The following is a 281,611-nucleotide window of genomic DNA, read 5'->3' as shown; positions in this document are numbered from 1 at the left end:
ACCTTGTTCTGAGCTTTATACGTGTTGACACTGTTTATTCAGTCTTCTGTTGATGGACGCTTGGGCAATTTCCAATGTGTTGCATTTTGATAGCGCAGCTGGAACCGCCAAAGAACATCCTTGTATTTGCCTCTTTACTTTTGGGAATTTCTTGCGGGAACACACAGAGATTTGACTTGCTGGGTCATAGGGAATGCACACCCTTGTTTTCCCAGATGTTAGCACACTGATGTCCAAAAGGGTTACAACGTACACAGCCAGAAGTGAAGTTTCCAGGAAGCTGATGAAGCTTAATTAAGCTCAGGACCCCCGCTTGCTCAGGACCCTTCCAAGACTCTGACTTACTCTGCGTGCTTTCGTAGAGAGGTTCCCCATATTGTATAACTTCCTGGCCCCACCAGCGGCTTATGAAAGTCTCCATTGTTCCTCATCCTGCCCCACTTGGTAGAGTCAGACTTTGTAATTTTCTCCTAGTCCAGAGGGTGTGAAATGCTTCATTATTTTTAACTCTGTGGTCCAGCGAGTCGTTGATTACTCCCAGTCTGTATTCTCATGCCTGACCTCCCAATAGCCCGGGAGGTGCACATGCCAAACTTTCAGCCTCCAGGACTGAGGGTGGAGCTCTGCCCAGCTCCCAAGACACGCCCACAGAGCAGGGAAGGCTGGTAGCTCGGGCTGGCGCAGGGCAGCTCAACTCTGGCCCTGCACCCCTACCCCTGAGCTCCTGACTTCTGAGAGTTGCAGGGTCTTCACGGGAAGGGGAAGGCAGGCCCAACCAGGTGGTGTGACCCTGCCCCCGTGAGCACCCCAGAGCCGCAGAGGCCATGCCGCTGTTGCAGGCGGTGGGGTCAGAGGTGTACCCCCATTCAGGTGCAGGTGGAACGCCCAGTGTGCCCCCTCCCACAACAACTCCGCCTAGGGCTTTGCTTCTGGTCTGTTCCCGCACTGCCACCCAAGGACATTTTTCCTTTTCGAGCCAAGGCTCTGTCTCCCCATCCTCGTCTTCCCTCTAAGCCAGGGGCTTCGGGACACTTGGGACATGTTCAGAAAATGGGATGTTAACATAGGATGTTTTTTGTCTCAGCTCTGGCCAGCTCTGGTCTCCCCAAGTGCCGGAAGAGACGCCTCCCTTTCGAAACTTGTGAAGGGGTTACCTGAAAACAGGTTATGTAATAATCTTTAACCCAACTGCCTCTTCCCCAGCCTGCTAGAGATGGAGCCGCTGATAGAATGGCTGGACCTTGAGAGAATATTTCTTTGGAAAGAGTGTGCGCACCTCAGAGTGTGCCCTTTGGGGGGCGTGGGTGGGAGTTGGAAGCCACCCGGAATCAGCTGGCAGTGTCGATTCTTACAGTGAACTGGACATAGTAGTTACTGAAATGAGACTGCTTCTAGGACCCAAAGTGACTGGGGACTTTTTATTATTTGAGAGTGACCAGAAAAATCCTGGGACTGGGGGGGCGGCGGGGGGGCAGGATGACAAAGCACTTTTCTGACGGGTGGTCCACGTTCTGGCTACACTGGGAAGGCAGCATGAGGACCCCTAGGAGATGAGAGATTTAGAATCACAGAAACCTAGTTTTCAAGAGGTGGGGGGAAACTGAGGCTCAGAGAGGGGAGGCAGCTCGCCTGGTACCTCCATCTCCAGTGGTACTTCTTGCAGTGACAGCAGAGCTCTCGCAGGTTGCTGCATTCACCCAAACACCCACGATGAACTTCCGTCTACAGCAGAAGGGACCCCACTGCCCACCTGGCAGCCCTGGACAAGGCCTGGTTCCCTCTTCTCCCCCCAAGGGAGTGAAGGGACAGCTCGGAGCCACTGGGGAGCTCACAGCTGCCTAGGCCTTATTGTCAAAAATACCCTGGAGGTCCTGAGTCGCTAGGTCCTGGGCCGGCCCAAGAATCTGCATTTGATAAGCACTGCACGGCCCGCATCATCCAGCTAGGTTTGGAGTGGTCGACGGGAGGCCAGTCTACCCCTCAGCGTTAAATGGGCGACATGATACTGGAGATGGCTCTCAGTGAAAGGCTTGGGCAAGAAGCCAGGTGCCCTGAGTTTCTCCTGGGCTCGGCAGAAGCACCCTCTCTGCTCCTGGGGAAACATTCCTGCTGCCCCAGCCAGGGACCTCTCCTACAGTCACCAGAGAGTGCGGGCCGGCCCTGCTGCCAGCGCAGGACGGTGGCAGAGCCTCACTTCCCTGGCTGTGCCCACTGACTCCTGGCCCTGTGTCTCTCCTCGTGTTGCAGGCCCCTCCCTGGAGCTGTTTAGAAGGAGGTAAGGGTACTGCTGGGTTTTCTTTCCTCTTCTCTAAAGGGAGGGGAAGAATTATAGATAGAGGTCTCTCAGGGGTTTGTCCTTGGAGCTGAGAAGTGACTTTTCCAGGTTTTCAAGAATGGGAGGCCTGCTTTGATCCAAAGTCAGTGACTGAGCTGTTCTCTGGAAACCGCTAAGCGTGATGATGCAGCTCAGCTCCAGGATCCTCATGCGTATGTCGTCACAACCAAGCTGCCTTGAAAAAGATCGCTTTTACGCTTTCCATAGGTCACCCGCAACTCGACGCAGATGGGCCCCCCTCTCTGTCCGAGTGCTTTCAGAAGAGAGTAGGCAGGTTCCAGATGCCCCTGCAAGGCACAGCTCACACTCAAGTCAGGCCAGGACAAAGGATGGCTGTTGTACCCACTCCCTCCATGCTGGCTGCCAGGGCGCGTTGGGGACGTGTGCTGTGCTGCCAGCCAAGGCTGGTTCTGCAGAGCCTTAGGAATAGCTTGTGTTTTTTGTTTGTTTGTTTGTTTTTAATTGAAGGATAGTTGATTTACGTTGGGCCAATCTCTGCTGTACAGCAAAGTGACTCAGTTATACACATACAGACATTCTTTTTTAAAATATTCTTTTCCACTATGGTTCATCCCAGGAGACTGGGTATAGCTTCCTGTGCTATACGGTAGGACCTCGTGGTCTATCCATTCTAAATGTAATGGTTTGCATCTACCAACCCCAAGTTCCCAGTCCATCCCTCTCCCTTCCTCTCCCTTGGCAACCACAGGTCTATTCTTTATGTCTATAAGTCTTTTTCTGCTTTGTAGATAGGTTCATTTGTGCCCTATTTTAGATTCCACATGTAAGTGACATCATATGGTGTTTGTCTTTCTCTTTCTGACTTACTTCACTTAGTATGACAATCTCTAGTTGCATCCATGTTGCTGCAAATGGCATTATTTCGTTCTTTTTAATGGCTGTGTAGTATTCTATTGTATGTATGTACCACATCTTCTTTACCCAAGGAATAGCTTGGCTTTGCTCTGGACTCAGGACACTTTATCTGAGGGAAGGGCTGGGCATGGGAACTGGGCCACCTGGGGCCCGCCTCCAGGCAGGATGGGGCCAGCCAGTCTGGACCTGGATGGGGGCTGGGGACTGACTCCCCCTGGATTCCGTGCTGAGCCCTGGCTTCCACCCCTGATACAAGCCCAGCTGCGCTTCTTCTTGGCTCTCAAGTATAGGTCCCTGGACTTGGCGCTTTGGACCAGAGGCCACCAGGGTCAGGCACTGATGAGAGGCCCCAGCAGGTGCTCTCTCCGGATGCTCATGAATGTGAGGACAGCAGGTGAATGACAGCCCTGGTCCCTGAAGCACTGATGCCTTGGGTAGGTGTGGGCCAGCTCCTCACGGGTTCCAGACTATTCCTCAGAGCACGCAGCAGGGCCCTGGTACTCTCTGCATTGTGAGGCTCTGACCTGTCTTCTGCATTCTGGTGGGAGGCCGTGGTTCCTGGTAGCTTCTGGATGGGTAGCTTCTAGTGGCATAACTACTTCCTAGGGTAATGTAGTGGCCTTGATTCTCTGTCCCTCCCACCATGTGAAAAATATTCTGTTCACGCTGGGGCAAAACAACCCTTGTGTTGAATCATTTTAATACACCAAGGTCCTAGGACCTAGAACATACATGTAGGAACTAAAAGAAAAGCCTTGGCACCAGCCATCACACATTGATGTGCATGTGCAGTGAGAAAAAGGGCCACACGGCCAGTCTCAGCTGACCTGAAATTCCACACTGGAGCCTTGGTTCCTATTAGAATACAGTCAGGCTGGGAGGGGAGGGGGCAGAAAGAGAGGGCGGGGGGGAAGGGGGAGAAGTACCCCCGCATGCTAATGACCAGTGCTATGGAGGGGGGTGGGTACTCACCTGAGGGAAGAGGGACTCAGGCCTGGATGGGGGGGGCCACTTCCCAGTCCACACTCACCCTGTTAATATCAACTACAGACGTGAACCCACACCCTGTCTTTTTGAATCCCAGACCTCTATCCTCCTCTTCACAAACAGACTCAAGGTCCCCTGAGTCCTGGTCTCACCCTCAGATTAAAGGGACATTATCTAAGTCTATATTGGGAGGGTCATGTAATGATGGTTCCCCAGAAGGAAGGAGCCTGCTGACAATGGGACCAGGAGGGCAGAGCACCTGGCATAGGTAAACTGAGTCACGAAGCCTCAGCGGCATTCCTGGCGTTCACCATGGGAATAGACTCAGAGGTCAGACTCCTCAGTGGGCAGAGGGGGAGGGGGTCCCCACAGAGAGAATCTCTGACCTGCCCCAGATACCTCCATGCGGTCCAAGGAGAGGACGCTGTGCAAATTTCTGGGCTCTTTCCCTCTCCTTGGCAGAGGTGTTCAGCTGGTCACCCTCCCTGGGGCCCTGACACTCACCAGGACCTGCCTCTGCCCTTGGTGGCCCCAGAGCTGCTTGAGTGGGACTCGGCAGCAAGACTGGAGGAGAGAGGCCAGGACGGGCGAGATGGGCTCCATTTACTAGTATGTCTTTGAATAAAGTCTGTCTCCCTGGACATACCTGCCCCCAGTGCTGCCATTTCCTCTCAGTATCTGTTAAATGCATAAGTGAATGAATGAATGAATGGGTGGCTGAGTAAGTGAGAGGTGAAGGAAGGCTTTCCTTACTTGCTGGGAGCCCAGCTCCTCCATACAAGGGTGGTGGGGCTCATATGAGAACTAGCGTTTGCTTCCTGCTGTCTCTGCTTTTCAGAACAGGAAGAGCCCCCAGCCTCCCCCTCAGACCCCTTTTCGTGGGTCTTGGGGAAGATTTCAGTGCTCTGACCTCCCTCTCTCTATACTCTCCTGCTGCCTGTTGCCTAAGTCCTCTTGACCTGGTGCCTATCCCCTTCCCTGCAGTAGCTCAGCCTCCAGACACACACGCACAAGAAAACGCCCTCTGCTCTACCTCACGGAAAGACTGCTTGTTTTAGTCAACCAAGGCTCAGAGCTGGGACTGCTGCTTCTCCTGGAACACCGTTACTCTACTGGCCAAGTCACCTGCATAGGCCCTCCCAGCATTGCAGTGACCCCTGACTGCCAAAAGAGTTCAGTGGATAGAGACACTTCCAGAAACACAAACTGGAGTTGCTCTTCCTGGTGGCCTTGGGAGAGCACCTAAGGGCTCGGAGCTCTCGGCAGCCGGGACAAGTCTCATCGGTGTGTCCATCTCTCTTCTCCCTCCTGGGGAGGTGGTTTTTGCCCACCTGACCGAAGTAGCAGGACTGCCAGGGCTGGGTGCGCCACCTGTGTTCTGTGGCCAGTTTCCTTCTCAAGAGTTCAGGGCACAAGTTCCTATTCACATACATGTGCCCTTCAAGACCACACCATGCCCTCGGAGCCTGGGAATTCTGACACTGGGCCCCGAGGGACTTACTACCGGGTGTGTGTGTGAACAGCCCCACGTGGACGTCCTCCTTGGGTCACGTCTTGCCTTGTTATGGGAAGACTGCCTGCTTGTGGTAACCCTGACAGAGTAAAATGAGCCCCAGAAAAATATTCAGAGAATTTGAGCGATTCTTCTGCCTTGAACTCGATGATCCAAGTCCTGCCGCAAAAACACTGGACAATTGTGGACCCAGAGCTCTCAGCCCTGCACAAGCAATGGAGACACCCTACCAATCTCAAGAATGTGCCGGAGGAGTCCTTTTCCCACTTCTGTAACCGGAGCTCATTGTTGGAAGGAAGGCTTTCCCATATTTTTTATGTCCTTTGTGTTCCCTTCGGCAGAGGCAGACACATTTTCCTCAGCTTTTGATTTCTGGGAGATTTTAGGTTTTTCTCTTTTTGATGCTTCTGAAGTTATTTTAAAATTCTGGGTCCCCACAAGGTCTGGGGGGGGATAATTGTGCAAGTTGAGATCTTGACCTACTGGGGTTTTCACGTGGTTACAGGAGAGGCTTCGCCCCATCGTACGACAGTTAAGACAGCAAGTACTTAGAGCACTCGCCGTGTGCCAGGCACCTGTAGATATAAACTCATTTCACCCCGGTCCCATTGGGTGGGCACTACTGCTATCACTATTTTTCAGATAGGGACCAGAGAGGAAGTAACCTGCCCAGAGACAACCAGTGACCCAGCAAAATGTGGCAGAGCTGATTCAGATTCAGTAATTCTGAAGCCTACACCCTTAACTACCCTGGCCTGCCTCCTCTGGATTAATTCAGAGAAGAAAAGAAAGAACCTACTCTTGAGTTCACGTGAGACCTTCCCCAAGACCATCTCCTGAGGAAATTGTTTTCACAAAAATCATGTGATGGGGTAGACCGCCGATTAAAACTTTTTTAAGTCTTTGGAAACTTTTTGTCTGGATTTGTACGATATCCTTGGTTCTTACAGAACTTCACCTCTGCTCAGCCTCCACAAGCACACTGAATGAAAGATGGGCAGTTTCCAGGCCTGAAACACCAGGGTGGGTAGAGGCCTCAGATCCCCAGCTCCACCCCATTCCTGGATACTGCGGCTGTGTCCCTGTGTCTAGAGGACACCCAAGGACGAGCGACTCTCACGTTCAGAGCAAGACAGGGATGGAGGCTTAAGGAGAGGAAAGGAAACTTTGTATCAGAGCCAGTGAGGAACTGGAGAGGCCTCTTGGCCGGCATTGCTGGACGTTGGAGACAGGAACCATTTCTCCTTGTTTGACAGGAGTTACCAAAACTCCATCCATGGACCGCTTGTGTTATGGAAACATACTCCAAAGCCTTTGGCAAAGAGCCTGGGATGTTTGCTTCTTGTCCTATCACTCTGCTTCTCTCCTTGGCATGAGACCTGGGCACTGGGGTTTTCGAGGTGACCCAGGCGATTCCAGTGCAGAGTGAGGGCTGAGGACCACGAGCCCTAGTCCAGGCCCCACCCCCGTTTTCTAGCGTGGGGATTTGGGACCCAGAGAGCGAGCTCAAGTCTGGTGACTCTCGGGCCACTCAGCTAAGAGATGTTATGCAAGACGGTGACCTGGGCGCAGGTGAGGGTGGTGGGAATCTGGCCTGTTGACGGAGATGAATGGAAACTGGGGCCATGCCTCCACCTGTGTAACTGATGTGTCAAAACGATGGCCTCTCAGCGTGCTTCCTGAGAGCTGGGAGCCCCTCCGGGTTCTCTTTAGGAAGGGAAGTGCTTGAACCCTCACCTACCCCTTTGCTCTTGACAAATATTTGGCCAGTGGGGCTCTGAGGCCAGGGTGCAGTGGACACTCCCTGCCTGGGATGCCTTATCTCCTAGGTGTGGGTGCTGTACTTGCTCTGTTTGCTCTCTGCAAACTTTGTAGGTGGAGTGAGGCAGGCACTGGCTTTGCCCCGTGATTCATGCTGAATCTCGGCTTTCCACTGAGCAGGGCCTGGCACGCCTTTGAGGTGGCCCAACGATCAGTCCTGTGTGAAGGTCACCCTTCCTCAAGCCGCACTCCCTGCCCCTCCTTGTTCCCCAACCTCGTGCCAACTCACGGCCTTCCCAAGCCCTCACTGCTGCTGCAGCATCCTTTGGGCTTGGCATGTACCCTTTCCTCCCCTGGAAAGCCTCGTCCTGCGTCTTGCGTCTTGCGTCCTGCGTCCTGCGTCCTGCGTCCACCTCTCCCTTCAAGACTCAGTTAGGGCCGTGTCCCAGTCGGGACTGCCTTGCCCAATCATCCTGCGCTGTCACTGGCTGACCATTTACAGTGGAGGAAGCCAGGGCCCGACAGGTGGAACCACAGGCTACAGCATCCTCCAGCGGGTGCGGTGGAAAGGCCCTCTCACGTCGTGTGCCAGCAGCCCTCTGCTCCCAAGATGGGCAAGCCAGTTCCACCCTCTTCTCCATGCCACACTCTCGTGCCTTCTAAAGCCAAGTCTGTCTCAGCCATCGGCACGATCACATCCTTTTGTTAAGCGTCCCTTATGAAAAAGTCCCAGCAATCTGTTTGATCTTAAAGGCAACTATGGATGAGTCTACACACACATCTTACTCTACAGCAGTCTGAGGATTTTTATTTAATCGATTTTGCTCCACTTATTGTAAGTTGGAAAGTGTGTCCCACTGCCTCTCAGTCATCAGTAGAGGAATTTTCTGATCAGAGATGCCCACATATGATTCATCAGACCCAACTTGGTTTTGATAACTCCAGATTCTTCACTGCACTGATTTTCCTACCCAAATGTGATGGTTTCCTGAAGCTTCTCAGCTAAGAGGCTCAGAGAACACCTGGGGAAGTGCTATCTCTTACCCAGCAAGTGGGCAGCAGGTGCAGGGAGACAAGGTCAGGGTACCACATGCATTTACACCCCAGGGAATGCAGGGCTAGGAGGGCAGCCCGTCCTCAGCCCCCAGAGCCTCAGGAGGATGGCGCTAAGCTCTGCAGTACCTTGGACCCTGTGACTATCTCCACCCGTGTCCCAGCCCAGTCCTTCTCTGGGTGGGGTCGGTGGAGGAGGCTGAGGTGACTTCACTGGGATGGAGAGGGACAAGGAGAATGGAAGACAAGTACAGGAAATCCCAGCTTGGGTTGTACCTTGTCCACAGGGGGAGCCGGACTATACCATTGAGATTATGAACCCCAAGTCTGTCCTTATGCTTCTCTTGAAAACATGGGGCTCCCTGACCCTGAGGACACCAAGTGGGATGTCTTCTGGATAATGACAGGGGGAGGAATGCTTCTCCCACCTCTGAGGATACCAGGCTGACCTGGGCCCTCCCCACTCCAACCCCATCTCCAAAAGTCAGAGAACTTCTGGGACTTGGGGATTTAAAGGTCAAGTTTTTTTCTTAAATGCTAATGATATAGTATGGCTAATTTGTTTTGCCAAGTAAAGACCAAAAGAATCAGCTGGCCACTACCATTTTATAAAAGAAAGAATATTTGGGGGAGTTTCCTGGTGGTGCAGTGGTTAGGACTCAGTGCTCTCACTGCCATGGCCCCGGGTTCAAGCCTTGGGCCACAAGTCGTGCAGCGTGGCCAAAACAAAACAAAAAGGATATTTGTCTATAAAAAATACCAGGAAGGATATAATCTCAGAGTTTGCCCTTCTACTAAAAAACACTGGATGGCCTAAGTCCTTTCTAGGGGTAACAAATTATTTTTTTTTTTGGGATAACAAATTTTTAATTCAAAGGTGCCTCTGTCTCCCCATCTCACAGACGGGTCAGTACCACACTCCCAGGGATGTTGTGAGGATTGACTGAGTTACCATTTATAGAGTGCCCCCGGTTCCCCAGCGTGACCTCTGGGTCTGGTCCTGCCTGGGTGTGGGCTCTCCCGGTCTGACCCTCACCCCTTCTCTCCCTCCCTCTGCAGGTCTTTGGGGGGCTGGTGTGGATCCTGATTGCCTCGTCCCATGTGCCCATCCCACTGATCCAGGGCTGGGTCATGTTCACGTCTGTGTCTTGCTTCATAGCCACCACTCTACTGCTCTTCCTGTACCTAATTGGTGCCCACGGCAGCAGAACTTCCTGGATCACCCTGGTGAGTCCCGGTCCTGCGATGTTTGAGGTGGGGGTGGGGTGGGGTGCGGCATCGGAGCGTCGCCCCTGGTAGGTTGGCTTGGCCGGTGCTGGGTGAGGTGCCCCGTACACGTCTCCCACCCATGCGCCAAGGCTGAGCCGGGCAGGCCCTCAGATCCGAGCTGCCCATAGCAGCCCAGGGCTCCCCGCCGCAGGAGGTCGGGCAGAGGTGAAAGGCAGAAGCGGACTATCACTGTCACCGCTTGATCCTCTGTGGGCCTGCTCTGCTTTCTCCCGGGTGAACGCCCTTTTCATGCAAACCGGCAGCCCAACAATCCTCCCTGTACCTCCTGCACCTGCCAGGGGCCAGCTGGCATCTCCCACCACCCAGAAGGGCTGGCTTCCATTTCGGGGGAGGGGACAGGGTGCTGGGGGCTGGTCCTGGCTGCCCAGCATGAGGCCACGCTCACTGCCCAGCTCTCAGTCACCACCTTCTAGAGCAGGGTCACCAGAGAGGGACTTGGCCCAGGAAGAGGGAAGGCCTATGATCGCTCTTGCACATGAATTCTGCTTTGAGGCCCATGAAGGGGGTAAACTTACACGTGGGCCACCTGCCCTTACCTCCCCTGGAAGCGGGTGGGGCTGTTAGCCAGTCCTCTTAGTCTCAAAGGGCCTCCAACCTAGACCTTAGAAACCACCTCCAAATCGTAACTACTCAAAAACCTGTTCTAGCGCTTTTCTGCTTTTAAAACGTACCTGGAGCCCCAATCCCTGGCTCCCCCCAAGAAAAAGCTAACAACAACACAACAGTGAAAACGGCCTGAGCCTCTCACTCTGTGTTGGCCACCAAGGCCACACCCGAACTGGGGACTGTGACTGCAGCTGACACTTCTCAGGTCCAGAACCAATTTCTACCAATCCCAAAGGGCCACCTCCCCACCCCTTACTAGATCCCACCTCAAGGGAAAGCAGTATCCTTCCTCCATCAAAGTCCTTACTCTGGCCCCAAACCAGTGAGATAACTCAGCTCGGCCGCTCTGGTTAATCAATGTCTCTGAGGAGGGGGGCTGGGTTGGGGGGTGTCAAAGGAGTAGCAGATGATGACAGGGGACCGGGTCCTGGGGTGGGTCCCCCGTCATCTGAGGGGCGGACAGGCCCTGCTGGGACCACAGCTGCCCCACATCTCCATATCTGGGTGCCCCACCTATCTAGTGGCCTTTTCTCACCCTGCAGGATGCAGCCTACCACTGTGTCGCCTCCCTGTTTTACTTTGGTGCCTCTGTCCTGGAAGCTTTGGCCGCCATCGAGCTGCAAGTGGGCTTCACCTACAAACATTACCATGAAAACATCGCTGCTGTGGTGAGTCCCCAGTCAATTTGCCCTGTTCACAGCTCCCACTGAAAAGGTTCTGAGTGGAAGGCTGCCCGGGCCCTCCCGCATTTTTTTAGTTCACTAAATTTTGAATAAAATAAACCTTCTCCTCATTTCTGAAGAAACAAAGCCTCAGAAAAGGGAAATGATGTGCCCCAGACTCCCTCAGCCATCAGTCAGTGCTGCACTGCCCAGGCCTGCACTGCCCAGGGGTCCAAGCCTGGTTGGGCTTTGAGGCAGATGCGGGAGGAGACATGACCGTGGGGCCTGGCACTGTCTTGGGCCCTTGTGAACAATCTTGCTTACCCCTCACGACACCGCTAGGAGGGAGGTGCCATTATACCCATTTCACAGATGGAGAACTAGGGCCTTAAGAGCATGCACAACCTGCCCCAGGGTCACCCAAGGTCAAATGTGATGAAACACCACGAGATGTCCGCCCCAGGTGCCAAATCTGTGCCACCCCCGCCTCTCTTTGGGAAGGGTAGAGCAGAGGCTGAGAGAAAACCCACAGGGTGGGCGCAGTTGGGCTCTGGGAAGGGGGTTAGTGAGGGTGCCCTTCCTGTCCCCAGAGGGAGGGGTCTGGGGGAAAGCTCCTCAAAGCCTGTCTGCTGGTCCCCAGGGGCCCACCCCCTTCCCTGGGGAAGCCACACACTCCCCTCAGCTCCCAGCCGCTCTCCAGTTCCGTAAGCATGGCCACCTCCTGGTTCCTGGCATCCCCTCAAATGTCCCACCGTGTGGGACCCTCCCCCGTGTGGGCTCATCTCCCAAGGTGGCTGGTTCCTAACCAGGAGCACAGCCAGGCAGCACCTTGGGTGTTCTTCCCTCTCTTGGGAGACTGGTCATCTGCCTCCTCCGTCACCCTCAAATGACTATTTCATCGCCCCCTCACAAGAGAACCCACACACACCTCCCCCATCCCAAGCCCAGAAGCCTTGTCTCTGAACAGACATCAGCCAGGCACTTGACAATCGTTTCTGTAAAATTACTGCAGAAGAGGGCAGTGAAATGGAGATGGAATGTGGGTAGTGGGCCAGCCCTTGACTGAGCAACGCAGGAGCGGGGAGTGAATGACCTGCCCACTGGGCAGGTATCTAGTTGGGAACCACTGGGCTCTACCAGGCTCTACCCTATTCTGACTTCTCCCTTTTACTTTCCATCAAAATGCAGCATAAACAGGCATCCAGGGAGGTGACCTGGAAGCACGGGTACAACCTGATGAATTCCCATAATGCACCCATGACTCATAGTTCACAAGCCCTCCGTGTAGCAAAGCATCCAGGTTAAGAAACAACATGACAAGCAGCCCCTTCTTGTCCCGCTGCGGTCACTGGGCCCCTGGACTGAGGATAAGCGCTGGCCTGGTTTCCAGCTCAGGTTCCACTTCCCCTGCTTTGCATTCTCATGAGCGTGACGCGCCTTCTCCCGTGTCTGGCTTCTCTCTCTTCGCCTCCCGTTCGTGAGGCTCCTCCACACTGCTGGGTGGGGATGCAGAGGTTCGTCCTCTGTGCTGTTTAGTGCTCCACTGAGGACCGTACCAACATCTATTTATCCCTGCCACGACGGATCACGTCCCCACGTCTCTGGGAGCTGAGCTGGAGAACCATGAGGAGGCCCAGGCAAAGTCAGCAGGGCTGGAACCAGGAATCCACACGTTGCCAGCGGACGGAAACGCTGGGCTGGAGCCCCCCGGGGGAAATATGAACCCAGTTCAATGGAAACTCACACCTTTCTGTTCAAAACATCAGTTTGTGTCCGTGCACATGGGAGACGGGATCATGACGACACGCTCAGGATTTAACCCCAGACCCTGCCCAACACCCACATGCCCCTCCCATGGTCTCAGGGTGGGGCGGGGCTGCGGCAGTCCGGGGATGTGACCTCCCGCACACCCCTGGCCTTTGGGAGCATCTGGCCTCCTCTCACCCCTCTGGGGCTCCTCACTTGCCTCAAAAGCTGAGCTTCTCCCTCTTTCCTCGGCTGGCAGCAGAGAATCTGCACCAGAGGGATCCCTGGGATTGGTGAGAGTTGCCTGAGAGTAGCTGGAAATTTCTGGAGAAATCTAGAGGTTTCTGGATCTTAACTGTGGTGGGCAATAATGGCAGCTGTTCAGGGAGAGGGGTTTTTAAGGGCCTAAGTTCATGTCCATTCATGGCCCTGGCTCTCCATGTTCCGTGTGCCATTTCTTGACCCCCCTTTAAAGTAAGTGTTTCCTGTTCCTGTGGGGACTTCTGAGGTGCTCCTGCCAAGGGTCTCCGTTGGGCTCGGAGTCCCCGACACAATACACTGCTCCCTCCTGATGCACAGGGGGGTCTTCGAGGGGCTTCTCACTCGTGTGTGACTGCTCCCTTCAGACAGGGTATTTGATTCCCAGATACATTTTCTTACCTTGGTTATTAAATAACTCAGGTTACTTACCGCCTCCGGCAGTGAGGGTGAGGGTTCGCCCAGGTGTGGAGGCAGCGGAAGAGCAGGCACAGTTACGGCTGATTTTAGGGGAATTTTCAACAGTCACGGGAGTGTAGCCGCCCTGATGTTATGCCTGGGTTAGAAACTCCTGACCCTACACCCAAGGTCACAAGCCAGGTGCAGATATTTGCTTGGGAGCAGGCAGCCCTCAAGGCCGGCCACCCAGAGCAGGGTGATAGGACAGATGGTGCCCAGGTGCACAACAGCAGGTCAGAGCCTTGACAGGGCACAAAGTGACCTTTTGCCACATTCCCCAGCCTCTGCTCCCAGTAGTAGCTTTCTCAGGAAGCTCCCTCCTTTTGCCAAAAGCTCAAAATCCCTCCTCTCCATCCCAGTCCCTCACTTCCTGTGGCCTGGCTCCCTGGCCCATGCTTGTGCAATTCAGAATCTTAGAATAAAATTCTGGTCGGGGTCTGAACACGTCCAGGCGGCAAACCCATGTGTTCAGGCTCTCTTAGCCGAGGCCGCTGGGATCACAGCTGGTGGACTCTGGTCTTATCGGTGTGCAGGCAGGAAGTTTTCCATGAAGAGCCCTTCAATCATCACTTGAAGGGTCTCTGAGGACCCTCGTTTCCAGTTGGATGGTACCAATATGATGATGTGTGACGGCAAATAGTTGACCTTGCACACCAAGTTCAGTATATCATTAGGTCACCTGGAGTCTGTGCTGAGGGCGTTCTGGGTCGCACCTAGGCTCTGCAGGAAAGCATATCTGCGTGTGTGATGGGAAGCAGTGGCAGTCCACAGACGTAAGGGCTGTCGATCGCAAGCCATGCACGTGGCGACCCCAGTGTGCACAGCCCATGCCTTTCCCTCTCCCCATGCACGGCCATTAATTGTCACTTATCTTGCTTTCAGGTGTTTTCATTCGTAGTCACTCTGCTGTACGTGGTCCATGCAGTGTTTTCTTTAATCAGATGGAAGTCTTCCTAAAGCAGCAGAAGAACTTTAGCTGAAAACCAAGAGGGTTATTAACTGACCGGCCCGCCTTCCAGCATAACACTTTAGAATGCAGAAATGTTCCTGATAGTGGGTAAAGAAAGAGGTTTACTCTCCCATATACCTTCATGTCAGAGTACTGAGCTATCTTTCCAAGATCGTTTCCTATTTGAAAGGGGGCAGTGGGAGTGGGAAGTGAGGAACGTGATCTGAGAGACCACAAAACTGGACTGCTGACTCCTGGACCGGATCGTGAGAACCGTCTACTGGAATTTTCCTCCGGCTCTTTTGAGTGTCCATCTTGCAGCAAGTTTCTCTGTCTTCAAGAATATTCTACCTGTCATGGGGAATAAAAATCACCCAACAAATACTTGCAGATGTCCACAGTGGGATGTGATAAACCTTTGAAATACTTTATAAAGTACCTTTATGTTCAATACTTTCATGGGGGTGTTTTTCAGTTTTTTTTTTTTTTTCATTCTCCAGCATAGAGAACACAATCATGTCAGCTTTCTGAGGAATCCTTGGTTTAGACCAAATCTCTGGAGGCAGCATCAAAGGGCAGTTCAGGTGACCGTGTGCCCAGCCACTGCATCTCAGAGAGACCACCGTGGGTATCCCATCCTCCCCAGGAACCAGGGAGGTCAAAGGGCTTCGCCATCTCTGGAAACTAACCAAGTACCAGCCTGGGTGACCCCTTCTTTTTCCTACAAAACAGAGGGGTGGGTCCGTGCTAAATTAGAAAATCCTTAAGCCAAAAGAAAACAGGGGCAGAAGTTTCTTCTCACTCTCTATGAAGCTGATCAGAAATGTTCTGGGCAGTATCTTCCATGTTCTATTCCCATTAGGAACGTGGATAAGAAACTGTTTTTAGAATTTCCTTGGACCACACTGTTGGAGAGAAAGGGGACCGGGCCACAGTGTGAAAGGAAGTAGTATGACAAGTGGCAGTGCTACCTTTCAGGTATGAGATGTCTGGGTCGGGAGGAGAACGGATGATTAGGAAGGAGGGCACTCAGCAAGGAATCCTGAAAACTCCGCTCCCGTTACGAAATGATCCTTCATTAAAGGAAGGTAATGATGTTCTAGAGCTGGGACGCCAGAACAGGTGTCTCAAAAGCTGGTCACGTTCCAGCGTGGAGGTGCAGATGCAGAGGCTGCACGACTGCTGGCTAGCGGGCACGCAGAGCAAAGATTGAAGCCTCAAGCAGAGGTCTGACTAGTGGACGTGTTACTCCCCTTCCAACATGGGGACCCTGTGACTAAACTGGATCTCAGTGGTATCTTCAGGAGCTGTTATCCCAGGGTAATTGTACCAGAAAAGGCCACTTTCACTGAGTCCACTTAAATTTAAGGTAAAATTTTACATTATTAGGAGCAAAAGGTGATTGGGGCTATATCCTGAAAAATACAAGTTAAGAAATGATAGGAAGTTTGTCACGTGTTTAACAAAATTTGCTACCAGGTGTTGACTGAGGGAAGTCTACAATTTTTTCGTCACGCACCAAGATGCTAACAGAAGCTCACATTCGACCCCATCAAAAAAAAAAGAAACCAGAGGCTTAGTCGAATTTCCCAAGGGTTTCTCAGTGTTTTTTCAATTATCCTCTTTAAAGGAAATTTGATGTGCTCTTTCTCTACTTTCCCTTTTTCAGTTGGGAACTGTCTAATTCTAAACCCTCATTAATCCCAAGCTTTGCAGAAGATTCTCTGACATGACCTTCTCATTCCTTCTATCCTGAGTCATTTTTATAATTTGCAGTTTCACTGGGCATTCGACTTGCCTCCTCTTGCTTTGGGTGTAATAAGGGTGGGCAGCCTCAAGAAATGCCCTCTCCTGGTCCTGTTTTCCTTCACCCAGACCACCCCGCCTCTCCCCACCCCCAGCAGACCCTGGTCCAGTCTCCCGGCCGGTGCACCTCACTGCTCAGCTCCATCTGCATCCAGCTATTCAGGAAGTGTTTGCAGGTACAACTTCTGGCCAGTGGGCAGGGCTGCTTGCTAAGGGCAGTGCTCCCAGGAACCCACGTGGCCTGGGGAAGGGGGCATTGAAGAAGCCTGCTGGGCAACAGCAGAAAGGTCCTCCGATCACAGAGACTGGGCGTCAACTGAGCACCTACCGTGTGCTGGGACCATTGGTCCCTCCAGGTGTGGGATGGTGTCTGCCCCCCAAAGCTTCTCGTGGCTGGCATGCCTCAGCTCTGCCTCTGGGTCTTGGGCAAAAGGGAACCTCCTATGGGGCACATCTGGCTGCCACCCCAAGGGCAGGTGGGACATGCCTTAGAGGTTGCCTGCTTGGTGGCCCTGACTTGGACCAAAGGGCAGGTCACACCAACACCCAAATTTGCACTGTGTGACCATCTTGGCTGCCATGTTTGGAGCTCCTGGCTTGGGTCAGACACTGTGGAAGCACCTCCCATGTAGAGAGCCTCCTGTCATCCTCCCAGTGGCCACAGTAGACAGCTATGACTGTCCTTGTACAGGTAAGGAGACAGACTCACTTAGCAGGTGAGAACTGGAGCTGGGTCTGGGGCCAACTTCTTCCGTCCCTGAAGCCCTGTGCTCACTCACTGTCTTCAGGTGTCCAGACCTGTCCCCATGAGGGTCTGTTCTCTGGCTGCTTCTCAGGAAGTGACAGTGAGACAAGACCTTGTAGTAGACCTGCTATCAGTGGGCAGAGGACGTCAGAGGGGGATGAAGCCGGGCATGTGGGACAGACCCGGACCGCTAGCAGGGCTTGCAGGAGGCCACACAGCCGAGTCCAGGTCCTGGGCACCGTTGTCTTCCTGAAAGGGGTGGGCTGCTCTGAGCTGCAAAGTCATGGCCAGGCCTGTCCAGGCAGCTGCCGGGCTCCACGCTGCAGCCCCGACAGAGCCAAAGGGCCCCCAGGCCAGCTGACGCTTTGTGAAGAAGGTGAATAACTGGATGTCTCTAAGTTCATAGAACAAAGAGCTATGTCCCTCCACGGGCCTGAGAAAGGAGTAAGAAGTCAATGTCTGTACGTGACCAAGAGGCAAAGTTTGCAGCACAGAACAAACCGTGGTGACTACAAGCTTGGGTGAGGGTGTGCATCTCTGGACGGAGAGAAGGAGAGGCTGCCGTGGATCAAATCCCACCAGGATATTCGGGGTGCTTCTACCTGTGACTTCAGTGCCTGTGGCCCCCTTGCTCTATGGGGGCTCTGGGGACACATCCTAAGGGCCTTCCCTGGGCAGGGCAGGCGGCCTGGGAGGGGCTTCATCACACGTAGTCCCCCTCCAGGAACCGAGCCCCTACCCCTTGCTGCGCTCCCAGTGGGTCCCACCAGATCTGCCCTTCTCCTGGAGAGGACAAAGCGCAGAGGAGCTGGGCTTCACCGACATGCCCGAACCGAACTCTAAAAAGCACCTCTTATCAGAGCCCCTGCAGCAGCCCACGTGCGGGATTTAAGGCCTCTCCATGCTGACCTTAAAGAGACACAGGCTTTGCACTGCCAGCCGTGGCCCGCGGGCCGTGGGCCAGTGCAGCCTTCAAGCCCACACAAGGGATGATTGTTCCCGGGGTCACAATGGGGCCTCTGAGGGGCAAAGTGCCTCTGGCCTGGCCGAGTGCTCCTACACACATGGGCATCCGCCCAGGGCATTTAGAATAACACGACTTGAGAAGAAGACTGAAAGTGATTTTCCCCGCTCTCCGCATGACTCATGGGCTTTGTTCTCATGGGCCTTGTTCAGCAGCCTCCAAGAACTGGGGTGCTGGAGGCAGGCGCTGGGGCTCCTAGCTGTGCCCTCTCTCTTCTCTCACAGGTAATCTGGGACAATCACAGTGCCAGGCTCTAGAGATGGTACCCAGAGAGGTCTGATACATGCGGGGAGTTCAGCTTCCAAGACGTCCTTCAGCCCATTTGTAGTCAAGGAGAGCCTGGTAGGAGGCAGGTGCCCAGGGACGTGATGGGAGAAGCCTTGCCAACAACACTGGCTGCTCAGTGCTGCTTAAAGCGCTTTACTTATTCACTTAATCCTCATGACAACCCTATGTGGTGGATACCGTTTAGATGAGGACTCTGAGGCGAAAGAGAGGTTAAATGATTTACCCAAGGTCACAGAGCAAACAGGCGTGACTCGAGTTCCAAGGGTCTGGCTCCACGGCCCCCAGTGTTACCTGTCATGTGCCACATCTCACAGGACCGGGGGCACAGACCTGCCAAGCAAGTCCTTCAAACCCACAACGCTGACAGACGGTGCAGAAGGTTCCAGACTACACACAGGGACTTTCAGGAAACGCAGGCCGAAGCCCAACCCGCCAAGGAAGCGTGTCTGATATGAGAACACCTGCAGGCAGGGAGTCTTCCCCAGGCAGAGCCGGGACAATGATCCAGCCAGGTGGGGCGGGGGAGGGGAGGCGTCCAGAGGTCAGGAGAGTCTGACATGGCCCTGAAGGCGAGTACCTGTTGGCAGGGGCAGCTCTCCAGGTGAGAGATGCTATGGGTGTGGGCAGTAGCAGGGGTGGTGGGGGAAGAGCGGCGGACAGGCTGGGCTGGGGAGGTGGGATAGACCTGACCAGGTTTTGGTGAACAGAGATCCCATGGAAGGCAGCGGCTGAGGACACGGACCCTGAGCCTGCACACGTGTGTGACCTCTCAGCCTCAGGGCCCTTGCCTGCAGAAGGGGAATATTCATCCTGCCTCACAGGTTGTTGGGAGGATTCAAGAACTTGGTTCAGGTAAGCACCTAGGACCAAGGAAGGCTGAGGCAGTGTCAGCTGGGCTCACCATCATGGGAATGAAGGAGGAAAAGGTCTAGAATGATCCTAAGTCTCTAACCTGGGCAGATGATGGTTATTGGCATTGTGTTTATTAATTAACCATGTTCCTGACATTGTCAGAAACTCGGACTGACACTTTTGCTTTTCCCCACAGAACTGAACATTTAATCAGCCATGACATACTTTAAAACAGCCCCACCTAGAGAGAGTGGCATAGACATATATACACTGCCAAACGTGAAGTGGATAGCTGGTGGGATGCAGCCACATGGCACAGGGAGATCAGCTCGGTGCTTTGTGACCGCCTAGAGGGGTGGGATAGAGAGGGTGGGAGGGAGGGAGACGCCAGAGGGAAGAGATATGGGAACATATGTATATGTATAACTGATTCACTCTGTTATAAAGCAGAAACACACCATTGGAAAGCAATTATACTCCAACAAAGATGTTAAAAAAAAAAAAGCCCCACCTAGTTGATGACAGACTGAAATCATACAGAAGTAATCACAACTCAGGAATACAAAACAGGGCAGGTAGCCACTGAGAATCTTAGACACGTCCCTGCACCACTGAGAACTTCAACATCTTCTTAACTATATCAAACCAAGGACACCAGTTGTTTTTCAAACAACATCTGTGGTCTCAAGGCTGTTCCCCTTCTAACTATACAATCACTTCAGACTCCAGCTGATCCTTGCCTCCTGCCGGCTCCAATTATAATTCTTGATCAACAACTCGTAACTAACTGTGGCTTGCGGGTTTTGCCTTTATAAGCGCTCTCCATTTTGTCGTCCAGCAGAACACGATTCAAGCGCTTCTTGAATCTGGCTCTCCTGGGCTGCAGTCCTAAAAACCCCCAAATAAATGCCTCTTTATTTCCATTAAGTCTTCATTCCCCAAATTGTGATTAACAGAGTAAACCAACTTTCAGTCCCTTGGGAAGGAAGCCATTTCTGCCAGAGCCCTCTGACCACCAAGTGCAGGTCACTGTCATGGTCATGGTCATCTGACCAGACCCTTCAGTCCCTTAGTTGCCCAGGCATGAGTAGCCAGACCTAACAAGCTTCACTCCTCCCTCCTGGGGGCAGTGCTGGGAGGGGTCGGGGACATTCCAGATGAAGAACAGGAGGCTGGAAAGGCCAAGAGACTCACCTGAGCACCCAGTAAGTTAGCGCTGGAGCAGGCACGCAGCCTCAGGGCTCCCGGGCACCCTCCCCTGAAAGCTGCCCCCCTTGTCTTCCTGCCCCTGCCACCCTCCTCTTTTTCCCTCCAGTTTTATTAAGATACAATTGTCATATAACATGGTAGAAGTTTAAGGTGTACAACACGATGATTTGATCTATGTATGTATATACTGTGAAATGCTACAAATGCTTTAATTAACATCCATCACCTCACATAGTTGACACAATCTTTTCTCCTTGGGATGAGAACTTTTAAGATTTACTCTCTTAGCTACTTTCAAATATACAGGAGAGCGTTGTCACCTATTGTCATCATGCTGTACAAACATGCCCGGGACTTATTTATCTCTAACTGGAAGTTTGTACCTTTGACCACTTTCACCCAATTCTCCAACGCCCTAGCCCCACTTTGGCAACCACAAAACTGATCTGTTTCTATGAGGTAGTTTTTGTTTGTTTGTTTTAGATTCCATATGTGAGATCATACACTGTCTTTCTCTGACTTACTTCACTCAGCACAAGGTAATCACTCTCCCAGAGAGACACCTGTACCCTCATGTTCACTGCAGCATTATTTACAGTCACCAAGACACAGAATCAATCGAAGTGTCCACTGACAGGACCTTGAGGGCCTTGTGACTTCCTCTTTTAAGATATCCCACCGCTTTCTGCCACTTGCACTGAGGCAGAACAGAGAGAGGGGCTAAATTAGCAACCTGCACTGACCACAGGGCAGGAGGTCAAAAAGAGCCATCCCTGTGAGTGTGGAGGTTCAGTGCCTGGGCTCTGGGCCCCACCGGCTGCCCTGCGGACTTCAGTTTCTGGGGTAAGAACGGATGACGACCTTGCGAATCACCGGACAGCATCCACCAGCGGCTCGGGAGGGGCACGGCCGTCCCTGGGAGTCAGGCACAGATCACCCAGCCCACTCTTTGAACACTGTACCACGAACATCTGTGACGATGCCGACGCGTCCCCACACCCAGCCTGCTCCCGGTGTCCTGCTCTCCACACCACCAGCCTCTGCTCTTTAACCCTACGAGCACCTCGCCCACCCCCACCTCCCAGGCAGATGCCCTGACTGGTTGCTTCTCTGCAGATGCTCGCCCTACCCACCCCCCAACAGGACACAGTGAGGCTAGAAGGACCGAGGGGCTCTCAACAGCTCCCAGGAGGAAGAAGTTCTTTGGTCCCAAGGCCCCTCCTGGGACTCATTCCTATCGCCCCGGTCGGGAAGGGATGGCAGGCAGGGCAGGTGCAGGTGGACAGACAGCATATTTCTGCCAAGCCCTCACTTCTAAAAGTGGGGCAGGGGCCTCCAGTCTCGGCCTGTGCCCTGCCTTGGGCAAACAATGCCTGGAATGCACCCCGAGACAGCGTGCCTGCAGAGCTGGCCTCTTCCTCCAGATGCTCTGATAGGGCTGCCCGCCCTTCGCCCCACTCTCCTAAGTAGGTGGATTTCTGGCCTCTGATTCTAACAGGGGAAAGATCCTGGACCCTTTCGGGGGTCTCCCGACAGGGTGTCCTCCGTGGCCCGGCACAGCCCTCAGCGGTAATGGAAGGCGCAGGGGACTCTGGCCTCACCAGGCAGGGAGGTGGGGGAGGGTTAGGGGGAGAGGAAGCTGCCACGTGGTCACCATAGGCCCCCATCCTGCCCCCCCCACCCGCTCAGCTCTGCTCCCTCCTGGGATCCACACGAGGGCCCCCAGTGGCTGGCGTGCACCCGCAGTGGGACGGAAGCTAAAAGCTCCCCACGTGTTCTCTGCCGTCACCTCGCGGCGATCCTACCAGGCAGGCGTGGTCACTGTTTCCACGGCGCAGCCTCTGGATCACGCCCCGCTGAGGCCGCTGCTAAGAGGCTGAGCCCAGCCCTGAAGCAGGGAGGCTGAGCGGGCGCCCAGGCAGGGAAGGAGCCGTCCCCGAAGAAGCATCGCATTCCCCACCTTCCCCGGTCCCCTCGAGCACCTGCCTCCCCCGCTCCCCCAGCTCCATACAGGTTCTCAGCTGCCCCGGTTCACCTTCGGGCTTAAAGGGACTACGGCTCCCGAGGATGTTGCATTTTAGCAGGAGACCCTGAAAATCTGCAAGGAAGGATTTAACGGTGTTTGGCCACCAGGATCCCATCCTTCCCGGCCCCGAAATCTTTCTCTCAAAGAGACTCTTCTTCCCGCTGGGGTGAGAGAACAGACCCACAGGGAATGGAACCCCCCTCACACCCCCAACCCTGAGGAGCAGTAAGGAGCCCCAGCTGGACTCCGCGAGCTCCAGTCTCCTGGGCCCAGAGAAGTCATTTCCCAGAACAGCTGTGAACAGGACGCGGCTGCAGAAGCCGCCGGGGTCCGGAGTTGGCAGGAGGCAGGGAGAGGTGCCCGGGACAAGGGCAGCAAAGCGACATGCAAGACGGCTCTCCTGTCACTTGCCCAGAGGGTGGGCACTAGCGTCACTGGCAAAGCTCATTAACAATTCCTAGTATATAAAAACAGAATCTGAATAATAAAGTCTAAGCTCTTTTCCTCCTCTCTTTTCCTTTGTGCTCAGTCTGGTGTCACTTGGTCAAAGGGTGCCTCGAGCAGTGGCTTTGCACCCGGCACTTCAGAGTTCCCATAGCCAGGGGCTGCGCCTGACACCTCAGCTCGGCGGGCCGTGCGCAGACGGTGCCCAAGACACTCAACCCAAGATGGCGGCGGCGGGCGGTGTGCAGAGACGTTGCCCCGCCCTTCAGTGTTAAGTGCAGTGAGCAATGCGCCTGCGCTGGACCTGCAGGAGCCCACCGGCCCTCCATGGGAGAGAACCTGATTGAGCAGCCCGGCCCGCAGCCTTTCGGGAAAAGCGTGTACTCTGAGGCCGCTCACACCTCTCCATTCTTTTATCAGAGAATAAAACTTCCCTTCGCTTCTGAATCGAACTCCCTCTCGTTCTATTGGCACAAGTGATGCCGGACAGAAGGGCCTTTGTTGGGGCCTGAATCCAAAGTGTCAGTAACATGACTACTTTTCTTTTCCTTAAAATAATTTTATTTCCCATAGGGTTAATATCTGTGGTTTTTTGTTTTGTGTTTATTTTTAAAGGGGAGGGGTTTATTTTTTTCTATTATCATTAATTCAACCAAAATACTGTAGCAGTTTTCTAAATCTCTCAAGTTGTGAGATGTGTCAGATATTCCCTCAGTTTTTTTTTGACGTTAATAAGTCTCTCCCAGAGCTTTGCAATCTGAATTGGTTGTCCTGTTGGGACCTTGTGCCCAGCTGTCCCCTCATCATCACTCTGCATGTTCTCTCCCTGCCACGTTGCTCTCTGGTTTCCTGTGGTCCATACAACCCTTGCTCCTTGTTTGGCTCACTCCTTCATTTGGGGGACATGCTTTAGTTACTTCCTAGGAAACAGTTCAATGGGGACTGAGGTGATTGCTTTTAGACTGCTTGTGTTTGAAAATACTTTATTCTACCTTTGCACTTGATTAATAGTTTAGCAGGGTATACAATTTGGGTTAAAAATAATTTCCCTCCAATCATCAAATAAATAACAGCTCTGAAATCTTGAATGCAACAGAGCAATGCTTCACATATACATAGCAGATATACATTTGATTATCATTATTCACAGTAACTAGGTTCTATAAAGTCACCACAAACACTGGCTTGGTAAATACTGAACTACTGCTCCTAGGATAAATACAGCATTAGGTTCTATAAGCCTAGGGTCACTACATTTTCACCAGTTGGCAAATACATCCCCTTGTTTTATCTGTGTTTCTGTTTAAAGACACCTTATTTAATGTATTTGGTTGATTCATTAAGACTGAATTCATGACTAACAGCACTATAATTCATTCCTGAATGAAGCTTGCCTAACACAGGTATTTTCCCCATAAGGCACATTACAGCCTTTCTGCGCTTAGGGACACTAGTCAGCACTAACTGTGCTGCACTAACGGTGCTGCACTAACTGTGCTGCACTGACTGTGCTGCACTAACTGCACCATTTTAAAAAGTAAAATCACCAACAAAGAGCACAAAAATGCAAAACACATGGCGCTAAATAGACCGTGAAAAGGATACTTGGCTACAGGACAAGGGCTGAAACATGAAAGCAGAGCACCACCTTGTTCAACCTCAGCCAGAATGTGCACATCAGGCAACTCAAATTCCCAAGTACTCTGCACATGTCCACAAATGACCCAGAAGTACCATAAGGATCCACTTCAGGGGTAAAATGAATATTAGCAAGTTGGCAAATTCACAGCACAGAACAAATAATGAGAAGCAAGTGTACATATTGTCAGAGGGATGCATGACCCAAGTTAGATACAAGTCCTTTGTCAGTTATATGTGTTGTGAATATTTGCTCCCAATCTGTGGCTTGTCTTTTTGTTTTCTTTTTCTGTCTTTTGAGAAGCAGAACATTTATTTTTATGAAGACTGGTCTACCAATGTATCTTTTTTATGATTTATGTTTTTGTGTTTCTAAGACATGAGTTATTGCCTACCCTGAGGTCTTCAAGATTATCTTCTAGAAATTTTATTGATTTATATTTAGGTCTATGATCCATTTCGAGCTAACTTTTGTGTGTAGCCTAAAGTAAGGTCAAGCTTTTTTTTTCCATATGAATATCCAAGGGTTCCATGCACTAAATGTTGAAAAGACTATTCTTTTCCTCCTTGAATTACCATGGAGTCTGTCAAAAATTATTTGACAATATATGTGTAAGTCTGAAATTGCAGAAAATCAGAGAGTTCCACGATGGCCTAGTGATTAGGATTCTGGGCTTTCACTGCTGTGGCCCAGGTTCAACCCCTAGTTACAGAACTAACATCCCACAAGCCACATGGCCAAAAAAAAAAGTACCCTCTGAAATTTCAGAAAATCAAAGGTAAAGAAAAGCCTTGAGAGAAGCCAAGGGAAAAAATATCTCACCCATAGAGAAGCAAAGATAAGAATTACATCCATCTTCTCCTCAGAAACCATGCAAGTAAGAAGCGAGTGGAATGAAATGTTTAAAGTATTGAGGGGAAAAAAATCTCACCAAACTTGAATTTTGTATCCTGTAAAATTATCTTTCAAAAGCAAGGGAGAAATAAAGACTTTCTCAGACAAACAACAATTAGGGAATTTGTCAAGTAGACTTGCCTTGCAAGAAATGTTAAAAGAAGCTGTTCAGAAAGATGGAAAATGATATAGGCCAGAAACTCGGGTCTGCGTAAAGAAAGGAAGAGCATTAAAGAAGGAATAAGTGAAGGAAAAATAAAAATATTTTCTTAGTTATCTAACATATAACAGTTCAAAATAAAAATAGTCACAGTGTATCATTGGTTATAAATTATGTATAAGTGAAAAGAATGACATTAAGGGACGAGAGGGAGGAATTAGAAATACTTTATTATTATAAGGTACTTGCACTACCCATGAAGTGGTACAGTGTTATTTGAAAGTGGACTTGGATTAGTTGTAAGTTTATACTGGAAACTTTAGGGCAGCCACTAAAAAAAAAAAGTATAATGACATGCTGAGAGAGAAAACGGAATCATATAAAATGCTCAATTATAACAACACACACACAAAGCAGATAGGGGTGGAAGACAACAATAGGAACAGAGAACAAGGGCAACAAGAAAGGGTTCTCAGAACCCTTTGGTTGTAGCAGGCACCAGGAATCTGTCTCCCCATCTAAATAACAACTGTGCTGGCAGAATCTGATGTAACTGTTTTGCAATTGTGGAGTCTATTGAAGGTTTCTGACTTTCAGGGAAATGCATGGATGGTAAATTGTGGCTAATTTTGGTCAGTTTCATCACTCAGCACAGTAGCAGCTCCCCACCCCTGCTTTAAGCCACCTGGCAGGCAGCTGTGCAAGTGTCCTTGGAGCAGCCTGCACACAGCTTGCTGAAGCCAGGGTGTGCAGAAAGGACCCTGTCCCCCAAATACCAGGGATCTCTGCTCTGATCACTGATTGTTGCCTCTGATCAGAGAGGTGTAGACAAAAAGGCTGGTGGCTAATTTTGTGGCATCTCCCACAACTGTTCGAAGTCCCTCCACCTCCAGCTGAAGTGACTTTAAGGAGATTTAAAGGGATGATGCCCTTTTCCCCTTCTCTTTATTTTTCTCTTTTTCACCTTTTGGGGGTCACACATTAAAGAGTAGGAGGTCCAAAAGGAGCTGCATATACAAAGAACATTATAAAGTGACCATTCATACCCAGGGAAAGGCACAGACTCAGAAAAGACCTGAGAAGACCTTAAGTTTACATCTTGGCATATTCTTGACATAGAGGCAACCTACAACAATATAAATACATACGTACATAAATTTAAAACATTTAAAAACATCAAACCCTGGGGAAGGAGGAGAATCTGATTTCTGAAGTTACCACATTATTACATTAAAATGTCTACTTTTGAATCTGTCCCTGAGAAAGACCTAATGGCAGATCTAACAAAGACATTAAAACAACTGTCTTAAAAAAAAAAAAACAAAAAAAAAACAACTGTCTTAAAGACACTCAAAGAACTAAAGGAAGATGGGGACAAAACCAAAAAACACAATGTACGAACAAAATGGAAACACCAATAAAGATATCGAACACCTAGAACGAAGCAAACAAAAAAGTTCTGTAGCTATATTTTAATAACTGAAATGGAAATTTTTATTAAAGGGATTAAAAGGCAGGTTTGAGCAGGCAAAAAGAAAGAGTCAATTAACTTAAAGAAATTATCAGTCTGAGGAACAGAAAGAAAAAGATTGAAGAAAAATGAACAGCGCTAAGGGACCTGTGGGACAGCATCAAACAGATCGACACGCAAATTGTGGGAGTCTCAGAAAAAAGAGAAAAGGGGAGAATAAAACACTTGAAGAAGTAATGGCTGAAAACTTCTCAAATTTGATGAAAGACATGAATATAAACATCTAGAATATAAATTCCAAGTAAGATAAACTCAAAGGGATCCACACCAAGACACATTATAATCAAATTTTCAAAGGACAAGCACAAAGAGACAATCTTCAAAGAGGCAAGAAGTAAATCATCACATACAAGGGATCCTCATTAAAACTACCAGCAGATCTCATCAGAAAATTTGGCTACATCATATGTTAGGCCAGAAACTGTCATACAGATTTTAAAAGATAACTGTTATAAAAAGTAACTTATCCAACCACAATAAGAAGTCAGAAATCAATAACAAAAGGAAAACTTGTAAATTCACAAATTTGTAGATATCAAACAACACACTTTAAACAATCAATAAATCAAAAAAGTAATCACAAAGTGAATTAGAAATACTTAGAGATAAATAAAAAAGAAAATACAACATACCAAAACTTATGGGACACAACAAAGCAGTGCAAAGGGTGAATTACACAGCTATAAATGCTTACACTGAAAACCAAGAAAGATTTCATATTGACAACCTAATTTATAAATTAAGGAACTAGAATAAACTAAACCCAAAACTTGCAGAAAGAAGGAAATAATAAAGATTAGAGCAGAGATAACAAAATAGAGAATAGAAAAATAATTGAAAAACATCAATGAAAGCAAGAGTTGGTTCTTTGAAAAGATCAACAGAATTGACAAACCTTTAGCTCGATGGACTAAGAACAAAAAGAGAGAAGACTCAAATTATTAAAAAATTAGAAATAAAACTAAGGTTGTTAATACTGATTCTATAGAAATAAAAAGGATTATAAGAGAGTATACTGGACAATTGTACACCCGTAAATTGGGTCAGCTAGACGAAATGAACAAATTCATAAAAACACAAAACCTACCAAAACTAAATCACGAAGAAATAGAAAATATGAATAGACCTATAACTACTGAGGAGATTAAGTAGGTAATCAAAAATCTTGTGACAAAGAAAACCCCTAGACCTGGTGGCTTCACTGTTGAATTCTATCAAATATTTAAAGATGAATTAATGTTAATCTTCCTCAAACTTTCCCCAAAAAATTGAAGAGGGGGGAATACTTCCTAACTCATTCTATGAGACTACCATTACCCTGATAGAAAAGCCAAAGACACTACAAGAAAACTACAGACCAATATCCCTTATCAAATGGAAATTGCAAAAGCAATTTCACTTAAAATGGCATCAAAAAGAATAAAATACTTAGGAATTAATTTAACCAAGGAAGTGAAAGTACAATGAAAACTATAAAACATTGCTAAAAGAAATTAAAGAAGATGTAAATAAGTGAACACATACCCACGTTCATGGAATGGAAGACTTAATATTGTTAAGATGTCAATACTACCCAAAGTGATCTACAGAGTCAATGCAATCCCTATCAATATCCCAAAGATATTTTTTGCAGAAACAGAAATACCCATCCTAAAATTCATATGGAATTTCAAGGGACACCTGACCAGCCAAAACAATCTTGAAAAAGAAGAACAAAACGGAAAGACTCATATTTCCTGATTTCAAAATATCCAACAAAGGTATAGTCACCAAAACAGTGTGGTACCGGCATAAAGACAGACATGTTAACCAATGGGATAGAATAGACAGCCCAGAAATAAACCTCTGTATATATGGTTGAATGATTTTTGACAAAGGTGCCAAGACCATTCAATGGGGAAAGGACAGTGTTTTCAACAAATGTTGCTGGGAAAACTGGATATCAACATGCAAAAGAATGAAGTTGATCTCTAACACCATACACAAAAACAAACTCAAAAGAAATCAAAGGCCTAAATGTAAGACCCAAAACTATAAAACTCTTAGAAGAAAACATAGGACAAAAGCTTCACGACACTGGATTTAGCAATAATTACTTGTACAGAACACCAAAGATACAGGCAACAAAAGAAAAACAGACAAATTAGACTTCATGAAAATTTTAAAATTCTGTCTCTCTTCCATCTGGAAGTTCATCTGTATCCTTTATCATATCCTTTTATAATAAACTGGTAGGCAATAAATAAACTGTATTCCTAAATTCTGTAAGCCACTCTAGCAAATTATCAAACACAATGAGGGAGTCATGGTAACCTCTGATTTACAGCTGATGAGTCAGAAGCACAGGTGACAACCGGACTTGCAATTGGTGTGAAGTGGGGTGGGGGCAGTCTTGAGGGACTGAGCCTTTAACCAGTGGAATTTGATGTTACCTCCAGGTAGACAGTGTCAGAATTGAGTTAAATTGTAGGACAAGTAGCTGGTATTGCAGACGACTGCTTGGTGAGGGGAAACCCCCCACATCTGCTGTCAGAAGTGCCGGGAGTGTGGTAGTACTGTGAGAGTTAAGGAGACACACAGGAGGGGACCTTGGCTTTTCCCCACTCAAAATGACAAAAGGACTCTCGGAATATCAGGAAAGAAGAACGACTGAAAGAGCAAAAACATGGGTAAATACAATAGGCTATTTTTTTTTCTTCTTTAGTTTTTTGTTTTTGTTTTTTTTTTGCAGTACACAGGCCTCTCACTGTTGTGGCCTCTCCCATTGCGGAGCACAGGCTCCGGACGCACAGGCTCAGCAGCCATGGCTCACGGGCCTAGCCTCTTCGCGGCATGAGGGATCTTCCCGGACCAGGCACAAACCTGTGTCCCCTGCATCAGCAGGCAGACTCTCAACCACTGCGCCACCAGGGAAGCCCTGCATATTATTTTTTATTAGGTCAGACTAGAAGCCCTGCCTCCCTAATTTGCTAGTTTAAATGAATATTTAAAGTAGTTTTTAACTAAGATATGTATGTAAAGTTCCTATCACAGTAATTGGTATATATGACGTACTCAATAAATTAAATCTATAATTATTTGTTATTTGTAAATAAAGAAATGTAAGGTTGGCCTTTCCTTTAAAAAAAAAAAAAAAAGTGACAATCCAAAGTGTGAGGGGTTGAGGGCTTCCCTGGTGGCACAGTGGTTGAGAGTCTGCCTGCCGACGCACGGGACACGGGTTCGTGCCCTGGTCCGGGAAGATCCCACATGCCACTGAGAGGCTGGGCCTGTGAGCCATGGCCACTGAGCATGCGCGTCCGGAGCCTGTGCTCCTCAACGGGAAAGGCCACAGCAGTGAGAGGCCCGCGTACTGCAAAAAAAAAAAAAAAAAAAAAAAAAAATCAACAAAGTGTGAGGGGTTGAGTCTCTCCCAGGTGTCAGAAGCAAGAGATGCCAGGCTGAGCCAGGCCAGATGGAGGCCTAGGTGGCGCCTCTCTTTAAACTTGACCACACAGAGCGCTTCATACCCTGGGCAGCCTTCACATCTTCCCAGTCCAGTTTGATGTTTGGAACCTCATCTTCCGGCTCCGGATCCTTTCTCAAGGCCCCCTTGGGGGAGGCAACCACGATGGGCAGAGGGCCACATTCCTCCCGGAATTCCACAACATGGAGACTCTTCTTATCAGCCAGCTGTTGATGGGTTTCCTGGACACGACCAAATTGAGGACACGAGGTTAGGTCTATGAGGTTGGTCTAACATGGTCCAGCCCTGATACTTATCTTGCATGGCCAAAACTGTTTGGTTGATTAAAATGTAGCAACTCTTTAAAATTCATTAACTGAGGGTGATTATTACAGCAGGAAACATGGCCCAGGTAATATAATATCAAGTTTAGTTGTTTACTGAATTATTTAAGAGTGATTAAAAACAAGATCTTAGGGCTTCCCTGGTGGCGCAGTGGTTGAGAGTCCGCCTGCCGATGCAGGGGACACGGGTTCGTGCCCCGGTCCGGGAAGATCCCACATGCCGTGGAGCAGCTGGGCCCGTGAGCCATGGCTGCTGGGCCTGCACGTCCGGAGCCTGTGCTCCGCAACGGGAGAGGCCACAACAGTGAGAGGCCCGCGTACCGCAAAAAAAAAAAAGCATCCGCCTGCCAATGCAGGGGTCACGGGTTCGAACCCTGGTCCCGAACGATCCCACATGCCGTGGAGCAACTAAGCCCGTGCACCACAACTACTGAGCCTGCCCACGTGCCACAACTACTGAAAGCCGCACGCCTAGAGCCCGTGCTCCGCAACAAGAGAAGCCACCGCAATGAGAAGCCTGCGCACCGCAGTGAAAGAGTCGCCCCCGCTCGCTGCAACTAGAGAAAACCCGTGCACAGCAACAAAGGCCCAAAGCAGGCAAAATAAATAAATTAATTAAAAAAATTTTTTTAATCTGACAAATGGATACATTTCTATGAACACTGACTAGATGTCTGATATCTCGTTACTGTTAATTTTTTACGTATGATATTAGTATTGTTGGGTCCTTTTTAATCCTTATCTTTTAGAGATACATGATAAAATATTTATGAGTGAAATAAATTGATATCTGAGATTTGGGTCAAAATGACTAGGGCTGGTTGGGGGTGGTTTCGAGAAACAAAACTGGCCATGAGCTGCTAACTGTTGATGCTGTATAAGAGGGCCATGGGGATTCATAACAGAAGGTAGCCATAAAAATCAGAAAAAGGCGAATGAACTCAATAGATGGTTTATTGATCGTAATTAAAATACCTAAAATACCATGAGAAATGTACAATCTCATGTTTCCAGACTTTATGCGCATCTTGTACTATTCTAATTCTATATACGTTTGAAATTAGAAAAGAGCTGATTCATAAAAAAAACAACAACATAAAATAATTTAAATTGGAGTGTCTTATAATCAGTGGCATGTTGCTTACACTGGTGTCATTTTTTTTCTTTGAGTAGCACAATGCAACTTTTTATAGCTGATGGCATTTTAGAACAGGTCTACTTGACCATAAATATGACCTATCTAAAACAAATATCTTAGCTACATCAAACAATTAAACCTCTTAACAGTAAGTGTAAATTTAGAAGTGCTTTTGAAGGATGTTTTAGATAGTACTAACACACACACACGTTTTAGACAGTAGTAACACACACACACACACAAACACACATACACACACACGAACACAGCTGTTCAAAAAAAGTTTTTTACGCAAAGCTTTTTCTTTCAATTAATTTTCCTATTTTAAACAGAGACGGCTACAATTATTCCATGGATCACTTTATTCAGAAACAGCCATCACACTCTGTCAGGAAGCCTGTCAAAGTCCTCAGCAAATGTCTCTTGAACCTGGCTGTCTTTCTGCTCACCCAGCTCTGCTAAGGTCCACCCATCCTTTCAAGGCACAAGCCATCCCCACCGAGCTGGCAGAGAGGCAGCAGGCAGCCCAGAAGCGGGGGCCCCGTGCAGCGACAGCCCTTCCTCCCTACCGCTGGAGTGATTGTGAGCCTAGCCGAGGCTGAGGGGGTGAGCTGGGCAGGGGCCCAGAGCTCCCATCTATGTGGAGAAATAACCTGAACTACTAATGTTCATATTCCTACTGACTCAGATGTCCCTCTGAACTACCGATACAGGTGACATGAAAACTGACAGTGCTTCAGTTGAAGACGGCTCTCGAGTAGAGGTGCCCGAGGGGCTTCACCACAGTTCCAAAGGAACGGACGAAATTAGGAAAGAGACTTTCTCTTTTTACTTTACATCTTTATGTTGTTGAAGCTTTAGAACAAGCGGGTATTCTTTCCATAATAAAGCAGATTATAATTACTGGCTTTTAAAAATACTTAATTTTAAAACTTCAAAACACCCATAGAGTATTTTTTTACAGGATAATTCTCATGAACTAACTCGTCAGCTGGATTAACTAACCTGATGCAGCCACAGACAACAAAGAATGCCCAGTCCTCAGGTGGCCCGAGAGCAACTCCAGGACAGCCCAGGAGACGGTGGTCTCAGAGCACACAAATGACATACAAATTAGCCCTTCTGTTTCAGAGCCCAGGGAAGTTACCTGGCGGGAGAGCCCGTGGAAGAGGCCCCGGGTGAGGTTAAGCATGTTGACGGAGCCAGAGACCTTGGCATACATGTCTTTGATGCCAATGAGCCGGCAGATGGTGATGATGGCCCGGTGGCAGCGGAGGCCATAACCTAGAAAGAGGAAGAACAAGTCAAACACCTGCCCACTGCCCACGGTGCAGGCGGCATCACCTGCTGGCTTCGCACAGCTTCCAGCTCTGGATTTAGGGGATGCTGGTTCACATTCCGGCTTCACCACTTCCCAGCTGGGTGACACTTCACAACTTACTTAACTTCCACAATGACACTTATTTAAATGAGATGTTATAAGGATTAAAGAAATAATATGTAAGTTTCTTAAACGTATGGGCAAAAAAAACAGGGCTGTTCAGATTAACAGAGATGCCTGAAGGTTCTTGGTGCCCCATGTCCATGTTAACTAAGACTCGAGGGACACATCTGTTCTCAACCTCCTTGAATGCTCAGCTGCACTGAGCAGAGACATCCACTTCCTCCTGGAAAAACTCTTTTAGCTTCGGTAACACACCCTCTCCCAGACTTCCTCCTAGCGACTGGCCCATCCTTCTCACCTCCTTGCTGGCCTCTAAATCTTGGGTGGTTTCCCCTCCAGCCATTCGCCCTACTCTTGTCTACCTGTAATCCCTTCCCTAGGGAGAGCTTTAAAAACACAACGCAAACGCATCACTCCCTATTTAAAGCCCTTCACTTCCCACTGTCCCTCGAATTAAAATAAGTACAGTTGACCCTTGAACAGTGTGGAGGTTAGGGGAGCCGACCCTCCACATAGTGGAAAATCTGAGTCTAACTTATAGTTGGCCCTCCATGTCCTCAGTTTCTCCATATCCAAGGTTCCACATCCATGGATTCAACCAGCCACGGACTGTGAAGCACTGTAGTATTTAGAAAAAAAGCCGAGTATGAGTGGACCCGAGCAGTTCAAACCCGTGCTGTTCAAGGGTCGACTGGAACAAAGAACTCCACGGCCTTCAAAGCCCTCTTTGCTCTGTGACTGACATCTCACCAACTTCATCCAGAGACACCACTCTCTGTGTGCTGGCCTTCCCGCCGCAAGGACTTTGCACTCAGTGTTTCCCTCAGCCTGCTCTCCCTGCATGACCCCTTCTTACCTTCAATGTCTCGCTCAGATACATCCTCCTCAAAGAGACCTTCCCTGACCACACTAGTGAAGGTGGCCTCCTTCCTCCCTCCCCATGCCCTCCCCTGCAAACCAGACCCTGATGGCTGCTTTCAAGCACTCAGCCGAACTTGTTATCCGATGTTGCCCCTTAGCAGAATGAGAGTTCCATGAGAGCCAGGATATTGCTTGCTTACTGCTGTATCCCCAGAGCCTAGATCAGCCCCTGGCAGATGCAGGTGGGAATGATGCAGAGAAAAAGCCCAAATTTAGACTCTTAACCTTCTGATTAACCAGGCATGGACCTCAGCACATGCCTTAAAGGCAGGACTGAAAACTACAGCTTTGATTAGAAGACAGGGAAGATAAAAAAGGTAACTTCTGCAATTAAAATGGTAGCAGTCTTTCCAAAATCATTCAGATAAAGATGTATCCAAAGTAACATGTCTAACAAAAACATGACACAAGCCACAAATGTAAGCCATATATATGATTTTAAATTCTCTCGCAGATATGCTTTTTAAAGTTTTTTTAAAAACAGGTAAAACTGAATTTAGTATTTTATTAACCCAATATGTCTAAAACATTATCATCCGAACATGTAATCAATACAGTAATATTTTTGAGATATTTCTTATTCTTTTTTTTATACTAAGTCTTTGAAATCTGGTGGTATTTGACACTTACAGGGTCTCTCAGAAGCCACATTTCACGTGCTCCATAGCCACACAGGCCACAACTACCACATGGGACACACCTTAGCACAGGTCTAAACCTTAATGTCTAAGTGTTCAACTCAATACTTTTTCTAATAATAAGATAAATGGTTTTTATCTGGCATATGAATGATTAATTATGACTTTAAAGCAGAAGGCAAGTTCTGGTGCACTAATACAATAGGTACTGTATTTGATTTTTATTTCTCTTGGTTTATTTCCATGCCATAGCTCTAGCAAAGTTGTATGAGAAGCTTTGACATGAAAAATTTAAATACTGTTTAATATTTTATCTTCTGATCCAGACCTTGTAAGTATACCTAGAGTTATATGAGATCATTTTTACTGTAGAACCACAGGTGAAACACAAATCAGAATGTTCAAGAATTCTACACCTCGAGACCATTGGGCATGACTGGCATAGCTCCATGACCCTGAACTCTGCCTGCTTGCTCTTTCCAAGACAGGAAGAAGGTCCATCTCTGAAACCTCAGAGCTCAGTGTAGCACCTGGTTCACAGAAGATGCTCAGTCAATACTTGGTGATGAGAATAAATGAGTGGAACTGAACAAGCTGTAAGAAAAGAACCATCTGGGACTTCCCTGGTGGCACAGTGGTTGAGAATCCGCCTGCCAATGCAGGGTACGTGGGTTCGATCCCTGGTCCGGGAAGATCCCACGTGTTGTGGAGCAACTAAGCCCGTGAGCCACAACTACTGAGCCTGCGTGCCACTACTACTGAAGCCCGTGCGCCTAGAGCCCGTGCTCTGCAACAACAGAAGCCACTGCAATGAGAAGCCCGCACACCGCAACGAAGAGTAGCCCCTGCTCGCCGCAACTAAAGAAAGCCCGCATGCAGCAACTAAGACCAAACGCAGCCAAAATAAATAAACAAATTTATTTTAAAAAAAAAGAATCCGCCTGCCAATGCAGGGGAAATGGGTTCAATCCCCGGTCTGGGAACATCCCACATGCCACAGAGCTACTAAGCCCGTGCGCCACAACTACTGAAGCCCACGCGCCTAGAGCCCGTGCTCCGCAACAAGAGAAGCCACCACAACCAAGAGTAGCCCCCAGCTCGCCGCAACTAGAGAAAGCCCACGCACAGCAACAAAGACCCAACACAGCCATAAATAAATAAATTTAAAAAATTTTTTTAAAAAAAGAACCAGCTAGTAGCATCAATGAATTGTCTAGGAGTAACCAATGTTCCCACTACAAACCCAACTATTCACTCACTCAGTTACTTTTTTTTTTTTTTTTTTTGGCAGACGCGGGCCTCTCAGTGTTGTGGCCTCTCCCGTTGCGGAGCACAGGCTCTGGACGTGCAGGCTCAGCGGCCATGGCTCACGGGCCCAGCTGCTCCATGGCATGTGGGATCTTCCCGGACTGGGGCACGAACCCGTGTCCCCTGCATCGGCAGGCGGAGTCTCAACCACTGCGCCACCAGAGAAGCCCCAGTTATTGTTTTTTATTCATTAAGTGCTCTTCCCACCTACAGTCACCCCTGGAAGTGTTTTAATCATGAGAGCCTGGGTAGGATGACTGCTTTTTATTTCCCCAAAAGCCTCAATCTTCTTAAATCTAACTTGGGCCTTTACATTTTGGTGTTTTCAAAATGAGTTCAGGTAAAGGTGAGCAAAAATAGAGGGCAGGATGAAATTGGTACAGTTTCTCTGCTTTATCTTCAACAAATTATGAGTTTTTTTAGTTACCTCTGGTTTGTTTCTTCATCTTGATGTGCGTCCTTTTAAATCTTAAAGAAATATCATGGTATACTGGAGGGTAAAAACATAAATATAAGAAGGGTTAGGGGTATAGATTTAATGCCCTTGCAAATATCACAAAGCAACCACTACTACCCTAAGCAGACACCACATGTTGGCCAAGGATGAGTAACAAACTCCGATCTCACTCATTACTAATCTTCTCAGGAGAGAAAGTTTGTTTCTACATTTTATATATTTATATGTAAGAATGCAGTAACAAGCAGGGAAACACAGAAACACCCACAGAGATATACAGCCACACATAAATAAAACAAATGTAATCCTGCAAAGTTTAAAAGAAAAGATTAAAACTCACTTGTATGGTCTTCATATCGTTCTACATAATGCAAATAGTGAACTGCCTTGTTCTTTGCCTGAAAAAAAGAAGGAAAATATTTTTCTTAAATCTACTGTTAGAATTTACATTTCTTCAGGGATTTCAAAAAATACCTTTTATAAAATATTTTATTATGGAAAATTTCAAATTTACACAAAAATTTCAGTATATACTTCTAAAAGCTAAGGATTTAATTAAAAAAAAAAACAAACGTAAGTATAACATCACTATCACACCAGAAAACAAACCCAAAACAATTCCTTAATATCTCTGACAGTGTTCAAACATTCCCTGTTGTCTCGTAATTTTGGTAAGCAATTACAAGTCTGATAGAAATGATGCAAGAATACAGGCACTTCTGAAATTGCTTTTTCTGAGGTAAGTAACCTTTGCCAGTAAGTATTTGACAGTTATTAAGTAACCTTTGACAGTAAGTATTTTTTTGTGGTTCCCACAATGTCTAGCACATAGCTTATTGGTCTTTTACTGTTAACAAAGGGAAAATGTACATACTTTTCTGAAAGCATCTGCCCGTTCACTGGCTTTCCCAATGGCAAAACCTTTAAAAGAAAAAGCATAAATATGAAAAGGGGCATAAATTTGGCACATAATGTCTTTTACCACATTTCAGGTTTCAGTTCCTACAACGTTTCACAGTAGCTCATCTTTCCTCTGCCCACAGAAAACCCGCTATCCAAAACAAACGACAAAGCATGAGGCTACAGAGATTTGCTTCTTTGTTTTGGGGCATTTTGGAAACATTACATTTGAACGTACCTATGAAATTCAAGGTTAGATGCATAACATTACCTTTTATGAATTTCTAGATAAAACTACACTGAATAAAAAAACAAACGAAAAACCCAAAAAAACCCTAACCATGCTAAATTAATAAGGTAAATGGTTTTCACAAATTCTGAAAACAGATTAAAATAACCAGAACAGCTGGGAAAAAAACATACACTGCTAGACATACACGGAAATAAAAATCAATGATTCCTGAGTTTGTAAATGCTTAATCCTGTGAAATGAGGTTTACCACAAGTTAAGAAAATGTTTGCATTATTTGCTATCACCATTATTTATTTTGAAGAATGTATTTTGTTTTTAAATTATACACAGAAAAGTAACATAAGACAGTACTGTTCCATGAGATATGCAAGACATCTGAGAAGCTGGGGCAAAAGGGGCTGTGGATTACAATTACTAGTTTAAAAAAAATTAAACCATATAAGTCCTTGAGGAATATATGGGTGAACTTACTTGCTATATAAAGGTATAAAGTTTCTGTGATTTAAAAACTTTCATGTGGAAAAAATTTAAAACTAAGTCAAAATATATGATAGATAAAGGGCTAATGTCCTTAACATACAAAGAGGAAAATCATTGAGGAGAATAATCACCCAACAGAAAGTGGGTGAAACACATGAACTAACAGATCTCAAAAAGGAAATTATAATGGCCAACAGACATGTAAAATGGTGGCCTAACTCTCATAACTAAAGAAATACAGATCAAAACTAAGAGTTATGTTTCATATCGTCACTTACTTACAGTCAGTAAAGTCTGACTCTATCCAGGACTGGCAAGGGTGTGACGGTGCAGATAAACATAAACGGATGCAGCCTTTTGGGAGGGCAATCTGGCAACACTCATCAACATTTCAAATGCATGTAACTTAGAGGCAGCAATTTCACTGCAAGAAATTTCCCCCATCGATATGCTTGCAAAAGTACAACATATGACATGTACAAGAAGCTCACTGTTTTTATAAATAGTAAAAAAAAAAGTATAAACAACATAAATATTCAGCAATAGGAAAAAGGTTACAAAAATTACGCTATCCATACACTGGAACACGATGCAATCAATACAAAAAAATGAGGGGGAATCCACTTATGCTAATATATAAATCTCTGGGTATAATACTAGGCAAGAAAAACAAGCTATAAAATTATGGATATAATATGACCCTTTGTATAATTTTTTTAAAAAAGATATATGGTGATATTTGAACAAAGAATTTCTGAAAAGATATAAAAGTAACTGTTAAGAGTGGTTTCCTTTGGCAACATACTATCTACAGGTATTAATTGTTTTGAAAGTGTCAGTATGGATTTAAATAGGCAGTTTTCCATTTTTCTTTCCACTTTTCTTTCCCTTTTGAAATGTATTCATGTATACATTTCAAAAACAGATGTTCACTATGGAAACTTTAGAGAAAAGTATCAAGAAGAAATTTAAATGATTGGCAAACATACTAATTAAACATTTTTAATCTTTTCAGTGTATATCCTTCCAATCCTTCCAGTCTTTTCTTTGCATATAAACATACTTTTAAAAAACTGGGATTATATTATACAGTTCTATATGAAGTGGGTTTTTGTTTGTCTGTTCATTTGACTTACCATTATTTTGTAAGTAATTTTCCATAATTCTTTAATGGCTATAGACTATTACAATGTATAGCTATACTCTTCTTGTAACTGTGTCCCTACTGTGGAACATTTAGTGTCCACCCCCCTTGTTTTTCACTATTATACATAAACAATAGTGTCTTAAGCCTTTTAAAATATTAATTGTCTTCATGGAAAAAGGCAGATGTAGGAAGATCCTTCTTTTGACTCTAAGGGATTACATGGGTTTACCACAAGGTTTGTGAGCCCAAGCCGCTGAAAGATTTAATTAGTCAAAAAAGCCTGAACCCACTGACCCCACGACTGAGCCCAGGCCACAGCTGTCCCTCCACCACCAGCTCTCCGTATATGATCACAGCCCCATTCACCTGCAGCTCCTCTGCCATTCCCCACAGCGACCAGGACACGGACTGATCTCTTTCTTCCCTCTTTTGCTGTCATGTTGAAAACATTCCTCACCTAAAAGAAAATGTTTCATAAATATTACACGTTAAGAAAATTCTGAAGTAGGGAACTGGAGTGACCTCCTCACACACACACAGGCACACGTGGTGAATACACACATCATCCCTCAATCCCACGAGCACCAACAGCACACTGTCTCCAATGGGAAACCTCCATCTGGACTGTTTCTTCAGGAGTAAAACGGAAGTAAGGCTTTCTCTTCTTATTTCACAGGCTTGTTAGAAAGTTTGACTGAGAAACCTTTTAAAGGATTTGAAACTGTAAAACTCAATGCACCCTATTTTAATGAACGCACCACAAGAAAGATAAAAAGTTGCCGATTAAACTCTGACATAGTTTATAACTAACTGATTATAAAAGCACATCCTTCGAATTCCCTGGAGGTCCAGTGGTTAGGACTTGGCGCTCTCACTGCTGGGGCCTGGGTTCCATCCCCGGTCGGGGGACTAAGATATAACCAGCTGCGGGAGCAGCCAAAAATCAATCAATCAGTCAATCAATCACATCCCAATATCACAGATGTTAAAATATGAAAAAATGTGCATCTTAGAAATGATAAAATGCAGTGTACAGAAATAATTAGCACAGGACTGGATCTCTATGGGTTAGGCTCAACTGAAAACAGAAAATTTGGAAATACCTGCTTATTATGAACTACAAGAAAATCTGCATTTTGGGGGCATATTTATAAATTTACCAAGAACTATGAAACGTTAACTAAACTGCTTACATGGCAGCCCCTTTCCCATAAGGTAAGAAAAGGGGGCTCAAGCCCACTCCTGTGGATAATCCTACAGGAAATCACCCACACAGACAAGAGTTCTTCAAAGGAATTAATTTCAAAAGGGTGTAAGCTAGGACCCAAAGACTTAAAATACTTGTAAATATATCTTAAACTCTGTAATGCAACTGATATTGAAGAAACAATATACACATTCAATCACAAACTCAATACGTGATTATTGCATATGGCATTTAACACTAAGTATGCAGCACTAGCTCAAAGGGAAGTTGACTATTTTAGGAAACACCCTGGAAAGAGTGATTGCAATTTACCTGATACAGGGTTCAGTTTCAAGGGCCTACAAGCAGCCCAGCAGATCATTTCCCCACCAAGAGCTGGACAGTAACTCCAAGCTTTCTACCCTTCCCCATGGCTCCCCTCAATCTCTGCCCGCTGAACTGAGCGTCAGATACACCGAATTCAAGGAGAAATTGCTACTGCAACCTTTGCTTTAAGAAGGAGGAAATTTATATGTAATCTCCAAATTCTGTTACCAACAATACCACTGAAGTTGCTTTGTCTTGAGACCTTAATGGGTGGCCCCCCAGAAGGGCAGCAGTCAGAAAAGCCAATATGATCAAGTAACTGAAATTAAAGTTTCATTATTTCCTTACCCAAAGCAGCTCTGTAGCTCAGAAAAAGTCATGCATCAAAGGCTTTTTCTCACTGTTCCTCTTACCCTCTCCACCCACCCCACTCCATCCATCCCAACTTCTCCGAAGGCTTAACTGGGTATTTAATTCAGCATGCCCACCTCAAGTATTCTGGTATCGAAATCATCATATGTTTCTGTAGGGAGAAAAGAAACAGGTATACAGATAAATGTGTCTATATAATTAGTGTATGAAAGTTATTTTTGTTTTTTTTTTTGTTTTGCGGTATGCGGGCCTCTCACTGCTGTGGCCTCTCCCGTTGCAGAGCACAGGCTCCGGATGCACAGGCTCAGTGGCCATGGCTCACAGGCCCAGCCGCTCCACGGCATGTGGGATCTTCCCGGACCGGGGCACGAACCCGTGTCCCCTGCATCGGCAGGCGGACTCTCAACCACTGCGCCACCAGGGAAGCCCCATCACTGACTTTTAACTAAGAAAGAATCTCAGATATTTTGGTGCCACTATCAAAGCAACACCCTGGTCCTCCATCATCACCAGAAACTGTTCTACCACTAAATTCATAAACTCGACCACTATCTCCCTGACTGCATCCTCCACCTCTCCAGCTCTCACTCAGTGACTGAAAGGTGATGGTCCTTGGGGCTTCCCAGCACCTCCAGACTCTTGCCCACTGTTCCCCTTCCCCATCACCCCTCTGGTCTTCCAGTCTCTCCCACTCAGTCAAGACACCACAGTCTAACACTTCCACCCGGTCTTGTGAATATCCTCAGCTCCCTCACCTCTTCCCCTCCCCACCACCCTATCCAGGATGGAATCAATGCAGCTGTCTGGGCACACCTGACCTGCCAGGTGCTGCTGTAGAGAAGTCAAAGCATGGGACACACTTGGGCCACGAAAGACTCATGGTCTCCAACTCAGTCAAGTCCTCCCTGCTGCCTGCTGGCCTTTTACATCCTTTTAGTTAGGTCTCTCTCCTCTCACCACAGCAGCCATTTCAAACACTCTCTGTGTTCTTTTATTTTTAATGACTTTTTACTACAGAAAATTTACATTCATAGGCAAAAAGCACCCCAAAAAACAGTAAAACGTGAGCTTATGTACCATTAGCTAGCTTCAACGATTATCAACTCACAGCCAATCTTCTTTCCTCTAAACTCTGTCCAAGTCCCAGTCCACTGGATAATTCTGAGGCCCGTCCCAGATACCCTACCTTTTCATCAAAATATTCTGGTGGCCGTGCTCATCCACGCCCATCTCCTCCTCACAGACTAACTGAAGGCTCCAGAGAGACAGCATTGACACAGGCCCCACCCCCTCCTTCCACTACCAACAACACAGCTTACCTGGCTCTGTCCCCTGCCCTTTCTCCCGTCACAAGTTCGTCCATTTACCTACACTCTAAATCTGGGCCCTCCCTAGGGACGTAAGTTTATGGGTTTTTTCTCTCCCTCCCGTATCTTCATTCTCCCAGTGGAAGCATTCTGCTCAGTCCTAAGCATGCTGGCCTGAGTCTCTCCACCTCAACCTCTCGTCTCCTCTTTGAGCCGAACTAAAGAAAGCAGCGGAACCCTTGTCTACTTCTTCATCTCCTATTCATTGACAAGAATGAATATTTCAGATGATTTTTACTTCTTTACGTACTCAGGAAGCAGTGGGGAGATGACTTTGTTTTCTAATTTAGTCTGATAAATATTCTCAACTTTTATTTCATGTGTACTTTTATGAGGCTTAATGACAACTATTTGGTTTCTTCTGTTAGCAAAACAGCACTCCCAAGCCATGCTGCTCCGTACCCAATGACCAGCAGCATTTGGGAAACTGCATCCCACAGATGACTTATACAGAGCCATATGCACACCACCAAGTTCAAATGCTCTGAGAAGCCACACAGTAAAGACACCAGAACCCAGTGCTTTGCCCCCTATTTGTGGAATACTTCTTGGCTTATAGGCCTCTAGTGCTCCATAAAATACATTTGGGTAATAATGTGAAGTTATTTCAATGATGCTCAAATCCTTTTTAGGAAGAAGGCAATCTAAACAGACGAGTAAATAAAATCATATCAAAGAATTCCAGAAATAGGAGTGCTCTCTCTGTCACAATGTAAGCAAAACCAGGACTCTGCTACCTCCATTGGGACCAGGGTCAGGGGGGCCAAGACTGACGCCTCCCCATGTGTTTCCGCTCCATCCTCGCTCCCGTTTAACCTTCATCTTCCTCTTCCAGTCCCACTCTTCTCTCTGCCGGACCATATCCGCCTCTACCTTCTCCTGCTCTTCCTTGCTTCTTTGGGCAATGGTCTGCACAGCTCCATTTCTCATAAGAGGGACATTCAGACCAGGCCATAGGAAGCCATAACGCCCTGAAGGTTTAAAAACATACATAAATAAGGATTTTTTTAAAAGCATTCATTTCTTGAGTATTAAAATGCCAGGCAATGTGTATATAGATAATGATACCGCTGGTGGGAGCTTAAGCTAACATAATCACTCTACAGGCCACTTGGCATTGTTCATTAAAATTTTAAACATACCTACCGTAACAGCTAGTAATTCTACTTACTGGTATTGCCTAGAAAAACACTCCCATGCAGGTATGAGGCATATGTGTGCTTGGACAAGGATGTCCACTGAAGTGTTATTTGTAAAGGCAAAAAACAGAAACAATCTAAATGTCCAGCAATATTGGAACAGTAAAATGAACTACGGCATATCCAACCTATGAAATACTCTATACTAAATTCAAAGAATAAGTTAGCACTATAGGTTCTGATATAGAACAATTTCCAAGACCTATTATTGAGTGAAAAAAAGCAAGTAAGACAATATGTACCATATGACATAATCTAATTATTTTTAAAAGAAAATATATACTCCTTTTAGGGTATTTATATATATAAAAGCATTAGAAAATGTCAGAAGGAAACACATCAAAATGAAATCAGTGGTTTCCTTAGGGGAGGCAACTGGGATTGGGGGAGATAAAAAAGGCATCAAGGGGGACTTTAGGTTTCTCTATTTTTTTTTATTGAGAAATTTTTTTTATTGAGAAAGTATACATATATGATTGTTTAAAATGTTAAAAAAATAAATAAATAAAAAAGATATAAGGTAAGTCATGGAGAAAAACATCCAAGTAGACATGCAACAGCTACAAGTGCAGTGAAAGGTGTTTTCTTTACATCCAAAAGGCTATTACTATCAAAGATAATTTGTCAGCAACCACAGTAAAGAATGTTGATTCAAGTATACTATTTTTATTCTTTAAAAAACACAAGTATAAACAATCATGTGTTCCAGAAGTTGGCAAAGTAAGGCCCACAATCCAAATCTACTCCACCACTTTTTTTTATTTTTAATCTATTTATTTATTTATTTTTGGCTGTGTTAGGTCTTTGTTGCTGCGCGCGGGCTTCCTCTAGTTGTGGCGAGCAGGGGCTACTCTTCGTTGCGGTGCGTGGGCTTCTTATTCCGGTGCCTACTCTTGTCGCGGAGCACGGGCTCTAGGCGTGCAGGCTGCAGTAGTTATGGCTCGCAGGCTCTAGAGCGCAGGCTCAGTAGTTGTGGCGCACGGGCTTAGCTGTTCCGCAGCATGTGGGATCTTCCCAGACCAGGGCTCAAACCCGTGTTCCCTGCATTGGCAGGCGGATTCTTAACCACTGCCCCACCAGGGAAGCCCTAGCCCACCACTTATTTTTGTAAATAAAGTTTTACTGGAACACAGGTATGCTCATTTGGTTATGTATTGTCTATGACTGTTCTTGTGCTACAACAGCAGAGTTGAATAGTTGGAACAGAGACCATGTGGCCCATAAGGCTAAAAAAGTATTTACTACCTGGCCCTTCAGAGAGAAAGTTAAGCCAGTTCTCCAGTTATTCCACCTTCTACCTCTGAATCGTAAGTTCTCTGAGGATAGGGACTTTTGCAGCAGATGCCACACAAGGGCATTTAAGGCTTGTTGAATGAATAACTAAATGAATGAATCCCTTTCTATGGGATTTTCCTTTCCCTGAATCATGGGGCAATAAGCCATTTGGCTGGACCCTAAAATCACAGAACCTAATACCCTTCATGAGAAATGTTTTATGCTTCTAGTTTGTAAAATATCTATAAAATTTTGGAGAAAAAATCTTAGAAAGCACATTAGCTGTTTTTATAAATAAGTTTACCTTCACCGATGATCTGACCCCTGTTCAAATCTTTTCTTTTCTTTTTCTTAGTTCTTTTGCCTCTTCCTTTTCTTGTTCCGGCACCAGACTCTGCTAAGGCACCTTTCCACAGCTCATCTGCTGTCACTATAAAGAAATAGGTTTTAAAAAATTTCTTCAAGAAATGATCTACGGTCTATTGATTTATTCCTGTTGAATACAAAAGGCTGGAAGAAGTCGGGTCACATATCATTACGGCAATGAAAGCAAAATTGAAACATTCTTTGTACACATCACATGGTTACATTTGGAAAGCCCAAGAGGAAGCGATTCTACTCCTTTTACAGAATATGGCCTTCCCGCACAAAAGACAACCATATTTCAATCCCTGTTACTTTCCAGTAGATTTGTCTCCCAGACATTTTAACAACTGTGTGACCAGTCTCTTCCCTGCCCTCTTGCCTCCATTATAACTATTGAGATAATCAGTAACTAGACTTCCAAAATACAGATCTCTTAGCCCAAAGTACCAACACTGCAATTTGAACCCAAAAATCTTAATAATTTGGATTGTTTGCTCTATTCTGTAAATGCCCTAAACATCTCTGTATATCCTTCAAAATGAGATGCCCAAATTCACCTTCAACTCTGATTATAGCCTAACCAATACTTGCAAAAGAATGAGTGTGTAGAGGTCTGATAGTTAATACCTGCATGTGTATGTGTGTATTTCTTAAATCACTGTTGTTGTCTTTTTCTTTATATATAGACCCTGACACTGCTGATTTATTTCCATTTGTGAATTTCCAGGGTCCCCAGATCTTTTTCTATCATAAATTACAAGCAGTATTTTCCCCTTTGTACTTGTGGAATATTCAGATTCTTTACTTTTGACCACTTCTGAATTTTACTGGTCTATGTTGTTTAGCTAGCTATGTTGTTTATTAGATTTAAATTGTCTTCACAAGGACTTCTACCTTTCACAGTATCACCAATTGATTTTATGACCACAGATTGTTCCATTACCAATTTAATAAAGAATCAGAGCCATACAAATGTTGTACTAGTCAAAAATCTAAGATACATATATCTACATGCCTGAAATATTAAACATATTCTAGAACTCAAATGAGTATCTTCATTCTCCTCTTCTGAGCCCTTAAGCTTTAAAAGTTCTACCATACCAAGGGGGTAAGAGGGGGTGGGTGGGATGAATTGGGAGATTGGGATTGACATATATACACTATATATACACTATTGATACTATGCATAAAACAGATAACTAGTAAGAACCTACTGTATAGCTCAGGGAACTCTACTCAATGCTCTGTGGGGACCTATATAGGAAGGAAATCCCAAAAAGAGGGGATCTATATTATACATATAGCTGATTCAGTCTGCTGTACAGTAGAAACTAACACAACATTGTAAAGCAACTATACTCCAATAAAAATTTTTAAAAATAATAAAAATGAAAGTTCTACCTGCTAGCCTCCTGAAAGGCCTTACACCTTGATCCTTTGGGTAGATAACATGAAAAGGGAAAAATGCTTTGGATTTATAATATTTTTAAATGCTTTATAGCTATACAGTACCCTGTTTTTAAAAATACAAATGTATTATTACAGATGATCTGCATAACTGAAGCTCACAAAAGTAAGTAAGCTTCCACATCACATGCTGCGTTGTGTATCCCTGATCAAAGCAAAGGGTTAACTTCAAACTTTAGGCTGACACTGATTCTTTTAAAAGAACCACAGGTTTGAAATAAAATTACCAACCTCAAACTAAACTCTCACTAAAGACTGCTTTTCTTTCCTAATTGCTTAAAAATGATGGTATCTATAAACGCCATCAAAAACTTGAAAGTTCACAGAGAGAGCACTTTTAATGGAGGCATAAGGAGGTCCATCAATTACAGTTTCTCTTAGAATCAGAATAAGCAAATCACTCATTAAGACTAAAAGGGATTCAATTTTAAAAGAAACAATATTAAGACGAAGATTTAAAAGATTCCACCATTTAATGGTGGACCCTCTATGGCAGAGGGATAGATTTACAAATACAATGTTAAACATTTTTAGGAAATCTTAATGAGTTTTGAAAAAATTATGGTTTTCTTTATTTCTTGGAAGAGATTTAGAAAGTCAAAGACTAGTTCCTATTAAAACAGCAAAAACTAGCCCCATGCTGGTTTCAACTGAGTTCACCCCCACCCCGCCCTGACTTGGGAGCAATAAACTCATAAGGGTACAGAGTCCTATGACTGAGGAAGAAGGGAGGCTAATGGAGAGTCAGAGGCAGGTGTGAGTGGTCTCAGAGGGCAAGGGGCACCTCTAGAACAAGAAGAGTTAGAGAAAAGGCCTTTCAGGGCAGGGAAAAGACTATTTTTAAAAAGGCCTGTAAGTCGGATATACACCCGCCCAACACCCCCCAACCACCACCATCGAAGCACAAAGTCAGCTCTCAGAAAACACTGGGGCTGGGGGCACCAAGAGCCTCATGGCTCCAACTCTACCCACCTCTCTTTTCTCTTTACACCAAAATCCTCTAATACAAGGAAGACTGTGTTACTTGCAATTCCCCATCACCTGGTCCTCTTTTCTGCATAGCTACACAAATAACCTAGTAGGTCATTATTTAATTTAATCCAAATTAAAGTGATCTGTACCCACACAATGAAATATTCCACAGTTATGACACTGCACTGGAGAAGCCCATGTACTGTCATGGGAAAATGTATAGCGTACTGCTGTATGAAAATAGCAGCAAATCCAGGATTTCAGGGTAGTAGGATTACAAGTGATTTTTTGCTTTTTGATTCTGTATTTACCAAATAGTCTAAAATGAATTGGCTTTATAATCCTAATTTCTTTTAATTTGCCTAATGCTGAATTGTGGATTCAATCTCCATTTCTTACAAGCTAATTTCAGTTCAGACTGGACTCTCAAATACTATCTCAGGTAGGAGTAATATTAGTAAAACAACATCTACTTAAAATTAACTTTTCCTGATTAGTCCTATCTCCTCAACTAAAGTGCAACTGAAAACAGATTTTGAGTATATTCTTGGTGTGAGTCTAAATCAGCAGGGATTTGGGCCACAATTCCATCCTGGAATTCCAGGGATTCCACAGGTCCTTTAGACCTCAGGTGCCCCAAATGAGGGGATTAAAGTAAACCAGTACTCCCAAAAGTGTGTATAGTACAACTGGTAGCATGTAAGATAATTCTAGGAGGTACATGGAGGAACATTTTTATTTGAATAGCACAGGCGTACCTTGGAGACATTGTGGGTTTGGTTCCCGACCACTGTGACGAAGCAAATATCACAATAAAGTGAGTCACACACATTTTCTGGTTTCCCAGTGCCTATAAAAGTTACGTTTATACTATACTGCAGTCTTAAGCATGCAATAGCATTATGTCTAAAACAACAATATATATACTTTAATTTAAAAAAATTCAAAAATAAAATAAAAAATACTCTACTGCTAAAAAATGCTAATCTTCAGCCAGTCATAGTAGCAACATCAAAGACCACTGATCACATATCACCATATCAAATATAATAATAACTAAAAAGTCTGAGATAGTGCAAGAATTACCAAAATATGACACAGAGACAACACACAAATGCTGTTGGAAAAAATGGTGCAGATAGATTTGTTCAACACAGGTTGCCACAAACCTTAAATATGTCAAAAACGCAATATCCACAAAGCCCAATACAGTGAAGTGCAATAAAATGAGGTACGCCTGTACATCATCATTAATACATTAAAATGAGGTATGCCTGTACGTCATATATTAATCTCTGAAGTGTTAGTTCACTTAAGGAGGAAAAAGAAAAAGAAGAAAAATTAAGATACAAATCCACCTTTTATTTTCCTGTTTCATGAAATGGGAAGTTTGTGGCCAGTCTACGTACATTTAGTGAAGAAACTATAGAATCTATACTGTTGGCCCATCAAGTTACTGGGAGAAGAAATACAGCACTGTGTCTGTAGCGCACGGGTCAAGCTGATAAAATGACGGTTGTCTCTGGTTCCTGGAGATGACACACAGCCTGCAGGTAGATGGAATAAAACTTTGTTAGATGCTCCACACCTATGGAGAAACACTGCCAGCACCAAAAAATTAACTGTTACTAATAAAAATAAGTCACTAAAATCCTGAACTTTTAAGAATCTTTTTTTTTTTTTTTGCGGTACACGGCCTCTCACTGTTGTGGCCTCTCCCATTGCGGAGCACAGGCTCCGGACGCACAGGCCCAGCGGCCATGGCTCACAGGCCTAGCCACTCCGCGGCATGTGGGATCTTCCCGGACTGGGGCACAAACCCGTGTCCCCTGCGTCGGCAGGCGGACTCTCAACCACTGTGCCACCAGGGAAGGCCTAAGAATCATATTTCGAGGACAGTCTTTCTTTAAAAAATAAAACTTCTGGAGGCTGGCTCAGATGACATAGTGAGGTCTCTCTGGACCTATTAGCTTACTTTGTAAATTACTCAATTAAAAGTAAATAGAAAATACTGGCTTTTCATTTTAAATATATTCAGATATTCAAAAATCATTCTAAATCCCATTATGTTGGACACATTTTAGTTTTCCTTGTAACCTTCTCAATCTTCAACAAAATATCAAGTGCACATGAATTTATTCTTGTAGTTTAGAACTACAATCCTTGACATACTTTAAGAGTGTAAAAATCACTACCATCAAATTTAGAATTCTTTAATCTTTTTCTAAAGACCAAAATACTATTCACAAATAATAATGTAGTTAGCCTACAAAGGTCCAACTGTCAAAAATAGAAAGAAATCAACTTCAGACTTCAGAAATAATCTCTTTCAATGTACTGTTGCTACAACTGTTTGCTCAAATTGCATTGTGCTTTTTAAAACAGGAGGTGGCAGCAGCTCATGCTAAATCACATTTGAAGTCCAATTACAGATTATCATCCACCAATGATCAATTAACAATTTTGCTCTGATCCTTTGAATGCTTATTAATTTCAGACCATGAAGTCTCCATGTCAGGAATAGCATGGAGTCCACAGAGGGCCAAGCCCAGGAAGCTCCCTTGGGTGGACTTCTTCAAAGACAGAGTCTGCCCTTGAAGGTTTCACTTCAGTGTTTAACAGTTTTCACCATGAAGAATTGCTTCCTTCTAATTTAAATCTCTTCTATTAAATCAAACTGGTTAATTAGTGATGTGTTTCAGGGATTTTAGAAAAATTATTGCTATTTCTGACCAATCTGTTGCAGCCTTTAGGAAAATACTGCAACAGGTACAAAGAATACAAAGCAATTTTTTAAAAACAAGGCAATTACTAACTCTAGGGAAAAGAAAATGTTGTAGGAGAAAGGAAACATAATAAGAGAATACAGCTGACCCTTAAACAGCGTGAGGGTGATGGGCACTGACCCCCCCCCCCCAGCCAGTTAAAAATCCACATATAACATATAGTTGGCCTTCCCTATCTGCGATTCCACATCCTTGGATTCAACCAACCTCGAATTGCATGGTACTGTAGTACTTATTTCTTGAAAAAAATCCACATATAATTGGACCCGTGCAGTTCAAACCCGTTCTGGTTGTACAGGGTCAACTGTACTACCTAGCTCGGCTGTGAAGAACACATACATAACTGCCTACAGATTCGACCAAAACTGTGCTTACAACTATGCTCAGAAAAAGCAGGGATGGTGCCTAATTAAATCTTCAATTAGCATAATGACGTTAACAGAAAAAAGAACAAGTATATACACTATCTGTTTAGAAATATAACCAGATGGAAGTTAAAGTGTCACTGGAAGATGAGAAGGCCTAGAAAAGGGAAGTGGTTTTTTTTTTTTTTTTTTTGCGGTACGCAAGCATGTGGGATCTTCTTGGACCGGGGCACGAACCCGTGTCCCCTGCATCGGCAGGCGGACTCTCAATCACTGCGCCACCAGGGAAGCCCTGGGAAGTGGTTTTAAGATATAAACCTTTTAGTACTCTTCGGAAGTACAATGTTTCAAGATAACAATCTTTAAAGTAGGAACTACCATCCTCATTTTATAGAAGAGGAAACTGAGGGTCCAAGGAGTGTCATTAGTACATGGTCGCACAGGCAGAAAGTGGAGGAGCCGAGAACTGTGCAGTCATTCCACCAGTCAGCACTCTCCCCACCCCTTCTACAAACACTGTGTTTCCAGAACACATCACAGTATCCAAGACAGCTCAGGACCCAGTCCTACCATTACTGGCTGTGTGACCTTAAAGCAAGTCACTTAGCCTCTCAGAGACTCACTTCAGCATCTGTAAAATGGGAATAACAACTCCTCATAAAAACTGGTGTGAGGATTAACCAAGATAACATACTATTAACCTGACACAGTCATTACTCAATAAATCATTGCTATTATTTTTTAAAGCCTTGAATTATAACAGCTGTAATCATTAAAAATTTGAAAAATACTCATTAGACCTTATCCATTTCTATTACAAAGAATGTACTTCATTCCTCTACATTTTTAAAAAACTACATAAAGTACTCTTAACACTAGCTCTTATAAGAAAAGGTAGTTAGATAAATAAATCTCACCATTGCTGGGAACAGTCTTCAATGCCAAAATGGAAGCTGCTGGAAAGCTGTTTAGGTAAAGCTGCCTGGACCATAGATGACCTATAAATTAAAAAAAAAAAATTAAGATCCATTTCTACATGAAAAGAAACATTTTTTAACACCTAAAGAATAGTATTATCTATAGAATAAAAGAATCAAGACAAGTAAATGAGTAATTTCTGGGCTCCATGACCACTTGCCCAAGTAAATGAAATCACATCACATCGGCTCCTTCACTCTCACATCTGACCTGTTACCAAGCCCTAGAGATTCTCCTCAAAAATCAATCCACCTCTCAGCTACACACCCTCCTACAGTCTCACTGCCCCTCTTTGTTCAAGCTCCATCCCTCAGCCACGTGGTAAGGACAGTCTCCTGTTGACAGTCTCCTAACAGGTCTCCAGTCTGCCTCCAGTCTCCCTCTAATTCACCATCTGCTGTCAAGCAGGCCCTTCTCTCTCTCTCTCTTTTTTTTTTTTTTTTGCTTATTTCAAACTCCTAATTTACCCCCCTCCCCTTTTCCCTTTGGTAACAGGCAGGCCTTTCTAAAACTACAAGTCTAGTCACCGCACAGCCCTGATATATCATTCTTTGGCTCCCTACTATCTGCAGAACAAATTCAAAACTCAGCATCACCTACAGGGCTGCGACTTGGCCCCAACCTTCCACGTCAGCCTCATCTCCACCACTCTCCTCTCCATCCCCCTCTGGCCACACCAGACTCGCAGTCAGTATGGAACACACTCAGCTCTTGAATCCTTTACTGTGTCTCTGACAGGTTCTCCTGGTTTGCCTGAAACACCACCTCTCGGTGAAGGCTCCCCAATTCCCACAGCACTCTGCTCCCCTCTTTCATCAGGAGCCCCTGCAGCGCCAGGCTGTAACTATACGGTGTATCACTTCACACAGTGCAGTACTTCAGAACAGGCTCTGACAACATTCACTGGACACTAATTTTTGAAAAAGGCGCCAAGAAAAACCAGTGGAGAAAGAATAATCTTTCCAACAAATGATGCTGGGACAACTGAGTATTCACATGCAAAAAGAATGAAGTTGGAGCCCTACTTATACCATACATAAAACTTAACTCAAAATGGATCAAAGACCTAAAGGTAAGAGCAAAAACTATAAAACCTTTAGAATAAAACATAAGGGTAAATAATTATGACCTTGGATTTTGCAATGGTTTCTTAGATATGACACTAAAAGCATAAGCAACAAAAACCAAAAACAGGTAAATCAGACATTATCCAAATTTAAAACTTTTGTGTTTCAAAGGACACTATCAAGAAAATGAAAAGACAACACACAGATGGGGAGAAAATTTTACAAATCACTTATCTGACAAGGGACTTGTATCTAGAAAATATAAAGAACTCTTACAATTCACTAATAAAAAGACAGCCCAGTTTAAAAATGGATATAGATTAGAACAGACATTTCTCCAAAGAACATATAGAAATGGCCAAGAAGCACAAAAAAAGACGTTCATTAGCCATCAGGGAAATGCAAATCAAAACCACAAATTGATACCACTTCACACCCACTAGGATGACTACAGTCAAAAAGACAGAAAATAACAAGTGTTGACAAGGATGTGGAGAAATAAAAATCCTCATGCTGGTGGGAATGTACAAAGGTGCAGCTACTTTAGACAACAGTCTAGCAGTTCCTCAAAAAGTGAAACATGGAGTCGCCATTTGATCCAGCAATTCCACTCCAAGGTGTATACACATGAGAAATGAAAATATAAGTACTTACAAAAACACTGCACACAAACTTACAGCCACATTAGGCATAATAGCCAAAAGGTACAAACTACCCAAATGCTCAATAGATAAACAAAATGTGGTATATACACACAACAGAATATTATTCAGCCATAAAAAGGAATTAAGTACTGATTTATGCTACAACATGGACAAATCTGGAAAACATTATGCTAAGTGAAAGAAGCCAGTCACAAAAGATCACATATTACTTGATTCCATTTATATGAAATCTCTAGAACATGCAAACTATAGAGAAAAAAGTAAATTAGTGGTTGCCCAGGGCTGGGGGCAATGGGGGTCTGGGGGGATGCTAGCTAAAAGAGTACAGGGTTTCTTTTTGGGGTGATGAAAATGTTCTAAAATTGACTGTGGTGATGGTTGCACAGCTCTGTGAATACACTAAAAACCACTGAACTGTATACTTTAAGAAGATGAATCCTGTGGTACGTAAATTACATCCCAATAAAGCCACTACCAAAAAAAGTTTATACACTAGAAAAAGAAAAAAAAAAAAAAAAAGAAGGAAAGAAATAAAGAGGCTCTGGAGCCAGGTGGTGTGGGTGCAAAAACCTGACATCCTCCCAGTCTAACTTTGAACAAGTTTCTCAACCTCTGTGTGCCTTAATTCCTTCATCTGTAAAATGGGAATAATAAAGGCATCTGTCTCATAAAGGCATTGTGAAGATGAAGCAAGGAAAAAAGCATAAAGAGTTTAAGACAGTCCCTGCTACACATAAGAGCTCATGAAAGAAAGCTACACATGCTAAGTGCTATTTGATCGGGGCTTTGGAAAAGGAGGAGGTGGTCACAACATAAACAAAAGTAAAAAATGCTCAGGTCAGATTTTCCTACAAACGATTGCAGGTCAAGTTTCCCAACAAAATGAGTTACTAAAAAGAACTTTTCGATTTTTACAGATCTTTGGATTTCGGAATTACGAATGCTGGATTGTGGGTTTACAATAAAACAGAGCGAAGAGAGGTCAAATTAATTACGAAGTGGTTCCTAGAGATAAACATCAGGCTGGAGGATAGCAGATTGCCTTTCCTCGGGCTGCAAACAACCAACTAGGGGTGGGGGAGGACAATAAGAGCAAAACTACTGACATTCCAAACATCCTTCTTTTTAATAAAGGGCACTGATCAGCCCGGAATCTAAAATAACTGACACTAATCCTATCCAACTCAAGCTGGAGGGCAGCCTATTTCCCTTCCGAGCTTCGCTGGCCGCCATCCACCTCGAACCCCACATCAACATCACCAAATGAACCTGTGAATCACGCCCGCGGGGAAGGCGATGCTCGCCTGCCACTACCCTGCCCCTTTTAACCGAGCATGCACGAGCGGCCTGGTGAACTGGAAGAGACTCTGGACCGCGTCCAGTCCACCCTCAATTTACAGACCCGGGCCCTGCGACCCAGAGAGGATGCGGACGCGCGCAAGGTCACACAGCAGGTCCCAGCGGGACAAGAGCCGGGCGTGAGAGGCCGGGGCTGCGGCTTCTCGCTTCTTTCCACCCGGGTGTCTGCAAGCCCTGGGCGAACCCCCACTCCCGCCCCGCTCAGAGCCCCTGCTCCCAGCGTCCTGGCTCTCACCCGCCGGCGCGCCACACAGCACAGGGAGAATTGCCGCAGCGCGCACCGTCGCCGCCATGGTGGAGACCCACGAGCGCCTCCGTCCGGGCAGCCTTCCCACCGCCTGCCGCGACTGCTCCTCGTCCAACGGCCGCGGACCTCGGCCCGAGACTGAATTTCCGAGGACAGGGGGCCGCCCCGCAACGCAGGCCCGAGTGAGGGGTTGTCTGGACGGGAAGCAAAGTAGGATGAGTACGGCGCAGCCTCGGACAGCCCCCGCGGGGGACCTCGCGTTAGGACCCAGGGGCGGGGCTTGGGCTGGCTGCCGGTGTGGCAGGGGGTGCCTCACGGCGTTCTCTCCAGGGACCCGGCGGCACCGTCGGGATCTACAGGGCGGCGGGAGCGCGAGCCGGTGACATCCTCCTCCCTCGGAACGGAGCTGATGCTGCGGACTCTTCCCAACCAGAAGTGCGAGGTACAGACGAGCACGGAGAGGGTCTCAGTGAAGGTCCGAGGGGGGGGAAATAAATAGGAGAATGAAAAAGCTATTCATACCCAACTCCAGCAAAGCTCTGGATAGTTGTTTTGGGAGAAGCATTGCGGGCAATGAAGACAAATCCATATCCAGAGTGTCTGTTCCAGTCAGAACAAGGTGCTGCTCCTTCCATGATAGAACTGGCCCGATGTAATCAATCTGCAACCAGATAGCTGGCTAATCCTCGGGAAGTAGTGTCATATTGGGGGCTCAGTGTTGGTCTCTGCTGTTGGAATATTGCGCACCAAGCAGTGGCTGGAGCCCGATTGGCCCTGGTGAGTGGAAGTCCATGTTGCTGAGCGCAAACGTAACCTCCATCCCTAGTGCTTTGTTCTTGAGTCCATTTCTGTGGAAGGAGGCTGACTGACATTCACAGGTTGGTTATTCTGTCCACCTCATTAAAATCCTCCTCTGTGGAGGGCACCCTTTGGTAAGCATTCATATGGAACATAATTATCTTAACATTCTGTGCCAAATTAGAGAAGTCTGTCGACACACCTCTTCCCAGACTCCTTGTCAGGCTTCCTTGAATTTTCTAATCATACTCCTTTCAAGTACCTGACCATCCAGCCAAGCCATTAGCCACAGCGCATGAAAAAGTATGGCTCTGTGCTTCTCATCAGGCAAAATGAACAACGAGGTGCACTGCTCAAATTTCTGCCCACTGAGAGGATTTCCCTTCATCACTGTCCCGCAGAGCCTTCCCAAAGTGAGATGTTGTGCAGCTGTGTCCTTTTAGGTGATGCATACCATGCAGAACCCAAGAGTTTTCCTCTTCAGGCAACTGGTCAGAGGGAGGTTACCGTGAAGCTGTAGGTAGGGGTTGGAGAGAGAAGATAATGTCGCAAGAGTAGAGGCCACGGTCATGAGGAAATCAATTTCTCGTGCCTCCAGGATCTGCTTGAGCGCAGCTTCATATATACCACTTCCACTTGATGGTGGCGTGCTGCTGTGTGCCCAGCTTTATGGCTTGGTGGGTCAGATGGCACCCAGTTCATGATGGACAGCTCAGGTCACAAGGGAACTTGCTGGCCCACGGCCAAGCAGTCAAGTTCTGGTTTGTTTGTTTTTTCTAACTTGTCATTTTGAAATAATTACAGACTTATAGGGAGCTGCAAAAATAGGACAGAAAGGTCCCATGCACCCCTCACCCAGTTTTTCCCAATCGTGACATCTTATACAGTCATCTCTCAGTATCCACAGAGGATTGGCTCCATGGATACCAAAATCCATGGGTGATCAGGTCCCATAGTTGGCCCTCTGAATTCGTAGTGTTGCATCCATGGATTTAACCAATCGCATATCATGTGGTACAGCAGTATTTATGGGAAAAAAATTTGCATATAAGCGAACTCATGCAGTCCAAACCCATGTTGTTCAAGGGTCAACTGTATAACTATAATACAGTATCAAAACCATTGTACACATTGATACAATTCACAGAGTTCATTTGGATTTTATCAGTTTACATGCATTCTTGGGGGTGGTGTGTAGTTCTATACAATTTTTATCACGTGTAGATTTCTGTAACCACCACAATCACGATACAGAACTATCATCACAAAGATCCCTTGTGCTTTCTCTTTAGAGTCACATTCTCCCTCTTCTGTCTTCCCCAACCATCCCTAACCCTTGGCAACCACTAGTATGTTCTCTATATCTAAAATGCTGTCATTTTGAGAATGTTATATAAATGGAATAGAGAGATTGGCTTTTTTCACTTAGCATAATACCATTGATGTACATCCAAGTTGTTGAATGCATCAATAGTTTCTTCCTTTTGTTCCACCATTCATCATTGTAGGATAGCTAGTTTTTCTCCAATTTTTGGCTGTTCCAAACAAAGCTGCTGTGAATATTCATGTGCATTTTTTGACATTTAAAAAATTTCAAATTGTGCTAAAATACACGTAACATAAAATTTACCATCTTAACTGTTTTTAAGTGTACAGTTCAGAGCATTGAGTCCATTCATATTGTTGGCAACCATCACTACCATCCATCTCCAGAACTCTTTTCATCTTGCAAAACAGAAACTCCCTATTCCTTTCTCTCGCCAGTCTCTGGCAACCACCATTCTATTTTCTGTCTCTATGAATTTGATTAACTATCTCCTATAAGTAGAATCATACAGTGTTTGTCCTTTTGTGATTGGCTTATTTCACTTAACATAATGTCCTCAAGGTTCATCCTTGTGTAGCATGTGTCAGAATTTCCTTCCTTTTTAAAGGCTGAATGATATTCCATTGTATGTATACACTGTATTTTGTTTATCTATCCATCTGCCAATGGACAGTTGGGTTGCTTCTACCTTTTTGCTATTGTGAATAATACTGCTATGAACATGGGGTACAAATAGATTTTCAGGTCCCTGCTTTCAATACTTAGAGGTATATACCCATCATGTACATGTTTTTGTGTGGGCATAAGCTTTCATTTCTCTGGAATGAATGCCAAGCAGTGAGATTGCATGGTAAAGGTATGTTTTGTTTTTTAAGAACGGCCAAACTCTTTCATAGTGGCCGTACCATTTTATATTTCCACCAGCAATGTGTGAGATCTACTTCCTCTGATCCTCACTAGCATTTAGAATTGTCACTTAAAAAACACTTTTTTAAGCTGTTCTAATAGCTGAGTAGTGATAAATCATCATGGTTTTAATTTACATTTCCCTAATAGGTAATGATGTTTGAATGTCTTTTCACGTGCTTGTTTGCCATCTGTATGTCCTCTTTGGTGAAATGTTTGCTCACTCTCTAGTTGGATTGCTTGGTTTCTTTTACTATTGAGTTTTGAGAGTTCCTTGTATATTCTAGATGGGAGTACATTTCGAAATAAGTTGTCTGCAAATATTTTCTCCCAGCCTATAGCCTGTCTTTTCATCCTCTTAATAGGGTCTTTCACCAAGCAAAAGGTTTCAGTTTTGATGAAGTCCAGTTTATCGGTTTGTTTCTTTTATGGATCATGTATGGAAATATTATTGATTTTTGTATATTGATCTGATTGTATCCAGGAACTTTGCTGAATTCATTTATTCCAATAGGTGTTTAGTGTATTTCTTAGGATTTTCTACATATCAGATCATGTCATCTGTGAAAAGAGAGAGTTTACACTGTCAGCCTGCTAATTAACCTCTTATTATGTTATATTCTGTTACTCTCTCCCTCTCACATTTCTGTTCACTACTGCAGCACGCTGAACCCTGCCACACTCCTGCCCCTAACAGAAGGAGAACCTCATGATTGTCTTACCTTAGTTAGGAAACTTTCTGTACCTTGCTCAGATTTACTACAGACTCCAATTAAGAATTCTGAACTAATATTTTTTTGTTGATGAAGCATATCTCAAATATGAAACCAAAGGTTATCAAGAAGGATATGGTGTCACTAATTTAAGTTCTCTTTAGAATGTAGTCCTTTCTACCTGAGTTACAGTCAGCCCAGATGGCAGAACTTATTGCACTTTATACAGTTAGTCGACTGGCCAAAGACCAGAGGGTAAGCACATACACAGATAGGAGATATGCTTGAGATCAGAACATGACTTTGAGATGCTTTGAAACAAAGAAGGTTTCCTAACCTCTCCTAGAATCCCCATCAAAAACGGACAACAAGAACTTATGGATTCACTCCTGTTTCCTAGAGAGGTGGCTATTATAAGGGCTGAGGCTCATATAAAAGAGATAATATGGAAGTGAAAGGAAATGCACTAGCAGATCATTAGGCCAAACAAGCAGCCTTAACCCAGGTGAGGTTCCTAACTAAACCCTCAAAGGATAAATCTCTGGAGGAATTCAGAGAGGCCACTATAGAATATCAACGTTTAGCCCCTGACTCTGAAAAAGAAGAATGTTAAAAAATGTAACCTTCACTCAGATCATCACTGGTGCTCCCAAGGTGGCCACTTGGTGGTGCCAGATGATTTCAGATGGTAGCTGAATTTTTCCATGAAACTACACATCATGATACAAATTGGTTACAATCTTAAATTAACATTGGTAAATAAACTTTAAAAAGAAAACTTTTTAACAGGTTATTTTTAGGTCACATGTCACCTATAATCATAATCTTGACAAAACTAAAGGTGGGACATGGCCTGGAACCAAAGCCTCCAAGATCCTTGGACACCTTCAGATGGATTTTATCCAGCTCCTACCCTTCATGAAATGGGAATGTTTTAGTTTTTAATATGTCTATTTTTATGATGGACTGAAGCATTTAGCTGCTATGAAAAGCTATAGTCCTTACTAAAAGCTGCTTGATTTTGTGTATCCAACCTATCACATCCCATTTTTTATATCAGGTGATCAAAGCACACACTTTACAGGAATCAGTGACATCTTTAACTTAAAATTAGCAAAAATCTCAGAAACCCTTTAGCTCCCTGGCCAAGGGTACTCCCAGAAGCCCTTATGACCGTATGGTTCACTCCCTTGGGGATACATCAGTTATCTAAGAACTGAACCCATTTATTTAGAGATTCCACTTCCAATACTAGACTCTACCCTGCTGCATGCAGACATGGCAAAATATTACAAGGGATTCATGTACTCTACCCAGTCCTATCATCAGCAGGTTAAGGACATCTTCCCCCAGCATCTTCCTAAATAGCTTCTTGGTGATCTTCAACTATGAGATTTTTGTCTGAGACATCAGAGAAAAATTGTTCTTGAACCTTATTGTGTAGAACCTTATCGGGTACTGTTAACAAATACAGCAGTGAAACTCCAGGGGGTCAATTCTTCAATACATATTTTACAACTAAAGAAGAATTTCCGAATTGACACAACTGGAAGCCTATTCCAGTAGAGGACTTCAAACTGAGGATTCTCCCAGATGCTCTAGAAGCAGCTGGTCTTCAGAAGTATACAGCTGACCAAAGACCTTTGGAATAAACAGATGACTTCAGATGACAGATAGCTTCTGCCCAAGATGTCAGACCAAGACCTGTGTCAAAGCCCTGTTTTGCCTAACACAATACTGTATCAACTATACTTCAAAAATAGTCTTGTTTTATTTTTCATCTGCTTGCTTATAGTTACTCTTCTCATTTCTATTGATTCCTGGTTGTCATCCACCCATAACGACCCGTTTTCTCTTTTCTTCCCTCTTCATTATAATTGTTAGGTCAGAACGTACTCATTCTTTTTTTTTAAAAGTCTTTTATTGAATTTGTTACAATATTGCTTCTGTTTTATGTTTTGGTCTTTTGGCCCCAAGGAATGGGGGATCTTAGCTTCCCAACCAGGGATCGAACCCACACCCCCTGCACTGGAAGGCAAAGTCTTAACCACTGGACCGCCAGGGAAGTCCCCAGAGCGTACTCATTCTAATGCCATTCTTAGATTATCCTAAATAGTAGCCACTGCTCTAAATCTCACCAACTGCTGGATATGCCATCCATTGGCAGACCATCATGATAAATATATATGAACGGTTCTGGTCTCACCAAATGAGACTATAGAGAATTAAAGCCAGTGGTTTTTCCATTAGCACCTACAGGGACAAATGACCTTAAACAAAGCAACCTGTGACTTTGCTAGTGTCCCACTTTCCCAGAAAAAGAGCCAGTTATCACAATCTGTTGATCAGAATCCAGGTAATTCTGAATTTGAATTCAACAACCTTCATTAGGGTAGTAGGCCAGTTACTTATCAGCTGGAAGACAGTAAAGGGATCCAAGTATATAGCAGAGCTAAATATATAGCAGAGCCGCCTAAGGGTGGCTTTGGCTCCAATCTCATGTCATGAACAACTTTTTTCCTGGATCTCTATGTGCCCTTACTGGATTCTACTTCCTTTGTAACCAGGTCAACAGGTCTCGTTTTCCTCAGACTAAAAATTCATGCACTTTAGGAATAGCATCCCAAAACTGTCTGTATATAGAAATCCTAACTTTATACATCACCAGTGCTGGAAATTCCAACCCAGGCAAGAGCTCCAAAATGCGGCCACCCTTAATTATTCATGCACTCTGCCTTGGGGAATTACTGACTCATTGTTTATGTGAACAATCAGAGCAGTATTTCCAATGGTGGGAGACAGAAAGACTATAAGAGACCTATCACTCACTAACTGCCACCAGTTATGACATCACCTCTTCCCTAGACTGAAGATCTGTAGCTTTGTCTCAGCTCATTGGCTCAAGTAGTTATGGGCGATTGCTTTGCACTAAACTTCTTACTGACTGATCATGGGGGCATCTATGCTATTGCTATAGTTGGCTCAATGAAACAGGCATGGTAGAACAGGCAGTACATCACCTTAAAGAAAACACTACTTGGCTCAATGCTTCTGCACAGCTTCTCTCTCATCAGATCTGATTGCCATGATGCTACAACAAAAAGATCTCATGATAAGTTTACTATGGAGACAACCAAACAGTCCTCCGTAAAGATCTGGCTCTCTAGCATCTCTGAATTGGTCAACCTCTCTCAAGCAAGAAAGTGACCAAAAGGGAGAACTGAGGGACTAAATATACCAGTGGACAATGGATACACCTTATATGACAATAGAACTCTGTCCCACACCTTTGCAGCAACCAGCCTGGAAGCCAAACCACAGCCTCTGCAGCAATCAGCTCAGAACAGCCAAATGACTACTTCCCCCCTATTCTTTGCCCTCACTTCCAACTTAGAACCAACCATAGAAAACCAAATATGCTGCCCAAACCAATCACATAAGATATCCTGCTCCGACTTAGCCCCCCTCCAGTTTTCCCATGCCGACAACTTCCAGTCAGGGCATACCTGAAGCTTTCACTTTTTTTCTTCTCATCGTAAAGCTTTCTTAATCCTTTCATGCCTTTGGGTCTCTGCCAGGTGCAGGTGATAGTGGCTGATCCCTTGCTATGGCAAGCTCTGAATAAACAGCCTGTTTCTTCTCATTTGGGTAGTCTTCATTTATTTCCACAAGTGCAAAGCCCTTCATCTTACAGAGGAGAAGACTGAGACCCAGAGAGGATCGTGGATATGATCTCATTCCCAAATGACTTTGAAGTATTGGGGTCTTCAGGCACAGATTCCTGGTCATTTGTCAATATCCATCCTCCTCTTCTTCCTTAGTAATAGAATCCCCCAATTTTCGTTGGCCCCATTGCTGCCCAGGACAAAAACTTCCATTTCCAGCCTCCCTTGCCATCAGCCATAGTCCTATGTCTAAGTTCTTGCCAGTGGTCTGCAAGCAGAAGTGGTATATTGCAATTATTTGATGAGGAATGTTTAAAGTACAGTCTTTATGTTTATGACTTATTTGAATAATAATTGAAGAAGCTTTTTTTTTTTTTTTTTTTTTTTTTGTGGTACGCGGGCCTCTCACTGTTGTGGCCTCTCCCGTTGTGGAGCACAGGCTCCAGATGCGCAGGCTCAGCGGCCACGGCTCATGGGCCCAGCCGCTCCGCGGCATGTGGGATCTTCCCGGACCGGGGCACGAACCCATGTCCCCTGCATTGGCAGGCGGACTCTCAACCACTGCGCCACCAGGGAAGCCCAGCATTTTTACATTGATTTGAATGTGTGTTAGGAGGTAACCTCTAAATCCTTGGAACTTCCTGAGTGATAGGATATCTCTGTTATTCATAGTGACCCCCCCAAGGACCATATCTGATAGTCTATGCTAATGAAGTGACTCGTGGTTGGCCCCTAGTTTACTCAAATGAGATGACTCAAGATGGGGACTGGCCATGCCTGACAGATCAACCAAGTGATTAGAGGGTTGGGGCTTTGAGCCACATGGTATCAGCCCAACCTGGGGGTGGAGGGCACTGGAGATGGAATTCAACTGTGTGGTCAATTGATCACGCCAACGTAATGAAACCCCAATAAAATTCTGGGCAATGAAGCTCAGGTGAGTTTCCTGGCCTGGAAGCACTCTATGTATTATTGTTACACATCAATATGCCAGAAGGGTAATGTGTTCCTGGGGAAGCCTCACATTTGTGCTGTTCCCAAACCTTACCCTATGTGTCTCTTCCTTAGGCTGGTTTTGATTTGTATCCTTCTGCTATAATAAAATTATAATAAATACAGCACTTTTTTGAGTTCTGAGAGTAGTTTTATATATATAGAATTACCAAGTCTGAAAGAGTAGTGGGAACTCCCAAATTTGTAGCCAGATGGTCAAAGGGTGACCTAGGGACCCCCAATTCATGGCTGGTGTCTGAAGTGAGAGCAGTCTTGTGGGTGACTGTTTCCTTAACCTGTGAAGTTTGGCCCACCTCTGGGTAGCTGGAATGAGAAGTCATTGTAGTGCTACAAAATAAAATAGTGAATTTTCATATACGCATACAACAACCCCAAAAGATGGAACAATGCTAATCTATATTTGAAATTGAAAAATAATTACAGGAACAATGTAGTATTTTTCTAAGAAAATATTTGATTGGTAGTGTTCTAGAAGGAAAGATTTTCATCTAGTAGAAACTGTGCAGTCAGAGCACTGAGAAAACGTGGGCAATACAAGTTGTTTTTCAAATTAATACGTGGTTAGTGAGGACCTACTGGGTGCTCATTTCTGAGAGGAAGTATGAGAAATGACCTGAAGCAGCTGATAATCTGGTTCAGGAGACAAAGTGGCAAGATGATAAACAACCCGTGACTTAAATAGATCAAGACAGTGATAAGAACTATCCCTATCTATATGTTCATTTTTAAATACTTACGGATACAACAAATGCTTTTACAATTGCAAATGAATAAGACCTGACTTCTCATCAGTGTTCAAGAGAATTATTCCCCAAGGAGTGGACCTTTGAACAGGGTTCTGACTGATTATTAGGCTTTAGACAGTGGAGGGGGCATTCCAGGCTGGTGGAAAGGCTTGAGCAGAATGGCCCAGGCTGGGAAGTGCAGAGGCATGTCTTAAGTACGGCAGGCAAGCTAGTTTTTCTGAAATAGAGGTTCTTGTCAGGAGCAGCAGATTAGGGCAGACTGAAGAGGGCAATAAATGCTAAACTGAGAGGTGAGCATTTATCCTGTAGGCAGTACAAAGGCTTTCAGGGGTGCGAATGGGTGCACACTGATGAGAATGGTTAATGTGGCCGAGATACAAAAGAGGAAGGGACAGATGTTAGGCAAAGACCAGCTACAAAGTTGTTGCAGGTATCCAGGTATATAAAGTGACCTGGGCAGGGGTTAGAGAAGGGCACTGGAGGGAAAGAATGTGTGATAGAGCAAACTAAGCTGTTACTAATGTAAAATATTTGCTATTTCTGCTTGTGAACTTTGAATCTCTGGGAAGAATTTCCCATGATTTTCAGGCTCCTAGGCTGGCATCATGATCTTAGCTGTCCAGATGCCTCCTGTGCCTTCTACCTGCCTACTCCCCTCTGCCAACCTCTTGTACCCCTAGATCCTGCTTGTCTGCATGGCCCCACTTTGAGCTGGTTCCCTGAATTCTGGGCTCAGCTAACTCATCTGGACTTTAAATGTTTGAACGACTGTCCTTAGTGCAAGCTAATTCCTTTAGCCAAGACTCCTCTGGCCTATGACAGCTCTTGGTCTTGGCTTCTCCACATAGGTTGCAGAGACAACATGATATGAACTTGAGACCCAGTAAGCTTAGGAATAACCATTACAGAAAATAGAAAGTGATAGCAAAGACACACAGATGGCTTGAAGTAACAAACGAGATAGGAAAATTGGTTTAGCGATAGTTGGTATGTCTGTATATTTGATTTTTGAAAAACAGTTGAGGTATAATTTACATACCATAAAATTTAATTTTATTTGCACATTTCAGTGAATTTTAGTAATTTACCAAGTTGTTCAGCCATCACCATAATCCAGTTTTAGGACAGCCCCACCACCCCAGTGAGATTCCTTGAAATATTTGCAGTCACTCCCAGTTGCCACTCCCAGCCCCAGGCAACCACTGATCTACTTTGTCTCTGAAGATTTGCCTTTTCTGGCCATTTCATATAAAGGGAACCATACAATATGTGGTCCCTGGCATCTGGCTACTCTCACTTAGGATAATGTTTTTGAGGTTTTGATTTTTAAAATACCCATATTTTAATTGATGTTTAAAATTTTTTTATTTCAAAAATCCCAAATCTAGTAGCATAAAGATCTATTAAAATTGCTTTTTGCTCACAAAAACTTTAATAAGAGTACTCTACTGCCTCATAAAAGTAACATTACAGAGAAACAAGTGCATGGAGCTTTTGTGTAGAGAAGGCCTTCACTCTCTCAATCCCCAAACTATAGCTGTAAACCAGGAGGAAAGAAGTCCAGCAGTTAGGTGTATAGACCAGGGCATGGCACTCTCTGAACCTCAGATTCCTTAGCTGTAAAATATGGCTGGCCTAGGTCACTGGTGCCTCCACCTTCCTCAGCCTTCACTCTCTTCACCCACACAGCACCCCCTCTCCCATCAGTAACAGGATGGGGAGACAACACAAGTGGTTATAAAAACAACCCCCAGCAGGTAGGAAATCACCAGACTAGGTGGTCTCTTAGCTTCCTTTCAGCTCTAGATTTATGAATCAACTTTCCTCACATTCATTAAGCTCCCAGGGTTTCCCTTTTGGGTGAAGCCTTAATGTATGCTGAGGGTTTTGGATTTGGAAAGGCTTTAGTTAGAGAACACACATTATTACTAGTGGAGTTCATATAAAGGGAACTATACAATATGTGTAGTTCTGGCTTCTGGCTAGTGGGCTTTCCCAGTTTCACTAAATTCAGAGAGTCACTCTAGTACAAATTCTCTGATGTGCAAAAAGGGCAGAACATCCACCAAAGCCTTTCCCACATGCATTACATCCCCAGGGTTTCTAACCAGTGGGGTGAGCTTGCTGATGTTTATAAGGGGAAGAGGTTTGGCTGAAGGCTCTCCCACATTCACCATGTCCACAGGGTTTTTCTCAAGAACGAATTCTCTGATGCTTAATAAGGGATGTGCTGTGATTGAAGGCCTTCCCACATTTACTGCTTTCTCAGCGATTCTCTTTAGTATGTATTCCTGCTGCTTAGTAAGGCAAGAAGAGAAGTATTACTGACAGTTTTTACTGTACTTGAGGAGTTTCTCTCCAGTATGGTTATCTGGTTTGTTTGTGGTTTTTTTGGAATAATATGTGACTGAAGGCTGTGCTATACTCATTACACAGATAAGGCTTCTCCCCAGTATAAACTGTCTGATGTTGAATAATGTGTGTCCACTAACTAAAGCCTTTCCAAATCCATTATGTTCACATAGTTTACTAGTTTGAATTCTCTGGTGTTTGATAAGGGAGGAGTTGTGACAAAAGCCCACTCCCTCTCTTGATATTAGCAGAGCTTCAGTTTAGTATGTCCTGTCTGATGTTTAACAAGGTCCTCTGACCAGAAGCCTTCCCACATACATTACACTCATATAATATATGTGTGAGTGTGTATATATATATATATATATATATACACATATATATACATACATGTATATTTTCTGAGGTTTAGTGGTGTGTGTACTCCAGCTGAAAGCCTTCCCACATTGTCTGAATTCATAGGGTTTTTTTCCCAGCATGACTTTTCTGATGTTTAATAAGGGATGCAGTGTGAGCAAAGGCTCTTCCACATTCGTTACATTTATAGGGTTTCTCTCCGGTGTGAAATCTATAATGTTGAGTGAGAGAGGAACTCTGGCTGAAGGCTCTCCCACATCTATTACATTTGTAGGGTTTCTCTCCTGTATGAAATCTGTAATGTACAATGAGAGAGGAACTCTGGCTGAAGGTTCTCCCACATTCTCTGCATTCATAGGGCTTTTCTCCAGTGTGAGTTCTCTGGTGTTTAATAAGGGATGAAGTATGACCAAAGGCCCTTCCACACTCATTACATTTGTAGGGTTTCTCTCCAGTATGAAATCTATAATGTAGAACAAGAGATGAACTCTGGCTAAAGGCTCTCCCACATTCGCTGCATTCATAGGGCTTTTCTCCAGTATGAGTTCTCTGATGTTTAATAAGGGATGAAATATGACCAAAGGCTCTTCCACATTCACTGCACTCATAGGGCTTTTCTCCAGTGTGACATCTCTGATGGCGCCTAAGTTCTGACTGGAAATGGAACAACTTCCCACATTCATTGCATTTACAAGATTTCTTCCCTGGATGGGTTCTCTGAGAGTTATTTCTCCCTGAAGTCTCTCTGAAATCTGTATCACATTTATAGTATCCTTCTCCCATGAGAACACTGTGTTGGTTAACAGGGACTGATCTTAAACCCAAACTTGTCCCAAATTCACTCCACTCATGATCTCTCCTAAGGGTGGTAGTATATTTGTGAGTGAGTGACATTTCTTTCAGATGTCTCTCCTGCTTTTTTGGATGCATCTCTAACTGGTCATCACAACCACAAGTTGCTTTCAGTTTGGAGGACCAGAATTCATCTCTAATGTCTTTTTCCACTGATGCTATCTGGAATAATTCTTCTTTGGAAATTCCCTGACTTAGCATTGATTCCTTGGCTTGATGCCTTCTCTCCCAGTCTGGGGAAAAAAAAAAAAAGACAGTCTCTTATTACCTGTTCTATGTGCCAAGAGGAAGTAAAGTCCTATAATAGATGTAAGATAATTAACCTTTAAAATAATATCTAGGGACTTCCCTGGTGGCACAGTGGTTAAGAATCCGCCTGCCAATGCAGCGGACACGGGTTAGATCCCTGGTCCGGGAAGATCCCACATGCCATGGAGCAAATAAGCCCGTGTGCCACAACTACTGAGCCTGTGTCCTAGAGCCCACGAGCCACAACTACTGAGCCCACGTGCTACAACCACTGAAGCTCACATGCCTAGAGCCCATGCTCCACAACAAAAGAGGCTACCGCAATGAGAAGCCTGTACACCGCAACAAAGAGTAGCCCCTGCTCACCACAAGTAGAGAAAGCCCGCACACAGCAACAAAGACCCAATGCAGCCGAAAATAAAATTAAAAAAAAAATTTTAATAAATAAAATAATATCTAAAAGAGGTGTACAGTTTCTTCCAAGAATGGTGTATGTCTGAACAAAGTTTTGGAGGTGTCAAGAATAAGATACACAGGTGACTGGAGATTAGGAAAACCTGAGAGAACAGTGTTTGGACTCCAGGACACAAGATAAGTCCAAAGATTGTAAAGATGAGAGGAGGGTTAGGAAGATGCCCTCCACAAAATCTTCCCTCAGTCCACACCACACATTATTATGTATTATATAATATACATATACCATGTATTATATTACTGTATGTAATTGTGGTGGGCAGAATAATTATCCCCCAAAGATTTCCATGCTCTAATCCCAGGGACATATGTTACTTTACATGGCAAAAGGGACTTTGCAGATGTGATTAAGGGCACAGACCTTGAGATGGGGAGATTATCCTGAATCATTCAGGTGGGCCCAATCTAATCACAAGAGTTCTCAAAATCAGAGAAGATTTCCTGGCTGAGTCAGAGAGATGTGGTGTGAGAAGGACTCAATCCACCATTTCTGGCTTTGAAGGTGGAGGAAGGACCCCAGGGGCCAAGGAATGTAGCAGTCTCTAGAAGCTAGGAACGCCCCTCAGCTTACAGCCAGTAAGACAACGAGGAGCTCAGTTTTACAACTACAAGGAATTGGTACTGCCAACAACCCAAAGGGACAGGAAACAGATTCTTCCCTAGACACTCCAGAAAGGAACTCAGCCCTGCTGATACCTTGGTTGTAACACTGTGAGACCCATGCTTGATTCTGACCTATGAACTGTGAGATAATAAACATGTTGCTTAAAGCCTCTAAGTTTGTGACAGTTTGTTTCAGCAACAACAGAAAGCTAATACAATAACAGTGACCCTTCTGAAGAGTAAAATGACTGGCAATGCCTAACCAGGGCTCCCAGAGGCCAGATTCTGAGCCAGTAGGTCTTGTGTGGCTCCTGGGGATATGAGTGTTTATCAAGCTCCCCGAGAGATTCTGAAACACAGCCATGTTTGCAGAACATTGTAAACAGACATATTGATGATGAGACTAGATCCAGACGTCAGACCCTTGCCCTCATTCTGGAAGGAAACAAGATCAAGAGAGTACTAAATACAGAGGAGATCAGCATCTTCCCTCTCTCTCCTCTCTTCTAGGTTCCCATGACGAGGCCCAGCCTGTGCTGTCAGGATTTGAGCCCTGCTTTCAGGAGCATTAGCTCTAGCCTGGGGCTGATTCTGCCTCAGAGATGGACACTGACACAGACTGTCATCTCCAGTATGCTTGGGCTACACACGGGAGTCAGGAGAGCTTTGTGTCCATAATTCTACCCCAAGGGGTGGAGCCTACGGGGTACTCTCAAATCACCTAGGAATAAACAGTTTCAAAGAGGTTCCATCAACAGCTAGTAAGGAGTAGTCTTTGTTCCTGGAATCACCTCTGTTGCAGCTTAGCTTAACCAAGCTTGAAGTGTCCTCACTTTGATCTTCCTGACTTTATCCATCAGGATGTCCTTGCCAGTAACCCTTTAATTTCTGGGCTACTTAACTGTTCAGTCTGGTTCCTTGCTAACTCTCTTAGCCCTGCTGATACAGGATTGCTGGGCACTTACATCTGTTGTTCCTTAAATTCCATCTAATACTGACCGTGTGACATCTAGTGATGATGCACAGCCCCAGGAACCCTGAAGGGTGGGCAGAGATAGGTAACAAGGGAAATAAAAACACTAGGGAAGAAAATGAACATCTCTTCTTTTCCCACCAGAAAAACATTACAAAAGCCTACAAGTATTCAAAATACTGGTGTTGAGGGTTCCTGGCAAGTGACCTCACCCTTTCAAAGAAAAGCCCCCTGACCAAGGGCTCAGGGGAACTTCCCGCTCTCGGTTGGGCCTTATTATCTGCTTTGGTCCAACTCACTCACCTGCGGGGGCACCTGTTGAGATTTCTCTCTCCAAAATACAGGGCTCTTCCCCTTCCTCCAACCGGCAGATCACATACGGTTTGGACATTGGAAACCCTGGTGGAAAGGAAAAGGATCATGACTGTGTATGTCAGAGGTCAAGGCTTGTAGACAGCCTCCAAAGAATAAGCATTGTGAAGTATCAGGAGCAGAGTCATGAAACTTCTTATTCTGAGTTCATATGGAGTGGGACTTTTCCTAGGAACAAGGAGTAGAAATACTGTATCTCTGGGTGCCAAAGAGAATGTAAATGTCTAATTCCAGAATCCCAGGGCAAAAATCAGTCAACAGGCCCAGACACCCCTAGCTTTTAAACACCAAAGAAATAAAGATGGCATGATGGGCAGGCTTTGGGCTTTGGAGGAGCTGAGCTCACCCAGGGAGGCCAGGTTCTTGAAATTCTCTAGCATCACTTCCCGGTACACGTCCTTCTGAGTAGGGTCCAGCTGCCCCCACTCCCACCGGGTGAGTTCCACAGCCACATCCTCAAATGTCATCAGGTCCTGAAACACAGAAGACACTCTTGCACCCTCGGGAGCACACTCATGACCCTGGGGAGGAGAGTAGACTGGTGTCTGAGGAGAACCTCAGGATGTACGGGAAGGGATTCCGAGAGTTCCTAGCGACCGCAATGCCCCTGTTCTGGGTTTTATCATCTCAAAAATATTTTAAGCTGCTCCAGGGATTGTGTCATCCTTACTACTTGGCATCCCACCCAGTGCCCACATATGTCAACATCAAGTGCTTAGAAATGTAATCGGGGTCTCAGGAGAATCAGGCCTACAGAGACACTCTGCTTATATGGGAGAGAGAAATACAATCCATTTCCTCAGTTTTCCAAAGGTTTCACTCTCAATTTAGTGACATTTAAATAGAATCAATTCGAAGTAACAAACTCATGTACTCTGCATTCTGAAATGCAATGGTATCAGTAGTTTTCTAATTAAGTATTTTTGAAACTTGTGACCTAGGATTTCAATGACAACTGTTGCTAAGGCCAAATAAAATCATCTGGGGCTTAGAATAACTTATCCCCAAAACAGCCTGCCAGCACGCAGTTCACTGGAAGTATATCAAGTGGCCTTATAGTGAATCAGTTAAGACTTCTGCGAGTTTGATTCACATAAATCCTCTCCCCCAAAGCCTAATCATTTTTCAGTTCCTGAATGTGCAAAGTTGAGAGTGAGACCCTGGATCTCAGGTCCCCACAAGGTACAACCATTCTGTGGGTCCCAACCGAACTATCCTGTCACTCTCTATAACAGCAACACTCTCATTTGACTTACATTGTACAGTAATCCATAAACTATGAACTATAAAGCAGATAAGTGAACGTAGTACTGTTACTTTCCCCCCAAAACGTTTAAAAGTCAAATCCCATTTAGATACTAAGGTTTCCATAGAATAGGCCAAAGTAACAATTTTATATTAAGTTAAAGGCAGTCCAGGATAATCAAATGTGGAAAACTCACTACTTTAGTAACCTCTTGTGATCGATTATTATATTATTTGTTCAAAATATTCATTGGCCCTCCCTACAAAATTGATCTTCCTACGCCACTGACTCAGGTGTGGCCAAATACTCTGCTTTCACAGATGGAATGTGAAGGAAGTGACATGAGCTTCTCAATGAGCAAAAGCCTTCAGGGTCAGTGGAGGTTCTGCAATTGCTTCTTTTTCCTCTGCTTTGAGAACAGCAAACGATCCCAGAGTGAAGATGTGGGGCAAAACCACAGCTTGTGTGTAATGTGGACAAGAAATAAACCATTGCTGGTGTAAGTCTCTCAGGGTTTGCTGTTGTTATCACAGCATAACTAGCCTAAACGGACTCATTAAAAAAGCTGGTACTCCAAGTAGGGTTCTGCCACGACAAAAAGCCTAAAATACGTGACACTGTCTTCAGGGCCAGGCAGTGAGGAAACTTACTGGCAAGATGGCAACCCATGTGATTTGGTGCTGAACTGTGGGGTAAAGCTGTTGCTGCCGTAACTTGAAAGACGAACAGTGCAAGCATGAGCTTGTGATGTTACAAAAAGAGGAGGGAAACATAATATCAGTAGTATGAGTTGGTTGTCATTGGCACTGTCACTTGACAGTATTACAGGAAAACCAAAAAAAATGAGCTCAAGAGTTTGCTGATTTGCAAAATAAAAATGGAAGGCCAAAGAAAGTGTCCAGAAACTCCAGGACTTGCAGGGTTGGAGAGTTAACCAGTTCTCGTTTCCAGCTGGTCAAAGACAAAATAAATATGGCTTTTGCATGACAGAGGCTGATTAAAACTCAGCCTAATGGCAAGGACCAAATCATGGGTGTGACTGTCAAACCTTTTGTTTAAACCTCTTATTAATTTCAGATGGCTCCCAGTAAATCCTTTCAGTGGGACCAATCTGTTCAGAGTGACTAAAAGTATGGTTTTCCCAAGGAAACCCCAAAAGCTCCACAATTAAGTCTAAAGAGAGGGGCATATTTCAACAAGAACTGTGGGAAAAAGCTATTGACACAGGGAGCTAATGGAAGGAAGTACACAAAAAGCTGATCGAGTTTTTGAGAGTTACACTGAATGTTCATGACTTGAAACAATCCTTGGGCCCTCAACCTACTCAGGCAGAATGAAAAAGCTGCTTAGCCCTGAAAAGAGTTTATCCTCCAACATCATCTTCATATGTGACCAAGGGGGATACTGCAAAAGGAAGGAACTTCTGGAGGGCAGAGCCAAGAGCCAGGGAGAACACTGGACTGGGGAGCTGTACCCAGGGAGCAGAGCCACTGCATATAACCAAAAGACTTCCCCACTCCCGAGGCCAAGGTCCTCACCAAGTCTGCCCAGTGGAATTTTTTTTTTTAAGAGATCTTTATCGGAGTATAACTGCTTCACAATTCTGTGTTAGTTGCTGTTGCACAACAAAGTGAATCAGCCATATGCATACTCTGCCCGGTGGAATTTCCTAACTGTTCCAGACCAGGGACTGCTGGGCTCCTCCCATGGTTCCCCTTTCTGAACAGCGGTGTTTATTGTGGTTATCCAGCCCCACTGTTCCACTGTATGTGGGGTATATGGATTCTTTTTTCAGAGATCTCCATATCCAGAGGAGAAATATCCAGACCTGATGTCCAAAACATCACACCATCCAGGACTTCAATCCTCATGCTCTGACTGAATGAGGCTTTGGGGTTATATCTCCCCTGGGGAGAGATTTTGTGTGCAGGAGGGAGGGACGTGAACATCTGTGAGCAAGAGAACAGACAGTGTAATTGTTTGTTCAGAATGTTTACTGCCCCTCCCTCTGGGCCCCTTACTATGGGAGGCTTATACTTCCCACCTCACGGACATTAGGCATGGCCACGTGACCTGCTCTGGCCAATGGGTTGTGAGCAGAAGCAGCACATGCCAGTTCTCAGCAGAAGCCTGGAGAGCCGGCTCCTGAGCCTCACACTGCACCTTCCCCCAGCCACGAGAACGGCACACCCCAGAGGAGGGCTGATCCTTCAGCCTGAATCCCAGAGTGAAGAGGGTATGGATGGAGCAGAGTCACGGCCAGCCCCCTAACGACAGGTAACGTATAGAAGAAACACACTTCGTTACCGTGAGCCAGTGAGAGCTGCTGTTGCTACCACAGCATAACTAGACGAAGCTCTCTGATATACCTCTGAATGGTGTACATCAAGGCCAAAGAGGTTTAAGCTCTTTATTACTCTACTAATTCCTTGAGACAATTCCTTATTGGTGAGGGTTTCCCCTACTGACTAGAAAACTAATTATGAATGTCTATTTTCAAGCCAGAATCCCACCAAACCACCATCTTGGATGCTAGGAAACGATGCAGGCTGGCATTCACGGCCCTCCACTTGGCTCTCCCTCCACATCCAGCCTCCTACAGCCAAACCTGAATCCACCTCTACAGTCAGTCACCATTAACGCCTGCATCCCCATCGCAACTGAAGCTGACGAGGACTAGGCAACTCCATGTGCCAGAGACTCCAAGAGCTACATGAGGTGCATGTGTTACTGAGTGGTTGAGTCTGGAGCCAGACAACCCAGATCTGAAACTGGCTCCCCCGCCATTAGCTAGATAACCAGGACCACGTTACTTTATCTCTCTGTGCCTTGGTTTCCTCAGGTTACCTCTCTGTGCCTCAGCTGCCATTCTTCAAAATGGGACTGTTTTAAAGATGAAATTAATTAGTATAAATAAACTGTGTAGAATAGTTCCTGATACCTATTTGGTTTTCAGCAAATAATAGCTTTTATTATTTTCATCATTATCATCCTCATTTTACAGTTGGCAAAACCAGGGCATTGAGAGCTTAGGTGATTCATCCAAGGTCACGCAGCCGGAAGCAGGGAAGTTAAGTGTGTTGCCACACTAATCCGGGAAGATAACATGTGCACGGGGGTCCAGCCTCAAATGACCTCCTCACCTGTCCGAACCCTCAGAACCTCCTTGTCCCCCCTTCTCCATGCACCTTCCCCAGCCTCTCCAGCACAGGCTGGTTCTCCTTTTCCCAAACTCTGATGGAAAGGCCTGTCTATGCCATTCCATCTGCCATCAAACCACGCACACCTTTACTGTGATTGGGGCTGCATCCCGGGTGCGAGAGTCCCCTCCCCTCCGTGGCTGTGACATCTCCTTCAGGGCCAGGGTGCTCTCGCATTACTTGGTACTCACCACAGTGCCCGTTACAGAAATAAACCAAAGGATCTGAGTGAGTGCACGCTGAGCAGAGAGGAGAGGGCCCTGGACAAGGGGCAAGGAGGCCAGCAAAAGCCTTGATGGGCTCGGCCTCCTGCAGAGCAGGAATTGGGGTCAGTTCCCTTTGGCAAACCAGGAAGCTCCAGAGAAAAGGAGGCAAAACTAGCCATAGTTCAGGCAATTGAGGAAACATCAAGAGAACCCCAACTCACCTGGGGCCTGGCTTTCAGGGATAAGCTGGCTGTTCCCTTTTCTCCTGGGCATCTCTCTGGAGGAAGAACAGGGTCCTGAGAAGGGAGAACTAGGAAGGTAAAAGGAGACATAAGGAAGGCTAACCCTCATGAGATTTACAGCTCCCAGACTCCCCAAGTCAGTGTGTCACTTCCACGGTTCTGGGGACAAGGCTGGGCCAAAGGGAGCTGACGGACGGGCTAGAGGCTGCCCTTGTACACAGCTGCGTGAGGTCCCCACCTGTCCATAGGCCACAGCAAGCTGTAGGTAGCTGAAGTGTGACCACAGTCTGGCCACTCTATCGGAGAGTTATTTACTGGGCCTCCAATAATGCAGGTCATTTACTAGGCCTTTTGAAAATATAAATGTGAATAAGAACTTCAAAGAATTTTAATGTAACCTGAGGATATAAGACAGGTTAACAATACAAAATAAGGCCTAGGACGAGGCCACATAGGGATATAGGACTTTTGGGAAGAAGTTACACCTCTCCCCTTATCCCTGGGAAGCAACGCAGAGGCCAGCTCTTCCTGAGAAGCTGTCCTCTATGTTCTTAAGCACCATTAGGTCTCTAGAGTGTATTTTGAGAGCCCCTCTATTATAGGCCTTTGTATCATACTCTTTTTAAAGTCTTCAAACAAAAAACTAACCCCAACCATGCCAGAGAAGTGGCTACGGCCACCACCAACAAAAGTAGGGAGGTAGGCAGGCAGCGTGGTATAGCACAGGTCAGCACTTTTCAAACTTTAATGTGCATATGCATTCCTGAGGATCTCGCTAAACAGACTGGGTCAGGGGATGTGGGGTAGGGCGTGAGAGTCTGCATTTCTAGAGAGCTTGCAGGGGAAGCCTGTGCTGCTGGTCTACAGACCACAAGGCATATAGGAAAAAAGAGGGGGTGAGAGTCCCAGAGATTTAGCCCAGTTCTGTCATTGGCCAGTTTTATGACCCTGAGCATGTGCACTGAAGAACTAAAATGCCCACCCAGGACTTCCCTGGTGGCGCAGTGGTTAAGAACCCACCTGGCAATGCAGAGGACATGGGTTTGAGCCCTGGTCTGGGAAGATCCCACATGCAGCAGAGCAACTAAGCCTGTGCGCCACAACTACTGAGCCTGCGAGCCACAACTACTGAGACCACGCACCTAGAGCTCGTGCTCCGCAACAAGAGAAGCCACCGCAATGAGAAGCCCGTGCACCACAACAAAGAGTAGCCCCTGCTCGCCGGAACTAGAGAAAGCCCGCGTGCAGCAACAAAGACCCAAGGCAGCAAAAATAAAATGCCCACTTGGTGAAGGGCGGGAGATTCTAAACTAAGAAAGGAATGGCTTAAAATCTCCTGGGTCACCTGGATTGCGCTCTCCCCAACACTGGGGCAGACGGTGGTCACAGGAGGTGCCCACCGTGTACACTGCTGACCTTGTACCCAGCTGCTCCAGAAGAACATTATTACTTAATGAAGTAATAAAGGAAGTGGGTGGCAAGGCTCCAAATGGCCCCACTGTCCTCTGATCCCTGGCCAAGGGCCACTCCCTCACAGGTTTATTGCCGTCTCCCTGCCACAGCAGGAAGAGATCCCCTCCTGCTCTCCCCTCTGTCTTCTGGCCTTTGGGATAAGTCTCCCATGGCCATGCCCTCCATGGTCTCTGGATGCTGCGACTTCACGCTCATTAGCCTGGAAGGCACCGCCACAGGGAAGGCGGTTGCAGGCTCTGCCTCTCCAGTGGGATTCCCCGGCCCTTTCCTAGGGCCCTCCTCCTCGACCCAGCACTAACCCCCCCAGGAGGGGTCTGGCCCGCGGCACCCTCGAGAGCCAAACCTGATGCTGTGGAGTCCATAGCTGGTGCTAAGGGACGATGTCCTTTCACTAGGTCCAAATCTCTGTCCTCCGGCCGGGTCCCTGCGGTCCTCCCGGGGTTCAGGGAGCGGGGAGCAAGCTGGGTGACACCAGGCATTCCCACTCCGGCAGCGACGCCCAGCCAACCCGCAGCGCCCAGAGCAGGGCCGTCAAACCCGGGTCCACTTCCCAGCGGCGCGCAGCATGGCTGCGGGGGCGATGCTCTTCTCCCGCTCCCACTCCCAGACCCCTCACGCGCCCGGCCTCCGCCCACGGGCTCCGCTCCGCCGCTCTCCTCCTAGGGACCAGGCTCTGGAACCCAGCTCTCACGCAGAGCACCAGGAAAAACGGCCCCAGCCACACCTGCGACCTCGGTGCCCGCTCCTCCACTGCCCGGAGGCAGCAGGGATTCTGGGGAGAGCCTCACAGGGAAACGACCGGCCCCGCAACTCTGCGCCCAGCTCCAGGCCTCCTCAGCCCCTCGCAGGCGGGCAGACGAAGGCACACTCCCCACTGTGTCACGGGCTCGGGGCACGGTGCCCAGGTCAGGCCTGCGCGCCAGGAGTAGCTAAACCCACAAAGATCCAAGGGACCCCCGGGTTCCAGCCCCAGCCCCGCCTCCCGAGACCCGTCCTGAGCCTGCGCAGACCGGCCGCCACGCGAGGAGGCGCGGCTGCAGGGCGGGACCCAGCAGCGCCTGCGCCCTGGCAACTGGGGAATCTTGGGTGCTGTGCTCCCGCAGCTGCGGATGGGGAAAGTGGGCATCAGCTACGTGGATGGAGGTGTCACCCTGCTCCCAGCCACGGGCAGGGAACCGGAAGCAACCCCCATATTGGGAGTGCCTTTAGTACCTGGGCCGGAGAGCCTGGCTTGGGGCTGCTGAACAGAAGTCACTGGAGATTTGTTAAAAAGCCTGGGCCCTACCCTTAATCTGCCAAATAAGAATTTCTAGGAGGCTCTCCAGACATGTGTATTTCTTATAAAGTGCCCAGGAGATCTGATGGCCCATGGTGAGGCAGGAGATAGATGGGTCCCAGGCTGGAAGGGGCCAAAATAGCAGGAAGGAGGAGAAGCTAAGCGCTAGACCGCTTATTTCTCATCTCGAGGTCGAGGAGACCTTCCTGACTACACATGCGCAGAAAGGCTCCTTGAAGGTCAAAAAGGGAGGGGCCGCCACCACATAGTAGGTGATGTCAACCTACCTATAGGCCTCTTCACTAGAATCCATCTTGGCTAAGAGGTGCATGCGCACATATGAGAGGACCCTGAGATATACCAAATACGAACTCAGAACCAGGCAAAGCAAGATGGTCGGCCAAAGGAAACGTGGAAGAAATGCCCCATAAAAGTGATTCAAACTACCACAGTGGCAGGACCCTCTCTGAGCCCACCTGTGTGCCTATCCACACGTACCCTTTTTCCTCCTAATAAATACTTTGTTTCACTACTTTCTGACTCTATGTGGAAATTCATTTCTACACAGCTGATGGGCCAGGGCCTTGTCACTGGCCACTGGTCCCTGGTGGTCTGAGGCTAGGATTCAGCACTCCCACTGCCACGGCCTGACTTCAATCTCTGGCTACAAACCGAAATCCTGCTTCAAGCCGCTGCAGGCCGAGGCCACCTGAGATCAATTGCAGGCTACTAACTGCATTCTACAGGCTGTTAACGTGCCTGTCTTTCTCCCACTGCCCCCCGGTTTTGGATTCAGTGAAGGGTGAACTCAAAGAAGGGAGGGCTTTGGACTCCCTCCTCTTCTGGAAACGCGTATCATCTAGGACCTAAAAGAAATGGAGAAACAGTCTGGATATTAAAACAGTGGTTCTCTGGGGGCACTCCTTAATCAGAGAGGGGATTTGTGAGGACTGAGAGGTTGATTTATAGACCCTAATTAGGGGTTCAAGGAAGAATAACCTATTAAATCAGGGCAAAAAGTCCACTCTCCTTTTTTTTTAATAAATTTATTTTTGGCTGCGTTGGGTCTCCGTTGCTGTGCGCGTGGGCTTTCTCTAGTTGCAGCGAGGGGGGCTACTCTTTGTTGTGGTGCATGGGCTTCTCATCGCAGTGGCTTCTCTTTGTTGCAGAGCACGGGCCCTAGAGTGCGCGGGCTTCAGTAGTTGTGGCACGTGGGCTCAGTGGTTGTGGCTCACGGGTCTAGAGCGCAGGCTCAGTAGTTTTGGCACATGGGCTTAGTTGCTCCGCGGTATGTGGGATCTTCCCGGACCAGGGCTAGAACCCATGTCCCCTGCACTGGCAGGCGGATTCTTAAGCACTGCACCACCAGGGAAGTCCCCATTCTCCTTTCTTGTTCTTTCAATCTGTTTCACTTTTCTGCCAGCACTTCTGGTGGCACAGATGGCCAGGGTGGTACAGCAACTGCCCAGCAAGTAAGCCCTCTTTCTCCCAAGCCGAGGAGGTGTGGAAAGGGGGTGCTGCCTGGGAACCATGGCTGGCACAGGAGTTTCTGTTCTCTTCTGTGCTCTGGAACCAAAAAGGGGAGGGTATGGACACATGAGAAAAGAGCGTCATCTCATTGGTGGCTGACAGAACTAGAAATGGAACTGCTTCGGATGAACTTGAGGGGCTCTGCCTGCCCCTGATACCTTTTCCTTTAGGCATCGGCCTGCTACAGTGCCTGACATTTCCCCTTGAGCTCGAGGCCCTTGTTACAATCCTCATTTGTTACCCTGGAGAGTTAATCAATAGCTGACCAGTGATGTCTCTTCCCCGACTCCCAGTGCTCTGGTGCGCCATTTGATGCCAAGTGCAGTCAGGGGAGCCCTGGTCCCCAGCAGCCTGATAGGTTTCCCCATTACCCCTGACATTCCCTTTTGCTGCTCCTTTGTACTCAAACCCTTCTCCCATCCCAACCCTTTGTGATCACTGCTCTATTCTGTGCTGTAGTTTTCCAGAATACCTTATAAACAAGATTATACAGTATGTAACCTTCTGAGAGTGGCTTCTTTCACTCAGAATAAAGTCCTTGAGATCCAGCCATGTTGTCATGTGTATCAGTAGTTCATTCCTTTTTGTTCTGAGTCCAGCTCTCCTTTACGGAAGGTTGTCAGAAGGTGCTGTACAACACATCCACTTACATCCTATTTACCAGAACACACGACCACACCTAGCTACCAGGAAATGTAGTCTTTATTCTTGTGCCTGGCTAAAATTCTATTACCACAGAAAAATAATGGGAAATATCAGATTTTAAGAACAATACTCATATTTTATCCAGAGGAAAATCAGATAGCAAGAGCATCTCTCTAACTCACATTAGCCTGAAGGAGATGGCTTACTCTAGTTTAAAGAGCTAAAGGAATTTTAAGAACTAATTAAAAGAAACAAAAATGTGAAAGACTGGCTGGTGCTTTTGAAAGGCAGAACTGAAGCACAGAGATTTCTGCAGGTCCAACGTGTGCTCTAGCAGACAGAGCCTCCTTAACTAATGTGGGATGTTAGAGCACCGCCATGTGACTTACCTGGGTAAGGAGTCCCACGGTAAAAACAGGAACCTGTTCGCAATTAGGGCTCAGGCATATACAGTCATTTAGGGTGGACTAAAAATCCAATGGTATCTATTTTGAAAAAAATATATTAAACAAACAAAGGTATAGAAGTAGATTACCAATCTGACCTGGAATCAGACCTAGGCATCAGAAGAAACAATGCTTTTCAGGTATAGCCTAAAATTGTGCCTGAATATTTCTCTTCCACCTCACCTACCCAGCTTCTGATGATACACATGCACCCCAGGAAAAGAGAGGTGGTAGTAGAAAATAAAGAATATTACTGCTAACTAGCCAAATCCCTTTGCTAGGGGACAAACCATCCTCTACCCCATAGACTGAGTGGTTAAACTGAAAACACTTATCACTAAGGGTCCATGCTCTTCTGCTAAGATAACGCCTCTTAAAAGGCCACATGCTATAAAAGAATGATGTTTTCTTTTGACAGAGAGTTTGGAGAGATGTAGATCTGGATACAGAGTACCAGGTAGTAGCAGCAAAGAGAAGAGACGCTCAGAGAAATAAGGTCAAATGGTGTCCAAGAAGAGGGGTCTTAGAATTGCAAGAGGGGGCCTGGGAGGAGTTGTTAGAAGCAAACTGCAGCAGTTCAGGAGACAGCAACACAGCTGAGCAAAACAACGAGACACAGCAAAACTGTCCGCTGAAAATAGGGACACTGCAAGGCCACACTCCACCCCTGCCCCACCTGTCTCATAGAGAAACACCCATGAAAGGGGAAGGCTAAAATCCTATGTTGCAGATTTTTTTTAAACGACCATCATTTCTTTGACATGCCTCCCTTTGAGAGGTGGGCTGTAACGCCCTACCCTTGAATCTGGGCAAGCTTGTGACTGCTTCAGCCAACAGTGTAAAGCAGAAGTGAACTGATTTTCGAGGCTAGGTCATAAAAGGCCATGCAGCTTCTGTGTTGTTCACTGGGACTCTCTCTCTTGGAGCCCTGAGTTGCCATGTAAGAAGTCTGACCACCCTGAGACCACCATGCTGTGAGGAGGTCCAAGTACAAAGAGAGGCTACGTGTAGGGACTTTGGTCCACAGTCCTGGTGAGCCCAGCCATGGATGCCAGTCCATGTACCAGACACACAAGTGATGAAGACACTTGAGTCCTCTTCACACTGGAGTCAGTGTGAAGCGGTGACAAACCACCCTTGCTGTGCCCTGTCCAAGTCCCTGACCCACAGAAGTTATTGGCATAATAAACGTTGTTTTAAGCCACTGAGTTTGAAGTGATTTGTTACACAGCAGCAGATAGCCGTAACATCTTGCAATGTGGCAGAGCCCCCAGCTGGCAGGCCTTGTTTTATTCTAAACAACGTTGTTTCTTGGCTGTTCAGCTTCCATATGCCCTTCCTAACTCTTCTAAGAAAACTGGCTAAAGTTCTCTTAATCTTTCCAGCAACATGGCAGATTGGGTTCCCTGAACAACCCTAACTGAAAAAAACTAAAAAACTAAAAATGCTGAAAACTTATAAATCATCTCTCTAAACACACAGGCATGAAAGTAAGGAATTGGCAAAGTTAAAAAAAGGAAAGAACGAAAACAAAAAGATACACTCACCCCAATGTTCACAGCAGCATTATTTACAATAGCCAAGATATGGAAGCAACCTGTGTCCAGCAACAGATGAATAAGATGTGGTATAAAATATTCCAGCAAAGGATGGGGTAGGTTGGGCTGGGTCTCCTTCAATGGGCATCTGCTGCCAAGGAGGACAGTGGACTTGTGTGTGTACACACACACACAATGGAATACTACTCAGCCATAAAAAATAATGAGACTTTGCCACCTGCAACAACATGGATGGACTTAGAGGGTATTATGCTTAGTGAAATAAGTCAGACAGAGAAAGACAAACACCTTACGATATCACTTATACGCAGAATCTAAAAAATACAACAAACTAGTGAATATAACAAAACGGAAACAGACTCACAGATATAGAGAACAAACTAGTGGTTACCAGTGGGGAGAGGGAAGTGGAGAGGGGCAAGATAGGGATCAGGGATTAAGAGGTACAAACTACTATATAAAAAATAAATAAGCAACAAGGATATATTGTACAGCACAGGGAACATAGCCAATATTTTATAGTAACTATAAATGGAGTATAATCTTTTAAAATTGTGAATCACTATGTTGTACAACTGAGACTAATATAATATTGTAAATCAACTATACCTCAATTTAAAAAAATAAGGAAGTGTGAGCTAGAGCCCTGAGAGGTGAGTGAGCAGTAAACCCAACTCTTACCCTGCTAAACCCTGGAAAACTTAAGCTCCCACTCTGACAGCAACCTGGGGAGTTAAGGTAGTGATGAAACCCTAAGGCCTGCCCAAGGGTAGGGAACTCTAAGAAACTCACCCAGGACCCACAGATTTCCACTCTCAGCATAAGGCTAAACGAATAACAAAAACCACCTGGGCTTCCCTGGTGGCGCAGTGGTTGAGAGTCCACCTGCCGGTGCAGGGCACACGGGTTCGTGCCCCGGTCCGGGAAGGTCCTACGTGCCGCGGAGCAGCTGGGCCCGTGAGCCATGGCCGCTGGGCCTGCGCGTCCGGAGCCTGTGGTCCGCAACGCGAGAGGCCACAACAATGAAATGCCCACGTACCGCAAAAAAAAACCAAAAAAAACATCCACAGAAGGGAACAGCAAGAAAATATGTCTTGGACATTGTAACTTTTCCAAGTCCTAATCCTCTTGGAAGGTCCAAACCCCTTACTATAGCACAAAATCGTCCTCCATCTGGCTCCAAGTCATGGTTATCAGCCCCTAAACCTTATCCATCAGCCACTCATCTTGCTACTAATTCTTTGCACTTTTATCCTCTAGCCTATACCTTTGCAGATGCTATTCTCTCTGCATTTTTTCTAATTACTCTTCTTCAAGTATACCAGTTATAGGAAGCTTTTTCCAACTTTCTCGGCCATAGTTAATTGCTTCCTCAGTTGTACTCCCAATAGTGTCTCCCAATAGTGACATAATTGTAGAACACACTGCTTTGTGTTGTAACAATTTCACATTCTGATTTGTCCACTGGAACACGAGTTCCTTTGGGGCAGTAACTGTGTCCTATTTGTATTTGTAACAATGCCTTGCCTACGGCAGGCAATTTAGGTTTTTTGAGCGCAAGTGTAGACTTGTTCCTGACTGTAGAACTTCATCACATTCTTTGTATAATCTCAAGTCTTCCCTGAAGCTATAGAGCAGTGATTCTTAGCTTCAGCTGCACATTAGGATCACCTGCAGATCTTTTCAAACTCTCACTCCTCATAGTGGGCCCCAGGAATCAATGTATCAAAGCTCTTCAGTGATTCCGGCGTGCAGTCAAGGTTCAGAAGCCCTGCGAGACTCCAACGAGGGTCCTTCCAGTAGCACCAAGGAAGACAGGCTGGTGTGCACTCAAAATGTCGGGAGTCGGGCTACCTGACTTACTCCTGGGCTCTTCTCTTTTCTGCACAAAAATGTGCACATACCCAGCCCCATCCTCAGAACCAAACTCTGCGTCACTCCTGCCCAAATTTTACAACCAAATTCCTTAAAGTGAACAAGCTGAAGCGGAAACAAGCCCCTTCCGAGGGCCAGAAGACTCGAAGTCGTTCTCAGTAGGGACCGGCCCCCAAAGCTAAAAGAGGCACATCTCCTTAGGACGGCCCTCCCATCGGAGGACTGGAGGGACGTGACATCACACATAGGCAGCACTTCGAGGCTGACCACAAGCCTCCCTAGCATCCACGACTGTACCCTCTCCGCGCTCAGGTTGCCGCACTGCCGCGTCGGATCCGGTTCTGCACCGCCCACCCCTCCATTAGAAGGGTACGCTTGCGCAGATCTTTAGACATCAAATTCAAGTTCGCCAACCGCTGAGACTTCTGGGAAATGGAGTCTGCCAAAGCCGAGCATTGGTGGGGAGCGCGGACGTCAGAACCCCGTGCGCCGGCGCACTGCTTTCCCGACCTGAAAAGGCGCCGTCTTCCTGGGTCGCGAGCAGTCTGTGCCGGAGGTGAGGGCTGTGGGTGTGTGTCTTGGCGGAGCCGAGTGAGCGCAGCGGCCGAGAGAAGGGGACACTGAGAACTTGGGGGAGGTGCTGTGGGAGTAGAACAGGTGACACGGGCGGAGCCAACCTGCAGAACGTCTGAGTGTGTGCGTGTGTGTGTGTGTGTGTGTGTGTGTGTGTGTGTCGACGTCCCGGCTCGGACAGGTGCGGACGGAAAGTTGTCCCCCCAGCCCCCGTGTGTGCGTGTGTTCCGTGGGAAGTTTGGAGCCTTCCTCTGCACCTCTCGTACCTTCTTCCCATAATAGGTGCTTAATAAACGTGGGTGGAATTGACACTAAATCTAGGGTGCCGCCCACTCCAGTACCTCCGTCTTTCCCAGAAATCGCATCAGATTGTCTCGTTTAGCTCCCTACCATAGGCCTCCGCACTAGATCACGGGACCTTCGTGGATGAGGTAGAATTTGATGTGAAAAAAATAGGAAAGAAGTAGCGAAGCATTAGGCAGATTTGAGAAGGAAATGCTATGTATAAGAGTGAAGTATCGAGGAACAGTGGGGGGACAAGGGTGGGGGAAAGCACAGTGGGGTCAGAGCATAGAGGATCAGGAAGAGACACGGTCAGCAGGGTGGATTGTATGGGACGGATCGGGGACTGACAGGACTAAAACTATTTTGGTACAATTATTCTAGAGGTTCCATCCAGGACTAGAGAGGGGAAAGGACTAGTGCAGGGAACCAGTTAGGAACGCTTGGTAGTGGTAGTAGTCCTGAAGCAAGCTGTTGTGGACCTGAATGATGATGGTGTCGGTGGTGGGTAAGGATACAAATGACATTGCAAAAGAAGATTCAGAAGGATCTGGTGACTAACTAGATTTGGGAGGAAAGATAGCTAGATAAGAGTTTGAATTTGGGGCACCTGGGAGAATAATAGAACATCTGCTAGAAATGTAAGGACAGGGAGAGGAGCTCATGTGGGGAATTGCATAGGGGGAGGTGGTTTTAAGATGCCAACAAAATGTCTAATTGAAAATTCTTAGTCATTTGGAAATGCAGGATGAGTTTGGAAGAGGGGTTGGGACTAGACCCCGGAAGCATTTCTGTAGAGGCGGAAATGGAGCACCAGGTGTGCATGGACTTTCTGCGGGATAGCGGGAAGAACGCTGTACGCAATCTGAGCCTTGGGCAGCATCAGAAACTTGTCAAAACAGTCAAAAAGCTGCAGAGAAATAAGGAGAAAAGGACTATCGGAATTAGAGCTCAGAAATGCATTGGCAGTTTTCAAGCATACGGTTTCAGGTGTGTGAGGGGTGGCAGGAGCAGAAAAATGGCTTTGAGAAGAGTAGGTGGTGATGATGTGGCATCAGTAGGTATGTAGAAGAAGTTTGATCATGAAAGGAAAATCTAAATCAGAACTGTTTTGCCAGAGGGAGGCCATGGGATTCAGTGAAGATAATTTCACATCGAGGAGGATTATATCTGTTTGCAGATATGTGAAGAAGCTCCTGAAGCGATGGGAGATGCTGGAGAAAGGAAGAGTGGGTCATGCAGGAAGCAGATTCTGAGAGGAAACAATGGTGGAAAAGAAAGTAGGACACAGATGTAGGAGGCTAAGGTAAAGTCCTGGAGAAGAGACATTTCCATTTTGCTGGCCTCACACCCAGGCTGCCTAGCACATAACAGGTACTTGGAAATATTGGTTGAATGGGTTGGTGTTGGGCAGTAGAAAGGAAAGAAGCTTTCATTTATTGAACAGACTGTGAGATAAATGCTTTACATTAATTGTCTCATTTACTATTATAACTGCCCTGTGAAATAGGTATTAAAAAACAGGGGATGGGGGGTCAACAGTTAGCTTAAGTAACTTGCCCAAGCCTTCACAGTCAGTAATCCAGGCCTGTGGAATGCTTTCTACCACAGTCCTACCTTGCTCAGTGACTCACTCTTGCGAAGCTTCAGTGTGGTGAAAGACAGTGTTCTGCTGAAATTGAAGGGTAGCCATGGAGGTTTGGGATAGCTGTGTAGCTAGGATGGGAACGGTAAAAGCTTTCTAGGCGAGCACTCTTTGAAGGTATAGAATAAGAATTTGAAAAGCATTTTCTCCAGAAATACTCTGAGATCCAGAAATAGGGAAAGGAAAAACAGAGGTGACCCTTTGCTGGCAGTGATTCCGTGTGAATGTGGTGGATTTGAGGAGTCCTGAGTACCATTGAGAGCTTACCAAAGTGACTGCTGGTGGAGTCTAGACCTGACGGGGACTGAAGTTGGCCTGGCAGGGAGCCCACAGACGCTGAGCACCTTGGGAATACTAGCTGGTCGTTTAATGGCTGGGGAGCTTTTATGCTCACCTTTGTTTGTACTTTGGTTAATACTCAGTGTATTAAAGTTATAATCTAATAAATGAAACTTTGAAAATTGTCTTTAAGCATTTAAACATTGAGCAGTTTCAACCACAATTTCAGATGTAGTTCAGCTGATTTGTTCAAAAAGTTCTAATGCTTTAGACAACATATACAAATACTTTGATCCCAATATTGTGGCTACACTTACACTTAAACCTACTCTAAAACAGCAGCGACACAGTGTAATTAATATTTTCTTTATTTCTACCTTCCTAGGACTCCTGACACTTACTTAGCATATTATTCTAAATGCCTTACACGTATTATCCTATTTAAGGATCACAATAACTTTATGAGATGTGTACTTTCACTATCCCAGTTTTACAGATGGGCAAACTGAGATGTTAAGAAACTTACCTGAGGTCACACAGGTAGGAAGAGGCAGAGCTGGACTTTGATTTCAAGCGGTCTGCCAGAGCCTTTACTCCTATACTCTCCTGTATCTCTAAATGCTAATGTTGACATCTCCATAGGACCCAAGGGTAATATTTTGAGACCCTCCTGGGGATGGAGGAATCTTGACAGACCAAAAAGTGTAAGAATACATATTGCCGCAGACAACACAAGTTGGAGGCTCTGGTTGCCAGCTGATGTTGTATATTTGTTTCCATTTGTACAGGTATCCTCTTGGCCTCCTAGCAAGATTCAAACCCCAATCTCTCCTCAGGTTGAGATTCTTTTTTATAGTTACACCAAACTTCTTTTTCCAGTAAGTTTTGTTTTAAGTTTTTGCCTTTCACATAGGTTTTAGTTTTTGCAAACTGTTGTTCACCCTCAAGGCAATATTCTTTTAAAGTTTGCTTGGCCGGTGTTAACCCGTTGTCTAGTAAGTATATATTGATCTAGTCTTTTGGCATTTTTGAAAACGTAACTTACCTTATTAGTATCTTATAATTAATAAGACCAGCTGGAGGGCTCATCTCCTAAGGGAAGAAGGATTAAGTCTGCAGTTACTTTGCCTCTTTAGAATCTGAGGTTGGTTCATTGTGAGGAGCCCATGTTCTTTCTACCTGGTCCCATTGCTGGTTAGTCCTTCCTGTTTGGGGTACGGAATTCCTATTTCTGGGATTACTTTGTTTATCCCCTTTTCCTAGGTTTCTTTTTTCATGCTTATGTGAATGAATACAACTATATATCTCAAGAATACGTCTATACTTTATGAATAGTCTTACAAATAATAGAAAAAAACAAAGTACTATTATATATAACTAAAGGCTTGAACATTGCCTTCTTTGTATTATAACCATTTTTAAAATGCTTTATATTAACCTTTCTATTTTGAATGAAACTCACAGTTTTTCAAAATTCAAGTGATTTCATTTGGCAATAATAATTTTTACAACTTGGTCAGTGGGAGCCAGAGTCATCTGATTTTTTTCCTATCCAGAGATGTGGAAACAGCTCAAATTCTAAATGCCCAAAACTGTACTTCTTAGCTTTCCCTCCAAAACTACTTTTCTGTCGCTCATCTCTATGAATGGTGCCATTATTCACACGTTGCTCAGATCTGTGACCTGGAGTCATCCTTGCCTCTCCCATCACCTTCAGCCTCCGCTTCTAATCTATGGTCTATTCTTAATATCTCAACAGTAATTCCCCTTCTCTCTATGTCTGCTGTCCAGTTCTTCATCATTTCTTGCTTAGTTAATTGTAATAGTCTCCTCACCGGTCTACTCACCTCCTCTACTCCCATTCTGCCACAGCTACCCAGAGTGGTATGGCCGCCTGTGTCGGGGGTGCCCAAGATCACCCCTCATTCAGGGATTTGTTAGCAGGACTCAGGACTCAGCCCATAGTTATACTCATGGCTAAGATGAGGACAGTGATCTCGCAAGGTTACACAGCCAGATCATAAGGGGGACAGATAGGCAGAGTCTGGAGGAACCCATGGGAAGTCTTCCTCATGCTCTCTCCCTCCCATGAGGGGTCACACAGAGCACTTCCTCCTCCGACAATGAAAATGCAGCAGCATGTGTGTGATGTGTCAGCCCAGATAAGTTCTTTAGACTCAGAGCCCAAGCTTTTTAGTGAGGGCTAGCCACGTAGGCACCTCCTGCCTAACATATACCAAAATTCCAGGCCCTCTAGCAAGACAGCAGATGTTCAGCAGAAACCATATTGTTTGCACAAATAGTTTAGGCATAATGGCCCACCCTACCTCTTAGGAAACCCTCTTAAAATGGAAGTTCCCAGACCCCAGCCAAGGGCCAACATTGCAAGTAGATGTTCCCAAGAATGGCAGTCTCAGGTCTGCTATAACTTTCTGCACACCTCCTTTCCTTCCTTCCTGTTATTTTTCCTGTACACCAAAGTAAACACATAACTCTTATTTTAAAAAATCAGAATATAAGGAATTGTAAGAAATAAAATAAAAATCACTTGTAATGCCACCACTCAAATTTCATTTACATTTAATATATATTCTTCCAGTCGTTTTTCTGTACGTGTGTGCATGCTCAATTATGTAATTTTAAAAGTGTGCATTCTTCACTTAATATTGTGTGAATTTCTATGGTTTTTTTTCCCTTTAGATTTTTTTTAACAAAACATTACAAAGTTGAAGTCTCCTAGGTATCCCTCCCCAATCCTATTTCCCTTCTTTCCCAGAGATACTCACAATCTGTTGCTTATTGTCCCATATAGATTTTTGTAGATACCATTTACCTGTTTTTAAATTTTATATAACTATTACATAGTAAGTCATTCTATAACTTTATTTTTGCTCAGTAATTATATTTCTGAAATTTATATTACTAACATGAGGTTCTAGTTCATTCATCTTAATCAAGGTATAATATTCACACACACATGCACATATAAAATCACAGTTTATCCTATTGATGAACATGTAAGTTGTTTGCAGTTTATTACTAGTGATCGTTCCCCCAGTGATTTGTGATGCCACTTCTGTCATGTGTCAAGCTTTCCTACCTGCTTTGATATGTTTTGGTATTTTCTAGTCTATTGGTCTGTTATCTGTGTGGCTATCTTTTCATGAAAATAAATCATTACAGCATAGAGGTTAAAAACTGCTAGCCAGACTGGGGTTCAAATTCTGCCTCAGCCTCTTACAAAGCCTAAATTTCCTAATCTGTGAAACAGTACGTACCTAATTGATTCATAAGGATGGAATTAAACTATTCTTATAAAGAGTACTTAGTACAGTGCCTGGTCAGTAGCATAAGTTCAATAAATGCTAGTTATTATTAATATGATATTAATTATCATATAAAATAACATTTAAAATATGATAACATTATCATATTAATATGATAATATCAGCGGTATTCCATTGTATGTATGGTCTGGACCATAAATTATTTAATCAAATCTCCTATTTTATTTTTTATTTTATCTTTTTAATAAATTTATTTATTTGTTTATTTTTGGCTGCATTGGGTCTTCATTGCTGTGCGCGGGCTTTTTCTAGCTGCAGTGAGCGGGGGCTACTCTTCGTTGCAGTGCGTGGGCTTCTCATTGTGGTGGCTTCTCTTGTTGCGGAGCATGGGCTCTAGGCACACGGGCTTCAGTAGTTGTGGCTCGTGGGTTCTAGAGCGCAGGCTCAGTAGTTGTGGCACATGGGCTTAGTTGCTCTGCGGCATGTGGGATCTTCCCGAACCAGGGCTCGAACCCGTGTCCCCTGCATTAGCAGGGGGATTCTTAACCACTGTGCCACCAGGGAAGCCCTCAAATCTCCTATTTTAGAAACTTAGGCTATTTCAAATTTTTACTGTATTGTAAGGATTAAATGAGATGACACATATAGAGTGCTTAGGAGGTTGCTTCACATGGCACTCAGTAAAGGTTAGTATTAGTGATGATTAATAAAAAACTTTGCATGTGTTCTTACTTATTTCCTTAGGAAAAACTCCGAGGAGAAAATTGCTGGGTCAAAGATATGTATTTTAAGGCCCTTGATACAAATTGCAAAGATCTTTCTAAAACACAAATCTGGTGGTGACCCTTCCATGCTTAAATCCTTCTGTGATCCCCATGCCAGTGGGAGTAGGACCACGCAGAGCTCTCCTTGATCTAGCTGGTCTCTGCCTACTTCTTCAACCCCATCTTCCCTCCCAGCACTGCCCCAACCTAAACATTGCCATTCTAAACTCATTACAGTTGTTAATCCTTTCCCTGTAAAGACCTGCCTCCTTGTTTTTGGAAAACTTGATTTTTTTTTTTTTTTGTGCCTAGAATGTTCTAATGCCTCCCCCAAATCAAAACTTACCTTAGGTCCCACTTCTGCCAAGAAACCGGCAGTGTTCCTCCCTGCCTCCCATCTGGGTTAGGCGAGCCTCTGATGTGCTGTCTCGTAGTTAGCTGTGCACATCTCTTTAGAGCATCTATTCATCCTGTAGTGAAATATTAACTTGATTACTTGTTTGTCCTGCGTAGTAGTCCATAAGCTTTTGAAAGACAAGGACAGTGTCATACTTCTTTTGCATAAATAGTTGGTACTGAATAAATGTTGGTTGGATAGATGGATGAAGGAATAACAAGGATCAATGAATACATTCCCTTGGCTGCAGGACAGTAGTCATTGAGCCACATACACACCCTTTCCTTCTCCTTCTCAGGACCACACTCTCCCCACACCCCACTCATGAATCCCCAAAATGCTTGATTTGACTATGTCTCAATTAGACTCTTGATTGTGAGAAACTGAGATGGACTCAGTTAATGCAAGTAAAGTTTGGTGATAAAGATTCACACAAAGCCTGAGAGGGTTACAGTCTTATGGAAATCTAAGAATAAATAAGGCTGGTCTGCATGCACATTGCTGTCTGGGGTGGTGCTAGGTGAATTAGGGCCTTCAAGGCCAGGAATTCTTGGGTCTTTGCTTCAGTGCTTCACCACCAACGTGCCCGCCTGTGTTTAGTCTGTTACAGCCTATTCTCTACCTCGTGCCTCCCACATGCTCATGGGTTCTGCTTCCTGGTACCTTTGGCTCCTTGACCCTCGTGGCTACTTCTGTCCCTCACGGTATCCTTTCAGCTCATCACCCCCTCGTTGTCCCAATATTTCTTAGTTCACGATCCTGAGGATGGATGTCATCTTTTCAAGCCAGACCATACGTCCGTCCACTGGTCAGCCTGTGCATTGCCCACCTGTGGCCTAATCAGTGTGGCTCCAGGAGTGAGAGGCAGGGTCACGCGGAACAAACTGTGGCTGCCCAAGGGCTGCTCCTTTAGCATCGGGTATTGCTGTGAATGGGGCATTTTTCCTTTGAAGAGGCTATGGGTATTTCCCTGACAGAACTTGTCCCTATAGCCATTCATAAAATTTCTTATGCTTTTTGTCTAGTAATCATTCTGAGCAGTGTTGAATGTGAATTTGTAAAGACGGTATGAGCCTTAATATGTTCTTGACTGCCAGGAACAGAACTTTGCCTCTAAGATTATGGTAAAACAAGCACCACATTATGTTCTGTATAGCAACATCCGTGGCCTTTCGCTCTAGTTCTGGGATGGGGTGGGCTTGCTCTTGGCCTTGCTTTACTTTGCCTTCCCTTTTTGTAGGGTATTGAGAATGAAGGTGAGTACCTAACTCACTGGTGTGTGGAGATTTCTTGCTTCATGGGTCACAAAACTACAAAACAAGACTGCTCTTCTACCCTCTTTCTCATCCCACACCTCTGCCTCATTAGGACTCGGCTCTTCTCTGCAAGGAGAGCATTCGGGAGGGAATGGCTGCTGTGTCTCCGACTACCAGATTCCAGGTGAGTTGGACTTTTGTGTTTCTGAAATACTCTATCGGGCTCCAGAATGTAACCATGTTTCTTTCTCTATCTTGGAGCTTCTTTGATCAAACCCAACCAGGTGGAGGAAGGACTCCTTAGGGAGTGTGTCCTTCCTATTTGATTTGTGATATCTTTCAGTGATGCTTCCTTGCCTTGAACATGTGCCCACTAGCCTGTCACCAGGCACGCAGCCCCTGTGGCCTTCACCCTAAGCAATTTTGCCCAAAAACCAATGGTACGGGTCGGATTGGAAGGTTTGGGGAACAGGGGGCTGTTTCTAGTTCTGACTTCCCTTTAGTACATCCACTATGTATGGACTGAAAGTAGGTCCCCATATCCCAGGGAGTTGTTGGGTTAGGCGGAGAACGTGACACATACTGTAAAGCACCTCAGTGAAGTTGAAAGAGTCCTGAAGAGAGTTGTGTGTGGGTAGAGACGTGTGGTTTACCCGCTTCCTGCCCAAGGGCAGGGAGTCTTGAATTCCATGCTCTGGCTTAGAGCTTCTGCAGACACTGTGGAGACTCATCTGGGTTTCAGGATTGGGGGTAAAGATGCAACCTTACAGAATCACAGAACAGCAGAGTGAAATGAGAGAGATCTTAAAGATGATCTAATCTACACCATTATTTGAAGGATTTTTTAAAACACACACACACACACAGACAATTGGTGAAATTTGACTAAGGTTGTAGATTAGATAATTATATAATATCACTGCTATCCTGATTTTTACAATCATGCTGTGATTATACAAGAGGATATCCTTGTTCTTACAAAATACACATTGAAACATTTATGAGTAAAGAGACATCATGTTTGCAAGTTACTCTAAAGAAGTTCAGGAAGAAGATAGGTGAATGTGCGTGTACTGAGAGAGACAGAAAGATAAAGCCAGTGTGGAAAATGTTAATTTGGGGAAGCTGGGTGAAGGGTACATGGGAATTCTTTGTTCTATTCTTGCACATTTTCTGTAAGTCTGAAAAAAGAACCCCTGATATTCAGAGGCTCGGCTAGGAAGAGAGTGTGGGGTTGTGACCAAGAACTTCATGCCTCGGGGGAGTATAGCACTTTCCCCAAATGCTTCAAAGCCTTACTTTGTCAGAACCATTTTCTTTCCACTCCCTCTGCATCCTCCAGGCTGTCATCATTATGATAGTTTTGTCTGGCCATGTAAAGAGAAGGGTTATGAATAAGGAGAACATAATTGTGTTTCCAGGACCCAGTGACATTCGAGGACGTGGCGGTGGTTTTCACAGATGAAGAGTGGAGGTGTCTGGTCCCTACTCAGAGGGACCTCTACAAGGAGGTGATGCTGGAGAACTATAAGAGCATTGTCTCGTTGGGTAAGGAGAGTTTCCCACCAGGAGTAGACTCTGTACTGTGTTGATGTGGGCTCGAGAGGCTAATAAATTGACACCTCTTCTCCTCCCACCCAAGTCAGAACCCCTGAGAGACAAGATCGAAGAGCAGAGGGATGTGGCTTAGGTGTACAGCAAGAGTGGGTTTCTTAATCCTGAACCCCAGCCTGGGACAGGCTTGCTCCCTGAGCTCTAAGCAGACTGGACAACCAAGGGGCCCTTGCTGAGAAGCCTGGCCCTGCAACACGGAGGGCCAGGGCCAGGGCCAGGAGGAGCAGGGCATGTGAGAGCCTGCTGCAGGGAACTGCTCTCCAGAGGGTTGGGGCCAGCAGAAGAGGCCGAGATACCTATGCCCAGGTCTTCCCTCAGCTCAGCAGTAACTTACTCAGCTCCATCCAGAGTGCTAAGGGGGAGTGCAAGGGGCATTCTCGTTGAGGGAAAATTTCTCCTCAGAGAAACAGAGGAGGGGGAAAGAAGTGTTTCCATTTAAAAAAAAAATGGGCAGATGGACAACAGGGTCCTACTCTTTAGCACAGGGAACAATATTTAATGTCCTGTGATAAACCATAATGGAAAAGAATCTATTGATGAAAAAGAATGTATGTGTGTGTGTGTGTGTGTATATATATATATATATATATATATATATATATATATATATATATATATATATATAGCTGAGTCACTTTGCTGTACAGCAGAAATTAACACAACATTGTAAATCAGCTATTCTTCAATTAAAAAAAAAAAGAGGGGGACTTCCCTAGCAGTCCAGTGGTTAAGACTCTGTGCTTCCACTGCAGGGGGCGTGGGTTTGATCCCTGGTCAGGAACTAAGATCTTGCATGCCACACGCGCATGCCAAAAAAAAAAAGAGGGCATGTAGGGGTGAGATTAGAAGGTTGTAGCTCAGAGTAGGTCACTAGAAATGTGTTTGATTTTGAATATTTGTCTTAAGGACATCTTAGAGAGATGCCTGCAGAAGGCACTTTGCAATGATAGGGACTTGTGTGACAAAAGGAAAATTAAGAGCTACTGCTGATGTGAGGTATTCGTGAGAGTAAAGTTGGGCTCCTGTAAGGAGAACCTCTCAGGAGCTTCCAGAATAAGAGGCTGAGTGTGTACAGATTTAGAATAGACTTAAAATCAGCAGCAGGAGGCAGTAAAAGGAGTCACATCGCAGATTTCATTCAAGGCAGGTCAAAAAAGCAAGCACAACACCCTGGAGTAGCTTAAACAGGACAAATCTGGAAACAGAAGAGAATGTTAAGGGAGCATTAAGGGAGACTGCTGAGCCTTTGTCACTTTGGTAGGAAAAATAGAAATCTAAGGACAGAGACAGGAAGCCATGGGCAGGTGATGGATGTGGCCGTTCTCAGCAGAGTCAGCATACAACCAGATTGATGATCCTTGGGCCCAAGAAGAAAGTACCTCTCTTGCCCAAGTCAGGGGTCCCAATGCAGGGGAAGTTTAGACCTCAAGACTATTTCTAGGAGGGGATATGTTTTTTAAATGTAACCAAAGATGGACAGATTCACTTCTAGAAATTTGTCCTAAGGAAATAATAAGATTAGCAGCCTGTGGTGTACACAGATATTCATTATACCATTGTTTGTTTTAGCAAAACATTGAAAACAGTCTGGAATGTCTGTCAGCAAGAGATTAATTAAATAAATGATGTTATTCCATACAATGTAATACCATGTAGCCATTAAAATGGTGAGGTAGAGCTGTGCTAATTAAAGTAATATTTTAAATTTTTTATTATGTGAAAAAATCAAGTTTAAAATTTAACATTATTTCATTATCCAGTTATTTGGGGTTTTTCCTTGTTTGTTTGTTTTTTTAATTGAGAGTCTTCTGCCCAAAATGATGTTTTCGATGTAAAAGTGCCTGGAGTGACATATATTATATATAGTGAATCGTTATGGATTTAGAAATTATCTACTTGTGGATGTCAAAATAAATCAAATAGGAATGATTTTAGTTGGAGTAGTCTTAGTTATTTTCCAAAATCGCTCTCCAGTAGTTTTTTATTATTTTCAAAAATTGAGATATAATTGTCATTATCCAGTTTTTAACAAAATGTATCTATAGGTATCTTTCAGTATCAAAGTGAATAGAAAGAAAGAAATGAACACAAAGTACGAAAGGTGATTTTTCTTATTACTTGTACATGCCTCTAGATTTCCTACAATGAACATGATCCACTTGTTTAAATAAAATCACAATAGTAAAGGGTAAATAAACAAACAAAAATGGGCACCTATATAATACACATTACATATTCTTTTTTAAAAAAATAAATGTATTTATTTTTGGCTGCGTGGGATCTTCATTGCTGCACATGGGCTTTCTCTAGTTGCAGCGAGCGGGGGCTACTCTTTGTTGTGGTGCAGGGACTTCTCATTGCGGTGGCTTCTCTTTGTTGCGGAGCATGGGCTCTAGCAGCTGTGGCTCGAAGGCTCTAGAGCGCAGGCTCAGTAGTTGTGGCACATGGGCTTAGTTGCTCCGTGGCATGTGGGATCTTCCCAGACCAAGGCTCGAACCTGTGTCTTCTGCATTGGCAGGCAGATTCTTAACCACTGCGCCACCAGAGAAGCCCCCACATTACACATTCTTATTCACTGTGACCTTTCTTCATTCTCATCTTCTCTGAGTTAAGGACTTTTCCCCCCATCCTACCAGTGCTAAAGCTAGGATCATCCCATTCACTTCGTGGGGAAGAATAAACACATTAATTCAAATGGAGTCTATCAACTCTCTGACCAAATGCTATTTGTTCCTTTTTAGAACCTCAGTCTTGACCTCCATTCAGAGTTTCCTGAATTCCTTATATGACTTCATACTCTGTATTCCTGGTGTGCACTTTCTGCCTTTTGCATTTGCTCTCTGAAAGACATAGAGGTTGGGATTAGCTTTGGAATCATTGTGTATTTAATCACACATGACCACCTGGCTTGTTTCTTTCTCCATGAGCAGGACTTCCAGTTCCTGGACCTGATGTGATTTTTCAGTTGAAGAGAGGGGATGAGCCTTGGATAGTGGAGCTTCATGGATCTGAGGGGAAAGAATGTGCAGACAATGTCTCTCAAGGTAATTGAGTATGAACTGGGCGGGGCAGAGTTTTGTTTTGCTTTGTGGTTGTTATTTAGGTGTATGTGGGAGGGAGTATTGGGTATCACCTTTTTCTCAAATTCAAATCTTGTCCTTTATTATTTATTCTCTGTCCCCCACCAGTGCTTTTTTTTCTTTTTCTCTACACCTTAACGTTCTGTGCACTATTATTCACCAAATGTTTACTTTCTCAGACCTGTCACATTACCCATTCACACTTTGATATTCCTATTCCTCACCATCCCCTCCACTTAGCCAGCTCTCCTAATTAACCTAGCCATGCTCCCAATGGAAATTCTCCTCTTTTCTGAGATTTCCACTATCAGTTCTATTCCCCGTTTCAGTCTCAAGTCTTGGTTTCTCCCTAGAGTGTAACACTTTCTGGGAGCAAGCAATGCGGTGACTGTACATGACTTTTCAGATTTATCATAGCATCTCTCCTCTCTGCTGTAACATTTCCTAGCCCAAGAAAGAAACATGCATCTGTGTTTTCTGTCCATTCCAGACTGGGAGACTAAGCCTGAGATCCAAGGTGCTTCAGAAAGAACATTGAGGGAAAAGCTTGGAATGAAAGGTCCTTCATCTCCTAAATTTGAAGTTCATGCAGTGGATGGTGGGTTGGGAACAGAGAAGGAAAGCCCTGCAGTGGAGGCCTGCAAGAAATCCCTTTCTCAGGAGGAAAGGTTGCAGCATGGGGCAACCCCTCCCAAGAAAATTCTCACTAAAGAGAGAGACCAGGAATGCAGTGACTGTGGGAAGACCTTTTTTGACCACTCCTCCCTTATTCGCCATCAGAGGACTCACACTGGAGAGAAGCCCTATGACTGTCCTGAGTGCGGGAAAGCCTTCAGTCACAGGAGCAGTCTCAGTAGACATCTGATGTCGCACACTGGGGAGAGCCCCTACGAGTGCAATGCCTGTGGGAAAGCCTTTTTCGACCGTTCATCCCTAACTGTACATCAGCGAATTCACACTGGAGAGAAGCCCTTTAAATGCAATGAGTGTGGAAAAGCCTTCTTTGACCGCTCGTCCCTTACTCGACACCAGAGAATTCATACTGGAGAAAGTCCTTATGAATGTAATCAGTGTGGGAAAGCCTTTAGCCAGAAAAGTATTCTTACTCGACATCAGCTAATCCATACGGGCAGGAAGCCGTATGAATGTAACGAGTGTGGGAAAGCCTTCTACGGTGTCTCATCACTGAATAGACATCAGAAAGCCCACGCTGGAGAGCCTCGCTATCAGTGCAGCGAGTGCGGGAAAGCTTTCTTTGACCGCTCCTCCCTTACTCAACATCAGAAGATTCACACCGGAGACAAGCCATATGAATGCAACGAATGTGGAAAAGCCTTTAGCCAGAGGTGCCGGCTTACGCGACACCAGAGGGTTCATACAGGAGAGAAGCCCTTTGAATGCAGCGTGTGTGGGAAGGTTTTCAGTTCCAAATCATCAGTTATTCAACATCAAAGGCGTTATGCCAAACAGGGAATAGACTGAGTTGAGCAAAAGCTTTAGTTAAAGGACCTCCATGCAAACTCAAGATAGGTCTTCCCCAACTTAAATCCATCTCCCGGTCATTGCACCTATTCTGGCTACTACTCTCCTTACCTGCCTCTGTTACCACAGTGTTTGAAGGAACATTCTCTACCCACTGTGTTATAGAGCTGATGTGGGATGCCAGAAATTAGGATGTGACTCTTTAGAGTCAGCATTTTGCAGAGGTTGTCAGACGATAGGGACAAACGTTAGGAGGCCGTCCTCAGACACACCTCTCGTCCTAGGCCCCAGGTATCACTACACTTTAAATAACTGGAGGCCACAGCAGGAGGGGAAGGCACACTAATGTCAGAGCAATACGGTTGTTTCCAGAACAGTTCTTTATAGCCGTTAGTCCCTCTCTCGGAGACTTTTTGGGCACTGACCTTGTTCTGTTGTGTCCCAGTTTCTAGATCTCTTAATACTACTACTAGTAGCTAGCACTTATTGAGCACTTATTATGGGGCAAGCACTCAGCTGAGAGTTTTGCAAGGAGTAGATTATTTGCTCCTCTCACTAACCCTCTGAAGTAGGTACTTTTACTACCCACATATTACAGATGAGCAAACTGAAGTTTAGAGGAGTTAAATAACTTGCCCAATATGACAGCTAGTAAAAGGTGAAGCCAGGTCTTGAATACAGGTCTCCCTTCAAAGTCTGTTCTCTTTACCATAATGCTATAAGGTTTGTTTTATAATTTATGTACATGTATTATTTCCTCAACCAGGTTGTAAGCACTCGGAGTTGTGACTTACATGTCTTTGTATCTCACACAGTGCCTTGCAAATAATAGGTGCTCAATAAATAGTTATCTGAATTAATGACTCTTTGACTTACCAAGTTCTATTTAAAACACCTCTTAGATTCACATCCTTTCTCTGAATTTCACAGTCTAGCCTGTACCTTTATCATCTCAGGCTCCCATTACTGCAGTAGACACTCCTTGATTCGAATTCTTTCCTCTTCATTATTGAGGAGGGAGATGTTAAGCTATGGGGCAATAAGTGAACCCAAAATAAAGATTCATTTCTCACATAAACTCAGATATGAGTCTGTCTTCCTTCCTCCTCATCATTTAGAACATGTTGCCTCCAAGGTCATCATGGAAGAGAAAGCTGGGGGGTATGCTGGGATATTTTTCAGGGCCATCACTTCTGTTTATATCTCATAAACCAGAACCCAGCACCAAGATACTAGGAAAGTCAACAGGCACCTCAGCATTTGGTTAATATAAACAGCCTCTGTCACAAGTTACATTTTTCATATTACTGTTAGGCCGGTCTTTCCAAATGATCCCTTCCTGCCCATCATTGCCCTACTCAAGACCTAAAATAGCTCCCTGTTTAATGAAAACGTCTCTGAATATTTAAGGTCTGCCATGAGGTGATCCCACATTGCTAAACTTGAAATCTCGACTCCCAAAACCCTGCTAGTCCCTGGACCCAGTCCTATATTTTTATTTTATTGACAGTCAGGCACCAGGCAGCTTTGACTCTAGGCTTTGCATTCCCTTTCTATTTGCTTAAGGTGAAGCCCAGAAGAGGACTTGATTCTGAAAGGCTGTCTGGAACTTACCTCGCCATGCATGAATCCCAGTGGACCAACATGCATTTCTCCCTGGGTGTAAAAGTCTGATTCAAGAAGCTGGAATTCCAAACAGACCCTTCCCTAGCCTACCCACAACCCTATTGATCCACCTTTCTTAAAGCAGATAAGCGGCAGGAAGACTTTTCACATGTGGACTCTCAAAGTAACTTGAGGAAAAACAGTGCAGAATCTACTGAAGTGGATAATATCATTATTTAATAATGTCAAGTACAAAATAAAAGAAACTACTGACAGATTTTTGGCTGATGACTGTCTCTGAGAGTTCTGAATCTTTAATTTATTGCCTTGTTAAAAGTAAATTGAATGTCAGGTATTCCCCTAAGATACTCTGCCATTGTCAGCAAGATGAGACTAGAATGGACTTTTGAGTAAAGTGGTAATCAAAACAGAGTGGGGACATAAAGTCAGCAGTTCTCCCTTTGTTCCTTTCTAAAATTTGGTGATCTGCAGAGCATTTTTAAAAGGTGGAGTACTGTTCCATCTCCTAAAAATTCTGAGGAAAGGGCCATTTGACCTCTCAATAAGGTATGGAGTAGTGGAGGTCTTAAATTTTGAGGTTTTAGCTTCACTGAATGGCCATTAGTAGGGTGAAATCTTCGAATCAGAAATTGGACAAACTGGAAGTATGCCAGCATTCTTTTTTTTATTTTATTATTTTTTTTATTTTTGGCTGCAGCACTCGGGATCTCGTTCCCTGACCAAGGATCGAACCTGGGCCCCTGCATTGGGAGCACAGAGTCTTACCCACTGGACCACGAGGGAAGTCCCTATGCCAACATTCTTTAAGATACAAGGCAAAATACTTTAAAAGGGGTTTCAAAAAAATGAAATAATCTCTCTGATGCTTAAATAAGCCCTATCTAAGTTTAAGAGAATTGAACACTTACCACACAAATTAATAGAAGCACACCATGAATCAACACTTTAAAGAAAAGGATAAGCAATGCTAGGGAACTTTGAGATGAAGACAATATGGTAAATAGAGAAAACCGGTGCACTGAAGCCTGGGACAGAGAATTGGTGGGACTACTAATCCCAGAAATTTATCTCACCCCCAGGCCTGTGCTGCTAAGAATAAATTAACCCCCAAGTCTCACATAAATAAGACAGATGTGAAGAGGAGCTGGGGAGCAAGGCTACTGGGTGCCGGTCAGTAGATAACTTTTTTTTTTTTTAATTTTGGCTGCACCGGGTCTTCGTTGCGGCACATGGGATCTTTGTTGCGACATGCGAACTCTCAGTTGCGGCATGCGTGTGGGATCTAGTTTCCCGACCAGAGATTGAACCCGGGCCCCCTGCATTGGGAGCGCAAAATCTTAGCCACTGGACCACCGGGGAAGTCCCTAGATAACATACTGATAAAGCCAGAATCATGATTCCAAGAGAAAGCTAGCTGTGGATGTCAAGTTCCTAAGTGGTCTGTCTTATCGAGGTCGGACTTCTGCGGTAAAAAGGCAGAAAGTAGTTGAAGTACCCATGTTGAGGTGATGGGGATCCTGGTGAGAGTCCTCCTTGACTATGCATTAACAAGAGCCTGAATGTACAGGGGAAATGTATGTATCAGCTTATATTGATAGTAGAAGTGTGAAGATCATATGGCACCAATGTGAGAGACAAGAACCCAAATCTGGCCCTGGAAAACTGCAGTACCTTTCCCCTCCAGGACCATTAAATATGAAATCAACTTGAAGAGACGCTAAGCCCTATACCCGAGTCCAGGCATTTTAGATCAGTGCTGCCCAACAGGAATATAATGCCATATTTTAAATATTAAAATGAAACAGCAAAAGCTAATTTTAATATTTCATTTCAATCAATATTTGAATTTCATTCAAATATTTTAAGAACTTCAAAATAGAGTCAATATAAAAAGCATTGAGATAGATACTACATTTTTTTAAAACTAAGTCTTCAAGTACTTTATTCTTACAGCACATCTCAAATTCGGACTAGCCCCATTTCAGGTGCTCAGTGGCCACTCTGGGCAACTGCTATTGTATTGTATAGCACAGTTTTGCAAAATCATCAGGAGCTGTTAGAAGTAAAAGGTAAGGGATTACTTTGATCATTGGAGACGTTAGAGGGATGCCTGCTCCTGGCCACGTGGCAAGCACTGTGTACCTGCAGAAAGCAGTCTTCCGCTTCCAGTAGGACAAATATCTGGGTGGGGTCCAGGCTGGGGAAACCTGTTGTCACTGTCCCTCAGACACATTTTTCAACAGCTCTCAAAACAGCTGTTCTGATCTCTATGTGCCTGCCTCCTTTGTTCTGAGTTCGATCAGAACTCAAGTGGGGAAAAGATGTTACTCGATGAACCTCTAACAACCCAATGAGGATATGGAGGAGGAAGTATCCAAGGTTGCTAGTTAGGGAAAGTTAAAAGATACTTCATGTGATCATGTATTTTATCTCTTTCTGAGCAGGATATTAGAATTCATTTATTATGATTCTGGAGGGAGGAGGAAGCTCTATTAGAATGGCAAAGCATGAATGGGTGCTGGCAATGGACACTCCAAAACTGTAAATATAAAACAGTGAGGGGGCTTCCCTGGTGGCGCAGTGGTTGAGAGTCCGCCTGCCGATGCAGGGGACACGGATTCGTGCCCCGGTCCGGGAAGATCCCACATGCCGCCGAGCGGCTGGGCCCGTGAGCAATGGCTGCTGAGCCTGCGCGTCTGGAGCCTGTGCTCCGCAACGGGAGAGGCCACAACAGTGAGAGGCCCGCGTACCACCAAAAAAAAAAAAAAAAAAAAAGAATCACTTTGCTCTCATCCCCCTGGCAAGAGGTAGGGATGATGAGGAATGTCATTTTTACTCCAGGCAGCCTTAAGCCTAGCTAAAAGTTGGGGATTCTATTAGAGAAAGGAGAAACAGACGTTGTGGCTTATACCCAAGCAGGGACAGTTAGGTACTTTGATTTTCTTTCTTGGGAACTTGCACTGGATAGAAAATTGGCCACTTTATTGTGGGAAGGAAGGTGAGAACATGCACCAGCCTGAAGATAACCCCACTCTCAGCTGACGTTTCCTAGAGCTCCTTGGGAGTTTGAAAGACTTCCATGTTCCAGGCACCTTAAGGTCAGCGGTATCAACTATTAACTAATAGCTTCTTGGGGACCGGACTGAGGTGCTTTCCGGGACTGAGATTCTGCTTTTCAATATTTCGAGGTGCTGCATGGAATAAACATCCCTGGTTACTTGAGGTAATCTCTGCCCCCCGACAGTGGGTCGTGGAGGCGCAGTACAGGAGAAACGACGTGGTGAACATCCTTGGAACGCGGGCGCCTTCCCTCCGAGGGAGCAGAGCAGCCAGGGAGGAATCCTGGGTGGGTAGCGGGGCGCCGCCCTCTGCCAGTTACAGTTGGCTGGGAGTGAATTTCCCTCTCGAGGCGGGGTTTGGCGCGGCCGAACACGTCCTCCGGGGTTGGAGCCCAGAGTACACACTGAGGAAGGGGCGGCCCCTGGAGCGTCCAGGAAAGAGCTCTCCGAGAGGCCGAGCGCTGCTAATCACCCAGCACGGCCGCGCGCCATCGCAGAGATGCAGGGCCGGGGTCAAAGGCGGACCCGCGGGGTCCTCTGGGAAGCGTCCTCCGGTGACGCGCCGCCGCTCCCTGCGGAGGATTCTGGGAGTTGTAGTTCATTAGCGAGTTCGGGCTGGCGCGACTCGGCACGGGCGGCTCCTAGATACCTTTGTCGCGAGCCGGGCCTCCACAGCGTTGTTCGCGAGGTCGAGCTTGGGCTCCAAGAGGGCTGAGCGCGTGTCCTTCGGAGTCTGAGTGGCCGGAAGGAGGGCGGTGGAGGGCCTCCGGGTGGAGGACACCGGGCTGCCCAGCTATAGGGTCGCGCGCGTGTTCCCGGGCCTCGGGGTGGACTAGAGCTGTGGACCCCCGGCCTCTAGTGCGTTCGTCGCGCCATTTTCCCACGGTCGTCACTTGCGCCGGCGGGGAGGAAGTCACCATGGAGCCTAAGGGCAGAGGTGAGAAGGATGCCGCCTGCTGGAGAGAAAAAAGGAGAAAGGCTGCCCTCTGGCTGGGGCAAGCTCTGGAAGGACAAGCAGCACATCTTCTGGGGGAGAGAGCCCATTCCTACCAGCTGGTCTCATGTTGGGGTTTAAGGGGAGCCCGCTACCTACATTGCCCTGCTGGTCTTTAGGATGATGTATACCTCCTTTGCCACCCCCCGCCAAATCACCATATCTGACAATTTGGCTTTTGATAATGACTTTCTTTTGTTCTCACAGGAATCTCGTAAGACGGTTATGGAGGAAGGAGACTATCAAATAGACCCATTTGGCAGATGGGGAAAGTGAGGATTCGAGAAGTCACAGGATTTATTTAGAGTACTTGGATTTTTTTCCCCACAGGCCCATTGCTTTTCTGAGAAAGCCAGTTTTGTATCTGAAAAGCCAATGTTCAAAAAGAATTTACCTAGTCTTTCATCCTGTGAGCCTGGAATAGAACAGGAGTGACTCATTGAGGCACGGATTGACACACCGAGACTTTGAGATTATTTTGACGACACTCAGCAGATGAGAAATGGAAATATGTATTTAAGTGTCCAGGATCTCGTAGCAGAGTTCTACTGGAGTTTAAGGGCAGAGGAGCATAGGAGGAACCTGAGGCAGCCATGGTCATGACTGTCTTGTATAAGAGATGTTGTGGGATTGTCCCTTGGTTCCCTGTGTTGACTCTTCTCAGGTGACAAGTAGTTGTGTGTGGCAGTTTCTGTGAGTGTACTGCAAGCAAGAGTAATCACTGGGGCTCCTATTTCCACTTCTAGGGTCACTTTCTGAGAATTCAGACCTTCCCCATGCTGAAAACCCAAAAGAAAATGGCCTGACCTCTGTGCTGCTGACCCCTGCATACCAGGTGGGTTTAAATTTCTTCTTTTTTTTTTTCTGTTCTCAGAACATGAATATAGTTTCTAGCATTGTTATGGACTTGCTCAGCCGTGGTTCCTAGACCACTGGCTTCATCCTAATAAAATAATGAGCAGTGAACCTAATAGTAAATGCTCTTCACATGGACAGAACTTTCCCTCCTGGCATCACTTCTCTATCCACTTAGTGCTAGATGCACGCTTACAAGCTCTTCAGGGCTGTGATTAGCCTCCTGGCGAGATGCAAAGGAATAAGAGCCAGTTGCCTTGCCTTGTGAAGTTTACTGAGGAAATAAGATACAGATAAGTAAAATAGTTAAACAGCAAGAAGAAATATATATATATATATATTAATAGAGAAATTACTAGTACAGACAAGTCATAAAAGACCTTAGAAGAGGTTTTCCATCCCCTAGAGTATTTGGGGGTAAAATGCTGGGATAAAAGCTGCATTTTGGAAGACAAGAGAGAGTAGGTAGTTGGAAAATAGAATATAGGAATATTCCAAGAGAGAGAACAGCTTTGACAAAAGTCTCCCAAGTGATGAGAGAGTCAGAGGTCTTCAGGGAGAATGTGTGTCACTGTGGAGTGAGCTGGAGTGTGATGAGGGAAGTGTAGGCGTGTTGTAGCCAGACCACAGGAAAAATCCACACAGGATCTTATTCCAAAGGCAGATGAGGCCCCGTGAAAGTTTTTAGAGGCCCAGCAAGATGAAACATGCCGTGAATGATTGGAGAGAGAAGATTAGTCAAGATACTTCTGTAGGATCTGGTCTAGGATACTGGGAGAATGGCAGACCCCGTGGTAAAGGCATTGGGACCGCCTGTCAAGCTCAGACCTGCCTCACAGCATCCAGGTGCTGACAGTGCATGCAAAACGCTAGGAAGAAACACCAGTACTGATTCTGATCTGAATTGGTAGATCTCTTTCAGAGGGAAGAGGAGAGAGAGTCAGTAGCATCTGCTGGATGGTAGATGTGGTCTACCTGTGCCCTCAAGCCCCCCACATACTCACACTGAGCAGCAGCTCCTTAAATGAGTTTGATTGCTGAGGTTTTCTCAGAACTAAAGTCTGAAAGGAACTGCTAGGTAGTCTGTTACTGCTGCGTTGTTTGTAAGAAAAGAGACTGTACAAATTACATGGCTTGTGTTGAGCACTCCTGAGGCATGTGGCCTTAAGGGACCGTAACTTAAAAAAAAGGAAAGTTATTTCATAGTTCAAGTATTAGAAGAAGATTTAAATTATTTTGAGCAAGGGATTTTCAAAGTAGTTTCTCTTAACTTTGTGTTATTATGTGAATTATTTTACCAGTTGGTTTTGGAGGATATGTACACATATATACGTGTGTGTGTATACATATAACATGTATATATGTATATACATATATATTCAGGGGCTATGGCAAAAGCGGTGTTTCAAAGAAAGCCATGACTGGTTCATTTGCTAGCATCCCAGGGACTGGTCTGTTTCAATGTGACTCCATTACATTGAAGTTGTATAGAAAAAATTTTTAATAGAGTTAGAAAAATTATTAGACATTTGTTTTATCAGCAGTAAACAGATTCAGCTCTAGATTCAAAGGAGCATTACCCACCCTGCGCACTCTCCCTACATTTTAGTAGACGGTCTAAACTTTGTGCCTGTCATCTAGGTCAAGGTAAGGTAGAGTAAACACTCCTGTAATGTTTTCAATGTTTGATACACTTCTGTTCCCCTCCCACCTCTGTTCCCAGGCACACTTTTATAGAACACCCCATTTAAACTTAATTCTTGTTTCTATTAATTCTTGTTCAAGTGTTTCACCTTCTTTTAATTCTTTGACAAATATTCACCGTGTTCCTGCTCTGTGCCAAAGACTAGGGCTGCTTCACTGGGAAAAATTAAACCTGGCCTCTACTCTCTTCGAGGTTAGCTTCTAATGGGACAGACAGATGTTAATCACAAAGTCCCCTTGCTGTGTGCATAACCCAGGAGGAGGGAAGGAACATGGTGCTACCACCCAGAGAATCAGGGAAGGCTTCCCTGAGGAGGTAACCCCTGAGCTGAGATCCGAAGTGTGAGTAGGATTAAAATAGCTGAAAGGATGGGGAAACGGGGGAACATTCAGGGACAGAAAGCAGTGTGTGTAAAGGGGCAGAAGGGAGGGAGTATGATGTACATTTCAGGCAGCCAAAGGGCAGCCGGCAGCTGGAGCACAGAGAATGCAGGAGAAGCAGTGTATGATGGGGTAGAGAGGAGATGGTGGAGGTGGGGGGAGAGTGGTCAGACTGACTGGGGAGAAATGGCGAGAACACTTTCGGAACTCTGATAATTTGGGCTTGAAATATGGTTTGTTTGTTTGTTTTTGCGGAACGCGGGCCTCTCACTGCTGTGGCCTCTCCCGCTGAGGAGCACAGGCTCCGGACGCGCAAGCCCAGCGGCCATGGCTCACGGACCCAGCCGCTCCGCGGCATGTGGGATCTTCCCGGACCGGGCCACGAACCCGTGTCCCCTGCATCGGCAGGCGGACTCTCAACCACTGCGCCACCCAGGAAGCCCTTGAAATACTGTTTTACAAATCTATATACTGTGACATGTGTAGCAAACACCTTAATTTTTAGAAAATATATTGGACTGATTTTATTCTCAAAGGAAAACGAGAGAGAAAAATAATTCATATTTCTTGAATCTCTTGTATTTTAAAAACATACCATAAAGAAAATACTTAATTCATAATTATATTTTCTCCACTTTCCCATATCTAAATAGTAAGGATTTCTGTAGTTCTATAATTTAACTTTTCACCACGTAAACTAGTAACTTGGTACCTTCAGATTTTACCCTGCAGGTATTCTTTCCCACTTGCAGGTTACATGCGATTCTGATGCGTGGAGGTAAGGAGCGAGTCTGTGACTCCAGATACACCAGAGAATCTTAGTATTGGAAGGGATGGTAGAGGTCGTTTTGTCTAACCTTCCTGTCCTTCCTGTCTTTCTCCTCTTATGCCATCTGTTTGAGTCCTTCCCAGAGGCTTCTGGAAGGATGTCCCTTGGTGAGCACTTGATGTGTTCGGTTTTTCAGGAGTCGATGATCAGGGATATGGCTGAGGCTCTCACCCAGTGGGGGCAGCTGAACACTCCTCAAGGAGATGTGCCTGAGAAGCATAGGAATCTGGTCTTGCTGGGTAAGCATCACCCCGGCCCCCACCCAGTGTGGGAATTTACCCAGTGTGGTACCTTTGCTTCCTCAGTTCCTAGGAGCTCTGACGTTCTTAGATTCAAAGATTCTTAATCCCTGTGTAAAGTCTGATGCAGGCAATTTCTTCTTTTTGTTTCTGGATGTAAGTTTAAACCTTCTGGAGTCAGAAGTGGACACCTTTATATCGTAATTGCCTAGGCGGTAGCGTCCTTCTTCCCTATTCCCTGACCAAGGATGTTGAGACAAAGTTCTAATAAAAACACCTCTTAAGAGATGGGTGCTTATTCTTTTAATAGGGAGAGGTAAAAACAAGTGATTCAATTATTCTGAACTCAAATAGACCCCATATCAATCTTCCTACCTTCTTCTGAGCGCTGTTGAGGGAGAAATCCAGAACCGACCTTTCTCTCTCTTATACTGACTGTCTTTTCTAACGACCAAGGAGCTAACACTGAGCTCTTTACCAGACTCCTTTTTCTTTCCCCACAAACAGGGCTTCCAATTTCCAAGCCTGATGTAATCTCTCAGTTAGAGTGTGGGGAGGAGCTGGAGAGAGAAGTCTCAAAAGCAACTAGTCCAGGTGAGTGATTTTTGGAAACGGTGAACGTAAAACCCAGATGGTCAGTGGGAAAAGCATCTTTGCAATGCTTGTGAAGGAGCCTTTCCAGATTTCGCTAGACCCATGGAAAGCTTGAAGTGAACTGCCTTTCTCCTGGGCCATACTCCAGCTCTGTGTATGCTGACCTGTTATAGAGTCATAATTTTATTTTTTAGAAAGTCAGTACTTTGCACCCTTTCAAACCAATTCTTTTTCCCAAATAAGGTGAAATAATGTTTGTTAATAATTTGTTTGGGTGCAAGGCTCTAAACCAGGTTTTTTATTTTATTTATTTATTTATATTTATTTTTTTTGCGTTACTCGGGCCTCTCACTGTTGTAGCCTCTCCCGTTGTGGAGCACAGGCTCCGGATGTGCAGGCTCAGTGGCCATGGCTCACAGGCCCAGCCGCTCTGCGACATGTGGGATCCTCCCAGACCAGGGCACGAACCCGTGTACCCTACATCAGCAGGCAGACTCCCAACCGCTGCGCCACCAGGGAAGCCCCAGGTTTTTTCATATATGTTATTTTATCTCTGCAGGATAACGTGACTTTTTGTCTCAGAACAATGACTATAAATTGATCTCTGAGTCGTCCCCTTGCCTTCTTCTCTAAGTGGAGGTAGCATAGCATAGTGGTTAAGAGTGCAGACTTTGGAACCACTCTTCCTGGGTTCAAAGCCAATCTGAACTACGTACTAGCTCTGTGAGCTTTAACAGATTGATTATGCTTTCTGTGACTCAAATTCCCCAACTGTAAAATGTGGGTAATGATAGCACTTAACTCATAGGGTTGTTGTGAGGATCAAATGAAATAATCCAAGGGAATGCTTAGAACAGTACATGGCTATGTGCTAAGCAAATGATAGCTAATGATTAAGTCCTGCTAACTTTTCTTTTGAAAGATGTCATGGATTTGAGCCTATCACTTTTGTCAAACTGGATACTGCAATAGACTACCAGCTAATTATACTTTCTTTAGCTTTTAATTATACTTTCTTATCCTTGTCTAATTAGGCAGCATAATACTGCCAGATTTCCCACAGTGAGTTGTTTACTCTGCCAGTTCTCTATTCCTCTACCTGCCTTCAAGACCTACCTGCCTAGTCATTTTATCTTCTCTGTTCAACTTGAACCCTTAACACGAGACAGGCAAGTCTCTGACTATCCTCCGCTAACCATGTGTTTTCTGCAAATGTTTGGGGCTTCAGTTCTTCCACTCCCCTTAGCTAAAAGTCCATTTGCCTTTAACCTGTTTCTACCTATTTATCCTTACAATCCCAGCCACTTCCTTGATTATGATACGTCATTGAGAAGGTTATATCGTATTGATTTATTTCATGTAGAGTCATGGTTGGAGTGGATAGTAATGACCATTTAAGCCTAGAATATTTAAAAATTTCTAGCAGTGCAGGTTTTTCCCCCAAACTCTTCCTAAGAAGCCTGGAATTTGGGGACAGGTGTCCTGACAGGTTGGGGACCAGTCTGAGCATGTGGGGATTTGACCTTCCCCTCCCCACACACTACTTATTTTTTTGTAAAGGTTGGTTCTGTTTTGCTGTTTCCAATTTGTTTGGTGTGGCGCGATCAGAGATGATCAGTTGCTTTTTAATTACTAATTGAATTTGTAGATCTGAACTACCTTGAATGCTAGCTTCTGGGATTTGTGTCTCACCTTGAGACAGTGGAACCAACAGAGATTTTTGTGTAAGAGGTATGCTTTTAAAAGGTTAGTCTGCCAGCAGTGATTGGGACATATTGGAACAAGAAAAGATTGGTGGTAAGATCAGCTATTGATGGACATTCTCAGGGCATGATGCTCTGGTGAGGTGGTGACAATCCATGGGAGACCATCATTTTCTGATCCCAGTCCAGTCTCCACCAGACCCTGTTTCTTATCTGCTATTTCCCCCATCACCTCTGTTTAGTCTTGTTCTGTTATTCTTTCTCATTTCCTCCCCTGCTGGATACAGGAATGTTGAGCACTGCTTTGCCCAGTCATCTTTCTTTTCTCATGCTCTCTCAAGGTTGCAGGGCTATTTTTGAGAACTTAGAAGTTCCTCTGTCCCCTGTAAGCATTTTTTGTTTGTTTCATTATTTTCCTACCACAGCAATTATTTTTCTCTCAGTGTAGGAAATGATACATTGTATTTTTGTTTCTTTCACACTGGGATACAGGACTGGAATGCAAGGAGCTAACTCCAGAGCAGGATATTTCTGAAGAAGAATTAGCCCCTGTTAACACTGGGGTGTTAATAGAGAGATTTCCAAAGGAAAGTTCCAGTGAATGTGAGGATTCTTTAGAGAGTCAGCAGGAAAACCATGAGAAACATTTAATACAAGAGGTTGTCCCTCAGAAGAAACCTTCTGGGGAGAGAAGTTACCAGTGTGATGGATTTGGAAGAAATTTTAGTCGGAGGACATTCCTTGTTCAACAGCAAGGAGAGCGACAACACAATTGTGATTCATTTAAAAAGAACTTGAAACAAAATTCAGATCTAATGAAACATGAGAAAATTTGTGCAGAAAAGAAGCCTTGGAAGTGTAATGAGTGTGAAAAGGCCTTTAGTTACTACTCAGCTTTTGTCTTACATCAGAGAATTCACACAGGAGAAAAACCCTACGAATGTAATGAATGTGGTAAATCCTTTAGTCAGAGCATACACCTTACTCTACACCAGAGAATTCATACGGGAGAGAAACCTTACAAATGTCACGAATGTGGGAAAGCCTTCAGTCACCGCTCAGCCCTTATTCGGCATCATATAATCCATACTGGGGAGAAACCCTATGAATGCAATGCATGTGGGAAGGCCTTTAATCAGAGTTCATACCTCACTCAACATCAGCGAATTCATACTGGAGAGAAACCTTATGAGTGTAATGAATGTGGAAAGGCCTTCAGCCAAAGCACATTCCTTACCCAGCATCAGGTCATTCACACTGGAGAAAAACCCTATAAGTGTAATGAATGTAGGAAAGCTTTTAGTGATCGTTCAGGCCTTATTCAGCACCAGAGAACTCATACTGGGGAGAGGCCTTATGAGTGTAATGAATGTGGGAAAGCCTTTGGCTACTGTTCAGCCCTGACTCAACACCAGAGAACTCACACTGGGGAGAAACCCTACAAATGCAATGATTGTGCCAAAGCCTTCAGTGACCGCTCAGCCCTTATTCGTCATCAGAGAACACACACTGGAGAGAAACCTTACAAGTGTAAGGATTGTGGAAAAGCTTTCAGCCAGAGCTCATCTCTTACAAAGCATCAGAAAACTCACACTGGAGAAAAACCTTATAAGTGTAAGGAATGTGGAAAAGCTTTCAGCCAGAGTTCATCCCTTTCTCAACATCAGAAAACTCATTCTGGAGGGAAAACCAAGGAATATGGAAAAGCCTTTAGTGAGCATTCAGCCTTTGGCCAGCAAAAGAGAATTCATACTGGATAAAGGTCCTGTACGTGTAGTATGTTCAGAACATATTTATTGAACAATTACTATACATGCTGTGAGGGCTACAAAGGAATTTAAGACTGTGTTACAAAAAAAGATCTAATTGAGAAGTCATTGTTGATATGGGACATAGCTTGTTTAGAGTGTGAAAGAAGGGTTTTACATTTTTTTAAGTAACAGAGGAAGTTGTGTATTTCCCTGGGGAGAGAGGGAAATTATTTCCAACACCCTAATGTGTATGTAAGCTACCAAATCCTTGTGAGAGAAATAGGGTGTGCCATGATGGAAAGAGGCCATCTTGGCTGGGGTAGGTGGTCTCATAATGCTAAGGAGATGAAGTTTTGAAGGGATAAATGGTCCTTTTAGGCAAATTGCAAGGGTGGAAATAAGAGGTTGGCAATTCACAATGAACCTGTACAGGGTTGAGTGGTGGTGGAAGGGACGTTGTCCTTGGTCTTAAATACCAGAGCACTTAGGAGGTGGATAGAAAGCATAGACAAAAAGAGCTTGGGGATGAACTCACATGTTGATTGAGATAACTACTCAAATGAGTACCAAGAACCAGGAAAAATATCAGTCAGGCTTGTTAGTTAGTCACAAAGTTTCCATCTTGAAGCCAAGGAATATTGGCCCGGCAAGTCCACTTCTGCACTTTTGGTCTTTTAGACAATGTTCATTGAGAAGTTACCTACTAAGAATCACAACTCCAAGGGTCAAGGCTGACAACCTAGAAAGGGAGATTACAGAAGGGACCTCTGATGCTTTCAGTCTGTTTTAAGGTGAGTTACCTGAGAATGTGCATATTTATAAAAATTTGCCTCAGTTGTATGTAGTTTGTACCCTAAGCTTTTTCATACCATCGTTTAATTTACCTGTAGACCTGAACTGACGCGGCATATTAGGTGGTAAACAACTTGAAAACACTAGAAACACCTTTCATCATTTTACTCTTAAATAGAGGCAGGTGACATCTTTATATTTGTTTTTTTTTTCACTGAAACTTTGAAGATTATTTTTGCAAACATTTTGAGTACTGTGTTTTTAGTGGTTACAAGTTCGACTGTGATGTCTTAGTGTGCATTTCTTTCAGTTTATCCTGCTTTCTGTGCTTCTTGAGGCTGTAGGTGTGTGTCTTTTGCCAGATTTGGGGGATTCTCAGCCACCATTTCTTTGAATACATCTTCAGCCTCCACCCCCACCCCTTCTAACAAATGTTAGATCTGTAGTCTCACAGGTTCCTGAGACTCTGTTTACTTACTTTTTGGTACGTTTTTATCTTAGTCTGCATGGGTTGCCATAGCAAAGTGCCATAGCTTGGGTGATTCAAACAACGGAAATTAATTTCTCACAGTTTTGGAGGCTGGAAGTCCAAGATCAAGGTGTTGGCCTTGGTCTCTGATGAGGGCTGTCTTCCTGGCTTGCAGATGGCTGCCTTCTTGCTGTGTCCTCATATGGCCTTTTCTTGGTGCCTGAGCATGGAAGGAGAGAAAGAAAGTGCTTGCTCTCTTCCTTTTGTAAAACCACCAGTCCTGTCCGATTAGGAATCCAGCCTTATGACCTCATGTAGCCTTAATTTACTTTGAAAAACCCTATCTCCAAATACAGTCTCATTGGAAGTTAGCACTTCAACATATGAATTTTGGTGGGATACAATTCAGTCCATAGCATTTCAGTCCCTGGCCCCCCAAATTCATGTTCTCACATGCAAAAATATATCCACTCCCTCCCAACAACCCCCAAAGTCTTAACTTATTGCAGCATCAACTCTAAAGTCAAGTTCAAAGTCTCACCTAAATATCACATAAATGAGATATGGGTGAGACTTGAAGTATCATTCATCCTGAGGCAAAATTCATGTCCAGCTGTGAACCTGTAACACCAGATAGGTGATGTGCTTCCAAAATTCGATTGTGGGACAGCATAAGATAGACATTCTCACTCCAAAAAGGAGAAATAGGAAAGAAGAAAGGGGTGATGGATCCCAAGCAAGCCCAAAACCTAGCAAAGCAAGCTCCATGAGATCTTCAGGTGAGGATAAACCTCTCTGGCTTTGTGTCCCACCTTCCAGACCTGCTCGTGCAGCCATCCTGCTGCCAAGCTCTGCTGGGCAGCCCTGCCTCCAAACTGTGGCTGGAGGCTGTCTGGCCTGTTGAAACCAAGCTGATGTCCCCACCCTTTGAAACTGAGGAGGCAGCCTCAAGATCTCTGAGTCGACTTCAGAGTCATTCTTCCCTTTCTTGAAGCACGGCGCACGTTTGCAGCTGAATAAGCTCTATTGTCTGGCCCTATAGGATCTAAGAATTCCAACAGCCTTCCTTCATTTGTCTGGTTTTTCTATCCCCTTTAGTCCCAGCTGGCTGTGTTTCTGCTGGTATAGTCCCATTTCTGTCCCTGGCTTCTGCCGAGATGGCTGATTAAATCTACGAGTCACACCCATGATCTCGTTATCAAATGGTTGCTCAGCCTCGCCCTTAGTGTTCTCTTCAGAACAAGTTTTCTCGTGTTTTGCAACATGGATAGAATTTACCAAACCTCCAAGTTCTAGTTCCTTTTGGGTTAACAGTTCCTTTTTCATTCATCTCTCTTCTCTCGAATATTTTTTTTCTTGGCTGGGTTGGGTCTTCGTTGTTGCGCACAGGCTTTCTCTAGTCGCAGCGAGTGGGGGCTATTCTTCGTTGCGGTGCATGGGCTACTCATTGTGGTGGCTTCTCTTGTTGCTGAGCGTGGGCTCTAGACGCGTGGGCTTCAGTAGTTGTGGCGCATGGGCTCAGGAGTTGTGGCACACGGGCTTAGTTGTTCTGCGGCATGTGGGATCTTCCTGGACCAGGGCTCAAACCAGTGTCCCCTGCACTGGCAGGCAGATTCTTAACCACTGCGCCACCAGGGAAGTCCCTCTCCTCTCGAATTTTGCTCTAATCAGTAAGGAGGACCCAAGCTGTGCCTTCAATACTTTGCTTGGAAATCTCCTATGTTGAACATCCAGTTTCATTGCTCACACGTTCTACATTCCACAGAACACTGGAACACAGTGCAGTGAAGTTCTTTGCCACTTTACAACAAGGATTGCCTTTCTTCCCGTTTCCAATGATGTGTTCCTCATTTCTGATGTCTGAGACCTCACCAGAATGGCCTTTAATTCTAGGAGTCACCTCAAAACTCTTCCAGCCTCTTTCCGTAACCCAGTTCCAAAGCTACTTCCACATTCTTAGGTATTTGTTAGAGCAGCGTCCCTCTTCTAGGTACCAAAACCTGTCTTAATCTGTTTGGGTTCCAAACCAAAATACAGGCAGACCTTGTTTTATTGTGTTTCATTTTATTTGCACTTTGCAGGTATTCTGGGATTGTTTTTCTGTTTTTTGTTTTCCAAATGTAAGGTTTGTGGCAACCTGGTGTTGAGCAACTCTATTGGTGCCATTTTTCCAACAGCATTTTCTCAGTTCGTGTCCCTGTCATATTTTGGTAATTCTCTCAATATTTCAAACTTTTTCATTATTATTATATGTGTTATGGTGATCTGTGAACAGTGGTCTTTGATGTTACCAGTATGATTCGCTGAAAATTAGCATCTTTTAGCAATCAAGTTTTTTTTTTTTTTTTTTTTTTTTTGCGGTATGCGGGCCTTTCACTGTTGTGGCCTCTCCCATTGCGGAGCACAGGCTCCAGACGCGCAGACTCAGCGGCCATGGCTTACGGACCCAGCCGCTCCGCGGCATGTGGGATCTTCCCAGACCGGGGCACAAACCCATGTCCCCTGCATCGGCAGGCGGACTCTCAACCACTGCGCCACCAGGGAAGCCTGCAATAAAGTATTTTTAAATCGAGGTACGTACTTGTTTTTTAGACATAATACCATTGCACACTCGATAGACTACAGTATAAGGGTAACTTTTATATGCACTGGGAAACCAAAAAACAGTATGTGACTCACTGTTGCGATATTCACTTTATTGTGGCTTTCTGGAACTGAACGCACAATATCTCTGAGGTGTGCCTGTACCATAGGCTGGGTGGCTCAAACAGAGATTTAATTCTCACAGCTCTGGAGCTGGGAAGGCTAAGATGATTTGGTTTCAAGGGGCCAGCAGATTTGGTTTCTGGTAGGAGCTCTCTTCCTGGCTTGCAGGTGGCCACCTTCTTGCTGTGTTTTCATGGCCTTCCCTCAGTGCATGGGTGTGGAGAGAGAGAATTCTTTCCCCCTCTTCTTAGAAGTCTACCAGTCTTATCACATTAAGACCCCATACTTATAACCTCATTTAACCTAATTACCTTCTAAAAGCCCCATCTCTAAATACAGTCATATTGGGGGTTAGGGCTTCAACATATAAATTCAGGGGACACAATTCAGTCCATAGCAATTTTCTCTTTGTTGTTCAGATTGGGTATTTTCTATTGTTCTGTCTTCAAGTTCACTGGTTCCTCTGTCCCTTCCATTCTACTATTTGAGCCCATTATTGGGTTTTATGTCAGTTATTGTATTTTTCACTTGCACTTGATTCTCTATTCTGTTTCTCTGCTGAGACTTCTATTTTTTAAATTTGTGTCAGGTGTGTTTGTAATTGCTCACCGAGGCATTGTTATAATGACTGTTTTAAAATCCTTGTCAGGTAATTCTCACATTTGTGCCATGTCAGTGTTGGCATCTGTGGATCATCTCACTCAGGTTGAGATTTTCCTGGTTCTTTGTGTGATGAGTGATTTTCCATTGAAATCTGGACATTTTGAGTATTATGAGGCCCTGACTCTCTTTGGAGCTTCCGTCTGGGCAGCCTTCCTCTGACACTGCTCTGGTGGAAAGGGTTGGGGGGACACTGCCTTATGACTATAAGTTGGTGTTGGAAGTCCCGGTCCATCATTGGCCTCTGTTGATACGTGGGACAGGGATCCTCAGTACTGCTGGGCTGGGGGTGCGGAGGAGTTCCAGCTCCCCACGTGGCCTCCACTGACACCACACCAGTAAGGAAGGGGAGAGACGTCTTGTCTCTGGGTAGGGTTGGAAGCCTAGTCTCCCCTAGAGTCCCCGGTGACACTGCTGAGGTGGGATGGGGGAGGGGTTGGCTTTGACAATCCTGTCCCCCACTTGACCTTCTCTGACACCACTCAGGGTGGGGATGGGGCATTGAGGAGCCTCATTACAGCCTGTGAGGGTGGATATGTAGGCTCCCCACTTGGCCTTTGTTGGTTGTGGATAGGAGCACAGTGTTTTTTCATGGTCTCTGGCCGGAGTAGGGTGGTTCTTGTCTAAAAGTTTTCTGTCTTGCTAAGCTGCTCTTTTTTCCTAGTCCTTTGGCTAGAATGAGCAGACTTTTCTTGGGCTTTTTTTTTTGGTCTGTGCTTGTTGTTGTTTCTGGATTTCCTGCTTCTTCAGAACCCAGTCTGGGACAAATGAAGCAAAAAGAAAACCCAAGGAGCCCTGCGTTGTTCTTCAGGTCCAGAGGTCCCCAGCCTGTCTGTATTCCCTCCACCTTTCAGAATCTTATGTTGTTTTTTATAGAACGTGCAGGGGTTTTAGCTATACTTAGAGTAATGGGGGAAATCACCACTCCACCTTTCCCATGACATCCTCCATCTGACACTGAAGTGGCAGGTCAAGTTGCATCAAAGGTTTGTAGCTTACACCGGGCATTTGTAACCAAGTAAGGACCAAGAGGAATGCTCACTTGTTCCCCAAAGATACATTGCCTAGTTGGAAGGTAGAAACTATCAGGCTGCAAGCGTCATCTGGCTTTGAGGGAGCTATAGTTTTTAAGTTGAGGAAATACCAGCATTTAATTGTAGTTTACAAATTCAAGAAGGAAGAATAGATATGACTAAGAATATAAACTATGAGGTTAAGCATTTTTATTTGTATCTTTGCTCCAAGAACATGTGAGGACCACTGGAGAATTAGATTCAGAATTGTGTGTTTTTTTCCTATTATGTATTATCTATGTGTGTATATCACAAAGAACCAACAAAATAAAGAAAGAAAATAATTGGAATTTGGGACAAATCACGTCATCCTTTTAAATCTGTTTCCTCATTTATATATATTTTAAAATGTGATACCTCCTTGAGTGGCTAGATTAGGTAGATAATGGGTGCAGAGTGATTTGTAAGCTATCAAGTGCTGTATGACTATTAGGTATTGGTATAGCTGTTTATATGACCTGCCATCATGTAAACTTTATGGTGGTGTAGCCCAATAAAATGATGATGAATATAACATGTGTCTTTTAACCTTTTATTTAAAAAAGTTTTTTTTAATGAACAGTAGTAAAATCTGCATCTTTTGAGATGATTGTATGGTTTTCTGTAATCTGTTAATGTGGTAAATTACATTGATAAATTTTCTAATGGTAAAGAACACTTGCATTCCTGGGATTTACACAACTTAATGATTTTCCCTACCCTTGGAAGAGTTTGTGCTCTTTGAATGTTTAGTTACATTCACCTGTTAAACTGGGATTATTGTTGTATAGTGTGTGTTTTGACTGGTTTTAGGGGATATTCAGATTTTCTATCTCTTCTTGAATTTTTTTAAGTTAGGCTTTTCTAAAAGTTTTCTTTTTTGCCATTAAGTTGTTCAAATATTTTTATTTTATTTAAAATCCCTGTTTTATCTGGAGTTGCTTATTTGTCTCCTCTTTTTCATTCCTGGAGTTGCTTATTTGTCTCCTCTTCTTTTCTCTTGATTGTGTTTCCAGAGGTTTGTCAGTTTTACTACTCCAAAAAAAAACCTGGCTTTTGGGCATTTTATAAAATCAACTTTATTAAAGTATACTTTTAGATAAATAAATTCACCCATTTAAAGTGTCCAATGAGTTTGATAAATATAATACCTGTTTAACCACCAAACTTGTGTGTGTGTGTTTATAGTATGGTTTTTTCCTTCTCTCTTTCCTCCTTTAATCTCATTGACCCAACTAAAATAACCCAACTATTAGTTTCATTGATTTTTTTCTATTGTTTATTCTCTATTTTATTTATTTCTGCTCTAATCTTTATTAGTTTCTTCCTTCTGCTAACTTTAGTCTTAGTTCTTTTTTTTTTTTTTTTGTGGTACGCGGGCCTCTCACTGTTGTGGCCTTTCCCGTTGCGGAGCACAGGCTCCGGACACGCAAGCTCAGCGGCCATGGCTCACGGGCCTAGCCGCTCCGCAGCATGTGGGATCTTCCCAGACCAGGGCACGAACCCGTGTCCCCTGCATCGGCAGGCGGACTCTCAACCACTGCGCCACCAGGGAAGCCCCAGTTCTTTTTTTTAAATATTTTTCTGATGTGGACCATTTTTAAAGTCTTTATTGAATTTGTTACAATATTGCTTCTGTTTTATGTTTTGGTGTTTTTTCTGATTTCGGTTTTGGTTTTTTATTTGGCCACAAGGCATGTGGGATCTTAGCTCTCCAACCAGGGATCGAACCCGCACCCCCTGCATTGGAAGGCAAAGTCTTAACCACTGGACCTCCAGGGAAGTCCCTAGTTTGTTCTTCTTTTACTGCTTCCTTGAGGTATAAAGTTAGGTTGTTGATTTGAGTTCTTTTTTAGTGTAGGTATCTACTACTATAAACTTCCCTTTTGGTACTGCTTTTGCTGCAAACCGTAAGTTTTAGTATGTTGTGTTTTCATTTTCATTTGTCTCAATATTTTTTATTTTTTTTATTTTTTGCGGTACGCGGGCCTCTCACTGTTGTGGCCTCTCCCGTTGCGGAGCACAGGCTCCGGACACACAGGTTCAGCGGCCATGGCTCACGGACCCAGCCGCTCTGTGGCATGTGGGATCCTCCCGGACCGGGGCATGAACCCGTGTCCCCTGCATCAGCAGGCGGACTCTCAACCACTGCGCCACCAGGGAAGCCCCAAGATTTTTTTTTTTTATCAAGATTTCTTCTTTGACCCATTTGTTGTTTAAGAGTGTGTTGTTTAATTTCCACATATGTGTGAATTTTCCAGTTTTCCTTTGCTATTCATTTCTAGTTTCATTCCACTGTGGTCAAAAAAGACACTTAATGTGATTTCAATCTTAAAAATTTTAAGACTTGTTTCGTGACCTAAAATGTGATTTATTGTGGAGAATGTTCCATATGCACTTGAGAAGGGAATGTAAATCTCTGAGTTTATCCTTTTCTTTTACCACTTTGCCCAACAACTTCAGGAGTAACCAGCCAACTTTATTCTATTTGTTTGTTTTTGTGTTGTCAATCTCAGCCTATAATGATGCTATTGGCTAGAAGTGCCTGAGGTACTCACCTAGGCCCATACTACTTGTAGTGAGCCCAGAGCCAATGTTGTGGCTGGACCAGCCCTTGTGTTTCTTGTTATGACTGCAAGATGCACTTCAGCAACAACCATCAGAGTACTTTGAAAAAAAGATTTATTACTCACAGGTCGTAGAGGGTACCTGGCAGGCCCAAGGGCTATACAGCATGGTCAGGGGTAGAAAGAGAGAGAGTGTGGACCTGGGACTCTGCCTTTATTGGGGTCTGAGTGTTTCACAGTTTTATTCTTTATTTGTGAATTTAAAACATGAGAGCAGGAATTAGTGCAGGGGAAGAGAAAAGCAGGGTCACTGGAGTAGTCAGTTACCTAGGTTGCCTAGGGCTTTCTAAAAGGGGAACATACATCATGGGTGGGGCAGCCCGGTTTCTTATCTAGTTGCTTTACTATTAGGTGTGTCATACCACTGACAATGCGTTTATTTGAGATGGATGTCTTTGAAATGGATGTCTTGGCAATCAAAAGCTTAATGTCAGACACACAACAGTTAGTTTTCTAAAAGTGTTCCTCCCAGCTTCTTGCCTTTTTACAAATGGTTGAAATGATTAAGAGTATCCAAGGCAGATATTTTGCATATCTCTGTGGCCAGATCACATCATAGACTGTCGGTGCTCTCTTTACTACTGGAAATAGCGTCATGAGGGTCTTTAAATCTAATCGGATTAGAGAGCCAATTCCAGAACCCCTAGGACCAATTCAGAAAACTCATCCTTAAAGTTTTGATTTTCTAGAACCACTCTTGGTAGCAAACTCTGTATTAGTCAGGGTTCTCCAGAGACACAGAACCAATAGGAGATAGATATAGGTATAGATGACATAGATATAGATATCTATATCTCCAATTGGATAAATAATGATATTTATTGTAAGGAATTGGCTCCTGCATTTATGGAGACTGAGAAGTCCCATGACCTGTTGTTTGCAAGCTGGGGACCCAGAAAAGCTGGTATATAGTTAGAAGGCCTGAGAGCCAGAGAACAATGCTGTCAATTCCATTCCCAGTCTGAAGACCTGAGAGCCAGGAGTGCTGAGGGCAGGAGAAGACCTATGTCCCAGCTCAGCACTCGGGCAGGGAAAGCCAGCTCACCTGTCCTCTGCCTTTTTGTTCTATACATGCCCTCAGCACGTTGCATGATGCCCACCCACACTGGGGAGGGTAATCTTCTTTACTCAGTCCACCAATTCAAATGCTAATCTCTTCTGGAAACACCATCACAGACACCATGTTTAACCAGCTATCTGGACATCCCCAGGCCCAGTCAAATTGATCCATAAAATTGGCCATCACACTAATATATTTTTACCATTTAGTCTTGTGCTTTTTTTTTTTTTTTTGCCTCCCTCCACTTTTCTGTTTTCTTTTGGATTAATTAATAAATTTTATTAAATTTCTTTTTTTTCACTTTATGAGTTTGAAACATATATACCCTGTTTCTATTCTTTTTAGTGGTTATTGTTAATATTTTAACAAGCTGAGTTAGCCTAAAGCATGTTTAACTGAAACTCTAAAGTTAATCAATTTCATTCCTACAAAGAAATTAGGGACCTCAGAATCCTTTAACTTCAATCACTCCTATATCAGCTAGCTATTGTTGCATAGCAAACCATTCTAAAATTTAGTGGTTTAAAGCAATAACTATGTCTTATTCTCCATGAATCTCTGGGTCAGCTGGATGGTGCCACAGATCTGATCTCAGCTGGGCTAGGTCATGTGTATACAGACAGGCTGGCTGGCCGAGGATGGCCTTGGATGGGATGCCACTGCCCTCCTTCTGCCATTCCAGCAGGCTAGCTCAGGCATGCTCTCCTGGTGACGGGTCCAAGAGAGTGGAAGCATGCAAGGCTAGAAATTAGCACACCATCTCTTTCATCACATTCCTGGGCCAAAGCAAGTCACAAGGCCAGCCTGGATTCAAGAGGTCGGGAAATAGATTCTATCTCTGTATTAAAGTCACCAGGGACTCCCCTGGTGGTCCAGTGGTAAAGAATCCACCTTCCAATGCATGGGACGAAGGTTCAATCCCTGGTCGGAGAACTAAGATCCCACATGCCGCAGGGCAGCTAAGCCCACATGCCGCAAGCGCCTCAACGAGAGAGCCCGCGTGCCCCAAACTACAGAGCCCACGCGCCCTGGAGCCCAAGCACGGCAACTGGAGAGAAACCCGAGCAGACCGTTTGCCGTAAGGAAAAAAAAGATCCCGCATGCCTCAACGGAGATCCCGTGTGCCGCAACTAAGACCCGACACAGCCAAAGATAAATAAATTTTAAAAAGGAAAATAAACAAAATAAATATTTAAAAAAATAAAAATAAAGTCACATTACAAAGGCTATGGACATGGAGGGGCAAAGAATTGGGTCAGTCTTCGCAACTGATATTACCACACTCACCCTCCCATCTTAAATATTAGTGTTATAAGTACTGACATTGTCATTGTTTTATAAAGTCAATGTTCATTTAGATTTGCCCACAGATTTCTCTCTATTCCTTCTTGCATTCCAGAAGACCTTCCTTCTGGAATCATCTTTCTTCCTGAAGGATATCTTTTAGAGGTTACTCTCGTGAGGATCTGTTGTAAATTGTCAGTTTTTTGTTGATTGATGTCTTTATTTTTGCCCCAGTTCTTGATGTATATTTTCACTGGGTATAGAGTTCAAGGCTGACTGTTACTTTTCTCTCAGCATTTTTTTTTATTGGCTTGCGGGACCTTAGTTCCCAGACCAGGGATTGAACCTGGGTCCCATCAGTGAAAGCACTGAATTCTAACCACTGGACCGCCAGGGAATTTCCTTCCTCAGCACTTTAAAGATATTGTTCTACATTTATTCTGGTTTCGTTTTTCATGGTTTCATAGTCATGAGTTGTGAGCTTAAATCTTCCTGATCTTTTTTTTTTATTTTATTTAGTTATTTTTGGTTGTTTATGTTTTTCCTTTGCCAACCTATTTGAAACTAGATTGTTGACATCCAGTTTCAGCCCTGATGTCATATATTTTATAAGAATATGTATCAGCGTGTGAGCAAGTATATCCTCTGACATAACCACAATACCATTATTCAACCCCCAAAATCTAACATTTATGCAATAATATTATCTAACATATAGTCAGTTTTTTTCTTAAAATATTTATTTATTTTGCTGTGCCAGGTCTTAGTTGCGGCACATGGGATCTTTAGTTGCAGCATGCAGGATCTGGTTCCCTGACCAGGGATCAAACCCGGGCCCCTGCATTGGGAGTGTGGAGTCTTAACCACTGTTCCACCAGGGAAGTCCTTGGTCAGTTTTAATTTATCCACGGTTATCCCAAAATGTCATTTACAGCTCCACCGTCTGTTTCCAATGATGGCACATTACATTTTTTTGGTCCTGCCTCTGTAGTCTGCTTCAGTTTAGAATGGTCTTTTAACCTCTTTTTGTCTTTCATGGCATTAACATTTTGAGGAGTCCAGGCCAGTTGTTTTGTGGAATGTCCCACAATCTGTATTTTCTGATTATTTTCTCATGATTAGATGCAGATTAAGCATTTCTGGCAAGAAAGCTATATAGCTGTTGTGTAATCCTCAAATCACATCAAGAAACTCAAGATGCCAATTTGTCTATTGTTCCTAATGCTAAGTTTGATTACTTTGCCTTTGGTTCCTTTTAATGAGAAATGATTTTTTTAAATATTTATTTATTTATTTTGGTTGCACCAGGTCTCAGTTGAGGCTCGCCGGCTCCTTAGTTGCAGCACGTGGGGTCCTTAGTTGTGGCATGTGGGATCTAGTTCCCTGACCAGGGATTGAACCCAGGCCCCCTGCATTACCTAATGCGCCACCAGGGAAGGCCCGAGGGTTTTTTTTTTTTTTTTTTTGGTTTTGACGTCTGAAAGTAGTTCTTACCTTTCTATGAGCAGACCTATGATTTTTTTAAAATACTGTTTTATTATTTTTTTAATTTATTTTTGGCTGCTTTGGGTCTTCGTTGCTGTGTGCGGGCTTTCTCTAGTTGCAGAGAGCAGGGACTACTCTTCATTGCGGTGCGCGGGCTCATTGCAGTGGCTTCTCTTGTTTCGGAGCATGGGCTCTAGGCGTGTGGACTTCAGTAGCTGTGGTGTATGGGCTTAGTTGCTCCGCGACATGTGGGATCTTCCCAGACCAGGGATCAAACCCGTGACCCCTGAATTGGCAGGCAGATTCTCAATCTCTGCGCCACCAGGGAAGTCCCACTTATGATGTTTTAATCCAGCATTTCCATCTGTGTGTGGAGTTTTAGAAAGAACATCTGCCTCACTGAATGCTGACATAATAGTTTATATGAACGTTTATTCTCCTTGTTTCTCTGCTCATATAGAATTGGACTTCTCCAAACTTTAGAAATAAAAGGAAACTCGTACACTGATGGTGGGAAGGTAAAAATGCTACCACCACTTCGGAAAATGGTTTAGCAGTTTCTTAGAAAGTTAAACATATACCTACCCGTTGACCCAGAACTCTGACTCCTAAATATTTACCCAAGAGAAATGAAAACATTTGTTCACAAAAGCACTTACACAAGATTGTTCCTAGTAGTGCTGTTCTTAGTAGCCAAAACTGGAAACAGCCCAAATGTCCACCAGCAGTGTAATAGCAAACTAAAGGACAGCATATGCACACAATGGACTACTGCTCAACAATAAAAAGAATGAGCTACTGATGTATGGACGGATTTAAAAAACATCATGTGAGTGAAAGAAATCAGAACATACAGTACATGCAATACGATTCCACTTATATGAAAGTCTAGAAAAGACAAAGCTGATCTATAGTGACGGAAGGTAGGAGAGTCACTGCTCCCTGCGGGAGCACTGCGTGGGAAGGGGCACAGGGAACTTTCTAGGGTGACGAAAATGTTCCTCCTTATCTTGATTGGATGTGGATTCTACAAGTGTGTATCTGTCAAAACTGTACAGTTAAGGTTTATGTATGCATGGTACGCGACATTTTTCTAAAATGCAAATAAATGTATGTGAGTATGTGTGTATGATTCACATCTCCACGTTTAAAAAGAGGTAAAAAGGGAAGGAAGGAAAAAATTTTTTAACGTCTTTATTGGAGTAGAATTGCTTTACCCTGGTGTGTTAGTTTCTGCTGTATAACAAAGTGAATCGGCTATACATGTACATATATCCCCATATCCCCTCCCTCTTGCGTCTCCCTCCCACCCTCCCTATCCCACCCCTCTAAGTGGGCACAAAGCACAGAGCTGATCTCCCTGTGCTATGCGGCTGCTTCCCGCTAGCCACTCTCTCACTTCATCCCAGCTAACCCTTGAAGGAAGGAAATATTAACTGCCTGGCAAAGACTCAGAATTAACTGAGTAGATCACGTTAATTTAAGATTAGGCGAAAGGGGGAACTGAGATCTCTGCAGTGTGCTGGATCCCCTGGCACTGCTGTCCAGGAGCTCAGCTTCGGTTTTGCCCTTTTAAGCGGCTTATTGTCCTTTTAAGAACTGCCCTGTAGTTCCCTTTGGCGTCACCAGGTGGCAGTGTTGTACCAATCAGTCAGGACCAGTCAGATCTCTGGAGATGCCTGTGGTGTCCAGAGCCGCTAAGGAGAACTGGTTTCCTTTTTGTCATCATTATCATCATCATCCACTTTTGGGCAGGTGACATTACTCATCTCAATTACCTATTTAATTTACCATCCTCAGCTGAAAATGACTCATCTTTTTCCAGCCTGAGGAGGAGTCTGGAAAATGATTTACCTTCACAGAGCCATGCCCCTGAGATTTTCAATTTATTAATGAGCTCCAGGCTCATTATATTGAAAATTACCAACATTTATTGAGCGTCCGCCACGCAGCAGGAGCTGTGTAAGTGCTGAATATATATTATATCATTTCTGCTTCCGGAGGGAGGGACTGTTCATAAACCAAACTTTCAGGTGAAGAAACAGATGAAAAGGGTCCTGTGATGTCCCAGTGCAGGGAAGAGGGGAACTGGGCCTGGATCCAGCAGCGGGCTCCAGGGCCACGGTCGAGGCGAGTGGACCTGGGACCCTCCTGGTCTCGTTGCTGAGCAAAACAATAGGAGACAAGTTTTGCTTGACGTTTCCATGACAGGACTTTGCTTTTCATCCCTTCCAAACTCTGGGGTGGCTTCACCACTTCAGTGCATGTCATTCTTAGTACATCCTGTGGACTTGCCAACAGGATTTTCAGCCTGTCTGCTTCAAAGAGGAATGAGGTGATTAGAAGCCTTGTCTATGGAGAAACCACAACAAGAAAATGATTCTCTTTTCTTGTCATTACTGAGCACATCTCTGTGCCCTGATCCCTGCCATGGGTCCTGCTAATTTAGACCGCTCCTTTTATATCTTCAGGAGACAGAGTTGTAGAAATATTCCTCCATCGCCTTGTGCTCCCAGCTCCCAGCACGGTGGTGGATACACAATGGGTACTCAGTGGAGGTTGGTGGACTGAAAGGCCTTTTGAATTCTTGGCAAAACACACCTGAAATTATTTTTAGCTCTCTAATGATAGTTTGCCTCATTATGTGGGATGTCCTGTTCTCTGTTGGACTCACTGTTTTCAAAAGATGCGCTTTCTCTGGGGCTGACTTCAAGTCACGTTCAAGGCTTATGGTTTTAGATTTTAGAAGCACACCTTCACCCAGAGTTCCTTTTTTTTTTTTTTGCGGTACGAGGGCCTCTCACTGCTGTGGCTTCTCCCATTGCGGAGCACAGGCTCCGGACACGCAGGCTCAGCAGCATGTGGGATCCTCCCGGACCGGGGCACGAACCCGTGTCCCCTGCATCGGCAGGCGGACTCTCAACCTCTGCGCCACCAGCGAAGCCCCCAGGGTTTCTTTTAAGGACTCCAAATTCTAGCTCTTCGTTTTAGCTTTTTACAGACACACACACACACACACACACACACACACAGGTTTTTAATAGTTCTTTTCCTTTTCAATACACACGTTTGCTCAGCTGGGGCTGCTGCTTTGTGCTCCTGCCGCCCCACAGAACCAACAGCTGACACATGGTTCATCACCCCGTGTCTCCCACAGAGTCAGGTCTGTAAAGTCGTTGCCATGGAGATGACTGGAGGCCGAAGGATGGGGGAGCAGAACACGACCTGCTGTGGGGAGATAGCTCTGACCCCGGCTTCTCGGCCAGGAAGAAGGAGGGCCCCGTGCCTTTGAGTTGGGATTCCTTCTGACTATGTGCTGAGGTGAGACCCAAGGCCCCTTGCCTGGAAACATGCCCTTGGGTGGTTCTGGTCCAAGCGAGGCCTTCACACGGAAACCCAGTCCAGCGTCCTGGTGAGCCTGCTCTGAATTCTTGCAGTGCTGTAGACTCATTTCTCAGAAACTTGAGTCAAGTGGAGACAGGAGCAGAAACAGTTACACTCGCAGAGCAGAGGTGCAAGACAGGTGCTCGGGCCTCAGCCCCACTGGGCGATGCAGTCAGCGGCTTAGCCGCCAGGAACTTCAGGAGGGCACTTGGGTCGGGACACAGCCTGTCCAACAGCAGAGAAATAGAAGCATGAAACACCGGCAGGCTGGGGGCAGAGCAACTTCAGCGCGGCTGTCTGGGGCTGGAGGGGTACGGCAAAGTCTCTGGAGTTAATGGTTGATGGAGAGCGCCTGATCCCCGGGGTGTGGGTGGAGGGAATGTATTTAGTTAGGAGCGTCTAGGTTATGCTTCAGTAACAGATGAACGCCAGACCTCAGTGCCTAATCCAACCAGGATTTATTTTTCACTCTGGTGGCCCAGGGTTGGGGGGCCAGTGTAGTCTGGGGCAGGGGCGGAGGGTGTTGGGTTTGGCAGCTCTGCCAAGGCCCCGGGATCCAGGCTCATGGAGGTGCCACCGTCCTGTAACATTCTCATCTTTATGTGCGGCTGCAGGGGCCCAACGCAGAGGGAGGGAGTTGTGGGACCTCATACCTGCCCTGCTGTGCTTTGGCCACAGAATAACTCCCTCTACTTCTGCTCACAGCCCGTTCGCCAGGGTTAGCCAATCACACGGCCTCAACCCAACTACAAGGGAGGCTGGGAAACGCAGTCTGCCTCGGCCTCCGGGAGAGGAGGCTGGACCGGGGCTGGGGCTGGTGAAGGCGGACACTGTCTTTGCTGCAGCATCTGACCAGCGCTGGGGACGGAACATTATTAGGGGCACAAGTAGCCCTGAAGTATTTCACGTAGGGGGGTGTCATGACCAGATGGGGTCCCCTGTGGGCCATTCCCAGGACAGGCAGACGGGAGGTGCAGAGGCTCCACAGGTGCTGCTGAATCGCAAGGGTTTTCATCTGCCAGAGAATCAGGGGAAGGGATTCCCGCTCTGCCCACTTCCCCGACCTGAAGCAAAGGCCATTTCTCCCCGAGAGTTTCCAGGTGTTCCTGGGTGCCTTCCATCTACCCAAGAGGAGCCACGTTTGGCCCAAGTCTCCTTACGAGAACTTGGGTTTGGAGGGACCTGAGTCCTTGAGCTGACCCTGGAGGGCTCCCAGCAGGCCCCAGAGCTGGGCCTCCTTCTTCCCACCACCCTGGGCTAGCTTTCCTGCCCTGGCTGCCTGTTGCCTGCTGAGACTTACGCTCACCTGCTGGTGTCTTGGAATCTGCACTCACCTGGGTCCCACCTGCGTATCTAGTTCCTGCCGTCCTTAGCCTGCTGCTACCTCTTTTTTGTTTGTTTTTGGCCTCGCAGGCTGACTTGCAGGATCTTAGTTCTCTGACCAGATTGAATCCACGCCCTTGGCAGTGAAAGCGCGGAGTCCTAAACACTGGACCACCAAGGAATTCCCGTGCTGCTACCTCTCTGATGCCAAACTTCTGTCCACCGAAGGTTTGCCACCTCATTCCCTTACGCTGACTCTGATGTGTGTGTCTGGACTCCATACATCCTGCCGAATCCCCAGTTTAGTCTAGATCCTTGGTCCCAGTGTACCCCCTTAGCTCTTCCTCTCGTTGAGCTATCCTGCTGACACCCACATCCCTGCTTTGTCCCGCCTCCTTTCGAAGGGCCCAGTCTGCTTTGGGGTGCAGTGCCCTCATCACCAAAGTGTGCTCCTGGCCTGGCCATCCTCGAGCAGTCCCCTTCCCAGCTTGCAGTCATTCATCCCACGGGTCACCTCGCGGGGCATCAGCGTTCACCCCAGCTGCCCCTCCACCGATGCCCTGATGTTCTCCGTCTCTTGGGTTTGCACCCTCCCTCCCTCTGGGCCAGAAAGACCCCGGCTCTGTCTCAACCCTGGAAACGGGCACCCTTGCCTCTCGTCCCCGGCCTGCCTCATCTGTGGGAACGATGCTGTCTGGGCCAGAACTCGCCCTGCTGCAATCAGTGGAAGTCAGCCGTCACTGTGTGGGATTGAGGGGCCGACCTCAGCAATCAGGCAAGACTAAACCTCCCTTTTGCATTTGCGGAAACTGAGGTCCTAAGAGGTTAATGAGTCTGAAGTGAGAGGCCGGAACCCAGAGCCGACCTCCCTGGGTGTGACAGACGTGTCCTTGAAGTGTCACCTGCTGTGTACACAGAGGGCGCTCATATCCCAGCCCGAACAGAATCCCTTGACGACTGTACCCTCAGGTTACAAGTTGGGGTTTTCAATACCAGGACCTGGGACAGGAGGAAGACTTAAGACAGCACAGTGGAGGAAGGGCCTGAGGACAGACAGAGCCCCGGAGAAACTTCCCCCCGGCGAGAGCTGAGCGGGTTGCTAGGAACACGATGACTGACATTTCAGTTTGAGGATTTTTTCCTTCATCTGCCGCAGTCACCTTCCTTTACCCCCTAGCCCTTAGTCAGAGATCTTTACATAATTGTTTTAGTGGTGAGTCAGGGATGAAGGAAAAAGGCCGGCTCCCCAGGTGCCAGGTGATGACTGCTGCAAGGTGAACAGGGGCCCTGAAATATGGTCCTCATTCGCTCCAAGGCCTCCAACAGAGAAGTGACCTTGAAAGGGAGTGGGGGCGGATGGTGCAGGGCAGGAGTTGAGCCGTATGACCGGGACAGGAGAGGAGAGGAGGAGCTGGGGACCTCCAGGCAGCAGTCCCTGCTCAGGGGTCCAGTCCCGGGGGTGCAGCTGGCAGCATGGGCCCCAACGCAGGACCTGCAGCTCCCCTGCACCTTGAAGGCTTTGCCTGGAGCTGTTGTACCCGCCATGCACGCTGTGCCACGTTTGAGTCCCAGCAGAGTCAAACGCGAGCGAAAGGGGAAGGGGAAGACACGAATGATGTGGCTTGGGCTTGGCAAGCACAGGGTCCTGTTCTGATACACTTTAGGGATGAATGTTTACGTTTTCTTCAGTACTATATAATTCGGTCTTAGAATACTTTCACTGCTCGGGGACTAGGAGAGTAGAACCTAAACGTATTGGGCAGCTAGACGTAACACATTATTCTGCAGGTTAAAGGAAAGCACACTTTCTGAACTGTGCTCTGAAAACAAAGGCATCTGTAGTCAAATATGCTTGGAGCACCCAGGGTAGCAGTGAAAGCTGGATCTACCCAGTGTCCACACCCCACTTCTTCCTGAGCCACAGAACCCTGGCTTTATTCCAGGCACAGAGCACCCAGCCCAAAGAGCATGTTCCCAGCCTCCCTGTAGCTCCGTGTGGCCTTCTGATCAAGCGCTGGTCAATGAAATGTAAATTCAAGGTCTGGGAGTGACATGGTGGGGGGTGGGTTGTGGGGGGGTGTAGAGGCTGCTTTAAAGGAAGTTGCCTTAGCCAGGAGGGATATCAGTCCCTCCCAGCTGTTCCCCAGCCCGGAATGTCAATGTGATGACTGGACCTCCAACCCTCATTTTGTTCCAGGAGGCAATCACGAGGTTGGAAACCGCCAGAGTAAACAAAAGAGAGGAGGAGCCTGGGTGCTGTTGCTTCGTGGAACTGCCGGGCCAGCCCTGGATGACCAACCTCCAGTCTCACTTTATGTGAGACTACATTCCTGTTTTGGTTTACCCATTGTTATTTTGGATTTTCTGACGTAGTCAGTTGAATCTAATCTTAACAGAAACGGCTGGCATAGAAGACTTCCTTTTGGGAGACTCAGAGATCATATTAGCAAATGAGAGACAAATGAGAAGCTTTGCAATAAAGTAACCTATCATACGCAGAAGTCTAGAGACATCCCCTGAAGATCCCTGTCCCTTGGTTATTCAACAAACACTATTCTAGGCACTGCTGTGATGGGATTTTGCAGATGTAATTAAGGTTACTAATCTTCTGGCTTTAAGATAGAAAGCCAGTTCTGGAGCATCCAGGTGCGAGTCCCTAACCACAGACTGGGGAGAAGAGTCGGCCAGAGAGACGAGCTGGAAGAGGCAAGAGAAATATGATTGATGGGGAAGTCAGTATGGGAAGGATCGGAGGCACCATCGCCAGCTAAGGGATGTAGGGGCCCACGTATGGGAGCAGAGAGCAGCTGCTAGGATCTGCCTGAGGCTGACAGCCAGCCAGGAAGTGGGGACCCCAGCTTGAGGCACTGCTGCCCTCTCCTCTCCGTTTGGAAGCCGACGCTACCCTTCACTGCTCCACTGCCCTTTTTTTTCTTTTTTGGCGGTACGCGGACCTCTCACTGTTGTGGCCTCTCCCGTTGCGGAGCACAGGCTCCGGACGCGCAGGCTCAGCAGCCATGGCTCACGGGCCCAGCCGCTCCATGGCACGTGGGATCTTCCCGGACTGGGGCACGAACCCGTGTCCCCTGCATTGGCAGGTGGACTCTCAACCACTGCGCCACCAGGGAAGCCCTCCACTGCCTTTTGAAGGGACTGCTCCTTTGCCAACTATTTTGGACGTCATCTGCATCTGGAGGTGGTCCTCCTCTCTCCCCGGCGTGTGGAAGGTGCTGAGCCCGGAAAAGCAACTACCCAGTTCCCTCCTGCAGAGAGCGTCCTGCCTCCTAGAGGGTGGTCACTGCAGACATACTTCTCAGGGGCCTGCTGCAGGGGTGCAGGAGTGCCTGGGACCTCTTGGGTATCCGGGCGCTTCCTGTGTCCTCATACACGGTCTAGGGGGACGCTGACGCGTTCAGCCCCATCGTCAGCCTGGAGGACACACCAGCAGCACGGAAAAGGGGAAATGCTGCTGGCGTGGAGCCCCAGCAGGGCTTCGTGTGCCCGTCCGTGTCCCCAGTGCCTGTGACCAGGTTCATGGCCCGGTCTGCAGTGGGGCAGAGGAGGAAGGAGACAGGTGGGGCGGGGTTGGGGGGACAGGCAGGGCAGGTCTCGTGGCTGCTTCCAGCATGGAAGACGGGAAGCCAATGGGGTCTTTTCCCTGCCTCTCCTGTCCTTCCTCCTGACCTCTGGGGGTGGTCCTCTCCTGGGCACAGGTGGCCGCTCCTGGCTTGGTGCTCTGGCCCTGCCTCACCTACCTAGTCGTGGCTGTCACGAGAGGGAGTTTAAGTTCCAGAGCAGGGCTGAGCCACACAGGACAATGGCCCTGGCCTCCGCAGGGGGGACCTTTGACCTCTCAGGCTGGCTAGCATTACAAAGGCATCTTAGCTGTCTGACCTCATTATTGAGGTGCTACCTCAATAATGTGCTACCTTGTGGTCAGCTGGCCCATTATGGTCTTTTTGTTTCCACAAACAGTTATGAATCTAGGAATCTGTTTGTGAATTGCCTGTGAATAGTTCTCCTGGCTGCATTTCATGCTGCGGGTTTGAACTCCCCAGTCCAGTGGATTGAGATTCTTTCGAACCCTCACTCTGTTATCAGGACCACACACCATTCCTCCTGGTTTCGCGTAGTCGATGTTGAACAGGAAACAGGTTCTGATTCAGAGTAGGCAACACGCCACCTGAAACTACCCTGTGGACTTTAGATATCACTTTTCAACTCTCCACGATGTAACCCATCTGCTGGTCATGGTTGGGTGGGCTTATCTTTTGGGCTTAACCCCCCTCTTCCAGGTCTCCACTCCCGGGGAGCCTCTGCTTCTATAGCCTGTGTCCTCGCAGAGCTGTCTTAAGGGGACAGAGGGTGGAGCCATTTTTTCCTAGCTACAATATAGGACCTTCCTCTTTAAGACTTTTGGTCTGGACCTCCTGGGCACCTGAATGTGCCCAAGAGGAGACTCAGGGGTCAGACAGAGCTCCTGAGGGTCTGGTCAGTGGTGCTGTCACAAGCACCCAAGGGGAAGCAATGGACGCAGGGCACCTCCAAAGAGGGACCATCAACAACCTTCCCTGGCACCTACTGTGGTGATGGGAGGAGGCTGCACTGGAGAATAGGGCCAGCGGCCCTTCTCCAACCTGTGCCTCTTTCCCTTCTAAGTCAGGCTCTAGGGGAGGCGCCGCCGGCTCCTGCGGTGCTCCTGGACCTCACGACTCCCAAAATGGCCCCGAGGTTCTGCAAACCAGGCCTCTGTCTGTCTTCTCCCCAAGAGGCCATGGCCACAAGTGCCACAGGGTGAGGAGGGAGCTGATGTCAGTGTCAGATGAGGCCTGGGCCCTGACCTTGGAGAGAGAGGGCAGCCCAGGAAGTCTGGCTCAGGCCAGAAGATGCTGTCCTCCCAACTGACACAGAGATCAAGTCTTGAGGACATGGTGACCTTGAATCAAATTCAGTTTCAGACTCTCTGGCTGCAAGAAAATCTTATCTTCAAAGGTTTTGAAATCTGCTTTCCTCAAGCCTAGGGAAACATTTATGGAGAATAGTCGGTGTGCCGGGGACTGTACATGGGGCTGAGGAGATGGTGAAGGTGAATAAAATACAACCTGTTGGTACTTCCCTGGTGGTCCAGTGATTAAGACTCTGCACATTCAGTGCAGGGGCCCAGGTTCCATCCCTGGTAGGGGAACTAAGATCCCACATGCCGCATTGCACAGTCAAAAAAAAAATTAAGAAAAAACCCTAATGAATAAATACAGCTTGTTTATGTGGGGGAGACAGACTGGTGAACAAGTGATAGGGAAGCAGCCTGAAGGGGCCCCCAACTCAGCCTGGGGGAACGGTCCGGGGAGCCTCCTAGAAATGACCACCAAGCCAAGTCTTAGGGGATTAACAGAAGTGGGGTGCAAGATGGGAACAAGAGTGAAGAAGAGGGGATCCTGTGGCAGGAACAGGACAGAGGGGAATGTCACAGGGAGGGCAGAGCACTCGGGAAATTGCCGGGGGGACTGAGGTGGGACCAAGGGCCTGGTGAGCCAGGTTAAGGAATTCACTTCTATCCCGAGGCTGGTGCAAGAGCCATTGGAGGGTTTGACGCCGAGGAGTCACGTAGCCTGATACCCACTTTCGATGGTCCATTCTGAAGAAATGCCCAGGAGGGGGCACTGGAAGGACACTGCTGCGTGGCTGGATGCAGGTATGAGGGACGAGAAGCCAGGGATGCTCTCGTGGGTCTGGGTTTCCCCAGGTCTCCACCTCCACTCTCCCCTCCCTGACCTCAGGGCTGTGGGGTTTGGAGACCATCAAACTTCTGATGATGTTTGAAGTCAAGTGTGGGAAAGTGGCCCTGGGAAGTGTTCCCAAGGTAACAAGGGCCAGCTTATCCTAGATCAACCAGAGAATTTCCATGGGGCTTCCCTGGTGGCGCAGTGGTTGAGAGTCCGCCTGCCGATGCAGGGGACACGGGTTCGTGCCCTGGTCCGGGAAGATCCCACATGCCACGGAGCAGCTGGGCCCGTGAGCCATGGCCGCTGAGCCTGCGCGTCCGGAGCCTGTGCTCCGCAATGGGAGAGGCCACAACGGTGAGACGCCTGCGTACCGCAAAAAAAAAAAAAAAAAAAGAATTTCCATGGATGGTAGCGGGGCCCAGGAGCAGCGGGAGGAAGGGAGGTGCAGGTGTGCCCAGAAAGGCATGACTAAAAGGAGTGCGCAGGACAGAACCTCCTTTGGACCCCCTTCCCGACATCTGGAAGCCCTCCAGCCCTGCTGCCTGCCAGCCCCATGCCCTTAGAGGCTGCTGCAGGGGTATCCCCACTGCCGAGGGGCCCGGCCCCACACAGTCTGCTCGGTCTGTTCCTCCAAGGAATTCAATTCTAGCAGCAATTTCATCTCCTCCTCTGCCCAGCACCCAGGGCTGACCCCTGAGCCCCACCTGCTCTCCCAGTTAGGGCTGGGGGAGGGGAGGAGACTCAGGCTGACCAGCCAGCTTGATGATAGATTGTTCCATCAGGATCTGGCTCAGGAAGGAGGCTCTTGGCTTGGCCCCTGCCTCGGGAAAATCCCTTCTTCGATGCCTCACTTTGTCCACCTATCAAATAGGCAGATTCAGTATCTTTATCAACCCTCCTGGCCCTATGCTAGAAAAGAGGCTTGGTACGTTTTGTTTTTTTCTTGGGTGAACGCTTATCTTCAAAGTGCAGCGCTTTTATTAGAGACACAGGAAAACAAGAGCAGTAGCGACTGATTGCCTTAATTACAACAGTTGAGAAGAGTCTGGTGGGGAGACAGGACCTGGGGGCCTGGGCTGCGTATTTCCCAAAGCTCCAAGGGTTCCTAATCCTCCCCAGGAGGCTGGGACCTCAACTCTCCTACACTCTCTGGGGTGCACCCAAGTCAGAAAATACAAAAAAGCCTAAAGGGCATTTACTAAATCACAAAGGTGGATTATATCAACCTGGGAAAGGGCTATTTCCATGCTGCTGGTGGCGGGACTCGTTATTGATAGAAAGTGATGGCCGGGGGAGTCATTCCTTCTGACAGCTCACATTGGAGGAGGAGAGCGAAGAGGGGCAGGCAGGCTGTGGGGAGACCAGGCCTTCCTGATGGCAGCTTCCGGGAGGCCAAGACACCCCCCAGCACAGCTGCTGAGCTCAGGTGAGTTACATGGGAAGGGTGAGGGGTGGGTACGGCCTGTGTTTAGCTTTTCAGCACAGTCAGAGGGGGGAGGGGTCAGGGGCCTTCCCCCGTGACTGAGGTTGGGCTCCAGGGGTCAGTGCTGGCCCTGGACTGCACCCCCTGCCCTGGACCTGAGGAACTAGGGCACCCCCAGCCCATTCCCCACTGCAGCCGTGACCCTCATCTCTGAGTCACCCTTTGATGAGGTTCCGATTCCTGTCTGCACCCCGTTATTAACTGGACTCTTCCTTCCACAACTGTGTACTCTTATCCCCCGGCTCTGAGCAAACTGTGGGGGCAGCAGTGGGAAGCGTGGGCACTCTGCCGCAGACCCAGCCGTGACTTACACTTAAATCACTTCCCTACTGCAGACTCCCGTGAGCAGCCAAAGACCCCTGTGCCCCTCACACACCCCGCAGACCAGGGCTGAGCCGGGGGGACGCAGGGACAGGCCCAGCCTCTCCCTCCAGGGCTCCCATGGGGGCTGCTGTGGAAACTCACAAACTTCTAATACTTCTTTGAACGCAAGTAACGCATGCTTGTTGCACACACATTAGGAAGCACAGATGAGCAGAAGAGAATTAAAAATTGCCCGTGATTCCACCCGGAGATGATCATTGTTTTATGCCTTCACTCCGTGTATTCAGCCATTTGTCATCAGCTGTTCACACTTGTTAGTGCGCTGCGAGCATCGTTCAGGGCAAAAGAGCCATTTCCACATCATTTTCTTTAATGACAGCCCAGCTTGTGAGGTGGTCATTTCACCAATTTTTTCGCGGTAGTGCCATCGGGGCTGCTTCCTGTATCATGAATAACGTTGCCAGGATCATCTTCCATCCATTTAGCAATATTTTCCCCGACTGCTCAGCTACAGGCACCCTCTGGGTACTGGGCTTACAGCCACTGACAAAACAGAGGCCTGTGCAGACACATCTCTGGGCATATTCTTTTCTGTTTTTTTTTTAACATCTTTATTGGAGTAGAATTGCTTTACAATGGTGTGTTAGTTTCTGCTTTATAACAAAGTGCATCAGCTATACATGTACATATAACCCCATATCTCCTCCCTCTGCGTCTCCCTCCCACCCTCCCTATCCCACCCCTCTAGGTGGTCACAAAGCACTGAGCTGATCTCCCTGTGCTATGCGGCTGCTTCCCACTAGCTATCGATTTCATATTTGGTAGTGTCTATATGTCCAGGCCACTCTCTCACTTCATCTCTGGGTATATTCCTGATAGTTCTTTCAGCTGATGACTGGATGGGACATTGCTGGGCACAGCTTTGCTGGGATTCACTCTCCCAAAGGATTGTGCCCATCTCAGTGGCCCTTCAGAGAGCCGCTCTGGACAAAGCCCTGTGGCCTCTGTGCTCCAGAATGACCTGGCATGGGCGCAGGCATGACCCTAGAAAACAGAGCAGGCCCCAGCGGAGTCTGGCCGCACTCCGGGCCAGACTTTCACGGGGTGGTTGTTTTCCCAGGCCCCAGATTTGGCGGCTGCGTCTGGGCGCAGGATGTAATAGTTGAAATTGGGCCATCCTAGATAACCCAGAGGTACTGAGGTGCCTTCCCCACCCAGCTCCGGAGGCAGCCCTCCCAGAAGCATCTGGGTAGGGGAGAGGGCGCCCAGGCTCCCACCCCAGGCCGCTGGGAGCGGGTCCGGACCAGGCCCTGCCCCCCACCCCACAAACCCCACCCCCAGCCCAGGCCTCCGCCCCTGCCCCGGCCGCGCTCCGGCGGGTGCCCAGGTAGCCCAAACCTGTCGGGCCGGTTTCGAGAGCAGCGGGACGGAGGCTGGTGAAGGATGCACGGCCAGCCCCGTGCGCGGCCCGCACTCTCGGCCGCCTGAGCCCCGTCCGCCCGGCCCGCAGCCCACCGGCCGACCCCATGGTGCGTGCGCCCGGCCTCCTGGCGGCCCTGCTGGGCCTGGGGCTGGCCCTGGCCCTGGCCCTGGCCCTGCGGCGGGTGGGCGCGGCGGACTGCGGGGCCCTCGGCCCGGCGGAGCGCCTGGCGTTCGCCCCGGCGGCCAAGACCCGCTGGCTGGCCCCTCGCGTCCGCGCGCCGGGGCCCCTGGACCCCCTCTACGGCACCGTGCGCCGCTTCCTCTCCATGGTGCAGCTCAACCCCTTCCCCGCCGGTGAGTGCGTCCCTCCCCCGGGCGGGCCTCGGCGGGTATTGGGTCCCCACTCTGCACCCTAATCTCCTCTCCACCGAGGGGCGCACCCACCGTCGGCAGGCACTTGGAGGGCAGGGTCCCCAGCACTCCCCAGCCCCATCTTCCTCCCCAGAAGGCCCGGGCACCCAGGGCATCACCTTGCTGTGTGACCTTGGCAAGCCCCTTTCCCTCTCTGAGCCGCGGTTTCTCTGTCCTAAGGTAGAGGAAGTTACAGGCAAAGTTCTCCAGCAGCGGGTTGAGCTTTTTCTCTGGGTCTGGTGGCGCCGTGCTGGCTGTGAGGACCAGGATGGGCAGCAGGACAGCTCCCAGCCCGTCGCCTGCCTCTTAGGGGAAGGGCTGCTGCTAGGCCAGGCCCCTTCTCTGCTTTTAACCGGGCTGCCGGCTTCCCCGCTGCAGGGCCTACCTGGGGGGCGCAGGAGGAGGGGGGAGCCAGGCCTCCCTGCAGACACAGCCTCCTGTAGCCCGGCTGAGGCACGAGGGCTCCGGGCTGTGGTGACACTGCCTTCTCCGAGGGTGCCGAGGTGGTGGGAGGACACCCTTCGGAGAGCCCACCTTTGCCTGGCAGCGGGGGTGGACGCAGGGGCAGGGCAGTCACTGCCCCCAGACCCAGCTCGACTCTTTTCCTAGAGCTGATAAAGGCCTTGCTGAATGAGCCATCCTCCGTGAAGGCGGATGAGGTGAGCGGCCGGGGGGCGCTGCCGGGGGAAGGCGTTCAGCGGTGAGCACGAGGGACCGGAGAAGGAGAAGGGCCTCGTCGGCTCAGCCCACTTGCTGGGTGTGCCCCGGGGTGGGGTTTCTGGCATCCCTTCCCCTTTTCCGTGAGCACTGCAGTCCGCGGACCTGATTTCTAACCACGGCTCTGCCCTTCAGCGGCTGTGGGGTTTGCAGGGAGCCCTAGCCTCTCTGGACTTCAGTGTCCTTTGTTTGTAGGATGGTAACACGGTGCCCCTCACAAGAGTTAAAGGAGATGTGAGATGTGTGCATAGTGCCCCCGCCGCCCCGCCCCCGAGTGTGCCTCCCTCCCCTTGGGTTTCCCTCTAGAGTCAGGCGGGAGAGGGCTGGGATGGCAGGATCAGGACAGCCCCTCATGCCTTGCTGCCCTGCCCAGGTGGTGCAGTATGAGGCAGGCTACGTGGTGTGTGCCGTGATCACCGGCCTCTACCTCCTGGTGGTACCCGCCGCTGGGCTCTGCTTTTGTTGCTGCCGCTGCCGCCGGCCCTGTGGTGGCCGAGTGAAGATGGAGCACAAGACGATGGCCTGCGAGCGAGGCACCCTCATGGCCTTCCTGCTGCTGACCACCCTCGTACTGCTGTGAGGGGCGCCCAGGTCAGGCGGGAGGCGTGGGCCGAGGCCCAAGGTGTCCACAGGCATCCAGCCAGCCCCTTGCTCTTCCCCCATCCCTGCAGGATCGGCGTGGTCACTGCCTTTGTCACCAACCAGCGCACGCATGAGCAGATGGGCCCCAGTGCCAAGGCCCTGCCGGAGACTCTGCTCAGCCTCCGGGGCCTGGTCTCCGATGTCCCCCAGGTGAGTGCCAAGTAACCCCGCACGTGCCCCCATGAGCGCCAGCCGTGGGCGGGACAGAGCAGGGTAGGTCCTGCAAATTCGTGCGTAGCCTGCGCATTAGAGAGGGTGCCCCTTCCAGCACGCACCTGACTGCCCCCTGCTGGAGAGTCCCTGTAATCCATGACGGCACCCATGGTATTCTCAGGACAGACGCCCAGTTGTGGCGGGTAGTGGGGGAATAAGGGCTGGGGAAGGGCCAGGAGCCGGGGTGTCCGGGGACAGGAAGGAGCAGCCTCGCGGCCCTGTGTTTGCCTAGGAGCTGCAGGCCGTGGCACAGCAATTTTCCCTTCCTCAGGAGCAAGTCTTGGAGGAACTGAATGGTGAGGATTCCAGCTCAGGCCTGCCTTGGGGAGGCCTCTCATCCCCTCATCCCGGGCTCCACCTGGGAACACCCTCGCAGAGGCGGGGATAGGGTCCAGCTGGGGAGCACGGCGGCCGCTCTGCCGCAAGACCACCCTCCGGAACCCAGGGGAGGAGGATGGTTGGCTGGGGAGGCCCCTAGTCTCCTGGGGGCCAGCCCTGCAGACTGCCCTGCGCTCTCCAGGTGTCCACAGGAGCATTGGGAACACGATCCACACACAGCTCCAGAGCACCGTGTATGAGGTCCTGGCCTCTGTGCTCAGCCTGGGCCAGGGTGAGTGTCGCTGGGGGGCGCCCCGCCCTCGCCCAGCCCTGCATTTCTTACACTGTCAGCGGTCCGCCCCTGACTTTCTCACGGCTTTATCCTAGGATCCCTTGTGGCACCTTTGCCCACTCCTGGCTTAACGTGCCCCAGGGCAGTTTCCATTATAACCACAGAGATTAAGGACCACCGGTCCCCTGGGTTTGGGAGGGAAAGATGTTCTGCCTCCTGCAAGGTCTCCAAGGATGCTGTAGCAGTGGAGACCACTCAGTCCAAATGTGGGTCTCGCAGCCCTGCAGGTCTCCGTGGACCACCTCCGAGCCCTGAACGCCACCTCCGTGGAACTTCAGGAGGGACAGCAGGCCCTGGCGCCGGCTGTCCAGGGGCACCGGGAGCGCCTCCTGGCCCTGCTGCAGGAGCCCAGCTGCCGGGGCTGTGCAGAGGCCCTGGACAGAGCCCACGCCTTGGAGCTGGGAGCTGACTTCAGCCAGGTGCAGGCCCAGGCCTGAGGCCCCTTGGGGTGAAAGGGGTTGCTCTGCCCGCTGCCCCAGGAATCCCTGGGCAGCCTCTGTTCCGGCTGTTTCCTGAAGCGGACTCCTGATCCCTCTCCCTGGGCTGCCCCTGCCCTCTCCACGCACCCAGAGTTAACGATGGTCATCCTGGCAGTGGAGTGAGAGCTTCCCTGGGCCACGCGCTGTGTCGTGAGCCTCGTGTGACTTTGCTTCTTGAGTTCTCACTGCCACCCAGGGCCTTCGAGGCTGTGGTGGTCCCCATCTTGCACACGAGGACACAGTATTCAGAGGCCTCTGCCCCCGTCCTTCCCCAAGGACCCCTCCCAGGCCTCTCTGTGGACTTTGTCATAAGAAGCTCCTCAAACCGTTTCAGGTGCCCTCTGTGGACGAAGCCCTGCACCGGCTGAAAGGCGTCCCAGAGGCCAGCTTCTCCAGCGTGGTCCAGGAGGTGAGTGCCTGCCCCAGTCTGCCCGACTTCTTCGCAACCTGGCTGGGAACTCGAATGTGAGGGGCCTCAGTTTTTCTCCTTTGGGGTGGGAACCCAGTTGAACCTAAGACTTGGGTCACATCAGGGCCTCGCCTACCCCGTGGCGCCCTGGGCTGGAGCCTCGCGATGCTGGTCCTTGTGTGCACGGGGTCTGGTGGGGGAGGCAGGCCTGGAGCTCAGAAGGAAGAGCTAGGACCCTCGGGGGGTGGGGTCTGGGGATGGCCAAGGAGCGAGCACACAAGCTGAGCCCCAGACGACAGGCGGGCTCTCCTGGGTGGAGACGGGCTGTGGGAAAAGGTGCAGCATGAGTCAGCGCCTGTGACCCAGGGCCTGGAAAATGCCGGGGTTGGGGAAACGGTGAGTCAGTCGTGCTGGGTAACTAGAGCAGAGTGTTCCAGGAGGAGGGAAATAGGGCCTGAGGCTGGAAGAATAGACTGGAGCTGGACTTCAGGGAAATAGCCCTGGTGGTCCTGTGCAGAGTGGCTGGGAGAGATGAGAGGATGGCTAGGAGTCTACTGCAACAGTCTAAGCAAGAGGGGCGGGGAAGAAAGGAGCAATGTTTGGGGGAATTGAGTCAGGCCAGGCTGAGGGAGGGGAGAAGAAGGCACTGACTAAGAGAGGAAAGGGAAGCCTGTTTCCTGATTTCCTGGTCTGGGAGCACCGAGGGGGGATGCTCTCCCACTGGACCTGGCATGCAGGGGTCCCCCAAGCTAGGACACCCGGGCGGACAGCAGGAGGCACAGCTGCATTTGCTTCCGGCAGGAGAACAGTACCTTCAACGCCCTCCCGGCTCTGGCTACCTTGCAGACGGCCGACGTGATCAGAGGTGAGGCCCCGCCCAGGGGCCAGGCTGGCTGCCTAGGATGCCCCCCAACCCAGCCCTACCGACGAGGCTTGTTGAGAGAGGAGTGGGGTAGTGGGGTGGGGAAGGTGAAGGCTGTCCTCCTGGCTGGACCTGGACAGAGAGTGAACCATCTCTGTGCATCCCAGATGTTCTTCCTGTCCATCCGTCTCCTCCCTGGGCCCCTGGGGGTCTTCCCCATCCCATAAGCCCCTGCTGCTTTGGGCAGAGCTGAAGAAGGTGGTGGCCCAGCAGCCTAGAGAGCTAAGGACACTGGCCGAAGCGTTCCCAGGCTGGGAGGCGGCTTCTCGCTGGAGCCAAGCACTGGAGGAGATGGAACAGTGCAGCCGCCCCTACCTGAAGGAGGTGCAGAGATATGAGAAATACAGGTGCCTGGGAACCCGTGGGCGTGGGTGGAATGGGCAGCTCAGCTTCTCAGCCACCCTGGAACCAATTTCCAGCCCTCATCAACCCTCCTTATACTAAGTCTCCGCCTCCATTTAAGCCAAGATCCCTCTCTCGTTGGGCCTCTGTGTCCCCACCTTGGCTGTGTGCCCTGGGGATCTGAGCCTGGGGACCCTGTGGGAAGTCACACTTCTAAAGCCTCAGCCTCGGGGTAGTGGCCCCACCCAGCCACTAGGTCCTCCACCAGCCCCTCCTGTGCCCACTACTGCCCTTTCCGTGACGTCCCACCTTCTCTGTGGCAGGTGGATGGTGGGCTGCCTGCTGTGCTCTGTGGTCCTGCTTGTGGTGGTCTGTAACCTGCTGGGCCTCAACCTGGGCATCTGGGGGCTCTGTAACAGGGAAGACCCCAGCCACTCGGAAGCCAAGGGCAAGGCTGGAGCCCGCTTCCTCATGGTGTAAGAAGGGCTGGGGAGAGGGGGAGGGTCTCTCCCCCTGCCCCCGGGCTGGCACATTCCTCTCATGCCCATGGATAGCTTCTGGTGTAGCTGCAGGAGCGAGTCCTGGGGATCAAAAGACTGAGCTGTGGTCTGGCTCTGGGCTGACTTGCTGGGTGGCCCTGGGCAAATTATAACCCACCTGGGCCTCAGTTTGTATAAAAGGGTTGGCCTAGAGCAGGAATGCAAATAAGAAGCACTTCCCCTTCCCACACCAGTGGCAACTTTAATAATTAATGGGCACCTTTTCTCTCTGAGCCCAGATACAGCCTCAGAATCCTGCTTAACCCAGTGTCCAGGCAGCACTACCATTAGGAGGTGGCACCAGAGGTAGAATCTGTTTGCCAGCCCTGAACTAGATAGTCTCTAAGGCCAGGGTTGCCACATTCAGTTGTGCAGGAGGGTCACTGTATAAAGGTGCCTGGCCAAAGGGGTGAGTGAAATCCAGCCCATGTTTCACTCTCCAAGCCTCAAATCCTGGCATGGGGCCACGCCTGTCTCACAAAGAAGCCTTGGTCAGTGGCACAGGTCCTACTCAGATGCTGTAGGTTGCTGCCTCTGCTGGTGGGTCATGGCTGGCCATGCCAGGTGGCCCCGTTGAGGCTGAGCTCTGGAGCTAGTCACCTCCATGTGTCCTCGGCCCAGAGGCCAGCAGCCCTGGCTCTTTGAGCAGAACAGCTGTGCTCTCCTCTAGGCTGCCAGGGCCAGCCAGGGCAGCAGCGGTAGAGTGGGGATGGGGGAGGATGAGGTGGGGCCGGTGAGCAGTTCTGAGTCCTCTCTCCTGCCCCGGGGCTGACTCACTGACCATGCTGGCCCCGGGATGGAGATGGGGATGGAGCGCACGGTCCAGGGCATCCTCCCTCCTGTCTCAAGCCTGTCCCTCCGCCTTCCCCAGGGGTGTGGGCTTCAGCTTCCTCTTCGCCGCGCCCCTCATCCTCCTTGTCTTCGCCACCTTCCTGCTGGGCGGCAACGTGCAGACCCTGGTGTGCCGGAGCTGGGAGAGCGGGGAGCTCTATGAGGTGGGCCTGCCCCACTCTGGGGCCCAGAGGGACGAGGAGAGAGCTGTGGGCAGAGCAGGAGGTTTAGAAGGAAGTAGGAGCCCGAGAGGTTAGAAGGGAGAGAGAGACAGGAGGAATGATGGAAACGGCCAAGGAAAGAGATGGAAAACCACCAGTGAGAGAAAAGAGCCAGTGAGTCCCTGGAAGGCTGCCCAGGCCCCAGGCAGGGACCTCGAAGGATGGCCCCCAGACCTGAGGCCCTCTGCCCTCCTAACACTGAGTCTTGGAATTGGGGATCCTTGTTCCCTGTTGCACTGAGCAGGTGAGCCAAGATGCTGGCCTGGGTCCTCTGCTGAAGACAGGCCGGCCACCCTCCTGGAGAGTCACGGGGAGGGTCCCTGCCAGGATTTAGGGCCCTGGAGTGATCTGAGTTAGAGGCAGGTGTGGGCTGGAGTCCCAGGGTTGTGGTCTCTGCTGTGCCAGGGCAACGTGGGACTAGGCCCTGGGAAGCTGGGTGGCCTTGCCCCCCCACTCCCCGCTCCAGGCCCGTTCCTCTGTGTCCCATTCCCAGTTTGCAGACACTCCGGGGAGCTTGCCGTCATCCATGAACTTGTCCCAACTTCTTGGCCTGAAGAAGAACCTCAGCGTCCTCCTGGCCTATCAGTGAGCGGGTGTCTGGGCTGGGGGCCGGGGTGTGAGGAGGGGCTGAGGCGGGCATCCCATTAGGATGACGTCAGCCCCCACCTGCCTGCCTTCCTCTCATCTCTGATGCCTGTCATTCCTCCGCAGGCAGTGCAAGCAAGGGGCTGCGCTCTGGACGGTCCTGCAGCTCAATGACTCCTATGACCTGGAGAAGCACCTGGATATCAGCGAGGTGAGAGAACCTTCTGGAACACACTGGGGACCCTTCCTGCAGATCCCCCTCTTCTGGTCTTGCCTTGCTGGAGGGACCATCTCCTTGAACCCGAGAAGTCCACAAGAGCAGTTGAGGCGCCTCAGGGGCAGAGGACCCGGGTGCAAGCTCAGGACCTGGCCCAGGGCTAGAGCCCAGGGCAGCTTCCAGAGCGTGAATGCCTGGAGGCTCTGACCAGCTCTGAGCACTGCGCTCCCGGAAGAGCTGAACACAGGTGAGGTTGAGGCCGGACAGGGTGGTGACAGTGAGTGAGAGGACCAGGGTGTGTGTCCTGACTGAGGACAGGCATCGGTTTGGATGCTGCAGTGGGAGCGGGGTGGTTGGCGAGGGAGTGTGACAGTGAAAACGATGGTGATGAAGTTGGGTGCCACTGGAGGAGGGCTCCCCACAGCCTGTCCCCTAACCACTGGACTTTGTCAGAACTTGCTATGCAGAACTGGAGAGATTTACTCACACTGGCAAGAGACGGTTCTAGAACAAAGAAAAGGAAGTGCTCCTTCATGAGAGGAGACGTCCTTTGAGAACGCGGTTCTCCTAAGGGTGCACAGAAGCTGTAAAACACCCCCTCCTTTTCTCTCTTCGCGCCTAAATGAGGTGGGAGGAGAGCTGCCTTGGCTCCCAGGGTCCGCCAGGAGCCCTTCCCAAGCATATCCTGGGAAAACCACATTTCTCCCACCTGCTTCTCCCCCCACCCCTCCTAAACTGCTAACTCCTGATTCTGCCTTGTCTCCAGAAACCTTCCAACTCCTCTTGAGCCCACCACCTGCACCTAGTCCGCAGGCTAGCGTAGCCAAGTGGTCCAGATTTCAGTCCCAACTCCACGCCTTAAACTATAACCTGGGGCAGTTTCCTTAATGCCATAGCTGTCTCCTCTTTCAGCGTCTCTAATCAGAGGAGAGGTCCACTGTGCCGGCACTGCCCTGGTACAAGGCCACAGGGAGAAGGCTGGCCACAGAGGGCTGCAGCAGGGGGCCTGAGCAGAGGAGGCCCTGTGCCCTGCTGGCTGAAAGGGGAGGGCTCTCAGCCCTGGTCCAGCGAAGGGAGGGGTCCAGGTCACAGAAGAGTCTGGACAGATAGGGCTTCAGGTCCAGAGGGACTGGGCAGTCCTTGGGGGCCATCTGGCAACAAACCAAATGTGACCTTAGGAGAACTTGTCCTCGAAGGAGATAATAGTGAGCTGATGATGCAGAGATAATTAAGACAAGGTGTGCTTTCCCAGGCACCACGAGGACTCTGCCCGCCTTGAGACATCTCCTTTACCTGTGTGTTACTGGTGCCTGAAATGCTGCTCCAAGACCCCTGCCTCTGAGAGGATGGGTCTTTTCTCCCCCTGGGGAAGGCAGTGAGGGATGGCAAGAGGTGAGCTGAGCTGGGCTCCGTACTCTGAGGCTCCGCCCTGTCTTCAGCCTCTCACCTGTGAAACACTGGGGCTGAATTTCATGCCCTTTAAATCTCTCCCAGCAATGGTTGGAAAATGTCGAGTCCCTTTTTTTTTGCGGTACGTGGGCCTCTCACTGCTGTGGCCTCTCCCGTTGCGGAGCACAGGCTCCGGACGCGCAGGCTCAGCGGCCATGGCTCACGGGCCCAGCCGCTCCGCGGCATGTGGGATCTTCCCGGACCAAGGCACGAACCCGTGTCCCCTTCATCGGCAGGTGGACTCTCAACCACTGCGCCACCAGGGAAGCCCTCGAGTCCCTTTTTATTTTTATTTATTTATTTTATTTATTTATTTTTTTAACACCTTTATTGGGGTATAATTACTTTACAATGGTGTGTTAGTTTCTGCTTTATAACAAAGTGAATCAGTTATACATATACATATGTTCCCATATCTCTTCTCTCTTGCGTCTCCCTCCCTCCCACCCTCCCTATCCCACCCCTCCAGGCTCGAGTCCCTTTTTAAACTGTGCTCTGTCTTAGAAATGTGATTGGGTCTATTCACTCATTCATTCATTCACTCATTTTTACACATTCGACAAATTTGTACAGCCCCACCACGTAGGAGCCTCTGCTCTAGACGCTGAGGGTTTGGTAGAGTGGGCAGATGAGGTGCGGTTCTCGTGGAGCTGATGGCAGTAAACTAGTACCCAGATAAGTAAATAGCACACAGGTGCTGTGAAGACCTTAACACAAGGTGACGTGATAAAGATGGGCCGGGGAAGCTCTTTTTCTTCTGTGTGGCCTGGGAAGGTCTGTGCTGCTGTCCAGTAGCCAGATAGGCGCTGGAGGAGAGCTGGGTCTCGGTGGGGGTAAGGTGGAGTTGGGGATGGGTGGGGAGCAGAGGCCTGCTGGGAGCCTGTCTGGGGCTGGGAGTGTCCAGGGTAGGGGCCCTGGATATCCAGAAGGAGGGCCCTGAGGGCCTGCTGACCCCTCACTTAGGATAGCAGCTGTGGGGTCCTGGCTCACCCACAGAGCACGGCTCCACCCTGCTCCCTCCCTCCCAGTACACTGCCAAGCTGCAGCAGGAGTTGCAGAAGCTCAAAGTGGACGTGAAGAATCTGGACCTGCTGAGCCCAGCCGCCCGCCAGGACCTGGAGGCCCTGCAGAGCAGTGGGCTCGAGCGCATCCACTACCCAGGCTTCCTTGTTGAGGTCAGCAGTGGGCACCTCAGGCCAGACCACGGCAGAGCAGAGGGGCCCGCAGAGGAGCTGGGGGTCGGGGAGCTGTCTCACCTTGTCTTGGCCCTCCACCGTCCCTGGACCCCTCCCCCTCCACATGTCCCTGGGGCCTCTTCTGCCGGGGGTGTCTCCAGACCATGTGTCCCAGCTGCCAGCACCTGGGCTGGGCGAGAATGAACGTGCCTACACCCAACAGCGTGTGTTGCTGTCCGTGGTCCTGAACCCACTGCTGTGGCGAGTGCTGGTGGGACGTCACCTCTCCGTTGGGTTACACCAGAGGGCGCCTCATTGTTTTTTCTTTCCTAATGGAAAGTGTCTCATATGTTTCACAATTTCAGGTCAAACCCACTGTGACTGATGTGTCACAATAGACTCAGCTGGTGTGGGTGCTTTTGCAAAGACTGGGAATTCTGGGGCTGGGGGAGCCGGGGTTCATCCCCTCTTGGCCTCTCCTGTCCGTCTCCAGATTCAGAAGCCTGTGGTGAACATCAGCGTGGAGAAGCTGGCCCAGGAGCTGGAGGGACTGGCCCAGACCCAAGTGAGAAGGGAGCAGAGACCCCACTTGGCAGGCTGGAGCCAGGGGCCTGGGAGGGGGGACGGGGTGGGAGTGCCTGGATTGGGGAGGGGACTGAGGGCCCCTGTCACCGAGGGCTGAGACTCTGGATCCCCGGCTGGGGTGAAGGGTTCTGTAGCATCAGATGCTACATCTGACATCGCACAGCTGGGCAAGCATCGCTAGGTGCACACCGCTTGTGGAATCTGCTGGGACAGATGCTGTGAGGACAGCTCGACGGATCAGATATCATGACAGTTGCCTCTAGAAGCTTCAAATGGACTGGGAAAAGTAGCACTTTGTATTTATAAATATAGAGAGTTTAAAAAGTTCTCTTCAAGACATCTCATAGACACCCCTCCCCTACCCCCCACGATGCGCAGAGCAAGCTAGGGCCGGACCTGGAACTTGGGCTCAGGCCCCCAAACCCAGATCTGGCCAAGGAACTTAAGGAGGCCTCAGTTTTCTGCCTCTGAGGCCAACCTCTGATTCCAGCGCTTTCCACATCCCTCCAGTATGTCTGGTTGAACGGTTTGGTGAAGGATGTGTCGTCAAAGCCTGTCTCGGCCCGGGCAGAGTGCCATTCTGATATGTCTCCCCTCAGGGCAATACTGTGCTGGCGCAGCAGCTGCAGAAGGAGGCCCAGGGGCTCAGAAACCTCCGTCAGGAGAAGCTCCTCCTCCAGCAGAGGCTTGTGGTAAGTCTGGAGGCTCAGGGAGTCCGGGACCTGGAGAGGAGATGCAGGCAGGGGGCAAGGAGGAGGAGAGGGATGCTGGGAACCCTCCCTCCTACCAGTTCCTTCCCCTGACCAGCCCTGATCTCTTTTTCACAGGCTAAGCTCAACCTCAGTGTCCATGCCCTGGCATCCTCTGCCCCACTTCTCCAGGTGGCTGCTGGGGATGGATGGGGTGGGGGGGAGCAGGTGGGCAGCAGAGGGAGCAAGAACGTGCGGGCCCAGCTGGCTTGGGACCTCACCTGCTCTACCCAGGCCCACTGGAAGTTGAGGGTGGGGTGGGAAGATCCTTGAGGACCGCCATATGTGTCCTCTGTCCTTAGGGCCTAACACCACCCACCCCAAGGTGAGTATGTTGTGTGTCGTACGTTGAGTTAATGAATGGATGACTGAATGAGTGGCTGTTCCCTGACCGAGCCCCTCTCCTCTCCCCCAGCTGGAGACCTCAGATGTCCTGGACAGAGTCACTCACCTGAAAGGAGAGCTGCCTACCTGGGCCACCCGTATACTGAAGAATGTGAGTGGGAGGATGGGGCAGGGCTTGGGGGTGGCTTCAGAGTCAGAGGTGAGTTGAAGGGTTAAGGCTCGCAGGGCTCCCACCCCAGGATTCTCCAGCCCTGCCGCCTCACCGTGGCTCCCAGGAAGGCCAGCTTGGCCTGTCCTGTTGGTGCCAGGCATGGGGGGCAGGGGTGCTGGCCCTGGGACTCCGACCAGCCCAGGGCTCCTCTCTTCCCTGCAGGAAACTGAGTGTTTCCTGACCCGGGAGATGGGCTACTTCTCCCAGTACGTGGCCTGGGTGAGAGAGGAGGTGAGTGTGGGCTCAGACCCTCCTGGCCTCAGGCAAGCTTCCAGCGGTACCAGCTGTTCGACCTCCTCTGCCCCCTGAGAGCCCCTGGGGGTGCCCTAGGCCTTCAGGATTGAACCCAAACTCCCAAACCTGGCATCTGGCTGGCTGGGTTCTGCCCATCCCCCAAACTCTGCCATAGCCCTTCTCTGAGGCCTGAGCGTGGACCGGGCTGTCTACCACCCACACTGGACTGGCAGGGGTCTCGCTTAACCCTGAGTGTGTCTGTACATGCGTGTGCGAGTATGTGTGTGTGCAAGTATGTACGTGTGTGCAGTGCATTGTGTGTGTGTGCACACGTGTTGCCTCCCAGTGAGAGTGTGACTTAGAGAACAGCTCTGGGCACACAGTAGGGGCTTAACCCAGGCTGGTGAACAGGGTGGGAAAGGCAGGAGGTGAGCGATGAGCTGATGGCAGTGTGTCCTCCCTTCTCTGTGTTGCCACATCCGTGTGTCTGTGTACAGCTGTGCAGTGGCTCCCCACTGTGTCCCTGGGCCTGTCTGTGTCCCTGTCAACCTTCCTCTGAGCCCCTGTGGGTCTGGGTGTGTCTGCATGTACCTGCCTCACGTTGACACCACAGGTGACTCAGCGCATCGCCACCTGCCAGCCCCTCTCCACAGCCCTGGACAATGGCCGTGTGATCCTGTGTGACATGGTGGCTGACCCCTGGGTGAGTGCCCCCCAGCCCATCAGGGCTCGTGGACGTGGAGGCCCCCACGGGAGGGGCAGCGTGAGCGGGGCCCTGCCCTGGGCCTACACCCCCGCCCTTTCCCTCAGCTCTGAGAATGCGTCCCCGTGCCCCACACTGAGTCAGCGGGGGGACTGGGGGTGCCCAGACGCAGTGCGCTGACCTCACCTCCTCTGCTCCAGAACGCCTTCTGGTTCTGCCTGGGCTGGTGCGCCTTCTTCCTGATCCCCAGCGTCATCTTCGCTGTCAAGACCTCCAGATACTTCCATCCCATCGGGAAACGCCTCAGGTGAGGAGGCTGCCAGGCCTGTGGGGTGCAGCAGGGGCCCAGGCAGGAGCCCTTCCGGCTGCTGGGCCCGGCCCCTGCTGCACGCCATCTTGAGACCTCCAGGCAGGGGAGGCTTACGCCTAACCCTGAAGTCACACAGTCTGAGGAGCTCCAGGGCCAGAAAGTTCTTCCATGTGTCTACCCTGAATCCTTCTTGCTGCAACACATCCACCAGACCTAACTTTTGGGCACCCTTGCTACCCCTGAAGAGCTTCTGAGGCAGGAAATTCCGGGCTCTGGGCTTGTTCCTGTGTCGGGGCTGAGGGCCTGGGCCTGGGGGCCTCACTCACTCACTCCCTGTGATGCTGCAGCGCCAGCAGCTCTGAGGACACTCAGCCCTTCCACATCCCCCGTGTCACCTCCCTGAAGCTCTAGGACCGCAGTGAGTGAGTTTCCCCCTGCTTTACTCCTTGGTGCCAAGGGTGGGGCTGAGAAGGGAAGGGAAGGGTTTGGGTTCTGGGGTCTCCAGGGCCCAGGAGAGCAGGAAGGTTCTGGGACTTGGCTGGGACTGATAGGCCTGAGCTCAGCTCCTCCCCTCCCTCCCCTCCCCTCCCCTCCCCTCCCCTCCCCTCCCCTCCCCTTCCTTCCCTTCCCTTCCCCCTCCCCTCCCCCCTCCCCTGTTTGTTCTTAATCCACAACAGGGATATGGACGCAAGGTGATGCATGGGGCTGCCTGCCTTCCCTGCTGACTTTGCCTGGACCAGAGGATTTCTGTCGCTTTTGCCACCAGAGCCCAGGCTGGCATCCAGGCCTGGATTGTCCCCTAATTCCAGTTACCTGAGCCCATCTTGCTACTCCCTTTGCACCCCTTTCTGCTCACGACCCCTTCATTCATGCTCAAAAACACACTTACCTTCTGTTGAATCTCAGAGCAAACAGGTTCCTCCAGGTGTGTCTCCCTCATCCTCCTTGCTGCAATATATTAGCTCCAGGAAGAGCCTGTTCTCCACCTAGTGGAACCTCGTCTTCAGCCCCTTGGGCAGGACAGAGGCCCTGGCCAGCCCCACTCTGTCCCATCTGCCCCTCCCCCTGCCCATGCCTCCCACACGTCTCCAAGCTCCTTGCCCCTTTACCTCCTCTCCTCTGACCCCCCACTTGCCCCACTTCACTCTGTCCCCTCCCCAGCCCCCACTCCCTCCCCCCAGGGAAGCCCTTTCCCCCCCTTTGTCCCCTCTTCACCTGTCCCCTTACTACCTGTCGGCCACAGGGACCCCTCCTGCCACCAAGCAGGCCAGGGGCCACCATGGCCTGGGCCCGGGCCGGCTGCAGGCTCTGCCTCGTGGCCCCTGAGCGCTCTGCTGCTCAGGGGGTGGGACCCTCCACAGACCCCGGCCTGGATGTCTGGCCCCCAGGGGGTGTGGGAGGCCCGTGTGAAGGCTGAGCCCCCGTCTGCACCTTGGGCTGGAAGTCACACTGCTGTCCCTCGCCTTAGGGAGCACTGACTCCCTAAGAAGGGACCTGGGATGTGGGCTGGAGCAGGGGCTCCCCCTCAGCTCCCAAGAAGGTAGCCTCTTCGACAGTCACCACCCAGCTTTCCAGGAGAGATCTGGTGGCCACAAGAGGATTTGGCACTGTGGCCCTTACCTTTTCTATCCTATGCCCCTGACTGGGCATCACCCCTGGTCCATCCCTGTGCCCTCCCTGCATGCTGGACCCTGAGTTCCAGAAATGGGGAGGAGGAGGGGAGAGAAGAGGTGGACAGGACGGATCCATTAAAGTGTTCTCACCTGGCTAAATCTTGGCCTTGGATCCTTCCGCTCTCCCAGGTAGGGCCCTGGATGGGGTTGGCGCTTAGTGAGTGTTTGTGGAGAGAATCCAAGGCCTCCTCTGACCACAGGCATCCAGGGGTCCCCCCAGTAATCAGCAGGTGGGGAGTGGGGCCCACACTGAGAGCAGGCAGACTTGGGTTCACACCTGGCTCTAACGTTTGGTAACCAGGGCACCTTGAACATGATCCATGGGTCCCCTAGACCTCAGTTTTTCCACCTATAAAATGGGGAAAATAGTCATAGCCGCCTCCTAGGGTTGTGAATAATGTGACAGTGTGTGGAAATCCCTTGGCAGGGGCCTGGCACAAAACAAAGACTCAAATGCTGCTTTTTTTTTTTTTTTTTTTTTTTTTGCCATGACTGCTCTGGGCCAGGGGCAGAGCTGGGTCTGGGCAGATACAAGCGAAGAGGGAGATGGGTCCCTGTTCAAAGGAGCAAAGCCCTTCAAGATTAGAGTCTGCTGAGTTTCAGAGGGTGTCTATGTTTAGTTGCATCTTACAAACCAGCAACAAATTTGCTACTAGAAATTGGGATGGTGCCTACACAATGTATGGTCACTATGGCACGCACACTCTCAGACCAGCATCCTTGAATGTAGCACGATCGCCTCTTCTGGGCTTTTCCCAGAGGATTCTTGGCTTGCTTTTCATGTTGCCCTGTGTGGGGAACTGAAGCACCCTGCATTTTAAGAATGAGATTGATGGGATAAAAATAGAACTAGAAAATGATTAAAAAATCATTTCTAGTTCTCTATCAAAATTGCCTATCTTACCTTTTATGTATCTGAGCAAACAAGTATGGTTATTTTAAAGTTCAATAACTCCCTAATATGGAGCCTCTGTGAGTCTGTTTCCAGTGTCTGTTGTTTCTCTTGGTTTTTGTTAGTATTGTCTTGTCTCCTCACATACTTGGCAAAAATTGAGTGCCACACTTTGTTTTTTTTTCTTTTTTCTTTTTTTTTTTTTGCGGTTTGCGGGCCTCTCACTGCTGTGGCCTCTCCCATTGCGGGGCACAGGCTCTGGACGCGCAGGCTCAGCGGCCATGGCTCACGGGCCCAGCCGCTTCACAGCATGCGGGATCCTCCCAGACCGGGGCATGAACCTGTGTCCCCTGCATCGGCAGGCGGACTCTCAACCACTGCGCCACCAGGGAAGCCCAAGTGCCACACATTTTATATGAAAACCTGTAGAAATAATTTGAGGCACAGGATGAAATTATCTTGCTCCATGAGGATTATGTTTACCTCGGGCACATGCCTTGAGATCCTGCAAACCAGATTGTTTTACTTTACTTTCAGGGACTGAGATGATTTGCAGTCCCTTGGAGCACTTGTCTATTTCTAGTTCATTCATATTCTGGGGGTGAAACCCTCTGGGGTCCCAACCCAAAGCATGAAAGATTTGCCGGGTACCCCCTGCTCTTGGTGCGCCTAGTTTTGACCTCCTTAGTCCCAGAGGCTGTTAACAGCTCTGCTCAGCACCTTTGCAGTATCTTCTGGGCTCAGCAGACCCCCTAGGGAGAACGTAACCCCAGCTGCCAGCACACATCTCTGGGTTTCCTTCTTTTCCCAGAACTTGGCCCTGTGATTTTTTTACTGCCTTGTTTGCTCCCTGATACCCCTGAATCAAACTTTAAAAACTATATTTTTTGAGCAGCTTTTTGTTGTCCTCAGTTGGGAATTTAGTCCAAATTACCTAGTCCAGCATGATCAGAAGTTAATAGTCCTAAAAAATTAACTGACGTTCCCCCTGTGAATCGGGAAAGGCTGCCACTCATTGAATTTAGTATCCAGAAACCTTGGCCTAGGGCATTGCACACGGACTTTTCAAAGGAGCTCAGTTCAGAGCATCACTGTGGGCTCTGGTAACCTGGGGGTGGGGTGGCACTCAGCAGGTGACAGACAGAAATAGCCACAGAGAGAAATATATTACATATTTTCCCAGTTTTAAAATGCTGGGATCCTACAATGCTCATCCTACGTTATGTGTGAAACAAAGCCCCTTCGAGGTCACGGTCTCATCTGTTCTTATGACATTCCCTGAAGCAGGTGGGGATCGTCATCCTTGTTTCACGGTTGAGCAGATGAAGCTCTGAGAAGCTCTGTGGCTGATTCAAGGTCCCATAAGTTGAAGCCCCGCCAGGCCTTGATTCAGATGCCCTGACCCTGGTGGCTCTGGAGGTTTCCTCCTGGGCACGCTGTCAGCCGCGTTCCCTGTGGGTGTGTGGGAGGGAGGCTCCGTCTCCCAGGGGATGTGATCCAAGTGTCCTTGCTGTCCCTGTAGCAGGAGGGATGACAGATTGGAGGCCCTGGGAGTTCTGCCAGCCTGGCCATCCCAGAGCAAAGGCCATAAGCAATGAGTGGCAGATTCTGCCAGAGGAATGCTGCGTGGGCCAGGGTGTCAGGTCCCAGGTGGCTGGCCAGTGTAGTTCTGTCTGGCTCCAGGTGTGCAAAGGAAGGGTCATACGGTTAGGGGCCTGCCTAGGCTCCCTGAGGGGACAAACAGAGTTTCATTTATTGAGCTCTGAGTATAAATCGGGAAGTGTGTTGAGCGCGCACATGTATTAGCTGCGAGATAGACACTGTTATTTACCTATTTATGGTTGAGAAAACTAAGGCACAGGACTGGATGCGGGCTGAGGAGAAAGGGCACAACTTACCCCAAAGAATCAACTGATAATGGGGGTACTTTATAATTCAGGGGATACCTGAATTCTCCGGGTGGTCAAGGCCAGTGTCCCTCCTACCCTCCTGGACCCAGGGCCTGTGCTCGGAGCTCCTAGTGCCCTGTCTCTCCAGACCTGAATGCAGGGACTGAACCAGGAGTCTGGTGGCCAGCCTGGGCCACACCCCAGGAATGCTGGAATGAAGCCTCTTCTCCGTGGCCCCTAATCCTTCCTTGCACTTCACGGCTGTGCCACCCCCCGGAGCAGTTAGCAGTTACCCATCTTACAAACCGCACTGCAGCACCGGGGGAGGGGAAGGCAGGGTGTGCACAGAGATGAGCCCACCCGGCCCCTGACTTCTGCCCAGGAGCAATGCACAAGTTCAGCAGCCCGAGCCCTCACCATACTGACGGTACCCAGGAGTCAGGCTTTGAGGCTGGGGGAGAGATTTGGGGGAGGTGAGATGAGCCCACGGGGAGGGGTGGGGGACCCTCCCTTCGCATCAAGCCAGAAGGAAGGGGCTTTAAAGAAAGGCTTCAGAGCCTTCCAGGTGTCCCCTGCAGTTTGAGAAATCCAGCGGACGGGTCCCAGCCCCACCTGCGAGGTCTAAAGCACAAGAGACAGGCTGGCTGCTTTGCCGGCAGAGCCAGGAAGAAGGCTGCTGGCCCAGACAAGAGCCTCGTGGGAGGGAGGGTCAGCTGGAGGCTGCCTGGGGGGGTGGACAAGCCTCAGCTGTGCGGAGATGGAGCTGCCTGGCGGGCTGGGGCTCCTTGGCACCCCTGAGACCTATGTGAAGTACCCTGGTCAGGGGGAAGCTGCAGAGGTGCCCAGTGGTGGCCAGGCTCTGAGGACACATGGAGGCGCCCGCAGGAGGGAGAGGTATAGTTTCCAACCTCTGCCAAACCCAGGGTGACGTTCAGGACAGCTCCACCTGAGCTGGGCGGAGGCCTGGGCTGTGCAGCAGGAGGCCTGGCCTTGAGCAGGGCCCGGACCCCAGCTGAGACTGTTGTGTGAGGTGTAGTGGACCGCCGTATCTCCCTACCAAGCGGCATCCCGGGTCTGCTGGGTTTCCATCCAGCCGCCGGGCGGCGGGCAGCGGATGAGGTTTCCAGGGCCAGTGGAAGACAAATAAGGCTGCATTCGGTGGCTTTCCAGTTCCACAGCTGTGCCAGCTCATGGTGACACCGGAGTGCTGTGGTGTCCAGGGAAGCACTGTTGTGGGGCAACAGACATTTCTTGAACTCCTGTGGGGAGGGGTTTCCACATGCCTGGTGAGACCCACCTCCACCCAGAGGGGGCCTTCCTCACAGGCAGGGGCTCTTGGTGGAGCAAGGGCCCAAACCCTGAAACTGTATTGAACATCTTTCTGTCTGTCTCTGTGTCTGCCTCTCTGTGCCCCTCAGCCAGGGGAAGGCAGAACCAGGGCCCGAAAGGGTCCGGAAGAAACATACAGACTGGGGACTCCATGGGGCCAGGTTTGGGGTACTGAGGAGGAGGGGTTTGAACCTGGGCCTGGAGTGGAGAGGACTGTGTGTAACAATTGAGGAAGGTCCGGAAGACCCCCAAGGCTTGTGGGTAGGGGTGGTGTGAGCCCCTCACCAAGATGGGATTAGAGTGAGGCCCTGAGCCAGCTCAGATGGCTTGCCACTGCCTCTCCTCAAATGCAAGCTACTCAACCTTCCTCCAGGCTTGAAATGAGCCCCTCCTTCCCCCTTCCACACTTCCACATCCTCGGGCTCGCCGCTCTGCAGTGTGAGGAAAACCACAGCTGAAACCTATCAGGCTGGAGTTCGTGGCCGGCAAGGCAAGGTCGTCCTGGAGCCTTCCTTGATCTTTCTCGGGTCTGGTGCACTGCCAAAGAATCTCCGGAAACTCCCAGACGTTCTCAGGGAGAGTTAGCCGCTGCCCACGTGCCCACACCACTGTCGGGCCCGCTGAGGCCCACGTGGGGAGCCCTGCTCTGGGGTGTCCTTGACCTCCACGCTCTCCTGCCCTTTCTCATCCCTGCATTCCCCACAGGCCTGTGTGGGACCAGCTGGAAGCACTCTAGAAAAGCCCCCGAGGGCGCTGGGGGAGGAGGGAGGATGGGGGGCACAGATCACGGCGGGGCACCCCCCCATGGGTGTTTTATGAGGTGCACCCCCTTGGTGGCAGCTGAAGTGGGAGGTACCCCAGGCCCAAGGGCATGGGGGCCTGGCGGGGGCGGGCGGCTGCCCTGTTTCCTTGTAGTTGGAAGCTCATTAGCTTGTTAATTCAGAAGAAAGCGTCTCCGGGTAGCGGAAGTTCAGTCCTGACGCCAAACCTGGGGGGAGGGGCCTTCTCTGGTTCCACCTCCGAGCGCCAGGCCATGCCTAAGGCCAGGCCTGTCCCGGACAGCACGACTGGCGAGTGTCCAAGTTGATGTCTGGAGCGTGGGAGGTTTGGCGGGTCTTAGCCGTGTGTTCGCTTAGGGGTGAGAGGAACAGGCTTTTTGCACCAGCTTTGTCACTTTCTAGCCCATGACCTTGGGCAAATCCTTTAACTTTTCTGGGTGTCACTTTCGTCATCTGCAGAGATAATGGCACTTCCCTGCCAAGGCCACCGTGAGGACTCAACATGTTCAGGGAACCCCTGCTTGTTCAGAGCCAAGGTTGCCAGGTGAAAAGGCCCCCAGGCTCTCAAGGAGCTCAGCCTCTGAGCCTGACCCTGCAGCCGCCCTCACCTCTTCCAGGGCACAGCCATGGGCGGCGGAAGGGGGGCCAGGGTCTGCTGAGTTCCTGCCTGGCACGAGGCCCAGGCGGTCCTGGAAGTCCAGCGGGGCCAGACACACGGGCTGCCTCCTGTCTAGAAATAGTCGTCCTCCCTCCATGGGCAAACAGCTCCAGACTATTTTCTTCCTCCCACGATCTGAAAGTTGGAGCTGATTGGCTGGCTCAAAAAAAAAAACACCCAAAAACAAAAAAAGAGAAGGACGTGCAAGTGCTCTTGTGTGCCCAGAAGAGGGGGTGTCTCAGGGCTCTGTTTCCAGGGGAACCAGTGGCACAGGCTGGCTCCTTCCTCAGGGTGTAGAAAAGAGAAACTTGCCTGAGGTTTCAGGCACCTGGCTCCTGGGTGGTTTCCCTGGGGGCTGAGCAAATGCCCAGGAGTCTGCCCTCCTGAGGGGCAGCCAGGGTCCCCCCTCCCCAGGATGCTCAGGGGCCCTCACCCCTTTCCTCCACCACCACAAGCCCCAGGAGGTCTGGTCAGGTCCCTCAGCTGCCCTGATGTGGTCCCAACGCGAGACACAGACGATGGGAACAGACACCAGGCTCCCTGGAGTGTATAAGGAGCTCAGGTTTGGAGAGGGCTCCCCGACGGCAAGGCCCCGCGTGCGGTGAAAGGAGATGAGTAAGCGTGGGGCACCCGTGAAACTAGTTGAAGGACCCCTGCCTGTGACCCACGTGACGTGGCCCTGGTAGCCATCACCATCTCTGGGTGGTGAGCCCCCATCAGTGGGGCCATTGAGGGCCCAGTGCCCAGAGCGATGTCCCCATCAGGAGGATGCTCCGGATGACAGGGGTGCCCAGGGGTCATCTGCAGGGTGGCTGGAGGGACACCAGGGAGATCCCCCTCCACAGCCCACCTTGACTGCAATGGCCCGAGGTCATGGGGGGGGTCACTCCACCTGGTGTCCATAGGAACCAGTAGGATGAGAGAGGGGACAGCAAGGAGGGGAGGGCTGGCCTCTGCGCGCTCCACTGCCACGCCTCCCCGTGCTGGGACAGGAACTTGTGCCGGAGCTCCCTGCCCCCAGCCCAGGCTCTCGGCAACCCCCCACCTCTCCCCGCTCCAAGGTTGGGGAGCAGAGTGTGTGCTACAGACAGACGGGGCGGGGGAGGGGGACACAGAGAGAGAGAGACCCCTGGCGACAGGCTGAGAGGGCAGGGTTAGGAGTGGTTTATACCCAGAGAATAGGACGGAGAGGCTGGGAGAGAGACGGAAAAGGTGCGAGAGGGAGAGGGAGAGACGCACACGGTGGGAGGTTGAGCGGGGGAGGAGACAGAGCAGAAGGGGCGGAGCTTAGGGTAGAAGCGCGCAGGGAGGGCGGGTGGACAGGGGGCGGGCGCGGAGCTGCCGGTAACAATTACGTCTGGGTCCCAGCAAACATGAGGCAGCTGCCAGCCGGGCCCGGCAGTCCTGTTCTCCTCGGCTGCGCAGTGGGGAAGCCGGCAACAGTTTCCTCCGGTGCCCAGGATGCAGCGGGCCAAGGTAGGCGCCGGCGCGGGTGGAGAGCGGGAGCTTCTGGGGGTTGCCCCGGACCGGGGAGCCTTGCTGTGCCTCCACCTTTGACCCCAGCCCCTGCTGTCTCCTGTAGGGTCGCTTTTGGGAAAGTAAGTGTTGGGATGTCCTGGCTGGGAGGCTGCCCCGTTTGGACGGCAGGGGCTTTAGGTATTTGTGGAACTGAAGCTGGACGGAGGAGGAGCTTGGGGTCAGCCACCTGGTTCAGTTAAGTCCCTGGGAGTGCTGACCCTGAGCCTGGGTCCATGGCCTTTTGCGTTGGGGGAAGGCTGAGTGCTGGGAGGCCGTGTCTTACGCTCGAAGGCTGGTCAGTGAGTGCATCGTCTAATTATCCAAGTAATTAATGAGTAGCCACTTCCTAAAGGGCTAGGAGACCCCTGACAAGGACGACTGTGATTAGTTCCTACTCTGTGGGGCTCTTGGGAGGTTGGAGACAGAGAGTGCAAGGAAAATGCCTGGAACAAAGTTCAAGAGATGGTAGCGAGGTGTTGGGAAGGATGAAGGATAATTAAATGAAGAATAAAGAGGGAAAGGAAAATACGCTAACCCCCAGAATAGTTAACACTCAGAACATCTGTCCTGATGCCTGGCCAGCTCCCCACGTGTTTGGGACAGTCTTGCTTTGGAGGGAAGAAGAAAGACCAGGATTAGATCTGGCTGATCGTAACAGAACAGATAACAGTGGTCTGAGCAAGGTTGCTTGCACTTATCTCTCATGCAGAAGTCCGGAGGGAGGCAATAGAAGGCTGGCACGGAAGCCCTACGGTCAGCAGGGACTAGGCTCCATCTGTCTCACTGGCTTCTATTCTTGAGGCTACGTTAAGGTCCAAAATGGCTGCTGGAGCTCCAGCCAGCACATACAAGCAGCAGGAAGTAGAAAGAAGGGCAAAAATAAATCTCGACTAAAATCAGGGTTTTATGGGTAAGGAAGAATGGATACTGGGCTGGCATCTGGCAGTCTCCCCCAACTCCACCCCATCCCCCCCAGAGATGGATTCCTGCCTCTCTGTCACCCATGGGGTCTTGTGGCTGCTGATTCCAGGCCATACTACCCCAGAGCCCCAGGCCACCCCTGCTCTGTCTGCTCCCTTGCTCAGGGGTGCCAGGAGGATTGGCAGAAGTGCTGACAGGAAACCCTTCGAGGCTGGCGACAGGGCATGTTGAGAAGGTATTTTCTCTCCAGGCACCTTAAGTCTCTCCCACAACCTTCAGGTAGACAGGGCAGAAGTAGAGAAACTTAGCACCTTGTTGCACGCACGCTCACATGCCATGTGCTCACTGCACGCATGTGCCACAGCTGGCACAGGTCACATGCATCCAGGGTCGTCAGTATGAACATGCAATGCACAGCCACGCCCTGTGACTGTGCCCACAGCTGCCTGTGCTGCACAGCCTGCGTGCACACAGAGGGGGGGATTTCCACAGAGTCAGGCTGCACGCAGGTGTGCACGCAGCCCACTCTGTCCACCAGGCATGGGACAATCCTCCTCCTCTTGCAGCTGGGCTGGCCAGAGGCTGGAGTGGGTCCCTCACCTTCTGGTGCTGGGCCAGGCAGGGACAGTGGTCTGAGGGAAGCCACCATTGGGTCCCTCACCAAGGTCAGCAGAAGGATTATGAAAATCACCTTCCCCTCTAGTGGCAACAGGGACTACAGTTCAGAGCACAGGCTGGGAGTTGCCTGACTCATCCACCCTCAGTGCCTGTCACTGTCATTTGTGGATCCTCACAGTGTTCTGGGAGGGCAGGCACTGCCACTTCCCCTTTCACAGACACGAGGCTCCAGTGCGGTGGGGACGGGGGGTGGGGGTGGGGGCTCGTCCAGCCCAGCACCAGGACTTGAGCTCTGTGAACTCTTAGGAGAAAGGAGCAAAGAGAACTGCAGGCTCTGCTCCTGGGTCTTCAGGGAGTGATGTCTTCATGACCCGGCATGTCCATCGGGACCCGCTACCTGCTCCGGTTCCTGCCTTCTTGTGGGGCATTTGTGGGAGGTGCGCCCTAATCTTCTCCCCTGTTTCCAAAGTAATCAGAGCCCTGAACTGTACTGGGGAGTGTGGTGGCTCTGACTCTTCTGTAGGTGGGGCCTGGGACAAGGTCAGGGCTGAAGGGCAGGAGCCCTGAGGTGGCCACTCCTCCCTCCATGGTCTTTCCAGCAGGCTCTGTACCTGCATTCTTCCCCTGGACCCCCAGGCAGCCCCGAGGTTGCTCTTGGTATTGCACTCCCTTTACAGATGAGGAAACTGAGGCCCACCCATGATCGCAAGCTATAAAGTGTTACCGCTGGGATTTGAACCCTGCTCTGTCTTGCTCTAAAGCTCAGTTGCCTGGGGCTTGGGGGGATGGATGGGGAGGTCATGGGAGAAGGCTACAGGGAGAGAGGGGTGTGCCTGTGACCAGGCGGCTGAGGAGGTGCCCCAACCCTGTGGGGGCTGGCTCCATGGAGTTGTGGCCTGTTGCACCCTCCGAATCCTTTAGAGAGTGCACATAAGTCAGATCCCGCCCCTGGCCTCGTCTCCCGATTAGCCATGTGACCTTGAGCCAGCCACAGCCCCTTGTCTGAGCTGCAGATCCAGAGCTGCAAAGGAAAGGACCCCGGCGTTTCGAAATCAGGAGCCCTTTTCTCATCAAAATCTTCTGCAAGAGAGGGAGTTGCTTTGCCACCTCGGGCTGGCTTGGGGCCCATCTACTCTCCCGCCCCACCCCAAGGCATCTCTGGTGATGGCCAGGAGCGCTGCAGAGCCCTGAATGTGGCCTCTGTGAGGAAGAGGGGCACCCTTGGTTTCCAAGGCAAAGAAAGGAGAAGGGAAAGAACTTGGCAAGTCTTCCTTTGCTGGTCCTCCAGCCCCGGGCCAGAAGGAGACAGAGCAGAAAGGAGGGTGCAGTGTGGAGTGAGTCACTGTGTCGCCCTCCCCATCTCCCCATCCCCAGCTTGATGTTTCCCTGGAACGGGTGCATCTGTCAGCTGTGATCAGCCCACATCCTAGAGCGCCACAGAGCGGCCATGTGACGGGGAGAGAACCAAGGGGACCTGCAGGCGCCAGAGTTGGAGGGGCATTGCTGAGCTGAGCTGGGCAGGACAGCTGAGAGGGGCCTGTCCCATCTCCCGGTTGGCCCAGCCTCCCCACTCTGATCTGTTGCCTGAAGTCTCTGCCCAGCCCTGCCCTCCATCAGGCTGGCCCGCGCCTGTGCCATGCTCAGCTAGGCAGAGCAGCTGCTGGCCTTAGCCGGCCTCATCTCCAGCTCTGTGGCCGGCCCCTGTCCTCCCCTGCTTCCAGCACATGCCTCCGGGGCAGGCAAGGGATAAATCCGAGTCCCGACTGCTGATGCTATGCCTGGCCCTGTTTTAAGGTCCTCTCTTGGGACTTCCCTGGTGGTCCAGTGGTTAAGACTCCACGCTTCCATTGCAGGGGGCGTGGGTTCGATCTCTGGCTGGGGAACTAAGATCCCTCATGCTGTGGGGTGAGGCCAAAAAGAAATCCTCCCTCAAGATGGGCACTCTGGGCAGTGAGCCCAGAGAGCCACATTCTAGCCCCAACTCTGCCCAAGTGACTCCGTGAGCTCGGGCAGGGTCCATCCCCTCCCTGGGCCTCAGTCTCCCCATCTGAGCCTCAGGTGCGCTCATAGCCTCTGCCAGACCCCCTGTGCTGAGCAGTGGGGGCTGGGTGTAGAGGTGGGGGGGCCACCACCAAAAGCTCCAGGATGCTGTGATGCAGATTGCCCCGCCCCACACATATGCCTCCTGGCCTGTCACGAGGCCCACCTCCGCTATTTGTAATTGAGGAGCCCGGCCAGGAGCGAACGTGGTTGCAGAGATACACAGCTGCACCTCGACAGCTGTTAGCCCAGCTCTGCATCAGCAGATCTGGGCTCAGTCCCAGCCCCCTCATGCCCTAGCTGTGTGTCCTCAGACAAGTTATTTAGCTCCTCTGTTCCATGGTCTCCTCATTTTCCTGGAGGAAATATCATCGACCTCCTAGATAAATAAGATCCCACACCAGCCCGCTTAGCACAGCCCCTGGCGCATCGCAAGAGCTCCGTAAATGGTGGGAGTGCCAGTGTCATCATTTGGGGATTACTGGGTAGAGCCTGGGAAGGGCACTCCCATGGGAGAATGTTGTCAGTGAGTAGCTCGGAGTCCACCCCTGGATTGATGAGAAACCCTCATTGCCTGGGCAGCAAGAGGCACGTGAAGAGCTAGTGTCCTGGCCGAGGTGGCAGCATTAGAGGCAGGGCAGGGACAACCCAGTCTTCCCCTCCCCTGCTCCAGTGCTCTGGGAGGGGCGGCACCCAGGCGTGTGTGTGTGTGTGTGTGTGTGTGTGTGTGTGTGCGCGTGCGCGCATGCCTGTGTTCTTCAGGGACTCATGACAATCTCAGTTCCCCGCTCAGGAGGCAGGCCGCCTGGCCCCTACCTGTTGGTGCTCAGGGGTGGGAGGAGAATCGAGGCTCCCCGAAGCCTCCCTATCCCAAATCCTCGGGGCCCGCACGACACAACGCCCATTGCCACTTCCTGCCATCTGTCCCAAGTGCTGGAAATAGAGCACGCCAAGCTGAGTGGGCGCTCAGTGAGCTTGCCTGAAGGAGCACCCATGGACGGGGTCGGGGCGCCAGGCAGCCCCGCAGCTCAGCAGGGCTGCACGTCCCCGCTGGCCCAGGCTCTGGCCTCGAGGCAGCCCCAGCCCCGCCCCTGGAAGGAGGGAGATTGCGAACCCCAGACTCCTTCCTCCCGCAGACAAGGCCCAGAGTTTCCTAGCCGGTGGGATAAGCCCTCTACACCTTAGCTGCACTTTCAGATTGGCTGAGGAGCCTTATAAAAATAGAGCAGCCCCCGGGCAGGCAGAGATGGGGAGGTCTCCCCGGGGATTCTGAAGGCAGCCAGCTGAGCGGAGCGAGTTGGGCGTCCCTGCTGATGTCACTGGGCCCTGGGCTTGGCCCTGCCCCTTGCGCTGAGCATCAGAAGGGTGAAGAATAGTGCTAATCACTCCTGCTTGGGGGGGGGGTTGTATATGTCACCTCGTTTAACCTTCTCCATAGTCCCGTGAAGCCTTGTTATTATCCCCATTTTACAGATGAGCAAACTGAGGATCAGGGTGGTCAAGTACTCTGTCCAAGGTGGCCCAGCCAGGAGGTGAGGGTCCAGGAATCCAGTCCCTGTCTGGCTGACCACAGACCTCTTCCCACTGTACTGACTGAAATAACATCAACCGGCTTGAAGTTCCCCCTCCTCAGCTAAGTGTGTCTTCTGAACCAGCATCCAGTGGGTCCTGGTGGCTCTTATGAAACCATTCGTGCTGTGTCTCACGCATAAATGCCTGTAAACATTTGGGAGAAGTTAGCTGTGCCTCTTGCATATGCATTGACTCGATAACATTACCTCTGAGGAAGGGAGCCTGGGTGTTCTCGCCCCAAAGGCTGCCACGTGCCCCCAGGGCACCTCTGCCGAGCCTTCTCTGAGATGCTCTTTGGGGGTTCTCTGGAGCCCAGCTGACGAGAACCACAGAAACTGAGCCAGCTGCTCAGTGGTCTGGCCTTGGAGTGCCCCTAGCGGCCTGACCAGATGGGCTTCCACAGGACGGAGCTGTGCACGCTGGGCATGGGGCAGTGAACGCCTGTGGACCACTGGCGTTTCTGGGAGCCTGTTGGGGGTGAGGAGCCACCAGGTGGGATGTCCCGGTCCAGGTGCCAGTGGTTTGTTTAAAATGATCTGGCCTCTTTCTATGGGGTGGTGAAAACTCTCAGATGATGGTTGAGAATGGAGCGTCCTCGTGGAGAATCTGGACCACATGTGTGGGGAGCTGGAAGGCATGAGGGCTTGTTCTGCTTCTGGTACCCATCTCCATGGTGACAATGTCACAGTTACTGAGGGGTCACCTTGACCCCTCCATCACTACCTACACCTACAGCAGATCCTAAATACTCATCACACTGATATTTCCACCACCCATCCCACCGCCTGCGCCTGGCTCAACCCCCCCACCGTAGTCCCCCAACTTGGGCAGCCCCCCAAGTTAGCCACTTACCTCATTGTCCCCCAGTTCTCCTCCACACTCCACCAGACCACCTTTCTGAAGGTGACTGACGCTAGCCTGGACTTGGGTGGGAAAGGGGAGCTGGGGTCAGGGTGTGCCCTGGCAGTGGGAGGCTGCCTCAAACCCCCCAACTGGCAGGTCTGAGCACCATCTAGAACAGTGCTGGCCAATAGAAATGCATTACAAGGCACAGGTATCATTTGAAATGGTCCGGCAGACACATTAAAGAAAGTAAAAAAAAAAATATTTTTAATAATATATTTTATTTAACCCAATGTAAATATTATTTCAATGTGTAATCAATATAAAAATTATTAATGAGCTATTTTACGTTCTACTAAGAAGGATTTGAAACCCAGTGTGTATTTGCACTGATGGTACATCTCCACTTGGACTAACCCCATTTCAAATGTTCCGTAGTCACATGCAGGGAGTGGTCACTGAACGGGACACCTCAGTCCGTGACCAGACTCCAAATGTCCTAGCTGTCTGTACTCTGCCTTCACCCATTTGGTTTTATCTGCCACAACCTGTGCTATTGTTTCTTATTTTTCCTTTAAATTAACTCACATTTTAAATTTCAGTAAGTTCATTTAAAAGGGAATCTGTAGGGGCTTCCCTGGTGGCGCAGTGGTTGAGAGTCTGCCTGCCGATACAGGGGACACGGGTTCGTGCCCCGGTCCGGGAAGATCCCACATGCCGCGGAGCGGCTGGGCCCGTGAGCCATGGCCGCTGAGCCTGCGCGTCCGGAGCCTGTGCTCCATAAGGGGAGAGGCCACAACAGTGAGAGGCCCACGTACCGCAAAAAAAAAAAAAAAAAAAAGGGAATCTGTAAATCATTATCGTTAAAGGAGAGCTAGTAGCAGTCGCTGCGGTAACCATAACAACGCCATGAAAACAAAACAACAGCATTAAATTCCAGCCCCTCCCACCCTCCCCCACTATGTGGGCTGCTGAGTCTCAGAGCTGGAGCTAGAGGGATGCTGCGGGCACCCAGGGTCTAAGTCATCCCCTGTACCAGGCATAAGATTCTCCCAGATGCTCCAACCCCTCCAGCCAAAGCCCAGCAGGACACACCTGAAGGTGAACTAGTTGGTTGACTCCTTGTTGCCCTTGGCCGAGAGAGAACACGCACCACGGGTAACGTGGTGAGCTTGGTGAGCGGGTGTGAGAAAGTCCTATTACAGGATCTGGGCTTCAGCTGGGCAATTTGCAGGAGGGCCTACGGAACCTCGAAAGATTGGTGTGAGCGTTAAATAAAGCACCCAGCTCAGAACCTGCAGGAAAGTAGGTGCATCGCCAGTGCAGTGCCCTTTCTGTCCCTCCTGTGCTCCCCACAGACCCGGGGACTTGGAAGGAAGCTGAGACCTGCCCTTGGACCCCACTAGCCGGGCAGGAGCTGCAAGTCTGGGGTGAGTGGCCGGAAACGGCTCAGACCACCTGCAGCCCCTGCCCTGAGGGGACCTTGTAAGCCTCCGAGGAGACTGCAGGTCCCCGGGGCCAGCCTAGGGCCATTTCTGGGACCTGGCCCACAATGCTTACACGGCCAGATGTACTGCTGGGGACGCTGTGCGACCTCAGGACCCAGATCTTCTGGCTTCACTGGTCTCTTCTGGCTTCACTGGTCTCTTCTGGCTTCACTGGTCTCTGCCACCCAGCTCTGACCATCCCCTGAGGCCCGTGGAGGATGGAGGGATGGCTCCATCCGCTGTTAAAATGCATCAGTAAGAGCAGGCGGGGAGAAGGTCTGAGGCAAATTATGGAGAGAGCATTAGGGGGCTTTCACCGGGGCATTTTAGGGTATTTATTGAAGATTTTGTGTGTGTTTGTATTTTTTAAGTATTCTTTTTTTTTTGTATGTACGAGAGTATTTTTTTAATGGAAACTTTATTGAGATCATGGTAGACTCACTTGCAGTTGTAAGAAATAAAACAGCCCCTGAATACCCTTTACCCAGTTTTATAACACATGCACTCTGTGTGTGTGTGCGTAGTGCTGTTTACTTTTATCACATGTCGGTTTGTGTTTCCACCACCACAGTCACGACACAGAACAGTTCCATCACCACGAGGACCCCTCGTGTTGCCCTTTTATAGCCACACCCACCTCCCCCCTTCCACGTCTCCCCCCATCCTGAACCCCTGGCCCACTGATCGGTTCCATTTCTAAAATGTTCTTTTGAAGTGTATAAATAGAATCATATAGTATGTGAGCTTTTGAGATTTTAGCCGTTCCCGTGGTACGAGTGGCATCTCCTTATGGTTTTAGTTGCATTTCCCTGATGGCTAATGATGTGGAACAACTCTGCATGGGCTTATGTGCCACCTGCACGTCTTCCTCGGGGAAGTGCCTGTGGCTGTCTTTTGCCCATTTTCTAACTGGATGCTTTGTTCTTTTACTGTTGAGTTTTGGACGTGAGGGTCTCTTGGGTGTCGGGCTCTGTGATGCGGAAGAGCAGCGCACACAGCAGGCCAGGGCCAGCTCTCAGAGCTGACATTCCAGGAGAAAGAAAGAAATGCACCTCGGGAAACAAATAAATAGGGTAGGTTCAAAAGCAGTGTGCTGGGAAGCACAGCAGCTGTTGATATGGGTGGTGAATGGCAGCCTAGAGAGAGGGGTCTCCCATCACCTGGTCTGACTGAGGCCTGACAGGGAGAATGTACAGGAGTGTGCAGGGAAGGGGGGAGCAGTGTGCAGGGAAGGGGGGAGGAGTGGATAGAGGGAGGGGGGAGGAGTGGACGGGGGAGGGGGGAGGAGTGTGCAGGGGGAGGGGGGAGGCGTGTGCAGGGGGAGGGGGGAGGCGTGTGCAGGGGCAGGGGGCGGGGGGAGTGTGTGGCAGAGGAGCAGCAGGGGCAAAGCTGTGAGGTGCTCAAGCCGGGCATGTGGGGGCACGTGCGGAACAGATGAGGCGGGCAGTGGAGGCGAGATGGACTCACAGGGTCAGGTGGGATTGACTGAGGGTTTTGCAGGTCCGTACAGGCCCTGGGTTTTACTGACATGCAGCAGAAGACACTGGGGCCTCAAAGCAGGCTGGCCAGGGATTTAATTTGTGCTGCAGTCTCCTCACCAACCCAGGCCTCGTCAACTCTGTCACCTCCCTGCACAGAAGTGTCGGGGAGTGAGGTGGTGTCACCTTGCGGGGCTCCCTCCTTCGATGCCCGAGAGCCCCCCTATTCAGCAGGAGGGAGTCCGGAGTGGCCATTAACGTTCCCTGCCAGCCCCGGCAGACCCTCCCTCAGACAGACGAGTGTCAGCTAGTCACGAGGATGAGCCGGTGGTCACTCCCCCAGCCTCCTCCCTCCCCAACCTTCTGATGGGCCAAGTACACGGGCCTCGGCCTCTCCTGGCATTTGTGTGGCCCTGCTCGTGCCCAGCCACTGTGGGCCCTTCCTCTCCTCGCTGTCAGGACCCCCTCACCCATTTCAAGTGGGAGGCCATCCCAGGCCCCGCCTGTGGGCCTCACAGCGGGGTCCTGGCCCTCAGCCAGCTGGAGGACATGGCCCAGGGCTCCTCCACCCTCGTCCAACCCTCTCCACCAGGAGAGGTACTCCTTAGCCTGGGACATTAGTAAACCATTACTCTGACATGGTTGGGGGGCTTGGGAGCCCCTCGCCATCTTCCAAGGCCTGTCGGGGGCCCTGGCCCAGGGAAGTTAAGCAGCACAGCCTGGTCAGGACTGCCTGAACTTTGGAACCAGGAGGCCATGAGTGCAGTGTGGCCCTGGCATGCCCCCAAGCTTCTCTGAGACTTAGTTTCCTCATCTTTAAAATGGGCATGGCGTTGCCAACCTCCTGGGGGTTGTCATGACAACGAGGTGACCTTAAGGCCCAGAATAGACATGCATGAGGGGGGCTCTCAGCCCCGCCTTGTGGACCCTCCCAGCCGTCCCAGGAGGACGGAACCCCGGGCCACCGGCTGGGTCTCCCCACATCAGCTGAGGCCTGGCTGTAAGACAGAGTGCCCAGGGCGGCCCCTGCCAGCAGCGCCAGCGCCGTCCTGAGATGGGGGGTGGGGTCCCTACAGACAGCTCCTGCCTGAGATGCTGAGGGCATCAGTTTCTCCCTCTGATGTTCTCTCCTAAGCCCATATGCAGAGCCTACAGCAAAGAACTCAGGAAATAATGAAGCACCAGCTGCCCGACTTCCCCCTACCCGCCTCCTGGACCGAAAGAAAGACTTTATTCATCGAGGCTGTTTCTCTCCTGAAGCAGATCATTAATAATGGAGAAGGTCTGTCTCTCTGACAGCCTGGGCAGTGCCTGTGTGCACGTGTGCATGTGTGTGGATGTGCGTGCATGTGTGTGTGCTTGCATGTGTGTGTGGATGGGTGTGTGTGCATGTGCGTGTGTGGATGCGCGTGCGTGTGTGCATGTGTGTGGATGTGCATGCGTGTGTGTGGATGTGCGTGCGTGTGTATAGGGTACCTCCCTCAGCATCCCTGGCACCCTGGGGCCCCTGGCCACCCCCGCTCACCCCCTCTTTCTGCCCCATTGGGATGGTGAGTGCCCACCCTAACTGCGGCTCCGGGCACCACTAACCGCCCCCCACTAGCAGGCTGAGCCTTGGAGAAGAGGAGGAATGTGGTGGGTGCCGCCCAGGGTGTGTCTTGGGGAGGTGGCTTGGGGGGGGGTGATGACTACAGGAGGGAAAGCCGGCAGCTGGGACCAGGCTGGGACGGCCCTGAAAGTCAGGATAAGGGGTTTGGATGTTGTCCTGTCTGGACGGCCACTTCTCCGAAAACTGACCAGGAGGCCAACCGCCCAGCCCCAAATGTGGACGGGCCTCATGGGGTCGTGAGCCAACTCAGCACCTGGAGGGTTCTCCCTCCCAACCAGAGCCTGCAGGAGGCAATGCACCAGCCTCCCCTCACCTGGGCATTCACACAAACTCCACAATTTAGGGGTTATTTGTAGGGTTTTTCTTATTCCTCAAGTTCAGGAAAGCCTCCCTAGAGGGCATGAAAGAACCTAAAAGGCCAGAAGCTTGCTTTCCCAGCTCTCCTTGCAGCCAGGGATTAGGCATATGACCTGGGCTGGGACAATCTGACCCTTCTGCTCTTGACCTTGAAACTGGAGCTAGTGCCTCAACCGAGACTCCCCCAGCAGCCTCCAGGTTCCAGGGGCAGCAGGGCCATCACACCAGTGGGGGGTCCCAGGCCCAGTGCCCCTGGGATGGCAGTGCTAGCCCCAGGGTCGTGTTATTCAGCAGTAGGGGAGGTGCCCTTGCTGTCCCATGGGTGACCGTGGCTGAGGTCTGGCTATCCAGCAACTTGCTTCTTGGTCTGGTCTGTCTTCCAAGCCTGGCTCTCTGTCCTTCCCGGGGAGGACTGGCCTGGGCTCCCCACTGCTGATTCCTTTCCAGTTACTATCAGCCTGGGTCCGTCTCTCTGCTCCTTGTACCTGAGAACCTGACCGAGGCAGGGGCTGCGCTGGGGTCTCTGCATCTGCAGAACTTGCTCGAATGTACATCTGTTTGTGATTTATTTCGGACACCCGTATACTCTTCAGAACTGTACAAATGTAGCACACGTGAAACCCCACAACCCTGGAGGGACATCACCAACCCGTCACCCCAATGGCCATTGTCCTGGCCCGTCAACCCACCCACTCAGAACTGGTACCCACGGGGGTGCGCTGCTTCCTCCCACGTCTGGAGCTCAGACCGCGCATCCCGAGTACCATGAACCTGGGGCTACCTGCGGCAGCGACCCAACGGGCCAGGCCACACCTGTGGCACTGCCGCCCCAAGCAGGAGGCATGGCACAAGGGCAGCAAACCAGACTCAACAGATGCCCAGAGGGCCATCCTGCTGCCAGCTTGGGCACTGAGGATGGTGGGCCACTGGCAGGCCAGGTGAGGGTGCTCAAAATATTGATGTAGGAAAACAAATCTCACCACTCCGGGCCTCCACTGTGACCCCGGGCTGTCCTTTCCCCAGCCACACTCACAGCCCAGCATCTTAACATCCCACCCACAGCTCCCTCCTCCAAGATTCTACCCGTCAGTTTTGTTTTTTGGGGTTTTCTTAAGTCTTTATTGAGTTTGTTACAATATTGCTTCTGTTTTATGTTTTGGCTTTTTGGCTGTGAGGCATGTGGGATCTTAGTTCCCCGACCAGGGGACCAGGGGTTGAACCTGCACCCTCTGCATTAGGCGAAGTCTTAACCACTGGACCACCAGGGAAGTCCCTCCCCCATCAGCTGTTTGAGTCGTTTCTTCAGATGGTTGCACAGAGTACGTAGTGGGTTGCATCCATGTGCCCCCTCCTGGGGAGGTCCTCGGGCCTTTGATGCGGCCTCAGTTTGCCTCAAGGTGAAGAAAGATCGAGGGCTCTGGCGTGAAGTGAGGAGGCCAGCTTTGCTGTGTGACCCTGTGCAGATCTGCTCCCCTCTCTGGGCTTTAGTCAGTGAGGGGTTTGGGCTGTGATCTCGAAGGGACTGTCTGGCTCTGACAGCCAGGGCCATGCCAGGGTTGGGGGTGTTGATGAGTAAGTCTGGACCCTCACCTCCCTCCCTCCTTCCAGGGGCCCCATCACGTAACAGACCAGGGTGCCCAGTGGGGGAACCCCTGCCCATAGACCCTGCCTTCAATCGGGAGTTCTTCCAGCAAATTCCCACTGCACAGTCCGTGCTGTTGTGGAACTATCGGTGCAGGGACAGACCCAACTCCCTCAGCTTTAGAAGCCAGGGGGGCTTCATGGGGGAGGTGACTTGCTGGCGGGATCTTAAAGCATGAGCAGGGCTCAAGTGTGGAAGGGGTGTGTTCACAGAGCAGCCTGGTGTGGCTGGTGGGGAGTGTGTGTGGGAGCACAGAGTGCACAGAGCCCCACGGTGGCCTTTAACGTCATTCTCAACCCACTCCTCCAGCTTGGGTCACTGGCGCAGCGTTTTCTAGCGGACACTGTCTGTGCCTGCAAGGTGGCCTCGCCACGCAGTGACCAAGGGCTCTTGGAGAGAGAGTGGGGCTGCTAAGAGACCGGGCAGGAGATGACCAGGGGCGGGGGCAGCAGCGGGCCTGCGGGCTCCTGGCATGCATCCCTGAAAGGCAAGACCCTGGGTGGAGTGAAGGACGGCCTCAGGGCTGCCCTGGGGATGATCTGAGGTCCCCTTGGGGAGCAAGGGCTCAGGGCCACTCTGCCTGTTCCTGCTGCAGGAGGTGATGAAGGTGTCAGACGGCAGTCTCCTGGGGGACCCCGGGCGCACACCGCTGAGCAAGGACGGCGTCAAGTGGCAGCGGCCGAGGCTCACCCGCCAGGCCCTGATGCGGTGCTGCCTGGTGAAGTGGATCCTGTCCAGCACAGCCCCGCAGGGATCAGGTAGGGGTTGGGCTGGCTGGGAAGAAGGTGGGGGTCTGTTCTGAGCGCGGAGACCTACCCTGGGACCCCAGCCTGGGCCACACCACCTCTGCCTCTGCGGGGACATGTTTCTATTCGTTCACGCCTCTTCCCATTCATCGGTGCCTGCTCCCGCAGGGTGCAGGGTGCTGACCTCAAGGCAGGACCCAGGGAGGTGGGGACAGATCGATAGGACCATGCTGGAATTTTCCCAGCTGGGAGGATGGAGCAGGGCTTCAGAGCCTCGCTGGCCGGGTGACCTTGGGTGACACAGTCTTCCTTTCTAAGTCCTCTGTGTAAAGGGGGGCTGATACTCACCTGCAGGGTGCAAACACGTGCAGGGACCTGGGGAGGAGAAGGCCCGGGCTTCAGCGCCCCCTCGGTCCTGCCCAGTGCAGCCCAGGGGCTGGGGCTGGCTCTTTACCTCGTGCTGCCTTCTGGGAGTTTGTGGCAGAAATGGATGGCCGGCACTTGCTGTTGGCGGTATTTGGTGTCTGTGATGCAGTAAGAGATGCAGGGGGGACCTCATGCAACCCGTATACTCTCACACACATACCACACACTCACACTTGTGCACACCCACCAAGTGTGCACATACCACCCACTCACACCTGTGCACACCCACCAAGCACATGTGGGTGCACACACGTCACACAGAGGTGTGCACGCCACACACACCATGCACACTCCTGTGACCACACACATAGGCGTGCATGAGACGCTGCCTCTTTGACTTTAAGGAAAAGGTGAAGACTTGGATCCTGACAGCTGTGTCTTGTTCGTTGTCTCAGACACTGTGTTTTCCAGGGAGCCTCAGTCCCCTTGCCTGGAGAATGGGTATATTCATGGCCCCAGCCTCCCAGGCTTGATGGGGTGGGGCCAGCAGTGTGTGCAGGCCAGGCCCCTGTCCTTTACCTGCACACCCACTCTAGGGCGCTCCCAGCATGATTCCAGTCCCCTCCCTCTGCTTCCCTGAGCCCCTGCTACCTGTGCTGCTTCATCACCCTTTTCTGACCGTTCCGTTACCCAGAGCAGCCTCCAGGGAGGCCCTGGGGCCTGTGAATACACATGTGGGGTCCATGTGCGCTCTCCCTCTCCAGCTTCTTGGGACGATGCAGAAACGTGAGGTTACTACAATTTCATACAAACAGCTTAACTGGGAAGCTCACATCTTCACAGGGCTGTTTTTCTGCAGCAGAGTAAAAGCAATTGTTTTCCATTAGGGTAGGAACAGGGAGCAGAGGTGAGCCGTGGCGCCCTCGTGTGGCCGGCCTTGTGCGCCCGACGGGCTCGGGTCTGCTCTGATGGGCCCAGCCTCGCCTCGCTGGAGGCCCAGATTCTTTTTATTTTTTTTAGATTTACGATCTGAAGAATTTTATTTTATTTATTTACTTATTTATTTTTATACAGCAGGTTCTTATTAGTCATCAGTTTTATACACATCAGTGTATACATGTCAATCCCAATCGCCCAGTTCATCACACCACCACCAATTCTATTGAAGTATAGTTGACTTACCATGTTGTGTTACTTTCTGCTGTACAGCAAAGTGACTCAGTTATACATATATATATTCTTTTTCATATTCTTTCCATTATGTTTTATCACAGGAGTTCCCTGTGCTCTACAGTAGGACCTTGTTTATCCATTCTATATATACTAGTTTCCATCTGCTGATCCCAAACTCCCAATCCCTCCCTCCTCCACCCCACCTTGCCCCTCGGCAACCGCAAGTCTGTTCTCTATGCCTGTGATTCTCTTTCTGTTTTGTAGGTAAGTTCATTTGTGTCGTATTTTAGATTCCACATGTAAGTGATATCACATGGTATTTTTCTTTGTCTGACTTACTTCACTTCGTACGATAATCTCCAGGTCCATCCATGTTGCTGCAAATGGCACTATTTCGTTCTTTTTCATGGCTGAGTAGTATTCCATTGCATATATATGTACATCGCATCCTTCTCCGTTCGTTCGAGGCTCAGGTTCTTACTGGCCTGCATCTCCAGGGTCTTCTTGGCAGCAGCTCAGGCTCCTTCTTTTCCCCCCATGGATCTTGCAGCCCCTCCGTGACCCGGTGTCTGTCTCTCCCTCCCCGGTCCTCGGCATCCAGCACCCACCCCACTCCCAGGCCTCTCTCCTGCTGAGCCCTGGCTCCAGCTTCCAACTTCCAGCAGAAACATCTGGCACACGATGGTCTTCAGAATGGGGCTGGGGTGTGGTGTGCCCCCCTTGCTGAGCCTTTTGCACACCTGAGCGTGCGTGGACACGGGGAAGAGCAAGCCCGGGGGGCAGGCTGGGTGTGTCTGGGGTCGCAACGAGAGGAAACGGGGCCGAGGGGACCACGCCCACGGGTCCCACCTTTAGCTCGATGGGCTCCTAGATGGCAGCGTCTGTTCCCGTCAGCTCCTTCTAGAGCCGTGTGGAAGCCTTTGCTGAATGGCTGGTCACGGCCATGCAGCAGTGGGGGTGGGGAAGGGGTGCAGGGGCCAGGACACCACCAAGGGCTCTGCCCAGCCCTGCCCATTCCCCTGGTGACATGTTTACCAGGCACCCTGCCAGGCCATGTGGAACGCACAAAACGCAATCCTTAGTTGTGTGAGGCTGGCACGGAGGGTCACTCTGTTTTACTAAAAGTGAAGAGCAGACCGACTCTCAAGAAGGTCACACGAGTCAGCGGGTCCCACGGGTCAGGGGCTGAGCGAGGTCTCTGACCTGGAGAGTCTTCCGTATGCTGCGGGCCGGGCGCCCACTCTCATGTGTGTCTTCCCTGACTTTTCTCTCGGGAGCTGCGGGAAGGCGGGGCTCGGGGCAGCAGCCACCCTCCCAGGCAGAGGAGCCGGGACCCCAGTGCACCCCTCTCTCCACTGAGCATCGCTCCCGGGCCTCAGCTCTGCAGTCCCATCACATCCCTTGAGGACACCTTGCTCACACCAAGGGCTCCGTGTGCTCGTGAAATGATCAGCCGTGTGCAGACGAGGTGCCTCTGCTCCTTCAGGAGCCTCCCGGGGCTCTGGGTGCAGAGGACAATCGTGCCATTCGGTGTAGCTCTGTCCCCGCGCTCAGCCTGGCCCAGCTGGGTGTCCTGGGCTGGCGCCTGCAGAAGGCGGGCAGGTGGCCGGGACACTGCACCCTTGTTGGCGGTAGGGGTGGTTTCCATTCAGCGGAGGCGGCCTGAACCACAGATTTCTGGGACATCTTAGAGCAGGACCCAAGGAGCGTGGCCCAGTGGAACACGAGGGTGGCCTGAGCCTCGGCGACTCGGCAAGGAGTGGGTGGGACTCAGGGACCAGGTGGCACGAGGACAGGGGGCCAGGCCAGCTGCTGCTGCTGTGCCCTGGGGGTCACCCCTGGGCTGCAAAAGCCCCAACATGGGGTCGGGAGCCAGTCAGCAGCGGTGGCCTTTAAGGTGGGTGGTCCCGGGACCGGGCCGCTCAGAGCCGTTGGCGTGGCCCCGGAAGTGCATCCCTCCCCAACGCTGGGAGGCCATCCTCAGTGACCCAGGGGCTGGCGCTCTGAGCTGCTCTGCTTATCTCCGCGGCACCGAAAGTCCCTCCTATGAGAATGTCAGGCCCCCTCTCCAGGGGCACGGCTGAGCCACCAACCGGACAGACGCGCTTCTCAAGTCTGGCTCGCGCGAGGACAGTGGGACTGGGTGCCTTTAACTGTAAGCCTGGAATAATAATATCAGCCACAGAGTACCCTGGGGTGTTCGTGGCAGACGCCTGAGTCTAGGCTGGCTGGTTTAAGCAGAGAGGCACTTACCCTCGGCTGTTGGGAAGTCTGCAGAAACGCTACAGGGCCAGAGGAGGAGGCCTGGATGTGACAAGGCAAGGGCCCTGCCTGCCGCTATGGGAAACACCCCATGTCCCAGCCCATTCAGGTAGGGACGCCGGAGCTGCAGCCACATGCTCCTGTGTGGCACCGTGTGACCATTCCCCACGCAAAGGGACACATTCCTGCCCCTTCCCCCAAAGTGCAGACCCGGATTCTCAGCCACCGCATCCATCTCCGGGAGATACTCATTTCTCCTGGGGTTTGTCACCCCCATGTAAAATCATAAAGTCACCACCACCAGCACGCCTGATAAAAGAGTGGTAGTAGATACCAAATGTGAAATCGATAGCTAGTGGGAAGCAGCCGCATAGCACAGGGAGATCAGCTCGGTGCTTTGTGACCCCCTAGGGGGGTGGGATAGGGAGGGTGGGAGGGAGGGAGACGCAAGAGGGAGGGGATATATGTATGCATATAGCTGACTCACTTTGTTATACAGCAGAAACTAACACAACGTTGTAAAGCAATTATACTCCAATAAGTATGTTAAAAAAAAAAAGAGTGGTAGTAGAAAGGTACGGGGCTGAAAAGGTAAATTAGCTTGTCTATAATACATAAGGATATATAACTATATACTAACAGAATTTTTTTTAATTAAAAAAATTATTTATTTGGCTATCTTGGGTCTTAGTTGCGGCACGCAGGATCTCCGTTGAGACATGTGGGATCTTCCGTTGTGGTGCTTGGGCTTCTCTCTAGGTGTGGCATGAGCGTTTTCTCTCTCTAGTTGCGGCACGTGGGCTCTGTAGTTTGCGGCACGCGAGCTCTCTCCTTGAGGCGCTTGTGGCGCGTGGGCTTAGTTGCCCCGAGGCACATGGGATCTTAGCTCCCTGACCAGGGATCGAACCCACGTCCCCTGCATTGGAAGGCAGATTCTTTACCACTGGACCAGCAGGGGAGTCCCTAACAGAATTTTAATGTGTTTGAAGCACCAAGATATACTCAACATCATGTTTCAAAGTGAGATGCCAGATCAGGTGCAAATTTTCAAGGATTTATCTGAAAACTGTATATGGCTTTTGAAGCTTTTACCCTTATCAAAAGTATAGAAAGTTGAATGGTTAGAGCCTGGAGGGAAGATGAGTTGTGAAGAGGATTTCTCTGGAGAGTTCGGCCCCCCAGTGTGAAGGAGAGATGCTTCAGTTACCTTTTGTTACCTAACAAAATACTCCCAAATGTAGTGGCTTAAAACAACCACCATTTTTTTCTCCCGATTCTGTGGGTCAGGCATCTGGGCGGGCCCCCCTACCTTCCCCCCGGATGGTACTTCTACTCCACATGGCATCAGTTGTGATTACTCACTTACCTTTGCTTAGCTGGTGACTGGGCTGGGCTGGGAGGTTCAGAAAGGTTCCACCCGCACGTCTGGTGCCTCAGTGCCTGTCTTTCTCCACGTGGCTGCTTGAGCATCCTCACAGCATGGTGGACTCAGGTACAAGATGGCTGACTTCCAGGAAGAGGTGTTCCAATAAGTAAGGCAGAGAGTTCTTGAGGCCGAGGCTCTAGAACTCACACAGCATCACTCTGCTGCATGCTATCGGTCAAAACGATCATAGGCTTAGCCTAGCAGAGGGGAAATAGACTAGCTTTCCGTGGAATTGCAGTATGAAATCTGTGGCCATTTTAATCCACCGCAGGGCCCTCAGCTAAGAACCAACCCACGGTGGTGTGATCCAAGCTCTCATTCTTGAGCGATCTGAGCCCTCGGTCATCCTACCTATAACTCCACCCCACCCCCACTCACTTTGATCCCTGTATTTGGCAATATGAATAGGTTGCGTGGTGAATTCACTAGGTCTGAGACGTAGTTCCCATCCTCCACCCCATGTAGGGGTAACACCTTCTCCCCTGGGTAATCGGCATTATTCATCCCAGCCAACGCCCTTTCAGTCAGCTGGCCTGAGTGGTGTGGGAGCCCCAGATGGCCAGGTGACGGTCTCAGCTTCCAGCTCAGCAGGTGCACTGGTGTCTCCCCTTTGGGGAAGCGTTCTTCCTCTTCTTCTTCTTCTTTTTCTTTTGGCTGCGCTGTGCGGCATGCGGGATCTTAGTTTCCTGACCAGGGATCGAACCCCCGCCACCTGCATTGGGAGTGCGGAGTCTTAACCACTGGACCGCCAGGGAAGTCCCAGCATTCTTCTTTAGGGATCTAAAATCTCTTATCCAGAGCCCAAAGTATTGGAGATGAGAAGCAAAGATGCTGCAAGTATGTGGTTGGGGGGTGGTGCTTCCCTTGGTTCTGGACCCATTCTTCCGGCTGGAGGAGGAGCATGTATGGTGGCACGTCCAGGACAGCACCTGCACCTCACCACTGGCACTGGAACCAGTGTACGGGGGGCGCTTTCGCTGTTCTGCAAGTCCAGCCGCTTCTGGGCACGGGGAAGAGGGGGAGGCCCGTGCGTCTTGTCAGCACTGGCCTTTGGCCACAACTCTTTGCTGTAAAATGAGTCTTTGAGTCAGTAACGATGCGTGGGACACAGCGATGGGCGGTGTTGTTGGCAGAAGCAAGGTGGGCAGAAAGCGAGGTCTGTATTCAGAATGAATGTCAATTCCAGAAAGAGTAAACGATGGTCCCTGCCAGGGTGGAGCTGACCTGCCACCTGGTGGCTGGCTTGTCGCCCTGCTGGCAGGCTGGGCACCCGACAGCAGCTGTACCCAGATCAGCCCGGTGAGGGGAAGTTCATTTCGTGGACCCATGAGTAATCCTCGTCCCCCATGGCCCTTTGTTCATGGCCAGGAATACAGGCTGACTGACGTGCACAGACAGGCCATCTTGTCTACCAGACTCTCGGTGCCTCCGCAGGCCTGGCTGCCCTTTGGACAGCGTCCACAAAGGACTGTGACACCCTCACACGTCCTAGTCACCGCTCCGCCAATCTTCTTCCCTCCACCTCCTTGACCCCTGAACACATGCTTAGTACCCACCCCTGAGTCAATGTCAATCTACCTCAGGCCACCCCTCCTTCCAGACAACTTGTAGTTGGTGTCAGAATTGCCTGCAGCTCTGTCTATAAAATAAATTACATACACGTGCTTTTCCTCCTCAAACGGTCTTAGGGACTCCCCATGAGGCCACAGGTGTGGGTTGAGGGGAAGGTGGCGATGCAGCTGCTACCATGGGGGTCTGAGCCCCATTTATGAGCAGACACCTACCTGAGCCTTCTAGACCCCCGACCCTGAGCTTATACGTAGCACCTGTGTGTGATGGTGACGTGCTGTGCATGCCCCTTTAGAGCTGGGGGAGAGGTGGACACTTAGTTCCTGATGGGCAGCTCAGGTCTCAGGGTCACCTGGTGCCCCACAGTCGGGCCTTCCATCTCCCCGAGGGCCCAGGAGTGAGCCAGAAGTAGTGTCAAAAGAAGAAGAGATTTTTGCCAAAGAAAGCATGGCTTTGATCAAAAGCAGAGGCTTCTACCGGGGCCCACCCTGGGCCCTGCAGAGCACCCTAACTTTCCACAGACACACTGTGCGCCGTTGAATGTGCTGGGTCATCAGGCCCAAGGGGAGAGCCGCTTGTACGCAGCCTGGACCTGCTGCACAGGCTTTGCTTGTGCCTGGAAACAGTCTGGAGCAGCACAGCACCTGTGGTACACAAGAAGCCCCTTGTGTACGTCCTTTCACTGGCTAGGAGTGCAAGGTACAACAGCTGGTCTTTCACTTTGGAAGGAATGTTTTTACTTGCCTGCCAACAGAAACCCCAAACAACAGTAGCTTAATTTAGACAGAGGTATGTATCTCCTATCTGAGAAATCTGGACTAGGCAGCGGCTGGCACTGGTTTAGCAGCTTGGGGATATCAGAGTCAAGGTCTAAGGGGTTTTTTGCTTCTTCCCTCACAGTTGCAAAGTTGTTGCTCTGGCTCCAGCCATCATGGCTTTGCTCCCGACAAGAGAAAGGAGAACTCAGGGGAAAGGAGGAAGTGGTGATGCCTACATCAGGAAAGCAACACTCTCACAGAAATCTCTGGAAGATTTACGCTTACATTTTATGGGCTAGAGCTGAGCCACCGTGACTGCAAGGAAGGCGGGGGGTGGCGTTTTTTTTCAAGCTGCGTACATTTCCACCCCAACGACACCTGAATTCTGTAGGTGAAAGAGCAGAGGAGGATGCTGCAGTGCTGTTCTCCGCCACGCATACCTCGTGGGGTTGTTTTGATGCCCAGAAGGGCCTTAGCGAGCTGCCTGCGCACACCGGCTGCTCCGAGAATGTGGGCTGTGTGTCTTCAGCAATGCCTGCTCCAGTCACATCCTTGGTTTTTCCTTATCCCCCTCAACACAGGGATCCCTTCCCATCTCCCCTTTCTCCGCTCCACAGAGGCACCCGCAGGGCTGGGGCTGGGGTCAGTGAGCAGAGGGCAGAGGTGAAGAGCTAGTCAAAGGCCAAGGCCCCCACTCATCCACCAGCTCTGCCCAGGGTCCCTGGCCCCTGAGCCTCCTGGGCAGGGCTGTTCCCTTTCTGGCTGCACAGAAGCCCCAGGACCTAGATGAGGCCCCTTTGCAATGAGATCACACCCTCAGCTGAAAATCACACCAGGGGCACCTCCCCCATTGCTGCTGGGAGCTCAGGAGCAGTGCCTACCCCGCCCTCATGCCCTCCCAGCCCCGGAAGCTGCAGGAGCCCTTCTGCCTCCAGGGAGATTGAGCACCGGTCGGAGGAGCCAGGGGAGGGGCTGGCCCTGGGGCAGGAGCAGGGCTGACCCCGGCAGGGCACCGGCCCCCCGGGGGCTCTGGGCTGGGCTGAGGGGCAGGCGGCCCTGGGAAAGGCCGAGAGAGGGCAGAGGGCAGGGACAGAGATCAGAGGAGAGAAGGACAGGCCAGAGAGGCCGAGACACGGAGGGACAGGCTGGGACCCACAGGACTGGTACTGAGACTGAGAGACTGACCAGAGGCGGGAGAGAGAGAGAGAGTCCTAGAGGAAAGACTGAGTGCCAGGCTGGGAAGACGCAGGCAGAGGGGGCACAGAGCAGGCTGGGGGGCCCCTGGGCCAGGCCTGGCGATGGCGGGGCGCGGCGAGGCCCCTGGCGCACCCAGGGGGCTGCCCTGAGGCTGCAGGTGTGCCCGCACGGCTGCAAGAAACACCTGGGCAACACCATCAGCTTCTCCTTCCGCTTCATCTCTGGGAATCTGACTCGAGATGCGGACTGCTCTGGCAGGGCTGGGGGCAAGGGGGCAGGAAGGGGCAGGCTCGGGGTTTAAAACTGTGCCCACCTTGAATGGGGCAGGGGTGACGGGGCACAGCGGTCCTGAGAGCAGGACTGGAAGGGATGCGCAGCCTTAGAGTCCTGCCTGGCGGCCGGTAGACAGTGAGTGCCAAGCCGGGGCTCCCCAGGTGGGAAGGGGGCTTCCTTCTCCAGGGCGCACCGACACAGGCACAGGGAGCATAGGCTGGGAGGGGGCTGGTGGCTCTCGGGCTGGGGGTCCTCTCCCCTCTTCCCTCCCTCACTGGGGACCCCTCTCCTCCCTCAGCAAAGACAGATATGACATCTGTAGCAAGGATTAAATAAAACGAGCAAGCATGTAGAAAGGCCTGTGTCTAGAAAGTGCTCAATCAGTGATAGCCATCTTTCAGAATCTATAAAACCCACCAACCTGGAATTTTTAGCAGGGACACAGCGGGGGGCTTCCCTGGAGCCTGTGCTCTCAGACTCAGGCCTGCGGAGGAGTGGGAGTGGGAGTCCCACTGCCCCTCTGCCTCCCTGCCTGCCCCACCCCGAGCCAGGTGCTCAGGGGCTGAGCAGGACCTCGTCCCAGGCTGGGCCATGCGGACCATGCAGACCAGGCACAGGGAGAGGGGCTCCTGCGTCTGGGGCCCTGCAGTTTCCTTGGCAGGACACCCCAGGAAGGGCTGGTGTCAGGAGCTTCAGACCCTGGAAGGAGAGACCCTCAACAGCTTGGGTCTTGTGTGTCCTTTTGTTCTATCCTGTTATTGGAGGGATGTGAAGGAAGCTAAAGAAATCACGATTCCCTAAAGAGAAATCAAATTAAATCTCTAAAACATAAAGATGAGGCAGTGGAGACATGTGACATGTTGGCTTTTTAGCCAAAGCTGAAAGCTCCTTATGCTGCTCAAAGAAGCTCATGGCCACTGAGGGACAAAGGGCCAAGCGAGCGGGGCTGGGCTGGAGCACCTGACCTTTGTCCCCTCTCCAGGGGCGGGTCCCCCAATCTTGTTCCCTGCCCTGTCCCGAGTGCCTAGCACAGAACTTGGTGCTTGCCTAGCACAGGCCCCAAATACTCGTCAAATTAATGAATGCTCTTTTAAGAAGGATCAAAATTAAAAATTGAGCATATAATCAATCATCTCAAAATCGGTCGAATAATAACGGTTTAAAACCCTCAAAAGCAATAATAAGTCTCTAGGAATCAGAAGACAGGATTCTGATACAGTGAAGGTTTGCAGAGGGAGCTCAGATGGGAATGTGAGTCTAAGGCAGAGAGGCAACCTGAGGGACCTCCGGGGGGCACTTGGACCACTGCTGCTGCTGGGAATGGGAGCCCAGGGTCACCCCGGGCTTTTCAAAAGAAGGGAAATGCCGTCTCTGCTCGTGAGGCCTCTAGGCCCTGCCTCCCAGCTGCTGCGAATTCCTCTCTCCAGGCTGTCATCTTGGGGAAGGATGGAACTTTGAAGTTGGTGGTCCTTGAAGAGAGATGCCTGGGGGCTGGGCCCAGGGGCAGAGGGAGGTGCCTGGCGTCTCAAAGCCTCTGGCCACGATCCTTCTAGCTACTCCCAAGTGCTCCTGCTGGCTGGTGATTTGGAGCAACTCTCCTGCCCACACTGAGCCCCTCCTCACCTGTCCAGCCCGGCAGGGGTGTAGGGAACGGCACCAGCTCCGCAGGGCGTCTGGAAGGGTCAGTGAGCGCCCTGGCTTAGTGGAGTTTCAATCCATGGGCATATTTACTGCTGGTAGCTTTCTGCACCTTTTCTAAACCTTCTTACCCACCTGATACCGCTGCAGGTTCATGGGTGCTTTCTCTTGCTCCCTCTGTCTCAGTCTTTCTGGAAAGGGAAGGAGGATACTGCAGGTCTGTGTCACCTAAGGGTGCAGTCTGCCTCCCGGACCTCAGGTCCCTCATCTGACGACAATCACAAAGGCCTGGGCTTGCTGGTCTCCCTCTGAGCCCCTTCCAGCTCCGGGGAACGCTGGTTCTGGGATTCACAGGATGGCCAGGGTGGGAGGAGCTGCCTGGGGGCAGGAAGCGGGGAGGTGGGACGTGGGCGGCCGATAAAGTGCAAATACTTGACATCAACATATGAAACAAGCTGGAGGAAGCGCAGCTCTTTGTCACCTCTGAGCCTTTCAGTTTGCTCTGTGGGATCGCTCTTGCCAGCCATTCAGATGAAATTTTGTGCACATCCTGTGGTCATCTTTCTGGTGTTAGCGGGTACTCAGGGAAGCCTTAGAGCTCCGACCTTCATCCACCCCGGAATCTCCTCCCCCTGACTCGTTTCAGGCTTAAGGCTGGAGCAACAGGGCAGGGCGTGGGCATCTCTGAGCATCTCTGCTCTTTCTCCACTCTGCTTCTGCGGGGTGCCGGGGCCAGGCCAATGCCACCGCCCAGTTGTTGTTTCTCACGCCCAACTGTTGAGATTTCCCCTCTCCAGGCAGTCTTTCTTGGAGGAGGATGGGTCCCCAGCTCTCTTCCACAGCGTCCAAGGGAGCCCTGCAGAAACACACCCTCTGCCTCCATGACTGTTGCTATGTGGGTATCCACGTCCCTCCCATCACCCTGGGTACTTCTGGCCAGTGTAGCCATGACCATCACCCTGACCTTCTCCAGGTGTGCGTCAGACCGACCTGGCCCTGCATCCCCCAGACTTCAGGGACACGTGCCCAGATCCCCACAGGCTTCTCAGATGCCCCTCACTTGGACAGAGGACCAAAGTCCCCCTGTGGGAGATGGAGGAGTGACACCCCAGCACACCAGCCAGCCTTTCCAGAGACATTCCCTTCCTTTGCCTCGCCAACCTTTCTCTTCTCTGGGTGAGGAGGGGTGAGTCACAGAGTCAGTTTCTCAGTCCCCTAGTGTGACCTGCAAAGCTGGTCTTGGCCTTTGGACCTCTGCCCAAACTCAACAGGAAAAAAATCACATTTAATACCTGGACATGAGACATGGAGTCCACACCAAGACGGGGAGAGCTCTGTCTTCTGGGCCTCACACCGCACCCTGCAGCAGGTGCCCAGACCCGGGGCTCCCAGGGACGAGGCAGGTATGGTGCAGGGGCTGGGAGGGGCCAGGAGAGAGGGCTTGGGCTCCAGATTGAGATAGCAGAGACCCAAGGTTACAGACAAAGTTGGGCACAGCTGGCTTGAATTGTCAAAGCATCATTCTCGATGTGTTAAAAATATCATTCTACAAATAGACAGCATGTGTCAGGTTCTGTTGAAGTCCTTAATGAGGCAACCGGCAGAGTGACAAAGCCGATGCAAAAGAGAAAGAAACAGGGGGTTTTAGAGAGGATGGAAATAAAAGGAACACAGAGGTACTGCTGCTCCGGTATGAAACTAGGCAAGATCCAGGGCAGTGAAACCACCACCCTCTGCACAGAGGAGAGGAAATCATCACATCTTATCAGCTTTACAAGCTTGTACGACGTCTGGGCCCTAATCAATTGCACTGCTTCGTTCTGCTCCCCTGGCCAGTCAGATGCCCTGGGCAGGTGCTGGACAATGCCCCAGCAGGGCCCGGAGGACCATGTCCCCTGCATCGGCAGGTGAACTCTCAACCACTCCGCCACCAGGGAAGCCCTAAAAACAATTTTTAAACAGCAAAGAATCTTAACTCTGCCACTCATAGCTGTTAGAGGGTAAAAGGTAAAAAACACACTAAACATTTCGAGGGAGTTCCCTGGTGGCCTAGTGGTTAGGATTCTGGGCTTTCACTGCTGTGGCCTGGGTTTCAATCCCTGGTCAGGGAACTGAGATCCCACAAATCCTGCTGTGTGGGCAAAAAAAGTTCAAGAGTTTATTTGAATTGGGTAGCACCAAACCAAAGGTGGTTAGGAGTGTTCCACTGACAGGAGCTAATGGGGAGGTTTTTATAGAGAAGATGCAGAAGCAAAGCAAAGCAAGGAAATTGACTGGTCATAGCTTAAGCAGTTGTCTTATTTGGGAGCGCCTGTCTCTGATTAGTTGTTCGTAAGTTGCATTTTCTCAGATTTAAGTGTGTTGACTCTGGCTCAGGTTTTGGTTTGTTTACATAAGCTACCAAGGCCTTAGAGGCACCTCAGACCGACAGCCGCTTAAGTACTTTAACAATTCCTCCCTTTTGGTCATCCTCTCATGCATGAGAGACTGACCAACAATTTGGTATTACTGCCACTGTCCATCACCCTCGGGGACGTATCTCATCGTGAAGTTCATAGGTTATGATGTCGAGCCATGGGAGGATTGTTTTTGCTTTTCATCTCGTCCATCTTGTTCCTGTTTCTCCATCTTGTTCCTGTCTCTGACTTGCTTCGCTTAGTATCATCATCTCTAGGGCCCTCTATGTTGCCGAAAAAGGCATTATTTCATTCTTTTTTATGGCTGAGTGGTATTCTATTTTTTATAGAGAGAGACCATCTGATGTACTGCTGATGGCTTCAAACTTGTATTTAAGACCCCTGAGAGAACATAGGCCCCCAGGGAGACTACGGTGGTGAATGTCAGGAGGATAATACCAAGAGACTGAGTTTGCTCCTTAGCCGGGGTCCCCATGAACCAAACCAGCTGGTATCAAGTAAATCAAAGAATGCACCTGAAGAGGCATCAACCTTTTTTAATCAAGTGGCTTGTTTGCAACTTTCTTGTATTTGAGTTTCTACTCTACCAGAGTTGTTGATCCAGGTACAGCAGGAGGTCATCGCTATGGCACAGACAGCTTGTTCAACCAGCAGATAATCTAAAGCAGTTCTGTTATCTGAAACCACTTTATCAGCTCAAAATAACCCATAAGCCAAAGAGGCATATTTTGGGGTGGCAGAGTTTGTTACTCTGTGTTCCTTGCCTTTGAAATTTCTCCAAGAAGTCTCACAGTCTAGAGTTCGAGTTGGTAGATGTCTCCGTCTCACTGGACCAGTCTCTTAGTCCTGAGAGCAGGTCAGTTCAGTTAAACAGTTGAGTCTCATTTCAGGAAGAGGTGTTGCTGAGTGGGTTTCCAAAATTAAGCCTATATGGTACAAGCAATCGTATTTAATAAGACGTGTTTCTATGGAAACAAAGGAAAAACAAAGGATAATGGTTGGAACAGGTTATAGATCAGTTTCTGAGTCCAGAGGACAGCCAGTCGAGAAGATTTCTGGAGGTTGGGTTCCTAGATGTTGGGCTTGAAGCAGCTTTTGTAGTTTGAATGTCTCTGGTGATATCATTGGATGTTCTAGTGAACTTTCTCAGTGGACCACACAGCAACAGGCACAAAGTTTATCCATCCGTGAGCTGGTGTGATGATTTCTTTGAAGTTCGTATCAAGTTGTTCAGCTGTAGTTTGCAGGGCTTGGGGAAAAGGACAGTTTTTGTTCTCAGAGATTCTAAGTCAGAAGGGTGGAAGAAAATTGGAAACATTAGTTTGGAGGGTTGTAGCCAGATATTGGAGGAAACTAGAAGAATTTAGGATCCAGTGTAGTTTCCAAGTAGATAACAAAACCTCAAGACAATAAATCTGACCTCCACAAGGGGGTGTTAAAGTTTTCTACAGAAACGTAATTTTTCTCTCTACAATTACCCTTCTAATCACAGTAAGATGAATTTCTTTTCAAAATAAGCCTAGTCTCATTAAACTTGGCCTGATTATTTGCATAAGAGCAGCAAGAATAGTGACTTTATGCCTATTCTTTTTTTTTAAATTTTATTTATTTATTTTTGGCTGTGTTGGGTCTTCATTGCTGCACGCGGGCTTTCTCTAGTTGCGGCGAGTGGGGGCTGCTCTTCGTTGTGGTGTGCGGGCTTCTCATTGCGGTGGCTCGTCTTGTTGTGGAGCACGGGCTCTAGGCGCACGGGCTTCAGTAGTTGTGGCTTGCAGGCTCAGTAGTTGTGGCACGTGGGCTCAGTAGTTGTAGCTCGCGGGCTCTAGAGCACAGGCTCAGTAGTTGTGGCGCACGGGCTTCGTTGCTCCGCAGCATGTGGGATCTTCCCGGACCAGGGCTCAAACCCGTGTCCCCTGCACTAGGCAGGTGGATTCTTAACCTCTGCGCCACCAGAGAAGCCCCTATGCCTATTCTTAAAGATGATATTCCATTTAAAGCTTGGTGATACCTCGGGCTTTATTGGCTCAACCCTAGTTTATTAAATTTTTGAAAGCCTGTTTAGTCTAAGAAGCCAAGTCAAGGACTTGTCCAATTTTGTCCTGTTACGAAGAGGACAGATTCTTATTGAACTTATGCAAATACCTACATTGTCATAAAAAATAAGAATATTCAATAAGAGTTTCTGAATCCTGCAGCGATCAGGTAGAGGGAAGAAGATAAATATATACCATTTCTGTTTACAAAAGTATACTTTACCAAATTGCTGTGATATAGATTACTTAAATCAAAAGAGAAAGGGGGTTCTTTAAATCTGAAAACAAACCATTGAAAAATCAGCAATGTTTCAAAGTCATAAAATTTATAATTATCCTCATCAGTTCATTCATTCTCATGTAATTAATTCCTTTCCTTTTCTTTTCCATTATGGTTTACGACAGCATATTGAATACAGTTCCCTGTGCTATACAGTAGGACCTTATTTTTTATCCATCCTATATATAATAGTTTGCATCTACTAATCCCAAACTCCCAATCCATCCCTCCTCCACCCCACCTCCCTCTTGGCAACACAAGTTTGTTCTCTATGTCTGTGAGTCTGTTTCTGTTTCATAGATACATTTATTTGTGTCATATTTTAGATTCCACCTATAAGTAATATCGTATGATATTTGTCTTTCTCTTTCTGACTTACTTCACTTAGTATGATAATCTCTAGGGCCATCTACGTTGCTGCAAATGGCATTATTTCATTCTTTTTTATGGCTCAGTAGTATTCTATTTCATATATATATATATATATATATACACACATATATATATATATATATATATATATATATATATATATATATATATATATATACCAATCTTCTTTATCCATTCATCTGTCAATGGACATTTAGGTGGTTTCCATGTCTTGGCTATTGTAAATGGTACTGCTGTGAACACATCGGGGTGCATGTATCTTTTTGAATTAGAGTTTTCTTCAGATATATGCCCAGGAGTGGGATTGCTGGATCATAGGGCAACGTGGGGAACCTCCATACTGTTTTCCATGGTGGCTACACCACTTTATGTTCCCACCAACACCATGTAATTAATTCTTGATTAGTACTTGACCTTGGGTCAGTAGTTTCGTGAATTCATCAGTTTCTCCACCAGAGTTCTGAAAATTCTGATTCAGTTCAGTGGTATGATCTTCAAGTTATCAGAAATCTGTACTTGTAAGAATTCTTTCCATGAATCTCTTTAAAGAGGAAGCACTTTTGCAATTGCATCAGAGTAAAACCATAACTGTCTGTAAATGTCAAAAGACTTAAAAGTGGGGGCTTCCCTGGTGGCGCAGTGGTTGAGAGTCCGCCTGCCGATGCAGGGGACATGGGTTCGTGCCCTGGTCCGGGAAGATCCCACATGCCGCGGAGCGGCTGGGCCCGTGAGCCATGGCCGCTGGGCCTGCGCGTCCGGAGACTGTGCTCCACAACGGGAGAGGCCACAACAGTGAGAGGCCCACGTACCGCAAAAAAAAAAAAAAAAAAGACTTAAAAGTGGCCATGGCTAAATATCTGATGAGAGTTCATTATAATGCAGTTAACAAGGAATTTTTATTGTTTCTGTGACATACAACATTTTAATATAATAACTAGAATTATGATTACATCACGCCAGGACATATCAGATCTCTAGGAACTTTATACAATTTCTCATTCTAAAACAACCAGTTATTCTGCTTTAAAACAAAATAACTTTATTTTCCCTTAAAATTGCCTTTCCACATTCCATACCTTTTCTTACCAAAACACATCCTACTTTTATTGTATACAGAGTCATTTTTCTTATTACTTCTTGTAGTTTTGATTACATATATTGATTAGAATTCTTAACGCTTAGAAACCTTAATTTCTATTGAAACCAAGAAACGAGCCATTGTGGACTGTCTGTTACAGCAGCACTCTGTACATTGCAAACTTATCAATACATTTCATAACTGCTAGAAGCGTATTCTTCCTCATAGTGAGCTAAAATACTGAAACATTAATTACTGAACATAGGTTTATCTACTTTTGGCTTCTTATTACAGAGGGACTAAAGATATTTGGGTCTATTAATAAACATGTTTTGTGTTTCAGTATTTTATCTTATTTGAAAATTGTTTGGGAAGGCAGTCTCATATACGCAGTCTTTTGACCCCCTCACTCAGCCGCATGAGAATGCGCCTTGGACCCAGAACACTTTTTTACCAGGAGATAAAGAGCTCACACAGCTTGTGCTGGGCTTTTCACCTTGTATAGGAATATCCCTCCTTGTTTAACTTTCTGAGTATTCCTTTGTCTCTGCTTAAAGCATGTGCGTCCTATGGTAGCTGGCCGACCCACTGTTGTATCTGTCCTCTGAGAGGAGGGGACAGCGTTCTTCCACTGTGGCATGAGAGGAGTGCTCGTAGATCAGTTGCCCTGTGTCAGCTGCCAGGAGAGCCCTGCTGGCCATGGGGAACCAGTCTCCATTGTCAGAATCTATCTTGCTTGGTCTCTTGTCTATGTAAGTAAAGCGTTCCATCCAGTGCTCGACTGTGTTGTTTTCCTTGGAGACGCCAATAGAAGAAGCTGCAGTGGGCAGAAGTGTTTAGAATCCTTCCCTGGGATTGGAAACCAGCACTCTGTGCTCTTCTCCCTTGGGACTGGTAAAAAGAACAGGTGGGCTTTGAATTGCTTCTATAGCTGCTTTTTCTGTTCTTGTAAAGACGCAATTTGAAAGGCAAGAGCAGTCGTTTTCAATTCCTCAAAGAACTGGGTTGCAGCCTAAATGATATCAAGGGCTGGACCCACCCATCCAATTTGCTTCTTTATATCAGGGAGATTTCCAACGAAGATGGAAATTAAAAGGTTTCTATATTCTAGATTTAGAGCTGTGTATCTTTGGAACGTTTTAACACATGGTTCCACAGAGGCTTCAGAATACTGTCTTTCCCTCTAGATACATAGTTCTATATTATTTTATTTTATTTTTATTTTTGGCTGCGTTGGGTCTTCGTTGCTGTGCGTAGGCTTTCTCTAGTTGCAGTGAGCGGGGGCTACTCTTCGTTGCGGTGCACGGGCTTCTCATTGCGGTGGCTTCTCTTGTTGCAGAGCACAGGCTCTAGGCGTGCGGGCTCAGTAGTTGTGGTGCACAGGCTTAGTTGCTCCGCGGCATGTGGGATCTTCCCGGACCAGGGCTCGAACCCATGTCCCCTGCATTGGCAGGCGGATTCTTAACCATTGTGCCACCAGGGAAGTCCCATAGTCCTATTTTAGTTTAGGAAAGAAGGCTTCAAAAAAGTTCCTATCAGGCTCTGAATATCAGTCTCCAATTCAGCCAACTTCTGACCATAGAGTTCCTCTTAAAGAAAAAAAATCCTTTCCAATATCTTACCATCAGGTTTTAGCTGGGACAAACAGTAAATATTCCTGGCAGTACTGAACTCTTTAAAAGAGACAATTTTGATTCATTTAGTCTCAGAAGCTTCTGTGTACCAATCAAAAATGCATCCCATTTTTCGGGGGAAGTTTGGGGCTCCTTTAATCTCTAGGGCATCTCATAAATGGATAAGCTTATCTAGTTAAAAGTTTCCCACTGCAGCCACTGTGATTCAAGATTATCTTTAGTTAGGTTAATCCACTTGTTCAGACAGACACAGGTTCTGGGCCTGTAATTTTTATACATATAGTTAGCCCAGATAGGGGAGTCCCAGACTCTTTGGACTCGGAGGGACCCATTTTCTCCTTCCTCTCCTTTCCTTAAAACAAAATTTTGCTTTTCTGAGGCCTTAGTCCAGTTTAAGTTTGACCCATTCCAGTTTAAGTCAGAGAAACATTTATAATGTTTAAGGTGGACCCAGTGCAACTCTGGACCCAGTCTGGTAAGAGAAATGCTCAAAGTGAGGGAGCTCATAATGCATAAACTGTGGAGCTCAGTTATCCAAGAGGGACTTACCCATGACCTTTAGGTGCACTGAGAAAGCAGTGAGTGCAAAGGGCTCAACAGGTGGCTATGCCTGGTTGCATGTTGCTCCAGGGAACCACTGGAGGGAGGTCACCTTCATATCCCACTTTTGACACCAGAGCTGTTAAAAGGTAAACATAAGCACACTAAAATTTTCAGTAGTTTATCTGAGCATACATTGATTTGAATCAGGCAGTGCCAAACCAAAGATGGTTGGGAGCACTCCACCAACAGGAGCTAGGGGAGTGGTTTTATAAAGATGATGCAGAAGCAAGACAAGGAAATTATTTGATTGGCGATAGCATACGTGGTTGTCTTATCTGGGAAAGCCTAATTAGCTGTTTGTGACTGGTTGTTCTTAAATTTATTTTCTCGGGCTTGAGTACATTGACCCTGGCTAAGGTTTTGGCTTGCTTCCGTAGGCTACCAAGGCATTAGAGGCACCTCAGTCCAATGGCCTCCTTGTTTAAATATTTAACCAAGCTCTGCATGAAGCAAATTTCTTCTCACCTCTCTGAGCCTGTTTCCCCCCTCATCCGTAAAATGGTTACGAGAATAATGAGTTCATTAAGAAGACTGTTGTCGGGACTTCCCTGGCAGTCCAGTGGTTAAGACTTCGCCTTCCAATGCAGGGGGTGCAGGTTCGATCCCTGGTCAGGGAGCTAAGATGCCACATGCCTCACAGCCAAAAAACCAAAACATAAAACAGAAGCGATATTGTAACAAATTCGGTCAAGACTTTAAAAATGGTCCACATCAAAAAAAGAAATCTTAAAAAAAAAAAAAGATGGTTGTCATATGCACACGAAAACCTCTACACCTGTGGCATGGCTGTTTACCTTCTCCACCGTGATACCATGGTGGTCTCCTATACTGGCTTACCTTGTGTTGGTATGTGGCTTTGGGCAAGTTATTTGGTCTCTCTGAGCCTCAATTTCCTCATCCATTGCATAGATACAATAGAGGGTGATTTGGGGGATTCTACCAGAGTCTGTAAAGGGCTAGGGTAACGCTATCCCTTGTGGTTTTAGAGGCACCGCTGGTGATAATGGGGATTTACTGTGTGACTCTGAGCTGGAGTTTCCCCCCTTTCTGAGCCTCAGTGTCCCTATCTGTGAAATTAGAGCTGGAGAGGGAAATTTTCAAGGCCAAGAACCAGCTCTAAAATCTGTGATTTCTCCCCATCCCCTTTACCCAGGCACAGGGGCCTGGGAGCTTGGGATGTATTGGGCTGGCCAAAAAGTTCGTTCGGGCTTTTCTGTGCCATCTTGCGGAAAAACCTGAATGAACTTTTTGGCCAGCCAAAATATTTGTGACTCCTGCCTTTACAGCCACTGCCCATTCCTGCCTCTTCCTGGCTTCTCCTTAGATGTTCCTTCTGGGTCCTGAGAGACCCTGTGCCCTTCCAGCATTCAGAACGCCTCCCAAACCTCTCCCCAGGGCCTTGCTAACAAGGTTGAGTTCATTAAAAGTCAACCTTGAGCACCTTGACTCTCTTCCTCAGCGTTAGCAGGGAGGTTGGCGTTCTCCAGACGGATATAATGGGCTGCTGTGGTCTCCACCTCTGCACCCGCCTCTGCCAACCTGGCCTCCCCCACTGCCTGCCTCCAAATGTCCATACCAAAATAGTCAGGAGGGGGTGGATGGCGATGCAGAGGAAGGGGTCGCTGGGCACTGACTGGAAGGGTGGGCAGGGGGACCCTAGAAAGGTGTTTGGGAGCCACCCACCCAGACACAGGGGCCCAATGCTCCTGGTCCTGTGTCCGCATGGTGTGTGTACTGGGGGGTTGGCCCTGCAGCTGTGGGAGCCAATTCCCTGCCCTCTGGGGTGGAGGAAGATTGGGGGTTATTTGGGGTGGTGGGGAGGGAAAACAATAGCTTCCAGATGCTCCAGGATGGGAGGAAACGTTTGTGCTGCACTTGGGGCAGCTCAGGGAAAAGGCAGAACCCTGGTGACCAGGTGGTTGGAGCTCCCGGGCAGACGCTGACAGGCTGGTGAGCCTGGTGCCCACCGGCCTGGCCACCACTGACTGCCTCGCTCCTTTCTTGCCAGTCTCCCTTGATAGGCATTCCCCCATGTGCCCACCAGGGGGCAGAGACGAGCATGTCCACCATGCAGGACTTTTTTTTTTTTTTTTTGCGTGATGCGGGCCTCTCACTGTTGCGGCCTCTTCCATTGCGGAGCACAGGCTCCGGACGCGCAGGCTCAGCGGCCATGGCTCACGGGCCCAGCCGCTCCGCGGCATGTGGGATCCTCCCGGACCGGGGCACGAATCCGTGTCTCCTGCATCGGCAGGCGGACTCTCAACCACTGCGCCACCAGGGAAGCCCCATGCAGGACTATTTTAATGTTAAATCACCAGCTCTGCATTTCCTGCCACCAACCTGCCCTATCCACCCCGCATCTTCACCCCTTTGGGGCTTAAGGACAGAGGGATCTGGGCTTCCCGGGCTGTCACCTCTCTTCCAGGACACATCCCGTCTCCTGATGCCCTGAGCTAAGCCCAGGGCTGGCTGGGGATCCTCTCCCCAACAGGCCTCCCCTCCCCGCCGCTGCCCATGAAGTCACTGAGCCGGGGTGTGCCTGGGTGGCAGTGCTGCCTTCTCAGGTCTCCTCCAGAGGCCTCAGGAGGGCAGGGTGAATCATAGCGTGTCACAAAGCAGATCTTCTTTAGCTGTCCTCCTCCTGTGGATAAGGGACCAGGCTCGGACAGGAGCCATGGGTTTGTGCCAGATGTGGAGTGGGCGGAGCCTATACGAATCTGATAGGAATGCTTCCCACGATGGACAGACCAGGCTCCTGACTGCCAGTCCATAGGCTGGTGTGGGTCTCCAAGGTGAAATTCAGAACGATGGGCAGTGAACTGTCAGTAAACTAAACAGTTTCCCTTCTGATGTTTCACATCATCATTCTCTTTTGAAATAATGCTGAAGGTAGAGAGTAGTTAGGGTTTTTAAAAATATGTTTGTTTTTCAGGCCCTTGCATTGCAGAATAAAAGACAACACCGTTATGACCTCTTCCCAATTTGGAGGGAAATATGAGGGGTCTATATCCCTGCCTGGCTGAGGCTGGGCTGGGAGGTCGAAAGGGGGCTCCAGTGATAGGAGTGACAGGCAGTGGCCAGGGACGAGGTGGGGAGGGCAGGTGTGCTGGCTGGGCCTCCCTGCAGAGCAGGGTACAGCCATGTTGGTGGGTCCACAGGCCTGGGCCCCCCACTCTGGTGACCAAGAGCTGTCCCTCCCAGAGAAGGACAAGCTTAGGATCGGTCCTGAGCAGTGACCAGAATCCTGGGACTGGGGAGGGGAGTGACAGACACCACGCAGGCCTTGGAACAGAGCACAGCCAAGAGTGGGTGAATGAATGAGGGAGTGAGGCAGGGAAAGGAAGAAAGGAGAAACCAAGGAAGCAGTCGTCCAGAGTATTGACCCAGCACAGCCCAGAAGGAGGGAAAAGCTAACGGAAGCCTCGCACCATCTCCAAGTTTGCAAAAGAAAAGAGAAAGAGAGCAGTGAGAGGGTTAGTAGAAACTCACGAGCCACGGGCAGCCCCGGGGGTCTGGCTGAGAGCGGGGCGATTGCAAGCAGGGGGCCCCCCAGCTGGAGAGGAGGCTCACAGGGCAAGGCCACCACGTCCCCTCCCCACCCCCAAACAGAGGGGCTGCCCCCAGAGGCGAGGGAGAAGCCAGGGCGGGGGCAGGTCAGGGGTGCATGGAGAGGCTGGGAGCATTGGGCTGGAGTGTGACGGTTTGGGGAGAGCAGGTCCCCCGCCAGCTCTGCTCCATCAGCCAGTAACCCCTGCAGATCAGTTCACCTCTGGGAGCCTCTGGCCGCACACCTGTAAAGGTGGGGAAAGCACCTGAGGTTAGCTGCTCGTTCCTGTCTGCCTCTTCTCAGTTCCGTCTCTCCTGCCAGAGGTCTCTCCCTGGAGGTGGCCCCTGCAGACGTGCTCCACCCAAGAAGCAGTCAGAGGCAGCTTTGCAAACTGAAACAAGTCACTCTCTTGCCAACCCCGCCCCCACCCCGTGGTTTCCCTTGAACCTTGAATAAGTTCTGGCCCCGCCCTGCTCTTCCCGAGAGGATGTGAGCCCCGGTCATACTCTTGGTCCTTCTCCCCCTTTGAATGTCAGCTCCTCCAAGGACTTGCCCTGTCACATCACCACCACGCCCGGCCCATACCACGTGCCTGATCAAATGGCATTTGCAGAGATCACTCTGTCTTTTGGGGCTTCAAGCCAGACTCTGTTCACTAGGTCTAGAGCTAGATGCAGATCTAGGAGGCTGCTCCTCCAGTTCAGTTTTGGGGACCCTGGGTCAACCAGCCAAGGCCAGACGTCCTGCCAATCAGACTACACTGCTGCCTATGCGTTACGCTAACCACGTCCACTTCATCTCTGCCACCCAGGATCCTAACGGCCCCGTTGCATTCAGGCATCCCAGTTCAATGACTCTGAGGTGACAGGCAGGCCCCCTGCTGGCTCTCTCAGGAAACGTGCCTGCACACGCAGGCCCGCACATAAACACTCACACCTCCTGGTACACCGGGAAGCAGGGGGCATCGTTTCATGTACAGACACAGTCTGTGCGGCTTTGAGCACCTGCTGTGGCCTGAGCAAGGGGCCGTCCCAGGTGCAGAGGGGACTGGAGTGGCCAGGTGCTGGTGCCCACACCTTTGCCCTCAGCTCATCCTCACGCTGATCCTGCAAGGTGGGCATCACCATCACTCTCACCTTCCAGGAGTGCCTGAGGTTGACAGAGGGAGGTATCTGTCCATCCGTCCAATGCACGCCTATGAAGCACCTACTGCACCTGGCACAGAGCAGGGCTTGAGGACAGCTGGGAGGGAAGAGGAGCCAGGGAGGCCTTGCCCTCTGCCCACCCCATGCCTGCAGGGCCCCGTCGGACCTGTCCCCCCAGACACACCTGGGAACCTGCTGTGGTTGGGCTGTCGGGGCCTGGCCTTAGTTGGGGATATTTGAAGACCTGCTGCCAGCCTGTGCTGGACAGATCTGGAGCTCCCGGGCGCCCTGCACCCTCTAGGGGGGATGTGGGGACAGAGGCAAGGGTCTGGGAGCAGTTTATCCTCGCCCCCCACGAGGATCTCAAAATCACCCCTCCCCCATCTCCCCTGGGCCTGGGAAGATGCATCAGATATCAATACAGCGGCAGACTCCGCCCCTCCCCTAGCCCCTGTGGCCTTCCTTACTCTTGGACCTGCCGAGTTTTCCTGGTACAAATGGAGAAACAGGCCTGGAAAGACAAAGTGAACTGGCCAAGATCTAGGTCTGGGAACTCCCAGGACTGTGCTCTGTCCTCTACTCCACGCAGCTGTCTTAGCCTCAGTGTCCATGTTGGGGAAATAAGAGGGACCCAGACAGGGAGGCTAGGGCCCTGCCTCAGCGCTCTGAGCAGGGCGGTGGGGTGTGCAGTGGGCGGCTGGCAGGTGGCTGAGGTGAGTCTGTGGGGCGGCTGGAAACCACTAGGCGCTGTCTCCGCCGCGTGGGTGTGCGCACGTGTGCGTGTGTGAGAGTGTGTGTGTGTGTGTGTGTGCACGTGCTCACCATCTACATGTCCGCTGCGATCCACGTGGGCTTCATTGAGGAAGAGACCAGGTGCTGTTCCTGGAGCGACATCCTCAGTCCACGACGAGAGGGTCCTTATTTTTTTAATTTAAAATTTTTTTTGGCCACGCCGCACTGCATGCGGGATCTTAGTTCCCCAACCAGGGATCGAACCCGCACCCCCTGCAGTGGAAGCGAGGCGTCCTAACCATTGGACCACCAGGGAGGTCCCGAGAGGGTCCTTAGCGATCAGTTGAGCGCCCCCTGGGACAGCCTGGTCCGTGCAGGCCCCCTTCCAGCATGGGTCTCGGGTGCAGGGGCTGCTGGGTAGAACACACCTGGCAGAGCAGTAAACAGAAGACCAGCCTTTAGATATGCCCTCAGGCATGTGGGCGGCTGGCTGGGGCTGGGGCACCTCTTAGTGGCCTGTGGAAGGAAGAGGGGGTACCACGGAGGAGGAGGAGAGAGCAGAGAATGGGTAGGTCTCAGCGTAGCCCTGGGGTTCCTAGAAAGGGCGGGAGGGACCTGGACTCTAGTCCTAGCTCTGCCACTTACCAGCTGTGTGACCTTGGGCAAGTCACTCCACCTCTCTGAGCCTCAGTTTCCTCATCTGTAAAATAGGGAGTGAAGACAAAGAACTCTCCTTTCTGGGCTGCTGTGAAGATTAAATAAGACACAGCACTTAGCCCAGGAGTGTCTGGCACACAGTGAGTACATAGTAAATGCTCTGGCTCCCGGCTCAAGGCCAAGCCTCCGGGCAGCCCCACACCAACCATCTCGCATTTCTGGGGCTCCTAGTTAGAGCACCCCACTTCTGAGACTTAAGCTGATCCTGTATTTTAACTGAGCAAGGGTCCAGGGTAAGACTGGAGCCCCAAGCATCTGCTCCCAGGCGGGCGTCCACCTCCTGACCTGTTGGCCCGGGCCAACAGGACTTGCATTTACCCAGCGCTGACCTCCTGGGCGCTGCACTGGGAGGGCTCACATGCGCTGAGGTGGGCGTCATCGACCCATTTCACAGATGAGTCCGGAAGACCCGGGAGGTTGAGCAGCCCGTGAGATGTGACCAAGCTAGGAGGCCACTTCACAGCCCGCGCCCCCGGAGGGCCTACGGCGTGGGGGCCCCTCACACAGGACTGGCCAGTGTCCAGGGGGTGCGCCCCTCTGGGCAGCCTGATGGGGCTGTGTTGGGCAGGACCCCCCCCCCCCCCACACCGTGTTAAGTACTGGCTGGCGCACAAATTCACAGTTAAGCCGAGTAAATATTTGCAGCCATTACGGCAATCGCCTTCGATCCTGCGTCCTGCTGTGAGAGAGTCCCGCTTACGCACGCTTTCTTAAAACCGGCCTCTTCTCTCACACATCTTTAATAATTCAGCTTCCAACACAAACCCGAAAATGCCAACTCAGAGCCTTCCTCCCCACCCTGGTCCTTCTCTCATCCTGCCTGCCAGCGGGGAGGGGGCCCTCACCCGGGCTCTGCCGCAGACCCTGCCCCCCTGCCTGGCCGGCTCTCACTTCGGGGCGGGGCCCAGGTTTCCGGTGTTTCCCCGCTCCGGCAGCTGTGGCCATAGGGAGGAGCAGCTCGAGCTGCTGAGCTGCAGGGCTGAGCTGGGAGGGACAGGAAGGTGCGGCTACAACCCTGCAGCGCTGATGAATGGAGGGGAGGGGCGAGGACACCAGCTTCCTTGGGGTGACAGGGGAGGCCATCCTGAATGGGTCCCTGGAAAGGCCTCAGGCCAGAAACTGCTCTTGCCTGGGCCTGGGGGCTGCGGGTGGAGTCAAATCAATACTATATCATCTCCGGGCCAGGTCTCCTGGGCTGGGTTTCCTGGCTGGCGGTGCTCCCCGGCGCCCTCTGGGGGCCATCTCCATAAAGGGGGGGCTGGGGGGCTGCACTGGACCCCACCCCTGCCTGGCTGGGTGACCAGGGGCTACTAGAAACGCCACTCTGAGCTCTACGTCCCTTCTTCCTCGATGTCCAGCCAAGTTGACACAGGGGTGCTAAGGAAGAGTTACCTGATCCCTCAGGCAGAGCATCTGCCCAGTGAAATCCTCATGGCCACTTGGGCCAGGCCCAGCTGAGCTGGACACCATGGCGGGAGCAGCAAGGAGGGAACCAGCGGTGGTGGCCTGTCGTAGGCCAGCACTCGCCACTGCAGAAGAACAACTGGGTCCGGGCTTCCCATCCCGGCGAGGTCTCTGGGCTGCTGCTGGTCCCGTGTAAATTTCCAGGACCCCCTGCCCTCCAGCCCCAGGCCAGGCTGAGAGCATCCAGTTGTATTTTCACTCTGCAAGCCCTGGAGTTGGTTTACCAGGTGCTGTCCTGGGCCCTGGGGACACAACAGGGAACTAGACAGATCAAAATTTCCCTAGAGTTTATAGGATATAAAATGAGATGGATAAATAAATGATAGTTAGAAAAGAGTAGGGCTATAGAAATTACACAGGGCAGGGAAGATGGATGGGGGCTCCCAGGGCAGGGCTTGGAGGGAACGTGACAATTGAATACAGACCTCAGGCGGTGACAGAAGAGCCGGAGGGGAAGCTTTCCAGGCAGAGGGACGGTCAGGGCCAAAGCCCCAGGGTGGAGGCAAGCTGGCGTGTCTGTGGAACAGAGAGGTGGCCCATGTGGAGATGCTCAGAGAGCCTGGGGGCGGATGGAGAAGCACCTGTGCGCCCCTGTGGAGGCTCCAGCTGTTCGTAGGAGTGAGGTGGAACCCAGGGGTTTGAGCAGCGCAGTGCCAGGAGCTGCCTTCCGCTCTGAGCTGCCCCTCCAGCTGCTGGTGGAGAATAAGCTGCAGGGGCTGGGAGGGTGGCCGGGCTGTGCGATCACCGGTCACCAGGCACCACGGGTTGGGGCAGGGTGGAGGTAACAGAAGTATGAGAGGCAGGCGGGTCCTGGAGGCATTCTGAAGGTGGAGCTGAAAGGATTTACCGGTAGACAGCTTGCAGAGTATAAGAGAGAAAGAGAGGAGTCCAGGATGACGATGGGTCAAGGTTTTGTCCTGAGCATCTGGAGATCTGAGCGCTTATTTACTGTGGTGGGAAAACCCTCCGTTTCCCCATCGGGGGTGGGGCGCGGTAGCTCGGCTCTAGTGTGTTCAGTTTGAAACATCTAAAAACATCCCACCGGAAGTATCGAGTAGGCGTTTAGCAATTGGCATATGAGAGAGGTTGGCACTGGAGAGAGAAAATTGGGAATCATTAGCACAAAGATGGGATTTAAAGTTGTAAGACTGGACGGAGGTTGTTTAGGGCGAGCCAGGCACCAACGCCAACGCTTAAAGGTCTCTGGCTCGGGATTCCCTGGTGGCGCAGTTGTTGAGAGTCCGGCTGCCGATGCAGGGGACACGGGTTCGTGCCCCGGTCCGGGAAGATCCCACGTGCCGCGGAGCGGCTGGGCCCGTGAGCCATGGCCGCTGAGCCTGCGCGTCCGGAGCCTGTGCTCCGCAAGGGGAGAGGCCACAGCAGTGAGAGGCCCACGTACCGCAAGAAAAAAAAAAAAAAGGTCTCTAGCTCCTGTGCCCACCCCCTGAGCTTGGCCCCTGGCATCTGCAGAAGGGTTCTCTTGTTCATTCTATCCAGAAAAGCGCTTACCTGTGTTCCAGACCTTCATTTTGTGCTGCACATTGGTTGGGGTGAGGGTCCCCAGCTTTTCACATGCTTTTTGGTCTAGAGGTGGACCCCCGAACCAGCCGGCCAAGTAACGGAGGGGAAACCCCACGGGCAGGCCAGGCACCAGGCCCAGGCTGGGCCGATGACAGCCTTTCTCGGATTTGTTGACAGTGAGTGGCCCCAGGTCTGCAACAGAGAGGCTGTGACTTACAGGCCTGGTGTCTTCTAGTAACCAAATATCACGCCACGTGGAAGAAGCCATTTGGGGAGAGTGAGGCTGATATACAGAGTTGGAAGGTGAGACCCAGTTTGAGCCCATGTGTCTGGTCATTCTTGTCCTTTCTCTTGCTGCAGTTTGGTTTAAGGGCCGATAAATCCCTTTGCTGAGCAAGTTTGATCAAGGGAATCCTAATACAGCATCTCAGCAGTCAGATGGAGAGAGGAGGCGTGGACAGGGGAGCCAGGGATGCCCAGAACACAAGGGAAAGACCGACTCTGGACAGATTGCCCGGAGTCAAGCCTAAGAGTAGCGTGTGACACACCAGTGGTCACTGCGCCCGGGGCAGCCTTCACTGGGGGAACGTATGGTGATCCGATTGTACTCAGAGTCCACTGCTTTTTTTTTTTTCCACTGTTTTAAGATATACATAAGGCCCATCTTGGTTCATTTGGGTTCCCGACAGAGGTCTGACTTCCCTTGTTTGTTAATTTCCTCCACTAAGAATCAGGGAAACAATGAATATATGGATTAGGTTCGTTTGCAGGTAACGGGGGTCATTTGGGGGTTGAAGGCTCAGGGGTGCTCCCTTCCCATTGTGGGCTCAGGCCTTTACAAGGTCCCTTGTTTGGTGCATCCTTAGCAATGGATAAACCAGACTGCACGCAACTGGAGAGCTGAACCGAGGTGGGCATCTCCGCTCAGGGCCCAGCACACACCAGGGCTCGGCACGTGTCGCCTTCATGAGTTTTTCTCACAAACCTCAAAGAGGTGGGAGTTACTGAGATCAAGCTCCTGTTGGTTTATGTGTTGGTTTACTGGGCCGAGACAGCACGCCGCATATATGCTTCCAGCTCTCCTAGAAAGGCAGAAAAGATAGCCAGAAAAGAATGAAGAAGGGGTGCCCTCAGTGGGCCAGAAATTATGAGGAATCCCCAAAAGGCAGAAGGCAGGTGGGATTACACTGAAGAGGGAAACCACCGAACAAAGGGACATAGAGAGTGCCGCAGCCTTTGGACTTGGGCGGGGGCAGAAGGGGTACAGAAGTAGCAGCATCCCGGTGAGGACCGCCCCTACCACTCGTCTGTGTGTGGAGGTGCCCACACCAGACCAGAGCTAAGTGTGGGCATGTGGACCTGAGAAGCAGAGCAGTTGCCTGGGGTGACTGGCAATGCCCAAGGAGCACAGGGATCCTAGTCCCAGAAGACGGGCCATGGGTACACCCCATGCTCTGCCTACCCACCCCCCGCCCCATCCTCTCTGCAGGGATGGGTCCATACGCGCATTACAAACAGATGTGGACACATTCCCGAGAGCCACCCAACATTTGAGGAAAACCAACAACATCAAAGAGAGGCGTTAAGCTCAATGAAATGAAGATAACACAGAGTTACTAAGACCAACAAGAGAAAAAGTATAGAACAGAATGAGTATAATTAATATTCTCAGAGATCCAAGAAGAGGTTATCTGCATACAAAAGCATCAACGATCTTAGAAGTGAAACTATAATTGCTGAAATGTAGAAAATGTCGTAGATGGGTTGAATAGCAGAATGATTACCCTAAAAGGTAAAGCACTGTAGCCTAGAATTTCTATCAAGTTACATATACTAAAGATAAAGAGATGAAAATATGAAACAGAATTAAAGGTCATGGAGGAGATTTCAGTAGGTCCAATTTTCATCTAAAAGGAGTTCCAGAAAGCAGGCATTGGGAGAACAGAGAGAAGGAACTATTAATAGAAAAATTCTGAGTGTCATTTTATTTAATCTTCCCAACAATGCAGTGAGGACCCAGAGGAGATGGGAAAGGGGCTTTTCCAGGTCCCCACAGCTAGGACGAGGATCTGCTCCCAGGTCTGCTTGACTCCAGAGCTGGGCTCACGCTAAGACACGCTGGCTACTCCCTACAAGCTTACACGGGAGAACAGTTTCTCCAAGGGTGGGCCGTGGGATCTTAATATGTGTTCCATGAAAAGGGTTCTGTTGCAAACACATTTGAGAACTGCTAGCAGAGGCGGTTTGATGAATTGATGCCCTCTTTATATTTTGAAAGCAATGCGGTGGCTAAGGGCCCTGGCTGGCTTTGGAATCAGTCAGACTTGGGTTCTCAATGTTTCTCTGCCTCTTTTTTTTTTTTTTTTGGATGACGTTTGGGAAGACACTTTGCACCACCACCCTACCCTCCCACCCTGCCAGGCCTCAGTTTTCCCATCTGTTAAATAGGAATCCTAGTTACATCCCTGATGTCCTTGGCTGTCTTCCAGGCTTTAGGGGCCAGAGGAAATGTTAGCTGTGAAACTGCTCCTAACGTATAAGATCGTACAAATACAAACATCCTGTCTCCCGTGAGTTCTGTCACTACATCCTCTGTCTACTTGCTGCTTCAGGCTATGATGGGCAGCTGTACAGACTCAACGTTTCACACAATTTATTTGGACTCCAGTCTGTTCTTTTGGTAAACATGTGAGTGATGAGAAGAGGCCAGGATGCTCACTTCAGGGAAGCCCTGGGCGGCACCTGTCCTTGTGCCTTGGACACTGGGGTACAGCACAGGGCAGCCAGAGGCCCGTCCCTGCTGCTGCTGTGGTGGCGTGGGCTGTGCGTGCTCCCCCAACCCCCTCAAGCTGCTTCCAGGTTTTATGTATTTACAGTAAGTCCCCTACGTACAAACCTTCAAGTTGTGAACTTTCAAAGATGCAAACGTGCATTTGCACGTCCGATCACGTAAGTTAGTTCACATGTCTGGCATACGCTGTCACGTGCGTGCATCCTCTGCAAGTGGTTGTGCTTTTTGGTCCTGTACTGTAAGATTAAAAATGTTTTCTTTATTTTTTGTGTTTGTTTTTTATGTATTATTTGTGTGAAAAGTTTTATAAACCTGTCACAGTACAGTACTATATAGCTGATTGTGTTAGCAGGGTACCTAGGCTAACTGTTGGACTTATGAAAAAATTGGACTTACAAATGTGCTCTTGGAATGGAACTCGTTCGTATGTAGGGGACTTACTGTATTTAGTTAGTTAATTAATTGAAGTACAGTTGCTGTACAATAGTATATAAATTACAAGTGATTCACAATTTTTAAAGGTTATGCCCCATTTATAGTTATTATAAAATAGTGGCTATATTCCCTGTGTTGTACGATATATCCTTGTAGCTTTTTGTGTGTGTGTGTGGTACGCGGGCCTCTCACTGTTGTGGCCTCTCCTCCTGCGGAGCACAGGCTCCGGACGCGCAGGCTCAGCGGCCATGGCTCACGGGCCCAGCCGCTCCGCGGCATGTGGGATCTTCCCGGACCGGGGCACGAACCCGTGTCCCCTGCATCGGCAGGCGGACTCTCAACCACTGCGCCACCAGGGAAGCGCCCCTGTAGCTTATTTTATACCTAATAGTTTATACCTCTTACTTCCCTACCCTTATATTGCCCCTCCCCCTTTTCCTCTCCCCGCTGGTGACCACCAGAATGTTCTCTATATCTGCGAGTCTGCTTCTTTTTTGTTATACTCACTAGTTTGTTGTTTTTTTAGATTCTACAGTAAGTGATATCACATACTGCAGTTAGAGTGGTCGCTATAGAGAAGGCAGACCAAATGCTCCTTTGCCCTCAGGATGAAGTCCTGTCCCAACTCAAGCTTGACCCTGGGCCCCTGCCTGGCCCCACCTCCTACTCCCCCTCCCCCAACCTCGGCCTCTGCTCACTACGACCACGCTACCGGCACCCCTTCAGTCCCACACCGCACCCACCCCTGCTCTCGCGCTGTGGGGCACTCTTCTGCCCTGGAGCTCCATAGCCTGGCCCATCCGCTCCAGATTCTCCTCTCACCCTTCTTTGCCTTCATACCTCTACCTGGACACATCCAAGCTCCCTCTGGGAAACCTGCTCTGGGCCTCGAGTCTGAGATGGGAGCTCCTCTGATGTGATTTCTCCCATCGCAGTCTTTGCCATGTCGATTATAACTGTTTCATTGTCTGTCTCCCCTCGAGAATGTAAGCTCCTTGAGGCCAGTGGCTGTCTCTGCCACATTTAATACTGTATCTTCCAGGCACAAGGTAGGAACTCAGTAAAATATATGTTGAATGGGTAAACGCATGAAAGAAGACTCTTCTAACTCTGAACTCTCCAGATTGAAGGAAGAATCGAAACACATTTTCCTCCTCTGGGTCCAGCTAACAGACTCCTCTGGGCCCTGACCTCTCCTCCGTGACGGCCTCACAAGTACCCGCCCTTCGGCAGTCCAGCCCTATGAGAAGGAGGAATGCTTGGGTGTCTACAAGGAACTTCTCAGTGCGCGTGTTCAGGTTAGAATCCCGAAGCTTCTGGAGAGCAGGACGCAGGGCAAGTCCTGCAGCCTCTGTTATTTGCAGTTGTGATTGGGGATACTGATGGGGGCGTTGTGAGGATTAGATGCTGTGATGTATGTCAGTGCCTAGGAGAGTGCCTAGCGCACAGTAAGCACTCAATAGATGAAGCTGCTACTATGATTATTATTACCCAATTCCCTCACTTCACTGAGCTCGGAGAGGAGGATGGACAGGTTGGGGCTACAGGCTGGAGGCAAAGGTTGGACTCAGATCCTGGACTTCCAGCTCCCAGTCTGGAGCTCTGGCTTCTCCCCTGCTGTTTTCCATCTCAGATCCCAAGTCATTCATCTGCATCCAGCTGACGCAGAGCATCTGTAATAAACATACCTCCCTGAGCTGCCAGAGGCCACCGCAGAAGACGAGAAACAGATACCAAGCATCGCAGATGGAAATTCCCCAGGACACCCTTGGGCCCTCAGCTCAAGTTCAAACAAAGAAATGCTTATGTCCAGACATCTTCACAGATCAGCAACAAGCATGTGACTTGAGATCACTTAGCATCGGTGTCATAAAGCATGAGGATTGATGACCGCCTGTGACTGGGGTGAATGCCAGGGGGAGCAAGCAGACTCTGAGTTGGCCATTGATGTTTCCCGTGTACCTTTTGCACACAGGGCCCCAGCCTTAATTCAGCGCGGCGTTAAAATACCACGGCACTAGTTGTTATGTCCATGGAACCCCTCAGTGCAGAGAGCACTCTCACGTGCCTAGGCGCACCTGAGTCTCATGACAACATATGAGGGGGTGTCCTTGGGATTAAGGAATCCCTGACTTTGGAGATGAAGAACTGAGGCCCAAGGAAGTGAGAAGCAATGTAACTTGGGTTACACAGCCCTAGATCTCCTGACTCACCATTACGCAGTCCTCTTGCCAGTATAGAGAGATGGGAAAGCCAAGTTCAGCTAAGAAATATAAATTTACCCAAAGAAACACAAATCAACATGGTGGACATTGCATAATCTCTAAGGGTCTGAAGTGAAGTTGCTGAGAAGCGCTATGGATGGCCTTATCCATGTCATTCTGGAGCTGGTTAGTTCCCCTGGGCTGGAGCTGGGTAAGGTTAAGAAAAGACACAAGAAGAGATGAGAAGTCCTCCAAGTGACAGAGGGAATGGGAATTGTCCATCACGGTGGACCAGGGATAGGAGGAGGAGCCCTGAGAACACGGTGCTCTCAAGCATCCCTCCTTCCATCACTCATTCAGTATTACTAGACTCTTGTAAACCCCTGGGACATTAGATGGGGATTTGGATATGCCTTGGATGGGGATGGAGGCACGAAGACAGATCCTCTCCTTCTGACCAAGGGAGAATCAAACAGGTCACTGGGCAATCAAAAGAGAGTTTTCCCATCAGTAGGCAGTGAGGGGTCCACCATCACATTGACACTTGGAGATGTGTGCGCATGGTCAAGTAGCTCAGTTCTCTCATGCCTTCTAAGTCTTTCCAGACCATAAGAACCGTTGACCTAGAACTGCTTAATTAAGGAACAGGAAGTTCCTTTCGTCCCAGAGACCACTGGCCCTAATTCTGGTCCGAGATGCTGAGAGATCCCATGATTCCTGTGATGGGCAAAGACTTATTCCTAGAAGCTGGTTCCAACATGGGGAACTTCATCTCTTTAGTACTTCTTGTGGAACATGTCTACTGATGACAAATTCTCTCAGTTTTAAACTCTGAATGTCTTAATTTTTGCTGGGTATAGAATTATAAGTTGTCCTCTTTGAGTACTTTGAAAAAAGTGTTATTCCATTGTATTCTGGCTTCTATGATTTTTGTTGCAAAGTCTATCATCATTTGTACTGTTATTCCCTTGGATGTCTTTCTTCCTCTGGATGCCTTTAAGGTTTTCTCCTTACGTTTGGTTTTCAGCAGTTTGGCCATGACATGCCTAGCTGTGGTTTTCTTTGTATTCATTCTGCCTGGGTTTTGTTGAGCTTGTTGAAACTGTGTGTTGATATCTTTCATCAGTTTTGGGAATTTTTCTACCATTATTTCTTCAGATTTTAATTCTGTCCCTTTCTCTCTCTCCTCTTCTTCTGGGACTCTAATTACACATTTGTTAGGCTTTTTAAACTTTGCCCTTTGTCCCATATCTTCTTTATATTCTTTTCTGGTTTTTTTTTTCTTGCATTCATTTTTCATCCATTCACACGTAATTATTGTTATGGTTGGATTTACCTCTGCCATCTTACAACCTCTTTTCTAATTGTCTCCTTTTTGTTCTCCCTTCCTCCTTTACTACCATTTGTTGTGTTAAATATTTTTTTACTGTACCATTTAAATTCCCCTACTGATTTTTAAAAATATTATTTTGAGTTACTTGCTTAGTGGGTCTTCTAGGGATTACAGTATACATTTTAATTTATCACAGTTTACTTCAGAATAATATTAAATTAATTCCAGTAAAATATAAAAACGTTCCTTCAATATATTTTCTTTTTCTCCCTCCTCCTTTTATCATCACATATATTGTATCTATGCATGTTATAAGCCAAAGCATACAGTGTTATAATTATTGGTTTATGCAAACTTACGTCTTTTAAAGAACTTAAGAGTAGAGCTTTTTAAAAATGTATTTATGCAGTCTTTAAAATTTATTCACATATTTACAATTTCTGGCACCCTTCATTTTTTTCCTGTGGATTTGAATTATTTTCTTTCAGCCTGAAGGACTTCCTTTAGTATTTCTCATAAGGCAGGTCTGATAGCAATGAATTCTCTCGGTCTCTGTTTATCTGGGAATGTCTTTATCTTCATTTCTGAAGGATAGTTTTGGCTGAATAAAGAATTCTTGGATGATAGTTTGTCTTTTCTTTCAGCACCTTAATTATGTCATTCCACTGCTTTCCAGCCTCCATAATTTCTGTTGGGAAATCAGCTTAAATTCATATTGTTGTCTGTATATGATGTGTCAATTTTCCTTTGCTGCTGTTGAGCTTTTCTCTCTGTCTTTGTTTTTCAACTACTGACTATGATGTGTATGGGTGTGGATATCTTCATGATTATATTTTGGATTATTTGAGCTTCTTGGATCTGTAGATTTATGTTTTTCATCAAACTGGGGGATTTGGGGCTAATATTTCTCCAAGTATTTTTTCTGCTCCCTTCTCCTGTTCTTCTGGGACTCTCATCACATATATGTTGGTATGTTTAATATTTGCCCACAAGTATCTGAAACTCTTTTCATCTTTCTTCAATGTTTTTTCCTCTCTGTTCTTTAGTTTTGATAATTCCTATTAATCTGTCTTCAAGTTTACTGATTCTTTCTTCTGCCAGTCCAAATCTGCTATTGAACCCCTCTAACAAATTTTTAAATTTCAGTTATTTCACTTTTCATCTCCAGAATTTCCATTTGGTTCTTTTATATTTTCTATCACTTTATTGAGATTCTCTATCCCCTAAGTCATTGGTCATTTTTTCATTGAATTTTTAAAATATGATTTCCTTAAGTTCTCTGAATACATTTTAATAGCTACTCTGAAGTCTTTGCTAAATCTGGCTCCTCATGATACTCAGAGACAGTTTCTTTTGACTGCTTTTTTTCCTGAGTGTGAGCTGTATTTCTTGTTTCTTGGCATGACTTTTAATTTTCTGTTGAATACTGGGCCAGGCACATGTGCAGCTCTGTGTGGCAGATGGGATCAGCTTCTGTGGGTCACCTGTGTTGTCAGGGTTGAAGGCGGGGGGAGACAGATGTGGGTTCCAATTTGTTCTTACCTTCATTTCCTGTCCTTGTTTTTTGTTGTTTTGTTTTGTTTTTGGTTTTTTTTTTCCTATCTTCTGGTGCTACTGACCTACAGCAACTTCAGGGATACGTAGAGGGAACAGCCGTCCAAAGACTTCTTTACTGAACTGCCACAACTGTGAAAGGACTCGTTCTTATAATAAAGCCCTTATTCCAAATCACTCATGGTAGTTCTGCTTGCCTTGGCAAACCCTAACTGATACAAAATCCCAATTCTCTGTTAAAATTTCATCTTTTCATTCATTTCTTTTTCCATTTTTTAAAACATATTCATTATATTTATTTTGAAGTCCTTATCTGCTAACTCCAGCATCTGGGTCATCTCTGGGTTGTTTCTGTTAACTTTTGTCCAGCTGTTTTTAGTGGTAAGATAAGTCTGGTGCCAGCTAATCCATTGTGATTGGAACTTCCTTTTCTGCACTCAAGGGAGCCGAGAGAGGTAGTGGCATTTGTATGGTTAAAAACACCGATGTATTCAAACTCACCCATGTTCCTGCTTGGTCTCTGAGTGTCATTAGGATGTGCAATAAATCCTTTCTCTGTAATAACAGAATCTACAGCCCTCAAATGGGCAAAGGACACTGTTCTAAGTGTTTTACGTGTACTAATTTATTTTACCCTCACACTCACTCTGTGATATAGGTATTACCATTCCCATTTGTAGTTGCAGAAACTGAGTCATATTGAGGTTAAGTTACTTGCCTAAGAGCGCATGGCTAATAAGTGGAAAAGCCAGGATTTGAACCCATGCAGCCTGACTACAAAGCCTGCACTATTAACCTCTACACTTCACTGCCATTTAAAAATGATCTCAATTTTTTTTACCATTTTGTTATAAATAGTAAGTTATGAGAAAATCACTGTATCGCTGTATCAGCAGCAGAGACTTAAAAGCGACAGCTTTTCCTCCCCAGCTGCATTTGGGATGTGCAGATTCTGTCGGCTTCATTCATTCTGTCAGTGAGATTCCCTCCTGTCCAGACCTTCCACCTCTCCCTCAATCCAGGCCACCCTCATCTTTCAGCCAAGCTCTCCTCTGTCCTCATTGTGGGCTTCTATGTCTCCACGGTTGTTCTTGGAGCAGCAGGGCCAGAGAGGAAAGGCAGGAAGGTAGGCTGGAGAGTGCTGATGACGACTGGGGCCAAGAAAACCCACTCGACTACTGGGCTAGAGAGTGGGGCAACCTGGAGGTAGTGAGGAACAGCAGAGGACAAAGAGCTGGAGACCTCAGGTGGAGACTGGACCTTTAGAAGGAAGTTCTCACCTCGAAGACTGGCAAGGAAGAGGCCTCAAGGACAGGATGGAGGGGAAGGGGTTGTGGGGCATGCAGCCATCTCTCTGTGGCACTGACTTTAGAGTGACTTCAAGCCCTGGCTCTGCCTCTTACCAGCTGTGAACACTTGGGGTACATCTCGTAAGCCTCAGTTTCTCCTCAGCTTCATGGAACAGAAAACCTAAGTAATGATGACTTAAATGAGACAGGGGTTTAGTTTTCTCAAGTAATGAGAAATCCAGAGGTAGGTAGTTGTTAGGTTTAATTTGGCAGCTCAAGTCAGCAGAATCCTGTATTCTTCTCTCGTGGCTCCCGGTACAGCCATCATAACCCCATTCTAGAAAGCAGTGGGGGGAAGAAATGCAAAAAGGCATATGTCTGTCCCACTCCCTTTAGGATAGTTTCCTAGGAGCCCCACCCAATGCCTTCTGCTTATATTTCATTGGCCCAAACTGAGTCACATGGCCATCTCTAGCCACAAAGGAAGCTGGGAAATGTAGTGGGGTGTTTTTTTTGGCAGAACACATGGTTGCCCCTCTACAAAATTAGGATTCTGTTAGAGAGAAAGAAGGGAAGAACAGATACTAAGTCTATGTAACCAGAAGTCTCTGCCACAAGGGTAAATGATGTTGTTTCCTCCATTGTCAGGGTTGATGTGGGGATGAAACCAGGTAATTCTTATAAAGCATTTAGCAGGTACCTGGCTCAGTAAATGGCAGTGAGTATTCTTGAACTTGAACTTTTATAATGGCCCATCTAAGGAATGTCTTCACAAGAGGCTGACTCCTCTGCAGACCGCTCACCAGGACCACCCATAGAGTGAGGGCTCAATGAATACCTGTGGCATTGACTTGTCTAAGCCCCGCCCAAGGAGAGGTCTGTCAGTAGAGGCTGGTGAGACACAGCCCTTTTTAAAACTCTGCATTGGAGGAAATTGACTCTCTTTACTTCATATCTCTTTACTCAGAGGGTAGAGGGGTGAGACCTTGGGCCTTGGGCTTAGATACTATAAGGAGAGGGGTATTCGTGCAGACACTGTTGCTTATTTGCCCCAATCTACCCCTTACCTCCTCCCTCTTTAGAGAGCTCTGGTTTCAGCCCCAGATTCAACCATGAGAAGAGCTGAGCCTTCTTCCCCGCCCCAGGAGGTAGTCCTGACTGATCTGAGCCATCACATTTGTATTAATTAGGGTAGCTCAGGTACTGTAACAGTGAGACGCCCAAAACCCAGCAGCTTAAGAACAAAGAAGTTTACTTCTCTCTCTTTGACCATCTTGAGCTCTGTGTTCAGGTTGGTCGGAGGCTCTGCTCTACACAGATATTCAGGTGCCTTCCACCTAGTGGCTTTGCCAACCCCTAGAGCTGTGTCACTGTTACATGGTTAAGGCTGGTCACTGCCACATGTGGGCTCCAGCGGTAGGGTTGGGGAGGGGAAGCTATGCCCAGTGCAGTAAGGGCTCCACCCAGAAGGGGTGCACTTCACCTCTGTTCACATTCTGCTGGAGGGAACTTAATCACATTTCCAGGCCGTGGGCGTTTTGGAAATGCAGTCCCAAGCTCCATGTGTTCAGGAACAACTCTGTTTGTCACCACAGAAGGTAGAATGAATTTTGGTGGGGGACTGGCAGTCTCTGTCCCTGTTCACCAGCAAACACCTGTGCCCATCCTTCTTCCATGTCTATAGCACACTTCCTCCCAACGTAAGGGAGGTAAGGTAAGAACGGGAAACACACAGTAGACAGTGGTCCATTGCAATTCTCAAATCCTGCTAGATGGAAATTACAAATAGAAGTATCATTGCTCTCAGAACTCTCCCTATCCAAACTCAGGAACTGCAGAGTCAGATAAATTTTTAAGCTGTCTTTCCTTCATGGACTCTCATGTTTGTTATCCAAAACTCAGGAATCTGATAGATTTGGATAACAAATTACTCCTGACCTGAGCTTGTTGCAGGAAGGGGGACCCCATCCAGGGCCCGAGAGTGGGCTCTTATCTAACACTTGGAAATGAATTGTCTGAGGAGACACACGTGCTGACAAAGCAAAAGACTTTATTGGAAAAGGGCGCCTGGACGGAGAGCAGTGGGGTGAGGGAACCCACGAGAACTGCTCTGCACGTGGCTCGCAGTCTCAGGTTTTATGGTAATGGGGTTAGTCTCCAGGTTGTCTCTGGCCAATCATCTTGCTTGTGCCCATATTTGGTCTGACTCAGGGTCCTTCCTGGTGGTGCGTACATCTCTCGGCCAAGATGGATTCCAGCTCGAAGGTCTCTGGGAGGTTGGCAGGACATATTATGGGCTGATGTCTCCTTCCTCCTTTTGGCCCCTCCCGGATTCTTCCAGCTGGCGGTAGCTTGTTAGTTCTTTGTTCCTTATTGGGACCTCCTGTTGTGAGATAGCTCTTGCAAGCTGTCATTATCGTGACTTGCCAGGGTGGGCGGTTTCAGTCAATGGTTCCCTAAGAAACTCACTAAAAATAACTCTCACTATCTGACTTCAGGAAACACATATAGTGAGGATTTGTATAGGGAGGATTCCTGGGCTACCTGCCCTGGCAGTGAAATGAGAAAGCTCAATCGGCCCAGTTCTGCTCTCTGAGACCACCTACCATGTCCCCTCCTCCAAGGTCCCAGCCTTACCCTCCAGGAGGACCTTCCCTCTCCATTTCCCATTTGTGTTCATTTGGCCACATTGGAAGTAGGTGTTGGGAGGTGTGCCCTCCTTTGAGGCCATAGAGCTGCCCAAGTTTTCTGCTAGTGCAAGTTGGGAGGCCCAAGAGTTATTGTAAGTCTTAATTAGACACAGGCTTTTGGGGACTAGGCTTCTGACCACAATATAATTCCCTCAAAGACTTGGTCAGTTTCTGATCCATTTGCTTCCAGTTGGTTCCTTGGTCAGTAACCATTGACAAAGTTCTTTTCCGAATATAGTTCTGACAGCTGCTCTATTTCTTGGCTTCCTTGTCCTACCCATCACTTCCTCTCACCTTTGTTTGGCTAAATGTTCGGCTGGTGAATCTTTATTTTTTTTATTATAAATTTATTTATTTAGTTATTTTTGGCTGCATGGGTCTTCGTTGCGGTGTGCGGGCTTATCATTGTGGTGGCTTCTTTTTGTTGTGGAGCACGGGCTCTAGGCACGCGGGCTTCAGTAGTTGTGGCACGCGGGCTCGGTAGTTGTGGCTCGCGGGCTCTAGAGCGCAGGCTCCGTAGTTGTGGCGCACGGGCTTCGTTGCATCGCGGCATGTGGGATCTTCCCTGACCAGGGCTCGAACCCGCGTCGCCTGCATTGGCAGGCGGATTCTTAACCACTGTGCCACCAGGGAAGTCCCGGCTGGTAAATCTTAAAGGACCCCTGAAAGATGCTTTTTTGCACTTTTCTCTTCTGTTTGGTCCAAAAGCACTTTCCTTTTCCAGCACTGTGAAGCCTTCAATATCTGGTATTTCCCTCTTCTCTTCCACTTCTACTTTCAAAACAGCCAACTTTCACTTGATCTTTTTAAAAGTTTATTTCTTTCTCTCTTAACAGCTCATGGTGAGTGGTCCAGATGGGTGGGAAGCTGTGCTCCATGTGGTCATTCAGGGAGCCAGAGCCCTTCCATCTCGTGGCACCATCCCCCCAGCCCCTTCCCAAGTTTGTCATGATCTACATGGCTGAGTCTGGTCATCAACATGTCTGGGTTCCAGCCAGTGGGAAAAGAGAAGAGACAATGACTAGTAGACTTACTCACTGTCTTAAGTGACAGTGTGCCCAAAGCAGCCCATCACTTCCACTGGCAAGAACTTAGTCACATGGCCACCCCTAATTGCAAAGGAGTCTGAGAAATGCTGTCACTATCAGGCAGCCATGTCCCTGGTTAAGACATTTTTTTACTGTAGAAGAGAATGAGTTTTGATGGAGGGCCAGCAGTCTCTGCTACAGTGGTGGTCTCGCTCCTCTTGCCAGCAGCTGATTTAGGGATGGCATGTGAAACAATTCCAGCCAATGAAACATGAGGGATTGTTCATGAGAAGCTTAATGGAAAAGTTTTCCTTGCTGTAAGAAAGGATGTTGTCATGTCAGGGCGTGATGTCTGGAACTAGGCATTCATTTTGTGATCATGAGGTCAATACTGGTAGATGCTCTGTGGCTGGCAGTGTAGGTAGATACAAGATCCCAGGTCCTTAAATATACTGCTGGATCTGAGCTGACTGCCCCTGGAGCCAGCCTCCTACTGGACTTCCTGTGTGTGACATGCTATAGTTCCTTATAGTTTAAGCTAATGAATGGAGGTTTTCTGTTACCTGTGGCCATAAATCTCTCACATTTCATCTGAAGCTGGGCTGGAACAGAGCTTGTGTGGATGGGTTCTGTGTGGCCCCACGGGTCTGTTTGATTGCAGCGTTTGGGTGACGCTACAAGGCAAAGAGGACTGGTCATGGCTCCGAGGAAGCAGGCTCCTTCAGGAACAAGGTCCCTCGTGTGTGTTTTTGGATCCTTTCACATCCATCAGCTTCTCAGATGCTCATAGCTCATAGTGTGACTGGCAGGTAAATGTCAGCAAGTTACCCCATTTTGCAAGAAGGAAAGGAAAGCTCAGAGAGGTGGTATGCCTTGGCCAAGTCTGTTAACAGGCTAGGGCTGGAACTAGGGACTTGGCCCTGGTTCTCCTGGACTCCCAGTCTAATGCTCTTGCTAGTGACACAGGACACCCTCTGCTGTAATAATTGGAGAAAAGGCGTCGTCCGACATTTTGCAAATACTCATATGAGGCAGGTAATACCTGTATCTTCAGGAATGTTACAATCTAGTGGGAGAGTATAAACAAATAAATGAACACACAAATAAATATCTAAGTTCACACTGTGATAACTGCAAAAAGGGAACGGGATGGGGGCCATGTAGAGACTAATAAAGGGGAGGAGGGCAGGGAAGTCACCTCTGCAGATGTGACATTAAGCTGAGAACCAAAGGACGAGTAGGATGTGTGTAGGGGAGGAGGAGGAAGGGTACTACAGCTCAGGGAAGAGCCTGCACAGAGACCTGGGGATGGGAGAGTCCTGGTACCTGCAAGTGTGGCTGGGGTCACATGAGCAAAGGAGAGGAGGAGGAGCCTGACCACATGGGTCTAAGGGACAGGGTGGCGTTGAATTAAACTCACAGGCTCTGGGGCTTCCCTGGTGGCACAGTGGTTGAGAGTCCACCTGCCCATGCAGGGGACGCGGGTTCGTGCCCCGGTCCGGGAAGATCCCACATGCCGCGGAGCGGCTGGGCCCGTGAGCCATGGCCGCTGAGCCTGCGCGTCCGGAGCCTGTGCGCCGCAACGGGAGAGGCCACAACAGTGAGAGGCCCGCGTACCGCAAAAAAAAAAAAAAAAAAAAAATCACAGGCTCTGGAGCTGGACTGCTTGGGTTCAAATCCTAACGCTGTGGTTTATCAGCTGCCCTTAAACGAAGCATTAGCCACTCTGCGCTTCAGTGTCCTCCCCTTGCCAAGCCCCTGCCTTATCGGGCTCTGTGAGGAACGAGGGACATGAGCTGTGCTGAAGTGCCTGGTACACAGCAAGTGCTCAGAAGGTGTCCGCGGCTCTTATGGGGTTTGTTACGGATTTTGGCCTTTGTTCTGTGAGTAGTGGAAAACGCATTCATCGGGACCATCTTGGTTGCAAGGGACAGCAACCCAACTCACACTGGCTTAAGCAACAATAGGAGGATTTATTGGCTCCTCTAACTGAAAGATATAGGTTTGAATGTGCCATCAGGCACAGCTGGATCCAGGCGCACGGTATCGTGTGCCGGACTCAGTTTCTTTCTCGCTACATTTTGCTCTGCTTTCTCATGAGGTGACTACATTCTCAGGCTCGCTGGCCTCACACGGTGGCGGGGTGGCCACTTAGCTGCCATAGTAAGAGAGAGTGCTTCTCCCCTGCTTGTCCAGGGCCAGTCCCACGAGGTCTGTCAGCATCCTGGCTCCCATCTGGTGCCCATCCCTGAGCCAATCACATGGCAGCAGAGGGGTGTTGTGGAGCAGGAAAAGAGGAACTGATGCTGATCGACCAGTCGTATCCCCAAACCCCTGAAATCACTGGCCTGAGGCTGGCAAGGGCAGGGGGTTCAACCAAGGAAATCAGGGAGCTGTTACCAAATCAGGGGGAGGGATACCGAGCAGGCAAACACAACCAGTGTTGAGTCCGAGAGCCACTGGAGATTCCCAAGCCGGGGAAGGACGGGACCTGACATTCACCTAGAGATGAGCATTCTGGCTGCTGAATGGAGAAGAGATAGGAGGACAGAGCGGAGGTGGGGAGAGGCATTGGGGCCGCGGGTGATGTCGCGAGTACAGGGGAGAGGGACGATGGCGTGGCTGGGCCGGCTGCCACTAGGAGCAGAGATGGATGAGAAAGAGGCATGGTGCCAGAGCTAGGTGACAGACTGGGCAGGAGCGGGGACAGGCAGAGCCCAGTCTAAGAGCCGGGGTTTTGGCCTGAGCAGTTGAGACAGGGAGTTTGAGGAGGGGCTGGGGTGGGGCAAGACTGAGTGTCCGGCTTTGAGGAGCCCTGGGCCATGACGGGGAGGAGTCCTAGAGGCATGTCTTTGGTCTGTGGAATTCTTGTCTGGTTGTTATGAAATATGAGAAGGATGAATAAATTGCATAACGCCTGCTCTGCCCAGTAGAATGCACTAGAACCAAGGGAGCCCTGCCCTCCAGAGAGTCGGGACAGGAAGAACTAACTTGCTGGGCTGTTTGCAGGCAACGTGTCCCTCTAAACAGCATGTGTCCGTCCCCATTCCTCCCTGAAGAGTCAAAAGACCTCTTGAAATCCTTGGGCAGCTAGGTGATCAGCAACAGCAGGCAGGCGGCGTCCAATGAATGTTGGCCAAACTGACAGGGTCCCTGCCCACAAGAGCGGTGGGGCAGCGCGGATGCCATGGAAGATGTCTGGGCTGACAGCTGAGACACACTGCGCAGAAGGTGTGGCCCACGCAGCAGAGGCCTCGCGGGTTCAGGGGAGAGAGGGTTAATGCAGGTGGTTGGTGGTGTGATCCGGGCTGGTTTCCTGGAGGCAGAACTGGAGTGGCATCAAAAATATTCCAGGCCAAAAAAAACCCCCAAAATTCCAGGCCAAAGGAAAACCATAACCTCAGGCATCGGGGTGCAAGCCTAGGTTTGGAGGGCGCCCCACCCAGCTCCAAAGCAGCTGGGTCTCTGAATTGTTCTAAGGTAGATCAGGACACCAGTGCCTCGGGGACCTCCAGCGAGGGCTCAGGGCCCTCCAGGCTTCCCTCGTCATCTGAGGAAGAGCCAGTGGCTCCCTCTTATTTCTCTACATCTGTGGCAGCCCTCAGCCCCCTGCCCTGCAGAGATTTCTGTGTCTGTGCCCCTCCCCTGAGCCTGCCCCTCCCCCGAGGCAGGGAGCTGGCACGGAGCACTGCCGACACCCAGCTTGCCTTTGGGGAGTGGGGGAGGGGTGAGTGCATGCCAGGGCAAATGCCGCCCTGGGGGGAGCTAGAGGCAGCTGGGAAAGGCCTGGCCTGGCACTCCATGGGTGTGGGGAGGAGGTATGGGACTTGGGGGATCGTCTGCCAGCTCCCCTCTCTAGGTCCTGGGCAAGAGGAGGTGTGACAGGGCTGCCAGCACAGCCTCAGTGGACCTAGGTTGGCCCCAGAGCTGGCAGGCCCCGGGCTAGTGAACGAGCAGGGGAATCAGCTTCCCATCCATTAGGCCCCTGGCCCCGGCGGCTAATGCCGCGCGGACATTCTGCTCTCAGCCCCGGTATCCACTTAGGCGTCGTTAATATTTTACACCGCAGAGCCAGAGATCGATGTCTCGTTTCTAGCTCAGTGTTTATGGGCAGTCATTGAAGCTTTCACAGGGGAGATGCTCGAGAGCACCAGGGGAAACTGAGGCAGGGAGCAGGGCTGGGGCAGCTCAGGAGGACCCGCCCCCGTCGGAGCCTGCGACACATGCCGGTCCTTGTCTTATTCAATCCTTTACAAGCCCCTGGAGAGGTTGGATTATCACCCCTGTTTTATGGATGAGGAACAGGCTTAGGGAGGTTTCGCATCGCTGGGCTTTTAACCAGGCTGTCGAGCGAGGACTGGTGGGAACTAGCTGCGACATAGGCTAGATTTTGCTCAGCACTTAAGTGTGTAAATTAGATGGCAGGAGGCTTTTTAACCTTTCTAGACTTTTACACACAAGCAACTCGTGGGCTCTAACAGAACCACATTCTCCTGCAGTCGTTAGCATCTCTACTTCGACCGCTTGCCTTCGGTCAGTGGAGACTCACCACATGCCCACTTAAATGGAATTGAAAGTTGTGCATTTATAGTTCTTTAAAAATATCTCCAATAACTCAGTCTTTTACCCAGGTATGTTAAATAGTGAGGTTGAACTGCACAGGCGGCAAGAGACGTCACAGCCTCTCTCTGCTTCAGCTTCCACCAGGAGCAGTGCGGTTTCCTGGGAAAGCATCTGCTCTGGCATCCAGCAGGCCTGGGCTGCACCTATATCCCCTTCCATAATCCACCCTCCAGGTCTCGGTTTTCTCACCTGTAAAATGGGGGAAGAGGAATGCCCACTGGGGGAGCCCTTAAGGATTACAAGTAAAGCTAAAGGCTTGGCTCGCTTGCAGCTCCTGCGGGGCCCTCAGCGGCGCACGCGGCGGTTTCCCGCCCTGCCCTGCCCTGGGAACTGTCCCCTGCGCCTGGGACGCAGTACACTCTCAGTATTTGTTGAATGAATGACAGAGTGGGTAGTAGAGGCTCCATAAATGGAAGCTGCTATTGTTCAGGCCCCAGGTCCAAACAGGGTTGACGCTCACAAGCGTGGTACGGGGCTGGATTTCCCCCTCCACTAAGACAACAGAGAAAAGGAGAACTTGATGTTCACAGCAGCGCACGCTTCCAGCGCCTGGAGTCTTGGGCTGGTGAGGACACCGCGGTGCGGAGCGCCCGCTGGAGGGCAGCAGAGAGTCACGGCTCCGGGCCTCAAGTCCCGGAGTTTGGGGGCTTGGAGGATTCCGGGCCCCGCCCTGCCACGCCCCCTCCTCTCCCCTTCCTCTCTCCTTCCTTTCCGCGGCTTTCCTTTTCTACCCAGTGACCCCGGGCTGGAAGAAATCGATCCACAAACGATTTAGCACTCCTTGCGCTACCCGCGCGTAGCACTTGGCATCCGCTCAGCTCTTTCCCACAGCCGGAAAGGCAGGCACCAGCCCCTCTTTGGGGAGGAGGAGGAGGAGGAGGCGGCGGCAAGTCCGTGACTCGACCAAGGTCACGCAGCAAAGTCAGAATCTGAACTCAGCTCCATAGACTCTAATGCCAAAGCCCAACTCCCTCCTAAAGCCTCGAGCGCATGCGGGTTTCCTGAACTTTGGATACCAACTTTTCCATTTTCAGCGGGGGCCAGACCCGGGCCAAGTTCAATCTCGGGCCGTGGGCTGCTGGTTGTGGGAAATACCCTGGGGCGAGAGGCCTTCCCGGATCCTCCGAAGGCCAGCTCTGCGCTGGCCCGCCGGGCGGAGATTGGCGGTGGCCAGGCTTAGTGCTCCTCCGCCAGGAGAGGGGAGCCCCGACTCCCCACTGGGAGCGGTGCTGCGACTCCCTTCCTCTCCGGCCCCGGCCCCCTGCCCAGCCACTCGGCCCCACCCTGCACGGGCGGTTCGGTGAAACCGCCGACCGCCCGGCCTCCCGGGGGCTGGCGGTGTAGTGGTGGCTCGGAGCCAGACTCCGTCTGGGGGCTGGCCCGTGCGGGGCGGGGCCGCCTCCCTCCGCCCCTTCCCGGGCTGGCGCGGGGGGTTGGGCCGCAGGGGACTCCTCCCCGGGTGGTCGCCGCGCCTAGGCCAATGAGCGCGCCGGGAGCCGCGATGGAGGCTGGGGCAGCCGGGAGCGCCCGGGAGCGCTCGGGACCTCCGCAGACCCCGCGCCCTGGAGCCCGTGAGGCTGGAGAGGGGGCGAAAGAGGCGCGGCGCCCGCGCCGGGCATGGAGGCACCTCTGGCCCGCGCCGGCTGCCCGAGCTGCGCTCCGCGCCGCCGCGCCTCGAAGTTTGCCGGCTGACTTGGAAAGTTGCGCTCTGCTCGGCCGCCGCGCGGGGTCCAACCTCCTGGCCGGTCCCAGCTCGCCGCCGCCGCCGCCGCCGCCCTCCGCGGGGCCCCGGCCCCGCCGACACCCGCAGCGCCGCCTGCCTGGGGCATGTGAGCCGCCGTCTCCTCTAGAGGCCGGGCGGGCTGCACCGGCCCCTGTGCCTCCAGAGGCAGCGCGCGGGCGAGGGGCACGCCCCGGCCCCAGGTAGCCCGGGCCGCCATGGGCATCCAGGGCATGGAGCTGTGCGCCATGGCAGTGGTGGTACTGCTGTTCATCGCCGTCCTCAAGCAGTTCGGCATCCTGGAGCCCATGTCCATGGAAGGTAACGCACGGCCACCCGCCCTTCCGCTGCCCTGCGCCGGGGGCCAGCGGTCAGAGGGGAGGGAACAGCACTTGCGCTCCGGGGTGCGGGTTCCCGGGTCCGGCGAGGAGCGGCCCTCAGGGACGCTGAGCTCCGCGGCCCTGCCCGCCTCGGCCGCCGCCCCCTCCCGGCTCCGGAGGGCTGGCCTGGGACTAAGGGGGCAGCGAAGGCTCGGGCTCTGAAGAGTCCCAGAGGGGATGGAGCCGCGGCGCTTGGGGTGGGTGTGAGTGAGATGCTGGTGACACCTTGAGAGGCACCCCTGGCTGTCCTAGGCCCGCCGGTCTTAGCCGCCCCCAGTGAGCACGGCCGGCTTGGCCGCCCGGTGGTGGGGGTGGCACAGGGTGAAGATTACAGGAAGGACCCTCAGCCCAGGGCATCAGGCTGCAGCAGCGAGTAACATAAAACCTCTGCTGAGTGATGGGCCGTTCCTTCGACTCTTAGCCCACAGTCCCCTTCCCCAGGCAAGGCTCAGGGATAGGTAACCAAACCCTCAGGCGCCACGTTTCGGTCTCAATAAAATATTAACTGAGGAGACAGACCTACTCTTAACTCAGACACTGATGGCCTCCCTGGGACCCCTGACAGGGACCCTTAGAGTTGCTTCCCAACCTTAGGTACCTCCCTCCCACTTCTGGGCAGGTTAGAAGGAGCCCCTCCAGGGCACACCCATTGTGAAGGGGACCTTGACCCACCAGGCCTGTAACTCATCCTCTGCGCCCTGAACCTCTGGACTGTGGGGAAGGGGCCAGCCAGTCCTGTTCCTGTCACCTGTGTGCCCCTGTTGTCCTCTCAGAGGAGGATGGGCATCCTGCCTGTCTCAGCACTCTGCTGACCTTGCCAGGCTCCAGCTCCTGGGACTGAGACCCAGAGGCCCAGAGAGGGGAGGAGGAAGAACCTGTCCTTGCTGCTGGACTACCCCGCAGCCCCTCTCTCTGGCCTAGGGATGAGGCCCAGAGAGGGGAGGAGGAAGAACCTGTCCTTGCTGCTGGACTACCCCGCAGCCCCTCTCTCTGGCCTAGGGATGCGCCCCAACCCCCTGCAAACGGCTGCTGAGGGCAGGAAGGGGCCCAGGGCCAAGAAGCAAGGCCCGGCTCCATTCAGAGCCCAGGGCTGGTTCTTTACCTGAAGCCCACGGCCATGTGCCCTTCAGAACCCACTGGGCGGCATCACACCTTTTCTGAGTTCAGGAGGCCGAGAGAGAAGGGACTTGCTCAGGGTGGTTCTGAGAAGTGCCGCCTTGAACTTCACATTTTAGTTGGGGAAGAAAATTGCCCAAACTGGGCCTGCACTTGGCTGGATGGCTGCTGACCCTGGCAGCAGGAATCTATGACAGGTGACTCCATAGGCAATGCAGGTAGGGGTAGGTGGGCATCCCACACTGCTGTGCCCTGAGGACCCATGTTTCCTGGGGGCACTAGCCTGCCCACTATCCCCTATCCTTTCCCCATCTGGAGACTGCAGTGGGGTGGTTGGTACTCGGAAACCACTACATTGCTCTTTCCCCATTTCCTGGGCCCTCCTGGGACCACCAGAGGCCGGGGGCAGCAGCCAGGTTCACTCTGCTTAGTACTACAAACCTTCTTAACCGAGCCCACCATGCTCACAGGTCTGGCAGCCTGAAGTTTACCTTTGTGATTTCTAAGGAGAAGGGATTTCTTTACAGGGTGGATCGGATGCGCAAGACTACGGGTGGTTTATTCAACTTGCTAAAAAAACCCACTTCAGGCTCTAATGAGTTTGTCTTTTCTGGTATATTTGCCCATTTGTGCCCCTTGGAGTTCTGGGGTCTCGATGCGGTGGGAGAAGCACAGAGCCTCAGAGTCAACCAGGTCTGAGTTGGGATCCTGTCACCCACACGTACTGGCCGTAAAGCTCCTTAACCTGTCTGAAACTCAGCTTGACTGTCTGTAAAGTGGGGCCAATAACTCCTGCCCCGTGGGGCTGCAGCACACTTTAGTCAGTAGGGCTTTAATGGCCCCCAGGATTGTTCCTGGTGTGTAATAACTGCACAAACGTGTGAACCATTGCTATCACCAATAATTAGCGATCGAATGATTACTCTTAATAGCAGAACTGATTCACAGATGAAAACATTCTCTCACTCAGGCCTCCCCTGCCTGCGTCAGAGGGAGGGAGTTATAAGTACCAGATGTTCCATGTTGATGGGGAGTGGTGCCCGCTAAGTGCCTGGAAGGACCCATTGGTCAGGCAGGGTCTAAGGGGCGCAGTCATGGCCTGGGAGCGGCCCAGACCCTTCGGGCCCAGCCTGGAGGTGAGCTGGCACTGAGGGAAGAGGGCTAGTGCCCAGCTCCCCTCCAGGCCTTCTCGTGTGCAATTGGATGTGCTCTTGTCCTCTCCGAGCCTCCGTAGTTCTCATCTGTAAGAGACCAGAGTTATGGTGCCCCTGGGGGTTGTTAGGAACTAATGGATTTGAGTTCTAGGGACACAGGCTTCCAGAAGTAGATGCAGAAGTTGAAAGACCTTCCTCTCTCCGCCCTGTCAGTCTCTGTCTTGGGGCGGCTCCATGGGGGGAGTTCCAGCCAGGGTTGGCCACTAGCTCACCGGGTGACTTTGGTGCATCTAAGCTTCTGGAACCTCAGTTTCCTCATCTGTAGAATGAGGAAAATAACAGAATATTTTCTCTTATACACCTCACAGGGGTGTGGTGAGCTGAAGCACTTTGAAAAAGTTACAAGCGAGACGCAAATCTAAGGGATCTCAGAAGTGCGGGCACACTGGTAAAAAGTGAGCCTGGGCTGGCAAGCCTGGGGCCTATTTGCAAGGCCGGCCCAGCCCTGACAGCAGACTTTTTCGTCCACATCTGTGGCCCAGGGCTTGACTTTGACCAATGCCTCTCTCATCTCGGTTCAGATTTCCCAAGTTCTAGACTAGTAGCTCTCGACCAAGGGCAGTTTTGCTCCTCAGTGGACGTTTGGTAAGGTCTGGAGGCGTTTGGATGTCACGGTTGATAGGGAGGGTACCACTGGCATCTAGTGGGCAGAGGCCAGGGGCGCTGCTAAACATTCTGCAAGGCACAGGCAGCCGTCACCGTAAAGAATGGTCAGGCCCAGTGTCAGTCGTGAGGGTGAGCACCCTTGCTCTGGAAGGAATTCTGACCTGGGGCTGGGAGAACTGCCTTGCAGCTCTGATGTGGTCCCTGACCTGCTGTCATTCACTTGGGAAGATCACTTTTCCTAGCTGAGCTCTGCTTCCTTGTCTGTAAGTGGGCGGTTGGATTAGAGGCACCATTTCCCCTGGGAACGTTCCCTGACCCTTCTGGATCCCTGCCCCTCAGGTTGTATTAGATGACACTGTCCTGAAATTGTCTACGTCCCTGTCCCCATCAAATGTGAGCTCTCCAAGGGTGGCACGGACTTGTGTCCATACACTTGTGGCCCCAGAGTGTGTGCCCAGCACTGCCTGGCAAACAGCAGGCGCTGAGTCTGTGTAAACCATATGCCATTTTCAGCCACAGTCGTTGGGCACCCATCGTATGCCAGGTAGTGTGATCTCGACCCTCCCTTTAGGGCAGCCCTGGGGGATGCCGTCTGAGGCCAGGGTCCCTCTGGCTGGAGTGGCGACAAGGAGGCTGGATTGTGAGGGCCTGAGTACAGGCAGGTATAGAGTACAGAGCAAGAGTAGTGCCCGCGGCAGAGATACGCACAGCCTGGCCCACCGCCCTGTTGCTCCCTCTGAGTGGCGGCCCCAGCCCTCTGCAGCTGCCCTCTGCACAGCTGCCCCTGGGGGCCTGGCCTTGCAAAGCTGACCTGGGGGCCTGGTGGGTCCACAGACGACTCTTGGCTTGGAGTGGGCCCGCGGGTCTGCTGTTCCTCCTACCCCTTCTCCTGCTCTTCTTCCCCCCGGCACCCTCTGCTGCCTTTGCTGAGGGCGTGGTGATGTTCTGAGCACCCTGGGTTCCCTTCTCCTTGACGGAGTCCACCACTCCTGGTAAACTGCAAGTCCCTCAAGACTCTTGCAGCCCCTGGGCAGAGTTTCCGGATCTGGGATGCTAATGACAGTGACAGTAGCCGGCATCTAGTGAGCGCTCTCTGCTCTAGGCACTTGATACACATCATAATTTGGGCCTCAACAGCAGGCCCACTTTACAGAGGAGGAAACTGAGGCTTGGGGAGTGGCAGAGCTAGTACCTTTTCAAACTCTGGCGCACCCGTCCTGAATGCATCTCTAACTCTGCACGGCTAGGGCGGCTTTGGACACAGCTCTGTGTCCCAGCCTCCTACAGTGCAGGTGTCAGGAGTCCAAAGTGGAGGCAGCTGTCTGGGTTCATATCCCAAGTGGGAAAGGTCTCCCTCGTAGAGCTGCATGAATGTGCGCAGAGCTCATAAAGCAGGGCCTGGCGTGGAGTAAGTGCTGTATGAGTTAGCTCTCGTCATTTCTTACCAAAAACGTCCTAGCCCGAATTCCCCCCAGGGTCACACATCACTAACTTGTGGACTAGAAGTGAGTGGCAGAGGAGGATGCACTTGACAGGTACTTCACCACGGCGGGTGTCCTTCACCGTGTGCTCTGTAAGGTCTGGGCTCCTGGGCCCCCGGGCCTGGCAAAGGGAAGGAGAGAGGTAGGCTCTGTGTGGGCGGCTCCTGCAAGACAGGGAGGTGGGCTGGAGCCCAGGCCTGATGTTGCTGTGGGCTGGGGGACTTAGGCAAGGCCCCCTCCCCACCTCCCCAAGTCAGTGCCTCGACGGTTGCACGTCTAGACGCAGCCAGAGGTTTCAAAGCAGCTTGATGGAACCTCAAAAGAAGCCGTACTTAGAAGCCTGGACCCCCGACACATAGAACGGGCACTGCTCAGATTGAGAAGGGAGTCTTGCTACACAGGCCTCCCCTTACCCCACGGCAGTCCCTGGGGCTTCTCTGTGGGACCCCAAGATCTAGGTGTCACTTGACCAGCAGAGAGTGAGGGATGAGATCCGCCAGCTGAGTTCAAGAGGGGCCGGAGCCATCAAGTGTGGACGGCAGCTTGGAGTTTTGCTGCCAAGGGAAGCAAAGCTGGGTGCTGGCTGGCAGGAGAAGCCGCCTAGTGGGAAGCCCCGCAGAGGTGTCGGGGCAGCCAGGGTTGTGGGAAGGCTCCTGCATGGGGGCAGGTGAAAAGCGCCCCTCACCCAGTACCTGGTGCCCTTAACTCAGAGAATGAAAGACTCGGAGCCACCTTTCCCGAGCCCCTGCAGGTGGGTCCTGCGCAGAGGGGGCTGCGTGGAGTGGGGGACGGGAACAGGGACTGAGATGTTTACGCAGTGGGAAGAAAGCCTGGTTTGTAACCTATCAGGCTATGGTACAACCTTGAGACGTTTAGCCTTAAAACAATTCTCTTCAAGCCTCGTGCTTTCACTCCTTTGACAAAATGCTTGTTTGATAGAGAGGTGAAATCTGTATTGCTGACCCTCTGGTTATCAATGAATACTACTTAATGGGGAGGGGATGGCCCCGGACTAGCCCCTAGAGAGGGGAGGGGAGGGCTGAGCGCAGGGCGATGATAGAGGCAGGTTGACTTCACAGTTTTGCCAAACAAGGCTCCTCGGCGTGTTGAGGAAAGCCGTGCAGGTGGCTGTTCAGGTCCGTTCATCGCCGGTGCACCTGTGATTGCAGAAGGAGGGTGTGATGTCTTGGGCAGCTCCTGAGAGATCTGGCTGCGTCTCCACTGAAACTAACCAAAGAGGGAGGAACCTGTGGATTTCTCCTGTGCAAGAGCCAGGAGAGGCCTCCAGCACCCCTGGGAGCAGGTAGGGTCCCTGGCACCTGGCCTGACGCTGTGGGCGTCAGGAAGGAACCGGGCTCCCTGCTCCTGGGACGACCCCACAGAGCCCAGCGTGAGGCCAGCGGGCTGGGCAGGATGCTGTGGAATCGGGCTTCTGGAGGAAGGGGCAGCCAGCTCCTCAGGAAGGAGGGTGGGGAAGGGTCCACAGAGCCCGGGAGTCGGGTGGGCGTAGAGAACTGGTAGCTATTTCCCAAACCAAGAAACAGGAGGGATTTTCTCTGCCTCTTGTATTCTGCCGGCCCAAGTGCAAGTGTCAAAGTTAAAAACTTGACTCTCACTTGTTCAGGGAACAAGCAGGAGAGCAAAGCGGTTTCAGAAACTGATGCTACATAGGAATCAAAACTGGTTGACGTCCCAAAGGGCAAATTCATAGCCAGTAACTTTAAGGGCCGTATTTTCCAAGGATGGAAATCATTCCGTCCCTAGTGGACACAAGTCATTTGCAACTTATCAGTCTGGTTGACGTCTAGCTTCGCAGCACCTGGGCTCTGTTGGCTAGAAGATAAGTCGAGCAGAGTTTCCTAAAGCAGGTGTTCTAGTGTGATGTTGAAAAGCCCTCGGCGATCTTCCTGCCTTATCTTCCAGTTCTGAGTAATTAACACCCGCGTCTTGGTGGAAGGCACCAGCAGTCACTTAGTCTCCCAGGTCAGAAACATGAGGTCATCCTTGGCTCTGCCTACCCAGCCCTGGTCCACTTGGTAGCCAGGGGCAGTGGCTTCTTCCTTCTTGACACCTTCTGCCGGTCTCTCTTCTCTGTGTCACCTCATTTGATACCCAAGGCCACTCTGGAATGAAGATCAGACAAGCCCTTCCTCCACTCCGGCCCTTCCATGGCTCCCGTGCCCATATATCCCTTGGCTCACCTTGGACCCTCTGCCCAGGGTGCCCTTTGACCGTGCTGTCATTGCACCTGAGTCTTGGAGTATCGCCTTTCTCTCTGATTCCCCACCCACTCCCTGCCCAACAGGTGTGAACCACACAGCATGTTGCTTCAGGAGGTAAGCCTGGACTAGAGACGTTAAAGGTGACACCCAAGGCAATAATCCATGAACCCACCCAAGCAAACACAGCTGTGGGGGATCCGCCCATCCAGCATGTGCTACAGAGCGTGCCCCACGTACAGGTACTGTTCCAGGGTTGGGTGCAGCAGAGAGCAGGCAGGAGAGCCAGTCGTCTTGTTCTACTCGGGCTGCTATAACAGAATAGCACGGACCAGGGGCCTTAAACAACAGAAATTTATTTTCTCACAATTCTGGAGACCGGAAGTCCCCGATCAAGGTGGCAGCAGGGTTGGCTTCTGGTGAGGCCTCTCTTCTTGGCGTGCAGATGGCCACCTTCTTGCCGTGTCCTCACATGGCCTTTCCTCCCCCTCATGTTGGAGGGGGAAATCACTCTTCTTCTTCTTATAAGGTCACCATAACCTATTGGATTAGGACCCCACCTTTATGACCTCATTTAACCTTAATTACCTCCTAAAGACCTCGTCACTTTGGGGGTTAGGGCTTAAACATATGAGTTGGGGAGAGAGGGACACAGTTCCGTCCATCGCACCAGTAAACAGAGGAATATGCGTATGCCAGGGAGTCATGGCCAAATGAAGAAAGTAAAACAGAGACGGGGGATAGATAGGAACGCGGGGTGTGTGTGACACCCCTGAGGAGGTCATGATTGATCAGAGGCCTTCAAGGGAGGAGCATTCGAGCCAGAGAGAAGAGCAAGGGAGTGTGCCTGGTGGGTGTGAGGGGCCAGAGGGGCCAGCATGGCTGAAGGCGGGGGGAGCAAAGGGAGGGACCTGGGAGATGAGGTCAGAGCTGGGGGCGGGGGAGCACATTTATTGGCCATTTAAGGACTTTGGTGCAGGAGGTTGTAGCATGGAGGGGTACCTGAGGATATGTCTTCAGCAGCTTCCTCCAGCACGACTTCAAAAATAGACCGATGGGATCCAGGGCAGAAGCAGGGAGAGAAGCCGGGAGAGATGATGGAGCCCTGGAGCCTGGTGGGGGCAGTGGAGGTGGGAGAGGGGCTCAGAGGCAGGTGCAGGTTGAGGGTCGCGCTGGCAGGGTTTGCGTGGGGATCGAGTGTTGGGAGGAAGGTCTGTGCCCAGGGTTTCGGCATGAGCACCCGCGGGATGGAGCTGTCGTCCGTTCTTGCACCAGCCTCACAATTGTTATTGCAGTGATTATGAATATGTGTTAGTATCTAATAGGGAAAACTCCCTCTTTACTCTTCCTTTCTAGATTTTGATGGATTTTTTAATTCCTCGTTATACATTTCAGAGTAAATTTATCAAGGTCTTCAAAAAATCCAACTGGATTTTTGAGATGGTGTTGAATGTACAGTTTATTACAGGAGAAATAACATCTTTATAATGTTATTATGGTCCTATCTAAAATAGAATGTCTCATTTATTCAGATTATCTTTCTATATAGCAGTCCTTCAAGTTTTGCTTAATACTTAGATACTTTTAATTTTTATTGCTATTATGAATGTTATCTTTTTTATTATATTTTTAAGGGGTTATTACTGGTGTAGAAAATTGCTGTTGATTTTCATAAATTAATCTTGCATCTGGCAACCTTACTGAACTCTCAGGTATATTGATTCTTTTTGTCACTCTAGGGACCATACCATCTATAAATAGTGTTAGTTTTATCTTATACTTCCCAACTCTTACACTGTTTGGGGTTTTTTTTTGTTGTTTTTGGGGGGTTTTTTGCCTTTTTCAAGATTTCCTTAGAGCGTTGGCCAGACATCAATTAGTGGTGACTGTGGCCAACCTTGGCTTGTCCCAAATCTTAAAGAAAATATGTCTGAGCCTTTACCGTTAAACCTAATACCGTCTGTAAATAAATATATGGTTCGCAAATATAAGCTGCATCAAGTTAATAAAGTTCCCTTTGATTCTTAGCTTGCTAAGAGTTTTTGTCTATTTATTTAATTATAAATAGATGTGGAGGTTTATCAAATGCCTTTTCTGTATTAGGATCTTCATATGATTTTCTCTCCTTATACTCTTACAAATAAAACCTTCTTGATCCTGGTGTACTTTAAAAAAAATAATACAGTTGGATTCAGTTACCTGACATTTGGTTTAAGATTTTGCATCTATGTTCAAAAGTGAAATGGGCACATAATTTTCTTTTTGTTTATTTGTTTGTTTTTCCAGCTGTATTGAGATATAATTAACACGTAGCATTGTGTACATTTATGAAATGATCACCCCAATAAAGTTAGCTGATACATCCATCACCTCACATAATTACCATTTTTGTTGTTATTGTGGGGAGAGCAATTAAGATCTGCTCCCCTAGCAACTTTCAAGTATACAATACAGTTTTGCTAACTGTAGTCCCCATGCTGTACTACAGATCCCCAGAACTTATTCTTTTTTTTTTTTGGATAGTTACTTTTTTTTTCTTTAAATTTATTTATCTATTTATTTTTGGCTGCGTTGGGTCTTCGTTGCTACGCGCGGGCTTTCTCTACTTGCGGCGAGCAGTGGCTTCCCTTGTTACGGAGTATGGGCTCTAGGCACACGGGCTTCAGTAGTTGTGGCACACGGGTTCAGTAGTTGTGGCTTGTGGGCTCTAGAGCGCAGGCTCCGTAGTTGTGGCACACGGGCTTAGTTGCTCCGTGGCATGTGGGATCTTCCCGGACCAGGGCTCGAACCCATGTCCCCTGCCTCGGCAGGTGGATTCTTAACTGCTGAGCCACCAGGAAAGCCCCAGAACTTATTCTTGTACCCTTTGACCAACATCTCCCCATCCCTCAATCCCCACCGCACACACACCCCCACCGTCTCCTGGCAACCACCAATCTACTCTCTGTTTCTTTGAGTTTGGCTTTTTTTTAGATGCCACATATAAGTGAGATCATACAGTATTTGTCTTTCTATGTCTGACTTACTTCACTTAGCATAATGTCCTCAAAGTTCGTCCATGTTGTCACTACTTTTCATACTTGTGTTGTCCTTGTATGATTTAGGAATCAAGAAGACCGTACTGATCACTGGATTAGCAATGTGGAGATCACTGGTGATCTTAGAAAAGCAGTTTGCGTGGCGCGGTGGGGCGGATGCCCCATAGAAGTTAAGATCAAGGGAGACTGGGAGGAGAGGAAGTGAAGACAGTGCGTTAAAGGACAGAAAAAGGCACTAGCTTGAGGGAAAATAGGGTCAACGGAGTTTTGTTTTCTGGATTTTCGATGAAAGAAATAGCAGCTGGTTTGGGATTTTTGTCTTATTTTATTTTTTGGCCCCCAGGGGCAGAGGATTAAGTTAATTGACTCTATTAACTTCACGGGACAGTATCAGTCTTGACCCACTTAAAACCCATCTCTTATTTATTTTTTTTCCCTTTTATCCCCTCCTTTCCCTCTTTGCCTAGAGGCAACTATTCTAAGTTTTATTTTATTTTTTCTAATTTATATACAGTACACTTAGCCTTTTTTTTTTTTGATGTCCAGTCCATGAATTTTGGCAAATAGATAGTCATGTCACCACTACCACAGTCAAGATATAGAACAGTTCTCTCACCACAAAAAACCTCCTCATCCTGTCCCATGTGTAGTCAACCCCTCCCTTGCCCCCCAGCCTCTGGCAGCCTCTGATATATCCTCCTTCCCTGTGATATTCTATAATTTTATCTTTTCCAGAATGTCATATAATTGGAGTCATACATTACGTGGCCTCTGGAGTCTGGATTCTTTCATTTCCCTAATGCATTTGAGATTCATTCGTGCTGCTGTGTGTACCAACACTTCGTTCACTTTTACTGCTGAGTCGTATTCCACTTTACGGATGTACCAGCGTTTGTTTATCCATGCACTAGCTGAAGGATATTGGGTTATTTCCAGTTTTTGGCAATTGTGAATAAAGTTGCTCTAAACATTTGCATAAACGTTGTTAGGTTTCATTTCATTTGGGTAAATAACCAGGCGTGGGATTTCTGGGCCGTATGGAAAGTGTATGCTTATAAATGACTGCCAAGCTGATTTCCAGAGAGGCGGCACCATTTTCATTCCTGCCAGCAAAGTATAACGGTTCCCGATACTCCAGATCCTTACCAGCACTTGATATTGACAATATTTGTTATGTAAGTGATTCTGATTGGTGTGTAGTTGTATTTTATTGTGGGTGTTTGTTTTGTTTTGTTTTGGGCTGCGTCGGGTCTTAGTTGGGGCATGCGGGATCTTTGTTGAGGCATGCGCGATCTTCACTGTGGTGTGACTGCTTCTCTCTAGTTGTGGTGTACGGGCTCCGGAGCACGTGGGCTCTGTAGCTTGGGGCACACAGGCTTTCTAGTTGAGGCGCATGAGCTCAGTAGTTGTGGCGCGTGGGCTTAGTTGCCCAGCAGTACGTGGGATCTTAGTTCCCCAACCAGGGATCAAACCCGCATCCCCCGCATTGTAAGGCAGATTGATTACCACTGGACCACCAGGGAAGTCCCTCATTGTGGTTTTAAATATCTTTAAAACCATTTATAAAACCATTAAGTTTTATAATCAGTGTGTCTGTATCTATGAAAAAATTATCCTGGGATTTTTATTGGAATTATGTTAAATCTGGAAATCATTTTGAAGATAATTGACATCTTTATGATGTTGCATCTTCCAATCCATGAACACAGTGTGTCTCATCACCTATGTGATTTCTGTGACTTCTTTCAGTGGCATTTTGTAGTTTTCAGTAAACAGATTATATGCATGTTTTGTTAGATTTTTTACCTATTTATTTTTATATTTTTATTTTATATTATCATTATTTATATTTATTTTATATTTTTAACCTATTTTCCCTATTTCATTTATGGGGTGAGTGATTGTAATTAGTATTGTTTTTAAATTTTTGGTCTCCAGTTGTACATTGCTGATCTGTAGAAATGTGATTGATTTTTGTGTGTTGACTTGGTATCCTGTGACCTTGCTACGCTCACTTACTAGAAGATTTTTTTTTTTTTTTTTTGGAGGTACGCGGGCCTCTCACGGTTGTGGCCTCTCCCGCTGCGGAGCACAGGCTCCGGACGCACAGGCTCAGCGGCCATGGCTCACGGGCCCAGCCGCTCCGCGGCATGTGGGATCTTCCGGGACCAGGGCACGAACCCGTGTCCCCTGCATCGGCAGGCAGACTCTCAACCACTGCGCCACCAGGGAAGCCCATAGAAGATTTTTTGTATATTCTTTGGAATTATCTACATGGATAATCATGTCATCTGCAAATAGGGTTAATTTGGGTTTTTTTCTTTCTAATCTAACTGGTATGCATTTTCTTATTTTTTTCCCCCTTTTTGCACTGGCTAGGACTTTCATTATGATGTTTAATAGGAGAAGAGAGAGCAGATATTCTTGCCTTGTTCTCAATCTTAGGGGGAAGACATTCAGTCTTTTGCCATTATGATGTTACCTATAGATTTTTTGTAGATGCCTTGTATCAAGTTGAGGAAGTTCCCTTAGATTCCTAATTTTCTGCGAGGTTTTTTTTATCATGAATGGACATTGAATTTTGTCAGATGCTTTTTCTACATCAATTGATATGATCACATATTTTTTCTTCTTTAGACTATTAGTAGAATAGATTATGTTGATTTATTTTCAAATATTGAATCAACCTTACATTCCTGGAAAATCCATTTGGTGTGGTGTATTATTTGTTTTATACATCAATAGATTCAATTTGCTGAGATTTTTGCATTTATGTTAATGAGAGATATCAGTTGGGACTATTCAGGTTATCTTTTTTATCTTGGGTGAATTTGGGTAGTTCGTGATTTTTTAGGAATTAGTTCACTTTATCAAGGTTATTGAAGTCTCTGTGAGCAGAGACTTGTTCATATTTCCTTTTTAACCTTTTAATGTCTGGAGAGTGTATACTTACTTCCCTGTTTCATTCCTCATAGCAATTATTTGTGTCTTCTCTCTCTTTTTCATTTTTGCTAGAGTTTTATCAATTTTATTGATGTTTTGAAAGAACCATCTTTTGGTTTCATTGACGTTCTCTGCTGGGTTTTTGTTTTCAGTTTCATTGATTTTTTAGAAATATTTATTTATTTTTGGCCACGTTGGGTCTTTGTTGCTGCGCGTGGGCTTTCTCTAGTCGCGGCGAGCAGGGTCTACCCTTTGTTGCAGTGTGTGGGCTTCTCATTGTGGTGGCTTCTCTTGTTGTGGAGCACAGGCTGTAGGTGCGCGGGCTTCAGTAGTTGCAGCGTGTGGGCTTCAGTAGTTGTGGCACACGGGCTTCAGTAGTTGTGGCATGTGGGCTCAATAGTTGCGGCTCACGGGCTATAGAGCGCAGACTCAGTAGTTGTGGTGCACGGGCTTAGTTGCTTCACGGCATGTGGGATCTTCCCGGACCAGGGCTCGAACCTGTGTCCCCTGCATTGGCAGGCAGATTCTTAACCACTGCGCCACTGGGGAAGTCCAATTTCATTGATTTTTGCTTTTCCTGTTTCCTTTCTTCTGCTTGCTTTGGGTTTATTTTACTCTTCTATTTCTAGTTTCTTTAGGTGGAAGCTTATATTATTTATTGAAAATCTTTTCTCTCTTCTAAAATAGGCATTTATGGCTTTACATTTACCTCTAAGTACTGTTTTAGCTGCACCCCACAAATTCTGATATATCTTTTCATATGCATCCAGTTCAAAATATTTCTGTTAGCTGCCAGTTATTTTCCTGCAGAACTTGATTTCCATTTGATGTCATTTCCCTTCATCCTGAAGTTCTTCCTTTAGCATTTCTTGTAGTTCGATTCTGCTGGCAACAAATTCTCTAGCCTTCACTTATCTGAAAATGCCTTTATTTCACCCTTCTTTTTTGAAAGATCACTGAGCGTAGAATTGTAGGCTAATAGATTTTTTTCTTTAAAGAATTAAAGTGTTGTTCCATTGTCTTTTTGATCTCCATCACTTCACATGAGAAGTTAGCTGTCTTTCTTATTGCTGTTCTCCTGTAGGACCTCCCCTTCTCCAGTGGCTACTTTTAAGATTTCCTCTTTATCTTTGGCTTCCATCAGTTTGATCATGATGTTCCTATGTGTGGTTTTCTCTTTATTTATCCTTTTTGGGTTCACTGAATTTTTCAAATCTGTGTATTGATACTTTTCAACAAATTTGGGGAAATTTTGGCCATTATTTATTCAAATATTTTTTATGTCCCACTTTCTCTTTCCTTTATTTCTGGTATTTTAATTACATACATATTAGGCTGCTTGATATTGTCATTAAGACTCTATGCATGGTTTTATTAGTATTTTTTTCTCTTTGTTTTCAATTTGGATAATTCCTATTGACCTGTCTTTATGGTCACTGACCTATTTTTCTGTAGTGTCTAAACTTAAGTTCATCAAGTGAATTTTTTTTTTAGATGTTGAGGTTTTTTTCAGGTTTAGAAGTTCCATTTGGTTCTTTTTTTTTGTTTTTTTTAATAGTTTTTACTTCTCTGCTAAGATTCCCATCTGTTCACTTTTCTTTCCCTTAATACTTTCAACGTATTGGTAGTAATTGTTTTAAACTTAAATAATAATTCTAATAATTTAAAAACCTGTTAATTCTGATGGTTGCTTTATCTCCTGATCATTGGGTTACATTTTCCTGCTTCTCGTGTCTTTTCAGTTTTTATTATATGATGGCTACTATGAGTGGTATATTGTAGGGAATCTGGACTATATTATCTTCACATAAAGCCATTGAATTTTAGTTTGACAGGCACTTAAATTCCTGGCAGATCCCTTCATCAGCACAGACTTTATTTTAGACTTTGTTAGAATAGGTTCGTCTTAACTTTGTTCTTAGTTCTAGAGCATGGTGCTTTCTCCCAGGGCATGGCCTTTCTGGGGTTTCAGCTGAATGCCTGAAGTTCATAGGGAAGTGTCTCCATTCTAGATGAACCAGAACTCCCAACTTTTTTCATCATTGCATGAACTCTGGTATGTCTTTTCAGGTCTCTGTCCTACTACCCCCCAACAGCTGCTCACAGCTGGGCCTTACGGAGTCTCATTCAGAACATGTGTAGCCCAGCTCTTGGCCAAAGCCCCAAGGGAAATGCCACACAGACTTCTGGGGCCCCATCTCTGTGCAGTTCCCTCCCCTCCAGGATGTTGCTCTGCAAGTCCATCTGTCTCAGCAGCCCCAAACTCTGATCTCTGCCTCATCAGCATTTCCCCACGTCACAGAAAGCATCCCCAGCCCATATCCAGGGTGAATGTGGAGCTCACTTCATATGTTTCCTCCTCCCAAAGATTGTAGTCCTGTGCTGTAGTCCAAAGCCAGCTAATACTTGCCTCACACATTTCTTCCAGTTTTCAAGTTGATTGTGGTGGGAAGGCAAGTCTAACACTCACTACCCCATCATGACCAAAGGCAAAAGTCTAAGCAGTATGTTTTTTTAATTGAGGTATCACTTACATACAGTACAATGCACAGATATTAAATGTTCAGTTCAGTAAATTTTGACAACTGTATACACCCTTTTAACCACCACCTGCTGTACTGCTTTCTAATGCCATGCGTTACTGTTACTTGTCCTATAATTCCATATAAATGGAATCATAAAGTATGAACTCTTTTATCTCTGCTTTTTTCTGAGCATAATTTTTGAGATGCATCCACGTTGTTGTATATATCAGTAGTTCATCCTTTTTTAAATGGAGTATACTATTCTGTTATGTGAATGTGCCACAGTTCCATTCTTCTGTTGATTGAGTCGTTTCCAGTTTGGGACTGTTATTAATAAAGCTACTATAAATATTCTTGTACAGGTCTGTTTGTGGACGTATGTCTTCATCTGTCCTAGGTAAATAGGTTATAAAGTTGAGGTATGTTTGACTTTATAAGAATCTGCCAAGCAGTTCTCCAAGATGGTTCCACCATTTTACACTTTCCCCGACAATATATTACATGAGAGTTCCAGTTGCTCCACATCTTCACCAACATTTGGTGTTGTCAGTGTTTTTGAAATGATAGATCCTTGGGTATTTTGCATTGGAATATCTGCATTTCTTTGACAATGAATGCTGTCAAGCATCTTTTCCTGTGCTTACTGACCAGTTGTATCTCTTCTTTTGTGAAGTGGTCTAGTCTTTTGCCTATTTTAAAAATTGGGTTATTAAGTCTTATTTCTGTTGATTGGCAGGAGTGCTTTCTATATTCTGGAAGTGAGTCTTTGCCAGATATGCATACTGCAGATATATTTTCCAGTCTATGACTTGCCTATTGAGTTTCTAAATGACTTTATTGCTTTTTCTCTATGTTTGCCTGTTTTCTTTTTCATTAATTTCTACTCTTATTATTTTTTTTTCTCCCGTTGCGGAGCACAGGCTCCAGACGCGCAGGCTCAGCGGCCGTGGCTCACGGGCCCAGCCGCTCCGCGGCATGTGGGATCTTCCCGGACCGGGGCACGAACCCGTGGCCCCTGCATCGGCAGGCAGACTCTCAACCACTGCGCCACCAGGGAAGCCCTCTACTCTTATTTTTATTATGTCCTTTCTTATAACTTTGAGTTTAATTTGCTCTTATTTTTAGATTCTAGAAGCTTATATCGCTGGCTTTACACCTATCTTCTTTTCTAATAAAGGAATGTAAAGCTAAAAATTTCCTTCTAAACACAGATTTACCTGCCTCCAGAAAATTATGGTATGTTGTTTTCATTATCATTTAATTCAAAATATTTCAAAATTCTCTTTGTGATTTTTCTTCTCTAACCTATGGGTTAATTAGAAGTGTGTTGTTTAGGGAATTCCCTAATTCCCTAAACAGTGGAAGTCCAGTGGTTAGGACTCTGTGCTCTCGCTCTCACTGCCTGGGGCCTGGGTTCAATCCCCAGTCGTGGAATTAAGATCCCGCAAGCCATGGGCTTCCCTGGTGGCACAGTGGCTGAGAGTCTGCCTGCCGATGCAGGGGACACGGGTTCGTGCCCCGGTCCGGGAAGATCCCACATGCCGCGGAGCGGCTGGGCCCATGAGCCACGGCCGCTGAGCCTGCGCGTCTGGAGCCTGTGCTCCGCAACGGGAGAGGCCACAACAGTGAGAGGCCCGCATACGGCAAAAAAAAAAAAAAAAAAAAAGATCCTGCAAGCCACGCAGTGCAGCCAAAAAAAAAGTGTGTTTTTTAATTTCTAAATATTTGGGATTTTAAATAGATCTTATTGTTTTCGATTCTAATTTAATACCACTGTGGTCAAAGTCTGGCACGCTGCAGGGTGAGCCCGGTAAGGCAGCCTCCCTGATGACCCACCCCGGGCCTGCAGAGCCTCACACACCCAGCCTGATCCGGCTGAGCCCTGTGCTGGGCCAGCTCCGTGCCTGGGCCTCCACCAGGAGCACTGCCTCTCAAGAGCTCTCTGCAAATTACCCGGCAATCAGGCTCTGTTGCCTTGGTCCATCCATGCACCCATTCTGCAAGAGGGCTATTTCCTTCCTTCCTTCTCTCTAAATTTCCAGTACCTCCTCCCCTCGCCCCATCCTTACCCTCAAGTTGCTTCCTACTTCACAGAAGAAAATTTCCCCAAGCTCCTACCATCACAGAGCCTTGACTGCTGAGGCCGCGTTGCAGGGCTCACCCTGCAGTGGGAGCAAGCAAACAGCTGTGCGGGTAACCATGGGCTCACAGTTCCTTGGGGAAGAGGGGAGACGGGATGGTGACAGAGCAGTGGGGATGGCGCTGCTCATTTCAGTGGGAAGTTCTATAATATGTGAGCCTGCTACTCAGCAAGGGGTAGGTATTCAATGCCGTTTTGTTTATAGCTTTGTTTTATATTATAACCTCGATATGTGCCGTACTAAAATAAATTAGGAAAATGTAAAAAAAAAACCAAAACCCCATAAGTAAAAAATGAAAGATCACCTGAAATCTACCTCCCCTGCAAAAGGTAGCCATGGTTAGTTAATATTTTGATGCGTTGTTATTAAAAAGAAGATCTGGTCCCTGCCCTACGGACCCTTGAAGCCTGACCTCCTACTCAAATGTGAATAAAAGCCCCAGACCCCATGCGGCTGGGTAGCAGCATGTTAGGCTGGATGAGCCAAGAGGAGTGCCCTCCCAGTTCCTGGGGGAAATCGGGGCGGGGAGAGGCGCATGGAGGAGGTGGTCCAGGAATTGGATCTTGAAGGTCGAGGTCCCCTGTGCTTGTCTGCTGTTTTTTTCCCTCCCACCTCCCCTTGTTCAGTGTCTCTCCAGGACAAGGCCTGCTCCCAGCTCTCATCCCCATCCCACGCTCAAGGTGGGGCCAGCGGGCAGGGCCCACTCCATGTGAGGAGCAGGGCAGCAGAGAGACCAGGAGGCACAACTCCTGAGTGTGCTGTTCCTCTGTAGCCTGTACATTTGTGCAGTGCACAGCCTGGGTGACTGTACATGGTAGTCGCTCGAGGAGAGTCCCTCCACCCCTTACTTCTGCCCCTTACACTGGAGCAAGATGGGGCGGGGCCGCATGTTCCACCCTCCTGGGTCTGTATCCCCCTCCAGACAGCAGCGACAGTGAGCTGGAGCTGTCCACGGTGCGCCACCAGCCGGAGGGGCTGGACCAGCTGCAGGCACAGACCAAGTTCACCAAGAAGGAGCTGCAGTCCCTCTACAGGGGCTTCAAGAATGTGAGTGCCCCCCATCCCCCCAGGAGAGGCCCTGATCCCCCTGGCTTTCCTGTCCCTGGCTGCAGGGCGCAGGCAGACCTTCTGACACTTCCCATGGCACAGTGAATGTCCCAGGGCCTTTATGGGGCCTGTGTTTTGTGGGAGAGCTGTCTGGGGGGTGGGCCAGGTCCTAGAGTCAGTGTTCTGAGGCACCACACCCCCTTCTGTGTGTCTCGATGCTGGTGCAGGGGAGGAACCTGCAGAGGGACCAACCTGGCATGAGGGGACTCACCACCCCCTCCCGCCGTGCCCACCCCACCCCCCAGGCTTTCCCCAGCACGGGGCTGGTGGAGCCCAGCGGTGCCTCAGGCGGCAGGTGTCCCCCAGAGGGAGGAGAGAGCCCAGGCCCTGTGGAGTCAGGGTGTGGGAGGGGGGTGGCTGGGATTACTGAGAGGGGTGCCTTCCTGCTGCAGGAGTGCCCCACGGGCCTGGTGGATGAAGACACATTCAAACTGATTTACTCCCAGTTCTTCCCTCAAGGAGGTGAGTCTGAGGCCAGGCCCCCAGTTCCTCCAAAGTTCCCGCTTCCCTGTGGCAGCCCTGCAGAGGGTGGGCATCCCTTTTATGGGGAGGGGACCCTCCCCCACACACACCCTCCCCAGCATCCCTTGCCCGGTGCTGCCTCTATCCGGCAGGCAGGGGGGGACTCCAGCCCAGGCCTCAGCAGCAATATACCGAGGGTGCTGGGGGTAGGGGCTCAGGCGGTCCCGACACTCCCAGCCTTGCCCTTGGTCTCCCCAGATTCCACCACCTATGCGCACTTCCTCTTCAACGCCTTCGATGCAGACGGGAACGGGGCCATCCGCTTTGAGGTAGGTCCCTGTCGACCCCTCCCATGTCCCCTGGTCCTGCATCTCCCGGCCACGGTGCCACCCCCTCGGGGCCACCAGAGGCTCAGACATGACCCTGGTGTAAACGGTCCAGTGCGTCACCCAGGGAACGAGTGGACTCTGCTTGGCTGGCCCTGGGCCTGACTGTGAAGTCAGTGAAATCTGATTTTGCCGTCTGGCTACCCTATTCTCAGCCTTTCCTTCCATTCCAGCCCCGCCAAGCCAAGGGAGCTGTTAAGGTGCACTGAGGCGGTAGTGACCCAACGTAAATTTGCATTTGAAAAGGGGGCAAGGTTTAACTAGAGGTCTGTGCTAAGGAGATACGGGCACCCTGCCCTGGAACTTAGCCCCTTGCCCGAAAACAGGCAGAACATCCCTGCCCGAGCAGGCTCAGGGGTCGTCCCAGCAGCACTGTGAGCGAGCCTGCCTGTCCCACCCCCGCCCCAGCCGCCTGCCCCCAGGAGCGCCCTGCCTGGGTTCTGTGTGGGCAGCACGTGGGCTCCACTGAGGCCCCAGCTGTGGAGCCCAGGCCCCTAAAAATAGCTGCAGGAGAAAAGCTGAAACCTCTTCGGAGAGGAAAACCTTGCTGAGAGCCAGGCTTGATCGATAACCCCCCAGCTCGGCTTCCAAGGCCAAGGGCGGCTGACGGGAAAGTGAGAGAGAAAGCCCCTGTGCCAGCTGGGGTAATAATAACTCAAGATGCTTCTCGGCTTCCCTTATCGCTCCAGCAGGCCCGCTCGCTGACCCTCGGCCGGGGTGGGGCAGCCCAAGGCCACCGCCAGCTCTGTGACCACAGGGGTCTCACCTTCCCCGGGCCACACCCTTAGTGGATTTGTGAACTTATAGTGTTTTCAGCCTTTTTGTTTTCAGTTTTGCCTGCACATGGTAAAAATTCAATCAGTACAAAGGAGTAAACAGGGAAAATCCATTTTCCTTCCCTGGTCCCACCCCTGTGGCCAGTTTCTTGTGTGTCCTTTAAGAGGTGCCCGAGGCTCCTGGGAATGAAGTGTGAGAAGCAGTTGTGTGACGGACCCAACAGGGACTTCGGTGATGGTTTCTCGTTCAGGAATCAGATGACCAGACAGCTTAGCAGGGCCCCCGCATAGCGGCGGGTGTCAGGAAGGTCTCCATCACCCTCCCGTGGTCGCCTCTCTCACCGTGGTCCCTTTAAGGGGGTCGATGGTGGGTCTTTGTTGGGGAGGTGCTGTCAGTGGCTGCGCAGGGGCGCTGACCTGACCCCCTTCTGCTAGGCACCTTCTCAGAAGGTCATGCTTCTCCCTCTTGAAATTAATTCCTCCGATTTCTTATGGGGAGGCTTGCTTACCTTGGGGACCTTCTTGTTTGTTCACCTTCGGCATCTTGACATCAATGCTCTGCCTAGGAGGCCTTTTTCAGGAAGGGAGGGGGCCGTGTATCTCCCAGGGGCCTTCCAACGGGCAGGGCCTGATCCTGGGTGCACCGTGGGTGGGGAATCCCTGTGGTCAGGAAGGATCTAGAGGGGTTGGGGGGAGACACTCAGCCCTCCTCGCTCCCTCAGACCAAACCTCTCAACGTGCTCTTAAAACAGAAAGTCAGGTCAGCTTATCGATATTTACAATGATCCCATCCTTTGTGTATATTCTTGGGATAATACACATACATGTTAATTCGAGTTTATTGATATGGTGAAATATTGTAACTTCCCTGCCCTCACCTGAAAGAGTAAGTAGACGGCAGAACAAGCAAACCTCAGGCCTGGTGGCTGCCCCGTCCATTACCTGCCCCTGCAGTAACTCGCTCCCTGTGCCACTGGCCAGATGATGGCTGTGGTCAGTACCCTCGGGAAGGCCTGCAGCCCCGTGATCTAATCACCCCCGCCCCACACTGAGCTCCTGCTCTGCGCTCTGGGCTGTCCCAGCCCGTGTCACTGAGGAGCCGCTCAGGGACAGCACAGAGCAGGGGCTGTGGATACGATGGGCTTCATACACCTCAGCATTGAGACCAAGGAGCTCGGACGAGCGGCAGTCCCACGTGAAGCTGTGCTGTGTGCGGCTGGAAATGTAGAACCAGCACCTGGACGTGGGCTGGCTAGACTTGGGGTCCTCTGTGTGTGACTGGGGACGGGCCAGTGGTCTCGCAAGGGACATTCCGACCCACCTCTCTCCTAGCACCGTCCCTATCATCCTACACACCCGCTAAGGGACACCGAGTAGGGACAGTCCTGAGTGTGGCTGAGTGTGGCTACACGGCATCTGAGGAGACTGGATGGGAGGACAGTGGTGCCGAGGTTCCCCCATGCCCACACGGGAAGAGTGGGTACTGTGCGGGACCCACTCGTTCCCTGGTGCCCAGCTTAGGAGTCCGAGCCTTTGCCTCCCACTGGGAAAGCCCGTCAGACCCCAGGGAAGAGGCGTGATGTGGCTTCAGGAATGCGCTGACTCTTCACTACTTCTGTAAATCACACACGAGCTCAGCTTCAGTGGTTGGCATTCCTCAAACTCAGGCACATAAGAAATATCACACTGTTTCTCCCTTCGTACATCTTTATTTTCTTCACTTATACACACACAGGACTTTCAGGCTCCAGTAGACTTACAGGATGTGCTTTGGAACAACAGCGGTTACCACCCCCCAGATATACCCAAAGAAGCAACTACCTCCCTTGTTTTAGCCGATTGTCACTCTGTCTTCTTGTCGCCTAATAGCATCGTGTTATTGCTCCGTCCCGACTGCCCAGCTTTAGATGCTGCCCATTGACTCCCTGCACGGGTGGGGAGTTGGGTCTTCTGCACACACGCCTTTGCCATCCCCTGGCTTTCCAGGACGATGGAGTTCAGATTGGATAAGCGCTCTCGGTTTACTCGTGATGTGAATTTGTTCCCCAGATGAGCCTTGCAGTGAACTGTGATTATGTTCCCCTTCCCTGCACACATTTTTATTTTGCCTTCAGTTAACTGTGGTCCCGATTTGTCGTTTGCCTGGTGTCTGTGACCTCGTCAGTGATTCAACGCCGTCCTTCTCCAGTCATCTGAACGGGCATCTCCCTAGCCTTCGACCAGCTCCATCATCCTGGTGCTGGGTGCCCTCTGGGGACCTCTTCCCCTCTCTCCTGGGTTGGGTCTCCTGGTTCTGGAATCCTTCATCTTCTTCTCCCTTGCTTTACTCTCTCTTTTCAAAAGCATGTCTTGCAGGAGTTTCCTACAGAAGAGTACGTGGGAGGGAATTTCTGAGCCTTTGAACGCCCGGAAGTGACTTCGTTCCGTTCTCACTCTTGCCTGATCTGTTGTGTGGGACCAGAGCCACGGCGGAAGCCGTCCTGCTGATTCCCGACCCTGCGTACAGGACCTGATCTTGTTATTGTTGTTGTTGTTTCTGTTTGGTTTTGTTTTCCTCTCTGGAAGCTTGTAGGATCCTGTCCTTGCACCCGTTTTCTGAAGTGTCTCGTGATACGTGCCTGCAGGTCACACCGTGGGCTGTTTCCCCGCATCGTTAGGTCCTTGGCAGGACCTGAACACTCAGTCTTCCCCTTCATTGCCTCTTGGACACGCTTCCCTCCGTTTCCTCCGGCTCTTCCTGGAACTCCAGCTGGTCAAGTTTCGGTCCCTCTGGAGTGGACCTCTCATTATCCGCCTTTCTATCCTATTTTCCAGCTCTGCCTTTTCACGCTGCTTTATGGAAGATTCCACGTGCTTTTCCAGCCCTTCTTCTGAGTCTGTCATTTTGCTTTCTCATTTTTAATTTCCAAGAGCTCTTTTTTGTTCCCAAGTATTCCTTTTTTATAGCATCCTATTCTTATTGTAGGGATGCCAGATATCTAATCTCTGAATCTAATAGTTTATGTTAAGTATTTTTTTCTCCTGGAATAATTTTTTGTTTCATCCAGACTGCTTTTCTCTGTTTCCCTTAGTCTTCCTTTCTCATGATACAGGCTTCCTCTAATCCAGAAAATCTAAAATTTGAGTGGGGGAAATTCCCTGGCGGTCCAGGAGTTAGGGCTCAGCGCTTTCACTGCTGGGGCCTGGGTTCGATCCCTGGTCAGGGAACTAAGATCCCGCAAGCCACATGGCGTGGCCAAAAAGATAAAAAATAAAATTTGAGGGCTTCCCTGGTGGCGCAGTGGTTGAGAGTCCGCCTGCCGATGCAGGGGACACAGGTTCGTGCCCCGGTCCGGGCGGATCCCACATGCCGCGGAGCGGCTGGGCCCGTGAGCCATGGCCACTGAGCCTGCAAGTCCGGAGCCTGTGCTCCGCAACGGGAGAGGCCACAACAGTGAGAGGCCCGCGTACTGCAAAAAATAATAATAATAAAAAAATTTTTAAATTAAAAATAAATAAATAAAAAATTAAAAAATAAAATAAAATTTGAGTGGGACCAAGCCCCGTGGTGCAAAGCCCTGTCCCTCCCTGCTTGTCCTCCATTCCCCCCCATAGACAGCCCTTCTCTGCTCCCCTTCTTTCGGAGCAGCCTGAAAGGACCCCATGGGGCAGGGAGGGCTTAACCTGCAAACCTTCTGGAAGGGGGAGGAAAGACTTGCTTCCTACCAACTGTTATAAAAAAACAGTTGAAGTTTTCACACGGAAGCCATTCGAACGTTCATTCGCATTAGTAATAAACTGTCTGTCACACCTGTGACTGCACACAGGTATAGCATGACCCCAGAACTGAGCACTGTTAGTTTAGTTTTTAAGCTGTAAGTTTTTAAGCAGCTTGACACGCAGACACTTGGTAAAGTGAAAATAGAGCACCCCCTTCGTTAAAGGAGCACCCCGAGGCCTTCTCTGTCAGTGGCAATGCATTAAATGGGTCTAAGACACCATACGTTTGAGTGTCTTTATTTGAGATGATCAGTTCCAGCCACTGTGCCATCCCCGCCACACACATGCGCACTCACATGCACACTCACAGGCACACGCACACACACACACTCACACTCACACTGTATTGACCTGATGGACACCATCTGCCCGCTCTGTGATGGAGGTGCCTCACCTATACAGGTGTGAATTTCAGTGGAAGCCACACCGCGAACTGGAAATAGAATCTGAGCGCTGGACCGTCACTCCTCCCCCTCCCCTTCCTCCACAGGACTTTGTGGTTGGTCTCTCCATCCTCCTGCGAGGAACAGTCCACGAGAAACTCAAGTGGGCCTTTAACCTTTATGACATTAACAAGGATGGCTACATCACCAAAGAGGTACGGGGGTGGCTGGGGAGGCTGGGAGTGACCTGTCTGCCCCCCACCCCACTGCTCTATATCCCCAGCCTCTCTCCTCCTCTCTCCTGCTGCCCTGGCTTCCTGTCCCTGCTCCCTGGCCAGAGACACAGCTCACAGCCTGGCCTTGGAGGGGACAGCAGCCAGGACCTCTCCTCCTCTCCCGGGCTCTCAGGCCTGGATACCTGGGTGCAGGGGACGTGGAGCTTTGGTGCCCCTCACCACGTGTCTCGATCCCGTTCAACAGGTGTCCTGGATCATCCTTTCTTATGGAGAGGTCCCGAGGGAGACACAAGTGGAGAAGCTGGGAGCAGGGGTGGGAGCTGGCCTTGGCTCCCACCAATTGAGGGAGAGCAGTGTGGTCCCTTAAGGCAGGGTGCAGACGGGGGCAGGGGGGTGCCTGACCACACAGGCCCACAGTCTGGCTTCGTCTGGCCCAAACATTTTTCTGTCTCTGAAATAGTTGCTACCGTTTCAAATTCTGGAGATTGCATTAAAAATCTAGCTCCAACTGCTCTTGGAGAGATAGAAGCTTGCGCTGAGTGGACTGGGTGAGGGTGAGCTCGCCTCTCTCCAGCTCCCACAGCCCTGGCCACTCACTCACCACCGCCCCTGAGGTGCCCCCCACACTTGGATGCAGCCCCTCCCCTCAGACCCTCGAACCCTCACCCCACCTCCTTACAGCCAGGCTCAGGCCAGCCCCTCCGGCCCCCCTGCAGGAGATGCTGGCCATCATGAAGTCCATCTATGACATGATGGGCCGCCACACCTACCCCATCCTGCGGGAGGACGCGCCCCTGGAGCACGTGGAGAGGTTCTTCCAGGTGAGCGCTCCAGCCCCGGGCTGCGCGGGGAAGGGCGGCTGGAAGAGGAAGGGGCTTCCGCTCTTAGGGCAGTCCTGGGCCTGCCACTCCCCTCTGTGGGCCTCCCCGCCCCCACGAGGAGGTTCAACTTGCATCCCCCATCGGGCTGGTTGTCCGGATCCCAAGGAACGATTAAAGCCATCCCCGCTCACTGATCTGCCAAACTGCGTCTCAGAGCAGGCAGGGGCTCACATATTCCAAGGTCGCCGACACCCCCCAGCAGTGTTCTTGTGCCTTCCAAGAGCTGCCCCCCGCTCCGCCAGGGACCTCTCTGCAGGAGGAGAGGGTCGGGGTGACTGCTTTGTATCCGTGGGGACTGACGGAGCTAGGGCTCCGCCTCTCACTTGCTGGGGGTCCTTTAGACATGCCTCCATCCTGACTTCAGCTGCTCCACCTGCCCTGGCTGCCTGTCAGCAAGGTGAGGGGGTCCGACAAGCACGGGGCTGCTTTCTGGGGAGCAGGAGCCCGGGAGAGCTGCTGGAAAGTGTCCGGGGTGGGGGACAGACTGGGGAGACCCCAGAGAGGTCGGCCGCGTGGTGGACGTGGCTGGAGAGGGCACTTTACGTGGCCTGGATCCCGGGGAGAGGACAGAGGGGACGGGTTGGGGTGGAAGGAGCCCACCACCCGCCCCCTGGCACGTCCTCAGGCCTGGGGCAGGGGCCGGCCTGGTGGGACACAGACTCACTGAAGGCGTGGCTTGACTTGCAGAAAATGGACCGGAATCAGGATGGGGTGGTGACCATTGATGAGTTCCTGGAGACCTGTCAGAAGGTAGGCGGCGTCAGGGCTTGGGGACCCCGGTGTCCTGCCCCTGCCAGCCCACAGCCCAGCCGGGCACACGTCCCTCAGCGGCTCCCCTCAGAGGGGAGAGACGTGGAGCCCTCAGGACAGGGTCACACTGGGGAAGGAGCCTGGAGCCCCCGCATTGCTGCTGACACTCCCATGCAGAGCGCCTTCAGGGGCCAGGACGCCGGGCCTCCGCTGGCCTCGGCCGTCGGCCTCACCCCCCGGGCGGCCCCTCGGGTGCCCCCGGCCTCCATCTGGGCGCTCAGCCGGGGGTGGGACGGCTTGGTCCATCAGTGAGTTAACAGCTCCCAGACGGCCTGACCATCAGGCCCTGGGGTTGGAGACAGGCTGTGCCTGACAGCTCCCCCTTCGCCCAGTGAGACAGGCAGAGTCCCTGGAGGGTTCCAGGTCCCTGACGAGAATCTGCTCACAGTGACATTGGATTTGGGCCCTGCTAGCCCGGAGCTGACCAGGCCTCTCGTCCTCTCTCGATGCAGGACGAGAACATCATGAGTTCCATGCAGCTGTTCGAGAACGTCATCTAGGACGCTTGTGGGCGAGGGGTGTCCCTGAGTGGCTGTTACCACCTCTGCCCCAAAGATGCCAGGAGCAGCCTCCAGGAGAAACTTGTTTCTAATATATTTGCACAAAGTGAATAGTTTGCTGCAGACACACACACACACACACGCACACGCACACGCACATCCTTCCTCTGGGCTCGCAGGTGCGGGGGGACAAAGGTTAGGGAGGGGCTGAGTCTGGCTGGGACCTGGGTCCAGGTGATGAGAGCCACACAGCTCCCACCAGCCCCCTCCCAGGCCTCCGAGTGGGCAGCTGAAAGAGCCATGTCTTCAGGCCACTGGCCGCTGTGTGTTGCCTCCCCTGCCAAGGAGGGTCCAGGCTCTAGAGCAAAGGCCGCTCCCGTGGGAGCCCACTCGCCCCTCCTTTCTGCCACCCTCCTTTCCCACCACACAGGGGCCAGGCTCCGAAGACTGCTCTGGCCTTCTCGTTCCCCAAGCCACTCCCTGCCCACTGACTACACTTCCAGGATGGCTCTGACCCCAGGACCCCGGAGGGGCAGCTGGGGGTCAAGGGAGTTCAGACTAGGAAAGAGGTGGTAATTAGAGGCAGCTGCTTCTTGGAAATGTTTCCCTGGGTCCCAGGACGCCAGCCGGTCCACTGAGCTGGTGGGAGCCCCGGTGGTGAGGGACCAGTGGGCTCTGTTCTCCTCCACCCCAGGAAGGGGGCTTTCTAGCTGGGGGTTTCTTGGTGGGGAACCTGAGGGGAACCGTCTGCCAACTCCACCTCCCCTTCCCCAGGCTGGCTCAGTGGGGATGCAGCAGGGGGCCTGCCCACACCCCTCAGGCACCCAGGTCATTGTGGGTCCTGGGAAGAGGTCACATGGCTCAGAGCCTGACCCCCAGGAAGCCCGGGCGGGCAGAGCAGGCCTGGGAAGGGACTTCTCCCTCCCTCTTTCCTGTTGGCCCCCATCTCCCTGAGCCCAGCAGCCTGGATGAGCCCCCTCTTCCTGGTTACGGTCCTGGAGCCTTGTAGCCGTGCTTCCACACAGACTCACCCCAAACCCCATACAAAAAGCACAAACGCCCCCAGCAGCTCAGGCCGCAGCCCACGAGGGGAGCCCATGTCCTCCTGCTGGGCTGAGGGCTGGGTGCCACCAGCCCCCATCAGGTGGCCCCAGGGTTCTGTGGAGGGTCAGTTCTGTGCCTCAGAGCAGTGGCGGGCTTGAAGCCCACCCCCCGCCCATCCCAGCTCACCAACGTTCAAAAGCACAAACCCCGGGGATTCTGCTTGGCTGGGTTCTGCTCTGAGGATGGAGGCCGGCGTCAGCCTGAAGCCAGCGCCAGCAATGAGGGCCAAGGGGCCAGAGGCCGGGTGGCAGGTCAACAGAAACTTCCAGGAGAGAGAGAGAGAGAGGCTGCTCCCGCCTGCCCAGGCCGCCCCAGGAAGAAACCCAGTCCCAGGCAGTACGGACCGTCCCAGGAACATTCCCAAAGCATACATTCCATCGGCTGCCACCCCATCTCTGCTCAGGCCTGGCCCTAGGGTGAGCAGGGCCCTCAGAGGAAGGGCAGGGTGGCGGAGGCCATGGAGGTTGGCCTGGCTCGGCCGCAGGGACCCCTTGGTACCCACACACAGGTGGTCCTCCCCCTTGGAGTTGCACTGACACCCATCTCCAGTCTGACTGGGGGCTCCCTCTCCCCTCCTCCAGGAGGGCATCAGCTTTCCCCGGCTCAGGGATATTCTCCCCCATCCCCATCCCCACCCCCTCAGCCCAGCCCTCCCAGCTGGTGTGGCTTTGCTTCTCAGGGGCCAAGGCCAAAGGAGAGGGTCACCACCATGCCCTGCCCACCCCGGCCTTGGGCCAGACTGGCTGTACGTCCAACCAGGAGGGGTCTGGCTCCCACTCTGGGATGCAAACTGGCCGCATGTCTGCATGGCAGAAAGTGTCTCCCTTGGAAGCAGCCTAGGCGGGTGGTGCCTGTTCTCAGCGCCCACCAATATTCAGTCCTGTATATTTTAATAAAATAAACTTGACAAAGGAGAGGGACTCTTGTTGGCTTTATCCCGACTCTGAAATTTGGTCCAGCCCCTCCCATCCCCGCTATGAGGCATGGCCTCTGCCCAGTGCCACACTGGTAAATGTTTAACATTCCCCGAATTGTAGCGTTTGCCGATTTCCACGCTCAATTTCAAGTTCCCAGTGTGCTATCAGTGAAGGCGGAGCGAAGAAGAGATGCCCGCGGTTGGGAAGCATTTATGAGAAGCTCCAGCCCTGCAGCCTGTACACAGAGCCACGAGGTAGGGTGACTCCTTGAGGTGCCACTTGTATTTCGTTCCCAAGTCATTTCTCTGCCAGTTCCAGGAAGTCGTTTCTGCGTGTCCCCTTGGCTGGAGGGTGCAGGTCACAGGGCAGAAGCAGAATTTGCCTGAAGACATCTTCCTTTCCTGGGTCAGTGAGGGTTATGCTAGAGGAGGGGCAAGAAGTGGGAAGCTGAGGGGAGGAGAGGAAGGGGTTCCCCAACTCAGGGATGGGGAGACGGAGGTTCTGAGGGGTCTGCTAGTGCTTCAAGGGCCAGCGCCCAGGCCATGTGACGTCACCGCCACTGTTCGGCTGATGGGTGTGTCATCAGTAACCGGGAGGATAGATGGCGGGAGCCCCCTTCCACCACCAGACACACCGAAGGCTCCAGTCTACCGGAGCCCCAGGGCCTTGGCACAGTCCAGGCAAGGGAGCCCTGACCTTGCTGCCTGGGATGGGATGTCCTGCGTTTGCACGGGCTGGCCACTGTGCTGAGGACGTTTGCCGTGGCCATAGCCTGTTGGGCACAGCCGGGAAAGCTGGGCTGAAAGATGTTGGGGCCCCCTCAGCCGTTGAAGAGTGGAGCCAGGACTTGGACCCAGGCGGGTGGCCCCAGGCCAGGTGTCAGCACTGAGCCACCCATTTCACGGTGGGGCTTCCTGTCTCATCTTAAGCATGTCTTTACCTGGCTGAGCTTCAGTTGCCTTATCTGTAAAATGGGCAGAAGAACCATCTCTGATAGGATCGTTCTGATGATTGATGATGATGATTTCCTAGCCTCTCTGTAGAAGGGTGATTCGTATCAATAAGCCACCAGAGAAAGGACAGACCTTTCGGAAGGAGTTTCCAGGTGCTGCAAATGAATCTGTGATGGTCCGCAGTTGCCCTGGTAACCCCAAGGCCCATTTGGGGGCCAGCTGGCTAAGGCTATCCACACACCCCACCCTCCCACCACCCCTCAGTGTGTGGCCGCACTGACCTGCCCAGGGCCAGGAGTAAGAGCTGAGCATCCCATGGGCCTGGCTTGACCCCTTCATTCTCACAAAGACCTATGGAGGAAGGCCCTTGTTACAAAATTTACGGCCTCAGGTTCCCTGGAGGCAAAACCTCTGGGTCCAAGTGCTTTGCTTCCCATTGACCACCAGGGGGCGACGGTACCACACACCAGCCTTGTCACCAATTTCTTGCCCTAGGGTCGCCCCCCCACACACACACCGTCCCCCAAAACCGACCTGGAAGGGAAGCTACTTGTCATTTCTTTCAAGACCTCAAAGACACTTTCATATTCCAGCCTCATTCTCCACTTGGTTTTCTCTCAGAAAATTATATCAAGTAATGATTCCACAGGCACACACACAGAGTCCACTGAGCTGGACACAGTTGCCAACCCAAAGTGGGTCCTGGGCCCCCTCCTAGCCCTCTCGCCAATTCACAGGGGCCCTGGCCCTTCGGGTTAGGGGAGCACCAGAGGCCAGCCAGCTCCGGTTTCACGTGATCAGCTATAATCACGTGGACTTTGAACAGAGAATGTGCAGACTCTAGCTGCCTGCAGAGCGAGCTCTGTGGTTCAGAGACTGAAGAAGAGAGCGGGGTAGAGTCAGGGCCCAATCTGCACAGGGAGCAGTGTCTGTGGGCTGGAACCAGAGCCAGCCAAGATGAGGGCAACTGGAAGAAACTACTTAGCCATTGGCCAGAGCCGCGAGGTCCTGGAGGGACCGTGTAATGGGAGTGGGCCTGGCAGGAAGGCCCGGTGTGGCGCTGGAAAGGATTCAGGGCCTCCTGAGCAGGCATCTGATCACGGCCCTTTCTTGGGTGGTGGTAGCAGCCCGGGGAACCATCCGACCCACAGATCGCCCCCTGACAGCTGCCCCGACTGCCAAGGGCCGCCAGCCTTAGAACCGGGCTGTGCCTTTTTGTTCCGTCTGTTCCTCTAGCAGGAAAGCCCACCTTCCCTCTAACTCTCCTGCCCCAGCCCTACCTGTCTTTGCTCTGACACCGCGACCCGGGCACAGGGCTCCCTCTGTCCAGCTTTCTTGGCTGGCTTTGCACATTATTGAACCCCTGTGGTTGCAGGATCTATGTCTGCCCATCCCCCTGCCTGACATGGCCTCCTCCATTCCCCTGGCAAGAAAAGGCCTTTGGGAGCTCCTCTCCCACCGATGTGGGCGCCATGGGGGCAATGAGGAAGGTCAGCTGATTGGACATCAGTCTTCTGCCTCCGCAGCATCCTCCCTCTTCTCCTGGCAGCGCCCGAGGGTCCCTCTTCCACTGTCTATCCGTGCAGTCCTGGGGTCCACCCGACCTCCAAGACCAGGCCCAAGTCAACTGGTGCATTACCCACCCCCCTACTCCCCAGTCACAGTGGCTGGCTGGGGGGCGGGCAGCCAACCTGATTGCAGCTGATGAGGCCCTGGGAGACCTGTGCTGGGAATGCTGGGGAAAGACGCTGCTTCCTCACTATCTGAAGCTGAGGGGTGAGTCCTGGAGCTGTTGTTGCCGTTTTGCCACTGTGAGGAGGCATGGGAATGCAGCCAGTGCAGAAGATGGCCTGACTGAGGGGTGAAGAGGAAGAAAACAAGACTGGGGTGGGGTGGGGGTCAGCCCTTGAGCTCAAAATCAAACTGCACCTTAAGCAACCCCCCACTCCCCAGTCTCTAGACTCTTCAGTCATAAGAGTCACTAATAGGATTCACCCTCCCCCCGAAGCCAGTTAAAACTGGGTTGACTGGTACTTTCAGCTGAAAAATTCTCGACTGCTACGGCCACTGACGTCAGGCTGTGGGTGGTGAACGTGCTTGGCAGACTCCAGCGGGCCCTGAAGGAAGGGGGGCCTGGGGCCGGCACGTCCGGCGCTGTCTCCCCTGCCTGGCTGTGGACATCTTGCAAGCATTCCCCCCTGGAGCCCCCCACAAGACGGGCACCCAAGACGGGTGGCACAGGGGGAGGGGATTGATGAGTAAGGCTGCTGCACTGAAGGTCATAGGGAAGGACGCCACGGCGACAGCCTGGTGGGGGAGGAGGGAGGCGGGGGTGTGCGTGTCTCAGGCCCTGAGCCTGCAGGGTCAAGGGCCAGCTGTCAACGGCACCAGGGTCAAAATCTCTTTGACACAGCTGTGCTGGCTGGCAGTGTGGGGCGCCTCAGCTGGCCTGAGCAGCATTCTCATAGCACCAACAAGACTATTCCTTAAAAGATAACATTCCTTCTTGATCTTGTAAGGGGCCACGATGACGCTTAGGTCTGGACTGTGTAAACTGTCAATAATGTGTCATTTAATGTCCAGCCCTCTGCCTCAAAAAACTGATAGAACTATGCGTTGACTTCTAATGAGTGGAACAGTTCTCAGAGCTTTCTGAGATGCTGTTCCCAGGTTATAATCCTCCATTTGACTCGAATAAAAATGTTCATTTCTTTCTTAGATCGACTAGGTTTTTCATTGATATGCATGACGTAGCCGGCAGGATATCAGAGACACCTGCCAGAGGGCACCTGGAGTTTACCCGGAACCAGAACCAGCATGGCCCATTGAGCCCCACCGGCTTCTCGGTACTCCTCAGGTGTGCCGGGGAGTTCTCCTCATATCCGGATCTCATTGTTTGAGTGATGATCCTGAAAATTTTGAGCTGCTTCGCTTAAGACTTGGAGTCTTAAGGGGCACCTGTGCATTTCTTAGGCAGGACCTAGGGGGTTTGGGTAAGAGGCCCAGGGAAATATAGGTGGTTTTTTGTTAAAATGAGCTTAAATCGAAAAACAAAATGAGTTGGTATATGGTCTGAACAAAACTTTTGCTACTGAAATGAGAGGCTGAATTCTTCAGCTCTGAAGAATAAGGGAGACCCAGTCAAACCTTAAGTAAATACTGCTCGTCTGGGCGGCGAGACAGAGGCTGGTAACCTAGCGCTCCGAGCACCCCTGACGGTTTTAGGCTGTCACACTCTTACTGAATGAAGTCGTATGGACCCTGCTCGGGCCCTAGCCTGGCCGAGGCTCTCTGCCTCTGCAGGGGAGGGTTCTTTTTGCCTTAGGGTTCAAGTAGGCAAATAAGCTGAGATGGACACAGCACAAGCTGCATTCAGTGGCCAAAGACTGGAGAAGCAGGAACTAAGTTCATAGATCAACTTCTCGCCCACCTGGTGAGAGGGGTTTAATTAAAAAAAATAAAGCAAAGGGAGGAGGGAGGAGGCTAATAATGGGAAGGCATCCGCATTAGTCTACTGGGGAAGGGGCGGTGCCTTCTCCGCCCCCTTTTTAGCCTTTTTTGGTCCAGGTGTGTCATTTAATATGCTAAAGTAGTGAAATCAACATGTAATGAACTCAGGGTGTGTTGGAGGCCAGATTCATCACCACCTTGTGGTCCCAGCTGGTTCCACCTGGGGTTTGTTTGTAGCTTCCTTTCTTATCTCTGGACCCTTTAACTTAAAGGTTGACATTAACTCCGGCTAAAGGTGGGGTTGGCAGGTTTGAGCAAAGACCTGGAGCAGCTCTGGCAGCACCAGGGAGAAACCAGGCCATGTAAGTGTCCAACTGACCCAAGGGTAACTCCTCAGCACACACGCAATCCACCACACTGTCCTCAGAAAGTTGTTCAGATCGTAACTCGTATCTGAATTAGGCCGCAAAATTAATACTGGGAAATTGGGCCTCAAAGGCCAGACAGCTTCCATGCAAACAGCCACCTATGGGAATATCAGCTGGATTTATATATACTTGCAAGTACTAAATTGGGAACTAAAGGAAATCGGGCCCTAAAATGGCCAAGATGGGGTTCTCTGGGCACTCCAAAACAATTTTGAGCGCACAGTTAAAGCCGGCAGTGTTCTGGATCTGCACCTGCAGGGTCTACTGGAAACAACAGTGGTAAGTGCTTTTCACTTTTCTAAAATTAGGTTAGCAAGGAAAAATATTTGTAGGGCTAGCTCCTTGGATCCTTTGAAGTGGAGAAACATCTAAATGGCTGAAATTTTAGGGAGCTCTCATCTTAAATTATTGTACCTTTTGAAATTGGTATGCAGAAGCCCCCAAAGGCCTCAAAATTCCCAACTAGCCTCACTGAAAGACTTGTACAGGCTAATCGAAGATTAATGGTATAAAAGGTGCCTAAAGCTCTACTGCTCCCCTCTGTCTTCCTTTATTGGGGTACTCAATCTTCCGTCTGAATTGCCTTTCCACTCAGAAGACCCTATTAAATCATTACCTTTAGAAATGGAACCACCTGAGGCTGTAGGCAAATTTCCTCAGATCAAAGGCCGAACCAGGGGCCACAGTTTGTTTAAAGAACTTCTTAACCCAGGGAGGCTCCACAAAAGTGTTTGTAAATGGATTACCAAAATGAGAGGCCACGGGTCTGAATAAACTGACCATAGCTGAAGTTTAGAGCCTGATAGGAATTCTTTTTTGAGGGAGAGGAGGCTTTTCCCTTAAGCTAAATGAGGGAAGGTAAAACATTCCAGCATAGGTGAATGGGTGTGTCAGTCCTTTGCTATTGTTGAGGAGGCCACCCAATTCATTGAGGAATTAAAAACAACTATCCAGGGCTTCCCTGGTGGCGCAGTGGTGGAGAGTCCGCCTGCCAATGCAGGGGACGTGGGTTTGTGCCCCGGTAACGGGGAGAGGCCACAACATTGAGAGGCCCGTGTACTGCAAAAAAACAAACAAACAAAAAAAACAACTATCTTTGTTTTACAAATCTAGTCTTTATAGGGCCAGAGGTCTGGCTCCAGGAATAATCCAAAGCCCGCCAATTCTTGTATCACATTGAAGAAAAATTCTATGAGAAGGTATATGTTTCTAGAGGTTATAAAATACATTCATAAGTGCCAATCAGGAAATCCTGATATGACAAACAGTTCACAATTACTTCTTGGTTTTCTCTAGAGGTTAAGGTTTTAAGGTTAAGAATTATAACATATGGAATAAAGCTACTAAAATAATCAGGGAAACGTTTCAATATGCAAGGAAAATGCGAGGCGTGTTTTCAGTGGAAGGAGGGTATGAAGAATGGAAATGCATTTTGTTTTGAGTTGTTGTTCCTGGGTTATAGTCCTCAATTTGGCTCAAATAAAATTTCCCATTTCTTTCTTAGATCAACTGATTATTTTTTCATTGACAGATGAGTAGGAGTGAGTCAGGTAAAGGGGTGGAAGAGTGGGGAGACAGCCCCGCCCAGAATCAGGGGCTGGGTTGATGAGGCCAGAGCCCGGATCGTGGGCGCAAAAGCGGGTGAAGCGGGGAGGGCAGCAGGACGGAGACGCAGGCAGGGGGCAAGTTCCCCTGAAGGCTTCGGCCTGGTCCTGAGAACAGGAAGCCACTGATAAGGGTGCTGTCACATGAGTGTTTTGAAAATCCCCCTCTGAGAGAAACTGGACACCAGATTGGAGGAGGCCGAGTGGATGCAGGGAACCAGCCCAGGGGGCTGATGTGGGCTGTTATCGCTGCAAAGCCGTCGTGGACTATCATCACATCCCATAGTGATTCTGGTTCAAGGTCTCTTGTGCACTTGCAATCAGACAGTGGCTGGGGAAGGGGTCATCTGATAGCTGCAGTGTTTACGGCAAATCAGGGTGGGAAGTTACCACGTCGGACACTAGGACTGTGGAGCCTGTCCATACCCTCTTCTGAGATATCTACTCTCCTTTCGAGAAACAGCTCTGGCTTGCTCTTGGGCTTTGATAGAGACTGAACACCTAGCCATGGGCTATCAAGTGGCCATGGGGCCTGAGCTTTCCGGAGCAACCTGGGTGTTGTCGGACCCCCTACCCAGAAGGTTGGATGTGCAGCAGCAATCTGTCGTCAGTGGAAGCAGTAGAGAAGAGGCTGAGCTTCAGTAGGTGTGAGAGGTACAATTAAGTTATAGGAGCAGGTGGCTCAGGTTCCTTTGAACCAACTCCAGTCACGCTGCCTCCTCTGCCTCAACCCGTGACTGAGGCTTCCTGGGATATTCTTTAGGATCAGTTTACTGAGGATGAAAAGACTAAGCACAATTTAAAGATGGGTCTGCATGATATGATGCTGATACCTCCCAAAAGTTATAAGCTGCAGCATGACCATTTCATTCAAGGATGACCCTGAAGGTCAATGGTAAAGAAAAATCCTCCCTGTGGATAGAACTTGGGCAGCCTCTTTGATTTTCTGGAGCAGTAGATTAGCAGAAGTTTGAATCTACTGGTCATTGATTCATGATCAGTTGCTAATGGTTTGGCTTCATGGTCAAGGACTTGGATGGAACGGGAACGGAAGATCGGAGAATTAGTCAGGGTTCACCAGAGAATAGAACCAACATACGTAGATAGATAGATAGAGAGATAGATAAATTTAAGAAATTGGCTTATGTGATAGTGAAGGCTTTGCATGTCCAAACTCTAATGGGGTAGGTTAGCAGGCTGGAGATTCTGGGAAGAGGTGCAGCTTGAGTTGAAGGACCATCTGCCAGCAAAATTCCTTTTTGCCTGGAGGAGGTCAGTCTTTGTTCTATTAAGGCATTCAACTGATTGGGCAAGGCCCACCCACATTATGGAGGGTAATGTGCTTCGCTCAGAGTCCACTGATTTAAATGTCAATTTCATCCAAAAAACACCCTCACAGAAACATCCAGAATAATTTTTTTTTTTTGCGGTATGCGGGCCTCTCACTGTTGTGGCCTCTCCCGTCGCGGAGCACAGGCTCTGGATGCGCAGGCTCAGCGGCCATGGCTCACGGGCCCAGCCGCTCCACGGCATGTGGGATCTTCCCGGACCAGGGCACGAACCCGCGTCCCCTGCATCTGCAGGCGGACTCTCAACCTCTGCGCCACCAGGGAAGCCCCTCTGCTGATTTTTGATGGTTCTTTATAATATCCTAGATATGAGTTCTTTGTCAGATACGTAGTTTGCAAATCCTTTCTCCCAGTTTGTTGCTTGTTCTTTCATACTCTTAGCATCCTTTTGCAGAGCAGAAGCTTTTAATTTTGATTAAGTCTCCTTCATCGATCTTTTTCTTATATTATGTTTTTGGTGAACGTCTATGAAACTTTCACCAAGATTATTGAACTAGCCTTGCATTCTTGGAATAAAGCTCACTTAGTCATGGTAGAGAATTATTTTTATATATTGCTGAATTATATTTGCTAATGCTTTGTTTTGAATCTATGAGAGATATTGGTCTGTAGTTGTCTTTTTTTTAATACTGTCTTTGTTTTTTGTTACCAGGGTAATACCAGCTTCATAAAATGAATTAAAGCATTGTTCCTAGCTCTTCTATTTTCTGGAATAGATTAGGTAGAAATTGGTGTTTATTCTTTAAATATTTGGTAGGATTCTCCAGTGAAATCATCTGGGACTGGATAGTTCTTTTTCAGGAGTTTTTAAACTACGGTTTAAATTTCCTTAATAGATATAGTGTTATTCAAATAATCTATTTCATATTGGGTGAATTGTGATAGCCTGTATTTCAAGGAATTGGTCAATTTCACTGAGGTTGTCAAATTTATGTGTGTATACTTGTTTATAGTGGCCTCTTAGTATCTTTTTGATGACTTCAGGGTCTATAGTGATATCACCTGTTTCATTCCTGATATTGGTAATTTGTGTTTTCTTCTTTTTTCCTTTGTCATTCTTGGTAGAAGTTTGTCATTTCATTGATCGTTTCAAAGAAACATCTTTGTGTTTCATTGATTTCCTCCACTATATTTCTGGTTTCTATTACATCGATTTTTTTGCTCTTTATTATTTCCTTCTTTCTGCTTGCTTTGGGTTTATTTTGCTCTTCTTTTTCTAGGAGCTAGGAGGAGCTAAGCTTATTGATTTGAGAATTTTCCTCTTTTCTAAAATAAGAATTTGGAGCTATACATTTCCTTCTGAGTACTGTCTTTGCTGTGCCCCACAAATTTTGATATGCTACCTTTCCTTTTCATTAAGTCAGCCTCCATGACACCCAGGGAGGAGAGGATCCTTGTTACTGCCCAGCAGGGTAGGAGCTTCAGCTCCCCACATGGCCCCCACTGTGGAGGGTGACCTTGCTACTGCCCAGCAGGGAGGACAGTTCAGGCTCCCCACTTTCCCTTCTCTGATCCACCCCTCTCACCACTCTGACATAGGGGAAGGGTTGAGGCACTGCATTACAGCCTGGCAAGGGTGAAAATCTAGGCTCCCTACTCTGCCTTGCTGGTGGGCATGGGACCACAGTTTTTTTCTGCGTCGTCTGGCTGGAGTACAGCAGTTATTGTCTAAATTTTCTGTTTTGCTAGGCGGTCCCTTTCCTGGTTCTTTGACTCAAGAGCAGGATTTTCTTGGGGCTTTTTGTGTCTGCACCCACTGGCCTTTCCAGGCTGCCAGCTTCCTCAGGACCAAGTCTGGATACATGAGAAAAAAGAACCCAGAGAACTCACTGCTGCACCATCTTGCTGGTGTGCAGACCCCAGGCCAGTCTGCCTTCTCATCTCCTTTTCAGAGTCTTATGTTTGCCTCGTACAGGCTTTTAGCTGTACTTAGCGGGAGGAATAGGAACAAGTGTTTCTCCATTATTCTGGATACAGACGTCCTCTGGCTGATTTTAAGATTTTCCCTTTTCATCACTAGTATTGAACACCTTGATTATGCTATGCCATGGTGTAGTTTTCCTCATGTGTTTTGTGCTTGGGGGTTACTGAGATTCTTGGATAGTGGGTTTATAGTTTTCATCAAGTTTAGAAAAGTCTTGGCCATTATTTCTTCAAATATATTTTTTTTCTGTTTCCCCTTCCCTCTCCTCTACTTTAGGAATACAGTTACACATGTATTAAGTGGTTTGGATTTTCCCCACAGCTCACTGATGGTCTTTTCAGCATGTTTAAATCGTATGGTACTCGATTTCACTTGGGATACTTCCTAGTGCTATGTTTTCCCTTTTTTAAGAAAAAAGTTTGCTGGAAACACTTCTTTGGGGGAGGAGACACCACACTTCTCAATTAAGAGAAACATTTTTACAGTCCGGAGATTTTTTTTTTTTTAATACCTATTATGCCAAGAATTTATAGGGAATGGGTTCCAACAGCTCAGGCTCCTTTCCACGGTTCTCACAGGTGCAGAACCAATGGCTGCATTTCTCCGGGTGGAGCCGCCTGGGTTTCAGTTGAGCCCAAGTACCTTTTGCTCTGGCTGCCTTCTTTTTTCTGATCATTTTCCTTCACATGTTTCAGGAAGCTATCTCAGCTCCTAGAGTGCTTAACATGCTCAATATGTACATTAATTTTCTTGGCAAGATTCTTGCCCTTGTTTGTTTGCAACAATGCTGGCAGCATGTTGGGAACACACCATAGACTCTTCCAGTTTTGCCGTGGGAACAGCGGTGGGCTTTTCTTTTTGAGTAGTGCCAATCCCCTTGATGTCAACATCACCTTTCTTGTAGATTCACATGTATGTGGCCAAAGGAACAACTCCATGTCTTCTAAAAGGCCTAGAGAACATTTATCTATCGGAGCCTCTCCTCTTTCCTTTTGTGTTGGTCATTTCGGCAAATTATCAGAAGATGGAGGTACCAGCCCAAAAGCTAGAGCTATGTTTCCAAATTCACTAACCTTTTCTTCTGCAGTGTTGAATCTACCATTAATCCATCTAGTGTATTTTTCATCTCAGATATTGCAGTTTACATCAATAGAAGTTTGGTTTGGGTCTTTTTTTTTTTTTTAACTCCCCTGTCTCTACTTTTTTTTTTTAATATTTATTTTGGCTGCGCCGGGTCTTATTTGCACATGCAGGATCTTTGTCAAGGCATGCAGGATCTTTAGTTGCGGCATGCGGGATCTAGTTCCCTGACCAGGGATCGAACCTGGGTCCCCTGCATTGGGAGCATGGAGTTTTAACCACTGGACCACCGGGGAAGTCCCTCTACTTAACATTTGAACACACAGAGTACAGTTATAAAAAACTGTTATAATGTCCTTGTCGGTTAATCCTAACATCTGTCAGTTTTGAGTTGGATTAAATTGCTTTACTATTCTGAGTCATGTTTTCCTGCTTCTTTCCAAGCTGGGTAATCTTGTTTTTTTTTTTTTTTTGCAGTACGCGGGCCTCTCACTGCTGTGGCCTCTCCCATTGCGGAGCACAGGCTCCGGACGCGCAGGATGTGCAGGCTCAGCAGCCATGGTTCACGGGCCCAGCCGCTCCGCAGCATGTGGGATCTTCCCGGACCCAGGCACGAACTCGTGTCCCCTGCATAGGCAGGCAGACTCTCAACCACTGCGCCACCAGGGAAGCCCAAGCTGGGTAATCTTTGATTAGATGTCAGATCTCGTGAAGTTTACCTTGTTGGATGCTAGGTATATTTTTTAAATTTTCTATAAACATGATTGAGCTTGGTCTGTGATGTACTTAAGTTACTTGGAGACAAGTTTGATCCTTTTGTGTCTTGATTTTATGATTTGTCAGGCAGGACTGGAGCATTGTTTAGTCTGGGTTCATTATTCCCCATTACGGAGGCAAGATCTTTATGAGTACTCTACTCGATATTCCGTGAACTCTGTGTCTTTCCAGTCAGACTAGTGGGAAGAGGCACTGTTCCTGGCCCTGTCAATCTCTTAACACTGTTCCCTCTAATTCTTTCTGATGAATCTTTCCCTGGTCTCAGGTCGTTGCCTCACAGGCATGCACTGCTCACCACTCTGCTGAATACTCGAGGGGGAACATCTGCAGATCTGTGTTCCCTTTCTGCCCAGGTCTCCTGCCTAGTACTACGCCAGGCTCTCTTTAGCACGTTCCCTCGATGACACTCACACCCCAGGTTCCATTTATGTCTCTATGCTGACCTCTATCTTCAAGCCAGACAAGAGCGGAAGCTCCAGATCCGTGTCTCCAATGGCCCACCCTGCAGAGTCCCCTTGAGTGTCCCATGGGCACACTAAATACAACCCATCCAACACTAAGCTCACCATCCTCCCCCCAGACTTGCTGCCTCTCCAGAACCCGTCTCCATGAATGGCACTGCCATCTACCAGGCCAGAGACCTACGAGTCGGCCTTGCACCTCCTTCCACCTTACTCCCACCTCCTGTCATCACTGAGGGCCATCAGTTCTGCCTTCTAAACATCTCTGGACTTTCACCATCTCTGCCGCACACCAAACCACCACTGCTCTCAGCTGCACCTCTCTTAACCCAGACACCTTTCCTTGAGCAAAACTTCTCAAGTGCAAGTCTGACCACAGCACCCCCCCAACCCCGCCCAGTGAGGACCTTCCAGTGGCCTCCTGTGTGCTTAGATAAGGCTCAAACTCCTTTCTGGGGCAAATAAAGCCCTTGATGATCTGCTCCTTGATTAAGTCTTGGGCTTCTTGCCCAGGGCCCCTCGTATGTCTTTATGCCTGGAGAGCTGGATTGTAACTGTTTAATTAAACCACCTCTCCACTCGAATGCCTGTTTTCTAACGATGGAGGTTATGCCTCCTACTACCCTGCGCACAGTCCATATAGTGCGTAAGAAGACAGGGCTGTGAAAGGCTGTAATTTTGCTTAAGAATGCCGTCTTAAGGAAAATACTTCCGGCCGCAGGTTCCCCATATGTAATATCGGTGCAATCATCACTCCTCTCTTCTCTGATATGACACAATCAGTAGACAAAAAGGGCTGGCTTTGTCAACCAGCGCGCCAGAATTTGGTCTCCACGCATTTCGCTCAACCATCAGAGCAGGGCCTGGCCCAGATGCTGGGCCCGACGCGGGCGAGGCCAGCGAGGCGCCCAGGGCGCAAAATGTCAAGAAGCACCCCCTTTCGGGTTCATGCAAGCGCACGCCGCCCCGAAAGCGAGTGCCTTCGGGCATGCGGCGTCCGGGGCATCCGGCTGGCTTCGCCGGCTTCAGGTCCGTACCCACAGGCCTGCTGGAGCGCGAGAGAGACTACCCTCCCTCGGGCCCTGGGCCCGCCCACTATGCGACTTGGCTTCCGGCACCGAACTAGACGCCCTGCTATTGGCCGTTGTCCCGTGACGTCACCAGGGAGCGCCCGCCTCTGCTGACGCCTTATTTAGAGGAGCCGCGCGGCGCCCAGTGTCGCAGCGTTAGAAGTCCCGGCCGGTTGTGGTCTCTGGGACGTAGTACCTGTGCTCGGGCGCCCGGTGACCTTGGCGTCTGGCCCGCGAGTCCTATCCCGACAGCACAGGGCGCCAGGTAGGTTAGGTTTAGGCCAGACGGCGGGGTGCACCGGGCCTCCGGGCCTCCGGCTGAGGGCAGGACTGGACTCTGGTGCCCGGCCGCTCCGACCACACGGACTGGGCTGGCGGGCCCTCTTGGGCGCCCACTGAGTGTAGGGGATGGAGCTGGGCATACAGGGGAAGTGGGGGACTGGCACAGGGGCCCAGGCGAGTGGATGGTGGGACGCGGTCCCAGGTGCAAACCGTTGTCTCGCCTGCGCCGTTGCAGCTCCATGTCCCTGCCTCTTTGCTTACGGACACCTGTCCAGAGTTGGATTGAGCTCAGGCTCTGCGGCACAGTGGTTCCCGCAGGAGCAGCGGGGCCACTTTCAGGTACCTCGGCAGGTGACTTCACCTCCTTCAGCCTCAGTGCCCCTTCTGTAAAATGAGGCGCTCAGCCTGAGGGGATTGCTAGAGGGCGGAATGAGAACCTGGAAGGGCCTGTCATGTGGGAAGGGCAGTCAGTGGGGCCTGCGGTTATCTGGGAGAGCAGGTGAACAGCCTTATCCCTGAGGCAGTAGCCAGCAGGAGATCCAATTTCCCCTGGGGCATGCAGGGTGTCGCTGGGCCTCCAGAAGATTTCCTGTTGGAGGTTCCTACTTCTCACCACCACCTCTGGGCTAAAGTGTCCAACTCCTCACCTGGACTTGGATTCAAGTCCCAGTTCTTTCCTGTCCTTGGGAACTTGGGCAGATCCCTTATCCTCTTCGAGCCTTAGTTTTTTCATCTGTGAAATGGGACCAACAGCCCCTACCGTCCACAGCTGTCAAGAGAATTAAATCAGCCATTGTAGGTAAAACAAAGTAACACCTGGCATGCAGTGGGATAATAATCTTAGTGTGTGGAGTATAAGTGCATACATTTTAGCTTGAACAGCCCCTGACAGTGGCATGGTTGGTGCTTGTGTAAGACAGGAGGGTGGGAGGTTCAGAACTCCTGGTTTTCTGGTTAAACTCATCGGCCAGCACAGCGATCAGATCATTGACCTGGATCTAATGAGTGTTTAACTGAACAAGGTAGATGGAATCATCAGAGAACCAGGAGTCTGGGATGACCTCCACGTGCTTGAGCATAAAGGGCTACTTTTATTTTTTATTTTGTTTATTTATTTTTGGCTGCACTGGGTCTTCGTTGCTGCACGCGGGCTTTCTCTAGTTGTGGCGAGCGGGGTCTACTCTTCGTTGCGGTGCGCGGGCTTCTCGTCGTGGAGCATTGTCTCTAGCTGCGCGGGCTTCAGTAGTTATGGCACGTGGGCTCAGTAGTTGTGGCCCGCAGGCCCTGGAGCGCAGGCTCAGTAGTTGTGGCGCACGGGCTTAGTTGCTCCGCGGCATGTGGGATCTTTCCGGACCAGGGCTTGAACCCGTGTCCCCTGCATTGGCAGGCGGATTCTTAACCGCTGTGCCACCAGGGAATCCCTAAAAGGCTACTTTTAAAGGCAAGGAACCATGAAGAGGAGGGACTGTTGGGGTGGAGGCCAGACTCAGAAACCAAAGAAGAGAATGGGGTTTGTCTTTGCGTGGAGCCTAGAACTCAAAATGGAACCTGAGCCTTGTTGATACTTTCTAAGTGGTATTAGGAGGGAAGGCACAGCTGCCCCTCCTGAGGCTGACAATCACCGAGTTTTCCCAAGTAGTGAAAAGTCAAGCCCCTGCTTCTGGCATTTGATCATTGAACAGAGAGTAGCTGAGAGCCTTCTGTGTGGCAGGCACAGTGCTAGGCACTGTGGACTCGGCAGCAAAAGAGACAGTTGTGGCCCCAGAACCCAGAGGGGAGACAGCCCCGTGATGCCTGTCAGGCGTAGACCCTGCCCTCTGTCTGCAGCCTCTTTCCTAGGGCAGCCTGTACTCCAGCACAGAAGCCACTAAATAATTACTGCCTGGAGAGGCAGGCGGGGGCTGCTCCTAAAAGGCTGCGACAGCCTGGAAGGGGTTCTGGCTTGGTCATGTGAGCAGTGGAAAGCATTTTAAGTAGGAGGGTAACAGGATCAAATTGGCATTTAAAAAACTACCTGTGGCAGCTGTGAAGCCAGTTTCACCTGTGATCTCTTGCTCACGCTGGGCTCCACTCTTAACTAATTCCTAGCCCTGCTCATCTTAGCCCAGCCCACACTTCCTCAAGAAACAAAGACAGGGCCCTTGATCTACACAGCAGCAGTCCCAATTGCAGAATCCTACTTAACGGCATCCGTTGTTAACATCAGTTTCCCCTGCAGGCAGGATGGCAGGGCTGAGTGTGTCTGACCTGCATTGTCTGCCCGGTGCCCCAGTGGTGCCAGCTACAGTGTAAGCTTTCAGAAAGCACTGGTTGACGGAAGGCTGGAATCCCTGGGGCCTAGCTCAGTGGCTGGCATGAAGTAGTTGCTTCTCTAGAAATGTTTCATTTGAAACACGTGAAATAAGTGAAAACCTGGACCACTTCCCATGTGGTGAGCCAAGAATGGCTCATGGGGCAAGAGGACTTGGGCTGCAGCTTGAGGAGCTCTGGGAGCCCCAGTGATGGCTTCGGACTGTCTCCATCCCCTAGGACCCACTTTTTTCTCCATAGGCTCCGATGCTGGTCTCTGGTAGAAGAAGGTGGCTCACGGCTCTGCTGCAGGCTCAGCGTTGGCCCTTTCAACCCTCCAGAGACATGAGATTGGTGCAGTTCCGGGCACCCCACCTGACGGGACCTCATCTGGGCCTGGAGTCAGGGAATGGTGGAGGTGTCATCAACCTCAGCGCCTTTGACCCCACACTGCCCAAGACGATGATAGAGTTCCTGGGGCAGGGAGAGGCCGCTCTCTCAGTGGCAAAGAGGTAAGTCAGCAGGCAGCAGTGCCCTGCCGCAGCTGCCCCATTCCCCCTCCCTCCTCCCACCCGCCTCCTCTTTTGCACCCCAGCCTTCATTTCTCACCTGTTCCCTTAGTGAAGAGCCTTAGAAATCTTTTATGACAACATCCTCAGTTTACAGAGGGGGAAACCGAGGCCCGAGGAGGATGATTGACCATCCGAAGGCCACACGCTTGGTGGTGGGGCCAGAATTCTACTTTGTCACACTGCCTTCCCTGGGAGATTAAGTTCCTGCTTGCCTGAGGGGCTGGGACCTGGGATCCTAAGAGGCATCTTGGAAAGCTCATTAGGAGAGAGGACTGCAAAGAGGTTCTTAAAGATGGTTCTTGGGTTTGGGCTAGATTAGGTAGAGGCCTCCCTGAAGCCAGGAGTCCTGTGGAATCTGGTCTAAAGGTGTTGATGAACAGTAAATTAAAAACCACTTTGAGGGGACTTCCCTGGCGGTCCAGTGGTTAAGACTCCACGCTTCCACTGCAGGGGGCGAGGGTTTGATCCCTGGTCGGGGAACTAAGAGCCCGCATGCCGCTTGGTATGGCAAAAAAACCCTCAAAACAAAAAACCACTTTGAGGTGTCATTTTCACCTATTTAACTGACAAAAAATACAGATGTTTGACAGCATACAGTGTTGGTAACAGTATTTTTCCCCTACTTTCATATTCTCGCAAGATGAGAAACTACTTCTGTGTCCCTCATTAGAAAATTGGGTGTATCTCTACTGTGCAGTAATAGGCAGCCATACGAAAACGAGGAAGCTGTATACTGTTATGGTGAGATCTCTAAAATATATATGTTTTTAAAAGGTATATATAATTGTGCTATCATTTGCATAAAAAAAGATGGGAGGGCTTCCCTGGTGGTGCAGTGGTTAAGAGTCCGCCTGCCGATGCAGGGGACACGGGTTCGTGCCCCAGTCCGGGAAGATCCCATGTGCCGCGGAGCAGCTGGGCCCGTGAGCCATGGCCGCTCAGCCTGCGCGTCTGGAGCCTGTGCTCCGCAACGGGAGAGGCCACAACAGTGAGAGGCCCGCGTACCGCAAGAAAAAAAAAAAAAAGATGGGAGAAGAGTATACATAGAGTGGCTGTGAAGAGCTACGTAGGACACAGTGGTTGTCTCCAGGGCTGGAGCAGCGTGACTAGGAGAAGGTGTAGAAGAGAGACCTTTCCATTATTCCCATTTGCACCTTTTGAATTCTCTTACATGGACATGTATTACCTAATGGGGGAGAGGAAATCAACACTAGATAAATATAAACAGTGCTCTGATATCAAAGGACAGTAACTGGGCTTGATTTTCCTGCTGACTCTGATGGTTGATCTAGAAAATACATTTTAAAAACTTGTAGCTGCTGCAGGATCTCCCCAGAGTGCCCCTCTCTCCTGCTCTGGTCTCTGCAGAGCCCTGGCTGCCCAGTTGCCAGTCCTACCACGGTCAGAAGTGACATTCCTGGCTCCAGTTACACGGCCAGACAAGGTGGTGTGCGTGGGCATGAACTATGTGGACCACTGCAAAGAGCAGAACGTGCCTGTGCCCAAGGAGCCCATCATCTTCAGCAAGTTTTCCAGCTCCATCGTGGGGCCCTACGACGAGGTCGTCCTCCCTCCTGAGAGTCAGGTTGGTGCCTCCCCACTGTGCCCCCGAGTCACTGGGGCCCATCACACAGGTGCTCAGCCTCCAGCCTAAAGGAACCATCTGTTGCTCATTAGTGCATTAAACAGAAACTCCAGGGGATTATACAGTAATAAGACTGCTCTCGGGGGTGGGGGGGGGAGAAGTTAATTTATATCTTTTCCTGATTACAAAAGTAATATACTTGCATTATAGAAAATTAGTAAAATACAGATAAACGTAAAGAAAAGTCACCCATGTTCCCACTGCCCAGGGCTTGCAACATTTATGTTTTGCTGTATATCTTCCCAGTGTTTTTCTGTTCCTGTTTCTATTTATACTGTACATATGCCTACCATTTAGTTACGTCTCCAGCAAGAACATTCTTCATGCCATTAAATATTCTCCCCTGACATTTTTTAGGTTACTGCTTAGTTTTCTATTGTATCAATGGCCATAATTTATTCAGTAGTCCTCATATTGCTAGATAGGTTGTTTCCAGTTTTTAGCTTTTATAAGTAGTGTTGCAGTGAACCTCCTTATAGAAAAGACTTTGCACATCCATGAATGTGTGATTATTTCCTTTGAACAAACTCTTAGAATTTGAATGTCTTTGTCAGAGTGTAGGCAGGGTTTCAAAAATCAGCCAAAGTGACCTTAAGAAAAGTTGCAAAAGCAATTTACATGTCTACCAGCAGTGTATGTACCCTTACTAATACTTTCAAATTTTTAGTTTAGGAATATTTTGGAAATTACAGGAAAGTTGAAAAAAAGTACAGTGACTACCCAGACTCTTCACCTGGATTCACTGTTAACATTCTGCCGTATCTGCTTTTCCTCTCCCTCCTTCTTCCTCCCCCTGTCCCTCTTCCTCTCCTTCCCTCATGTCCCACGGGCACACACACACTTTTTTTGGAGGGGGAGTGGGAAGAACCTTTGAAAGTAAGTTATAGACATTAAGACAGTTCACTCATAGAAACTTCAACATGCATCTCCTAAGAATAAGGACAATGTCCATGACCATAATACCATTATCACAACTAAGAAAGTTAACATGAGTAATATCTAATATACAGTCCAATTGGGAATATTCCCAATCGCCCCCCCAAAGATGACTTTTAATTTGGGTCCTGGTTTGTTTTTTGGTTTTTGGTTTTGGTCCAAGATCAGTCAAGGTCATACATTGTATTTGGTTATGTCTCTTTAGTGCCTTTTATCTAGAACAGGGATCCGCAGACTTTTTCTCAAAGGGCCAGTTAGTATTAGGCTTTGAGTGCCAAATAGTTTCTTTTGCAACAGTTCAGCTTTGCCATTGTGAAATATGAAAGCTGCATAGCTGATACGTGAATGAAAGAATATGGCTGTGTTCCAGGAAAATTTTGTCTACAGTAACAGACAGCAAACAAGCAAGGATTTGGTCTGTGGGCCATAGCTTGCCGACCCCTGATCTCAAGCAATTTTTTCCCCCTGCCCTTTTTTATCTTTAATGACACTTTTTGAAGAAACCAGGCAAGTTGTCTCATAGCATGTCTCACACTCTGGATTTGTCTGGTTGGTTCTTCATGATTAGATTCAGGTTAAACATTTTTGTCAAGTTCTACATAGGTCTCTTAACCTGTTCAGGCTGCTATTACAAAATACAGAATGGATGGATGGATGGCTTATAAACAAGGCATTTAATTCTCACAGTCTGGAGTCGAGGAAGTCCAAGATCAAGGTGCCAACAGATTTGGTGCCTGGTGAGGGCCCACTTCCTGGTCCATAGACGACTGTCTCTTCACTGTGTCCTCACGTGGTAGAAGGGAGCTCTCTGGGATCTCTTTTTGTAAGGGCACTAATCCTCTTCATGGAGGCTCTACCCTCATGACCTAATCACCTCTCAACGGTCTCACCTCCTAATACCATCACCTTGGGGGTTAGGTTTCAGTATATGAATTGGGGGGTGGGGGGAGGTGGGACACAAACATTCAGTCTGTAGCAACAGGTGTGTACTTGTGTTGCATCCCACTGGGAGACTCTTGTCGGGCCCTAAAGTTTGATCCCTTAGTTTACTTGATGCTCACGTGACCTCTCCATTGTAAAGGTACATTTCACTGTGGTAATTAGTAAACAATCTGCAGGGTAGACATTGAAACCATGTGACTATCTTATTGCCTCACAATTTTTCATCCAGGGATCATCTGGTCATCCTTACCTGAATCCATTATTGCAGTAAGCGTTAGAAAAAGGTGATTTTTTCTGTCTGTGCACTTTTATTAGCTGGTACTCTGAAGAAACACTGCTTCCCTCCTTTTTTTTTTTTTTTTAACCCATGTCCCTTTAGTATCACTGTAAATTCCTGATTTTTAGTTTTATTCAATATGTCATAGTCCATCATTTACATTCTTTTTGATACTCAAAGGGTCTTAATTTGGCCAGGGAGGGCCTTCAAGATGGCCCCCATCTATATCACTTTCTGAGTACTTCCTTGCTGTGGCCAAGCTATTGCAGGCTCATCTTGTACTCTGTCTCAGACTTGGAATTAGCCATTTCCCCAAGGAACCCAGTTCTTTTTTGTGTTTCTGGTTGTCACTGTTAGAAAGAGCAGTCAGTTTGAAAGGCTAAATTGTTATCTATTTTATAGGGCACTTTGTGGTTTATGGAAAGGGCTGAGCATGTTTTCCTTTTTGTGGCCATGTGTATTTCTTTTTGTGACTTGCTTATTCAAGCCTTTGGCCCACATTTATTTTGGCATGTCGATCTTTTTCTTGTTATTATTTGAGTTCGTGCATTAAAGCATTTAGAGTAGTGCCTGGCACACAGTAGGGTTAGCTGCTGTTACTTGGTATTCATCCTTTTCTGGAAGTATCAAGAGTGACTCTTAAACTCCCTCCCCGGACAAAGGCTGCTCTTCTGCAGTCGCTCGGAGAGCTCTGCCTGCCTCTGGGGGTGCTGCCTGCCACTGCCCAGTTGATGGGTCTGCACGTGATACCTCCCCTACTGTTCACTCCACTCTGGCTCGAGGTCTTACAAATGGGGGCCGGCAGCCAACCCCACCGTTAAGAGGCCCTGGCCCCGAGGCAGTGTGTAGCCCCTCGGCAGAGGAGCGGGGCCCAGAGCCCAGCAACTCACTGCTCCTTTCCCGCTCTACAGGAGGTGGACTGGGAGGTGGAGCTGGCTGTGGTCATTGGAAAGAAAGGCAAGCACATCAAGGTGAGGTGGAAAGGGCAGTGCCATCTGTCCCTGGCATTGGGAGGCGGTTGGCATCTACCTGCTCCTGACCCTGCCTTGCCTCTCATCCACCACCTCTGGCCACTAACGTGGGACCAAGGCTTTGAGATCCTTTGTTACAGGGGTTGGTGTCCTCATGATTTAACCTCCAATCTGGCCAAACCCCCTGCCCCCCATAGGCCACAGATGCCATGGCCCATGTGGCTGGCTTCACTGTGGCACATGACGTGACTGCTCGTGACTGGCAAATGAGACGCAATGGAAAGCAGTGGCTGCTGGGAAAAACCTTTGACACCTTCTGCCCCCTGGGCCCTGCCTTGGTGACCAAGGACAGTGTAGCAGGTAGGTCTCTGACAGCCCACTGGGTGACTCCTGTTGCTCTTAGATACATCAGTGAAGAGAAAGCAGCTTTCCGGGAAGTGGGAGTGAGGGGCATGGCTCCACGCGGGCCCCTATCCCCGGCTGCCCTTTCGTTGATTGCTTATATTAGAGCAAATCTCTCAACGTGGGCCATGAGTTCTCCACTGGGCCTCCCCCTGTCCCCTCACCCCATAGAGAGCTGCAGTTGCAGAGGTGGTGAATCTGCATTCATGAAGTGAATAACGAAGCAGTTCTCTCAGGATGGGTGGGTCAGGCTTCCTCTAGCTGCCACCATCTGGGAGAGTCTTTAAGTTGGAAAGCAGCAGAGCTGCCCTTTGAGCATCACAGAGAACGGCTGTTCCAGAGCCCCCTGCACCTTCACTGTGCCCTTGCTGCTTGTAGCTGCTGCTGCCTGCCTACACAGTGGCTGAGTGAGGTCCTGTGAGAGCCAGGAAGAGAGACGGTGCTTAAGAGGACAGACCACAGCCATCTGGGTAGGGCCACGTCCATGCAGTTCAGCCTTATGCCACCCCGCGCAGTCAGTCATCAGAGAAGTTAAATGGTGATCCCTGGTGGGGGGGGGGGGGGGTTTGTGAATGTGTAAAACACCGAAAAGTTAAAAGTACTGTCTACTCGGGACAGTATTACAGGTAAGCCTTCAGGTGCAGGAGTCTTCACTACTCCTGCTTGTGCCAAGTCAGCCTCTGCTGTGGGTAGACATCTGTTTCTTAAGGCAGAAACAGCCATTTTTCTCTGCTCCTTGAGAGTCTGGAACATCCCCTCCTTAACCCACCCAAGGGACCACTGGCAGGCACTCTGCTCTGTGGTGGATACAGGGAGGCCTGAGGCAGCCAGTGTCCACACACAGTTCCAGGGTAGGGAGTGCCAGGACCAAGCACAGGGAGTCCAGCACACAACCCTCTCACCTGGCGAGTCACAAGGTCTCCTTGTGCTTTCATTTTCTAGCTGATTGGGAGGGGTTTGAGGGAAAGAAGGGAGAACCCCAAAGTGGTGTTTTTGCATTTCAGATCCACACAACTTAAAGATCTGCTGCCGAGTGAATGGGGAGGTGGTCCAGAGTAGCAGCACCAACCAGATGGTGTTTAAGACAGAAGAGCTAATAGCCTGGGTCTCCCAGTAAGTGGGATGGAGCCCTGCCCCCCAACACCCACCTGGAGGCTAAACCGAGCGCTCCATGGCAGGCTGTAGCCACCTCGGCCCCTGGTCTCACCTGGCCCTTTTGCCCTAGGTTCGTCACTCTTTTCCCAGGGGACGTCATCCTGACCGGGACCCCCCCAGGTGTTGGTGTATTCAGAAAACCTCCTGTCTTTCTCAAGGTAGGTTGGCTAAACGAGGAAAGGAAGAAGGCCTGGCAGGGTGGGCTCAGACTTGAGAAATCCAGGCCTGTGTATGTGCCACACCAAAGGACTGACCGCCTCACGGCCCACTCTGTTGCAGAAGGGTGATGAAGTCCAGTGTGAGATCGAGGAACTAGGTGTCATCGTCAACAAGGTGGTGTGACGGGCTCTACCGCGGGCCGTGGACTTGAGGTGGGGGCATCCGTTCCCACTGAGCCCAGCACAGGAAGAGGCGCAGTGCCAGCCCCCGAGTAGCTCCTCTTCCAGGTAGACGGGGAGGAGATGGTGCTCTCCTCCTCAATAAACTTCTTTTTGGCTTCCTTTAGGATTTGTTTCAAGGAGTGAGATAGGGCATTCTCACACAGTGGGGAAGGAAAGAGCAAATACGCACAGTCACACCAAAAAGAAAGACACTGCTGAGCTTGGGAAAAGAGGACTCATCCAGTCCTCTCGTTTATCACACCAGAGGATGCGGAAAGCAGGAGATGGCGAGGGGCAGTCAGACCTCAAAGATGTTATAGTCCAGCTGAGGGTTTGCAGCTCCTCCCAGGCCAGCCTTCTGGCTCCAGGGCACAGCTGTGCTCTGGGGCTGGGAGGTCTCAACGCTGGCCCCTCCTAGTTCTAGTTACAGATGAACTGCCGGATGAACCGTTCCAGCTTTTCCTGATTGTCCCGGCTGGCAAAGGTGGGGGACAGGTGGAGCATGGGGCCTGCAGGGCTGGGCATCTGCTGCAGCACCTGGGCCACGGAGAAGGGCTCTGAGCGCTCGCCACGGGCGCTGTGCCCCTCCCCTGGAAAACTGCAGTGAGACCTGTGGCCCCGTAAGCCTTGGTGTTTGAGGGCAAACGCTGCCTCTCAAAACACCCCCAGGGCCCCACCCAGGAGCAGAATGACCCAGGGGTTTGGGAGACTGAGAGGGGCAGGAAAACTGTCCTACCTTCTCCAACAACTACTATCAATCACCACACCTACTCGGAGACGCTGGGGAAATCCCAGGGTGGGTACAGCTGGGCTCCCTGAGCTCTTTCAGGGTATGGGAGTGGGAGGCAGGGGGACAGAAGGGCGGAGAGACTGGCCCCTCTCACCCCCAGGTCTCTGAAGGTCCAGACGGCACTGATGGCGAGATTTGGGTCCACACACTCTGGAGGAAAGAGAAGTGAAGGCTATGGAAGGGAGCTCCGGGGCCCAGCTCCTCTCCTCTTGTCTAAGGACGGGACAACCAAAGGATAGGGCTCAAGCTGGACCCAAAGGCCTTCTCTGTACCCCTCAGCCGGCCTTCCTGGAATTGGGCTTTCACTGCCCACTAGGGGGAGGCAGCCACCAGCAAAACTTCCTCGCCTCCCAGGGCCTGGGCTGGCTGCTCGGGACTCACCGAAGAACCCTTCCTCCTGGGCGGTGGCCTCTAAGAACCGCAACAGCTGCTCCGCGTAGCCCGACTCTGTGGGAGAGAGAGGTCTGAGGCCTGGGGCCCCCACGCAGGCAGGGCCCCCACCCTGAGCGCTCAGCCTCTCCTCAGGACGGCCGCAGTCGCGCGGGCCTCACCAGTATCTGGCAGCTGGCCCCGGTGGAGGAAGGTGGCAGCCTGCGCAAAAGCCTTGAGCAGCGGGCTGAGCAGGCGGCAGAGGAAGAGGAAGAAGTCAGGGCAGCGTGACTGCTGGCTGAGCTGGAGGGGGACAGGCCAGGGTGAGGGCAGCTCCCACTGCCTCCCTACGGCCCCCCTCCCCTGATGGCTTTTCCCAGCGCACCCTGAAGTACCGGCCCTCAGCCTCCTCGAAGTCGTCACTGTCACTGTCGGTAAAGTCCCCACTTGGTTTCCACAGCAGTTTCGCACTCAAACGCCGCCGCCCGGTGTCGCAGGCTGGCCGGGAGCCTGGGGTCTGAGGGCCATGGGAGCCGTTGGTCCCTGTCAGGCTGGCCAAGGTTCAGCCCCGAGGCCCCCAGGCCGGGCGCATGGCCAGCCAGGGAGGTGAAACCAGCACACGCAGACCTGGGGAGCCCAGGAGAATGCCCCAGGCCACACCAGACCATCACAGCTGCGGAGCCAACTTGTGGGGTGAGAGGAAGTGAGCACCCACCCTCAAGGGCCACAGCCCCCGTGGACAAGAAATGTGGAGGGCGGGGCTTATGCAGAAACCCTCAGGTGCATTTGTCCAGTCCTGTCACTGTAGCTACACACGAGCCCAGGGCAGATGCGGTCTGACAAGTCCCATGGCGGAGAGTGGCGAGGCGGGAACCAGGTTTCTCTCTGCTAGGCCAGGGGCTGTACACACACACGCACGCACCCCCCCACACACACACACAAGCCAGAGGAGGAGCTGGGGCCGCTGTCACTCGGTGGGAGGCTGAAGGAGGCCAGACCCTGGGCAGGGGCTTTGTCTCCAGCTGCCCTTCCTACCTCCTCGGCAACTAGGAGCCCACACTGGATGAGGCGGTCCAGCACCTCCTGACAGTAGCAGTAGGAAGACTGGCAGGGCTGGGAAGAAAGAGGCACCCATGTGGCCTCAGGAGAGCCAGGCAGGGGCCTGGCCAGAGACGGAGACCAGACCTACTGCCGCAGCACATCTTAGGGTCAGGGCTCGGGCAAGCATGGGCCCTCTCCTACAGCCAAGAAGGGGAGGCCCAGGACTGAGCTGGGCTGGTGGGAGAGGCCTGACCTGCAGCAGCAGCAGCTCCTGCGGCAGCAAGTGCATCAGCAGCAGGATCTGGTGGTACAGCTGGTTCTGGCTCAGCAGCTCGATGCCCTGCAGCTCCCAGGGTCCCTCAGGCAGCACCCTGCCCACCAGCAGCCCCCACACGGCACAGGCTGGGGGAGGAGGGACCAAACGTGAGGAAGGAAGCTAGTCCCCTCACCCCTACACACATCCCACCCATCCCAGGCCCTAGGGACTCACCACCCACGGCCTCGCTCAGGAAGGCGGGCAGCATCTCGGAGCTCAGGCGTGCCAGGTGCGCGAGGCCTGGGCCGGGCCGCAGAACCACCAGCAAGTCCCCCTGCTGGACGCGCAGCAGGGCCACGTGCGGCCGCAGCAGGCTCAGCGTGTGCTGCACCAGGCACTGCAGCTGCCCTGAGAAGCCCACGTCAAAGCCACGCAGCAGCGTCTCCTCTGTCAGCCAGGAGAACTCCCCCAGGAGATGTGACAGGCACACGCCCTGGGTGGGCAGTGAGGGGCTCAGCAGCAGGGCCACGCCTCCTCCCCCAGGCCCCCACCCCGCCGTGCCCTACCTTCTGGTGCTTGAACAGCAGCAGCGTTGCCATGATGGCCGTGCTCATCACCGCCGAGCTCGCCACGCAGGCTAGGGCCAGAGGTGCAGGGGTGCTGCTCAGGGGCGGAGGCCTGACAGCCCGGGCCCTCCGTCACCAGGCAAGCCTTCCCAGTCCAGCACACACCTCCCTGGCAGCAGCCACATACACACCCCCATACGACTCCACCCCTGGGAAGGGGAGAGCAGGCTCGGTCCTTGGGTGCCACCCTCCCCAGTGGAGAAGTGGCGTTTACCAAATACATGTTGAGAGCCAGGCTGGGAGCTCAGGGACCGTCCCTGCCTCTTGCAGATATACTACCCACCAACCCCCAGTCTGCCACAGAAGGGACACTTGAGAAGATGGTAGTAACAGTGCTGTTAAGAGCCCCCTCTGTGCCAGGCACTGTTTCGTCCCTTACATACATTGTTCAGTTCAGCTAATGTCACCTCAAGAGAGTGAAGTGACGCGCCTGAGGCCGGGCTGGGCGGCCACCTGTGTGGCCTCACTTAGCGACTCCATCACGTCCTCCCTGGCTGGCCCCCTCCTCAGGGGCAGGGGAAGGTGTTCCACTCTTCTTCACATGTCCCAAGTGGGCCACGCAAGAGGGGGCAGGTGCAGAAACCCACCTGGAAAGGAGGGCCCTGACGACTGGCCAGCTCTGAGAAAGAGTGTTCAGGAACCTCCCTCAAAGGCCAGACCGAGGTTCCCCTCACCATTCAGGACGTGACAGCTCAGCCTCCTGACCAACAGCTGGTCCTCTTCCTTCAGGGCCAGAAGGGGCCCGGTTACTGGGGTCCACTCCTGCACCTTCTCAGTGTCGGGGACGACAGTACTGGGATAGAGACACAGATCACAAGATGAAGGGACCAAACCTAAAAACAATCATGGGGGAGCCCAGAGCTTTCTCAAACGTGAGGGCGTTTCCTATCCCCGAAAGAGGTGGCTTGTGTAACCCTAGTCCTTTCCAGGCCTGTGTGCCATAACCCACACTCAACTTACAGGCGAGGAGGGTGCCTGGCACGGTTTGAGATGACCCAAGTTATTTGGTGGGGGAAGGCTGGAGCTGGTGATGTGTTTGTGGTTCTGGGAGGAGAAGGTGCCAGCTCATGAGCTAGGGCCTAAGAGCTGCCTGCCTTGCCCCTGAGACCCTCATCTTCCTCTGCCCTTACCACTGGCCCAGCACGATGGGCTGCAGCAGCTGCTCCAGGGTCTGCCTGCTGCCCCAGCAGCTTCTGGCGTTGACGGTGTATTCCTGCCCAGGACAAGGCTCTTAGGTGGTCTGCCCTGGCCCACCAGGAAACCTGCATACAGCCCATCTGAAGTAGGTAACACTACCCCTGAAGTGGCCTTGAGGGCCAGGCCGCCAGAAGCCCTAGGACAGACCCCAGGTACTCCCAGCCTTGCCCAATGGGGTCCATACATGCAGGGAGAAGGGCTGGGCCAGATGCACACGGACGCAGGCTCGGCGGCTGCAGCCCCAGCCTCGCAGGCTCCACAGGACAGCCAGAGCTCCGGTCCACAGCCCCAGAGGGGCCGAGGCCTGCAGGGAGAAAGGGGCTGGGGGAGCCAGCTTGCCTGGAGCACGCTTTCTGCTCAACTTCATCTTGGGCCCAAACTGCTATATGACCATGACCTCTCCAAGCTCATTTTCTCCCCTGTGAAACAGGAGAAATCCCTCCCTAGCAAGGTCTTTTGAGTATGAAATGAGAGGATAACTGTAACAGCCTTAGCAGGTGCCACAGGACAATGACTGTGGGGCTGAAATTCCTTTGCACTCCCCACTTAGCCAAGCCCTGAGGGGAACTCAGCCACAGACACAATATTGTGCCTCCTCTCTGGAGATGGTGTCCACTTAGGTACCCAGGGCAGGGGGGTCTCACGTGGTATGTGTCACGGGGTGCATCTGGAACCAGGTCGTAGGTGATGGCCACTGGCACCAGCATAGCATCTGGGACGATGCCCACCTGGACCGCCTGCACCACCAGTCCCAGCCACGTCTGACCCAGGGCTGACAGCCGAGGCCCTTGAGCCCCAGGCGGCTCCTCCAGGAAGATGAGCAGGGGCTGCCCGCTGACCAGCAGCTGCTCCACAGCCTGGAAGTGGGTGGGGGGAGGCAGGTGTCAAAGCCAGAACAGCAACAGGCCCCCATACCCTGGCCCCATAAACAACCACTGGGCATAGCACTCACCGCATGGACTACAGCCCTTGCAAGGACCCCCTCAGAGCTGTCCAGGGAGAGGTTGGCCTCTGGGGGCAGGAAAAGTCCCCCAAGTTTCTTCAGCAGAGCTCTGTGGGGCACAGGGCAGATGAGGGAAGGCGCTCAGGAGATGGGACCAAGCAGGAGGCTAGTGAGAGCCTTGGTCCACACAGGGCCAGCCTGGGTCCTGCCTGAACACGCTGAGGCCAGGCATGGTCCTAGAGCCCATAGCTGACCCTCCGTCTGAGCCCCACAAGCTGGGGTGGCACAAAGTTGAGAGCAGAGGGGCCAGGAAGAGGGCCTCCGGGGAGCTGCCGCCAGAATACCGCCTGACATCCCCACACACCCCTGTCCTGGCCTGGGGACCTCTCCCTTGTATGTCTAAAGGCACAAGACTTTTACCTGAGGATGGGGGAACAGGTGCGGGGATCCCAAGCCACACGGAGCACGCCCAGGCCCTGGGAGAGCAGCACAAAGGGCAGTAGGATCCCGTCCAGAAGTGACTTGTGGGTAGAGAGGAGGACGAGCGGCGAGCCCTGCTCCAGGGAGAGCCAAAGGGAAGTGCCAATCCGCCCCCCACCCTGAAGATGCAGGGAGCCAAAACCTAGTGCCTACAGCCCCAGGGCAGCCCCAGAGGGAGGGAGGGAGGGTTCAGCTGAGCAGTTCTTCCTCTGAGCACATCTCCCAAAGGCAGAGGAGCTCTGTCAACAGCTTTTAAGGTAATGCATTGACGTAATGGTTGTTAAGACCATGATGAAAAGCTGTTAGAGGAAGCCTCATGGGAGCAGGACCGTGAGACACAAAGAGAAGGTCGTCAAAGAGCACCGGATTTTTCCCACCAGCTGATAGGGCTGGTCCCGACTCAGGGCTTGGCCTAGCCTCTGCTCCTCTGTCCCCGCCATCCCATCCCCGTCCCAATGGAGGGTGGGCCTTACTGCCTGGGCGGCCTTGTGGACCATCTTCATCTGGCCCTTGTGCAGCTGTACGTTCAGGAAGAGGCAGTTCAGGATCCGGAGCAGTGCCCAGCTGACCAGCCTGGAGAGCAGCGCCCAGTCTGAGGCATGGCAGGGCGTGGCCCACGAGGCAGCCCACGGCAGCCCAGAGGGCCAGCCAGAACTCCTCTACGGTGGGCACTACTACTGTCCCCACTTTACAGAAGAGGAAAGTGAGGTTCAGAGAGGTCACAGAAGCTGCTGGATAAGAGAGAAAGCTAAGTGCGGGTGCTGGGACCAGCAGGGGGGCCTGACAGCAGAGCCTGCGCCGGCAAGGTGCTGCCGTCTCCCAAGACGACCTCATGGCGCAGCTGCCTCGTATCAGCCTCCAAGCATCTCCCTGCCTCCTTTTACCCCAAAGGTGACCAGAGAACCAAGACTCTCTCCAGGCATAACCCGGCCTTGTCTCTGCAAACTGCTGGGAAAAGTAAACTAAAAAGGGAGGAGTTAGTGATACAAGAAGGAAAGGAGATGGCTGAAGGGGCAAAATCTCTGGGGAGGGGTTGTCCAGAGGCCCAATGTGAGGACTGGCTTTAAATGAGGACAGAAGCGTGGACACAGGCAGCATGGAGATGTGCGGGACACACAGCATGTCCTCATCTGATGGCTTCTATTCCTCCATGAAGCATGAGGTGCTTGGTCAACAGTGGATAAGTTAGAGAAGGAGCAGTCTAGATTGGAGCCTTGGAGAGTGCAGTGTGCCCCTCTGAGAATCACACTTATAAAGGAAACAGGTCCACCCAGTGTGTTTCCCTAGTGACATTTGGCTGCTTAGGTGCAGAGAAGGCAGGTAGCTGGGTTCAAACACAGCTGGGTTGTGCCCAGTGACTCCTTCACAAGAGCACTTTCCTCACAAGGAGCCCTGGAATCGAAGCTAGGCCTGGGGGGCAGGAAAGACAGGAGGGGGGACTGATGGCTGGTGTAAAGGTGCTCAGGTCAAGGGACTGGAAGTCTCGAAAAAGCCAAAGAATTGTCACATGGAGGGCTAGTCGTAGGTCACCAACAACCTCTACTTCCTGTCCTTGCTCAGTTGACCTCTTAGCACTTTCAACACAGCCGAGCCTGACATGTGCAGCCCTGTGCCCTCCTTCCCTCAATGACTCAAGCATCCCCCCGCTTGAAGCATCATCTATGTGCTAAAGCTCTGCAAATACACGTTCCTGGCCCCAATCTCTCTTCTGAGCTCCAGACTCATATATATATAAGCAGCTGCCTCAGTGTCTCCACCAGCATGTCAGGTATCAGAAACTCTTTATGTCCAAAACACCTTTTGTGGGCCAAACTTGCTCCTCCCCAAGCCTGCCCCCTCCCCTCCAACCACACCACCAGGTGCTCAGCCAGAAACCCAGCTCTCCTGCAGCTTCCCCTTTCCCCCTCACTGCTCCCACTGCAACCCTCCAATCCATCAGTGAGTCCTGATAATTTCATATTGGTCTCTCCATCGTCTTCCTAAGTTCTACTGTCACGCCCATCCCCCATCATTAGTCTCACCTGGACTAACAAAACAGCCTCCCCAGATGATCTGTTCTCTACTCGTGACCTCAATTAATCTTGTTATTTTCTGCTTATAACCTTTCCATTGGTTTTCACCGCACTTGGAAGTCACATCCAAACTTCTTGTATGGCCCTGCATATCTGGTCCCTTCTACCTCTCAGTTTTGTCTCCAACAAC

The 281,611-nt window shown here is 49.8% G+C and overlaps 8 protein-coding genes and 2 long non-coding RNA genes across 37 annotated transcripts in view; 6 read left to right on the top strand and 4 right to left on the bottom strand.

The window, feature by feature from the left end:
• MAL (mal, T cell differentiation protein) overlaps nt 1-14,946 on the top strand; it is a 17,723-nt gene extending 2,777 nt beyond the window's left edge. The window contains exons 2-4 of the mRNA XM_067704335.1: nt 9,585-9,752; nt 10,964-11,089; nt 14,429-14,946. Coding sequence (XP_067560436.1) covers nt 9,585-9,752; nt 10,964-11,089; nt 14,429-14,503 — 369 coding nt within the window. The 3' untranslated portion in view covers nt 14,504-14,946. The remainder of the gene's footprint in view (nt 1-9,584; nt 9,753-10,963; nt 11,090-14,428) is intronic.
• A 10,846-nt stretch (nt 14,947-25,792) lies between these two features.
• On the bottom strand, nt 25,793-55,787 carry MRPS5 (mitochondrial ribosomal protein S5). The gene is made up of 12 exons (XM_067704334.1): nt 55,575-55,787; nt 52,188-52,268; nt 49,529-49,666; nt 45,619-45,744; nt 43,578-43,811; nt 41,590-41,624; nt 39,955-40,045; nt 37,683-37,729; nt 37,149-37,206; nt 36,779-36,841; nt 33,188-33,324; nt 25,793-30,800 (listed from the first exon to the last, which is right to left on the bottom strand). The coding sequence occupies exons 1-12, from the start codon at nt 55,630-55,632 to the stop codon at nt 30,576-30,578; spliced, it is 1,293 nt and encodes a 430-aa protein (XP_067560435.1). The 5' UTR covers nt 55,633-55,787; the 3' UTR covers nt 25,793-30,575.
• Nucleotides 55,788-55,869: 82 nt separating this feature from the next.
• On the top strand, nt 55,870-70,397 carry LOC137205927 (uncharacterized). The gene is made up of 2 exons (XR_010934360.1): nt 55,870-56,028; nt 70,153-70,397. It is a non-coding gene; the product is annotated as an uncharacterized lncRNA (long non-coding RNA).
• ZNF514 (zinc finger protein 514) lies at nt 67,428-78,364 on the bottom strand. Its single transcript, XM_067704333.1, has 5 exons — nt 77,698-78,364; nt 75,861-75,949; nt 71,334-71,460; nt 70,919-71,014; nt 67,428-68,549 (listed from the first exon to the last, which is right to left on the bottom strand). The coding sequence occupies exons 1-5, from the start codon at nt 77,831-77,833 to the stop codon at nt 67,564-67,566; spliced, it is 1,434 nt and encodes a 477-aa protein (XP_067560434.1). The 5' UTR covers nt 77,834-78,364; the 3' UTR covers nt 67,428-67,563.
• A 1,328-nt stretch (nt 78,365-79,692) lies between these two features.
• On the bottom strand, nt 79,693-85,197 carry LOC137205925 (uncharacterized). Its single transcript, XR_010934359.1, has 3 exons — nt 82,799-85,197; nt 81,195-81,290; nt 79,693-80,196 (listed from the first exon to the last, which is right to left on the bottom strand). It is a non-coding gene; the product is annotated as an uncharacterized lncRNA (long non-coding RNA).
• On the top strand, nt 85,128-119,293 carry ZNF892 (zinc finger protein 892). 13 transcript variants are annotated; one of them, XM_067704320.1, is made up of 7 exons: nt 85,218-85,241; nt 86,721-86,914; nt 93,153-93,168; nt 93,281-93,352; nt 94,590-94,716; nt 97,713-97,826; nt 98,353-101,227. In XM_067704320.1, exons 3-7 carry the CDS (start codon nt 93,163-93,165, stop codon nt 99,342-99,344), a joined length of 1,311 nt encoding a protein of 436 aa, XP_067560421.1. In that variant the 5' UTR covers nt 85,218-85,241; nt 86,721-86,914; nt 93,153-93,162; the 3' UTR covers nt 99,345-101,227. The 13 variants fall into 13 exon arrangements, with proteins under 13 accessions (XP_067560424.1, XP_067560427.1, XP_067560421.1 ...); XM_067704329.1 differs by lacking the exon at nt 93,153-93,168 and adding an exon at nt 88,253-88,342; XM_067704322.1 differs by adding an exon at nt 88,253-88,342 and having other exon boundaries at nt 93,153-93,352.
• Nucleotides 119,294-132,099: 12,806 nt separating this feature from the next.
• On the top strand, nt 132,100-153,604 carry PROM2 (prominin 2). Of its 10 annotated transcripts, none has more exons than XM_067704311.1 (25): nt 132,100-132,237; nt 135,483-139,227; nt 139,894-139,943; nt 140,375-140,577; nt 140,673-140,793; nt 141,089-141,152; nt 141,377-141,466; nt 141,746-141,945; nt 142,340-142,414; nt 143,216-143,279; nt 143,524-143,683; nt 144,002-144,154; nt 145,089-145,212; nt 145,763-145,854; nt 145,981-146,065; nt 148,549-148,695; nt 149,189-149,260; nt 149,880-149,972; nt 150,108-150,161; nt 150,445-150,525; nt 150,748-150,816; nt 151,433-151,522; nt 151,723-151,829; nt 152,180-152,254; nt 152,510-153,604. In XM_067704311.1, exons 2-24 carry the CDS (start codon nt 138,978-138,980, stop codon nt 152,241-152,243), a joined length of 2,508 nt encoding a protein of 835 aa, XP_067560412.1. In that variant the 5' UTR covers nt 132,100-132,237; nt 135,483-138,977; the 3' UTR covers nt 152,244-152,254; nt 152,510-153,604. The 10 variants fall into 10 exon arrangements, with proteins under 10 accessions (XP_067560412.1, XP_067560415.1, XP_067560414.1 ...); XM_067704313.1 differs by having other exon boundaries at nt 132,108-133,495; nt 141,128-141,152; XM_067704312.1 differs by having other exon boundaries at nt 132,109-133,495; nt 152,180-152,250.
• A 6,777-nt stretch (nt 153,605-160,381) lies between these two features.
• On the top strand, nt 160,382-254,431 carry KCNIP3 (potassium voltage-gated channel interacting protein 3). Of its 2 annotated transcripts, none has more exons than XM_067704306.1 (9): nt 160,382-160,528; nt 173,733-173,895; nt 240,362-240,486; nt 240,939-241,008; nt 241,267-241,337; nt 246,420-246,527; nt 247,265-247,369; nt 248,117-248,179; nt 248,692-254,431. In XM_067704306.1, the coding sequence occupies exons 1-9, from the start codon at nt 160,514-160,516 to the stop codon at nt 248,737-248,739; spliced, it is 768 nt and encodes a 255-aa protein (XP_067560407.1). In that variant the 5' UTR covers nt 160,382-160,513; the 3' UTR covers nt 248,740-254,431. The 2 variants fall into 2 exon arrangements, with proteins under 2 accessions (XP_067560407.1, XP_067560408.1); XM_067704307.1 differs by lacking the exon at nt 160,382-160,528 and adding an exon at nt 160,630-160,650.
• Nucleotides 254,432-263,949: 9,518 nt separating this feature from the next.
• On the top strand, nt 263,950-273,831 carry LOC137205917 (oxaloacetate tautomerase FAHD2A, mitochondrial). 5 transcript variants are annotated; one of them, XM_067704296.1, is made up of 9 exons: nt 263,953-264,121; nt 266,689-266,939; nt 267,670-267,740; nt 268,316-268,584; nt 271,711-271,770; nt 271,968-272,130; nt 273,177-273,285; nt 273,418-273,485; nt 273,607-273,831. In XM_067704296.1, the coding sequence occupies exons 2-9, from the start codon at nt 266,695-266,697 to the stop codon at nt 273,612-273,614; spliced, it is 993 nt and encodes a 330-aa protein (XP_067560397.1). In that variant the 5' UTR covers nt 263,953-264,121; nt 266,689-266,694; the 3' UTR covers nt 273,615-273,831. The 5 variants fall into 5 exon arrangements, 4 of the variants coding, with proteins under 4 accessions (XP_067560399.1, XP_067560397.1, XP_067560396.1 ...); XM_067704295.1 differs by having other exon boundaries at nt 263,957-264,121; nt 273,398-273,485; XR_010934355.1 differs by lacking the exon at nt 273,177-273,285 and having other exon boundaries at nt 263,950-264,121; nt 273,398-273,485.
• Nucleotides 273,825-281,611, bottom strand: part of LOC137205915 (glycerol-3-phosphate acyltransferase 2, mitochondrial) — a 10,717-nt gene continuing 2,930 nt past the window's right edge. Inside the window, exons 6-21 of one of the 2 annotated variants that reach the window (XM_067704294.1) lie at nt 279,883-279,982; nt 279,350-279,483; nt 278,939-279,038; nt 278,631-278,843; nt 278,171-278,290; nt 277,920-278,002; nt 277,464-277,582; nt 276,730-276,800; nt 276,398-276,656; nt 276,161-276,309; nt 275,902-275,979; nt 275,252-275,383; nt 275,049-275,169; nt 274,879-274,944; nt 274,592-274,647; nt 273,825-274,244 (exon numbers count right to left, since the gene is read on the bottom strand). In XM_067704294.1, the coding sequence (XP_067560395.1) occupies nt 274,128-274,244; nt 274,592-274,647; nt 274,879-274,944; nt 275,049-275,169; nt 275,252-275,383; nt 275,902-275,979; nt 276,161-276,309; nt 276,398-276,656; nt 276,730-276,800; nt 277,464-277,582; nt 277,920-278,002; nt 278,171-278,290; nt 278,631-278,843; nt 278,939-279,038; nt 279,350-279,483; nt 279,883-279,982 (1,918 nt within the window). In that variant the 3' untranslated portion in view covers nt 273,825-274,127. Of the gene's footprint in view, nt 274,245-274,443; nt 274,648-274,878; nt 274,945-275,048; nt 275,170-275,251; nt 275,384-275,901; nt 275,980-276,160; nt 276,310-276,397; nt 276,657-276,729; nt 276,801-277,463; nt 277,583-277,919; nt 278,003-278,170; nt 278,291-278,630; nt 278,844-278,938; nt 279,039-279,349; nt 279,484-279,882; nt 279,983-281,611 lie in introns of both variants that reach the window. The other variant, XM_067704293.1, reaches the window with a different exon arrangement.

Source organism: Pseudorca crassidens, chromosome 14, assembly GCF_039906515.1.
Source record: "Pseudorca crassidens isolate mPseCra1 chromosome 14, mPseCra1.hap1, whole genome shotgun sequence".
In the NCBI taxonomy this organism is placed as follows: Eukaryota; Metazoa; Chordata; class Mammalia; order Artiodactyla; family Delphinidae; genus Pseudorca; species Pseudorca crassidens.
Note: the sequence above shows the minus strand (reverse complement) of the source record. Positions and strands in the feature narration are given on the sequence as shown.

Excerpts from the sequence above, each read along its gene's own strand:
- ZNF514 (XM_067704333.1), bottom strand. The coding sequence starts at position 77,833 with ATGCCTGGTGTCACCCAGCTTGCTCCCCGCTCCCTGAACCCCGGGAGG. Across the intron at positions 71,015-71,333 it reads CAAGAACCTGGCCTCCCTGG|GGTTTCCAATGTCCAAACCG; the intron begins GTGAGCTCAGCT and ends CCTTTCCACCAG. Across the intron at positions 68,550-70,918 it reads CTCAACAGGTGCCCCCGCAG|ACTGGGAGAGAAGGCATCAA; the intron begins GTGAGTGAGTTG and ends TTTTTTCCCCAG.
- MRPS5 (XM_067704334.1), bottom strand. The coding sequence starts at position 55,632 with ATGGCGGCGACGGTGCGCGCTGCGGCAATTCTCCCTGTGCTGTGTGGC. Across the intron at positions 49,667-52,187 it reads GAAGACTGTTCCCAGCAATG|GCTGTGTGTCATCTCCAGGA; the intron begins GTGAGATTTATT and ends ATCTACCTGCAG. Across the intron at positions 43,812-45,618 it reads GGGTCAGATCATCGGTGAAG|GGCGTTATGGCTTCCTATGG; the intron begins GTAAACTTATTT and ends TTAAACCTTCAG.
- ZNF892 (XM_067704319.1), top strand. Across the intron at positions 105,859-108,928 it reads TGCTGACCCCTGCATACCAG|GAGTCGATGATCAGGGATAT; the intron begins GTGGGTTTAAAT and ends TCGGTTTTTCAG. Across the intron at positions 109,032-109,538 it reads TAGGAATCTGGTCTTGCTGG|GGCTTCCAATTTCCAAGCCT; the intron begins GTAAGCATCACC and ends CCCCACAAACAG.
- LOC137205917 (XM_067704295.1), top strand. The coding sequence starts at position 266,695 with ATGCTGGTCTCTGGTAGAAGAAGGTGGCTCACGGCTCTGCTGCAGGCT. Across the intron at positions 272,131-273,176 it reads GACCAAGGACAGTGTAGCAG|ATCCACACAACTTAAAGATC; the intron begins GTAGGTCTCTGA and ends TTTGCATTTCAG. Across the intron at positions 273,486-273,606 it reads AACCTCCTGTCTTTCTCAAG|AAGGGTGATGAAGTCCAGTG; the intron begins GTAGGTTGGCTA and ends ACTCTGTTGCAG.
- PROM2 (XM_067704311.1), top strand. The coding sequence starts at position 138,978 with ATGGTGCGTGCGCCCGGCCTCCTGGCGGCCCTGCTGGGCCTGGGGCTG. Across the intron at positions 139,228-139,893 it reads GCTCAACCCCTTCCCCGCCG|AGCTGATAAAGGCCTTGCTG; the intron begins GTGAGTGCGTCC and ends CTCTTTTCCTAG. Across the intron at positions 145,213-145,762 it reads AGAGCGGGGAGCTCTATGAG|TTTGCAGACACTCCGGGGAG; the intron begins GTGGGCCTGCCC and ends TCCCATTCCCAG.
- KCNIP3 (XM_067704306.1), top strand. Across the intron at positions 173,896-240,361 it reads CACAGCCCCGCAGGGATCAG|ACAGCAGCGACAGTGAGCTG; the intron begins GTAGGGGTTGGG and ends ATCCCCCTCCAG. Across the intron at positions 241,009-241,266 it reads CCAGTTCTTCCCTCAAGGAG|ATTCCACCACCTATGCGCAC; the intron begins GTGAGTCTGAGG and ends TGGTCTCCCCAG.